This window comes from Dermacentor silvarum, chromosome 1 (assembly GCF_013339745.2).
Source record: "Dermacentor silvarum isolate Dsil-2018 chromosome 1, BIME_Dsil_1.4, whole genome shotgun sequence".
Taxonomy (NCBI): domain Eukaryota; kingdom Metazoa; phylum Arthropoda; class Arachnida; order Ixodida; family Ixodidae; genus Dermacentor; species Dermacentor silvarum.
The window spans coordinates 87768585-88008195 of record NC_051154.1 but is presented as its reverse complement, the minus strand read 5'-3'; the positions used below and the strand labels follow the sequence as shown (position 1 = coordinate 88008195).

The following is a 239611-nucleotide window of genomic DNA, read 5'->3' as shown; positions in this document are numbered from 1 at the left end:
GTACGACGTTGTGTTCAGCAATGCTGGAGATGACTTGCAACAAAGTTTAAAGGTAGGTTTGAGGATAAATAAGAAGGCTAAGATAATGCTCAATAGCTTCTAGAAGCCATACAAAGCATGACTTGACACCCCTAAGTCATGACCAGCAGCCAAATGTTATCCTGGAAATAAGTCCCAATTATTGCATTCTTCCGGTACTAACCTATGGGACAAAAACATGCAAATTAATAAAGAAGCTTAAAAAAAAAGAATTTTATGATAAATTTTGACTAAAGCTAAGGACTGAGGAACAAGCGATGGAACAAAAAATTACAGGTGTAACGTTAAGTGGCAGGAAGATTGCAGGGTGGATTAGAGAACAGGGATAGCCAATATTCTATATTGAGATTAAGAGGAAGAAATGAAGTTGGGCAGGTGATGTAATGCATAGAGCAGATAACCAGTTGTCAGATAACCAGTAACAAAATGGGTGCTAAAGGTAGGGAAACACAGTCAGCGACAACAGAGGATTAAGTGGTGCGATGAAATTGCGAAATTACAGGCATAGGGTAGAGTTAGCCGACACAAGATGGGAGTAATTGGAGATCGCTGGGGAGAGGCTTTTGTCCTGCAGTGGATATAAATTATGCTGCGGCTGCTGATGATGATGATGAGATAACTAACAATAGCGTGGCATAAGTCTGTACTCTGGCAAAAAAAAAGAAGCAAAATACAAAAAAAAAAACTAGCTTGCATGCTCAGGGGAAGGAAGCACCAGCCCATCAATCATGGACACACATGATCGCTCTCAAAAGATATCACTTCAGGCATGAAAATTCGTATGAAGGATAATCAAAAAATGGCTTTTGCGCAGGCTACCACAGCTATGGCACACCGCAACCATAAGACACACTTTATTCCTGTCTGAATAGGACTCATTTCACAAATGGAAGTTGTGGGGACTCACACATGCTCTTGGGACAAAGGAACGACAACACAGTAGTGCAAACAATCAAAAGGGCATTTATTGCACCTTTCATACACTAATGCACACTAGCCGAATTACAACCAATAGAACATTCATACGGGCGCGCGACAAATCAAGGAAGTCCGACTCACCGCGACCCGATAGCGAGCGAATACGTTCGCCCCATGCTATGACACCATCGCCTAGTCATTCACGTGTACAGTCACGCAAACGGTGGCGCGCTCGAACGATACGGGTTCGTCCATACCGGTGTCCTGCTCTTAGCCTCGCGCGACGATCGCGCGAAGCGGGCTGGCGCACGCGCGAAGCATTCATGCGTGTTGGCCGCCGATCCCAAGCCCAAGAGAGAGCGCCTTCGACCTTTTTCTCCCAAGTCACCCCGCCATTCGGTGGCGTTAGCATCGCGACACTCGCGCCATCTCCCGCAATACGCCGCAACCACCACGACCGCCTCCGGCGCCCAGCCACGCGGTGAAGCCGGACCACAGGAGACGCGTGAGTCGCGCATCCCCACAAAGTACAGTGGAACCTCGTTGATACCATCTTCACGGGAACTGGAAAATAAAGCGTATCATTCGAAAATCGTATCATCCCACGTATTATCCAACCAAATCGGATTTTCGGGGAAAAAAAAAACTTATCCTGAAAAACTTATTAAGCAGAATCATACCAACGAGCTTCCACTGTACAATCGTACAGTAGGCAGTCGTGACAGTGCTACAGAAGGTTAGATAGCGCTCCACTAGTCAAAGACAATTTGAGCTTATTTAATCTCTGATTGAGGCAATGACCTGTCAGCAGGTGCTATACATGTTTATGATAACACCTTAGTAGACGCTTGTGATTGCATGAGATTTGTGAGCACTAATCTCCACAGATCACTGTTTGAGCACAAGTGGATACTCTTGTCTATTTCACAGCTGCGCTCTGTTATTCAGTGCTGACTCGGGTCAACTGGGCGATGCTCACACGGTATAAAATTGGCTCACATGCACGTAAGGTGCATAGACTTTGTTGGACTGAAACTGTGGAACAAAATTATTTCACTAAATTGCCAAAAATAGATGGTTTTCAATGGAACGAGCTACAATCAGTCATTACCATTGCAGGTTTCGTTAAATCAAGATTATATCACTTCTACTCCTTCCCAGAAACTGCTGCAGACCCAGGTAGCACACATTATAATAACATTGCAGTTTTGTTACGCATGCTGTACTAACATTTTATGTTATACAATAACATTACAGCAACATTGAAGCTGATCAGAATATGGGTGCCAAGCCATAAAGGCATCATGGCGAATAAGAATGTGCACAGGGCAGCAATCAAGGAAATGCATAGCCATACAACTACCTCTTGAACCTACTTCTCCCTTAAATACCCTCAGTGAGATAACACAAGCTAGCAACCCAGAAGAGAAATGAGGAATTTGTACCAGCAAATGTGGACCTGTTAACCAAGGGCATACTATGGTTTGGCCAAGTCATGTACAGGCTGTAATGGAGATTCACCCTTGCAACAAGCATACTCGGAGTTGTATGCACACCGCCAAAAAAAAAAAAAAAAGGCAAACGAGCATATACCATTACAGTATGTGGAGGAAGACAAGGGAAGGCCTGAGAACACAGATGGGTCTTACATAGCATGTGCATCCAACAATGGAGCACCTAGTGTAGGAATATCTGGCACACGAGATGATGAGCCAGCAGTACCATAGTTTCATCACTGTCCACTGATAGCTCTAGACTACTTTCTAGCAGTTGCCAAGGCGTCTTCTGCATTACTGACTGTCGTGACTAGCACTCTCACAATCTTCCCGTTTACTTTTCATGACACTTATTAGGTCAATGAGCCATCCTTTCAGGTAAATTCGTCTTTCCTTATTTATTAGGACACTTTGGTTCCTGACCAACACTGCCCCCAAAAAGTGAGGGTTGTCCACAATAATGAATCTTGATGGACAACGAAACATTTATTGAATAAAAGCACTGTAATTTATGTTCTTTCTGCACATTGCACTGCACACTGAAATTGAAGCTTGACAAAATCTGAACTTTAGTGCTTATTCCAGTTGACACTATATTTAACAATCACAGTGCATTTGAAGAGCCTAGCGGGTCACAAGGGTTGTGATGGCAAGCTTTATGTTGATGGAATTCCCAACGACAGAGCTTTAACTCAGAGATAAGTTGATACAACAGGATAGGAGTGCAGTAGGGACAGCTACAGCTTTTTCACCAAGCTAGCACGTAAGAAAAAAATGGCTGTTCGGTCTCCACTAACTTCTGCGCGAAAGACATGGAAGGTCCAGCTTATGTCTTATAAAGCACTTACGCTTCAGAGCATGTTAATAACAAAGCTATCACGTGGCTGCTGCGGTAGTAGAGACGCTGGATGGTGCCGTTGTGCCAACAACGGTACGTATTGCTGGCAGCAGTATGCCGTGCACATTTTGCTGCCAGTGTTCACGGAGCTTTCAATTTTTTTTCGTTTAGAGGTGTGGGGTCTCACACATGTACTCTTGGGACAAAGGAACGACAATCCAGTAGTGCAAACAATCAAAAGGGCATTTATTGCACCTTTCATACACTAATACACACTAGCCGAATTACAACCAATAGAACATTCACACGGGCGCGCGACAAATCAAGGAAGTCCGACACACCGCGACCCGATAGCGAGCGAATACGTTCGCCCCATGCTATGACACCATCGCCTAGTCGTTCACGTGTACGGTCACGCGAACGGTGGCGCGCTCGAACGATCCGTGTTCGTCCATACCGGTGTCCCGCTCTAAGCCTCGCGCGACGGTCGCGCGAAGCGGGCCGGCGCACGCGCGAAGCGTTCGTGCGTGTTGATCGCCGATCCCCAGCCAAAGAGAGCGCCTCCGACCTTTCTCTCCCAAGTGACCCCGCGTTAGCATCGCGACACTAGCGCCATCTCTCGCAACGCGCCGCAACCACCGCCGGGCTTAGCCACGCAGAGAAGCCGGACTACAGGAGACATGCGGGGAAAACAACATCAGGGGACGCGTGAGAGTCACGCCACATCCCCCCAACCTTAAATCACTACACATACGCCGGCGAAACATGTCACAAGGCCTATCAACGCGCGCGTCGCGAACAAAAGTTAGTACATGCGACAGTGGCGCCGCCGAGTAGATGTCCACGCGTTATCCACAACGTGCGAGCCGACATTGTCTCTGGGGTGCACCGCTGGCGTCCGTTGGTCACAGCACCAGCTCTGCAGATTCGATGGCACGACTCCAGCACAGGACTCCGGAAACGGCGACGCAGAAGTCGGCACGAGCAAGCGTCGCTCGCGCCGACGCGCCCTGCCGGCGAGAGCCGCTGGTGACTGCCGGCTCTTTTCCCAGCCGCCGAAATCGCTGCGCCGAATTGACCACAGGCATCTCCAAAGCCTGGGGTAGCTCGATTGTAGTCCGGGGCAGCAGCGCTGACGATGTGCAGGTGACAGCAAACCAGGGGTGACTCCGCTCACGCTGCGTACACTTAACGCACTCGACAAACACTAAAGTAGTGCAAGGGAGAGGAATTCGGCATACGCATCGCCCACGTGGTACGATGTTCAATTCGGCTAGCGAAATTTCGGACGGCATTTCAGATGCTAAGTTCACGTGAACAAAGCTTGCTTTCTTGAGTCGAACGAGTAATTTCAATTCGTGCGAGGCGAACTAATGAGGGAAGCAATGTGCGACACCTCAACACCACGGTCCACCAGGTTGTGTCCCTCAACGTGCGACAGGCGGCTTTGTTAAGCCTTAGGCCTAATGCGTCGCTACTTTGACAACCGGCATCCAAAAAAAAAAAAAACACCCAAAATGGGCACAAGAACAGGCAGCCTCGAGGAGACGTTAGCTCTGTGAAGTGGTCCTACTCCGCTCGGTGCACACAGCATCCGAGTTGACGGCGCCCACCGTCCCAGACGGTGTCGGAGCGCCCGGTGCCAGGCCGCAATACCAGTCAGCCCGTAGCGGCACCCGTGGCTCGCGGCCACCCGGCTCCCTGAGCCTCGACTTCCGAAGTCAAAGATATAGAAGAAGCTATTTACATAAGAAATTCGGACCACCCACGAGGCTTCCGTACTCACTCGCTTCAGGCTTGCCAATGCTCCGCGGGCGCTAGGCCTCGCTCTCCCAGGATGCAGACCACGTGGCTCTCGTACCGACGAGTGTACTTCAAAACACTCGCGAAAAGGCTTAGCATGTTGAAAAGTTCAAACACGCTACAGCAACCGCCGCCTCGCTCAAGAAAGCACACCGCCGACACTAGCGATCAAAATCCACGCTAGGACTACGCTTCGGTTGAAACATCTCGAACCGAGCAAAACTGTTAAAATTATCGTCCGATGCCCCAAGAGACCCACGTTGGGCAGCCAGATGTGGGGTCTCACACATGTACTCTTGGGACAAAGGAACGACAATCCAGTAGTGCAAACAATCAAAGGGCATTTATTGCACCTTTCATACACTAATACACACTAGCCGAATTACAACCAATAGAACATTCACACGGGCGCGCGACAAATCAAGGAAGTCCGACACACCGCGACCCGATAGCGAGCGAATACGTTCGCCCCATGCTATGACACCATCGCCTAGTCGTTCACGTGTACGGTCACGCGAACGGTGGCGCGCTCGAACGATCCGTGTTCGTCCATACCGGTGTCCCGCTCTAAGCCTCGCGCGACGGTCGCGCGAAGCGGGCCGGCGCACGCTAGAGGAGGTGCTGCCCATATTAATGAGACAAACAAATGTGGACCTCTATGGGCTATGTTCATTTGTTCAGTGGTCAGACAGCATGTATTTATATTAATGAGGACAAATGGTTTGAATAGTTTGGTGCCCATACATAAAGGCCATAAATCAAGTCATCCACTTTAACAAGGGTTACAATAACGATGCTCAACTGTAGTTCACATAAGCCAGGTTTTCTAATCAATACTCCACCTTAGCAGATTAGCATTATTATGTATCAAGAAAAGATTGTTCTCTCTGAAGGTGAGTCAATCATTTATTTACATCCCAAGTATACACATCCCATACAGCAGAATTTAATCACGACCAATTGCAAGTGGAAAAGACTAGCATTGCTGAACCATTCAAAGATTAGTGAATGGCTTGTTAATTGGAAAGTTAATGCAGCCTATCAAAGCTTTCTCTTGGATGGCCTGAAATACAAAAGAAAACACTTGTAAAAGACACTCACTTTTAAAAGAAATAGACTTACCTTGTTGTACAGCTGTGCCATAAGACGGTTTGTTCTGTACTGTTGCTCTCTACGCAACCTTGTTTTCGAGTCAATAACTTCAGGAAGCTTTTGATACACCCTAGGAAATAAAATAAAAGATAGCAGACTTTAGCAATTCCTTCGGCTCTGAACTCATTTACTGCAACAGCAGCATTCTCCCATAGTGAAGGTTACCATTTTATTTTCGCTTGCCTGCTTTTTCCTCAAATAATCGATTGCATTCACCCACTACAGGGAAAATGGACAAGAACCCAGAGGTTATAGGGCTGACTGTTAATGGGGAGGGTTGTGGTCATACCAAAATGTATTAATTTAAAGTAAGAACTTGAAAAAAAAAATTATTTATTATAATATTTAAAAGGTAATTATAACTGTGTGATAGTACAGAAAGAATAGCATGGATTAGATAAATAGGTTCTGACTTTTTTCTTCTTTGTGATGTACGAAACTGCGTTTTTGTATAGAATAGTAGTGCATGCTGTAGAACTCTCAGACTCTCCCTGTCTAAATAGACTAGATTTATTTAGTTAAAATGTACAACTTTATAACATTTTATTCACAGCTGTTTGGCTAATGGCTTATGCTATTTTTTTTTCCGAGGCAGTTCAAAATTTTACTATTTAAATACATTTGATTCAGATAATCGTCAACAAGGTTCAAGACCAAGCTAGTTAGTGTTCCATGCTACTACAAATTGCAGCACACACCAGGACAAAGACAAGAACAGACGAAGACAAGTGCTCATTGAACTTCTCAGATAATCTTTGTGCATCACGCTTGTTTTTGTTTTTGAGTTATCAAGGTGAGGTGGCCTTTTGGTCAGTGCAACAAGTTTTGAGAACTTGTGTAACACAGTCAGATTTTTTTGTTTCAGTTTTTCAGTAGGACAACGTCCAAGCATCTAGATCTGCCTGACGTGACAGAAGCGTGGAAATTGAAATGACCTTCAATCTTGAAGTCTCTTTACACCATGTAAATTCATATTTTGTGTAAATCAATATCTAGGCCGCAGGTAGGGAGGTAGCTGCTGTGTTAAAGATGTCTTGCTTTTCAGACTCGGTGACTCGTTTTAAAGGTCCCACCTCGATGACTCGTTTTAAAGGTTCCACCTGGGGTAATGAACTCTGCATGAGGCCAAAACTTCTACTACAACTGCTGTCATGACCAAAATGACGCACTGCCATCTATGAGATTTGAGCGATTTTATTTCCCTGTACATTTGCAGTGCTGCTATATCAGGCACTTGGCAGCTATGAATCCTGCGAGCTACTGTATAAACAACGTGGCGATGCCACAGCAGCATCACTGTTCCAACTAACTTATTCTCGGTGCATCCTCTATTTATTTTTTAAAATCTTTTATTTACAAATACCTTACAGGCCTTCAAGAAGCCGTTGTGTAATGGGGGAAGTACGTGAACATATTTGTAAGAAGTCAGGAGGCAGAAAAAAACATCAGTACAACAAGACGAATATTCACACAATCCAGCAGAATGGAACACTAATACGATATTAGCAAATACAATAACAAGAGCAATAACAAAAAACAGTAAACACAATCACATAATTTTTATTTAATCTCAAAAATATATAGATATAGAAAGTGAGGATCACTGAAATGCTTTTATTAGCTTGTAGAAAAATTCAGGAAAGAAAAGAGAAGGCAAGACGTATTAGACAGTTGAATTGCATATTAATCGATTAGAAGATAGAGAAATGCACCGTGTTTCAATTGGCAAGCAATGTTGCCTGGCAGAGCGTTTAATAAACGGACCGCACGAGGCAAAGCTGAAAAATTAAAAGCGTGTGTATTGCGATAAATTCAGCGTAGCTGAACTGATTGTTCAGTCTTTGGGACGTCGAGGATGCTTTTTGCAGGTTTGATAAGGAGAGACCAACTGTGTGAAGGAATCTATGAAATAATAATAGAAGGGAAATGTCACGACGAGTAGTTAGTGGTTGCAATGAAAGGTCGAGTTTTATTTGTGTTACACTTGACTGATTACTATAATTTTTTTTAATGAAACAGCTCGCTCTATTCTGGATGCTCTCCAGGAGTTCTATGGGGTATTTTTAATCGGGAGACCATACAGAAGACGCGTACTTAATTTGCTGGCGTACAATAGTTATGCAAGCTCATTTTCGTAGTGGGGTAGGTGCAGTTCTTAAGTTGCGGCACAGGAATCCTAATGATCTGGAGGCGTTAGCTGAAATGGAGATGATGTGATTAGTCCACGAAAGATTGTGCGTAAGGAGAACTCTTTGTGGTGTGGTCAACTACATTATGTTAGAATCAAAATGATAAGAAAAGTGAGAGTTCACAGTTTTTCGAGAAAAAAAAAAAAACTACTTTGCACTTTGACATGTTTAGAGACATGTGGCATGTAACACACCAATCACGGATATGTTCAAGATCATTTGGAGTGCCACGTGAGTATGTGCCATGTTTGAGACATTTAATCATCACTGTCTGTCTGCCTCCTTTGTGCCACCGGCACTCTTTTCACAAACACGATAACAAAGAATTGGCAGAAAACACACCGCCATCTTGTCAAGAATGATTTCTATGCGATGCAATGTATTTCTTTTCCACTGCAGTACTTTTTTTTTAATCCTTACATTGAATTAATAAATTTTTATACGACCGCACCCCTCTCCCATAACGAACCGCCCTATACTGGGCTCTTTTCCAGTTTCCCGTAGTAGGTGAGCGCTATGAAACAGCAGACGTGTGTGTTAGCGGTGCCACGTAATGTAATCCTCATCCACTACAATATTGCTCGGTCTGACCTCTGAAGTACATGCACAAATGCCACTGCTCTCAGAGTCTGTGTGGAGCGCAAAGACTTGCACTGAATGCCCAGCGCTGTTGTTGTGGGATAGCTCAGCAGTTAGTGCGCTACACCCCCATGGAAATAGGCTCAAATCCCGGTGGAGGCCGTTGTGGTGAAAATGCTTTTTCCTTCGTGCTGTGGCAATGATGAAGCTGGGGATTACAAAGGCGCCCAACGAAAAAAATCATCGCTGTTTGTCGTTGATGACGACTAGTTGTCAGCGTAACCGGATGGACAGATAGATGAACAAGGCAAACCGAATTTCGAGCACTTAACTGATGTCACAGTAAACTGTTTTAACTTCCAGTTTCATAAGCTAGGAAACCTACCTCTCGGTCTGTTCTCTCATTTCCTTGTGTGTAAATGTCTTCTTTGTAGAGGCTCTTCCTTCATTTGAGGGAAAAAAAGAAAAAGAGGGGCACAATTAAGCATGGCTTCCATTTTCACTGGTCATTTAACATCCAAGCTGGAGCTGCACTCAGCCTAACAGTCTACATCAATTCAGTTGAACATCTATCTAACAAACATGGATGTAACTTATTACCGGATATAAAAAGTGAATGCAAAATTTGGTTAGCCATGCTATATTGCAGTGAGTACTATTGTACTGCTATAATGAAAACAAAACTGCAAGATTCAAGGCAATATCAGCTATAGCAAAAGGAATATTTGCTTGCCCGTATTATTGTATCTATCCTGCTAGTGAAAATGTCAAGTACTCAGCAAGAGCAACTATAAATGGCACGTTCTGAACGCACATGCTAGTGATCACATGGTTGCTTCTTATCGATGGTGCAAAGTGCATTTGTAATTAAGTTTGTCCTACTTAGATTCACATCAACCACAGAGTTCCAAGATAGATGGCAAGAAGTTCAAAACGTTGCATTTTGTCCCCTCTCATTTTACCCCACTTTGTAGTAAAATTAGTAGATGAAGAAAGGGACAAAACAGTGTGAACAGCCATACTGACTTGTCAATAGCCATACGTTACAGCCCTAGAATTGTGCTATACGCCATCTCACCAACTCTGTGAAGTGCAAAATATGGGGGGTGCCGTGGCAGCCAAACGTGCACAAGAATATGCCATTGGACACCCTCCACGGTACATTTGATTTGTTATGGCTTAACTAAACTGCAGAGAGAGGTTTGGGTTGCTTTGTTAGAACCTAGATAACTGCTTTTAATAGTACTTATATGAATGTAAATAATAATGTGCTCCACTGGGGTAAAAAATACACTAGTCCTTCATGAAATTGACTAATTATTCATTAATTTGAGATTAGAGTTAAATATTCTGCAAGAAAGCTATGAAGCCTTCACAAAACATCGTGCTGATAATACACACTGCACAAATGACCTAGAAATAGGAAAATGTCAAAGACTTCATTTAGCACCTTCGCTTCCGTATGGCCGTTAGTTAAGTTATCATATTCGTCCTGTGTCATGGCGACCATTCTGCAAGCCGACAAAGGAAGTTGAGTCCACGGACAAGATGCAGCCACATGGAGTCCGGTCTAGAAAAGGCAATGACTGTGACAAACTCTAGGCTGGACAATTTTCATTTGGATGGTCTTCACAGAGTCACGCACGACTTACGTGGCAATATTACACAGAGCAATTAAAAGATTTGGTTCAAGTTCACCAGACGTTATCGGAATGCGAATCTCAACTACCAGCAAAACCATGATTGTGGCATGTTGTAGAAGTGAATGACAGCATTCGAGGCACATTCCACGCGAATAAAAAAGTCACTGGCTGTCATGAGGAGACAGACGGGCAGCAAACGCAACAAAAAGCGGTTTGTGGAAGAACTGTCGCCGTCTTTGCCTCCCAGGAGTGCTATCGTCATGGCCAACGCACAAAACTTCAAAGCATGCTGTGAATGCCTCCCCAGAAAAAAATAATAAAAGAAACCATTCATCACTGACTTTCAAGAAGACTTACAAACTGAATGTTTACGTCGTCTGCTCTCATCAGCAGATAACACGGTTGCAGATTAACACACCATGAAAGGCTACCATTTGTCTGTGTGTTTGCTTCCCTGATTGGCTGACAAGGCTCCCAGCTTTGGTTGCACTACACATAGTCAGTGTGACAAAGTATATTGTTACGGGGAGAAAATATATGTATTTACAATATATACAGTTAGAAGGTTGTACCTCTGTGTCCAGGGTAACACCATCAACCGAGCTCCGAAACACTTCAGCCTCTTCTTCACCAACCCACGCCCTTTGGTCCACAGCGGTACAAACGCGTACGTGACAATATGAACAATATCCGCTTAAGAGATAGTGACACCACTTTCCGCCTTGCTTCCGGTACAGCACAATCGAGCGGTGCAGCTAGGCTAGTTATCCGTTGGGAGAGACGCATCAGGCGACAACACCTCGTACATCTTCCCGGTCTGTCAGTGCCTGTTATTTTAGGTCGAGACTTTCTATATTTTGATATTTGATAGACATCGGGTATTTTGATAGACATCGCCAGCGGAAGTTACCAAGAGAACGGAACGGGTGCATTGAAGCGTTTCGCAAAAGCGCCCGTGCCTGCGGAGACACGCCAGTCTCCGGGGGCGGCGCGAGTGGGCCACACCCAGCCACAGCCGAGCGAGCAAACAGTAATCGGTAAAGGCGATGAAAGCAACGAAGAGACGGTGGCACAACATTGGGCCGCGGCATTGCAAGGGGCAGTGCACCCACTTTTGTCAGAGGTCAAGACTGCCGAAGAGAAAAAGGGCACGACTGTCATCGCTGTTGTACGAATACGATGCCATTTTCAAGGACCATCCGGGCCGCACTACGCTAGTCAGGCACAGGATAGACACGGGTGACACTGCGCCGTGGAAATGTAATCCTCGGCCAATAAGCTTGACTAAACGGAAAGCACTTAACAGCGCCTTAGACGAACTTATCGACACAGGCGTTATGGAAAGGTCAAACAGCCCATGAGGCTTCCCGGTAGCTCTAGTCCCGAAGAAGGACGATACTTATTGCCTTTGTGTAGACTACCGCAGGCTGAATGTGGTTACGGAGAAGGATGCGTGCCCTCTACCCTCCATTTCCTCTTTAGTATCTAACACAGGCAGGGCGAAATACTTTACGACGCTCGATGCTAGTCGTGGATATTTTCAGGTCGAAATGGATGAGCGTGACGAAGAGAAAACGGCTTTCACTTGTTACCGCGCGCTCTTTCAGTTCCAAAGAATGTCTTTTGGCTTAGTCGGAGCTCCCGCTACTTACCAGAGGTTGATGGACCGAGTTCTAGGAGATGCGAAGTGGCAACATGCTCTCGCATATCTCGATGACATAGTGGTTTAATCGAAAACATTCAACGAGCACTTGCGCCACTTGAGAGACGCCCTAGACAGGCTGAGGTCCACGGGTATCACGTTGAACCCGAGTAAAGCTCAGATAGCTGCGAACAGAATAACGCTGTAGGGATTCACGTTGGACAACGGCCGCATTCTGCCGAGTGAGAATAAGCTCGAGGCTATACTAAGGTACCCATCGCCAAAAGATATCAGCGAACTGAGACGCTTTCTGGGATTGGTGAACTTTTATCGCCAATTGATTCCAGACTGCGTAGCAGTGCAGGTGCCTTTAACGAAGCTCTTGAGGAAAGACGAGTGTTGGACTCGGGGTCAAGAGCAGGAGGCGGCACTGCGTGGCCTCACAAAGGTGCTCGCTGACACGGCAGAGTTGCAGCTGCCCGACTTGAATAAGGAGTTTGTGATTCAAACAGACGCAAGCGACCTGGGTCTAGGTGCAATTTTGCTTCAGGAGCACGGAGGGATTCTCCGATTGGTTGCGTTCGCGAGCCGTTCGTTGACGCCGGCAGAAAAGAACTACTCGGTGACAGAGAAGGAGTGTCTCATGATAGTTTTCGCTCTGCGAAAGTTCGACTATTATGTCGACGGAGTGGCATCCACGGTTGAGACTGACCACATGGCTCTCACTTGGTTGAGGCGCTTGAGCGAGCTGAGTGGCCGCCTGGCGCGTTGGGCACTGCTGCTGCTGCGTTACGACTTTAACGTGCACTACCGCAAAGGAAAAAGCAATGCCGCAGCTGACGCACTTTCGCGAGCGCCAATCTGAGGCGAGGGAGAAACCCTGGCCGTAGCCCGAGTAAGGGACGCGGAACAACCGTTGATCCTGGGCGACAGCGTGAACCACGTAGATGTTGTCGGTTCCGCAGGAGTTGTCTTCAGCAGAAAGGAGCTGTTCGAGGCTCAGCAGAAGGATCCGTTTTGTCGAAAAGTGCTCGATGGGCTCCGGGAGCCAGGCGGCGCGGCCGCCGCGCACATGGAGGCAGCTGGTATTGCTGTGAGCGCGCTGGATTCCTATCTGCTGAATTCCGAAGGTGTCCTGCTGAGGCATATTCCCACCGAGAAGGACACAAGTGAGGCGTTTAAGGTGGTGATACCACGCGCGTTGAGAGGAGCACTGCTACACTACTTTCATGACTCGTGCATCGCTGGGCACGCGAGCGGCCCCAAGACTTACATTAAGTTGTGTCGCTTCGCTACCTGGCTTGACATGAAACGGGACGTGATTCGCTACGCCCGCTCGTGTCATGTGTGCCAAAGCATGAAGCCCCGAGGCGGACGACCACCTGGCTTCATGCAGCCTATCGACAGCCAGACTCCCTGGCAAATCGCGGCGTGTGACGTCATGGGACCGTATCCCACAACACCGAGCAGGAACAAATTCTTGCTGGTGGTCACGGATCACTTCAGTAAATGGGTAGAACTTTTCCCTCTACAGAAACTGACGGTACAAGTGATCATGGATAAGTTGATGGAGGTTTTCACCAGGTTTGGTTTTCCGGAGCAGTTGATAACAGACAATGCGTCCTACTTCACTGCGAAGGTGTTCGTTGACTCATGCGCCGCACTTGGCATTAAGCACAAGAAAACGACAACCTACCACGCTCAGTCGAACCCCACTGAACGAGTCAATCGCAACATCAAGCACATGCTTGTCGCGTTCTCTGAAAGGCATAAGGACTGGGATACCTACTTCCAGAGATCGGGTTTACATTGCGATCGACAGTGAACCACTCAACTGGGTATGCGCCTTCTTCTCTCAACCTGGGGAGAGAGCTGCCAAATCCAATGGATAGGGTTCTCGCGGATCGCAGCGAAATGCCAGTCGCGCCGTCAGCACGAGCTGAATACGCGACGCATCTACGTGCCAAGATCACGGAAGCTTTACATAAAGCATGCTGTAATCTTCGCACTGCTAGGGCACAACAGAAGGCGCAGTACGACCGCTCGGAACGTCCACTACGAAGTGGGCGATCTGGTGCTTCGACACCAGCACGTTCTCAGCGATGCTAGCAAACAGTTCGCTGCCTCGCTGGCGCCGAAGTGGACCGAGCCGTATCAAGTGCGAGAGAAGGTTTTCTCGCTTGTTTACCGGCTCGAGAACAAGAAAGGAAAGCCGATCGGCGGACCGGTACACGTATGCGACCTGAAACGCTACGTGCCGCGTGATGAGCAGTGGGACGACGATCAGGCCCTCTCTCAACCGCGATCGGTGAGAGAGAGCAGTTAGAACTGAACGGCGAGCCCACAGCCGCGCTACAATTTGCACAGCAGGCGAAAGTAATCTGACTGCTAGTTGCGTAACCCGACGACTGTGAGGAACATTCGTAAGTCCGGGTGGCGTTGCATACCGCGTGAGCATATAGCCGCGCCGGCCTGGCACCTTGGTAGTTCCTGCCGGGGAAGCGAACGTCTAGTGACCACGGAGCAGCGAGTATGGACGACGAGTCGTCGAGGCCACGACGGGAATGTGGCGTGAACGTTCGACGGGTAGCTCCCGAGGGTAGCCTCCGAGGGTAGCCTCCCCCCTTAATGAACCAATTTGAAAAATTCTTGCGGTAGAACGCTCCCTCCCTATAGGGCACGTAACAACTTCCAGTGTATAACAAACATTTTCTATGTGTCCTGGTGAGGGGCACGTTAAGTCACACACCAACTAGTGCAGCATTGAGTCCTTTTATGAGCACACAAATGCACAAATGGACAAACCTAAGCTTCCTGGTGGACGAGGCTGCACCTGATTTCGGCCTTGCAGCTGCACCTGCAATGGTGCTAAGCGCTGCTTTTGTCGTCGTTCGGCCAGGATGGCAACCTGAGTCTGCCTTGCCTCCGAACGCTTGATCAAGCGGCTACAGCGGGCTGCAAATGCCTCCTGAAAAAAGAGTCATCCTTTGATTAAAACATGAAACCAGTAAGTGCAGTTTAACATAATTGCAGCAGTGAAAAAAAAATAAAAAAGAGAGAGAGAACACACAATATGAAGCACGTAGGACGGGAGCCCATCCTGTTTGCCTCATGGTGGATGTTCCAGCTTTTTCAGCACTCCCAATAAGTCAAACCACTCAAACCAACTAGCCAAACTTTCTGCCAATAAGTTTAGCCTTTTAGACAGCTTTTTCACTAAAGCTGGCACCCTGTGCCAACCTACCTAAATATAAATGATGCAGCTGACACTACTCAAAACACCTATACCACATAGACACAAAATATTGCTTCTGAAGAAAGTTGTGGCAAGCTTTGTACAGCCAGCTTACAAAACTAGTTTATAAATACAGTGTGGTGGAACAGATCTGACCTGTTCTAAAGTCTAACGTGTTCTGTCATGCAATATATATAACAGCCTATACAGAAGCTTGCAAATACTCCTTGTGAAGATGAAAATTTTCATCACAGCAGCAGGCAAAACAAATAGGCAAAAAAAAAATAATGATTGCCTTGACAGTAGGCTGATGTGTGAAAATATAATTTAGAACAGATTATGGCGCACAAACTTGTTTCCTATTGAAACCCCAGAAAAATTAATTAAGCAAGAGGCCACCAAGACAGGTGCTGCCCGTAGCGGCTAAAGCATGTTGTAGCAAACTTTACTCGACGTCCACTCCATAATGCAACAGTGCGCTATCAGAGCACTTTCCTTTTAAAACTGTGGTGCAAGCATGATGGTGATATATGGGATTTTATGGAGCAAGGGCCAATGATGGCCAATCAATGGTATAATGTAGTCGATGATGTGGTGAATGACAAATGGTAAATGTATAGATGTAGCATAGATGTAGCATGGCTGTACTAAGGTGTAAAGACTGTCACTGTAAAGTGAGTGAAATATATACGTGTTAAAATAATGACAAATCATGGTGAGGTCTGCTAAGGGCATGAAAGGTATGGTTTAAATTGATTGAGATACTGAAAAGTATAAATGTCAGTAGCACCACTGCCTTGTCAAGGCCCTCAAACGCGAGGGCCTGGAGGTGTGTGCTCTACAAAACGTTACTATCGCAGCAGAAGCCTCTGGTGGAAGGATGGTACACACATTCTTCTGTCAGGAGCACTTAAGTAGTGTGCTGCTGAGCAAAATAAGGTAATAATAGAGCACAGCTACTGTGTACGGTGGATGTGTGCAGGGCAAGCACACTGACATATGGTAAAGAAAAAATGGCCCAACGGATCGACACAGCAAACAGTTACAAGCTTTTAAAGGGATATGGACACAAAAGTTGACGGATGGTTTTTTGCGTCAGAACAAAAGTTGAACTGTTGAAAAAGCAGATTGTTGATTGCGCGAACAGATCGCTGGTTCTTGTCGCTCGATCGCTCCGTTCTGGAAATCTAGAATTCGTCGCTCGTCACCCGGAAGTGCTATGAGCGACTAGCCAATAGCGCGAAGCTGGAACAGGATGTACATCAGTCATGTACTACCGATTGTCACACGGAACGAGCAAACAACTAAATTTTAATATGTGCAAGGATAAGAACCTAGTGCAATACTCTTAGAAGTATTTACGCTGCTCTTTACAGTAAGACACATCAACTTAAATTAATAAAGCACGCGTCACGCCAGTTTCGGCACGAATTTGCTGCCCTCATACCGGCAACATCGGGGAGATGTCGCTCAAAGTCGTCGCTCACGTGCGTACGACTTGTAGGCGACGAGCGAACGCGACAGCCATCTCCGCCGCGTCGCTTGTCGCGCGCAAGATCGCGTGCATGCGGTTAATACTTAAGTGTCTGGTGCAGAGCGAAATCTTCACGCTACGGTTCGCGAAAACCTGACCGGCACTTCCACGGCCGCCTGCTCTTCTTCGTCGCTTGACGCGGAAGGCTCGTAACTGTAAGCAGTAATATTTTTTGCCAAGTTGGAATGGTCCTCATCTTCAGACAAGTACTCATCGCTGGTAGACACACCAGACTCGAATCCATGCTCGCGATGGCAGCGTCAGCGCGCTTCGAATGACTGTGGCCGGCCGGCTGGCTATCCGACGAGGGTGTCGTGACGTCACGCCTTCCAATTCCCGCGGGTCGGGCTGCGAGGCGCGCGCTCACAAAACGCCAAAAATAAAGCCATCGGCTCAAAAATGAGCAAAGTGACTGCTTCTTTTCGGTATAATCACACAATGAGGATTCATTTTCAGCATTTTCATAAAATTTTCAGATTTCGTCTCCATATCCCTTTAACTGCTTATACTGTAAAACTCAGGAAGTGTCTGGTGATCAATTCAAACACACGTGGCACAAACACACCATCTTGCGTACCACACTCTGGTTTAATTTACTACTAAGCACTCCACATCCCTGCTACATGTGACCTTGCAGTGGGCTATCTTAGTTGTGCAAAAATGCACAAATGTTCCACAAGCTACATCTGTGTGATCGAATCAAACTCACATGGCCTAGACAAAGCACCCTGCCTACAGCTGTCTGCTGCAGTACCCTACTCTTCACACGGCGGCAGCACTCCTGAGAGGGTGCACCACAGTATGTCCTCTATCAAGGCCAATAAGGTAAATTTTCTGGAGTGTGAAGGAATGGAGCATCCACCAGCATACTTTTTTTGGGAGGACCTTCTTCTGAATCGTTCACTTGTGACTATAAAATGTATTCTAAAAGATGGCACTCATCAAACACTGTATGTGCTTTCTGTACAACAAAACTCCTAGCACTAAATGAGGTGTATACCTTTTTGACGCATATCATTGAAAGGAAGGTGAACAAACAAAACACCTAAGAAACAAAGACAGGACCAAGTATGCTCTTTCTTGCATTTCTGTTTTGTTTGGTTGCAATTCCAATATGCACAAACTTGCCCATCTCACAACTGTTCTGTTTGATGTACCATCTCTATTCCATGCGATGTAAAATGCTGGAAATAGTGCAAAAAGACAAGGCAAGGACACAGAACAGGCACTTGGAACTGTTTTCAGAACCTTTTCAGTTACCTTTTTCTCACTGTTTCATTTTTTTTTTTTTTTTTTTGCTGTCTAGTCACCTGCTGATAATTCTTCCAGTGTTCTGTGCGTGCAAGTGAAACAATTTCAAGAGTCCCTTTCATGCTGATCACAACCACATAAAGCTAACAATGACAACAAGGAAAGCATAGGGGAAATTTCATGCTGATGGTGATTTGGTATAATGATACAATGATGACGCTTTCAAGGGAAAGTTTTCACCTACATGTGCTAGTGTCCTACCAGACACACAGTGGAGCTATTCAGAGACTCACATGGACCATTTGAGGTTTCTCTCAAAACAGCGCTGATTCTTACACATGGCCTTTCCAATGGTCAAGAGAGAGAGATAATTTATTAGAAAGGCAGAGAGGTGCGAATCTAATATAACGAATGTGAACCTAATACAATGGGAGTGCTGGCCTTTTTAACTGTTCAGTACCACATGATGGTGTTGAATGGCAAAATAGGGAAGGTTAACAGTGCGAGCATTGAGGTTTTTTAGGAGCCACTACCTGCATACCTCTTATTTTTCACAATGGGTCTCAAATTCACATTTTATTCAGCACAACTGCTAGCAATTTTCCTAAACAGCCGTTTTTCTTTAAAGCTTGCTAATCATAAAACAGAAAACTTCCAAAGTGTTGCCTGAAAACAGCTTTTCCATGAGACAGGAACTTGCATTGTCATCAGCAAGAAAAATAACGGGACTCCATTTGTTATGACTTCTACTGGCATACTAACCAGAATTCACCAAAAATAATCCTCATTTCAGCTCTGCTCAAAAAACTACATGTATGCACTACTGCAAAAAATGTAACGGCCAATCAACCGCTGTCCACAATTACTGAAAAAAAATGTAACAGCCAATCAACCGTTGTCCACAATGGGATGCTGTCCTCAACTTTTTTTGTGATAGGGCGTATTTCCCATGCTGATCTGTCATGACTGAAAGCCAGAGATTTATGTAGTAAGGGAAAAAAACAAACTGCAGGCAGTGCAGTCTGTGAAAAGGTGCCAGACAGAACCACTAGTTGAGTCAGAAAAGCTGGTTGAGTAACTGGCATAAGTCCATGGCATGAACAAGAATAATGTCAGGAGTGGCAGGAAGTGAGCGTGAAAGGACAAACGACATATCCCAGGCTTTGCAAGGAGTGTGCACAGAGGCTCCTCAGGCATGGCACTCATAGGAGTGTTAAAGGCAATAGTTAAATCACAAGCTATTCCCTTCAATTAGACACTTTCTTCGGTTTCTTTTAGATTACCATGGCTACACTTGAAGCACATCCCATTTTTACAGGTTTTCTTTTTCTTTTTCATGTTGCTTATATCTCCAGTGCTACTAGCGAAAGATTTGCATCTGTTTATCTCTTATCTTATGCATTTGTCTTCATACCTGCTGCCATCACATGCACATTGTGACCAAAGGCTTCAAACCATAAGAGTTCCTTCAAAGATAACTTTCTTAAAATATTGTGTTGCAGCGAAGAGAGAGAGAGAAGGGAGGAAGGAAAGGCAGGCAGGTTAACCAGACTTTGTCCAGTTTGCTACCCTACCATGGGGAAGGGGAAGTGAAAGAGAGAGAGAGAGAAGACATGTCTTGATCGCACTTTCACGTGCACTAAGCCAGGTGCAGCAAATCTAAAGTTAGGGCACTCAAGTCTGTCGCCTTCAGGTACTGTAGAAGAGCTCGAATAGCTTTCTGGGCTGATGAGCTGTGAGGCCAGGCTCCCAAGACCTTTGCTTCTGTAAATGGCCTATAGTCCAGTCTATTCAAGGTATACTGGAGAGTTTGGCATTGTTTATCGAAGCGAGAACAGTGGCACAGATGATGATCCATGGTCTCTTCACACTTGTACTTATCGCATATGGGTGAGTGTAGTAAAGAGAACAGCTATGCAGCCATGTACTGATGCATAATCTCTACAGATCTTTAACGAGGCTCATTTCAAAGTTTTGAGGCACTGAATGACTTATAGCATTACTGATTTTAAAAATACTGGGATGTTACAACCGGTAGCCGTGGCACTGTGAACTTTTGCGTTGGCTCTGTGGTAAAATAAACCGCTTACTACAGTAGACTTCCGTTAATTAGATTTTGCGGTTTAGTCGATCCTGGCTCAAGGTCCCGGCCAGCGCTTATCCATTTCTACGGGCCCAAACGTTATTTTGATCCTAGAATTGGCATTCACTGGATAATTTGAACTTGACCAGTCCACATGCATGTGCCTAACCAATATGGTGACCCCGCCAACGGCCCCTTTAGGGGCAGTGTCTGTCTCGGCGGAGCTTAGGGGACAGTAAATATGTTGAACACACGTCATCTCCCATCACAAACGCCTATTTTCGGCCCGGCCTTAAAAGATTTTTAAGCAATAATGGTAGCTCACAATGTCTGATTATGGTGCTTACCTAATTCAAACGGGCGCCTTTTGCTTTCTAAGGAAATCAGGCCAAAAATTGCTTGCACGGTGAATCGGATACGAAACCAAAACTGCCGCCGTGTGTTCTTACCCACTACTGCACTACATGGCTGTATTGCAGTGAAGCTGACTTTAGGAAACCGGCCACCATTTTACAAAATTGGGTGCGCGTTAGATTTCTACGTTAAGTTTCTACTTTCGACACAAAGAAAGTTGGCATGCATTCGATTCGGAGGCATGTTACACTCAAGTAACTACTACCAAATAAATCAGCGGTGTGTTTTGCAGTCTTTTTCTTTCTGCGTCTTAATTCGACCCACTAGATAATTCGATCAATTTTGTCAGCCCTGTCAGGGTCCAATTAACAGATGTCAACTTACTATTAATCTCCAACGAACTCAAGTGCCAGTACTGATGTTTTTACTTCCCTCATCCTATGCCTGTCAGCACTGTTGTCTAATATCACGATACAAATTCATAAAGTTGGTTATAATAGCATAAATGACTTGCACTGATATCATGACCGCCATGCTGGAAAACCCCTAAAATTACAAAATGCTCTGCATCATACTATCTGCTTATATCCAGCTTACTGCTGCCAACACAGTGGAGACTGCAAATGGTTAATCAATGTGGAATCTGTGACATCAAATGCAAGCCACCTATGAACTGTCGAGCATAATGCAAATCTCGTCAATGGTGTCAATTACCTGCAGACTCTCCCCTTCCTTGACATCCTGGTGGTTCCTCTCTTTTGGGGACACTCCTTGTTTATTGCCAGGGTACTGAATGTTTGATCCCAAGGGTACTACCCATGCTACAGGACGCCTGGAGGCACCTTTCCTCCTGCGCGGTGAAGGGTGGTCCCTCGGCTTCTTCACCAATTGGCCACCCATTGACACAAAGCATCTTTCCTTGACCGCAGTGTCCTCATCATCACAGCTGGTAAGAAGCAATTGAGAAGTCTGCACAGCAACACTGTTGCTGTCTGCATTTCTGCACACCATTTCGGCTAAGTCCTTTTCTGGTGAAGTGGCTTGTGCTTCTGCTGAAGATGCTGTGCGACTGACGTCTGCTAAGAGGAACAGCTGCTCAAGTTTATGCAGCCGTTCGACTTCTTTTTGCAACTGCTTCAAGTAGCCATGTCTCTGTCGGTTAACAAGGAACCTCAGTTTTTCCAGCTCTCTATGAGCCATGCGCTTCAGCTTGCAACTCTTTCCATTCACTGTCAGCAGCTGTGATGAAGTTCCTTCAGACACACTGCTGTACGAAGCAGAAGAGTTTTGCTGACCATGCTCCTGCTGACTTTTGCAAGAAGCCAACATTTCTGGTGAAGAGCACGCTTCACTTTCATCCGATTTTGAAAGCCAGGGGTCTGGAAAGGCAAAAATTACAAGCTGCAGCAGGGCCTTTCAATGCAATACATATGGAATAATTATCTACTAAAAAAAAAAAAAAAGTTTTTCTTTTTACCTTCAGTGTTGCTTTGAGACATCAATGTTGACTTCGCTTCTCCATTCACGGGAGGTGTGCCATCCATCTTAGGGAAAGAGGACATGGTTGACAGTCCTATCCTGCAAAACATTTCAAAAGGTTAAACTGCCAACTCACAATACTTTCAGGCAATTAAGCTAATACTCATCAAATCTACTTTATTTTACACAGAATGTCAGTAATTTGCTTGCAATTAAAATTTTTTTTTATTGACTACAGTAGCATATGTACAACCATGCCAGAATGAAACACAAGCAAGTAAACTGGAAGCCAAATTTCCCATTTCCACTTTGGCCACTATGTATGACGCCAGGGCGATTCATTCCCAGAGGTTTAGTTTTTTTGGACAGAGTGCACATAGCTTCCAGCAACATTCCAATCACACATTTCACTTTGAAGTAATCAGGTGTGAGAAGCGTTCTTAATTTCTTCTCATTAGTATTTCATTCAGGTGTGATAGTACATCATTTCAGGTTCACCAAATGATGTTTATTTACAGCAGTTTAGCAAAACAAAGTTTCACTAGTTACCTCAATGTTGTAAATTGCTGCTAACGATTCAAGAAGCACAATATACTCACCCAATTTTGTCCTTCCTAATGAGCTTTTGGCACAATGCTGTTGTCTGCTTTGAAAGCACTGTGCTGGCCTGGGATGTTTTCGGTGCTAAATGTGATGCTGGACGGACAACGTACCGCTTCCGTGCCATGCCAGTGGCACCTTGTGCTGTTACAGCAGGCTGAGTATTTACCATGTTAGTGACTTCTTGCCTTTGAGTTACAGATGGGAGGCATGACCCAGAGACTACAAGCCTTGGATCACAATTTTCTTGCTTTTCTGTGGCTGGTTCAGCGCTGTGAATGCGAGGTAGGACGTCTATTTCAAGTGGCACCACTGCAGGCACATAAGGGAAACCAGAGCTGAGCCAATAATCAAGCCGACGCTTGTTAAGCTCACTGCAAGCGCGGGGAAGCTCAGCGGGTGTTGCACTTCGGGAAGCCAGTCCTGGTACAGCTGCAGGCAATTTCATTTTCATTCGGTTGTTGTTGATAACAGTAAAACCAGTGACATCCAAAGGTTCAGATTCTATATGAGAAGTATCAGAGGCAGCAACAAAGTTATCGTTACAATGCCTTCTCTGCAGCTGGCCGAATCCTGAAGCATGTTTTCGTGTCAAACTTGCACGCTTCTTTTTAAGATTCCTATGCTCTCTGAAGGTTCTATGGCTATAACACAGTGAAACGCTGTTTGCACAATCACATCTTGGCATTTCATGGCTCTTTCTGTCTACAGGTAGCTGAACAGCAGGCTTCAACTTGGCACAAACATAGTTCGATGTCCTATGGCTCACAAAAGCTGCATCTTTCTCCTTGCTGATTTGTTGGTGTCCACCCTTAGCAAGTGCAATATTGGAAGATTCTTGCTTTGCTGATGCAATACTACTCAAATCTGCTGCAGCACTGCCTGATACCAACAAATCAGACTGCTTTGTTGACACTTTCATACAAGTCTGAGTAGATAAAAGATCTGTAGCAGAGGGATAAGCTTGGACTCCAGCATCTTTGATTGAACACGCTTCAGTCTGGACAACAACATCACGAAAATGTGGCACAGAAAACTTGCGAGTCTTCTCATCAGGAGAAACACTGGCTTCATTGATGACACCACTTTCACTTGGCTCACAAATGTGCCTCTCTATATCATGATACCCTAACCCTCCATGTCCATGTATTCTATCACTAGTGCCAGAATATCCAATGTCTGCCCCATTGTCCCATTCTAAACGCTTGCTTGATGTGTAACTTGACAAAGAGGCTGGAGATGCTTTTCGTGGTACATCACTTATTGTAGAATGCTCCCGGGAAAGCATGCCCGAACAGCTTTGTAACTCGGTTTCACAGATGGACAGTTCGTGAATCACACTTTCTACAATGTCTTCAATAGATGCATCTATTTCAAGGTGAGAGTCCCATGACTGTAAACTGGCACCTCCACATGAAGAGGTTGAATACCTTGGTCCACAAATTTTAACACAGGGTTCTTTAATCAGTTGTTTTCTCTCCAAGCTTTTACCATTCACAGTTTCAGAACGCTCCAGCAGTGACTGTGGTACTACTGTCAGCACAGACTCGAGAGAAAGGGCCAATTCTCGATTACTTATCAGGTTGCCTTTTCCCACGTCATATTTTGAAGCAACTACTGCTTCCGAGGCTGAGAGGCATGTACCAGGATAAACATCGGAAGAAGCTGCATGCTCCGGTTCCAGCCTTTTTTCTGTACATGACTGTGCTTCTCCATCAACTGTTCCAGACATAGTGCAGCTGCTGCTTCCATGTTCAGTACTTCCTTGTGAAGTAGTCACAACTGGTATGCTCTCGCTACTAAACGAACTTGCAACCGATGTACCGCGTGATGCTACCGACATCAACGCTGGCGGCGCCGAGTACGATGTCGAGCAGCCGTCAGTCGGTTCCATCGAATCCTTTTGCAACGCCGGTAAAAACTTTTTCAACTCTAAGTTTGCATATTCATTTTCCAGTTTTTGTTCGTGCGAGGTATCTGCAGAAGGTGTCGGTGGCGACGACAGTGCTGTATCCGAGCGCAAACTTCCTGCACAAACGCCGGTATCACTACAGTCCGATGTACTCAAGCTCGTTCGTAATGTTGCCGCCTGGTTTTCGCAGAATGATGTCTCGCTGTCAGACTTGGCATCTGGTGTCGCATAACACAAAGGGAACAAGAAGGCTGACTGGTAACTTGACTGCGTTGTCATAGGTAGTTCCATCGCTCTTCAGCATAGCATTTTGCCTACGTCCAAGAAAAGAAAAAATTACGAACCTATTGAGCTGACAAGTCACGCAAAATTCCCACGATTTCACCAATGCAATGGGCTGATATGCAACTTGACCACCATGGAGGAAGGAAAAAAGTATTTCCTTACTCCATGCTAACCATAACTGTTCCACGATTAAGTTGACCAAAATCATTTACACGCCAAAGTTTCGATTAAAAAAAAAAAAAGCGTTCTATGCGACTTACAGCGCTAACATGACGTCAACTATCATAAAATTGTAAAACAAATTATTCAAGGACGTTAATGAATTCGCTAAGTTGTTTAAGTAAATAACAGCACGGTCAGCACAGTGGCCAGAAGAATAAGCATGCAGTAACCGTTGCATAGGGACGCCTTACCTAGACTTCAAGCACGACGGCATCATACGTGCTAGCACGAACTGCACGCAGGCAGCGTACGTACTGTACACAAGCCGGTCTCACGTTCAACATCCAGCACAACAGCACTTCACTTCTCATACGCGAACACACAACTCCACACAAATCACCACGTTACTGATCGCGCGCTGCTGCAACCGTCGGAACCGTTGGAACTGCTTGCCCTATAGCTACACATGCCACACAGACAACAAAAGTGACGCAAGGACACTCAAAGAGGCTCCTGCATACTGTTCCCGACATGCACCGATTGGCGCTGCTATAGCATGCGCTTGCGCTCTTTGTAAAGTAGCTGAATATTTCTAAACCCTTTGTTCTTTCTCCCGACCGTAATTGCTCAGTCAAGTAGGATATCGGTGCGCTGGACCTAAATTACATCTGCTCTTGATGCTACACGCGCGGTTGCTTTATGTTGAGCTTTTTCGTGAATACCTCGACTGTTTTTTTTTTCTTTTTTTTTTTTTTTTCAGTCTGGTAACGCGTCGCACCAAGTTGCCTATCGTATGGCCGATCGTTGCGATTCCAGATGGCGAAAAAAATTAAATGGATCGTGAGCAAATACGGCCTCTGGCCCCATATTCGTTGCTGTTACCTGGTTACCTAGCGCGTCCTGCGTGCGCGTAGGGCACGAGGAGCATGTGACAAAGCGTCGCTCGCTGGCGATCGTTATGTGGACTGCTGACTGCAGAGGACCTTGAGCCGAGTTCGGTCATGCGAAGCGTCGCTAGGCACATTAAGCAGGTCATGGTCTCTGGCAGCGTTTGTTTTCATCTAGGTCAAGGTAATGTGCGTTTCTGCAACGAATTATGGCACCTCTCCCTTTTGGGATGATTTTCAGAGAACGAAAAGCAAAAAATAAAAACAGCTACTGCACGGATCTAAAGTCGCCAGGGCACCTTCGCAGTTCCCAAGATCACTGACCACAAAAACGCTGTTATGACAACGCGAAACGGAACAAGCCAGAACTCTAGCAACGTGAACTTTATTCCCAACCGATGCACGAACCAACTTGAGCTGTGTGCTCCTTCACTTGACTGTCAAGTATCGCATGCACGTCGATGCAACCTTTTACAGCAGCGTCCAGCATTTTCTGCAAGTTATCCACGTGAACACGAGAAGTCATTTCAAGCAAAACCATCTGCTGCGACTTCGGAAGCACGGCTACTGTGAGCTCGGGACCACGCAAGGACTCTTCTAGATGGCTTATGTCAACAAGCGGGACACCGTCGACAAAACCCACGGAGCAAGCGCACACATAGTCTTTTAGCGCAATACCAGCATCTATTAGCGCCAGAGTGGCAGCATTGATGCAAACGCTCAACGTGCCTCCGTCCGACTGCAGCACTTCCACGAAGATATCAATTTGTGACCGAGGGTACAGTTGAGTGAGAATAGAAGCTTCAAAGGCTTGCTGGATGTGCAGGGTCATTTCCTGCGACTTCTTATCACCTCGAGGACGACGCTTCCTTTCCAAAGTACTGAATGTGGCCATGCTGAACTGACAGTTGACTAGCACACGGTCATGGAAAGAGCGGGAACGACTGCCTCGCGGTTCGTGAGGACCGTAAACTGCGGCAAGGACTTTCGCATTACCTTGCTCGATGTAGGCTGATCCATCGGCTTGAGTAAAAACACCTAATCTACAGGCTATTTTTCTCTGTTCAAACGGTTTTCGGCCGTCCAAACGATAGCCTTCGTCAGACAACAGTTCTAGACCCGCCATTTTGTTCGCGCACGCTGCGGTGGTGGCTGGCTTCGGGCTGGAACAGCGGTTCGGCTACGCATGCGTCGACCGCAATGCTTGCAATGCCCCTAGTGCTTCACCAAGTTATCAAGACTAATCAAGGTTCTAGCGTTCTAGTGTCGCAAAAAAATAATTGTAGAATAAATCACTTTTTACTTCATAAACTAGTTTTTTTTTCTGCTGGTAATTTCAACCAGTTCAACACCTTTATGATAGCTTTTTTTTTTTTTGTGCTGCCACCTAGGAGCTTTATCTTTCACGTTTGTGCAGCAGTCCTGCCTCCTTTACTTTCTCTTTTCTGTGTGCCTGCCGCGCCCTTTTCCATTGCTAGTCTGTTTCTCCGACTGGCAGCACGGTGGCACCAGCTTATTACCTTCTTCTCGCTCCTTACATGACCGGCTGCGGTCGCCAGTCGTTCCGTTGCTCGTGCTTCGTATTATTATTATTTTTTTTAATTATTTCTAGTCAGTATTATCGTTTCTCTCTTGATGGTTTTCAGTGCTTCCGAATGCTTCGTATGAGAGTATGGCATGAAAGATAGCGTGCTCAGAGGTGCGTGTTCTTTCATAAACTTGATTCTTCGTTGTATTATTATTAACAAAGTGCTTTACATTCTCTATAATTGTATAAAATTTTGAAGCTCTCCTTACCCATTGCCCATTCTTCGGACCTGTATGGTATTTTGAATAAATATCGCAGCTGTCCAAGGTGATCTGCTGAAGGCGGGATGAAGAAGAAGAGGCATATGAGTTCGCACAGATCACTGCCAGTTGCAGTGCAAATTGAAAGAACATAAATGTGAAATGAACATAAACGCGTGTCATGACTTTTAGGAAATAAAACCGAAACTGGTTTTTAGAACTCTTGTAAATTGTTTAGGGCGTTCAAAGACTTGTTTTTGTGTGTGTGTGTGTGTGTGTGTGTGTGTGTGTGTGTGTGTGTGTGTGTGTGTGTGTGTGTGTGTGTGTGTGTGTGTGTGTGTGTGTGTGTGTAAGGGGGTTGAGAGTGAGGATTTTCTGTAAAGCAAAAAAATAAGAAGTCGTAAATATCATGTCCGTTCTCTTTTCAGTTTTCGTGAGAGGCTTGGTTTCATAGATGCTTTTTTGTCAGTGAAATCAGCAGCGTGATCCGCTCGTAAAGGGCGACTTCATAAATGATTAACTTTCTACAATTTTCACTAGCCTTTGGCTCTGGTCACAACGTTCTCATACCAGTACAGGAAAAACTGCAATCACTTGTCACATCGGTCTTTCGCGCGCGCCTTCAGAAGCAAATGGCAGGCGCGCAGGCGGCGGCGGCGTCTGCAAGAGAGTAATAAGGCAGCGTCACCAAGCGGCGTCTCTGGGTGGCGTCGAGAGAGTAGCAGCACGGCAACCGGCACGGCGCTGACGCGGCAGGCACAGAAAAAGTAAAGGTGGCACTGGTGCAGCGAATGGCATTCTGGGATAAGAATTTTGCGCCATGTTGGTAGTCAGCGTCTGATACTGGTATTTACGTTTTGCCTGTAAATAAAGTCCAAGTGCAGTTGTTTCTGCCACGCCTGAAGAGCACGCTCGTCTGTAACAATGAGTCCGGCGGAAACGAAGAAAACCAAGCGACGAAAGAACAAGAAGGTGGCACGTTCCCCAGGGAAAGAACAGATTGAAGGCGTAGGCATGTCTTCAGAAGTTGCCAGTGCTAATCCTTGTATTCGTCAAAACGCAAAGGTACACTATCCTCTGCACTTGCTTGCCACTATTTGCCAATTATCATTCGCCGTGTGATAGCTTGAGCAGTACGACTGAATAGGCGAGTGCGCTTCGCCATCATTTGTATGTGCACTGATGTATGAAATATGAGAAACTCGACTCAGGGCGGGGAAGGAGGGTGCTGGGTCTTTAGTTGCGTGTTTCGGCTAGTTATCGTTTTCACCTGTCAATTCCGAAACGGAAACCAAAAGTATACAGCGCGGGCACGTCTCTCGACGTTGATTCTCCTTATGCGTATCTTATCGTGAGAGCTTGGGAGAAGTCATCTCCATCCGATGAACAAGATAGGGAACCGAGGCACGTTTCCGGTATGCATGAGAATCGTCCAAATTGTATTTAATCCTTTCCCGCCTAAGTGTCGTAATGGAGACCTTACCGTACGCCGTATTTCCTATTTCTATTTTAATTTTGTTTCTATTTAATCATCCATGACTATTTCTTCAGGCACCGAGAAGTATTTCGTGGCCGTATGTTGGCCGCCAGTTCTCATGTCACGCCCACTGTCGCCGGAGTTAGCGTAACGCACTATGAATAACTGAAATGTTCTCTTCAGATTTTTCTTTGTTTCACTGTGGTAGTACTGAACACTAAAACATGGGGACATATTGCCCGCCTTCGAATCCTGTAACAGACCTCTCGACGATAAATCTTAACTGCTCCATTCTTCTCGATACACTGTTGAAAATAACTAATACGGGTGTCACACGGCGCACTTTTGATCGCGATCAATCCGGATAGAATTTCTCTGTGGTGATTTGCTCCTTTGCGCAAGCTGCGCGAGGGAGATAATTTCTATCCGGATCGGGCTTGATCGCGATCAAAAGTGTGCATGTGACACCGGTATAAGGCTCATCCTAAGGTCAAATCTAGCGTGATTGTGCACATGCGTGGTCTACTTATATGATCTTGTGCGATGCGTTTCGTTTTCACAGCAAATTACGAGTACAAGTACATGTTAGCAGCGCCAGCTTGAAATTCCAGTGTCAGCTGCCAGGAATAATATAGATCTTTAGCAATGACTTACTGAGGCTGGTTCTTAACGATGACAGTTTACTTCAATGTAAACAAATGCTTAGCCTGAAAACTTGAGCATGTTCTGAATGCCAGAGCTGTTTGAAACTTACGTCTTAGTTCTTTTTGTGTGTCCTGTTCAAAATCATAATTGTATTGATAGTGTCTGACTGAAACATGGAACTGCTTTGCATATCAGCAATTATTTCCATGTCATGTGGTTGTGGGTGCCGTTACTTGTTTGCTTTTTGTGTTCTTAAGAAAGCGATGAAAATGCAAATGTAGGGCACCATAGACATAATGGTGTTACATGCACACTTAACCTTTCTGTAGGCTGTACTGATAACATTCATATGGACTGGGTGTAATGTATGCTTGACAAGAAAGCCTCCTATCCTCTCTGAACTACATTTGTGCCTCAGCTGACTGTGCTGTTGTCATCTTTTGGTCGGAATGCTACTTTGGTACAGTTTTATCATCAACAGAAAACTTGTCAGCCAAGGAAGAAAAGCAGACCAGAGCAAGAAGTCTTATACTTTTCCATCAAATGTGCTTCCAGCTATAAAACTTTACAGAGCAGGCAGATTACAGTCCAAGTACTCGTGCACAGAATTTTACACAGACGCTTCTAAATCACATGCCGGAGTATCTTATGCAGCTGTCGGTCCGTCCTTCTCGGAATCCGGCGTACTCCATCCAGAAACAAGTATCTTTACGGCTGAGGCCTACGCACTATTGCCAGCTGTAAAGCATATAAAGAAATCAAAACTTCAAAGGACTATCATATTTACAGACCCTCAAATTGTCGTGAAAGCCTTGAAGTCACCGTGTAACCAGAAAAATCCTGTACTCATTGAGCTCTATTCTGTTCTGTGTAGAGCATATGCATCTAACCAGCATGTCATTATATGCTGGGTGCTTGGGCATAGAGGCATCGAGGGCAATGTTCTTGCCGACCAAATGGCCACATCAGTCACATCACCCGCTATTAACCCTACAGCTACTGTTCCTGTAACAGACTTGAAACCTTTCCTGCGAAAGAAACTGTGAAGCCACTGGCAACGCTTGTGGGACGCTGAAACAGATAATAAGCTTCACTTGATTAAACCACAGTAAGGTTTCTGGCCCCCCGTAACGAAAACACGACAAACTGGCGTCCTATTCTGTCGTCTCAGAATAGGACACACGTACGGCACCCACAGTTTTTTGCTGACTGGCGGTGAACCACCAGCCTGTGGTGAGAGGCTGACCGTCCTCCATGGCCTCCTGGAGTGTCGGGATGCCGAAACGGAGAGAAGGAAACATTTCCTTGTAGCATACCACTATCCCTCTTCATCCTTTGATGTTTATTGGTGAAGAACCGCTTTTTAACGCCAAAACAGTCCTCAGTTTCCTGAACGATGTTGTGCTACATGTTATTAGATTAATACATTCGTAGCGCATCCTCTCTCCAGAGGATACCGCTATGATAGTAGCTCTGTATAGCACATACCTCCAGGCCCTTGTGTTTCAAGGGCTCTGTTCATGTAGAAGTGTTTTTTGCCAATCTTTATATCTTGCATATTTTGTATATGATATCATTCTTTAGTAATGCATTTTTTATGTTCATAGTACGCGTCAGTAGTCATTGCCATTATCTTACTACATGTTGATTTTACGCACTTTACAGCGACTATTTTAGGCCCCTTTACAGCCCCGTCACATCTACTTCTCAGAATTCATCACTTCACTGTGAACTAACAAACACTGGCATGGCGCTCTTTGGTCATACCTGGCCCTTGCGCCATTAAACCACACACATTCATTCATTCGTTTACAGAGCAGGCAGCCATAAAAATAATTTTCCTGATGGGCAATTCATATATTCTGAAATTTAAAGGCGCAGTGCCTACTTCCCTGTGCAAGTATCGCACTCTGCCTCTTGATTTCAGTCAGCATTGCTGAGTGAGTTTTTCCAGAGCTTGTGTGTTCCAGAAACTTTTGTGATGGGCTTTAGATCTTCGAAACCATTGTCTGTGCCAAGAAAAACATGACATTTGGCACAGTTGTCTTAAAACATGCAATTAAAGAAGCCCTGAGCCACCCCTCGGGCTTGGTGAAATAACATAGTCTGCGGGTAGCATACGCTGCTGTGAGTATCTCAGCCAAGTTTTGCTGTTGTTCGCAGTGCGTGGAGCTCACAAGTTGAGCACGAAGTCACCTTTCTCTCAAACGCTCTCGTTTCAATTCATTTCAACAGAAGTCATGATCCTCACTCTTTTCTGTGTGCTTTATTACGAAATAAAGCACATTCTAATATGTGGCTGCTATTGGTCACTGCGGTCGACTACACCGCGGCTGCCGCGAGTTGCCACCACGAGTCCACTGGCTAAGCGCACTGCGGCTTGCTGAGGACAACTGCTTTTGGCTTACATTTAGCGTGTCGTAGGCACCAAAATCGGAAGTTGTGGCATCTATATTAACATCCAAAATGAAATTTGAACTGCGCGCCACGGTGACATTTGGAAGGCGGAGCGTTATGGCCCCGCCTCACTTCGCCGTAGCCTTCGCAATGCAAGGCATTGAAGAAGAGGAGCACAGCAGAGGCAGCGTGTGATTACCAATAACTCCGCTTCTGCTGAATGCATTGGAGTACATTTTGCGGCAAAGTATTTCTGAAATAGTCTATTTTCTCATTTAGATGTCTTTCTCCACTTCGATAAAAATGGGTTCAGGGCCCCTTTAAATGAAAAGAAAAGCTGTTTTATTCTGGGGGGGGGGGGGGGGTGCAGTCGTATTCTCAGAATGGTGTAAAGTGTACTTTTCCAATCAGTAAAATAAGCAAATAGATGGGGAAGAGCTTAAAGAAAGTACTGAGCTAAGCATTGTTTAAGAAAACCTTCAGTCTACCCTCTTTTGCTGTGTATGCCATCTTGATTGAAGGGACTCACAGCAAACCAGTGTGTATGAAATGTATTGTAAGCACTTCCTAAATAAAAAGAGTGCATGTACTGTGTGCTCCCCAGTTGTAGACACTGGTTGCAGTGCAACATGGCTGCTATTTTGTAGCGATGCCTTTTTCCATGCTAATGCGTTTTTGTGTTCGTGAGTGGTGACGTTCAGCATACCGCCCGGGGTGGAGTGTCGCCAAATTAAATGTGCAAAAAGGCATCACTACAATACAGCGGCCCAGGTCAGACATTTATCTGCAAAGTATATATTTTTATTACCATTAATAATTTTTTTTTCTCTAAAGCGATACTTAGAAACATATTGTGCAAAGAAATAGCATCGACTTTATTACTTTTAAATTTGAACAGATTTTTGAAAAATCGCCTCTGGCAGATAGCATTGTTTTGCTTTTTCTGGTGTACTTAAGGAGGAGGCAGACATTACTTACGCAACAAATCAGAATTTCTAGGTAGCTAAATAAAACTATTCGCTAATTAACTTTTTATTTATTCACTTCAGGACACATGTTGCAATTGTAAAACTGAAGCTGAACAGTAGTGAAGCTTACCAGAAATCGAAAGTCCAGCACCACTTTCGAGATATCGTGCATTAAAATGTGCTTTGAGATACATTGGTGCTCCAGCTAAGAGTTTACCAAAAGTGTGTCAAGCAGTTCAAGATGATCATAACTATAATACCATTACACCTTTTAGCAGATTTGTAGCTGGATATCTCCAAAATGGCACGTCTTAGGATTTTTGCTAAGCAGATATGACTTCACTAGCGCTCAGATTCAAGTTATATCGTGTCATAAAGCGAATAATTGAAAAGGTTAATTATGAATCTTTTTATTCAGCCACCTGGACATTGCAATTTGTCAGGCAAGTAATGTTCACCTCTTGAGGCTAACCACCTGAAGAGCTACATGCTCCGGGAAATTTTTTTAATGTTCTAACTAAAAACAAAATAATAGCATGCAGTATGTTAGCCGGTAACTTGCATTCCTTGGCACAGTTTGTCTGTAGTGTGCATAGCCCATACATATTTCTCCTTAAAATAAGAAAGCTTCTTTGATGAGGATGAATGTGATGAGGTGTAGCTCATTGGGACACACCACAATGGCTCATTAGCTATGGCATTCTTCTGCTGAGCATGAGATTGCGATCTATTTCCAGCCATGATGACTGCATTCTGATGGGGTTTAAATGTACAACATACGTATGTGCTAGGATTATGATACACATTGAAGAAGCCAGAAATGGCAAAGATTAATCCGGAGCCCCCTTTGCTACAGTGTCCCTTGTAGTCCAGGAGTAGCTTTAGGACTTGAAAAACCTGTCTGTTTATGATTATGATTATTATTATCATTATTATAAAGCAGCTCAGCAGGCTTCTAGGCATATAGTTTTGAGGGGTTTTTTTGGCAGTAAATTTGGGAGACTATGTATTTAGGAGTTATCCTTTTTATTTTATTTCTTTTTTTAATCTTTTTTCTGTCAGAGAATGCAGATGATGTCACACATAACTAGAGCCGTCATTGTAGTTCATAGTTGCAGCTGCAGTCTTAGTGCTCTGAAGCTCTGGAGAGTGAAAACTGGCCTCCTCACTCTCTAAAGTTCGCAGTGTCACAAGTCCTGCCACACCACACTATAGCTTAATTTCAGTTACTCGTGATCTATTGCTCCTAAACCTTATTAACTTCGATGATTTCATTGTACGGTGTACAAGTTTCATAGACCAGCAATTTTTTGTTGTTTTCTGTATGAAAAGCCTACTAACGTTGCTTCGCTGAACTTTGTTCTGCTTTTAAATGACAGTGTGTTCTTTGTTTTATGCAATCGGAAATTAACTAGCCACAGCCCATCACTTGAAATCTGTGATGGTTAGGAAAGCTGGTGCAGGAAAGCAGAGGGTGCATAACCACCTGCTTTTTACTTTTGTTTCCAAGAATACTAAGCCTTTCAGCGAAGTGACCGGTCTGCTATAACAGAAGCATAATCTACTGCAGTAGCTATACTTATATTGCTCAGAAGGTCTGGCTCCGTATTATGTTTTTGTATTATGCTTTTGTTATGAAAGGTTTTGTTTGTTTGTTTTTTGTTTATGAGATTAGCTAAAAATTTGCTCAGAAGGTCTGGCTCCATATTATGTTTTTGTATTATGCTTTTGTTATGAAAGGTTTTGTTTGTTTGTTTTTTGTTTATGAAATTAGCTAAAAAAAAAGGAATGCACAGTGTTCAAGGTAACATGGTCAGCCAGTAGCAGCTCATACTGATGTGGTGTTGTCCAAAAATGCTTTTGGCAAATGTTGGACAGCTGTTGTTGGTTTGGTGACCTGCGTGCTGAAGATTCAACATTGAATGTTATTTGTAAATTGGTTAATGTGAAATAGGTACAAAACTGGTTGCAAAATGTTCATGCATAGCATCGATTCGTAGAGTCAATATTAACTTTTTTTGGAGTCATACACCTTGGGATTCCTATGCATTTTATGAGAATACTCACGCAAAATTACATTGTTAAGAGCCTTTCCATGAACCTGCAGTTTCTTAAGTATATTGACTTGGAAAATATTTTTTGCCTTTGCATTAGGATGCTGGAGTTCTTGATTCATCATTGTCAAAGTCACCAACGTGTGGGCCAAAAGAGGATGTGCATGGGTGCATTCTTTGCTCAAGAACTCATGGCACTGGTTCCAATACAGGTTTGTGCCAAGATCTGTGAAAAGTGAAATATTTTTCATAAGTTACAAATTCAAATTTCTTTTGTAACATGACCATCAAGGTCTTTAAAGGGGCCTTAAACAGGCTTGGACCTTTGCACCTCGCACAGCTGACGGGCAAGTGTGCAGATGAGTGACAGGTATAAGAAGCATTATAGCCTTCCTCTGTGCTCTTGCATGTACAGAGTCGTCCACTTTTATGGAAAACATGCAAGCGTGCGGTCGCGCTCCATTAAGCCCTATTTTCAGCCTCCAAGAGACTGCTTGTGCAAGTGCGTTGAGAGCCTGAAGTGGGGCCTGCTGCATGTTGTCTGCTACTTTGCTGGCATGTGCAAAGCCTTGCCAGATGATGCATGAATGCTGGTCTTTCATATCACCCTGCAAAGAACGCTTTACGTTTTATGGCACCCAACAGGACATACTGCTCGAAGTGGCAAACAAAGTTGTTCAAAAATGGCAATTTTTTAATTTTGCTGTGTGCATGATGGGTTTGCCTATTCCTACTCATGTCAATTAACGAAATGAGTGGGAATAGGCAAAAAATATATCTTGAAAAATATCAGCACTGCTCAGCCCCAACTTTACCCAATATGTAGTACATGGTAACTTCTACCTATGTATGTACATTAGATCATTTTGCTGCTGAACACAACTTCACTAGTCAGACATTAGGATGGGGCATTTGCATTCCTATAGCAGTGCAATAATGCGCATTTACTGTTTGTCATTGCACAGTAAAGCAATTCAGTGGGTAAAACAGGGACAACAGCTAGACAGTTCATACATGAAAAGGAACACAACACATTATCTGAAAGGTTCATGCTATATTTTGTGCCTGAGCGCCTCTCACTTTCAATGCTATGAACGGTCACGAAAAATGCCAAGGCCCTCATAAATGCTGCCGCGAGTAAATCAGCTATTCTATTAGAAAAATACAGAAACAGCCGACACAGGACGAGTAAAGAGCACAGGACAGTGCTATTCTAGTACTACTTCTTTACCTTTTCGAGCAGTTTTTAACTTTTAGCTTTAACTTTTTGAACAGCCCGAGCTTTAAGTACCGCGATACTAAAGACCAGTGTTTGTCCATGGTGCTGCGTGATGCTCTAATTTACTGCGCCAGCATCAGGCGAGGCTTCATATTTACAGGCAGAGTAGCAGATGACATGCCGCAGAATCCGTCTTTGGCTCTTAGTGCGCCTGCACAAGCAGTTCTCCCGGCAGCCATTTATCTGGCTCTCCGAGGAGTGCATCTGTGCACTCCCATTTCCCCTAAGAGTGGACGACCCTGTACCTTTCATCAACGCTTGCGATGAATTCCAATCCCAGATTCAGAGCAGCTTACTGACTCTGCAAGTGAGCATCGCATTCTTGTGCAGAGCAATGGCTCCTATCTGTGATTGGAACACAAGTGCTATGGATGGAGCAAGCAGCAAGGAAGCGTACCTAACATACTCTCTGTTATGGTAGCCCCATTTTTGTTTTCCACTGTTCGCTGTTGATGCTGTCCCCTTGTTTCATGGCACGAATATCCAGAAGCTGTTGTTGGTGTGTATACCAAAAATGACCATCACTGAAAGCGTGCGGGGAATGTCAGTGTTACATCACTGCACAAAACTGTGTTGTGTTTGTGGTGGGTTAGCAGTACACTGACAAGGGAGAGAGAATACTGAGCACGTCACTGCATTATGTGATACCAAAGTGGATGTTAGTATGTTCAACCTAAATTACCATCATCTCTTAGACACACACGGATAGTGTCTCGTCATTGCAAACAAGTGCCATCAAGTGCATCCACAACTGTGACAACCAAAGCACCTGTGGCAACACCAGATGAATTGTCATAAAAATAATCGCATTCAGTTTAAGTGCGTCATGCAGAGTTCCAGTCGGCTCCTCTGATTTTTTGTGAAGCAGTCCGAGCTGCTTCAAACTGTGATCTCGGCTCGAGTTTGCTCTAAATATGCTATTGGAAGACGTAGTCTGTGCTTCTGATTTTGTCATTGGGAGAGACTTGCTCCGAAAAAAGCAGCAAATGATGTGCCAGAAGTGCTGTGAAGCTGCCATTGGAATTCACCATTAGCCTCACCTTGCTTCTTCCCCTCCTCCTAACCGCCCCTTGCCTAGCCTTTGCACTGCTCTGCATAATTTTCTTTACTGCGAGTTAACACTGCCACTCACGGCAGTTCTGCAATGCCTGCGCCTTTTTTTTTTTTTTTTTCAAACGCAGGGGGAACACGTTCGCAGCAGATGTTATCACTATAGTGATTTGAGAAGGTGGTGAGTCAAGGGGACTGTCCTCACCCCTTCTGCAAAAATGGGGGTGGGGATATTCAAAATACCTGAGCTAGCCATGGGCCTTGCACCCTAAAATGGCTGTATGCGTGCAAAATGAAATATTTGTCACATTTTTTTTTTGTTATGTAATTACCATGTAAGTGGCTATACTCAATGGCATCAAAAAATATATCCACCTTCCTTATATACTGTCTGTAACATCTGTGATGATAGCAGTTGCATATTGCTGGATGCTACCTAGCTCACTCGTCATTCTGGTGGGCTTGAATTTAGATTACAAAGATGATTTTCTGTGTCGAGTGATGGCGTTTTCTGAAATTTTAGATGTTTTTATGTTTGTCATGGGTAAACTTGAGTGTAAATAATATTCTTTGCTTTGCTGTTTGTTTTGGTTTTAATATTGTACCATTAGGTAATGTTGCAACTGTTGAATTGTTTTCTTGGCCTTTCCACAACCTCCACACTGTGTACTTTCCTCTTTAACAACACTGTGTACCTTTCGCTATAAATTTTGCAGAAGGAGATCATAACAAAGACGCTGTGGATATCTTTGGACCAGTAAGGACAATTTATTATTCTAAGGATGCTGTTTCATTGTTTGTTAAAATTTGTGGAGTAATTTTGTCACATTGTATTTTAGGAAGCTGTGTGGGACAACTTGCCGTCAGATGCCCTTTGCTCATCAGATGCTCTTTTCAGTGAAGATGTGAGTTCACAAAAACTTGCATGTTGGAAACGTGTTCTCTTTTGTATAATGAGCTTATTTATGAGGGTCACTAGAGAATGTCTGAATACTTAATTCTGGTTGAGGGTGTTCTATTCCTTGTTATTGTAATTTAGCATTTGTTTTCTTTTTTTACCAAAATGCAATACCATTTCTGTCACTTTATGCATACTCCATCATATTAGACGCACTCAAGGAGCACTAGCAGTGCTGCATTTCATCCTTGCATAAAGGCTGCGATAGCAACGTCAAACTGAACATTTTCCTTTACTTCTGGAGAAGTAAAAAAAGAGAGCCAGATGGTGGCTATGAGAAATAAACTTTATCCTTTTTAACATTTATTACCAGCAATAGAAATTCACTAAGTGCAAAGCGATTATGCAGGCTATACATGAGTTGAGCCTTGTTATTGCAATTGCTTTTTAGCGAGTCCTGCACTGAGACATTGCAGCTTTCCGGAACAATAAGCAACAGTGAGGGTTACATCTCTATCACTGTCACACCTTTTGCATGCCATCAAACACTTAGCATGACCTCTCACTGGTGCAATTTCAGTTGTAACTGTTAAAAGCAAAGGATAGCGAATGCTCACCACAAGCCCAGTATAACACGTCCAATTAAAACAAATGTATAAACTGGCACAGCTTTGTTCCCGAACATTTAATCTCCTGTCACTGCTGCGTCAAACCGTGCACTTGTGCACTTCTACGAGAGTGTAGGTGTGCTCAGTCTGCTCTCCAACCTCATAATGGGGTTACAGTTTACGGAGGATCCAACGTGCAAATTTAGCCTCCTCGCCAATATAGTGTAAGCATTTGAATGTTCATTTTGTAGCAGGTCCATGGAGCATCGTCCTGCCTGTGAGGAAGTGCTCGGCACTTTACAGCTGAGGGGGTGGCCAGTGCGGGAATAGGGCAGTCAACAGGAGATCAGTCAGAGTTTGTTGCAGTGCTGTGTACTTGCACCTGTGACCTGACAGGAGGGAGGAGCATGGGAAAAGTGACGGATGTCAGCCATCATTTGGTTGCTGTGATGACTGTTCACAGAGATTGAGCTTGGAAAATTGCCATCAGTACATGCAAGCAGAACGGGGGTTACAACAGCCAGTTCGTGGTTCATGAAGGTTAGAATAAGTGCCACCTAATGGAACAAAGGCCAGTCATGTAACAATGCAAGAAACATGAAGAGCTTCCAGCATCTTTTTTAGCTTGCACATGAAAATGGCACTTTTCTCTCGAGGCAACACATGCCTACTTGCCTTGTAAATAGAGATGGTGCTGCCCCATTTCTCTCCTCAAGCTTCAGTCTTGAACTCTCAAGCTCCTTACGTGGGAAAGCCTCATTCTGTCAGTGGTTTAAAGTCTTCAAATCATTATTTTTAATTTTAACCACTACAATGTCTCACTGCTCAGGGAATGCCATCCTTCAATTGTGTGGCATCTGCAAGGATGAATTTCGAAATGAAGCCATAAAAAACAGGTTATCCATTTGATAAACTGTGAAGGCCTGTCAATACTTTTTGTGCCTGTACAAGGTTGCTGCTGGTTTTATCCCCATAACCTTTGTAAACCTCTAACTGTAGTTCCACTTTTAGAGAATACATCACTCAGCAGTCAATTCAGCAAATATTAATGCTTAAAAAAATGATGCTTTTTAAATGGCAGAAAACTTTCATTAAAAAAAAAAATACTGGTTTTTCTTGTGACCCTTATAAAAGAAAAGAAAATAAACCACTTTCACGAATCTTGCAAGCATGATCTTGTTTTTCCCTATAAAAGAATTTAAGTAAGACTAAATTTAAACAACACTGATGTAGAATACAGCCAACTTTGAATGACGATTTCATTACGCATAACCACTCTCTTCAAACTTTTTTTTTGTAGATCGACTTGTCTACTGCATTGAGAGACGGAACCTTTCCAAAGGAGTTGTTGAATTTAGCTGATGATTGTGGTTCATCTGTGTGCATCTGTGAACGCTATTCCAACTGGAAGTAAGTTTCCTTTTCTTTAAGTTAAAATACTGGTTTATTGCAACAACACACAGTATACACGTGTGCAGTATTATCCTTTGGTGGTGGGGCTAAGCATTACCCCTCATGATGCCTTCTTTTGCGCACGTTTAGAATAGTAGATTTCTGAGGCAATTGGTGGACTATCATGGTGAAATTTTAGGACGAAGAAGAGATGACACAGACATAATCGCTACTTACAATATATCTATTATTGAGACCCTGTAGTGTTCCACAGTTTTACATGCATGCATAGCTCCAATCACTTGTGCAATGAACAAAAAATTATAAGAGCAAAAATAAAAAAAATGTGAGAAAGATAAGCATCATAAAAACAATCCATGTCAACTTTCAGTCTCATGGGCATGATGCCATGGTGCACAATTGCTGAATTAGGTTGGCTGCTTAGCACATCAACGCGCCCTGAGGCTGCGCTAAGACACACATTATCTTGCAAGTCTGCAGTGTGATCGCTTGGGTCATACTTTTTCAGTAGATGAATAATTTCTAAAAAGAGACCCTCCTCTCCACTTTCCGCCCCTTCATCGTACCTTCTTAACGGCCTTCCTTCTTAGAACATTGCTATTTTGTTGGCGCCGTTCCTCTGCTCAGGACTCTCGTCGTGCAAGGCCCTCATTTAGAAGAAAAGCAATGGACTTATTTCTTTTAGAACTACTATTCTACAACAAGATACTGTTCACATGACCTTCATTTTTCATGCTGGTTGAACACTTGCATCGTGTTCTTTCAAGGACAAAATCCAGTTGATACAAATAACAGGTCCTGATGCGCCTTCAAAACACCACCTCCCCGAGGGAATGCCTGGAAACAAAAGTGAAATGCAGAGTCTTTTTCTGGACTGTACTTAAGCCAGCTAAACTTAGCAAGCCACTGTGCACAAAAACTGCGTTTGTGATTATTCCTTTCTGTTTGAGGATAGCTGCTTAGTGCATTTAGAAGGGACCACATGCTTGCCTGACTTGCTTCTCTAGGTCGTTAGTGGGCATTGGTAAGGAGGGGTTATCACCAGATACTTGGCTCTGGTCGTCAAAGGACATTGAATTTCTTCTCGAGGTTGTTAGTGGGCATTGAAACAGCCTAGCCAGTTCATTTGTCCTGGTCATCGCTGGCATCGCAGACATTCGTCTTGTAGTCATCGGCTGCTTACTTGGACATTGCCTCCGCGACAGGATGTGCTGGCTGCAATGACGAGGGTCGATTCCGAATGCCCTTTTCTTGCCCACTGCTTTCTGTTGTGCTGCTCCGATGTGCTTGCTCTGAAGACTGGGCTTTTGGCAAGTGCGAACAGCAGGTGTGAACGGCAGGTGCAAATTGTTACACAGCCTATGTGTTTGGTGGGGGTTGGGGTTTCTGTTGTAGGCAAATGGTTCAAAACAGATGTGTGCCTACTGGAGAAATGTTTTGGGTCTGCAGCTCTCTTCACGCCCTAGAGGCAGCGTTCGCAAAGTCACAGGTGCATAAAGCACATGGTGGTGATCGTTTCTGCGCAGCCTTGTGTCATCATTACAGGATGGTACCTTGTTGTCTGTAGCAGAATATAAAGAGGCATGGCAGCCTTTGGGCCAGATTTTGTGGCAGTTCTTTTTCCTGTCCACTCTTTTCACTTCTTTGCCTTTTGTGCACCACTGCATGCCATTTTCATCTGCTAATGAGCATGAATTTCTTTGCTCAAAACAAGTGATCTGCTAATCATCAGACCTTTCTTTGCTCAAAACAAGTTGCTTCATGTCTATGCCACTTTGTTTCCATTTAGATACTGTTCTTGGTGAGCTGTTATTAGTACAGCAATCACTCTCCATGTGCTCATCAGTATATCTTGTGTTGGAACACATATATTTGCAGTTGCTTGGCATTTGTGCTAGTATAGTAGTTTTGATGTAATGCTGCTATTAACCAACACCTTGAAGACTGATAGTGCACTGTAAGGTCGCCAAGAGTCAAAATTAAAGGTGACTGTCAACGCTGTATGTTTTAAGGAAGCCAGTCTTGACTATTGTGGCTGCAAACCTATTTTTAATTATTTTGATAGCTAACATGTCTGCTGAAGAATGAATGTTATTAAAAATCAGAAGATGATGAACTTCATTCAACTCCAGAATTCAACTCCATTAATGTTGGTCAGAAATTGTTTCACACAGCTGAATAGTTGCCCTCTTTGATTGTTATGCTGATGACTATGCTGATGCTGGCTGAAATATATACCATGCAAAAATGGCCCAAGAGGCATCTTATGCGGCCTGTCAGCATGCAACAACCTGAGCTGCATGCTGACTGAAATTTATGCCATGCAAGAATGTCCCAAGAGGCATTTTATGCGACCTGTCAGCATGCAGCCACTTGAGCAGGCTTGTTGCCAACATAGCTGGTATGGTGGAACTGTGCAGTGCTGCAGCAACACCTGTGGCATGCTGTGCAGGGCACTCGAACCAGAGACTGACCAGCAGGAGCTTCTCTGCTGGCAAGTGGTGAAGCAAGCTCTGCACCGAAATTACCAGAGGGCAGGCCTTGGGAGCGAGGCTGTGCCCCCCTTGCGTGACGACCAGCCACCCCCATCGGATGCCGAGGTGCGTGCCATGGTGTCACGCCTGCGCCGCAGAGACCCCCAGCACCTGCTGCAGTGCCTCAAGTACCAGGCTCAACTGTTTGTAGTTGAGTCGCGCCTGCGCATGCTACGCCAGCTGGTGGCTGGGCCCCGCCTCGAGGATGCTCTGGTGGCAGAGTACGCTAAGCTGCGACTTGCCTGGGAGGGACTGGACCCCCTGCTCGAGGAACTGGTATGCCTGGCTTGGCATAGCTCATCCACATTGAGTATTTCATCTATTTCAGGCTTTATTGCTAGGCTGCTCAGAGGCTGTAATTGCACAAGTATAACAAGATTTTTCTTCTTCAGTATTTGCCGGTCATGTTTTTCTAATTATATGTATTTATAACTCTGCTATTAATGCAGCAGGAGATTCCTCCCCTTTCAGTGGTGTAGCCAGAAATCTTTTTTTGGGGAGCAGAGAGGGTTGCTCAGTGTCCCCCCCCCCCCCCCCCCCGGCTACTCCACTGTTCCCTTTCCCCCTTACCTGTAGTCTACTTTGGCGTCTACTTGCGCAACCAACACTCAATGGTGCTAGAGGCCACCATGCGGCGGCGGCATATTTTCCACTAGTGGGGGCATATTTTCCGCTAGTGGGGGCGTAAATGCACAGCTGGCTGCACTTGCTTAGATGATTTAACAAGAAGGGCTGAGGACCTTCCCGAGCCGCACACTGTGTCATCCTTTTATATATTGAATGTTCTATCAAGTGGAAGTGAACTTGCCATTATTTTGCATGTAATTTTGGTGGTGTTGCTAACAGGCAGCCAAACTGCCATAAATGTGCCGCTGGCCAGGCACCATGGAGGCAAGCAGACACCGGTAGAGAGTGGGGAGAAGAATGTTTATTAAATAAAGGTTTTTGCTTTTTATATTCTGAGGATATAATATCATACATGTTGACTAGAATAGCTGCCAAGGGCACTTCAAAGTGAGACATCGAAAATGAAAATGGTAAAAGCCTACAACACAATATTCTAAGGGATTTTTCTACTGTTTGATGTAGACAATAATTTGATATATCAGGTTCAGTATAAGTGGGATCAGCTGTCAAGTTTGACTTATCAGCACCTCTTTGTACGCTGAAAATAGTACCTTCTTTATGTTTTCAGCTTTAAAGTGGCACAGTGCAGCGTCACATCTTCATTAACCCTTTTGTCGCCTATCTAGCATATTTATTCCAAGGTAGCAGCTTGCAATCTGACATGGGAGATGAACCCACATGCGGTCCGAGTGACCTTACAAACAAGGAAATTAATATACAGTGAAACCCACTTACAACAACACTGGTTTTAACAAAAATCCGAGGTCACCTAAGCACTTTTATGTGTTGTGAATGTGAAAGCATTAATGCCCAATTGAACTCTGCTGACCAGTCCTTCGAGTTACGTTCCTTACGGACCAGTGAGCGCTTTGAGACGCTTGGCGCATTTTGATTTGGCCTTACCGAGGCGCAGTTAGAGCACAGGCGAGAGCTTGCACGGACAAGGAATGCACCGATAACACAGGTTTTGAGAGCGAGGGTGACGTAGCATCGCGATGATGCCCTCTCCCCTCACGCAACACCTGGCACGTTGGTGTTCCGTTTTGCCCACTCTGCTACGCTGAGGCACGCTCGTGCCGTAGCGTCACTGCCAATGAGAACTCCCTCGAGGTGCGCTTGTGACGTGCTGTCGCAGCCAGTGGGAATTTAGGCTGCTACAGATGCCGGACGCCGGATTTTTTGCTCAATGAGCCATTTGATGCATCAATATATCGGATAAAACAATGAGCAGCTGCTGCATCGTGCACTTTTGTGTGTGTTCTATGATAAAATAAACCGCTTACTACAATGCTTCCATGCCACGTTGTCTGTTATAACAATTAAATCTGGCTACTGTGTGTGGACTGAAAGGAAAAAGAAAAGAAAAAAAGCGAGAGAGAAAAGAAAAAAAGGCGAGCCACTGCACTTGATGCACACCTTGTTATGTCCACTTTCATGCCATGTATCCAGCACGGCACGGCTTCGTTAGATTCTGCTATGCATCGCCAGCTTGTGCACACCTGTCTCCCGTCTCTCTTCCACCTTTCCGGTACACGAGTCGACAACACAAGTTTCTTATTCGTGATTTCACGTTCCTTTTCTTTTTGACACAGACACCCAGCAGCCAGGTTTAATTATTAATAGCCAATAATGCAGCATTGAAACATTCTAGTAATTTGTTTATTTTACCATAGAACACACAAAATTTCATGGTGACGCAGCTGCTCATTGTTAAATGCGAGTATTGTTTAAACCGGCAATCCTAAAAGTGGGTTCACCTGTACTTCTCTCTGTCTAATTAAGATGTTTCAATGTGTGCAGGATTTCGTGTTCCTTTCTTTTTAGCGCAGACACCCAGCAGCCAGATTTAATTGTTATAGCCAATAATGCACCATTGGAACATTGTAATAAGTGGGCTATTTTACCGTAGAACACACACAGAATTTCACGGTGTCGCTGCTGCTCCATGTTACATATGAGCATTGTTAAAACCGGCAATCCTATAAGTGGGTCTGGTCCGACTGTACTACTTCTTGTCTAATTAAAATATTTCATTGTTTGTCCCCTCTGCTTTTTTTGTGCTACACGGTTATAGCAATTATTGGTCATAACAATGGGATTTTGTTGGCACTTGGATATTGTTATTATAAGTGGGTTCGATTGTAATAAAAAAACTAAAACTTGTCTGTTGATGGTGCAGAAATGCGATCATGCAAATTTGTTAGGAGTGTTTAGAGTGGGGCAAAATATCTACTGCAGTGAGAGCTTGCTAATGTACAGTGCTCAGCGATTCAAACGCGATACTAGGAGTGCGTGGCTGCCAGTGCCTCTTGTGCCACCGGTGGGCTCTGCGGACGACGAGCTGATGCGCACTGTGGTATAGTACGACAAAATGAAGAGCCTTTATGACGGATTGTGACTGCATTTTGCCTTCCAGTGATCACCCAGCGATCACCAGTGGCACAAAATACCATAAAACCTGCTAAATATGAGGATTCTTTTCAATTATTTGTGTCCCAAGTTTCCACGTCGTACTATATGCGGATCCAAAACAAAAATTCGGCCAAAATATCACTCAAAGCGTTGCTTTTGTTATTGCTGCATGGCTACTATAATCTTTATCGTCCTCTAGCATAGGAGGGGCCATCTAGAGCCGGCGTGGGTTTTGCCGCCATAACGTGCTGACATAGCAAGCGATTGTGCACATCGGCAGCATGCTAGCTAACGGGCTAACTACATGAAGTGCACGCTGTCAGGAAATTGCTTTTATTATTATTATTTTTTTTTTTGCAATGAAGCAGCGAAATGTCAGCACTGCGAAAGCATTATTGAGCTGCCTTCAAGAGGAAGGTCGTTTTAGCTACAGAGAACATCGGCAAATGTGCTGCCAGGAGGCACTTTGGTTGACCGAGGGGAGCAATGATGGTTGGCGATGACAAAAGGAAGCCCTTTTCATGTGCTGCGAAATCGAAAAAGGTTTTGGGGGCTGAGGAATGGGGCATGTCCGACATAAATAAATCTTTTCGCGGAGTTTGCCTCACTTGTATTATACCCTTTCCTTTCTTTCTTTCTTTCTTTTTTCCGCTTTTCGATATCCTCAAATTTATATGCAGGCTTTTACGGTAAGCCAGCCATCATGCTGTCTGATTATCGCATTTGAATCGCTAAGCAATATTCAATGTGCATGAGGTACTTTGAGGACACAGCTTTGGATTGCCATATACATAATCATTTTCATTCTACCCCTTCATCTTCATCAACCCCTTTGTCAACTTTCTAGCACATTTATTCCAGGGTAGCAGTTTCCAGTCTGACACATGTGATGAAACCATCTGCAGTCCTAGCTGAATACCGCATTTATTCCATTATAAGGCGGTCACGATGTAAGGCGAGGGTGCAGTTCGGGGACCAAAGAAAAAGAACTTAATTATGCACACTAATTTAAGGTGACATAGACTAGCCGACGGATTATTCAGACTCGGCAGGAATTCCTTGCAGTGCTGAATTACTAACACAGCCAAAACGCAAAATGGCGACCATCATAGGAAGCTTCACCACGTGGAGTGTGAGTTATCTGCAAATTCTGCCTTTAAGTGTGGCTTCACGGCATAGCTGCGCGCGCTGCCGTAAAGCCACACTGTAAGGAGAAATTCGCAATGCCGTGAAGCCACACCTGAAGGCAAAATTTGCGTTTAAGGTGGGGGGGGGGGGGGGTGACTTTGAGGCTAGTGATTCTGGGAAAAGAACCTCGCCTTATATTCGAATAAATACGGTACATACGAGATAATTAATTAATAAAGAAACTAAAATTTGTATGTTGGCTGCGCATCTGTGTGCTTCTCTGCAAATGTCATTTGGCGCATTAACCCCTTAATGCCGATGACAAGTAAACTCATCATGGCAATGTGCGCACCCTGGTGCTGATGACTACTTAACTTGTCATTAACTTTCCACAAATTTTTTGAACTGTTCAAGGTAATAAAACCAAAAAACACTTTGCCAATGTAAAAATATGCTCACAAGGGTCAAAAAAGTGTGTTAGATAGTATTTTTTCACTAGGCAGCCAAAAACAGGCTTTTTGCAGTTGTGTTCACGAACACAGGGTTTTAAAAACTGTGTTGACACTGCGGGCTGTTCACGTGGCTACGAAGCACACTGCAAGTTTTTTGTCGGTGATGATCGTTCTACACATGGTTATTAGTTGCTGGACTATGGAAGTGATGAATATTGTCACTTAGAAGAATTGTCAAGCAGTAATAGCACAGAAGAGAAGATGAGGAACCAAAGGGCCAGCGCCTGGAACTAGGACTTTTTTGACCATAGCAATCTGCCTCCTGCATCTCCCAGGTTCACATTCACTGCATCATCTGTATAGTACTCTCATCACCCCTCCCCCCCTCACCTGCATATGTGCAAGTAAAGGTTGCACTATCTTGTAATTTTGACACTTAAGTAATACACAATGTCTTTTGATAATTCTTTCAATGAGAGCAGTAAAAGCACTGTAGGCATTTCTGGTATCACCTTGTATATCTGGAATCCACAGTTTTCATCAATGTTTTTTTTTTTTGTTCTCGTGGCAATTAAGGGGTTAAGCGTGCGGTTACTAAGTCAGTTCACAAACATGCAAGAAAACTCAGTTGCGCATTCTTTATATTAGTGTTGTGAAGTGGCGCACTGTTTTGACATAGTTGCATTCAAATAATGTTCTGTGTCGATTAAAATTTGACTGGACAGTGACAGATCTAACTTCCATAGGCAGTAGAGACACTGCACGTGGAACCTAAGTCATAATTTAAAAATGTTTTTTAAAGGTAGCGATCAGCTGACGTGAGTGAGTGGAGCTGTTTATCTGGTCTGTTGTGACAAGTAGCAGTGACGTTACAATGACCCACGCCTCCTTATGCAAGACTTGCATGCGTGGCTTCTATAGCCTTGGCTTAAAGTGTGTTCCCTTTCCACTGAAGTAGCACCAGAGTTTTACACTTTATCTGCTTCCCATAGTTTCTGTAAATGTGTTCTGTCAGCGTCGCCCTTACAGGTACTTTGGGCTAGCGACGGGTCAGGTGATGACAAGGCCATAACTAGCAGCGGCAAGCTTCTGAGATAAATAGGCTGAGCACTGTCGTGCCTGCTTGTTCTTCCATTCCGCAGTCCCCTGCAAATGGTAGCTGCCATCTGCTAGTGCTGGAAATTCTTGTTGGTTCAAAGGAGTGCTAGGAGAAATGCACTGAGGGTAGTCTAAAGGATTGAAGGGATGTGGTGAGCATTTATGAAGGACTGAAAACAGGAATGTGGTGTGGTGAGGGGCGGACGTGCAGGGTCTCAAAGCTGATAATGATTGTTGGAGACTGTTAGCTTCTTTGAAATCCACTGGAATTTTTGAGTTGTGACTTCAGCATGCATCTTTTACTCGCTTACCTCCTCGCCACATTCGTTATCTCACTCCTTCACAATTTTCTCAGCACAACCCCTATAACTCCTCTACGTGGTATCGGCCCAGTTTTCATTGCATCCCTGGAATCAACCCAGTTTACTAATGCACTGTCTCCTGAGATTGGCCATCCGAAAAAAAAAAATATATATATATATATGTCGCATGGAACATAGCAAAATGCACAGAGGATAGATAGCCAAATAAGCGTCCTTGCTTTTAAAAATTTGTTTTTCTAGTGGTGTTGCCATTCACAGCACCATCAACACAGAAAGCTTCTCAGTAGACTTTTGTTTAAACTTCTAATATATGTCATAAGATATGTCATAACCGACTGTTGCTATGTCATAACCTTATAATGATCATCCTAGCGTGGCATGATTGCCGGAAAGTGGAACCATAGAAAGCACCTGTGAACTTGTGGACCCCGTGAAAGCTCGCATTAGACTTGTGTACTGCCTTTGATGGCTGAGATGCTGTTCGAAAGTGATTTTTGATTGTCGAAGGAGAAATGCAGCAGGGATAGCAAGGAAGTCATGCTGATGACCACCTGTATCCATTTTACTAGTGGGTGTCTGGCAGTAGGTTTCAAACCAGTTACCTGCTGTAGGTCAAAGTGGACACTCCAACCAATGTGCAATGGCTGACAGCCAACTGCAGCATATGCAAAGTGCAGTGTGCATCATGCAATGTCATACAGTGCGCATCAGTGACTGTGCATCACTGGAGTATTGTTCACACTGCAAGAATTCAGTTCAGTAATATTTGCCTAGGTGCGAGTTTTGTTCATTCTGCTCACTAAATGCACAGATGACTTTGGCAAAGAAGTGGGTCCACGGGAAATTATGGTTGGACGCACACGGCTATGCACTTGTGTCTGGCTTGCTACCACAGTTTCAAAAGTTCCATACTGTGACAGATAATTGTAGCTTTTTCTTGCTAACCTTGAACACTACTTTTGGAAACCGTAGGTCAAAAAGGTGTCTATATCAGTAAAACCAATTTTCACATAACTTTCCAGGAGCATGAGCCACTTTTGAGTTTCTTTATAACTGCACCATTTCTACAGCACTTTTCGTCAGGAGCTTTGCTGCCCTTGGCAGTAAATCAGCAGCTGAAAATTAAGATACGGTGCCGAGTTGATGAAGACCTGTTCGCTGCTAGCCTTAGCAGTCAGTTTTCAGAAAGCCAACATATATTGCCAAAAATCCGAGGATACGCGTGGTAACTTAAATGGGGATAATTTTGTGCACAGTTGTAATGTGTAATTTTTGCAATATTGCACAAGCATATCACGTCCAGTGAATTGAGCGAGATGCCACATCGTCTCAAAAATTTTGCTGCACTGTCGACCAGCACGTAATGCTGTGAGCTGTAGAATTTAGGTGCCATGCTTTTCCAACATTCTATGTTGCAATTCCATGACTAAATGACCAGGAGGGGTATTCTGTAAGAGTCCACCTAGTGGACTGTCCACTTCGGCTGTGCGATTGACTCCAGCAGCACGAGCGAGGAGGAGCCAGCCAGTCTCCTCGCTTGTGCAGCTGGAGCCAATCGACGACAGCCGAAATGGACAGTCCAATAGGTACACTCTTACAGAATACCCCCCGAGGAGTGTTGCTGATTCAAATTGAAGAGGAAAAACTGTGCTGCATTAAGGGGATATGGACATGAAATCTGAAAATTTTACGAAAATGCTGAAAATGAATCCTCCGTGTGTGATTATATCGAAAAGAAGCATAGTCACTTAGCTCATTTTTGAGCCGATGGCTTTATTTTTGGGGTTTTTGTGAGCGCGCGCCTCGCCGCCCGACCCGCGGGAGTTGGAAGGCGTGACGTCACAACTCACTCGTCGGATAACGAGCCGGCCGGCCGCGGTCATTCGAAGCGCGCCGCGCCGCCATCGCGAGCATGGATTCGAGTTCTGGTGCATCTAGCAGCGATGAGAACACGTCTGAAGAAGAGGACCATTCCAACTTGGCAATAAATATTACCGCTTACGGTTACAAGCCTTCCGCGTCAAGCGACGAAGAAGAGCAGGCCGCCGTGGAAGTGCCGGTCATGTTTTCGCGAACCGTACCTGGAAGATTTCGCTTTGCACCAGACACTTATGCAACAATTGTTTGTCATTTCCTCTGTAAACTTGATTTTTAAGAGCGCACGCAGGCGAGGCAGCTGCGGGGTACTTCAACACTGCGTGCAACGGCGGCTGCATTTCGATGGGGGCGAAATGTGAAAACACCCGTGTACTTAGATTTAGGTGCACGTTAAAGAAGCCCAGGTGGTCCAAATTTCTGGAGTCCCCCACTCCGGTTTGCCTCATAATCAAATCGTGGTTTTGGCATGTAAAACCCCATAATTGAATTTTTTTCAGCACTGCGTGGATGACTGAATAGTAGTTTATGCCGACAGATGGCAGCACCTGTCTGTCGTTTCGCCCAGTTTTTTTCTGTGGAGAAGCAGAGCTGTGTGTGTGTGTCTGATCTCGTGAGTCGCGCTCGCTAGCCTTGTATTGTTTTACTGTGCTTTTCCAACATTTTTAAAGACATTACTGCCTTCGTGCCCAGCCTCGGGCATCTCGCCCCAGCTTCGCCCTCACGCTGCTCAAAAAGGCTGCACGTGAACGAAAATAGTAACAAGATCTTTTCGCTTCCTCTTTTCCAATGCGCCGCTGATCATTTCTGCCTTGCGTTTTCGTGAGAAGACCGATGGCACAGCGTCAGGCTTAATTTAAGCATTGCCTTTTGAGCGGCATGCCAGGGCTTTTCAGCACAGCCAGGCTGGTCACATAATCATCGTTGACGAAGTGGTCCGCGCAAATTAAGTCATTTTTAGAGGTCTCCAGGCTGTGCGTGATGACTAACAGGCAGGTATCCAAAGTTTACGCATCTTCTCGTCTCTGGGAAACGTGTTCGACGGCGTGTCACGACCGACGATGCTGTTATAACAGCAATGTCTGGGCATTTCCTTCCGCCGCGACGAACGCGTCAATACCGAGCGACGACCGCGGGAAGGTGCATGTAAGACGCGCCGACTGCGTGGAGCGCCGACGGGAATAATGTTTCAGACAGACCACGTGCGAAGATTGTCGAAAGGGGTTAAACAAACGCTGCAAGGCACCGAAACCCCCGGAAACACTGCGACGGCTGTGGCTGACCTTGGCTGCGCGCGCGCACCGGTGGGGGTCATGACGGGAAATTTCGGCTTCTGCCGGCGGCCGCTTGGAGGCAAGGTGCAACAGAAAATCGCAAAAAGAGGATGTTTCTCGTTCTTTTTTTTCAAAGCAGCTTGTTGTATTCGTCATTTTCAACAGTTCAACTTTTGTTCCAACGCAAAAAACCACCTGCCAACTTTTGTGTCCGTATCCCTTTAAGAGCAGCTAATAAATACTGATGCAAGCTAGAGAGAAAAAATGAATGAAAGTGTCGTAACTTTTGACAGCAAGAAAATGATATGCAGTGTCACTGCCTATGCAATACAAATACTTCTTATCCTGTGTGGGGAGGAGCAGAGGTGGATATATTTTTTTGCAAAGCCTTACAATAGCACATTTTTTCTTTTCTTTTTGTTTCTTTTTTCTTTAGGTTACACTCGACCTCAACAAATATGGTTTGTCCTGGGAGCTGGTGAACAAGTATCTATTTCAAGCTATTGTCTACTCTGATCCTGAGATTCACAAAAGTCTGACAGACTTGCTCACCCAGAGACAGTGAGTGCTTAGCTGCTCTTCTATAAAAGTGGGTTATTGCAAGTATAAAGTGTATGGTGTTCAGCTTCCTAAACATACCTTACCGTATATTCTCGTGTATGGGTAACACTTCCGTTCATGAATTGGGGCCCAAATTTCTTGGATGTGGCTTGTACAAGGGTAAAATGTAAACAAATTTGTATCTGCTTTGAAAAACAGATGTGCTAGCCACTTTGTGTGAAGACCTTGGCAAGCCTTCATTTTGTTTTTGTTTGCTGCTTCATTTGTAATTTTCATGACAAACGTAGAATGGCTGCTGGAGCAGCCATTCTACGGAGCAACTGCAATCCGTTTCACAGCAAGCTTGCTGTTACAAGATGAAGCCATTCTAGGACGCAGCATGCATTTCACGTTACTTGTAAAGTTGTGCATTGCAATACATTATCGTGGCATTCACGTAAAATGTAAATGGAATGTTTCATTGATACTGCCCACATACAATTCAATTGGCATGGGAGCAACTAAAGTTTAAACGCAGTGCGAACGCTTTTAAGTGGCGTACATTGCATGAACATGTACGCACAGTACAACACAGTCGTGAAGTACCTGGATATAAATTTCAGTGGTGCTTAGTCAACAATAATTAATTGAGGAAACAACTGAAGAGGACTCTATATACTGTGTGATACACCTTTATGCACCATGCCAATACCGCTCTTTTCAAAGATGAAGATGTCCGCAGATCCTGAGCTTTGAAACATAAACAGAATGTTGCAGCCGATAACATCCTCATACTTTTTAGGCGGTGCATGTGCAACGACGTACATACAAAGTGCAGAAAGCCTCGCTTGTGCTGTGTGCACACGTGGCAGCGTGCGGCAGCAATAACTGCCTACAAAAGATGGCGCATAAAGTGTGCAGTACAAGTCGTAGGACACCAGGAAACTAATTTTGGGACAATGCCAACGGTTAATTTGACGAGCTTCTCGCCAAAGCGCTATCAACTGTGGATCCAGCCAAAGAGGAGACCGATACAACTCCGTGTACCGAGTCGACACCGTGCGAAGAGTTTGCTACATGACCACGGCTGGCGAGGTGCGCACTTGAAAAAAGTTATCATGCATCGATAACTTTTCATGAAATATTTAGGCCCAAATGTAGGGGTGCAGGTGGCCCTTACACGAGAATATGCGGTATGATTCTTGTTATAGCAGATGGGAAGCAATTTCAATTGCGATATGAGTCTTGTACCTTGACCAACTCGCACATTATAAGAAAAATGTGTGTTCCATTTTTATTTCAATACCACAGCAATTTATTTACTCTATACTGTTATACATAATATATAAAAAATAAAGGTCGTGGATGTAGAATCTTTTTCATGCTTCAACTTGTTTGCCATCTCCTTTCGCCATTGTACGGTCGACCACAAAATTTTACGAACCATGGGATCTGACAAACAGTTGAATATCTTCAAAGCTGCACAATGCAGCCTGGTATTCATATTTATAGCCTCTACTAGTACATGCAAACAACATTGTGATGTACGGTTTTACTGGCTACTGCTACAGGCTGCTCTGAAATTCAATGTTTTCTGAGATCCTGTGGTCTGTAAGCTTTTGTGGTCGACTTTACGTATTGATATAATACGCCATGTGTACTGTCCAGTTACGTGTGCTGCCAGCTAGATCATAGTTCTGGTTACGCAGTTCATGGCATTCAGTACCTTCTTCCTGTGATCTGCTGATAAACACATTTTTTGAAGTCACACTTGTACAAAGCTGGCTTGTCAACGGAAAAACCATTCTTCTTTTCATTGGGCTCACGCTTGTAATGCATATATAATGCAGACTTGCCTATACTACCTACTGTTTGAATTTTGAATTTAAAGATAGGGGCTTATGTTCCCAATGTGTCCGAGTCTACTTTGCCAGAGTTCCTGAGTACAAAGTGTTTTGGTGCGGAAGATTGAGAAAAGTTGTTGTGCAAGGAATGTATAAACCGGTTACACTTAGCGGACTTCAACTTTGTTATATCTATTATTGTTCTTTACTACAATATATACCCAATGTAGCGCATAATTTTAAACATGCAAAAAAAAAAAAAAACAACGGCTACGTTGCCACATATGCAGTGAAATTTTAAAGGGACACTAAAGGAAAGATATTAAGTCAAGCTAGATCGATAGATTATTCATCTAGAAGTCTTATCATCATTTTCTGCGTGCCTGTGTATTGATTTGTTCCATAGAAAATTGCTGCCAAAGTTCCCACTGCTGCTGCTTAATTTAAATCACTCGTGACAAAATGGACAAGTTGACGTAATCTCCACAACTTCCCTCTATGCCGCTCTGTGAAAGGTACCAAGTCCACAACATGTGGCACTACTCCGATTTCTTATTTTCATAATTTTCTCGCTTACAAAAGCTCTGATCTTCGCTACACATGATGAATTCGTTATTACAGCAACCTAATTTTTTAATCTAGCTCTACTCACTATTTTCTTTTAGTGTCCCTTTAACCTTAACAGTGGGGGGCTTTTTTTTGGAGCCGACCTATCCCCAGTGTCCGAGCTTGGCTCGTATCTGGAATCAAAAGAGCCGTTGCCCCAATTAACAGTTGAAGGTGCCACATCAGCAGCCATCTCAAAGTGATCGTGCAGCAAGCTGAAGCAAGCAGCGGTTTCGTTTATTCGAACCTGACCAGACAAAGCTAAGGGAGCATAAGACAAAGCAACTGATAAAAGAAATATGACATAGGGCAGGGCCATCCTGGAGAAAGAACACTGATAAAAATAGCGGGAGACAAAAAAAAAACAAACAAACATATTCTGTAAACATACAACAGATGGCAAAAGATGTGGCCTTGTGCAACGGTGCCACTATCTGAACGCAGAATCAGCGCTGTAGCTGCGTACAAAGTCCGGGAGGCATGTCCTCTATCAGCGGACGTGTGCACTCTGCCTGGTACAACCACTCTCATGCAGGGGCACGTTCCACGGTCGCTAACAAAAACCCAGACTGGGCAAACCCAGAGAGAGGAGAAAATATGCTTCTAGAAATATACAACAGATGACGAAACCACCTCGGAGCTCGCCAACTTCCTGTTACCGTGCACATTCGAGTGGAGAAAGCGGGAATTGTACGGGTACGTCAGGTGACATGGTGGGACAGAAAAGTGGAAACGTAGCAATACATCAGTGACATGGAAAGGATTAATGAAACAACCGCAAAAAAAACCTTCACCATGTACAACACACAGTTTCTTAGCACCTGACACCACAGCCTTTATGACAGCCGCAATCTGTTTCAATGTTATAGCTTTTCGCTGTGCTGCGAGCAAAGTACGTCGGTCGAGCAGCATGTGATACACAACATGGTGCACTGACTGCACAGCAGCTGATCCTCAGCTCTCCTGTGGCCCTGCTGTGTGAGTGAGAAGGTTGGGCACGCAGCCAACCCATGCAGCCAGCAGCCAACAAACCTTGCGACGCTGTCTTGGCTTTGCCTATAGCCTAGCTGCGCCAGCCTGTGCAATGTGAGAGAGATGTGCAACGGTGATGGTGATGTGTGCGGCTATCCACTGCAGTTAGGAAGACCAGTGTTGCTTAAAGGGGCCTTAAAATACTTTTCTAACTAATCGGAGAATGCCTCACTATTTAAGTATTTCGGCCCACGAATCTCATGCTGCAGAAATTTTTCGAATCCGACTGATACCTGGCTTTCTACCTCTTTTCATCTCCGCTAATGTGCTGGAAGCTACAGAGCGGAGAAGAGGGCAAAGCCCCAGCCAGAAGTTGAGTATCGCGGCACCCCACGGCGGGTGCAGTAGACTATGCTACGCAGCATGCTGCTGCAATCTTGGAGGCCACGCGCAGTGCAAAGATTTTTGATGTCTTGTTGAGATCGCAGACATACATATTTTTTATTTATTTTACTTAAAATTAGCAATTATGTATTATTGAGAATGCTCTCGTGATCATAAAATCAGCCAATAGCGTTGGTGTACCAGCTGCTTTTGATGTCAACATTGCGGATGCGAGAGCAAGTGACTGTTCACTGTTTGACACTGGATTGTCGATTCCCTGCTGCATGCAGTGCAATAATATTTGGCTCACATGTTTACAGGAGCCTCGTTACGCTTTTTTAGTATGTTCAAAAAGTGTTTTAGGGCCCCTTTAATGCCACATTCAATGCAAGAGCGTTTAACTGCTGCGCTGAACAAGCGTCAAACCCCGCAAAACATGATGCCCCGGAAAAATGGTCAGCGCAAGAAAGTTGGCGCACTCCAGACACCATATACTCTGTGCATTCTTTCCATTGGGAGATGATATTCTACTTCGTTATATCCATTGGCAGGACTATTTTTATTCCATTAAAATAAGGTGTTAAGTGCATAGATCTCTATGGGAATTTCATGGGGAATTGCATTTACTTCATTATATAAATTATTTCATTATATCCCATTTCATTGTAACAATGTTTGAAGTATTTACAATATCCAAGTACTGCTTGCATTGCTCAGTTAAAGAAGGTGAATGTTTGGTGAAGTGTTTTTTAGCATCTTTTGACTTGATCTAAAGATGTGTGTTTGCCTGAAAAGCTGGAAAAGTGTTTGTACATCAGTAGTTGTGTATTGTGGATATTTCTTGCTCCCCCTCACTCTCCTTTTAACTGAGAATGAGTTTACCTACAAGGTCTAGTCAAAATGTTTCCGAACTGATAACTACAGACAGGCTTATCTTGCATAGTAGTGCTTTTCATTGCCTTCAATGTAGCCCTCCTTTGAGGCTTGACAGTAATTTCCTGTACTGTCTCAAATCTTCACCCCTGCAGTTTCATTTTCAGTTTCGGAAATATAGAAAGTAAGCCACCCTGGTGTGAAGTCTGGTGAGTAGGGAGGATGTGGCACACAAGTCATGTTCTTGTTTGCCATTAACTGTTGTTTCACAAGAGGAGTATGAGCTGGTGCATTGTCACGATGGAGCAGCCACGTGTTCTGCCACTGATCAGATCACTTCCTTCTCTCATTCTCCTACGTATATCTTAGAACTTCGATGTATACTTCAGTATTAACTGTATGACCAGGTGGAACAAATACCTCGTGTACAGTGCTCATGTTATAAAAAAAAAGAAATTAGCGCCAACAATATTGGTTCTTATTGAAAGAACTTGAAGTTGGACTAGTTTGTTCATGATCTATGAGTACAGGCAGCAGTCTGGAGCACACAATGGATGACGACGAGGACCAGCATTGTCCTCATCCACTTTGTGCTTCCTTGTCCTTATGTCCGGTTTGCTGGCAACACTCGTAGTGAGTTCTCGCTTGTGTTCTTCAGTCAAGGTGACCCTAGATTTTTTTATTTACGCACTTGTGTATTGGTTTCTGGGTCGTAGGTTTAAACTCAAGTTTCATCACCCTTTATTACGTATGAATGGAAACTATGGTCAGTAGTAGCAGTTTGAAGTCTGAACATACGCCAAGTCACTGTTTTTGGTCAGTACTCGGGAGTCTGGGCTAGGGCTTTGATGTGGCACGCCTGTCTCCAAATCTGGCGTCAAAATCTTGTGACAACTTCAGTGACTAACTGCAAGTGAAGCGCAAGAAGCAGGGACAGACGGAGGGTACAACACATGCACTCACATACAACACATACCCTCCGTCTGTCCCTGTTTTTTGCACTTCACTTGCAGTATGTCGTACCAACAAAGCCGAATTTCTACCCTTCTCAATGACTAATCCCTGCTAGCTTGCTTACTTCATCAGTTGTACAATTGTGGTCCTCGCAGATAACCTGGGCCGCGATTTTGTAGTGCTGCCTTCCGTTCGATTTGATGCCACTCTTATCATCCATCATTCATGGTTGTCTGATCCCATTGATAACACGGACGGAGTGTCACTCTGATGCTCCATCACACTGACAAAGCACGAAAATGAATAGCATCGACAAAGGCATCACTACAAGATCGTGGCCCTGATCCACTTTCCCAATAATTTCTTGCACTGAACTGGCGATGCATCAACTGGCATAGTCGTCATTATAAATAAAACTTCTGCCTGTGTTAAACCAGGAAAACCACTAAAACATCTTGAAATGGCCCATAGCTTCTTCTCAAATGTACTGTTCACATATGCATGTAGGTAGTAACAAAGCTGCTAAGCTAGGTGCCATCTTTTACGTTGCTACAGTTTTCTTTGTTATGTTGACATGGGAACTGCACTGATTTTGCAGTTAATTGTGATTAAAAAATACCAGTGCTTTCACGAATGCATCTAGACGGTAACAAAGCTTCTGAGCTAGGTGTCGCCTTCCTTGCTACACTCTTTCTTATTCTTAAGTTGACTTGATAACTGCATTGATTTTGCTGTTAATTGTCATTGCGTTCACTTTGTTCAAATGCTGTTATAGCGTACTGATGCCTAAGTGCACGTCTGGCTGCACTCGGACTTTCAACAGTTACCGATTTTTTTTACACTATGGGGACTGCACAAAGCCGCAAGAAGACCAAGCCATCCAAAAATTAAGAGAAGGGAGCCTAATTTTTATCTCACCAACCTTTTACCCAAGTGAAATGGTATCTACTTGAGTTTTCCTGTAGTCATGCATTTCACGTTCAACTGCACATGTTCAGAGGCTTTAAAAGGGTCCCGAACTACCCCTTGGGCTTGGTGAAAGAACACAGTCCATGTATAGCATACGCTGCTGTGAACATCTCAGCCAAATTTTGCAGTCGTGCATGGTGCTTGGAGCTCACAAACAAATAGTCACATATTTCTCACACTCTTTTCAAACGAGGCTTTCTCCTCACCCCCTTTGAAGCTGCCGGCTGCTTGCATCATGTGCAAGATCCCCATAGACGGCTGCTATTGGCTGATAGCTGACATCAATAAAAATGGGTGTTTGGATCAGTCCGTTTCTTTCTACTGTTATTGCGTAAATTTATTGGCACAGTTTAGTAAGCAGGCTGAACTAGTGAAAAGCTGTTTTCGAATTCAAATGAGAATTACATACTTCCGGAAGAACAACTGTCATCTGCTCTTGCTCGGCTGCGACCGTCCACGTTGGAATTAAACTTTGGCCACCCTTCTAATCGGTGTCGTAGCAGTTGGGTCTCTCTCATTTCGTTAGTCTTAACGCTCAACTAGCCTCATACCGCGTAAAACATAAGGTCAGACCACACATATGCTTGCCAGCGTGCGGTCACTCCTAGCTGCTCCTGGCTAGGCACATTGGCAGACATTCCCTTTTTATTGAGCGATTGGCAGCACTTCAAAATGTGTAAGTTGGATGTGGCTACTATCTGTTAGTCAAGTTGGTGCAGGACAAAGTCGGTCTGCACCACGTAGCACGGCCAGACTGGAGCACATGAGTGCAAGCGCGCACTCCAGCCCTGTCGTGCAACAAAGCCAATGCTGCGCATATGCACTACAGTTGCATGTAGCTGCGGTCTGCTACATAGCACAGATACTGCGGCCACTGCGGAGTGCTGCAACGTGCACACTCACTGAGCACACTGCGGCTTGCTGAGGACAACCGCATTAAGTGCATCATAGGTGTCAAGATCAGAAATAGTGGCGTCTGCATGAACATCCAAAATCAAATTTTAACTGCTCGCCATAATGACGTTCAGTAGGCAGACCGTTGTGGGCACGTCCCACTCCACCGTAGCCTTTGTAGTGCAAGGCATTGAAGAAGGAGCGGGATCACCGCGGAGGGTATGTTTTATTGCCAATAACTCTGCTTCTGCTGAACGCATTGAATAACTTTTTGTGGCAAAGTATCTCTGAAATAGTCCAATTTAACTTCAAGTCCATTTCTCTAATTCAGTAAAAAGTGGTTCAGGGCCCCTTTAAACTGTGATACATGATGGCAATTGTACGCTGGCATGAGACAGAAGCTGACAAGTGAGGCCCCAGCCTTAAAAAAATACATTGTCAAGAGGATCCTCACGTGACTCTTGCTTTCAGAAGTGTTGCATAATTTCTGCGATATTTGCACACTGTTTTCCTGTCCAGCTGTCCTTTATGCTCTGGTCATTTCCAAGCGAAGTTTTGCCATCATTAGCCACCCTACCAGTAGTGCTTTTCTAGTAGAGCATACTTCTGGTAGTGCCAACATCCTTATTTGCACCATAATTCCACAACACGTTATGGTCAGTTGCGAGTCCCTTTATGAATCTTTTGCCCCAGGGGCTGGCTTTGATTAATGCCTTTTTTTTTAATTAAATTTTATGTTCTTGTGGTATGTCTGCAGTTTTACATAAGTCCATTTTGGTTGTTGCCTTACCTTTAATTTTCTTAATGTATATAGGTGCTGCTTTCTTTAATAAACTTTAGTTAGAAGAGCACATCCATTTGTCCCTTTATTCACTTGCCCTGCATTTTCTGTGGCAAGTTACACCATGCACTTGTACCAACTTGCCCAGTTTTTGGTTCTGCATTGAAACTTGCCCCTTACATTTAGTGTTACTATAAGCAAAATCTCTTCTCTATAAGCACTTGTTGATCAGCAGCATTTGGAAAGCCATCATAGCAAAAACAGAAGCACCTGTCGCAGTAGCCCAATGGCTATGCTGTTGCGCTGCTGAGCTCAATGTCGTGGGTGTAATCAGGGCCGTGGCAGTCACATTTTGATAGTGGTTAAGTGCAAAAACGCTCGTGTACTTACATTTAGGTGCACGTTAATGAACCTCAGGGGGTTAAAATTAATTCGAAGTCCCCTACTACAGAGTGCCTCATAATCAGATCATGGTTTTGGCACGTATAACCCCAGAATTTAATTTTTAACAACTGCGAAAATACTTACAATTTAGCACAACCTGAAATTTTGCAGTCCTGAAGTTGTGAAATCAGTGAACTTGGAGGGCTTATGGAACTAAAGTGTTTCATATCAATCCACTACATCTATTCTATTCCTTTTAGTATAACACGTTGGCAGCGTAAGGAAATTGTTAGTGCTGCCTGAAACATGTAACAAAAGTTCAGCATTGACTGTAAGCACAATATCCCATAACTAGGTCTGTAGTGGCACGTCTGTAGCATTTCGGTTTCACATCCATCAAGCACAAATCTTCAACGTTGAAGGAGGCATTATATAGATGTCTTAAATTGTTTTTTGTTTTGTTTTTCAGCTCCCTAAAGTTCAAACAAGATCATAAAGCATTGTTGGAGCTTGACAATGATATGACACTTACCACCATAATCTGGAGGAAAGTGCAGCAGCTTTTAGATGAACCACACCAGTTAGAGGTAAGGATTAAGCACTGGCATCAAGGTGCTGTGAGCTTCTACTGGCATGTTGAAGTTGTATGGTCTTTAGCATTTTCTCTCCTTTTGTTAAAGAGTAACAGCATTACAAAAAACTTTACACATTGAAAAATGGCTTTCTGCTTCTTTAAATACAATTTCATCAACACTGACAAGCACTGCAACTATAGCGGTTCTGCTATATGCAAAGGAGAGACGTCTCAGGCTCCAGCCGGAGCCTTTTCTACGAGCTTATGCTCCTTGCCCTTTATAGGAGAATGAGCTGTGCATGTAAACGCTGCCATGTCAAGGTCAGCCGTGGTTGGGAATCCGGTCACAGGAGTCGGACCAGACGCTGTGCTCTGGCGCCATTGCTCATGACATATAACAAAATGTGATCCTTTACAACTGCCAATACATTACCAGTAGCTTGGAGACTGCTGTGCAAGAGGACCCAAGAGATGGTCTAATTCGGCATGATACCTACCATTTCATAAAGTTTGAAGGAACCTCACAGAGCCAGTAATATGTAACAGCTTATCAACTGTATGGCTTTTTATGATTTGTCAGCCCTCATCTTAACCTTTTCGCCCCCTTATCCATCCACTTAGCACTTCCACTTACCCATCCAACTTGCCGTTCTTGCATGAAGGCTTGGTTGCAGCATGAAGACATGGCTATGGAGGACTGGGCTCTAGCAAATACAACAAAGGCCTGCATGCCCTTGTTTTTATTGGCTTAAACCTGTGCAGTTAAAAAAATGTATAAAGAAAACAATTTTTGTACAAAAATATTTTAAAATTAGAAAGGATGACATGCAGCACTACATTTGATGCCACTTCAAAAGATCGGCAACTCTGCAAGTAGAGATCATATATTTAGGATGGTGTTTATGTTGCTTTAAGTACATTTTTGTTCCCCTTTTTTGACGATTTTTTGGGTATGGGTTGCATGGACACAAAAAAAGGTATATTTTGGCACAAACCCTTAAACGTACCTACCAACCCTCCCGAATTATTCATAAAGGTTACAAATTTGGCCTCGCTTTAAGACTTTATGAACGACTTCATGAAGGTTGTGTCAAGTCTGAAAAATAGTCTGTTCAGGAGTAAGATCCGCTTGTCGGTCTCCGAATTTTCTGATGGAGGATTTTTTTATGGTGAAGTGATGCCAGAAGGGTATTTGCTTCAAGCAACTTTCTGAACAGGTGAAATCGGCAACAAAAATTTGCTGGCAGAGTCACTGTGATCTAGAAACAGTGTGTCATTTGTCAGTCTCTGCTGTTGTAAGTTTGCTGCTCCTTGTGTGTAGCATCTAAAGGTAAATGTTGTTAACAAAGTGTGTACGTATCCTTGAAAAGGCAAGTGCTCAAAGCAAGCTTAAAAAAACAAAACTCCGCAACTACCCCCTTCACCCCCCTTCCTACGTGTAGTATCCAGGGATTTTACGAATTTAAAGTTCGCAGGTTGGCAGGTATGCTTGAAGCCTTACAAGCCTATAAAAAACATATTTGCCACCCCATTCAAATGCCCTCAACTCCAGGCATGCATACTAACTCGCATTAAAGTAGTACCACAAACCGGAACACAAGGAAGAAAGTCGGTTAACTTCAGTGACTTCTCCAGCTTTAAATTCATTTTCTACAACACCAGTGACTCCACTGTCTGGCCGAATGCCCCAAATTTTGTGCAAAATTTCTGCAATCCTGTGTGCAGTGACAACACCATGATAACGATGGCGTGATGGCCACATTGGCATGATGCTGGCATAACAACGATGAAGGCATTATGATGACAAAGGTGGGGACAGCAGTAGTATGGTAATGACAGTGTCACCATGACAACTACACCATGAATGTGACGACGAAAGCATTACAATGACGACATGGTTCACCTCGCTCTGCACCGCCAGCTGCAGCTTCTCTGATACAAGCTGCAGCATAGTGGTACAGACAGCCGAACTCAGCAAACCTAGTTTTGAGATCTTCTGTCTGTTTGCTAGCGAGTGTCCAGCAACACAAGAATGGGCTGCTTCAGAGTCTCAAGAACAAAAAGAAAATGAAAGGGGCCACATTTACAAGCGCAAAGCAAAGAATGGCTCCGAAAAGGATTTGCCATGTGCTATGGCCATAGCTGAACAAGTAAATTAGCCCAATAAAATACACAGACACAAGAAAGGGAGACAAAGACAAGCGTTACTCATAACTGTTTAATGGCAGGGGAGGATTCTACATACAGTCAACCTCCGACTTTTCAGACTACCTGGGGGTTGCGAAAACGTCCGAAAAATCGGGCAGTCCGAAAAAAATGAATGCATGCTTTTTTCTGCCCACAAGTGCTCAAAAAGCCACAGGCACTTCATAAATACCTTTGAAGGCCTGCCAGTACACTTATTAGGCGTATCGGTGCTCGTATGACAGGAGAAGGTGGGTGCACACGTGTATAATTAAGGAACACGTACAGTGTCCCGTGACAATTGCCCCTTCCCACTCTTGGTATGCTTCACTGCAATACTTCGCATATGCTTCACTGCATAAAACTGCTCTATTGAGAAAAAGCTGACATTTGGGAACCGGCATTATTCAACAAGTCGTGCTTTGCAAGCTTCGAAGCCATTGGCGAGGATTACAAAGGCTGAGTCAGTGGCGAATTCTTTCAATGAAAAACACTGCACCAAACAGCAAGAAGCTTGGTATCGGACGTAGAAGGAGGTAGGTCTAGCGTTGCCGCAGTGGGGGCTACGGCTGCTAGCGGACCTGCGTACGAGAGCGCCAGTTCGAGGCATCAAAATAATCAATATGACGGTGGTGGTGGCTTCGAATAATGCCATTTCTGATCTGCGGTCATGGCAAAAAGTCAGTTTCTTGCGTTCAAAATTTCAGACATTCTTTACATTGACTATATGGGGTACGTGGCGGTGCCGCGAAGGCGTCTGAATTATCGGGCATGTTCGAAAAATCGGGCGTGTGGAAAATCGGTCGTTGATTGTATATATCCTCTTGCCACGCATGCGCAGTGCTGGGCAGTATCGAAGATACATGTATCTTAGATGCTCTTTGGGTATCTTGTATCTGTATCATGATAAATCTGGCAAGACGTGTATCAGTATCTGTATTTCCGATACATGAAAGAATGTATCGTGTATCTTAAAATACAAGATACTGCTATCGCAACTGGTCAGCAAGCAGAGCAGTGGCACCCATCAATTACAAAAGCGACAAGGAAGAACCATTGACAGCGCAGTGTATGAAGAGCTTTCATGTTAAGCAACTAAAGCAACCCCAATAAATTGTTTCAGAATGAAAATATTTTACTTTGAGCAGTAAAGAAAAAACATTTTGAGATACTAATAGATATTTCATTCAAATGAAACAAGGTTGGTTGGAGTTAAGAAATTTCCAAGCAAACATTTTTCTACAGACGCGTTTGTTGCTACATTATATAGACGTATAATAAAGATTTTCGAATGTATCGAAGTATCTTAAGATACAAATGGAAAGTATCGTATCGGATGGAATAATTGTGGTACTATCATGTATCTGCATCTCAAATACTCATTGTCCAAGTATCTTGCATCGTTTCATGATACGATTGCAATGTATCTTTGCCCAGCCTTGCGCATGCGCATACAGAATAATATGAGCAGGCACGTGTATATCAAAGGCACAAGAAGTCGAACTCAGAATCAAGTAATGCGATAGACGGCTAACTTACACACCAGTCTCTGTTCTTGATAAATCTCTGTTCTTCTTGATAAAGAAAGCCTCCAGTGCAAGTCTAGCTGAAGCATTACCGCTCCTGCCTAGAATGGTTGTCTCTGAAAATCGACCTTCACACCCACACGCGGTAACATGAGCCACCATATGTGCGCCCTGACCCTCCTCCTTGTTTATTTTTTGCTCGTCTTCCCTTAAGCGGTTGTACACACAACGTTTGGTTTGGCTGATATACAACTGCCCACAAGACAAAGGGATGGCATAGGCAACCCCTCTAGAGCACTTAACAAAGGGTTTCTCATGCCTAGTGCAACAGCCCCATCTGCTTTCACAGCAAACTTGTGGGCACAGCTTAGGAAGCTTGTTGGGCACAGAAAAAACAAGAGGCATACCATGACGGTTTGCAATCTTTTTAAGGTTGTGTGAAGGCTTATTCGCACTAAGCCGACACGACATCGATTTTGGTCTACTGACTGTTGGTGACACAAGTTTACAATATAGAAAACGCTGTGACCAGCTGTTTAAAGGAAGGAAAATGCTGTCTCCAACAGTAAGCAGACCAAAATTGGTCTTGTGTCGGCCTAGTGTGAATGAGCCTTGACACTTTGTGCACATATGGTATAACACCCGGCCTCAACTTCAGTCGTTGGATCCCTGCTCTTACTCTTCGTGCTTCAAGCTTCACTTTTTGCAGCAACTATGGCTATGACCATAGTTGACTACTTCATACATGCCTGTAGTCAACCACTTTAACCAACTTGGTTAGGACAATACAATAAAACACAAGTGTCACGTGTGTTTCATACAACTGCTATGTGCTTTATGAGCTGTGTAATGTTGGCTTTGAGCATCACCTCCGCTTCTTGGTCAAGTCATTCAGAGTAGCTTGTCAATTGCTACTGTGGAATAAAAAGACAAGTGGCAGCTGTACTGCCTCGCAAAGATCTGTAGGATGACATTTGGTTTGCAGCCAGGCCTTATTTTACACAGAAAGAAACTACCTACCTGCAGAACATGACAGGCGGTCTAATGTCACATGGTCAACAAGTAACATTCATTCGTGCATCATTTCCCAGTTTGCTACATTTTATCAGAATTATTCATCCGGGGCTTAAGACCCAGAGAAAAAAATATTCCCATAGCTGTATGTTTTTTCTGAGTGGCCTTATGCAGTGCAATATAGAATGTTCTTAGAAACTTTAGGTCTTTTATCTGTGGTTAACATTTGTGACTGAAGGATTGTCATTTTTGTTTAGCTGTGGTATGTTAAGGAATGTTTAACATGTATTGAAGTCGAGTAACCTTGTTTGTCTTTGTAATATCTACAATTTGCTCTGGCATTAATAACGGAACAAAACTAATACAATGTTTTGTTGATTTCGATGTAGAGGTGACATTTAGACATGAAAGGTGGTGTTAAGTTTTTAGTTATCAAATCGCCGGGGTGTCCTATATTATCAGTTACCTATGAACTGCATTGGAGAGAGTGGATTAATAGAATAGAGCAGATGAATGTGCTCAACCTTCACATTAGGTGACATACGAGGTCTACATCACATCAGGTGACATGCATTTAGATACATCAATGTAGTTCCCTTCAAAATACTCATTAGACACAATACACTGGTTCCACCTCTTCTTCCATTGCTGGAAGCACCCTTAAAAGTCCTCTTCTGTTAAGTGCTTTAGCAGCGATGTCATTCCCTTTTGAATTGTTGTCACATCCCCTCAATGCGACCCCAGGAGCACCAGTTTGCATTAGGGGAACAAGAAAAAAAAAAAAACTTGCACGGAACGAAATCTGGCAAGTATAAAGGGTTTTCCAGCACAGTGATAAAATTCTGTGCCAAAAACTCGGGCATTATCAATGCAAAGTGCGCAGGCGCATTATTGTGGTGCAGAATACAGCGCCCCTTTTTTGACAAATTTGGTGGCACGTGACACGTACAATCTTTCAGACACTGCAGGACCTCCATGTAGGAAGCTGCATAGACAGTTAGTCCTTCAGGTTGCACAATTTCATGGCTGTCAAATTACAACTTATTCTTGATTTTTTCTTTGTTCTTCCACACTTTTTTTTTCTTTGGCTCATCTTTCTTTTACAAAAATTGCTGTGCGACTTCAGTTCAGTGTATTATTCGTAAATCCATGTTTATAGCCGGTGACGACCCTGTGCAAGAATCTGTCACTGTCTGAAGTTTTTCAATCAATGTAGCATTCTTTTCGGCACAACTTTTTCTTGTGAGTCAGCAGTTTCGGCACCATCCTGGTGCAAACCTTTTTCTTTTCCAAATTTTCAGTAAAAATCTAGTGAACGCATGACTTTCCCAAACCAAGTGCTTCCAGTATTGTTCTAGCAGTCGCTCAGTGGTCACTGAGCTCAAGAGGACACACATGATCAATATTTTAACCTTTGCACAAGGTGGAGGAGCGTCCTGATTTTACATCGTCCTTGGGGGTCTTCATATCCTGCCCGACCCACATGAACACAATTCTTTCCTTTAGGGCACCCTTTTCATAGGCCTTTTGCAACATTTAATGAATTTCTGCACCATTCTTGCCCAATCCCATGATAAATTTGATATTCATCCTTTGTTCTCTCCGTTCGCCGATCTCCATTTTCACAAAGACTAAAAATGGGTTGCACAAATAGAGCACACATAAAATTCTGCCTTGTCATACAGCAGTCTGGCTCGTACTAGAAGCAGAGCATCAACCCGAAACTTCTTTTGTTCTGGTTTTCGTTAGGGTTCAGCGAAAACGGTTCAGTTACAGCTCAACTCTAAAGTGGCAAAATAACTGTCCAAATTAAGCAGTTGCCAGCATGTCTCTGCAAGGCTAGATCCGCCCGTAGCTAGTGCCATCCTTCTCCTCCTCCAACACCAATGCTGGAATCTAGGTGAAGCAAAGCTTTAGGGGGGGAGAGAGAAAGGCGAATTTATAGAGGAAATGCAAAGAGTACTCTAGCCTGCTACTCTTCTCTGCAAAGAGAAGAGAAAGAGGATAAAAAGAGGGGTATGAGGAGCGATGAGGCTAGGCAGTCGGATGCAACTATATACGCATTCTTGAATACAAGCCCTGGGCCCATACTCACAAAAAGCTCTTATGCTAGAATGGTTCGCAAGACAATATTTCAGACAAGAATAGCGATTTGGGTGAGTTGGTCTAAGTTCATGGCGTGATTTTGCAGTGCAAAGCACTGAAGTGAGGAAAGAAAAGAAAAAACTAAGGGTTATCAAAACAAAGGGTTAGCATGTTTGTCCTTCTTTCACTTAACCCTTTGTTCTTTTTGTTTTCTTTCCGCACTTAACTGCTTCGTGCTGCAAAATTCACGGCAAGAAAATTTCAGGCAATCCTGATGCTGGACATATTATTAGCGAAGGCGGCCAGCCAATGGCAAAGAGCACTTACGAGCGAAAATCTTTGCGAATTCCGCCCCTGGAACTTATTCAGCAGGAACATGGGCGAGTGGCCGAAGTTTGCTTAAGGAGAGCAAGGACGGCCATGGCTCTGACACCTGTGAGGCTGGCACTCTTTTCCAAAGAGAGGACTTCCTATTACAGTGGGCGAGACACATCTACAGATGGCTGTTTTAGGTGCAGCACCAGAAAGTGAGCCCATGTCATAAGAAAGAGTGCATAGTCTTTACCCAGCACCGACGCATTATAATGTCTACCCGCAGCCCTCCATCCTGCAAATTTCGACATGGAACATGTCAAGAGCACAGCACAGAAAGACTCTCCTGGACTGTCCTCGAATCTTTCTGCGATACATCTTGATCCGCACAATTTAGACTTGCCGTATGCTAGTTCCCCTTCCCTATCCCATTTCTCGCCATAGCATCACCACCAACAGGGCAGGTCATACCCATTTACTATTAATCAAACATTTGCAACAACCCAGTATAGTAGGCAAAGAAACCTTCAATTTAAAAATCATGTTGTGGAAGCATGTGTCAGAAGCAATGTCATTTCTATTGCACTTATTTCAAATTGTGTGATTAAAAGCCACCACTCAGCCGAGGAAGCAGGGGCTCCGGAACCGGGGGTGCAGTGGGGGCAGTCGCCCCCACAGGTTCTAAACCAGGGGGGCATGTCCCCACACTCAAAGCTGTTTCATACGCTTATAAATATACTAACATGTCTGCCCCCAACACCTTACATTTAAAACCGTACTAATGGTGCTACTAGCATAGTTGAGCCACAAGTGCAAGCAATTCATAAATGAAAAGCTCCACAAAAGGTGGCCAGCCTGAACTGATAACTGTTTTTTTTTTTTTCGTAAAATTGTAAAAATCGTAACGGTCCGCTTCAGTTCTAGTTCTAGCAAAAGTAACGTCTTTTTCACCGGTTTGTGGTTCAATTTCCAATTCGATACCCTGACAAGCGGTTAACCGGGTCCTTTTGAGTGAAGGGAGCGGCGCCGCTACACTCTACTTTTTTTGCTGACTCACTGCATGAACTTTTCGGACAGACCACATATGTAAACTTTCATTAATGTGAGGTTCTTGTGTATTATATGGCAAGTTCTATGCATATATCTACATTGTCACTGATTTCAAGCATATGTTAAGATCCATCATCTTGGATTGTATGTCTGGAACACAGAATTAATTTCTGTGTTCTGTGTTCTGTTTCTGTGTTATATTTAGCATATTGACGCAGCCTTGTCAATATGCTAAATATAATATGCTAAATATGAGCTGAATTTTATTTTTCAATGCATTCATGCTCTTTGTTACTCCAATTCTTACAGCAAGTGTTACCAGCCCAGTGGATGCCTCCCAGCTGGAGATCAATTGACCCAGATGTTATAGCCAAGAATGTGTAAGTTGGCTGTGTGTGATATTGTGATGTTGTAAAGTAATCATGTTCTATTTGTGAGCTGTTCTCAGCGTAGTTATCACTGGGGATACCATCGTTTTCACTGTAGTTCATGAAAGCATACATAAAACTGGATGGGGGAGCAGTGTCTCGCTGCACGCTCAATACTGTCAGCTGGCATGTCTCGGGGTGACATCACACTGATGTACCAGTGCTGATGTTTTGGTGCCGGTAGTTAACAATGAAGAAGGACTACACTAGCAAGTTTCAGTAACTTTTTCTGGTGCCAAAATAGACCAGATATGAGAACACTTTGAAACCTGTGACATGAGACTGATGTACCAGGGCTGAGGTGTTGGTGTCGCTTCACCAATACGTATTGTACGGTAAATCAAGAAAAGAAAGTCTGGCCTTTATTTTCTTCAGTAATAATTAGCTCTTTTGTGCCAAACGAATGAAAATAGTCTCACAGAATATACGAATAGGCTTGTTGGTAATCCTTACTGAATAGAACTGTGCAAACAAAGGTAAGGACAAAACTAAGTGCTGACTTCCAACAAGATCTATTGTAATGCGGTGTTTAACCACTGCAGTGTCATAGGCTAGAGCAACAGGTAAACTATTAACGCACTGTGGTATTTCAGTGGCAATGGTGTTGCACTGCTGAGCTTGAAGTCACGGGTTCTATCTTGGCTGTGGCAGCAGCATTTCGATGGGGGTAGAATGCAAAGGGGTAGAATGTAAAAATGCTTGTGTACTGTGCATTAGGTGCATGTTAAAGAACCCTAGGTGGTCAAAATTAATCTGGAGTCTCCCACTAGAGTGTGCCTCATCATCAAACTGTGGTTTTGGCACATAAAAGTCCAGAATTTAATGTAATGTATAAGTGCTAACAACTAGAAAATTTAGAAGCAGCAGAGATCGCCAAGCTGGGTGACACGTGTGTTAGTGAACCTTTAAATGAGTTGTCAGAGAAGGAGCTAATTTTTTTTAGCCTTGCACATAGCCATGCTCATCAGATCAGCAATACATAAAAAGCTTGGAAACACATGGTTCTTTCATGCCATCTCATTGCCGCATGTACCTGTATAGTGCTCAGAAAATGAAACGCGATACTCGGAACGCGAGTCCGCCAGTGCTTGTTGTGCCACCGGTAAGCTCTCGTGAAAGCGAGCTGGTGCATTGTGGTATACACTGAGGGCGATAAGGTTGATGACACATGGAGGCTGCATGTAGCCGACAGGCGTTCAGTCTGTGTTTCATGGTGGTGCCACTGGAGCACTGCAAGCTGTGGTTTCTGGACCACGCTCACATGTTGGCAGGAACTGCACAGCACGCGCTTTTTGCAGCACTTAAATGAGTATCCTTGCTTAATGTGCTAGCTTGGCTCATTGTTTCGGAGAAGGGCCAAGGTGCTGGAGGCATACTGCGCGCTCACTAAAACAGATGAATGAGTGCAGAAGGAATAAATATGAACTTTTATTCTCTATTAAAAAAAAAATATATTTCCTCGCTCATGGTTTTATGTACGCTAGATCTGCCCATTTGGCTTTGGTCTCCTATTCTACTAGTACTTCATCATGTTGCCTCGAGCAGCCACGACGGCTGCCATTCGGTGGGGCAGGCTGTTGAACAGGCGGACGGCGAGGTCGGTATGCGCCAGACGATTCCACTCGGCCTCCACGGTCGCCCACAGTTCATCGACCGAGGCTCTGTGAAGCGGTCGACTAGACATGGACCTTATGGCACCCCTGACATTTTCCATTATATTCATGTCAGCCCCTTGCGGTGGTCACTCTAGCACCTTAATGCCTCTTTGCTCCAGAAACCGAGTCACCGACACTTCCATATGGACAGGGCTCCTGTCTCACTGTTATTAAAAGAAGCCGTCCGGAAAGGGCCCGTCCAAGGCATGGGGGAGCAAGGTGCTGTCTAGGAGATCGCTGTATGCGGCAACATTGAACTGGCCTTCGAGACTCGCCAAGGGCCTGAATCAGTCTTTTGATATGGCTCCCCAGACGCTGACGTAGCAGCGTCTGCTGCTGGCCGCCACTCACTGAAGATTTTCTCCTTCAAATCTGTGAAAATGAAGGAATGTTTGTTACTGATACATTCTTATTAGGGCATGATATGCAAACACGAATTCCGAATACAGTGGTGCACAATGAAAGCGTTGGCTGCGTATGATAGAGCATTCGAATGAAGGAGCATGCAAATGAGCATCAGTGTGCTTCGGCGGTTGATAGTGCTGCATCGATAAGATGCTCGAGCAGCTGCTCAGTGAAGATCTGCCGAATTATGTTTTACAATGGAGAAGCAGGAAATGGTAACCGATACACAGTTTACTGCGTCTGCTCAAATTCTTCCATCAGTATTGGTAGCAAGTTAATTTCTCCAAGGAAAGCAACGCATACGTAGAGTGACTATGCGTAGCAATACGTAGGTAATGACTATATCGTAGCTTAGAGATTACTGACTACTTCAGTGTCTCATTGTCGAGTTTGGGTGCTAGAAAAATGTGAGGCCAATGATCATACCTTGAGTTACTAGTCCTCCAGAAACTCTGGTGCTGGTCCAATCGGGTCGTGAATGTAGACTCGTCTGAGGACACGACATTACTCCAGTCCTGTGCAGTCCATGTCTGGTGCTCCTGGGCAAATACCAGCTGTTTGGCTTTATTCATGCCAGAGGGCAGAGGCTTCCTAGCCAGCACGCTGCTGTGGAGGCCACCTTAATGAAGACGCCGTCTCACCGAGCTTGTGCTAGCGTTAAGGCTGAGGTCATTTCTGGTCTCCTTCGCGGTCAAAAGTGGATCCTTCTTTGCAGCGTTCAAGATGCGTTTGTCTTCGTCGGACGTCATTGCTCTCGGTCGGCATTTTCGGGGCAGGTTTTCTAGGCAGCCTTCATGGCAATACCATTAACAATCCTGCCAATTTAGGAATACACATGCTCGGTAACTGTCGCAATTTGCAACTGTGACCATGCCTCTGTTAGGCATGGTAACTATTTGAATACACTCTGCCAAAGATATACCTGGCATGGTTGATCCTGTATGAAATTCCGCATGAATAGTTCTGTCCTTTTATAAGAATTTACACAGTCAGGCGATTGATAAGGGTGGGTATCTTTCGTGTCCAAACTACAGTGGAACCTTGTTGATACGATCTTCGCGGGAACCAGAAAATAAAACATATCATTCAAAAATCGTATCATCCAAAGCAAGCCCCAAAACGTAAGAAAACAGGCTTACTTGGTGACAAACTCGCTACCAAAGCTTCCTGCGGCGTCGAGTGAGACTGCTCCACATAACATGTGTGTTATGTGGAGCAGCATCACGACATTCCACGAACCGAACTGCAGTCAACACACTTTTATTGAGCAACTTTAAAACAACTCGTCAGTTTTTGCTGAACTTTCTTTTTTTCAAAGTCTGTAAACAAGTTCTTTTGAAAGATAACAAGTTCCTTGACATAGCTACGGAGGTCACGCTACCACGAGCCCAAGAATTCCGAAACAAAGGAACACTGTAGAGCAGCATGACACATCGAGTGATACGACTGGCGGACGAGGGCAGGCGCTTCATTCAGCCACGTGCCTGCATGAAGATCTCGCCTGAAAAGCCAACCAAAACAAGCGCGCGTAAAAGCTGACGCGAGCAGACGATGCTACGAGCGCGAAAATAGCGGTCGGGCGGGTCCGCATGAGTTTTCCATGCCACGGCCGGTCTATAGGCGCGTGCTCCCTTCCTTCTTTAAAGAGTGAGCGCGTGCCTCCAGACCGGCCGTGCGCGCGCGTACATCACTAAAAAAGGCAGCTCTCATTGGGCTGCTTCGCTCGCGGTTCGTTCGCCGCCGGGGCGCGCGGCAATTTAAATCGGTCCAGGACTGATTCCTCCCACGGCACGAAAAACCTGCTTTGTGGCAGCTTTTGTGGCGCACAGGCCCTTAACTCATTGTTCGAGGGTTGTTGGAATGTACAGTGTAGACCGCTTATAACGTAAGTCGCCGGAGTCGCGAATATCTGCACTATAAGCGGTACCGCACTATAACCAAAACAACGATTTTCAAGCCCTGCACATATGCAAAACATGTAGACCAAGCATGTAGACACGCTTTGTACTATTGCGCGCACATCGCGATGCAGCCGGTGCTCTTCAAGCTCGTCAGCTTTGCACCGAGTCAAAACGAAACAACTGTTTGCCGCAACCGCTGCGGAAAAAACCGTGACCGCTATCGGCACGATTACGAACGGCGACTTTGCGGTGCTGAAGGCACGCGAGTTGGACGAATTAACCACCATTCCCTGCAACAACTGCAGTCGAAACCACGGTCGCTATCTATGGGATCATTGATGGCGACTACGCAGTTTTTTAGGCACGTGGTCGACGCGCGTACCGAGTAAAACTAAACTACTGTTCGCCGCAACCGCTGCAGAAAAAACTGCGGCCGCTATCGACGCGATCGTGGATGACGACTACGCAGTTACGAAAGCCCGTGGCCAATGCGGTGTTATGTGCGGCGGTAAACGCAAGAATATAGGCTTTAAAGGTGCAAATAGGCTCGAAGCGTCCGGCGTTGCTGTCATTCACGTACGAAGCGTCCAACCGTCGCTTCGTTTCGGTTGGACGCTAGCGCCGTTCTTGCTCTTTTGCGTTGCACATTTGCGGCGGCGCTCCTCACTCACTGAGCTCCGAAAGTAGTCCGAATTAACCGATGTGCGGCCAAATAAGGCCGAATTAACGAGATGATTGCATTGAATAATGCTACGCCGGCCGGGACTAGAGGACGAGTCCGAATTAACCGATTTTCCGAATTAATGAGGTTTTACTGTAGCTCCAAACTAAATTTGCGGAACACAGCTTAAATCGACAGCGGCGCTCGCGCGATATCTCCACTTCACGACGCGCGTCGCGACGGGTGCACAGAAACTGAAGCCGCGTTCAGTGCAAAACGCACCGCTGATAAGCAGCCGAGCAAAAGGGTTTCTCCATCGCTTAGAGAACCTACGCGCGCCGTTCGTTTGCTCCGCATTTCATGCTCCTCCTCCGCATCGCCCTCGTTGATCTCCTCTCCCATCAGTGGGCGAACCTTGTTGAGAAGCGTGCTCGCTGCCGCCCTTGTCGGTGAGATTTTCCCACGGAAGCCGCATTATAACCGGTATTTCGTCTCACGCGGCTGCACTATAAGCGGTATGCGTATACATGGAGTTCTATGGGAGGGTAAACGGGAGTCGGAAAAGGTTGGTTGTAGCCAGTTCTGCACTATAAACGGTTACGTTATAAGTGGTCTATACTGTATATGGGCCTTGGTGAAGCTTGTGTTTGCTGAGGTGCAATATTGTGGTACCGTCTAGCATGCACTTGGCAAATGACGGTTGTTATACATATAATAATTATAACATATTACAGTTCTTGACCGCTTATAACGTAAGTCGCCGGAGTCGCGAATATCCGCACTATAAGTGGTACCGCACTATAACCAAAGCACAATTTTCAAGGCCACCACGCGTATGCGACATTCGAGGAATGCGGCTAAAACGTTTGCATTCAATTTACAGTCGAATCTCGTTAATTCGAACCAAATCACGTGGCGGCGCCTCCGACCGGCATTGCTCCGGCACCGCCATAGAGTAAAAGCTTAGGAGAGGCCCCTCAATGTCGCGCGTGAACAAAACAAAAAAAGAAAAAACAACGCGGCGGAAATTTCACCCTCTCTCAAATGGCAAGGTCGCCGATTCTGCGTTGCGCCGGAACATGCGTGTACGTGCTGACGTCTCAGCCACGCTACCGTAGCCACGCATAGAAAATAGCAGTGAACCCTTCTTTCTCCTTTAAGCTTCCTCTACTTTCTAGTCACGTGTTGACTTGCACGCTGCGGCTACGGCGCAGAGGGAAGCAGCGGCGCTGTCCCAGGCCGGCTAACGAAACTGCCCACGCCGGCAAACGCCCACTTCCCGATAACGGCAAAAAACGAAACTTCGGGGAGCTGGTGCCGGGCCTGCTGGAGCGGCAGCGCCTGCACGGCGGCGGGCACGCACGGTGACAGTCGGAAGTGAGGGAGCTACGAGGGAGGGCGAGGGGAGCCATCGAAGCGGCGGTGTTGCCAAGGCAAAATTCATTTTCCTGCCGCCCTCCTCCCTCACATTCCACGGTCTCCGCGTGCGCCCTTCGCCGTGCCTTGCCTTCGCCGCCTCTCCCTGAAGTTTTGTTTACTGCCGTTATCGTGAAGCGTGCGTTGGCCGGGGTTGGCAGTTTCGTGGCCCTCGCTCACTATGCGCGCCGTGATATTTCAAGATTCTGGTTTCAGCCTCACTGGCTGTTCATTCGCACCACGTGCCCTTCTCCTCCACTTCGTCTCTCTTTCTTCCTTGAGCACTCCTTGGGGCTCCCGTTTGAGGGGAGTCTTCACCGTCTCCGCTGACTTCCGTACTTCCAGGCAGCCGCACTGTAACCGGTATTTCGTTTCCCGCAACTGCACTATAAGCGATACGTGTATACATGGAGTGCTATGGGAAAATTAACAGGAGTCTGAAAAGACTGCACTATAAGCGGTTACGTTATAAGTGGTCTATACTGTAATTAAATTTAGTACACTTGACTATAAAGCTATGAGTTTCAGAAATACCAGTTTGAAGTCGTATCATCCAATTTCAGGTGAGAACACGATCGTATCAACTGCATGAAAATACATTGCTCCGATGGGGCTGGCCCGGAAGCGAAAAAAAAAAAAAACTAATCGTATCAACAAAAGAATTGTATCAACAAGGTTCCACTGTATTAGCTAAGACGGGTAACCGTCGGTCATTGTCAGAATGTTTCGCCGCAGAGGCTCGAAGCATAATGTTATCTATTGGCATGAGCAACACGTCATGCGCCGAGAGCTCATGGAGGGGGCGTTGTATCACAGAACATCTTGTGCTGCTTGGTAAGACTTTAAGCCGATTTTACGCCAGCGAAAACAGTGATCTCGGGGTCAACACCTTTCTCCTCATATGTTTTTCTCTGGCCTTTTGCTGACAACTTTTTCATTGTAACGTAGACCGATGCTCGTTCATATGACGATGTCAATTAGCTGGCTTCGGTTGCGCGGAGACATTTCATGAATGGATGAATGTATCGTGAGGTTTGTGGGGAGCACACGCTGCCACCTTCTCCCGCGGGCGCTCGCCCATCGCTTGCGAACGGAGCGCACGCGGCGGTAGCCGGGCGGGCATCTCGTGCGCGCACAACGCGCGCCGCGGGAGCCGGGTGGACACAGGGGAAATGCACTTTGCCCTCTCCCTGTTCTCGCTCGCCTCTCGCGATGCGCGCGCCCGCCCGCGCAGGAAGAGGGAAAGTATCCGGCGGGCGAGGAGGACACTCCCCTCGCGGAAAGGTAAAAAGATATAAAAGAGCGCGACTGAGAGACCCCCGGTCTCTCTGACCTCGCTTGACCTACCTGCCGATACAGATTTACCCGCTGAAACCCGTGAGTGACCTCGTTTGCGTGACTACTACACGCGACGAGGCAAGCCTATTTTATTACTTATTATACAGAGCGGACTTCCCTCTGCAAGAGTGTTTTATTGCCAACAGCAATAAATGTTGTTGAGTTGACTCGCTTGTTGCCTCATTCGCCCGAACCCTACGTAGCTGCGATTACACGCGCTACGAATTGGGGAAGACCCCCACATTTGGCGCCCCACGTTGGGCGCCAGATGTGGGGTCTCACACATGTGCTCTTGGGACAAAGGAACGACAACACAGTAGTGCAAACAATCAAAAGGGCATTTATTACACCTTTCATACACTAATACATACTAGCCGAATTACAACCAATAGAACATTCACACGGGCATGCGACAAATCAAGGAAGTCCGACTCACCGCGACCCGATAGCGAGCGAATACGTTCGCCCCATGCTATGACACCATCGCCTAGTCGTTCACGTGTACAGTCACGCGAACGGTGGCGCGCTCGAACGATCCGTGTTCGTCCATACCGGTGTCCTGCTCTTAGCCTCGCGCGACGGTCGCGCGAAGCGTTCGTGCGTGTTCGTCGCCGATCCCAAGCCAAAGAGAGAGCACCTTCGACCTTTTTCTCCCAAGTCACCCTGCCGTTCGGTGGCGTTAGCATCGCGACACTCACGCCATCTCCCGCAATACGCCGCAACCACCACGACCGCTGCCAGGCCTAGCCATGCGGAGAAGCCGGACTACAGGAGACATGCGGGGAAAACAACATCAGGGGACGCGTGAGAGTCGCGCATCCCCGCAGGTTTTACATGCAAGAGGACGATCTACTTGTGAGGCTGTATGGCGTGTTGTTATGCCCATACAGACATTAACGCAAGTACAAGAAACAAACAGAAATCTTGCGCACCAAGCACAGTTTATTGAATTGCTCACACTTATCAGGCGTATTTCACATTTCGCAGAGTGAAAGATTGCAAGAATACAATTAGAATTGTGATGGAACAGTAAAACCATGTAACTGCAATAAAACACATGCCTCGAAGACACGGCGCAAATTAATATACTATGCAATTCTTCTCTTTGAATAATTTTGCACTGTCTACAATGAACAATACAGAATGCAAATTGAAATAGCGTGTGCTTATAAAATTCGCAGTAATTGAGAAAAGTAGAATTTCTCGCTCTATCTTTTCAGTAAACTTATGAGGCATAGTGTCATTAGGGGAAGGGGGAGGGGAGCCTCGAGCTCAGCAGAGCAACACCATAGCCTCAGACTTCAGCAGCCTGCCTGTTTAAATACCTGCCCCTATTCTAGTTGATTTAATGAAGTATTCGGCTACCTATAGAGTCCCAAGCTACTGAACCGTATGCCAAAGGGTGAATGCTGAAAGCGCTCGCAGTCTCGTGGTTTTTTTTTTTTTTTTTTTTTTTTTTTTCCGGCAGCGTTTTCTTTTTTACCTTTTTTTTCAGTAAGTTCCCTTAGGTGGTTCTCTGCATCCATTCTTCTCGCTTTTCTGAGCACCTTAACTCTGCTCCAACACATTACGCCACGCTAACACATCGTGAAAACTCGATTTCAAATCCTTTGTCACGCGTGCACAACGAGCCTCCCTTTAAAGTACAACCGTGGCACGTCCGCTTCGAGCGGCACGGCAGGCGAGCACGGTGTAGAAACCACAGCTTGCAGTGCTCCGGGGGCGCCAATGCGAAATGGAGAGCGAATGACTGTCGGCCAGATGCATCCTTCATGCGTCACCAACCCTCTCGCCCTCGGCATATATCACAATGCACCAGCTCGTCTTCACAAGCAAACCAATTGGCAACTTTGCATGTGCATGTGTTCACACATCTTGATAGTGACGCTCAACAGGTACATCATGCGCTCAGTGCAACCTGGATGAGCATGACTGCCACAGTTACATATTTAACATTCCTGCATACAAAACACAAGCCTTGGAGGAAATACAAGTTCGCTTTCCCCTTATCACCAGTGTTTTACTTTAATTAATTATACAATCTTATTGTGAGTGTGTGGTTGCATCTTGCTCACTTATTGCCAAAAAGTACAGTGGAATCTCGATGATACAATCACGGCTAATACGAAGTTCCGGATGATACGAATTTTTCTGTGGTCCCGGCCGAGCCGCAGTGCTGTTCTCTAGCACTTTGCAGCGTGCTAGAGAACAGTTGTTACGAATCGATTTTTGACCCGCGTCGGTTGATACGAATAAACGCTGTCCCACCGACGGCCGCGAAAGAGAACAGCGCGCAGTTACGCGCTTTCTCCCTTTCTCTTTTGGTGCGGAGGCGCGGAGGCCGCGACTGGGCGCGAATAGTTTGAAGCAGTGGCGCTTTTGTGCTTTTCCCCACACAGGTGTGGGGTAGCTGAGTGGCGTAAGAACAGCGCATACAAAGGGTCGGAGCCATGTGGATCTCGCTTTCAAGATACGGTGCGCGCAACAACACCGACAGCCGGTACAGGTGCAGAGTACAAGAACGCATTTGCTGGCAGAGTAGAAGCCGCCGCCACCCCCCCCCCCCCGCCCTCCCTCCTTCCCTCCCTCCCGCGCTGCCTTCCCGCTTTGCTCCTTTCACGTGGGAGATTGCGTCGCCAGTTACCCTTGCACCCGGTTGCAAGATACGCATGCTCTACGCTGTGCGTTCACTCTCCGCAAAGGCGCGCGTCCCCCACGCGCTTTCACTCACTCATACGGTGCGCGGCAACGATTTTATCGCCCTTGGACTGTTGCTCCACGTCTCGTGGTCCACGTCTCCCATCGGTGGGCGCACTTCATTGAGAAGCGTGCTCGCTACCGCCCTTGTCGGCGAGATTTTCCCGCGGAAGCTGCATTATAACCAATATTTTGTCTCACGCGGCTGCAATGTAAGCGGTATGCGCATACATGGAGTTCTATGGGAGGACAAACGGGAGTCGGAAAAGGCCACGTTGTAGCCAGTTTCGCACTATAAATGGTTGCGTTATAAGTGGCCTATACTGTAAATGCTTTTTACGTAGGTGTGCCTGAGTGAGTTCACCTCCGACTCTTTAATTTAGCTAGTTTTAATTGTGTTTTGATGATACGAATTTCGGCTAATACGAATATTTTTCGTGACCCCGTGAGATTCGTATCATCGAGATTCCACTGTAGTTGTAATATTGGTGTTACCTAGGAGTCGCACTGTGTCTTTTCTTTTTCATGAAGTGGACACTGCTGCCGAAGTCTCTTGGCCGGTGAACTGCCACAAGAGGGTTGTACTGCGTTGATAGAACAGCGGCAGTGCTGCCTAGCAGCAGCCTCTGGCATGGTGTGCCCATTTGTGGACATCCAACCATCCGTATCAGCAGCAGGGGAGCCACCATCTACGCTGCACTTGCCAACATCGTCACCACTGCCTGGAACAGCTTGGGGTCATGGGGGAGATACATGTGGTCCCGGGCCCAATGGCCAGGCAGCAGAAGCGAGTTTTCCTAAAAAGGCAAGTCTGCTTCATTCCTAGACCTGATTGAATACTTACACTTTATTCCCAGAACTGATATATTACTGTGCTTCGTGTTAAAGAAGGGTTTTAAAATTGCATTTTCAAATGCCTGCATTAGCATGCGACGTAACGCTAATTCTGAAGTACAGAGTGTGTGAGGTAATTGAGGACACAGCTTCATATCGCCATAAACGTTAACATTCTTGTCATATATATCTAGGTGCTTAACTTCGTTATCACCAGCTCCTCTGTTGCCTATCTAGAACATTCATTCTAAAGTAGCAGCTTCCAATCTGACACAGGAGAGGAAACCACGAGAAGTTCTAGGCGCTTTACATGCTGATCATAGCGACTTGGAGATCGCCACCTTCTTACATGTGGTGAAATCCTTTGTTTTCGGGGGGAGACAAGATCTCATGACTAATGTTTATCTGCGACAAAGGGAAATAGCACTGCCAGCGATAAAATGCCGTTCATGTAATTAAGTTTTTTCAGCATGTGGAAGCCATCATGAGCGAGAACCCTAAAAAGCCAGTGAAGGCCATTGCTGAGTCACTTTAAGTGGCATATTCAACACTCACGCTTTCTGCGTGTGACTACTTTAGCACCAGCCCTACGTAATGGATTTGCTTCGCCTCTAGGGCCTGCACGACCCAAGAGTGACTGGCTATGAACTTCTATGGCTGCATCACTCTCAGTGCTATGTCATAGTTCCCAATTTTTAAACCTGCTCTGCTATGTGCGGGGGCTGTCACTGAGAAGAAGACTAACAGATATCCACTGAATGTTAAAAACTCCAAAGGTTGTTATTGCGGAAACTGTGGCTGACATAATCAGCACTTATCTAATCTGAGCATACAGTCTCTATAAAATCCTAATACAGTCGAATCTCGTTAATTCGAACATGCTTAATTCAAGCTGCCAGTTTATTCGAACTGACGCTATGGTCCCGTCAAAGTTTTGTGTATTTCAATAAGCGACAACGCTCAGTAATTCGAACGCGAAAGCATTTGCGACGATTAATTTGAACATACCACGGACCGACAATACTCTCAGCAGCGCGCCAAATAATACGGCGGCGCCTCCGACCGGCATTGCTCCGACACCGCCATAGAGCAAAAGCTTAGGAGAAACCCCTTTATGCAGCAGCGGAGGCCCAGTCCGGCCAACGAAACTGCCCACGCCGGCAAACGCTCGCTTCCCGATAACGACAGAAAACGAAACTTCAGGGAGCGGGGTAAGCTGGCGCCGGGCTGGCTGGACCGGCAGCGCCGGCACTTACGCTGGCAAACGCTCGCTTCCCGATAATGGCAGAAAACGAAACTTCAGGGGGCAGGCTAATCTCTGCTGGGTCGGCTGTACCGGCGGCAGGCGCGCACTAGGCGCACTTTATCAACATCGCAGATCATTTTGATGATGAGGCCCGCGTATGCACGCACCTTGCGCACGTTGCAGATCACTTCAAGATACAGTGCCCGTGCGGCTGCGCCGTATCTGCAACATGCCGGTCGCTTGTTGCAACGTACAAGCTGGCTGCACCGCTAAATTTACGTGACCGCTACATTTAAACGCAACGTAAGATGCAGGAACATTACAGATTGGTGACGTATCAGGGGGAACTTAATACATAGAAGTCAATGGGATTTAGGTCGGGACCGCGAAAACGCGACGTAGCAGCCAGGAAAACGCAGCAGCGAGGAACGTATCAACGGGGTTCCACTATTAGAAATTTCTTCTGGTAAAAATAAATTCATTTTTTCTTGATATTGTGTGGGTTTTGATGATACGAATTTTGGGGGAAATGAATATTTCACACGACTCCGCGAGATTCGTATCACCGAGATTTTACTGTATGTACGTCACGGAAATGACTTGACTAAAAGCGCCTTGTAGTTTTCTAGCATCCATGCAAGATGGCGCCTATAACATGAAAGTGTTTTATGCTGGGCTCTACCGAGAATTTCTCGCGTGTACGTATGTGACGGAAGTTATGTAAAGAAAACAGCACACTAGTTTTTTAGCATCCCTGTGAGATCGTGCCATTTTGCCATTCTCTCAGCTTTGTGCTCTGACGGTCTGCAGTAACAACGCAGTTTCGCCACATGGATTCTCTTCCGTGTCAGATTAGCCTATGATGCCTAGTTGCCTCCGTACTGCAGTTTAAATGTGCAGTAGTGTTTACACGCCGCCTACTTCCTCACTTGCAATGTCGCCAAATAACAATGCTGCGGCATTAAGCGCTGCAGAAAGGCAGCGACGTTGATGGGCGAATGTCATGAAACTGATTGCGTTGGACCAGCGAGAGACACGCCTGCGTGTACCCAGCGCGCTATGAACTGTGCCTCTCACGTTCGTTAAGCTGAGTGCGCTGGCAGTTACTGGACTGCCAAAGACACTTTCGTGTAGTACCAAAATACTCCTACCCAATAGCGATAGACACTGTGCAAATTTATGGTCTTGTATTTCTTATCATCCAACAAAACGTCAACTACTTCTATGAAGACTCGTTTCGCTTTCGTGTCATGACCAATTCCTATGGAAGAGGGATCAACCAATATTTTTGAGTGACTTTGGATCATACGTCTTCCCGGCTAGTGCGTTCTTTCTCGCATTTTTTCGAAAACATAGGAACAACGTTCTACTGTACTTCAAACAAGGATTTCAAACCTTCTTTGAAATATTGCTATATCTGGAGTCATCATGTCCCCAAATACCTCACGCACCTAGTATGCTGTGGGCCATGGCACGAATCTTTTAGAATACCTGAATGCTAATGTGAAAAACACAAGCTACAAGCACTGTCTTATCACTACTCGGGCCTTGCAGTTGCCTGCTTAAATGTTCCCTGATTGAGTGTCATGACTGAAAATTTGCTGGTACATTTGAATCTCGATAATTCGAACTTGAAAACTTGTTCGAATTAAATAGAGTTTGAAAGAAAGAAACACCAGTTAATAAGGAGATAACGTGTGATCAGTTGCAAAACAGTTGTAGTCGCCAATAAATTTTTTCATGCACGAATGGGGCTGCAGAAATGTCTGAATAATCTAGCAGTTTGGGAAAACAAATTCCTGCAGTAAAATCAATTTTGTTGGTTTTTTATCATTGCAGCATTGAGGAAAATTCAGAAACTTCTCTGTGTTGAGCTTCATTGCAATAATTCCTACTTGAAATTTCATGATAGTCAAAGCAGCGCGTGCGTTTCATGTTCATCCATCGTGCAGCCTGATGTGCGTCGTGAAGTTTAGATATTGTGCATGCGAGCTTGACTCTGTGATGCTGTCAGTTTCGGCTGTTGCGGCTTGGTGCCGGGTCGAACTCTTTGTGTGACCATGCGGCACTAGTAGGGCTGAGGAACCACCTCGACAATAAAAGGAAAGGCACAGGCAACATCCTGAATGGTGGCAACTTTGTTCGTGGCTGCCATGATTTTGACATTGTGCAGGTGGATTGGTCTGAAAAATGAAGCAAGATGCCATATGCATTATACTTTCATTCTATCAAGTACACGTGGCGGTGCCAGGCTGAAGTCATAATAATTGTGCAGGTCTGAAAAATCAGGCATTAGAAAAATCGGTCTATGACTGTTTCTGTGTACAAGGCACATCACAATGGAAAATAATGGTGATGCGGGCCTGCATCCGTGTCTTTCCCACAACTTGACAAAAATAATGAAGCTTGTGTGCTTTGCATGGCCTGCCTGCGGTTGCTGGCTATGGCTTCTGCTGCTGAGCTTGAGGTCATGGGTTTGATTGTCGGCCACTGTGGCAGCATTTCAAGGGCATGAAATGCAAAAATGCTTGTATGCTGTTAGGTGCACTTTAAAGAACCCTAGGTGGTCGAAATCAGTCCGAAGCGCCTCTCATAGGCCCGAATGTGGCTTTGGAATGTTAAATCCCGTAAGTATCCTTGCGGAGAGGAATATAATTCTGGACGAAATGATCTGATTAGTACTGGCGTTAATGTATATTCTGACCTCAAGTTTGAATATATTTTATTGCTGTGCATAAATATAAAAATATAGTTCATTGTCACTTTAACATTTCTCATGAAATACTCATGAAAATACCACTATAATATTGAAAACATTTTAGTTTAACACAAGCAAAGCATCATCGTTCTTTAGATTAGTACACATTTGAAGAGAGAGCAGTCATAACAAGGAGTAGAGTTGTCGTCAGATAGCACATCGCCGTTCGAGAAGATGGGATTGGCTAAGTCTCTTTAGTGATAGAGATTAAAGGTCCTGCATTTTCCGAAACCGGTGAGCTACTGATGTTCAATGTATCTGGTGTAGCCTGAACTGGACAGCACTCGGAAAGAGCGCTAGTTATTAGCGCAGCTGTGAAAAGAACTGCATTCCTCACAAATACCAGCGTGCGCTCCCTGTACCAGTGGGTCTCTGAACGTCGCAGAGATGGCATGGTAGTGAGGGGATACTGAACAGATGACACGGTACAATGACCATATCGTGAGGGGCATTCAAGCATGCTATTGGCTAAGGAGGCTGCAAGAAACTACTGATAGCAAATGCCAAGCAGACAACATGGCGTCGATGAGCATATCTTGAGGGGCTAAGGAGGCTGCAAGGAACTACTGAGATAAAATGAAATCAAGAGTTTGACAAAAATGCGTCTAGTAAGAATTTCTCACAGTCAAGGGTAAAATGGACGCCGACTAAAACCATTTTTTAATCGTAAAAAAATAAGAAATAAATTATAAAAAAATTATTTTATGTTTTTGGTCGGCGTCCGTTTTACCCTTGGCAACTACTGAGGCAAAATATAGAAAATATGATGCCCCACTGTTTCGATTCATGTAAACTTTCAGCAGATTCCAAGCAGACATCGAGCAAACAATGCGGCACAGATTAACATATCTTGAGGGCGTTCGAGCATACTGTTGGCTAAAAAGACTGCACGTAACTACTAAGATATAATATAAAAAAATGTCGCAGTTTCGCCCGAAAGGCGAAGCATCGATTGCGATAGCAAATTAGTAGAGTGCTATTCGGAATAGGGATAGTAGTTTTATCGGCTGCATAAACTTGGACACATTGGCTTACTAACTGAATTAACAATCGTGGTGTCAGCGCGCACAAGCAAACATGAATAGATCACACTGAATGACCTCAGCCAACGACTGTCAAAACGCTGGCAGCAAGCGCAAGTTATCGCTTCAACGGAAACTGAGCGACGAATGCACAGCGCATACAAAGGTCAGAGCCGTGTGGAGATAAGAGACGGTGCGGGCGACCGCCGGGCAGATAAGAAGTTGTTGGCAAAGGAGAAGCTGCCCCCCCCCTCCCCCCTCTTCCCGTTTCTTGCTTTCGCGTGAGAGATTGAGTGGCAAGGATACGCCTTTGGCCGCCGCGCCTCCCTCCCTCCCATACCCCAACGGCCTTTCGCGGGACGGTCGCGTTTGCTTTCCGCCGTGCGTTCGCTCTTCGTGATAGCGCGCGCGTCCCCCGCGCGCTTTCGCTCACGCATACGCCGCGTGGCGACAATTTTATTGCCCTTGGGATCTATACGGAACCTCACGGCGACGACGGCGACGATGCCGACGGCAGAAATCCGGTTGAAGTGTCCATATAATTACTATCGCAATAAAATGCAATGCCCTACTGTCGCATTCATGTAGACATGGCTTATGATATACAGTGCTGGTTTGCATCATTGCGCCTGCCAATTCATGGAAGATGTTTTGACAACAGGGCAGCAAGCATACACCGAGCAGACATGGTGTGTAACGAAGTTAAATACTTCGTTATGTCCAGAACTTCATTATTAAAATTTGTTATATGGAGGTTTAACTGTTCAGTGAAATCCCAAAAATTTGAAATCTCTTAATTTAAATTGACAGATAATTCGAACTGCTCTGTTGGTCCGGCAAAGTCCTATTTATTTGAATAGAGAAAATCTCACTCGAATTTTAACTCCAAAAACGGCGCAACAATTATTTCGAACAAAATTTGGCGCTCCCATTCAGCACTTTTTGGACAAACACAAGCCAGAGGCGAACATTCTGTGCCTCTCTAGCTACAGTAATGTCACGTGCCGTAAAAATGACGACGAAAGACACACTGAGAGCCGAGACCGAACCAGAGCAAGCAGAGCGGTGGGTGCACACCCTGCTTTCCCATCTGGGTTAAAAGCAGGAAGGAGCCTACTATCGTGCACCTAATCACGTTGTGCCATGGTCCCCTACGCACCCTCCTCCTCCTCCCTCCACCCCCCCCCCCCCCCCAAGCGCGTGCTCGATCACGTCATGTCCAACTCTGGGCACGCAAGAGGATGGCGCCACCAAGCCACCATCCTTCTTGGCTCACTTTCGCACGTTTTTCCTCATTCGCACACTCTTATTGCACTTGGACTTTCTATGGAACTTAGGCTTCTTCCGGCACAATCAGTTGCGCACTGATGGAGGAAAGATCAAACTTGCTCAATGCGAGCCCAGGGACAGTTTTGGTTTTGCTCCATGTACTGCATATTTGATCGGGCGCTATATTTAAAGGGGCTCTCCTCAGTTTGAACTCATAAATATACAAATAAATTTCTGGTCTCCTTGGACTTGGAGTTCGAATTAACAAGATTCTACTGTATATAGTTCCAGCGCAACATCAGCATTAGTTATGCATATTAGCGCAGCTCATACACAGCACCACAATGTGCGTGTGGTAAAACTGCGCCTCGCTGCACCGCTGACCAAGCTGACTGGCCCAGCTCAAGGTCGCCAAATGGTCAGTGGCTGGCACACCGCTGGGTCCAATTTCTGCCTGCATTGGTGCACTGCTTGGTGGAGATATGGTTGGAGGCATGGTCTGTTCTAAGTAACCACTGCTAATGCTCATGAGTTCAAATTACTAAGTTTTTTCTTGGTAATTGAGATTCGTGATTATGATCAGTCAGTTCACATTAACAAGATTCTGCTGTGTAAAACATTCACATATCACTTTTGTTATCTCACACGCACAGCGCCGACAGCACTTTGCTTTGCCATGGGTTGAGAAGTTTGACAGCACTTCACGTGACACACTGTGCCGGCATTTCATAATATGCAAGTTATGATGCCATCTCAACACTAAAATGGAATTTACAAGCAAGCCTTTGCGGCTGGTGCAAGGACGGGTGCGAGGGAGAGCCGTGAAGGCTGATGGCTTGATGTGTGCTGTCTTCCCACAAGAAACCGTGAAGTGGGGCAGGAGCTGCAGCAAACAGGATCGAAGCACACATCTAACAATCTGTAGCATGCCGTGCTACATGATGGCTGCTTACCATGCTGCACGAGTGCCATCAATGAAGGCTTTGTTAGATCAGTGTCATTTGCCATTTAAAAATAAGAATACTAGCTAAGAGGACAGAATTGAACCTATATATTCTTACGGTGCATTTGGATAGGACCGTGCATGCAAGGGAGAGACGAAAAGGAAGTGGTAGACTCTACTGGAGCTGTGACCTTTGTACCAGCCTGTGCATTTAACGCTAACTTTTCCCCATGTAAATAGTATATAGGTTTCTGCATCGTGCTTCCTCTTCATAACAATATGTTGAAATATTTATACACATACACATAGTTATATACCTATCTTATTATTAAGATCAATCTTTCCAACTTCTCATTGCAGGCTGCAGAGACGTGCGAGTGCCATGCCTGCACGCAGATGCAGTGGAATCCACAGTCACTGCTGCAGTTGTATGGGGCACGTCCAATCAGCCTTGACCTTGACTCGCTAGACAGTTTAGCACAGATCAGGGACTGGGAGGAAGGCCACTTCAAGTCACGGCACTCTAGTGCTGAGCTATCACCTCAGCCAGCACCCCCAGGCACTGCCTCAAGTCAAAGCTCCCCGACCCCTGCACGTCGTCATTCTGAGCCTGGTGAGTAGACGTGGCTGTTCGTTGCAGAGATTTTACTCCAAAGCTTTTACGAAGGATTAAGTCGTTACTGCGAATAAATAGTATAACAAGAAATTTAGTTTTGACATTTTTATGGCCATATCTATATAGCAGGGTTCCCCTGGGTTTTGCAAACAGTATTTCTGGGTTCCACAAGAAGAACCTCAAAATGCAGAATGGGGTAAAACTGAAAACTGTTTTGCCCCATTCATTTCCACAATCTCTTGATATGAATAAAAATTTTGCATTGCATTGCATTTTAGATTTAACCAAGCCACTAAACGCCGCATCTGCACTTCGGCAGTCTGCGAGAGACTCACGAGGCAGCGGTGCGCAAGGCTCATCACTGTGTGATTTTAGGGCCCACATGCTGAGTGTTTTTCATTTGTGCTCATTTTGTAACACATGAGCAAGAATCAACTTGGAAGTTTTGAAAGTGGAGGGCCACTTCCACATTTTATGGCATCTGCCTGGTCGACTCTTGTATCTGGCGGATGCCATACGATATTGCTGTATTCTGAAGGACATGCAGGGCGCGATCACGCCTGATTTGTGGTACAATCATGCTGGTGTCGTCACGGAGCAGTTCTGATGAAGGCTGGTTTGCTACCACACTGCATCGGTTTCTACGTTGTACGGAATGAAAATGAGCAACAAACGTTTCAGTGTATGTGAGGGGCACCGCTGCAGACCACTGTAGCTGTGTGCTGGGCAACGTTGGCTTTTAAGCTTAGCATTGTGATCAGTATTTCGTTGACAATTCTGCAGCTCAAGTGACTTGTGACATTGGCATACAAAAAAATTAATATTTTTCTGCGTCCGACACTTTGTGTCAGGACACCATTTATGGCACCTGGTGCATGGGAAGCGGTAGCCACATGATCGGCATGCGCTGCATTATGGTGTGCAAAATAGCAAGGAAAAAAAAAATTGTTCACTATATGTTATCATGAGTTGCATGCAGAGCTATATATGAGCTCTGCATTCACTGCGTTACGGTGTGTGGAGCTGCAACGACAAACAATTGCTTTCTACGTGTTATGAGTTGCATGGGGAGCGGTAGTCATATTGGCCATATGACTACCGCTCCCCATGCATCTCCTTCCCTGCGTTCTCCCATGCCACAGCCGGAAAATCGCGTGACGCATACGTCACGGGCCCCGCCTTTTCTTTCTTTCTCGCTTTTTTGCTTTGTGGTGCACTTTCGGTGATGGCCTCGAGTGTGAGCTGTTGCGTTTGTCTTGTTTTGCGCGCTGTGCACAAGAACACCCGGCTAGCGGTATATATAAGTCAGTGCTGCACGAACACTGAGGCAGACAAAGGCATATCACAAAGCATGATCGTGCACTCGAACACAGTAGAAAATAACATAGTTTCGTTGTCTGCACGCATGACTGCATGACGTCTGAACAAGCAGATGAAACAGAAGTACATCTCTCTTGCTGCGGTGCAAAGAAAAACAAAAACACGCAGACGTTCGGTTTGTAGGTTTTATTATTTCTCTAGACCCTGGAGCAGCTGAAGTCTGGTTCATTGGAAGTGTGCTGTTAAAGGCTGAAACCGTCCTTGGACCTAGGCTTGGACATCAGGCCATGCGTAAGATTTCATCGATGAAATGATTACAGTGGAATCTCGATGATACGATTACGGCTAATATGAATTTCCGGATGATACAAATTTTTCTGTGGTCCCGGCTGAGCCCCATTACTTTGCAACGTGCTAGAGAATGGTTGTTACAAATCGATTTTCGACCTGTGTCGGTTGATATGAATAAACGCCGTCCCACCGACAGCCGCGAAAGAGAACAGCGCGCAGTGACGCGCTTTCTCCCTTTCTCTTTTGGTGCGGAGGCGCGGACGCTGCGCCGGACAGCGCAGAGGCCGCGACTGGGCGCGAAGAGTGTGAAGCGGTGGCGGTTTTGTTGCTTTTATGCTTTTCCTCCTTTTACGCGTGCCATCGGTCGGACGGAGTGGCTGCTGTGCTTCGGGCTGCGTTCTTTGTGTTTGCGCCATTTTGTCTAGTCGCAGCGAGCTGTCTACCGAGATATGATCTCGGCTAATTTGCGCGGCCGTACGCCGAGGCGCGGGAGCCTCCGTTGGCGCGTCTTCCGTCGACTGCGTTATCGGTGCCGATAGCACAGGGCGATTGTCGGTTTCGCGGCCGGAGTCACATAGTGCAAGATAGCGCGGCACGTAATCCAAAGTGCAAGGTAGCGCGGCACGTTCAGTCGGGCGCTCCTCTGCTTCTCCCGCTAATCGCCGTATTTTTCTTGCCGTAGGAGGCTTGCGCTTCCGTATTCCGAAGGCGTGCTTCGTCCAAAATTTCTTCTCCAACGAGCGGCGATTCATCACTAACCTGGGAGCTCTGAGTAATCCGAATTCCGCATGTCAAGTGAAGACGCCGGCGTGGTTTACGAAGCAGACAACTGCAGTTGCCATCTTGCCCCTGTCACAGCAGCAACCAATGGAGAGACGCCTTTCAGCATGGCAGCCAATCGGAAGCCCGCTTTCATTGGAGGGCCCGTGTGACTACCTATCGCAGACCCGCGCTTCTTTTGTGTTTGTGCGTTTGTTACAAGATGGCGACTACGGATGAATTGAGAAGCGGAATGGCGAAACTTTGAGCTTTCAAACGATACCAAGATGGCGGCGCTCGGTGACGGAAAATATGATATATGTCTCCGTGAACTGCGGTGATTTTGCAAGATTTAAAGCTGTTTTCGCACCCTGTGCACTGACGAATTAATCTTTTTGGGGCACTTTTAGTGCGTTTTCAGCGAAACCATTTTGATACAGCGTAGATTAGGCATTGCAGATACCGAAACGCGTGGTTTTCAAAAATAGATTTTTCTCACGATTTTCGCAATCTGATCCCCGCGTCCCCCCTTAATTTGGCTAGTTTTATTTGCGTTTCAATGATACGAATTTCGGCTAATACGAATATTTTTCGTGACCCCGTGAGATTCGTATTATCGAGATTCCACTGTACTGGGGTTTTCACACCAAACATAACTGGAATGTTACAGTTGAAAATGCCAGTGTGTGTTTCAGGCAGTGTGGGAGAGATAAAAACTCACTTTAAGAATGTATGTATGCAGTGCAGACTCGGGGCAGTGCACTCACTCACTGTGCACATAGCCGCGAGCATTGCCTACAGATTCATGAGCTCATGTGAACATGGGGAACGGGCAATGGGACAAGCTGTTAGACGCCAGAATACAAATTTCACGATGACAGCAATGCTTAGTCATCCAGCAGGCATGTACAACTTATTTATAAAAGGTAATTAGGTTACTGAGTACCAGGCAATAAAGTAACTTAAGTAAGTACTAATTATTCCATTTCGAAAATTACCAAAAAAGGTAACTAATTACTTGCAAGTTAGTTTCAAATTACTTCCTAGTCACATATTCTTAGAGAAAATAATCAAATCCAACACTACCAAAATAGCATACTTGCCCCCAAAAAGAGTTCTTTCAAAATTTGAATCTCATAATTTGCTGCATTGAACTTGCATAAACATCATAGGGTGCACTAAAAGTTTCAAAACTCTTGAACTATTGTGCTGTGGTGTGCTTAGAAAACAAGGGCAGAGTCATGCACACATAAACAAATACGGAAGTGCTGTAGCAACTAATATGAAATACCAACTCGCCCAGGAAACATTCTCTTGAACTTAAAGACTTAACAGAGTAATTGCACAGTTAGACTAAGTTAGTTGTACCCTATTAAAGGCCTACTGCTAAAAAATTTTTGACTTCGTAAAAAGCTCAGTTTCAGATAAATTTGACAGTAGTCACTGTAGAAAATTTTACGCTTGAAATGCTAATGGGTATGTCACAAAATGCTCGCCGACATTGTTGTTTCTCATACCAAAACTAAAAAAAAAAATGCTGCCATTACTACTCGCCAGATGTGACGTACTATTAGGCTATAGAGAACCAACACCTGGGTCGTCTGCTTCCCTTGCTTGTATACCGTTCCCGTGTATCAGCGAACAGGTGCTGCATGTCTGCTAGCCATAGAGTTAGTATAATCTGCTAGCTGCTTCGTGCACTGTGCCCACACCGTTGCGCACCCGCTATGTTCTTTTAATGCAAAGTATTCTCAGAGTCTAGCCGGTTTTCTGCATCTTGTTGTCGATGTTCCAACGAGCAGAGCCTTAATGCATTCTATCTCTGCTCAGAGAAGGGCACATTGAACTAGCCAAGTTAAAGGCGTGGATATCGTCCGGCGTAATGTGGACACGATGCGTGGCAAAGTTGCACTACGTCGACGAAAATTGGACATGCAGTCTAGTGTGGCTCGCACGGGAATAGAACATGTCCTATCTCACTGCTGGAGACGCTGTAGCAGAGTGCATCGCACGCTAGCTTGGTTGCCCAGCAGCATGCTGGCCTATATTCAGTTTGGTTTCACTGAAGCGAGTGTGTTGAGTTTGTGCCTTCGACAAACAACAAAGCGCTCACTCGCTGCACACTTGTGCACTTGTGCTGCGCATTATGTTTAACGCGCAGGGTAATATTTTGGGGATCTCTAGCGTCTCCAGCATGATGTGTCCTACTTCAACCGGCCACTGCCTGGCACGCTAAAGACTCTGGACTCGTCGAACAATCAGACAACTACAGCGAAATTGCATCCAGTTGCTCATTATTAACCAAGCCTTTGTTGTCACCTTCTAGACGCAAAGCCTGCGCTGCACACGATCTCGGATACCATCTCTAACGGACTGGTGCACCACCGTACACAGACCTTATCTCCCGCCCCGTAGGCATCAAGGCCACTACCCTGCGCACCACCAAAGCGCCAGCGTACTTGTCGCCGAATGTAGCGCCCTCCCATCAACTATAAGAAGACGTAATGAAAACTTCCAGGCGGGATTTGCGGCCAATTGCTTGTCACTAACCAAGCCTTTGTTGCCACCTTCTAGATGGGAAGCCTGCGCTACACGCGATCTCGGATACCATCTGGAAAGGACCGGTGTACCACCGTACACGGACATTATCTCTCGCCACGTGGGCATCGAGGCCACTACCTTGTGCACCACCAAAGTGCAAGGGCACTCATCGCCCAACGCAGCGCCCTCCCATCGACTATAAGACGACGTGACGAAAACTTCCAAGCAGGGATTTGCGGCCAGTTGCTTGTCACTAACCAAGTCTTTGTTGCCACCTTCTAGGTGAGTGTGCCTTACCAACAAAACTACTATACTCCATTTGTTCGGCTGAAAATCCCAACTGCATGTGCTTGTAATGGGTATGGAGCTTTGTATGTATCGTGTCCGCGTAGGTTGTTTCGCTTGTAGCTGCAGAGTAAAGCGAACGCGTACCCTGATGTGGTTGCCTCCGGCCACTGTGTCTGCTAAATTCTGCATGGCAGGCCGGCTATCTCTTGTGTTGTTTTGTGTAGTGCATCTGCCACTACACTAGACTCGTGATAATTCAAACTTTCGGGTAATTCAAATAAATGTCAAATTTTTGGTTGGCCTGCTATGTTTTCAGTGTATTTAAAAACCGCTTAATTCAAACTCCGTCATTTGGTTAATTCATACTTTTGCGTGTCTATACCGGAAAATATCTACTGCTTTGCCGCCACTATTTGAAAATTTGCGACCTTATATAATCATAACAGTCGAAAATTAAAAAATAAGCACCTCAAGGCTTCAAGGAAAAAGGCTTTGCTAGTAAACAAACGTTTGAAACGAAGCACAACTATGGTAGACCCTGATGCTTCTCAACTTTCTAGCCCTATTTACTGTTTCAACTATGCGATTTAAAAACCAAAACAATGAATAGGCCTCAAAACTAGTCTAAACATGATTGCCTGCCTACACTTGTCGAAGCAGTCAAAACCGCGCGGGCTACCGTTGTAAAAACAATGCGCACCGCATCGCGCAATCGTGTGTCAGCATGCCGTGCCGCGGCGAAAAAAAAAAAAGAAAAATGTCATGGGGGGCTGGTACGATAGTGACGCGCACGGCATTCAGCTATCTCTGCTTTTCCGGCGTGCGGGCCGACTCCGAAGCACGTGACCTGCCTTTCATACCTGCTACCCTGCTACATCGCAGCACTGGAACCGCACCACTCATTTTTCGATCGACCATGTCGCTGTGAGGGAAGTACCGGACTAGAGTGACCTAAAATTGCAGATAGCCCGGAACGAGCTTCCAAAAGTGAAGCCAAATGACCATAACACCGTTTGGGACACTGCAATCGGTAGCACACACGCCGCCATGGCTCAAAGATAGAATGTCTGCTTCCCATACAAAAGACTGGGGTTCAAATCTCAGCAAGAGACAATGTCTTTCTCTTTTTTTTTTTAATACTTCATGTGTTTATTTTTTTATTCTTTGTACTGCTGCTTAACACTTGCTTCCGTTGCTATGCAATGCAACAAAAAGTCAAGCAGAAGTTGAAAGAATAATAACAAAATAAAAATTTTTTCCAGTCAACGAGCAGTTTTGCAGTGCCACCTCACGGGAGTCAACAAAACTATTTTAATCAAAGCATGGCCTCCGAGAACTGTAACAGAAATTTCTGACAGCCACAGAAAACTCTGAGGATGAACTGGCTGCACTTACTGGCATAGAGAGCTTTGTGTTGAAGGCACATATAGCAAAGAAGCAGTTGACCATTCATGATTTCTTTAAAAGGTCTGGTTAGCAGTAGATGGCCAATAAACTTATTGTGGACCTTACGCCTCTGCTTTCTGTTTATTTTGTGTAGTTTGGGTTCAGAAACGCTTGAAAATATGATTAAAATCGATGCCTAATCATAACGTGTGCTGTCACCTTGCCCAGAGTCATATACAGTGTAGACCGCTTATAACGTAAGTTGCCTGAGTCGCGAATATCCACACTATAAGCGGTACCGCACTATATAACCAAAACAACTATTTTATTGCAATAATGGACACTCCAGGCGCATTTCTGCCGTCGCTGTCACCGTGCTCCAGGTACCGTATGCGCTTACTAAATAAATTAACAAGCACGGTGTCACGCGCACACAAGCAAACTTGAACACACCTCACTCGTTGACTGCGGAAACGAACTGTCAAAACGCTCGAGTGAACAATACAAGCGAATTGACCTTCGTGCTATCATGCCTCTCGCTTCAACGCAACCGACCTATAAGCGGCGAAAGCACAGCGCGCGGCGGACTTTTCCCGTCGTAGATTGCTTTCAAGGTAGGGCCAAGGCGATCGTATCAGCGAAGTGAATCGTCGCAGATTATGTGCTGCTTCGGTCCACTGAAACCGTTCTGCAATGCTTTGCTGGCGAAAATCCTCTCTTTCTGTTTGCGCCAGTCCCGAACGCAAGTTTTGGATTCTGCGAACGCCCGTGATGCGGCCCGATTTCCGTCCGTCTCCGCACACATGATCACTTTCCTTTTAAATGCAGCATCATGATGAACTCGGTACTTCATGCTGATAGAGCAGACGCAGAGAACGTACTAAGCATGTGTACTGCAGCACATGGAGGAAGCTACGGTAGCTATAGGCTCGAGAGTAGCTAGGCTCGACGCGCGTGCGAGGCGGCCATTTTGAAATGCCGACGGCTATATGGTAACGCAAATTTAGTGTCATGCTCGATTCTAACGTGCACGCAATTTTTGGCCTGTTTTATCAGAAAAAAAAGTGCGCGTTAGATTCGAGTGAATACGGTATTTGTGGCTTGAGGGGAGCGTTTGCCGTCTAGGCTGACTGCCGAACTTCCAGGCAGCCGCACTGTAATCGGTATTTCGTGTCCCGCAACTGCACTATAAGCGATACACGTATACATAGAGTGCTATGGGAAAATTAACGCGAGTATGAAAAGACTGTATTATATCCGGTCCTACACTGTAAGCAGTTACGTTATAAGTGGTATATACTGTATATGAGAACTTCTGATCATTCAAACTTTCAAACCAAATCGAGGCGTCCCTTCGAGTTTGAATTAATGAGAGTCAACTGTACGTGCAGGGGACGTGGAAATGAATCCCAGCCCTGACAAGTTAGACCAACTCCTAATCATTGTCAAGGATATGGCAGCCTCTAATGAAAAATTTCAGAAAGACATCCTAAGGAAAGTAAAAGACGTCCAAACAAATGTGACCAAATTAAAGAGACGTCTTTCCAATTTAGAAGGAACCTCTGCCTGCCCCTGACGAGGTAATTCAGATGCTTAAGGATACCCAAAACAAACTGGAAAGCATAGAATCGAAACAATTGCAACACTAAAGTTTGGTGTTCGACGACCTCAATAACAGGTTGCGTCGAAACAACCTCATCTGTAAAGGAATCGTTGAGCAAGACTTGGAGACATCAAAGGAAACGGAAGAGCTTGTAACCGAGTTCATTTTAAAAAATTTAGGGATTGCAGCTGGTGAAATTGAACGTTACATAGAATAGAACAGAAAAGACCTGGCCATACTCGGCCGATGATTGTGAAATTCCTCAATTTCAAAGAGAAAACCAACATACTGAAAAATGCATTTAAATTTAAAAAGTTCGAATCGTCTCGCGTGTGGATTGAAGAGGATTTTTCACCGAGGATGCAATTAATTAGGAAGAAACTCCAAGATTTCGCTCTTTCCAAACAGAAGCCCGGTGGAAGATTCAAACTTCTGTTTGACAAGCTTCTACTAGACAACACGATTTATGTCTTTGACCATACCACTAACGAAGTAACTGCCCTCCCGAAGCGTCACGTCTCCGTGAAAACCCAGTGATGTAAAAATGAACGCTGTGATGCGTATCTGTCAATTCTTGTGTCAAACTTCCGCAGTTTATTTCGTAAGCAAGATCACCTCTGTTCTTATGTTGAATCCTGTTCCGTAGACATTGTTCTAGGCACCGAAACCTGGTTGTCACTCGACATTTTGGATCATGAATTGTCCTTGTCTCTAATATAACAGCACGTGATATTCAAGTGCTTCCTACCCACCGTGGTTGTTCAGTGGCTATGGTGTTAGGCTGCTGAGCACGAGGTCGCGGGATCGAATCCCGGCCACGGCGGCCACATTTCGATGGGGGCGAAATGCGAAAACACCCGTGTACTTAGATTTAGGTGCACGTTAAAGAACCCCAGGTGGTCCAAATTTCCCGAGTTCCCCACTACGGTGTGCCTCATAATCAGATCGTGGTTTTGGTACGTAAAACCCCATAATTAAATTATTATTGTCTCGTGAGTTTTCATTATTTAGAAAAGATAGGACTGAATCGAGAGGTGGTGGTATGTATCACAGTAAAATCTAGTAGGGAAGCTTGCGTTATTGAAACTGATTCCTGCCTCAAAGTTTTATGGGTTGCTCTTTGTCTGCCCACACGTTCTACCTGTGTCTTTGGGGTCTGCTATCGTCCACCTGATTTATCCCATGAATTTCCGGATTATCTAAACGAGTCTTTAAGTTTTGTTCAAAACAAGTACCCGACATCACCAATATTTCTTGCCAGTCATTTGAACTATCCTAATATTGAATGGCATTCATGGCATTCATTCACTTGTGCCCTGGATGGCACAAGAAAACATGAATGTCTATATTTTCTTGACGTGCTTTCGTCATTTGATTTGCATTAAATGGCTTATGTTCTCACTAGTGTTGATTCACTTCTAGACCTCGTACTAACCACAGAACCAAATAATGTCTCGGTAAATGTATTGGATGGCATCAGTGACCACAATATCTTCCATTGTGAATTCGTAGGCACCATGAAAAAACATGAAAATATAAAGAATAATATTTTATTACTCCCGCGTGAATGTCACAGGCTTGTCAGTGACCTTTCCACCTTTTCTGTTGACTTTTTGCAGTCATTCCGTCATCATAATGTGAACGTGAACTGGGTACTTCTTTGTGACAGGCTGATCACACTTAAAGAAAAGCATATTTCGAAAGTCAAAATAACAGCCTGCACGCAAAGCGCTTGGTTTACGACACATGTGAAACGTTGTATCAACAAAAAGAAACATTTATATTCCAAAGCTAAACTATCAGCATCTGTGGAAGATAAATCAGCATCCGTGGAGGGCACTATCGCGAGCACACACACTTATGCAGAACCGTAATAACAACAGCCAACGATAAATTTTTCAACCACGACATTTCAAACATGCCTCGCAATGCCCGAAAAAATTTTTGGAGAATTCTTGACCCAAAAACACATCGAACTCGACTTTATGTCGCATTTTAGCTACACTCTTTCAGCAATCTATCAACACGGGATGCGTCCCAAACAATTGAAAAGAAGCTCGCGTAATTCCCATATTTAAATCTGGTGACTCATCTAACCCATCAAATTACAGACCAATTTCTTTAACCAGTATGTGTTGCAAACTTCTCGAACACATTATTTCATCTGCTGTAATGACGTTTCTTACAGAACATAACTTTTTCTTTATTAATCAACACGGATTTTTACATGATCGATCTTGCGAAACGCAACTGTTTGAATTAATTAATTGACTTGCACCACTCCATTCATTCTTTGCATCAAATCGATGCGATATTTGTAGACTTCGTGAAGGCTTTTGACAAGGTTCCTCTCTTCCGGCTTATTCATAAACTGACATATCTTATCATAAATACGAGAATAATTAGGTGGATTACCAACTTTTTAACTAACCGGTTGCAATCTGTTTTCGTTAATGACTATTCGTCTGTTAATACACATCAAATCAGGAGTACCACATGGTTTCGTGCTCATGCCTATTTTGTTTTTAGTTTATATTAACGATATTAGTAATGCTATGCGTTACTAATATCGTTACTAGACTATTTGCTGACAATTGCGTGATCTACAAACAAAATATTAGCCCTGAGGATACCATTTACCTTCAGTCTGACCTAGACAATCTCAGTAAATGGTGCAATAAGTGGTAAATGGAAATTAACATTAATAAAACAAAAGCTATCAGATTCGGGACTACAGCTAAACCTGTGTTATGTGATTACATATTGAACAACGTGCCCATAGCCTCTGTATCCACAATAAAATATCTGGGTGTTCTTTTGTCTTCCGATATGTCATGGAACACTCATATAGACGTGATTGTTAGTAAAGCATCCAGATCACTTGGCTTTATAAGGTGCAATTTGCACTCGGCTAACTCGGAGACCACGCTTCTTGCTTACGCCATCTTAGTACGCTCTAAAATCGAGTACGCCTCCTTATTTTGGAATCCACATCAGGCCTACCTCAAACACAAACTGGAGTCTCTGCAAAGTAAGGCCGCTCGCTTCATCACAAGAAACTACTCACGGACATTAAGCGTTACGGAAATCAAATCTTCAATTAATCTAGCTCCTCTTGAGAGACGCAGGCTACTGACACTACTGTCTTTCTTTCATAAACGTTACCACAATCAGTCGTCCCACGTTGCTCGAAATATGAGGCCAGCTCACCATGTGTCTTCGTGACTTGATCACCAACTTAAAATCGAACCTATCTTCTCCCTTGCTATCCATTAATGGAATCTGCTTCCTGCTGACATCGCATGCATAGTTAATCATGACTCATTTGTAAATAGTTTAAAGTTGTTCCTAGAAATCTGAACTAATTGTTATCTGTAATCCTTGCCCCCTCCCCTCTCAAAAAGGGGGGAAGGGAAAAAATGGAAAGAATGTAAAGGTGAAAAAATAAATTTCATCCTCTTACTCCTTGCTGTTACGTTCCAATTGCATTTCCTAATATTCTGATTTAATCTAATTCCTTTCATGTGCAGTGATTTATACTAAATATCATTGACTTATTAGGGCTGTTTTATCAGATACATGTAATACCGCCCATTATGATAAGTGTTTGAAGTATTTTAGGAACCTTGAATCTTGTGATTACTATACTATTTTTTTTTCTCTCACTCATTGTATATATTCTATAATATTGTTTTTGCGCTAATTCGTGTTTACCGATTCTTGTTGCTCTAATTCATATTTTATTGTTTAATTGCGTATTTGTGCCCCATTCACTGTAATCCCTCCTATGTAATGCCCTCTGGGCTTCTAGGGTACCTGAATAAATCTGTAGTAAAGAATGAGAAGAAGCTGAGGCCCCTCTGTGGTCTTCGCAAAAAGTGCACCTAAAGTCATGTGCCAGACAAGCCAGATTCCGGCCGTGATAATGTTTCGCCCATATTGCTCTGGCGGCGTCGCATTCTTCATGACAAGTGCAGCATGCGGTTCCTGCTTACAGTGTTTCTGGCGCTGTGTCAGAAAGATTTTCATTAGTCAACTTCGTCCCGTCCGACGTAGACATATGAAATGTCTCGAAGGTGATGCACTACCGGAAATTACACTCTAGAATATTACCCCTGAATACAACTTACCTTTGCTTTTCCTGCACCATCTTGGCTTGTAGTACTTATACAGTAAAATCTCATTACTACAAACCCCCACAGTAACGAACTTTTCAGATTAACGAACTGTTCAGAAATCCCCCACTGACTTCTTATAATTCCAATGTAAAAATATTTCAGTACTGCGAACTTCGGAATACCAAGGTTTTCAGAATAACGATCGTTATTCAGTTTCCATGTCACGTTAACAACGTCTAAGTACTACGAACTAATATTTCAAAATCTAGGGATTCTTAGATTTCCATGTAACCAATCACGGCAGCCGAAACAGGAGGCTAGCAGATGACAAGGCGCAGAAAGCGGATGCCATGGCTCACGGGTTCGGAAAACTTGAGACGACGCCCGAGGGGGGGGGAAGTATGCTAGCACGCAGCATCGGCGCATCGAAAAGTGGGGCGGCCGCGTCTCGAAAGGTCATTCGCCCACGATAATCACTCCACGAGTTCCGAAACAGATGCAAAAGCAGCCTGAGAGTCACGCGAATCAGTGACAGCGGCATGTCAAAAGGGAAACGGCTGTCGCCTGCACAGGTTCTTTCGCACAAGCCTTTTCTGTACCAGCCAACCCTAAAGATGGCAGGTGACACGCTGGTGCGCATTGCAATGGGCCCGTCCCAGGTTTAAGACGGTGCCCTTGCGCTCTACAGTGGCGCAGTGTACCCGAAGGCCCCGCGTGGACGGATATTCCAACAGCGCAGCTCAGTGGGACCAGCCAGGCGAGAAGGCGCACGCATTGGGTCGGGGAAACACTGCAAAATACTTTGACTCTCGCCTCGCACTTTTTCGTCCCAAGGCAAGGTAACAGTGTGTCAGCTGAACAGTCAGGCGAGCCGTTCTTTCTGAAAATGTCCCGAGCCAACGGGGACATCTTCGTGGATGATGGTGACAACTTATGAACTGATGGGTTAATGGGCGGAATGGTTAATTTTGGGGCTTTTACTATAACGACTTTTCAAAATAACGAACCATTTACCGCAGTCCCCTGAAGTTCGTTATATCGAGATTTCGCTGTAGTCAGTCATCTAGAGAAAGCTCTTGCACGGAGAAGTGTTTGTGCTAGTGAAATGTAGCTTGTGCAGCTTCATCAAGTGCAGTTTACATGCTTTGTGTGCATTAGCTAGTCTGCGTTGCACTTGCCTGCGTTGTGTACTACACAGCCATCGCTCGTGTTCCATTTCATGTTCGAGCACCTGACGGCCACTCAACGTTTTGGCATTCTTTCAACAGCTCATATCACATGCGCAACGAGAAAGCATGCCGAAAGAGAGATCCATCAACTTGCAAATGTTAAGCGACCGATGCGCCTGGGCGCAACTGAGAGATCAGCAGTCATGTACGGTTATGAAACTTTCGCCATATCCACATTGCTACTGCTCACCACAAGGTGCACGCGTCATCTGCTTAGGCGCTATTCAAAGGCTGCTAATAAGAGAATTAGACCATTACCAGCCCTGCGGCTTTGCCAAGATTACATTGATAGCATATGCTAAGCATTTATAAGTAATTTAACCCGAGTTAAATTTCGTTGCAGTTGGTCTTTAAGTTTGTATTTGAAATTTATGTGTAAAACCTCTTTAATTCAGATTTCATGGGACCGCAAGAAATTTATGAATTAACCGAATGTTGAATTATCGAGGGTGTCAAGAAAACAATAAGCATATGCTTACTACATCAATATGCTTTTATTTACTGAATGAATCAGCAAATTCCATTTCTATTTTGCACAAAAGCAGTGCGAAAGCTGCAAATGTTGTCATCTCGGGACTGATTACTGCTCGCAGCGGCGAAGGCCTCGTGACTTCCTTTCAGCGCAGCTGCGGCACTACCGCACACACTATCGCAAACACATCCCAATTATTTTTTTGCCAGTGAGCTGGTCGCCAACAAATCGTCCATCCATCATTACCGTATTTGCACATAAATAATGCGACCACGAATATAATGGGAGGGGATTTCGGTCTCTCAGAAAAAGAAAAAATATATTACGTAGTAAAAATTACCATGCAAACAGGAATTATTACTATAGAAACAGGAAACAACACTAAAAAGCAAAGGGCCTGAGAGCTTTAGTCACCGTTACTGCTAAGTGCCGTCCCAAAATAATGTAAAAGGGCGAGTTTTGACCTATTTATCATGTCAAGAAAAAAAGCCATGTTATATTTGTGTTGTATGAACCCCAATACACAGCGGGTTCTGAGGCCAGGAATTTCAAAATAAATCTTGCGTTATATTCCTGCAAATACGGTATGAAGCCGGCGCTCTTCATCCTCAACAGCTTCCACCGCGTTTATGACATTGCATGCACAGCTGTTTGCCACAGCCGCTGCGAATCGCACTGCGGTCGCTTTCGATGCTATCATGGATGGCGACCATGCAGCTTTGATGACATGCGGCCAACACACACACCAAGCCAAAACAAACTACCGTTTGCCACAACCGCTGTGGACGAAACTGTGGTTGCTGTCGACGCGATCATGGATGACGACTACGCAGTTATGAAGGCACGCGGCGAACGTGGTGCTATGCATGACCGTAAACGCAAGAATAAAGGCTATGAAGGCACAAATAGGTATGAAGCGTTTCAGCGTTGGTATTGTTCACGTACAATTACTTCTGATGACTGTGGCGATGTGTCTTCGCCACTTTGTTTCGGTTAGACGCTAGCGCCGTTTTGCAACGTGCCGCGCTCGTCTAGTTCCGAGTTCTCCAAATTAACCTATGTGCGGCCAAGTACGTCCGAATTAATGAGATTTGATTAAGGAGGCTTTACTGTACTGACTATAGTTGGCATTGCTGCTATTAATTCTGCGATAATTCGTTGTAAAGCCTAATCATAAACAGTATCTACAGTGCTCCTAGTAGAGCACTGCACGGGCCTGATTTTTCGGCCCGAGCCCGACCCGGGCCCGCTTTACGAGGCCCGAGCCCAGCCCGGGCCCGTAATACAGAGCCCCAGCCCGGCCCGGGCCCGGGCGTACATGACCAAGACCAGCCCGGGCCCGGCCCGGGCCCGTGGTTCCAAGTCCGGGCCCGACCCGGGCCCGTGTTACTGAGCCCGGGCCCGGCCCGGGCCCGGGCGTTCATTACTAAGCTTAGCTAGGGCCCGCGTGTGCATGACCAGGCCCGGCCTGTAAGAAAAAAAATCTTTTTTTTTTTTACTTACAGATTGTACCGTATCTGTCAGCCTCACCTTCTCGAGGTTTAATCAGCTGCAGTATATAAGCAATAAAAGGCCGAAATCTTTGTTTCTCCCACGGGAACATCAGTAATACGGCCCATTGCCTGTGCTACTATATTTCTGGTGGTGCGCATGCACTTACCTTGATTTGTACGATATGGTTCTATGATGTCATTTAGCATGCAAATATACAAGGCGTTTCATTTTAGCTGAACCAAATCTTTAAAGATTGCCTGTGGCAGATAGCACAGTTATAATATTTGATCTAAACTATTTGACGAGGCGGCCTTTACTTCCACGAGAAATCAAAACGCCTAATTGTAGAATTAACATAATGACGCTAATTAAAGTTTTAAATAATTATTTTATGGCACATCTTTCAATCTACAAATTATAGCCGCCGAGTTCGCAAGGCGGCTATGATTCGTTCCACTTTGAATGAATTTTCAGGACTAAACCAGTTTCGAGATAATAATTTTCAACGTGTCCGACGAAATCAATCAAATCAAATCAATTTGCTGTCCAGTTTACATGCTGGACGGTCATCTTGGACTAAAAGCTACATATGTAGCTTGACGTGACCCAAAAGACCAGGTAAAGCAATAGTATAGCAAACAGTGTGCGCACATGCACAATAATTCACATATATTTCCAGCTGTCGCTGGAATTCCTCATAGACGAAATAGCTATGAACGGAAAGACAAACAATATTTGCGTCACAGCGAGTTAACAGAATTGGAAAAAAGTTTTAACAGAATGCATTTTAAACAACACTACAATAACATTACTAGCTATACAAAACAACGCAACACCAGCTATACAACATAGCATGAGACTGAATTTTACAAGATCAACATTTGCTCAGAAAACGAAACAGGATTTACATTATCTACTCAGAACCATACGCAAAGGCTGAATAATAATCACATCAGGTACATTACAAGTGACCAAAGTGTCAGCTGAGTTCTCTCTTACTGAAATTACCGCCATTTTTGTATCTGTTCAAAGTGAATGATAGGTAATGTATTAACGACTGATGCTTATAGAGAGTTCTGAAGTATGGAATTGACCATATCTCAGGATTTCTTGTGTTCGCATTAATGCCATGACGCTCTAAGGAGGCTAATTGTTTTATGTAGTTCCAAGCTAATTCTGACATGGATGGCCTAATGGATGGCCTAATTGAATATCTAACATAATTACGCAAATAACCTTTTTAATTAATTATTTTACGGCACATCTTTCAACCTACGAATTCTAGCCGCCGAGTTCGCAAGGCGTATCCACTTGTAATGAATTCTCAGGACTGAACCAGTTTCGAGATATTAATTTTCAAAGTGTCCGACGAAATGCATGGGCATTCCAGTTAAATATTTGAGGAAAACGCTGTTTTATGTATTGAAGCACAAAAGTAACATGCCTTAGCGCTAAAATAATGCCATAGTATCGACACTGATAATAGTGCGATCGCAAAAGAGGTAACATGGAAATGGTTTGAGGAGTGGTTCTTTGTATAATTTATTTTTTCTTACGCGGAAACAATGTTCGTTTTTGCGGAAAAGAAAAAAAAATTTGCGTAGCTTGCACTGGCGGCGCAATGCTAAAGTGACAGCGGAGATGATGGGCACCTAGCTAGTCCTGGCTTTTGGGCTAGACTGAGCACTACCAAGTCATCCCCAGCATTTCCCTGAATTTACTTATTATTGATTGATTATTCTTCAGCTATTGATTGGCTATTTATTGTCTATTACAAGAAATTGGCCACGTACTTGGGATAGGCTAAGCACTACCAAGTTATCCGAATTTATTGATTATTGATCCATTATTGATTAGCTCTTGATTGGCTGTTGATTGGTTATCGTAAGGTATTGGCCACGTATTTGGGCTAGGCTAAGCACTACCAAGTAATCCCCAGAATTTTCGGGAATTTATTGATTATTGATCGATTATCGACTAGCTATGGATTGTCTATCAAATGCCTATCGATAGGCAATTAGTCCCCACCATTCTTAGCTAGATATATCCTAGTTCATAGGTGTATGTGCCATTGTTCTTGGACCCTTTCTGCACTGCTCCCAGGATCGGCCCACATTTTTGGATTCAGGGGACACATTAGGCCTGGCCGAAACAGCTCCGCTGTTAAAAATGAGAACTTCATCTGTTTTACAATTTTCTTTGTTGAGATATAGTCATCTGATAAGATATGCAGTCAAGAGAGTGGTGTGGATCTGAGAACAAACTGGGATGACCGATATTCTAGTTGACATTAAGCGGGGAAAATGGATCTGGGCAATCCATGTAATGCGTAGGATGGATAACCGATGGACCATTAGAACTACAGAATGGATACCAAGGGAAGGCAAGCGCAGTCCAGGACGGCAGAAAACTTGGTGGGGTGAAGAAGTTAGGCAATTCGCAGGCGCAAAGTGGAATCAGCTAGCGCAAGACAGGATTAATTGGAGATCGCAGGGAGAGGCCTTCGTCCTGCAGTGGACATAAATATAGGCTAATGATGATGATGACAGTCATCTCGCACGTGTCACTTCAGCTTGGCACAGAATGCATTGAACCATGCAATGCATAATGGTTGCGTGTGCTCGAAGGCCCTTCAATGAGCGGGCCCGAGTCTGGCCCGGGCCCGTGGCTTCAAGCCAGAGTTCGGCCCGGGCCTGCGGCCTCAAGCCCGAGCCCGGCCCGGGCCCGCGGCCTCAAGCCCGGGCCCGGCCCGAGCCCGCCGACAAACGCTTCGGACGGCCCGGCCCGCGGGCCGGGCTGGGCCCGGGCTTTCGGGCCGGCCCGGGCCCGTGCAGTGCTCTAGCTCCTAGTAGATCACTTGACATGGCTGTAGGCCGGGCCGACAACTGTCAGTGACATCGAAGGATGGCACATTTAACGAATGACAAGAAAAGACTGAATGTGCACAAGTACTAAGCAAAAGAGCAGAAAAAAAGAACAATGCAAGAGATAGTACTAAATGCACTAGTAAAACATGTACACACCGCGTAATTTCTAGGGCTTCTTTAAAGCCTAATCTAACAGGCAAATTTCTTGGATATTTGCTCCCCACAGCGCTTAGTGTGCATTTTAACTGTGGCAAGCTGTGCATTTCCTCATCCCGGTCACATATGGTTATCATGGTAGGCTGCGTTTCTGGCTTACGTTTCTTTTGTTAACTCCTTAACTGCCATGACAATTACGAAAGAAAATGTTAAAAGTGCAGAATTTTTTCAAGACCAGCATATTTTGCTCCATTTCCTTATAAAATTTTTTGCAAATTTTCGGGCAATATTTTGCAAAAATTGCCGTGAATTCAGGTCATGGTTAAATCGTCATTGGCACCAGAGGATGCTCGTTGTGATGACAAGTTGTTGTGTCATCGGCCGTTAAGGGGCTAATGTATCCAAAATGCAAACTTGTTGAATGTATCATTCAAAATGGCAGAATAGTCTTATCAAATGAACAAAGGGATATCACAACATGTCCACCCCTCAAAAATTTCTGGGGAGAACTCTGCATTGAGTTTTGTTGATCAGAAATTCTGTGTAAATGCCTCATTATCCTCCTAAAGTTATATTGCTGTTCACTGCTCATTGCATTCACTTATAGCTGTCATTGAACAGTTTGCTAGAAGGCTTTAAGCTTTCAATCTCCACTGGAAACATCTTTTGATTTACTTTAAAGGGCCAAGACAACAAATTCTATGCACTGCATGTTAAGCCGTACATGTCCCACAGCTAGCTGAAAGAAATTAGTGCTTTCAGTGCGGTAGAAAATTTGTATTTGAATTTTTTATCATAGTTGAACTGTACAGCAGTCTGGCAACATTGATGGGTGACAAAATGAAATGCGTTATGTGTGGTCAGTGTGCTCTGTATACACATGGTTTCGTTTTCACATGTGCATCTGGGCATTCTGTTTCTGCAAGTGCTGTTTTTATCGCACAAGTGAAAAAAATTGGCACAATCCAACGGCAACGCACTTACTGTGCCCTTGGGTGCCAGAGCAAACAGAGCAAACCATGTCAGACGCTTCCTCTGACATGGTTTTTTCGGAAACTTTGCTTCGTCTGACATGGTTCTCAAAGTTTCCGAAAAAAAAAGAAAAGCGTAAGGTATGGGAGCTGAACGTCGAACAAAGGGACTGGCAAGCTGCAAAATTTGCTCAGAACACTATCACAACAGAAATCTACATGTCGGCCTGCACTTTCTCGCCGAGCTTGGTTTCATCTAGAGCACTTGCACAGTGGGTGGCATGCACCCTCTTGGCGCAGTGCACATGGCAGCAGCCCTGCACTTGTTGACGACACACATGCCATGCCAAAATGACAGTCGCTGTTAATAAGTGTGTGGGGGGGGGGGGGGCTTAGAGACAGCGATTCCACATTGAAATTTCAGGTTAAGGACCATGTCATGGCTGGCCCCTTTAATTGCACATGATTTATGCGTGTGCCTTTATTTTTATTTACGTGGTGTCTTTCATTCTCGCAATAGTAATTTCCAGGTGCTTTTTTTTTCTCTCCGCAGGAACTTGCTTGGACTCTGACTGTGATAATGCCTTGTTAGATGGTGAGGACTCAATGGATGACTCGTGCTCAGAGCACAGTTCCTCGACAACAGCCTCCAACCAACGAAGTGCTGGCGAAAGTCGTGTTTGTGACTGTTGTTATTGCGAAGTGTTTGGCCACGGGGCACCTCCTGTGGCTCCTGTTAGCAAGAATTACCAAGAAATGCGGGACCGGTTACGGCTTATCCTTAGCAAACGAAAGGTACGTCCACTTTATTGAGTATAGTCAAAAAGAAATCTTGCATGCATTTGCAAAATCAGTGGGTGTCATGTTTCTCCATACTGTTCTCTTCAAGGGCACTAAAGAGAAACACTCACTAAGGGTGTAAAAGCAACACAGGCACTGAGAGATGCTGTAGTGGAGGGCATTAACTTTGATCACCTGGGGTTTTTAATGTTCACCCAAGTCATAATACACAAGCATTTTGACATTATGCCTCCATCGAAATTCAGCCATGGCAGCTGCCATCGAAAAATACACCGGACTTGCATGCCAGTTCCATCCTACTCCTAGACTGGATCTGCAGATGCGGTTTTTTGAGAGCCTCTTGTTCTACCATATTTACTTGTGTAAGACCTGCACCTGTACTGTGGAGCACAAAAATTTTGAGAAAAGTTTCACATGCGCGTACCTGCTTGCATGGCATGGCATGGATCGGGGTAGCGTGCGCTACCAAATCTTGGAGCCCATGTTGCATGCTCGTTAACTTTGCCATGCTGCTACTAGATGGCACTAGTTATTGTCCTGCCGACGATAGCATCATCGTCGTCATCTGGGTTTCCCGCCAAATCATGTGGCACAGATCCACCGTGCTATTGACTGTGCTGCAGCTCATTCTTTAGCTGCATCATGCTTTCAGGCACATGAAGAGGGCATCGCTGCAAAAGTGCATGTGGATATTGAAAGCGGGCTATGTGGTTTTGTTCAAGGTCTTTGCCAAGAGCTTCACGGTGTCTACAATGAACAGCACGTAGAACATACGAGCTTTGAGAGGGCAAGCTCGTAGCCATGAGCATGCCTCATTTAACTCTTTCCCTACCGTGGTGAAAATAGGTTTTTTTTTTAGGTTATGCCAGATTTTTTTTTCTGAAGGAACTACTGCACTCAATATTTTGTGTAATACATAAACAAAAAGCAGAATGCATGCACTATTCACACATAAAAGTTTTATTAATGAGATGTATGTCATAAAAAAATATAAATTGCCAAAATAAAGATTGTGGGATAAAATTTAACAAAGTTTGTAAAGACACGTTGTATCTACTAAGAAAAAAATGTAACGAACATTATTAGATATACAAAATGTATTGCTGTCTAATAGACACTCTCTCTGAAAAAATGAAAATTTTTCACTGAACAGGTATTCCGTTACAAAAATTTAACTGCAAGCACTCCAGTTAGGTGTGCTGGGCTGTGGCTGCCGATGTTCTGGGCTGGTTTGCGTCGTCGTCGCTCTCAAAGTCCGACGAAAAAGCAGCATCCTCAGACTTGCTGCTGCTCGATCCATCCATAAAATCAGCCGCAGAGGCAGTGGAATCACCAGATCTGTGATCTTTCGAAACGCACGCGCTGCTCTCGGAGGAGGCCATCTTTGCTTTCTACTGCGACGATCGCAAAATTTGAAGTGCGTTCAAAAATCACTGCTTCGTGCGAAAAAAGTGAACGGCTTAGAAAACTAAAATATAGTTCTCCTCCTTCACGTCCGATAGTGCCGTGTGTCCATGAGCGGCGCGGAATGTCTCGAAAGCGCCATTTCAAATGATCGATAGCAGGCTAACAATGCCCAGTGGGCGTGGTACGGAAAGAGTTACGGGCTGCACCCTGTAAAATAAAACAATAAAGGGCAGGCCTTATATGAGTAATTACAGTATATTTGTGAGAGCAACCTCACATGCGAGCTCGTAGCTGTAAGCACGCCTAATTTAAGGCCCGCAGCCTGTAAAAAAAAAAAAAAAAAAAAAAAAAAAGATACAAGTGTGGGCCTTACACGAGTAAATGCAATATATATCCATGAGAGCAACCTCCCGCACTTTGACTCTACCCAGTGCCTCTTCCATCTTCCCCTTTCATCCATATGACTTCGGTCAAGGGGCGATCTTATCCTTAAAAGAAAGAATAAACATGTTATCATCATCATCGTCCAAAATGCTGCACTTGGGTGGAAAATGGTCGATTGCAAATGGCTGGAGGTCAAATTTCCTTACTTAATGTTTAACCACAGCACTGACATCATTTTTTTTTTTTTTTTAAATCAGTAGCGAATTGATTAGTCCCTAGCAGGTGCTGTGTAAAGTGGTGCCAAGGGAAGCTGATGCAGGAGTTTTCGTGGTACCAAACTTCTGGCACCAAGTATCACAGCACATGTGATTTGTTTAATGACATGGCTGATGCCCCAACAGGGGTCTTTGCCTCAGCACTGCTTGCTTACATGACCGGTTGCACATTGGCATTTGGCCACATAGTTGTGCTGCCTACAGTTGGCGGTTTGGCAGTGTTGACAAATCATGATTTCACCACCAAGTGACACAGGAAATATGATGACAAGTGACATACATTCAAAACTTCAGAGACAGTGTGGCAAAAGGAAGTGGGTGAGCTTGTAGGCATGCAGAACACGCAGAAAGGATGACATATTCACTGATAAGGGCTTTAGTCTCTGTTCACAACCTCCCGTCACTATACATATTTGCTTTGTTCCTCCTATTCCAGAGGAAAGTTTACTTTTCTGTTCCCCAGTGATCCCCACCATTTCGCGTTGCAAGGTGTGCCATTCACTTAGCTTATTTTGCTGCACTGCACTGCTTGTGTTTTGTCATTGGGTGATGCTGTGCTGTTGTCTTGTATACAAAGAATTGCAAACATTTGGACTTCACAAAGAAGATTGAAATAATTTTCTTAGTGGAGCAAGGCAAGAAATCATCAGTGGCGCAGGCATTAAGAATTTCACCGAGCACCTTGTACATGTTTAGAACAAGTCTATGCATCAAAGGAAAGGTAATGGAGCATGGCTATTCAGGTGCTTGCTGAGCATGAACATCAGCCTTCAAGGCAGTGGAAAATACCCATGATAGGTGGTTTATGTACATTTGTGCTAGGAATATTCCTGTCCAGGACAGCTTTATGCTGATGGCTGAAGTGATGTGCTTTTTGATTGCGCTCTTCAATGAGACCAACTTCACCAGCTGTACTGGCTGTCTTCAGTGTTTGTCTTCTGGACAATTTCCACATGCGAGCTACAGGAAATCACAGAAGTTCCTGCCAGCTAACACAACAGCAAAACTGCAGTACATTGATTTACTTGGAACCATACAAATTATTATACAAGAGCCTTGTCTGATGTCAAGTCGACCTCTGCCTTAAAAAGCTTTTCCAAAGCAGGGCTTCTCTTGAACACAGAGGAAGGGAATTCAACAAATGTGGAGAACATCAATGCCCATGCACTTTGCCAGCTCACAGCTTTCTCTGGTGCTATTCTGGCCAAGCTCACATCACATGACTTCGTCAGTGCCGGTGATATGGTTCAAGTTGCAGGGGATTCCAGGGATGCAGAAATCTTAGCCAGTGTTGTGGTGGCTGAAGATATGGGCTTATGCAATGTTTATAAGCCTAACGAGGAAGAGGAAGTGCCCTAACAGCCTCTTAGCTTGTGCCAGCATTCACAACTACCGTATTTTTTCGCGTATAACCCACACCAAAAATTCAATAGCGGCAGCGTGCAGCATGCCCTGCTGTGTAGCTACATCTCAAGACAAGGTTCTTTGCCATTCAATGTTTTATTATCTCCTATCAAAAAAAAGAAAAAAAGGAACCCCACTTCCGCGTGTTGAAGCCACCTTCTCTCCTTCATGGTCAACCAATCTCCTCCTCTTTACTGACTTCCATTTTGTGTTTAGTAGTCTTGTGTTTGTGATGAAGTTAGGAAATTTGCAGGCGCAAGTTGGAATACGCTAGAGCAAGACAGGGGTAATTGGAGATCTCAGGGAGAGGCCTTCGTCCTGCTGTGGACATAAAATATAGGCTGATGATGATGAGTCAGCAGATAGAGCCCGCGGCGCTGGCAAACTAGAACTCTGATCACGATAAGCTGCGCTCAGCGGCTGTCATAGCACAGCAGAATCTGAAGATAAAGCTATATTCACATGGCAGAGAAGATTGCAATTTGAGCTTGCGGATAGTGATCACATGATGATACGCCACCCATGCCTGTGGCGGCCCCCCGGTCCTCACGAAGCGCTTCACGATACAATGAAAAACCAAATCACCGTTGGGATTTTGGACTTGTATGCAGTTATTTCCACGGGTTATACGAACAGCTTTTTTTTTTTTTTTCCCCTTTCCGGGCTGCTGTAATTGGGGGTATGGATTATACGCAGTAGCTGGTTATACACATAAAAATATGGTATTTCCCATGGTTTTCATGTGGTTTAAGGCTCTGGCCAATCGTACTTGGACAAAACGACTTGAATTTTATGGCGCCGAAGAATAACAGCCACACGTCACCGACTTTTTCCCACCCAGGTGATGTGCGAGAACTGTTTATCAAAGATTGTTTTGGCCACTGGCTGCTTGCCGCTCTCAAGCAGAAAGCTTTGTGTGTACAGCGTCACAATGGCAAGACGACAGGGCACTGGGCACTTATGCTTTGCAACTGTATGCACTAGCTATAGACTCTTTGCAGCGATTAGATTGTGGAGTATAAAAGGGATAGCGCTACCGGCTCCGATGCCATACAACGCCATTGCTTGCCTTCTGAGTGCAACCTAATGCCTCAGTCACCACAAGAAGCCAATGGGTTTGTTGTTTTAACTATTGACTGTATAGAATAACATATTGCGCAAATGAGCAAAGTGTGATATTGTAACCTAGAAAAAGTGAAAAAGTATCGTCTAACACTATGCGATCTCCGTGTACTCGGCAGAGCTAAGAACTGTACTGCGGTTTTATAGCAATTCCTTACACTCGATTCTATGCCACTCTTATCATCCCCCATTCAAGGCTGGCTGACCCCATTGATAATGGGGGCGTAGTATGGCTCTCACAACTGCCGAAGCTCGAAGGTAAAACGGACGCCAACCAAAAAGTTTAAATAGAAGAAAAGACGTCCCGGCTCCCATACGGGGGCGTTGTTCACAATCTACTGTACTGAGGTGGTAAGAGCTATCTGCTGTTACGAGAAATAAAAGAAAACAAAGTATGCGCAATTGGGTATTGCTTCATTGGAGCATGCACACGCATCCTCCAGTGGAGTATTGGAGTATTAAAACTCTCCTCCATCTGGATAAAATAAGACCCTGTATAAATTAACACCTGCACTAACGTTCCGTTTTAGTCTCTGGTAAATAACCCACCCAGAAAATGAAAACGGCGCTTTTCTTAATGTACTCAGCACATCGTCTGCTATCTGGAAGGGGAGGCCAGAAGGAGCTCAGTGGCGGCGCGGTCACGTGTTCAAAGATGCCAGCACCCATGTGGCAACACTGTGAAGCATCTATAGAGCTATGGCACCGCAGTATGAAATGCATTCTTTTGCAGAAGCTCACAATTGGGAGTCTTGAATGCAACATAGAGTAAGCTTCTGACAATCTCTGTTAACTGCCTGTGTGACATGGAGGATGGTATTTATGCCTATTGAGCATATTTTTCTACATTCAACATTTTCTCAATCTCATTTAAATTTGATACACCGAGGGTCAACTGTACCATATGTTCTCATGTAAGGGAGCCACTTTTGTCTCAAGGCTGGGTCCAGATTTTCAGGTGTCTATACATGCTTTCCTATATAAAAAATATTTGTCCCACCGTATGCTAAAATTTTTAATGTTTCCTGCTATCCCGGCCATAGATACAGGCATGTAACTCTGGAGCCAGAGCAACTGGAGCCATTGCACCAGAAGTGTGCTCTCCAAACAAATCTTGCGCAAGTGGCATTACAAAGGGAGCTATTTACACTATGATAAATCTACGAGTGTTTTCTATAAATGGTGAACGAAACGCTAAACACAGCACCAGCCATTGGTGTTTCAAGCAGTACAGAAGCATAGGCATCCAACTTGTTGCACAAGCATGCGCGTGAAGCGTGGAGAGTTGGTGCAACTGGGATTGACATGGCACATGTACTTCTGCACAGACCCTCATGCTTTCACTCTTTTCTGTAACAGTGGTAGCAAGGGCTGTCTATGGAAAGTGGCCCAAGCCCTCACATGTTAGCAGAGTGCACAGGTGCTCACACAAAACGGGAAACCATGATAAGACAACCTGCAGGCAGCAGGCATAAGAGTTGCATGATGACAGTAATGCTTTTGGTCACGCTATCAACTATAAAAACTAGAGATTTGCTGAGGATCACACGATGCATAATTGTAGCATGCACTGTGAGACACTGCGTGAACATGCTGTATGGATATGTCGGCAGAGCTGCAGATGTCTAGGGGGCCTCATACCAGATATAGGGTACCTCAATACCAGTGCTGGCATAGAGGCACCCCAATGAATATTGTGCAGCAGACATTGTGTCGCAGATTATTGTGCAGTCACATGATGCACTGATCATGAGCTGCACTAGGGACAGGGGGATACTGCCCATACATGAATAATTTCTGAAATATTTTTCTTGAATATTTTGCCTCAGATATAATAGTGCAGCCCTTCGCAATAATATACAGTATTTCTCTTTTGTGTCCTTTGAGCTCTTTGATGGATACTGAAACGTGCCTGTCCCATTTTTGGCACAGCTTCACTGCACCGTAGTGGTGAGATGTGGCAACGACGTGGCTATGTTCTTGCACTTAATTAGAATTTTGTTTTCTTATCTATGGTTAAGGCAGAGAATTTGCAGTGACTGTTAACTGGTGCTTTTTCGGCTGTGTTTTGTTATCTCCTTGGTCTTTTTCAAAATGCCACAGAGAACTTTGTTATGTATACTTCTTTCTTACGCTTCAAGTTCTCCATATCCCCTTCAGGTGCTATGTGCACAATTGTGCATGCGAAAATAGTGTATCAAAATAAAAAGCACTGATTAAAGTGAAGGTATATTTAAACTGTGTTGCAAATATCTTGAAGCACTTCTGATTAAACCTGTGCTGGAACTTTGAATAATAGGTGTAAGGGATTCACTTCTTTCATTGTTTTCACAATGTTTTACATGAGGCATACATTTCAAGTGTCTGGATAGGTGCTTTCCAAGTATGTTAGACATGAAATAGTTGATATTCTCATCTCTGGCGTTCCTGCAAAGAGTTCTTGCATGCAGTCCACATTCTGTAAATTTTACGAAACTCACTCAAGAAATGAAAAATATTATTTTGTTCTGCAGCAGTACGGTTTTCATTATTCTGAAGGTGCAAGAAAGATGAAACTATATTCTCAGCGGACAGAATGTATTGGCACCTGAAGGAGATATAGGCTCATTGAAAATAGCCCAAGATGTGTGTTTGCTTCAGCTGAGTCTTTTCTGGTTTTGGAGATATTATGCACTGCCATTTATTATACCCAACCATATCAATAATAGATCTAATAATTAGCCTTGTTAGGCATCACAAATTGCAAATGCATTGCCTCGGTCGCATCTAACAGAAGCACGTTTTCTAAGAACTTTTGTAGTACAGGGCAAAAGGTGATGCTCGTACCAAGAGTGCTATAAAACTAAGTGGAAACTTGCAAAATGTGAATATATTACTTATATTGTGTTCTAATGTACATAGTAAAATGGAAATTCAGGCTAATTGGTTTTGCATAGAGATAGGTAAACCACAGCGCATTATAGACAAGGGATGACCACATAAACGAGACTCGTAGGGTGCTGTGTGCCTTTGTGTCTCATTTCTGTGGTTGTCCTTTGTCTATAATGCGCTGTGATTTACCTACATGTATACTAATGTACACAGGCTCCTTATAATAGTATTAGAGGCAGCCATAAGGTGTAAAAGTGGAAAACAAGAACACAAGTTGCACATGATGAGAACAGCCTAGGTGGATAGTGGGATATATGTCTTACTTTTTTTCTGCCCTGCAAAAGTTTTCCCAGCTTTTAAAGTTGTCTTTACATGAATAATAGCTAATCAAATCTGCATTCATAATGCTTTAAACATGATGTGATTTCACCTCCCCTTGTGTCATTCAGTGCGTTAAGATTCTGTCTGAAAATGAAAGGTTGGTAACTTTAGATGCCTTATTTTAAAAGCTACAAGGCCTGTTGCCTTTAAAGCGCTTCTTGAAGCCCTTAAAATCACTTCACTTTGAAAAGTATATTTCTGAGGCTTTGAAATTTCAATGATTTCTTTTTTGTGACCACATTAAGTTAGAGCCTTATGGGCCGAGCTGTGGTAGGAAGTCAGAACACTGCTTGTTCTCAGCCACAGCTAGGTATGTGCAGAGGGGAACTTCATTGTGAATCATCAAATCTTTAGAAATCTTGTCCTCAAAAAATTAATTCTACTGTCGATTGTACACAATGTAGTAAACAAGCACAAGAAGTACAGCAGCAAGGAAAAGTGGCACCTGTAAAATTCGAGAAGATTAACATGCAAAAAGAAATTTGAAACAATGGTTTCTGATTCCTGTAGCTACAGCTGCTGCTTATACTGAGTGTGGGCAGAGGACCAGTGATGTCACATACATTGTGGGGTTTTAACACCCCATATGACTTGTATTCAACCTCGAGTCAATTTTGCATGCTTTAAAAATAGATCCACATGTGCGGGGACTGTTATTTCCCACCAGCAACGCTATTAAAGCGACAGCCTTTGGCGACGACATTAAGCCTGGAGTACATGAAAGCGGTCTTTCATGAGAAACTTTGTGCGCCAGAAAGAGGAGTGGCAGCGCGATGCAGTATGTTTGCTAGTTTACGTTGCATAAAGCGAAAAAGAGGTAGACGCTAACCTGTATTTGCTGCCAGTACCATTATGCAATGAACTTGTGAGTGACACATCTCCAGCATCTCATTAAAGCAGGTTTCTCTCACCCTTGTGAGTGACACCTCCATGTGGCTACTAATTTTGTGAGCCTTTGGGGCAGAAAAAAACGAGAACTCTATATATGTGTGCTTGCAAGGACATCAGTGTCAAAACTCAAGCCAGGGCACCACCTCATTTTCAGCCTTAGAGCAATGACCTTCCAAACCTCCTGGGAATGTATTGCATCAAGAGTAGGCAATGGCGGCTGTAATTTAGATTATAGGTTACCATAGGATAAATGTAAGTTAATGTGTACATAACTAGAGCACACTGTTCTTTTAGTTAAAGGGGTCCTGAACCAACCCTTGGGCTTCGCGGAAAAAAACAGTCTGAGGATAGCATATGCTGTTGTGAACATCTCACAGCTTCACGTGATTCATGGCTCGTGGAGCTCACAAGCAGAGTGCAAAGTCACCTCTTTTGCTAACACTCTCTCTTCAACAGAAGCCTTCTCACTCTTTTTAGGCTGCTATATTTCATCATATATCAGATTTGCATATGCAGCTGCTATTGGCCAATAGCTGACTTCAATCATGAAGGTTGTTTGGATCAGTGCACTTCTTCCCACTGTTACTGTGTATATTTATTGATGCAGTTAAATAAACAGGCAGAAGTAAGCGAAAATCTGCTTTTGAATTTTGATAAGAATTGCGTACTTCCAGACGAAACCGACTGTCGTCTGCTCGCGCTCGGCCACGGCCGCCCGCATAGCAATTAAACTCTGGCAGCCACCCTGCTTATCAGTGTCATAGCCATTGGGTCTTACTAATTTCGATTAGTTTTGAACACTCAACTAGCCTCGAACCATGCGTAACTTAAGGTCAGACCACATGTACAGTCGAGTGCAAAATATTAGAGACCACGGGAGCGGCGACTAAACTGCATGGCTGCGCCTTCTAACGGCTGCGCGCCGAAGTTGGAGAGCGCGTACTGCGCAAGCGCGTACTTTCTTACCTGCCAGCCTGCTCGTTTGCCCGTTTCAACCGCGCGCGCATCGGAACGCGTGAGAGAGCGCAAGGTGTCACTTCTGCTAGCCACTGTACTTCTGCAGTCGCCGTCGAATCGCCCGAGTAATGATGTCGTCATATCGTGACGAAAACACTTCATTTGCACTGGCAGCGCTTGGAGCGCGACACTCTCTGCGCCTTGCTTCTTGATGCTGCGCGGCGCGAAAAATATGCTTTGCGTCACTTTTTCTATAATCGAGTTTTGTGATAAGGTCAGGAAGCAGCGATGTCTTTTGCGCTCCACTTCCTGGAATTTAAGCATGATGCAATTATTTGTGGTACTCAGTCCAAATATCATGTGCCCAGACACATACGTGAAACCACCGAACATCGAGCAGCTGGAGACAAGAGCCAGGGAAGAGAAAAGGGAATCATCGCAGATTTGTTCTCAGAAACAGTAAATGAAAAGGAAACCCCGACCATTATACGATAATTCCTAATGCGAAATTTGAGCGCACCTCTATACGTGTTTTCATTTTGCCGCGGACAATCTGCTGTCTAGATGGCGCGGACAATCTGCCTCATGCGGCGCGTTGCAAACGATCGAAGTGTGGCGCGACTGCCTCGCATAATTTGGAGATCGCGAGGGCCATCGCGTGGGTGACGCGTGGGTCATATTCCGTGTTGCGGTACAAAGCGTGTCTGGCGTTTCACAGCCCCGTAGCTGAGCGGGACTCTTTATTCTTCCCAATAAACTATGCATTGCATATCATTGAAACTCGGCAGATCGGACACTCGGTACTTGCCCGCGTGCCTTCTGCGATGATTCCCCGTTCTCTTCCCTGGCTCCTCTCTCCAGCTGCTCGATATTCAGTGGTTTCACGCATGTGTCTGGGCACATGATATTTGGACTGAGTACCACAAATAATTGCATCATGCTTAAATTTCCGGAAGTGGAGCGCAAAAGACATCGCTGCTTTCTGACCTTATCACAAAACTCGATTTCAGAAAAAAAGTGACGCGAAGCATGTTTTTCGCGCCGCGGAACGTCAAGAAGCAAGGTGCAGAGAGTGGCCCGCTCCGAGCGCTGCCAGTGCAAATGAAGTGTTTTCGTCACGATATGACATCATCATTCGGGCGATTTGACGGCGACTGCACAAGGGACACCTTGTGCTCTCTCACGCGTTCCGGTGCGCGCGCGGTTGAAGCGAGTGAACGAGCAGGCTGGCAGGTAAGAAAGGACGCACGTGCGCAGTAGGTGCTCTCTAACTTCGGCGCGCAGCCGTCAGAAGGCGCAGCCATGCAGTTCAGTCGCCGCTCCCGTGGTCTCTAATATTTTGCACTCAACTGTACGCTTGCCAACGTGTACTCACTCCTGGCCACTCCTGGTTAAATGCCTTGGCAGACACCACTTCAAGATGCGCAAGTTGGAAGTGGATACTACAGTATAGACCACTTATATCGTAACCGCTTATAGTGCAGTTGCGGGAAACGAAATACCGGTTACAGTGCGGCTGCCTGGGAGTTTGGAAGTCAGCAGAGACGGCGAACGCTCCCCTCAAACGGGCGCCCCAAGGAGTGCTCGAGGAAGAAAGACGAAGTGGAGAAGGGCACGTGGTGTAAACGAACAGCCAGTGAGGATGAAACCAGAATCTTGATTGCGAGTCGTGAAATATCACGGCACGCATAGCGAGCGAGAGCCACGAAACTGCCAACGCCAGCCAACGCTCGCTTCACGATAACGGCAGTAAACGAAACTTCAGGGAGCGGGTGGCGCCAGCACGGCACGACGAAGGGCGCACGCAGAGACCGTGGAATGTGAGGGAGGAGGGCGGCAGGGAAGCGGATTTCGCCTCGGCAACTCCGCCGCTTCGGTGGCTCCCCTCGCCCTCCCTCATAGCTCCCTCACTTTCGACTGTCACCGTGCGCGCCCGCCGCCGTGCAGGCGCCGCTGCTCCAGCCGGGCCGGCGCCAGCTCCCCGAAGTTTCGTTTTCTGCCGTTATCAGGAAACGGGCATTTGCCGGCGTGGGCAGTTTCGTAGGCTGGCCTGGGGTAGCCGCAGCGTGCAAGGTCAACACGTGACGTGACAGCTTTTACTCTATGGCGGTGCCGGAGCAATACCGGTCGGAGGCGCCGCCGCGTGATTTGGTTCGAATTAACGAGATTCGACTTTAAATTGAATGCAAACGTTCTAGCCGCATTCCTCGACTGTCGCAAACGCGTGGCGGCTCGGTGCACATGTTTTGCATATGTGCGGCCTTGAAAGTTGTTGCTTTGGTTATAGTGCGGATATTCGCGACTCCGGCGACTTACGTTATAAGCGGTCTACACTGTATCTGTTGGTCAAGCTGGTGCAGGACAAAGCTGGTCCAAACCACGTAGCACGGTCAGGCTGGAGCACATGAGCGCGAGCGCACACTTCAGGCCTGTCGTGCACAAAGCAAGCGCTGGACATACACACTACAGTTGCATGTAGCTATGGTCTGCTACAGAGTGTAGATACCGCGACCGCTTCAGAGTGCTGCAACAAGCCCGCTTGCTGAGGGCAACTGCGGTTATGCATCGTAGGTAGCAAAATTAGAAATAGTGGCTTCTACATGAACATCTAAAATTAAATGTGATCGCCAGGTGATGTTTAGTAGGCGGAGCATTGTGGGTACGTCTCGCTCCGCTGTAGCCTTCGCAGTGCAAGGCATTGAAGGAGTGGGAGCACTGCGAAGGAGATTAAGCGTAATCTTTGATTGCCAATAACGCCGCTTCTGCTGAATGCATTGAAGTACTTTTTGCTGAGAAATATTTCTGAAATAGTCTAGTTTAACTTCAAATGCATTTCTCGACTTCGATAAAAAGTGCTTCGGGCCCCTTTAAAGCAACAGTGACACATTTTCGAAGTTTTAGAAACTCTACTGCATGCCTTTTGCATGTAAAAGGATCACGTCAATTTTTTTTGGTGGAGCTCACGCTAGGTAGCTGCAGCGATCATAAGAACAGAGCAAACCAGTGTATGATGACGTCATGACGCATGCACCTCCTGGGTACCGAAACTGAAATTGGTTTAGTGAAACAAGTATTAAAGTAAATTGTCTAGGGTCCTCTGACGCTTGCCAGCATTTAACGCAATGACATGAGTTGAAAATGTCATGTCAGTACTCTTTTAATTTTACTTTATAAAGCACAGTACCATTAGGAACAGAGCAAACCAGTGTATCATGTCATTATGCGTGCACCTCCTTGGTGCCGAAACTGAAATTGGTTGGTGGGGGAAGCTAAATTCACTCTCAAGTGCTATATTTCAGTTCAAGTGGAGCAGCAGTAATACTAAAAAATTGCAGTACTTCATCTGTTAAATGTGGTGTTTTAATTACTTATGCATGTGAATGCTTTCTTTACACCTTCTAGGCAGAGGCAATTCATATGGCCAAGCAGCAGCAACAAAATCATCATAAAGAACGACATGAAGATGACCGAGAAGTTGAAGAACTGCTCAGCTATATCAACGGAACTGACACGGGAGGCAGTCGAAAAGAATCCACACATGTGGCAGTGGAATCCAGTATTGCGAGCACAAATTCCTCAACAGTGGTGAAGGGGACAGTGACCAAGCGACATAAACGTAAAACAAAGCGGGTATGCTAATTTGCAGATCATATTTAATCTGAAAACAGGGATTGCCGAGATCCTGCTACTTCAGCTAAAGTTCTCTGTATACGAGGGACCTAAAAATTGGTTTTAAAAAAAAGAGAAAAATATGCCCCATTCTGTAGCAGGAGTATAGTATGGTATAGTATAGTACAGCACTTTGTCACCATAGTAAATTAGTCTGGCAAAGTGCTAAACTTGTAAAGTTGCACTTATTTGTTTTACAAAAACGCCGCATATGTATTCTATTCGACCAATAGTCATGGCAATTTTTCTACCATTTTACATCAGTATCTCGTACAGATTTGGCAATTTTTCAAAAATTTTACGAATAGTTTGCGAACAGATAATCTTTTTGTTGGATTTGTTTTGCAACAGTTATGCTTAGCTTCACCTGGCATCCTCCTTCATTGCTGCCTTAGTCTCATTATGGTTAAGTTTGTGTTGGCCTGGCAGCGGTGGTCCATTCATAGGGCTCTAAGCTGCTTGTAGCAAAAATTGTTTTATGATGGTTACAAGGTACTCTTTGGTGAATACTTCCCCCAAAAATTTTTAGTGAAGATTTCCTTACGAACCCCTCCGGGCTTTACTGACTGTGGCTGTTGCTTTTCCAAATAGCTCACACATAGAAAATTTAAAAAAGAAAAAAATAATACTGTCCTTGGCTGGGATTGAACTTCGGTCTCCCAGCACAACAGCATGATGCTCTTTAAGCATTTGGCCACAATCGCATGCATACTTCTATCGTGCCAGTGCCAACTAGCACTTTCAGACACACATGCTCTTTCGTGAGAGCTTTGTGGCATCCGAAGGTTTACATGCTGTGGTCATCGGTGGTGCTGTGCCCCGTTTCACTGCTGCTGCCTTAGCTGACAGTTGTAGGGCACGTTAGTGCCGAAGTCTGCTGCACATCTCTTCAGGATGTGCCATTCTGTCTTACTGGTTCACTAAAGCTTTGCTAACACACACTAAAGTGCATGGGAGCTGCATGATTTTTTTTTTTTTTTTCAGAATAAAAAGTAATAATGGAGTCTTAGCATTTTCAGGCATTTGATTGGAGACCATTGCATTCTCAACAATGTGGCTGTACATGATTGCTAATTTATTTATTTAAGGATAATGCTTAAATCTCTCAATTACTCTCAATCTCCCTTACTCAATGCCTTAAGGGAGGCATTGAGTAAGGGGGGCAGTACACAAAGTGTGTTTCTAATATGCATTGAATGTCAAACATACATTGAAAAGAAGCAACAAAAACGAAATGTACAAAAGAATTTATAAGTACATACAACATTGCCAAATATTAAACCTACATACAACATTGCCAAATATTAAACCTCTATGATAAATAAATTTTAATTATTGCACTAAAAAGCTCCTATCTAGAATGCATATTGAATGAAAGAAAAGTAGGATGCCATACAAATAAAATATTACGGCCGCATCTTTGAAGAGCATAAAAAGAAAACGGCAATGAAACACGGGCATATGCAATGAAGGGATTGGAGAGATGCCAGCCAGCATGAGTGCCTATGCCAGTGATTAGTGTTGTCTTGTCATTTCCCACAAGCAATGATGATGATCTAACACAGTGATACTAAAATAAGGTCGCCCTACAAGGTTTCATATTTCACGGTATTTGGGTTGTATTTTGGAGCACTAATTCGACGTATGTTTTAAACACTTTATCATTGGCAAATCAGTTCAAAGGAAGCCCGCAAAGTGGAGGAAGGTTTATGAAAAAGGTAAACTGTCATCCACCCAGTTGTGGCATGCAGTTACAAAGGAAATCCATACGGGTTTCTCAAAGAAAGCTTCGCAGTTGAAAAATTTGGCTTGATTCGGGGATTAAACTGGGGAACAATGCTTTTACGATGAGGTCACTCTACCATCTAAGCTAACCAGGAGGCTAGCAGACTGCAGCGTGAGGCTGAATTAGTCGACAACTGATTTACCATGTTTAGCATCCCCAGAAAGGCGTTGGTCCCGAATTAGATCCCAGGACCAGGAGAAATTTGTATTAAACTATAAAGCTTTCTTTCTGAGAAACCCATATGGGTTTCCTTTGTAACTTCGTGCTACAACTAGGTGGACGACAATTTTCTCTTTTCATTCGATTGTGTGTCAGTGAACTCTACTGGGCTTTTGTTTCAGAGAGAAGAAATTGATAAGACGAAGGAAGCAATAGAAATAAAACCCAATAGTCCTTCCGTTATATCAAGGCTAGTAGAAGGAGAGACAGAGGAGGCAAAGGTGAGCATGAAAGACATGAACCTTTGATAATTACAATACCAGGGGTGGCCAAACAGACAGAGCCAAAAAAAGCATATAGTTTCATGCTAACAATAATACAGGGAAATCTGGTGCAGCAATACCATTGGAAGAGCATATGTAGTACATTAAGGAAGCATGTTACCTATTTTTGTTTGTTGTTTAGTTGTGTTGGTGCTCTAACCCCCACAATGTTCCTTTAGAGCATTTAATTGTTGTACAGTAGCAGTTAATTGCAATAATTGCATATTTTTCAGGGCATGGAATTGCAGCAGTTTTTTACTGTGCATGTCGCTAAATTTAGATGATGATTGGCGAGTGACACTCACTAAGTGGTGTTGATTTTTAATTTTCTGAACAATTGCTTCCTTGTAATGTCCTGAAAAACTATTAAATCTTAGAGGCTAAATGTGGCTAATTGTTGCCAAACATTGATTTTGCGATAAGAAATTAAGCCTTAAGAAGGGTAATAAATAAATCCACAATGTTGTTTAAAGCCAGAAGGATGAAGTTTGGCAAATTCATGTACTTCCTATTATTCCTATGCTGGCGCAGTTACTAGTACCAGGTTTCCCTCTATTAATCTTGTCATGAAGCTCCAAAGAGTTCATGATTTTGGTTGAGCTACAGAAAAATAATGGGAGTTTAAGACCTTGTTGCGCTTGACTGCCTTTTGATTGCTTTTTTCTTCTTACTGAGGATCACTAGTCTACGTTCTACTAACTTCAGGTGCAGAGGTTTGTGAAAACTGACTAGTTCCGAAATATCTAGTGCAATACTGAACATATTCATATGTATTGTATTGGACAGTGAATGCCTCACCTACAGCTGGTTGCAAGCCATGAGTAGGTTTGAGAAAAGCAGCATGTACCTCGTGAGCTGCAATTTGGCTACCCCTGTACTAGATAATGCTTGTCATTTGGCCTACTGTATACTGTATACATTTGTGATTTTTAAATTTATTACACCTAAAATTTTGTGTTCTGAGCTGCGCACATGCAAGCTAATTTATCATTCTGCCTTACTTGCCTGTTTGACAAAGCCATTCTATCTGTTGTTTGACGGCTACACAATCTTGTAAAATCGGGAGCATAATAAATATCTGAATGAGTGTTGGCATGAAATGAAATTTGAACAGCAGAGTATGTGGCCGAAGACACAATTTAATACCGTCTGCCAGTCATCGTTGGAGACAGTTGCGCATACCGGGTTTGGCTGCTAAAAGTGTGGCTGCACACCCAGCATGGATATTGGCTTTTGTTTGTTTTGATGCTCATTTCTCGCTTTGCCGCTGAAGCGCCAGATTGTGCAATGTTTCCATCAGCTGATACTGGTGCAGTGCAATATCACTGGCTGCTAGTGCAGTTGAGGTGAGCGGGCTTGTCATCCAAGAAAAACATTCCTGTTGTGTGCGCATTCTTGGTACCAGCAGCCAAATTGGACGTGTGGCCCCCTCTTATGATGACAGACAGGCAACACAAACTGTACCTTTGGCTACGCACTCTGCTGTTCACATTTCATATGACATCAATAATTGTAAAACAATCTGCCTCATGTAGAAAAAGAGGACTGTACTCATTTTGTTAAAATATTTGTTTACCACTCAATCTGTCTGTAACTGCTTTCTGCAAGCTCTAACCTGTGCTTGCTTTGGTAAAATACAGGCTCTTTGCAAATGCCTTCTCTCCAGCTGGAACTTGCGGTTACTGTGTATATAATAAATTCTCTTCGTCAATCCTTAGGGATGAAATTTTGTCTCTCATGAAAGCTTGAAATGAAAGTCTGTCAGCATTATCAGGCCAACTGGAAATCGACTGAAAAACTAGTCTGGGCAAAACCGTGACCTCTACAATGTTTCGTATAGTAAATTAGTTTTGTAATTGTTTAAAATACAGTCAGATTAGAAGTTATCTGCCCAAACGAATGGAGGTTCTAGCTGGGATAGTTTCACAAAAATAGCACAGGCGTCTGGGACCTTGTGCTGAAGGGCTCCGATGAGGGTGCAGGGCTCCTTGAAAACAAGTATGTGTGGAGCAGTTCAGTGTATATCGGCAGTTCATATCATCTCACCATGTACGCTTACAATTTTAGTCCACTTATCTCATAGGCGTCTATACAGCCATTGACTTTTATGCCTCTTTGCAGACATATTCCATATATTCCTCGTATTAATGCTTCCACTAAGGGACAGTTGTCATGATCTTGGTGCTCTTTGGCAACACTTGTCCTAGCATCATTAAACATGACCAGTGCTTCCTCTATTTTTTAAATGCCAGCCAGATGCGGCTGATCCAACCGTTCATGACCCTCTCTGATAGCCCTTTCCTGCTCTCCTCCTCCGGCTAGCGTTCACGCCTGCTTTATGGTCGTGGGGAAGAGTACCCTCTGGGTGGCACCTCACGACAGAAGTTGAAAGTAATCCTGACAGACGCGTGAAAAGTCTAGCGCATCTCCTCCGAAACGGCAGTGGCGCGCGCTCAGACGCACGCGTGACGCAAGCAGTCGTACCCTCTGGGTAGCGTCACATCGTGGCAACTCACTGAACTAAGGTGCACCACTGGGTCCCTTTGCAGAGCGAGCGGTTGCACTGGAATTGAAAAAATAGAGGAGGTGCTGACATGACATGTCATTGCCTCTAGAAAATTGCAGCATTACCATTTGTACCTTAATTATGGCAACCTTAGCTTCCGTTTGTATGAAGATATACAGGGCTGGAATTATTGTGGGGTTTAAGACTGCTAGAACTAAAATGCTTTCAAAGTGGTTTGCTTCTCACATGCAAAAGCTGGGATGTCCGTTCACTGCCAGTTTCACATTCATGTTTGTTCCATACGGTTATCTGTGCAGTGACACCATTGTCTTCTGGTTCCTATGGCTTCTAGTTGCTTGCTTGACCGGTCAGCTATGCGTCTGCCTAGCCTATGAAACGCCCTTCAGCTTTAGGGCATCGCTTCGGTCCCTATAACCTGTATTAGTAGCTGTTAAGAAAGTGAAAACGAAAGGGCTGCAAGTGTTGTTGTTTTTTTTCATAATTTCTTCACTTACGTAAGGTCTGCTGTCAGTGGAAGTGATACTTTGGATAATGTAACATGGTGGATCAGTTGAACGAGAAGAAAGGGAACCGAGGGGCCCGATTTTTATTAATCATATCATAAGAAGCCAACAAACATTAACACCAAGGACAACATAGGGGAAATTACTTGTACTTTACTAATTGAATTAAAGAAATGATAAATTAATGGAAAATGAAAATGGATGAAAAAACAACTGTCCGCAGGTGGGGAACGAACCCATGTCTTCGCATTACGCGTGCGATGCTCTCACCATTGAGCTACCACGGAGCCGTTTTCCCATCCACTTTTTGGGGTATTTGTTTTACAACTAGAACTAACCCTGGGAGTGTTAGCCAGCGCCACCACTCACAAACCTAGGCGCGGATGTGGAACATCCTTTCTGCTGCAGGCGTCACGAGCACGTGATCTTTTTGGGGGATGGCATTTATCATTTCTTACCAGCTGGAAGTAGTATGCTTTTAGAAGGGTCTGCTTTTCACATGCAAAAGCTGGATGGCCGTTCAGATTCTATTCAGATGCCAATTTCAGATTTCACTTTTGCTCCTTTGGTTATCTATATTAGTAGCTGCTAACAATGAATGTAAATCAAGGGGCTGGAAGTGTTTCTTCTACATAATTTTCTTGCTCACAAGAGGCGTGTGCTTTTGGTTTGTGTCACATTTGAACAATTTTAAGCACTAATGTATAACTTTAGCTTCGATTAACATTCGCCTTTAGTGCCCCTTTAATGTTGTCCTGCAGCATCCCCCTAAACTACCCAGTTCCACGTGATTGGGCGTGGTAGGCCAGTTATAAGAACATTCAATCCATTTTGAGGTGTTTGGTAAATGGAAACTATTTTTCAGGTACCATCATCACCAAAGGCGGTGGTGAACCGCAAAGAAGCCCGCAAAGAGAATGGAATCCGGTTGAACAAGTGTCCTAAAAGTAATGGAACAAGCACAAATAGTAGTAGCTGCATCGCCAGCATTCGAGAATTGAATGAGGAGTGTCCCCTGCCAGAAGTGTCCTTGTGCAACAGGGTGACCTCCAGTGTGGCCATAAACACTTTGTCTAGCAGCCGAGTGCCGACAACATCAATTTCAGGAAATGTGTTCATCATTGGCCGGCCATCGTTACCTTCAGGTGAGTTGTACAGGAGCACATGGCATCAACATTGCCTTCTCATGCTGGCAGTGCAAGCTCGTAGTTAGCCTCTGCTGAGAAGCAAAGCTATGCAAAGCTACCAAGCAAAATGTACGAATTTTTGTTATAGCTGTATGGCTGCAAATTCCAGTTCACCTTCTAGTAAATTCTTAGATATTTTACTTGCATGAGAATCTCAATGTTTCACACAGTTTCTATGAGCTTTCTTAGCAGGCAAGGTAAAAAAAGAACAGATTTTATTAGCCTGATTGGCAGAAATGGTTCGGAAGTACTACTGCTCACACAGTAATATATTTCTGCTCTACATTAGTCATTCTAGGAATAGAATCTTATCTAGCTCACATTTTGGCTTTTTGTTGTGTATATTTACTGTGTTCACTCTATATTAGACCCCACCCCTTCTTTAAGTAGTAGACAGTTTGTCTTTGTATACCATCATTGACAAAACATATGATGTATTATGTGTGTCATGACAGAAACTGGGAGCTTGCTGAGCAAAGAAACTGTGTCAAAAATGACCATAGGAGATGTGGAGCTATCGGTGACATCATCTACGTTGTCTTCAAGTAATGTGATAAAGAAAGTGCCCCAGGACCGGGAAGCCTGCATACCTGAAACTGCAACACGTAACCATCAGCAAAGCTGCTCTGCAGATCAGCATACGGAAGCCAAAAAACAGCTATGCATTACACACCATCTCAACGGCACACAGGTCAGCCATTTAGGATGCTATTTCTGTGACCTTTGCCATGAAAATCCAAAGGAATGTTATGCACAGACCCCACTTTTTCATTGGTTATCACCAGTGCTGCTGTTACATTTTAGTCTCATTAGTTGCTACTGCCCTTGGAATGAGACACTGTGTGGCTATGTGGTCAAGTCCCATCTTTGCCATATTCTTGCATCATGAGGCGAGAGCTTTTTAGAGTGACTAGATGCTCTTGCAAAAGGCAAAATTGTGCCTCTATTAGACATCTTTGTTAACCCACTTCATAGATTTTTAGCGAAGCCAGGTACCTCAGCTGCTTGCACAAGAAAATGTAATTGTAGAGTGTGGAGTCTAAAATTTGGTGTTAAAAATGGCAGACATACAAAATGTGTCACCAGCTTTATCAGCAAGATCATGCATTGCAAACACTGTGGGATCCCATCTGCACTTGTAAAAATGGGCCACATCACCATCGTGTAGGAAGCATTCAGCTTCATGCTTCCCATGCCAGCTGGCACACATTCAGAAATAATTCATCCTAACAACAATAGCAGTGTATCACCAGTTACATAACATATTTTTCTCAAGCGCCGATGGAATGCACCCAGTGCTGCAGAACTGCACTTAATTTGTGATCCATTTAAGGGATCATTACTTTAAGGCAGTGCTATTTGGCTGGCCTTTACCTCTCAACTCCACAGGTTACTGCTGCTATGCATGTTGACTTACATATGATAGGAGGAGGAGACCAAGTGCTTAATTATTGAGGGCAAAGGAAGGCCTTTAATATTTTCTTTCTCGTGCTGTCATTGGGTTGATGTCATTTGTCTTATAGTATTCATACCCTTACTTAAGTTGATTGCCAAGATGGATGAAGTAATTCAGAAATGAATTATTGTGGTGAATCGTGAGCACTGCTACCTAATTTATAGCTATTTCATTGTCTGTAAAAATATAATGCCTGGTCTGATGAATATCATGCAATATTTTCGAAGACATTGGTGTGAAGATAATGTCCCCCCCCCCCCCCCCCCCCCCGCTACACATTATTTGCACTAGTGGATATGCACACATAGGTGCGCCTGTGTACTTTCATTTTATGGAATGCTTAAGTGGCTACATTGGCCATCCATGTGTCATTCCCTCTGCAAAGCCTTCCTTCTGCACTGCAGGACAAAAAACACCAGTGTGTTTCGTGATACAGTATAGACAACTTATAATGTAACCGCTTATAGTGCAGGACCGGATATAATACGGTCTTTTCAGATTCCCGTTAATTTTGCCATAGCACTCTATGTATGTGCGTATCATTTATAGTGCAGTTGCAGGACACGAAATACCGGTTGCAGTGCGGCTGCCTGGAAGTTCGGCAGTCAACCTAGACGGCAAACGCTCCCCTCAAGCCACAAATACCGTATTTACTCAAATCTAACGCGCACTTTTTTTCCGATAAAACAGGTCCAAAAATTGCGTCCGCATTAGAATCGAGTACAACCCTAAATCTGTATTACCATATAGCCGTCGGCATTTCAAAATGGCCACCTCGCACGTGCGTTGAGCCTAGCTACTCTCGAGCTTAGCTACCGTAGCTTCCTCCATGTGCTGCAGTACACGTGCTTAGGCAATAGTCTACCATCTGTCTTCAAGTTCCTTGCGTCTGCTCTATCAGCATGAAGTACCGAGTTTATCATGATGCTGCATTTAAAAGGAAAGTGATCATGTGTGCGGAGACAGACGAAAATCGGGCCGCATCACGGGCGTTGAAACTTGCGTTCGGGACTGGCGCAAACAGTGCGCGCGTGACACCGTGCTTGTTAATTTATTTAGTAAGGTAATACGGAACCTAGAGCACGGTGACGGCTACGGCAGAAAGGCGCCTGGAGTGTCTATTATCGCAATAAAATAGTTGTTTTGGTTATAGTGCGGTACCGCTTATAGTGTGGATATTCGCGACTCCGGCGACTTGCGTTATAAGTGGTCTGCACTGTAGATTTTGGGGATGAATGTCTTGAAACTGGTGGCAGTCTCAATGCTTCCACTAAGTGGACGGGCCTTTAACACTAACCCGCTGCAATCGCACAATTGCAGAATGCACCCTAAAGTCATTGGTTAAAGTTTGTTAGTAAATATTCAAGAAATAGTTCATCAGGATTGATCACACATAGACAGTTAAACCTGGATATAACGAAATTGACAAATTCCCAAAAAACTTCGTTATAAAGAGGATTTCGTTATATCCAGGTTCGGCACGAAAATTGGAAAAAGAAACGCATACCGTATTTACTCGATTATAACGCGCCCTAAATTGTAACGCGCACCCGTTTTCCGTTTTCGTCGAAGCACTCATCCTTGGAATGTCAAACCAGGTACTGGATGCATGGACGCGTGTCGTTTCGCACAAGCGCGAGGCATCGGAAACGAAGAGCGAGCGTCACGATGGCGTCGTAGCGTCGTATAGTGTTACAGTAGAACCCCGCTGTTACGTTCCCGGGTGCTGCGTTTTCCCGGCTGTTACGTTGTCAGCCAAATGACAAAATTTGGGGCGAAATCTCTAGGTTGTCGGCGAGGAAAATTCGTTATATCGAGGGGTTCTTCCGCTGCCACTTCGTTACGTAGAGGTCTCAAATACATGTCCTTCTATAGTGTAACGGCGGGGAATAGAAAAACTTCCTTATATCCAGGAATTCGTTATATGGAGGTTCGGTATAAGCAGGTTTAACTGTAGTGATGTCCAGGTGGTAGCTCTTATGCATAATGGGATTCACAAGGGGAATTGGGGTAAGCAGGGATGGAAGTGCTACGCCAATTGCGTCATCTTGCACCAAACCTTAGAGCTGTGCCAGCCTGCTCCAAAACACAAATTTTGACTGAAGTCACTAATTTGAGCGGTATTTGTGCATTCAGTGGCAACAACACAGCCATAACCTTACGTTGGCTAGTGTTTAGCCATGAAAAAGCCTAGGCAATCCATTTGAGTGTTGCAGTTTTTGAAGCGAGGTTGTTCGGCGGTGCATTGTAACCTGGCCACAGGGAAACAAAAATTGCTTTGTGCTATATAATGCATTACACATGTTTATAAGAATAGGTGCAGTGTCAGCTGAGTGAATTAAATTCAGCTGTTCAGCATGTAGCTCGTCAGTTCAGTTAAACTAATACATTTTACCTCTCGATGTGCATGCTATTTTCCACATTTATTTTGCACGCTCACCACATCCAGTCACCAGGATGACAGTGCGGCATGGCCACAAATGACCGGTTTGCTCTCATGAACCTTCTTGATCACAAATCTCCAGTGGCAACCGTGATTGTCGCTCAAATTTGGATCCCAGCTGCTCCGTTTTCTGCACAACCACACCACACCAAATCAGACTTTTGTCATAGTAGGATGCAAGCTGGGGATCTAGAGTTTGTTTGTCATGGTAAATTTTAGTCAAACTTGGTGGCCAAATGGCAGTGTTAAAAAGCTTGCGAAAATTCAAACTACGGAAACTGGGTTCGTGGCAAGGATGTTCACAATGCCACTTGTGCAGATAGAGTTCAAAAAAATTCAGTAATATGTCGTTTATCATCAAAATATTATATGCGCAGCGAATATGTCAGTATAATTGAGCTTGTGCGAAAAATTGGATGGCGATTGTATAGCTCTATTGTATGCAGATTGAAAGGAATTATTTTTTTTTGTCCACTTAATTCTCTTCAGAAATATCAAAATTGTAATGAAGAGAAAGAGACTTAGGCTCGCTCGCTCAGACTGCGGGCGCAGGCAGAAAGAGGAAGAAGAGGCAGAAGTAAACAGGTGTTCTGGTGGACGGCCAATTCTCTGCTTCTCTCATTACAAAATGCTTTTTCCTGCAAGTGATATCAGAAACTTCACATTTATTCTGTGGTGGGATAACACCGCTTGTCCCTACTCAATGTTGCCAAGAATTAATCAATATTGGTGAGCTTTATGCTAACGATGCCCAGTGTATGTTGATGGCTGTTCATGCTAATCATGAGTATTTCTTTTTCGTTGTTTAAAATTAATTTAATTCAATTACTAATTTTTATTAACTTACTTTACCGATAAGGTGTCAAAGAAAGTTCTGAACAATGTCGAGAAATGACTGATGACAGTGTTTAAAGCAACCTAGGTTTTGTGTGGACCTTTTCTGATGAAAAAGAAAGCCAGTGAAATTTTGAAAAATATGCCGTGACAACACATATGCGCTTTAGGAATTGCAATGGTCTGAAATGTAAAACTCGTCAGTTTTGCGCCTAGCTCATCACACTGGGAATGAGCAGCCACACTCTTTTCTCAACGTGTCAGCAGCTTTCGGCCTTACCAAACGCAAAATCCTGGTCCACACATGCATAAGATACACAACATACTAGATTACGAGGCTTACATGTGAGACCGATATTGCTGGTGCTGGGACAGGTTGCGTGGAATTTTTTTAAATATCGCGAGCTTTCATTTTTTGGCCGAAAAATGGACCACAAAGGTAAGTTGCTTGTAGGAGTGTGTGAATAGCGAATACGTTTCAAATAATTTTTGAATAATGAACAGCTGCTCTTACAATTTATATAAAACAATGTTCACATCTGAGCATTCATAACTTTGGCAAGCATCTTTCATTATGCTACATGTTATGAAGCATAGTTTTATAAGAGAACAAATGGAGCATTAGGAACAAATAAGCAGTTTTGCATAATCGGTAAATTTCTGAGATTGAGATAATCGCTGTATAGCTGGTTAAGTCTGGCTCCATGAGCAATCTAGTCTCTGCTTCACAACGTAACTTCTTACGTTTTATGTCTACACTATGCCCGCAGGAATGGAATTTAACCTACTCTTGCTATAATGCTGTTTTACTGCACGAAGTTGATGTTCTGACATATTCGTTAACTATTAAAAATAATTGTGTTTATTAATTGTGACTATTCGATTCGAAGACTAAATCCAATAGGACACTCTTTGATTTATTATTCAAAAGTTTCAAATATTTGTACATTCCTAGTCGCTTCAAACGCTGTTATCAGTCATTTCTCGACCTCCTTCAAAGCCTTTGCATTGACACCTTATTGATTAAGGTAATCGAAGTTAGCTAATTAAACTTGAATATTAGTTTGTTGTACACAACAAAAATAATAAATACTCATAACTAACATCGACAATGTTCATAAACGTACAGTGGGTGCTGTCTGTTATTATTTCTTGGCCACATTTAGCTGGCACAAAGCCAGTAAAACTTAAAGGGGCCCTGAACCACTCCTCAGGCTAGGTGATAAAACATAGTCCACGGATAGCATACGCTGCTGTGAACATCTCAGCCAAATTTTGCAGTCGTGCACGGCGGGTGGATCTCACAAGGAGAGTGCGAAGTCACCTTTCTATCAAACGCTCTCTTTTGAACAGAAGCCTGCTCCTCACTCTTTTCTGGATGCGTGACATCGTAATATTGCACATTCCAATACGCGGCTGGTATTGGCCAATAACTGACATCAATCAAGAAGAGTGTTTAGATCAGTGTGCTTCTTCCTACTGTTACTGTGTATATTTATTGATGCAGTCCAATAAACAGGCTGAAGTAAGTAAAAATCGAATTTCGATAATAATTATGTACTTTCGGAAGAAGCCAACTATGGTCTGCTCACGCTCGGCCGCGGCTGCCCGCATAGGAATTAAACTATGACCACTCAGCTTATCAGTGTTGTAGTCATCGGGTCTTGCTAATTTCAACTAGTTTAGAACAATCAACTAGCCCACAAGAAACTTAAGGTCAGACCACACGCACGCTTGCCAGCATGCGCTTACTCCTGCAGGTCGCTCCTGGCTACACACCTTGGCAGCCATTGCTTCGTATTGAGCTACAGAGCTTCAAAATGCGCAAGTTGGATGTGGCTACTATCCATCAGTCAAGCTGGTGCAGGACAAAGCTGGTCCGCACCACATAGCACAGCCAGACAGGAGCATATGAGCACGAGCGCACACTCAACCCCATTTGTGCTCAAAGCAAACGCTGCAGTTGCATGAAGCTGCGGTCTGCTGCATAGCGTAGATACCGCGGCCGCGAGGTGCAGATGAGTCCACTGTCTGAGCGCACTGCGGCTCACTGAGGAAAACCGCGTTTGACGCGTTGTAGGTGCCAAAATGGGAAATAGTGGCGTCTACGTGACCATCCAAAATTAAATTTTAACTGTGAGCAAAGGCTACGGCAGAGCGTTGTGGGCACACCCCACTCCACCGTAGCCTTCGCAGTGCAAATCATTGAAAAAGGAACAGAAGCACCGCGAATGGTAGGTTTGATTGCTTATAATTCCGCTTCTGCTGAACCCATTCAACTTTTTGTAGCAAAGTATTTCTGAAATAGTCTAATTTAACTTCAAATGCAATTTCTCGACTGCAGTAAAGATTGGTTCAGGGCCCCTTTAACAGTGTTCTGAAAGGGAAGAGAAAAAGGAGAGGGAGCACCTTTTCTTAATCTGTCTGTCTTTATTTCACTCGTGTTGAACTTTACCAAGCTGCTCCAAAACGGATATCTTCTGCTACAAAATGTTAAATTCCTGCTCCAAACCTGCTCCAAATTGGCAAATTTTCTGCTCCCAGAGCTGCCCCAAAACGCTCTTGGCCACTTCCATCCCTGGTTAAAAGGAATGTTTAGTCATTATGACAAAGCTAAGTTTGAAACTTGTGCTTGTTACTAGGTGGTTGTAGTCATTGCCACTTTAATACGTATCCGTTTAACTTTTTCCCTACCATGGGGAAAATAACTTGTTACAGCAGATATTTTTTTCTGAAGGAACTACTGCACTCAATATTTAATGTAATACATAAAGAGAAAGCAAAATGAATGCACTTTTCACGTATAAAAGTTTTAATAACGAGATGTATGTCATAAAAAATATATAAATTGGTAAAATCAAGATTGTGCGATAAAATTGAACAACGTTTGTAAAGACATGCTTGTATCTACTAAGAAAAAAAATTTTACGAGAATTATGAGATAAACAAAATGTATTTCCGTCTTTTAGCCACTATTTGAAAAAATCGAAATTTTTCATTGAACAGGTATCTTGCTACAAAAAATTAACTGCAAGAACTACAGTTGGGTGTTCCGGGCTGGTTTGCGTCGTCGTTGCTTTCAGACTCGTCCGAAGAAAAGTCAGCGTCCTCTGACCCGCTGCTATTCGATGTATCGATAAGATTAGCCGCAGAAGCAGCAGAATTGCGATATCTGAGATCTCCCGAAGCACGTGCACCATTTCCGTAGCTGGACACTCATGCGTTCCGCTTTGACGATCGCGAAACTTCAAAGTGCGTTTAAAAATCACCGCTTGGTGGGGAAAAAGCGAACTGCTTAGAAAACTAAAATATAGTTCTCCTCCTTGACATTCGATAGTGCAGTATGTCTGTGATCGGTGCGGAAGGTCTCGAAAGCGGCGTTTCAAAGCATCCATAGAGGGCTAACCATGCCCAATGGACGCGGTATGGAAAGAGTTAAGGCGCTGTGTGCACAGTTGTGTACAATAAGATTAGTGCGTCAACAGCAAAAGCATTAATGAAATTAATTATATTTAAATGTGTCACATGGCATCTTTAAACATTTCTGATTGGAATTGTGACGTAAGTTTGAATAACATGATCTAAATGTTTTAGTAAAATGAGCGGGAAGGTAGAGGGCTGGGTGTTATTGCTCAATGTGGAGCATATATGTGTCGTTATATATACGCTACACCGGGTGTTCAAAAGTAAGCGTTACGCAATTTTAAGAAATTGCCTGTGGCAGGTACCATAATTCTTATCGGTGAGCTGGGTTATTCGAAGAGGCGGACATTAGTAGCAAGAGAAATCGAAACACATATTCAACTAATTAACAAAAATTTCCTAATGAACTTCTTATTTAATTACTTTATGACACATATTGCAATTTACGAATTGGAGCCGGTGAGTTTGCAAGACGCTATCTATTCTATTTCTGGGGTTTTACGTGCCAAAACCAGAGTTTGCAAGACGCATCCACTTGAAATGAATTTCCAGGATGACACCAGTTTCGAGATATTATTTCCCAAAGTGTGGGACAAAATGCATGGGCGTTCCAGTTACTTTTGTGCTTCAATGTGTAAAACTGCATTTTGATAAAAAATTAGGTGGAACAACAGTGCATTTTTACGGCGAGTTTGGTGGCGCATATCTCCAAACTGGTGTCATTTTGGAAATTCATTCCAAGTACGCCTGAAAAGTGCCTGACAAGCTCACCGGCTACAATTCGTAAATTGCAATATGTCGTAAATTAATTAACTAAGAAATTAATAATGAATATTTGTTAATTAGTTAAATATGTGTTTCGATTTCTCGTGCTACTAATGTCTGCCTGTTCGAATAACCCAGCTCAACGATACGAATTATGCTACCTGCCACAGACGATTTTCTAAAATTCTGTAAAGCCTAATTTTGAACACCTGGTATATGTTATATATATGTCGTTGTATGTAGGCGGGTCATTTCGTTCATTGTTTTTTACTATCTGTTGCACCAGGCATAATTTTCAAGTGGCTGGATAGGTGCATTTCAAGCCCACTAGACATGAAATAGTTGATATTCTCATATCTGATGTTCCTGCAGCAAGTTTTCATGTGGAGTCCACATTCTGTAAACTTTACAAAACTCACTAAAGAATTGAAAATTCTTAGTCTATTCTGCAGCTGTACACTTTTTATGGTTCTGAAGATGCAAGAAATGCGGTGAAAGTAAGATTTTATTCAACAGAAATAATTGTCACCTGAAAGGGATGTAGCCATTTCATAATATGTGATGAAAAACAGAGTATGATTTGTATCATCTATACTGATTATGATTGGGCTTTGGTGTCATTAAATAATGACATCATTTTCTAGGCATTTATTGATATATGGAGTCTAGACTTGCATACTGTCTTGTGAACATAATACACGTAAGGTATTTTTGTTTGCTTATGCTCAGTGGAAAATTATTTTTCCATTTATTTTGCGTTTCCTCTTTCAACCAGAATGCATCGAAAAGCAAGAAGTCTAGGAAAAAAAAAACCTCGTCAACGGATGTCACATCTCCAGGTTAGTATACTACAAGTTTTATACATTGGTGCAGTCGTAAAAGCACATGCCTAAAGACAGTCATTGCCAGACAGTAGAAAATCTCATTATCTATTGTTGGTTCTTTGCTTTATTTATGCTTGAAATATATGATAACTTGCTGAGTGAGCATCTGTAGTGCTTTTAAATTGTGAACAACAATGTAAATTATGTGCTCGAATCTTTTTTTCTTGTGTGCATGTCTGTCCTGTGATACATATTGGCGTTACATTAGAGCAAGCTCTTTTAGATATGCTGTAATATTACGAGTTAAATGGGGCACTAATCTTGCAAATAGCAGCAGCTCATGTCCTTGCATAGCCACCGTTAGTAAATTTTTTGTGTCTAACATTATTACAGATGAAGTGTTCCTTCCAAAGGATATTGATTTGGAAAATGGAGACTTGGATGAATTAGAACGTGAAGTGGAAGCTTTTAAAAGGCAAGTAAGAGAAGAGCCCTTCGAATAAGACACTGTTTCTCAGACTCATCTTGGACCCTCTGGGATCCTCCAACGGGCTAAAGGATGTCAATAGGTACTGCTTCATAGACTTTCTATTGGCAGCTTTAATCTCTGCAAACCTGTCTGGTCTTCTTTGCACAGACCAAGACAAAAAACAAAAAGGCACTGACATTGAGCAGGACTTGCAGCTTCAACTGTGAGTGGTTGAACTGGATTCCAAGAAGCTGCAACATTAACTTTCTCATTGATAGCTTCTGTGAATGAACATGTAAAGTGGCTAAAACAATCCTGGCAGTTTGAATGAAATACAGCCTTGCTCTTATCACCAATTTTAAAAAAGGCTTGCAAAAGTATTTTGAGGTACCAGTAATTAACTATGTACAAAATTCACTTCTAAACATTGAATTAATATCTGCGCTCTTTTGTAATTTCCTGCAATCGTGAGTTCACATGTTCAAGATTCCATAAAGCTCGTGAGCCACCTAATGGCAGAAATGAGCACATGCATGCACCCACCACAGTGTTTAAATTAGTGCACGCTGGTAGCCGATGTTGCTGTGCAACCTATGGTGGTTGTGTGCAGCACAGTGCATGTTTTGTGCACATTGCCCTGTGCATTTGTATGTGTGACACATGCTTATGAAAGCTCCCTGTATGCCTGGATGTCTGGTACCCTCTGGCTTCTGCCAGTCACTGCTCACTAAACAAGACATATAGACAGAAACGAAGAGCTGTAGACAGATAACTTGGTTCGCAAGTAGATATGTTACTACTAAACATTGTTGATATGTTACTACTCAATGTTGTTGACGTCTTTGTTGAAAGCAATTGTCATGCTTAAAAGGGGATGTGGGGCTAAAATCACGATTTTCGCCAGAATAACGCATTTTCTAATTTTATTTACTTTAGATTCCTAGACATATAGGGAAGCTCATCACCAAGTTTGGTTGCAGTCTGCACCGTAGAAAAGTAGAAAATGAACTCTATTCTCTTGACGGTGGCTGCGCGCTTGCCGTCGTGGGCGCCCATGAATGCTGTATTCAAGACGCGGCTGCAGAGCGGGCAAGAAACTAAACACGGAGTGAATGCCCGCATTAGAAAGTTTGTTTTTCGTACATTTTAATCATGGGAGACCATCCAATGAGAGTACAGCAGATCGCAAAGTAAAAAGTAAAAAAATGAAAGGCATAATTCTGGCTTGTGGCGCCCTTGTCTACGAGCGTAGACAAGGGTGCTGGACTCCTCCATAGCTGAAAAAAAGCATAGACGACTTGAAGCAGTTGCCGCAGAGCAGGTTCAAATTAAAGAGGACTGTCAAACCTATGGAGCAGGGCACTTTGAATAATTATTTTCGGTCTTTAGATAAAATTGCGAAATTTAGATAATGTTCTGAAATCTTTGAGCTCATTTTTCTCAGTTTGTACTTTTTGGCCAAACAAAACCTTCAGGAAAACTATCATTTTCAAACTGTTTCGCCAAAATCTGCTTTCAAGGTAGCTTCTAGACTGAAATTTTCTCAGGAACAAGGTGAGGTACTTTTTAGATCTCTAAATATTTTCAAGCACAAAAATTATCAGATCTCTGACATATAATGAACAAAAAAAAGATGAACTTCATTTTTAGAGTGATGACATTTTTACAGAAATGACAAAAAATACTCGACTGGCCTTATACTGCACTATAAACTATCTAGAAGGTATCTAATCACAAACAATTAGTATATCTTCATTATTTTTGAAATGATAGTTTTCCGAAGCTGGACACACCTGATTGCTCAATGTGACAGCTATAAGTTTTTTTCTGTTTGTGCTAGGGTGCTGAAATTTAGAACATTTTCTAATGAAAAGAAGATGAACCATCTCTGAAATTTTTATCAAAATTAGTTCAGCAGTTCAAAAGTTGATTCTTCAGCCCCGCATCCCCCCTTAAATGCCTGATCAAGCCAGTCACAGAGTGCAAAGCTTGTCATTCGACCAGATCAGTGTTCAGAGCAACGCTCTGCACACATTATCAATGAGATCAGCAGCCATGAACTGTGGATGATAAGAGTGGCATAGAATCAAGCGGAAGGCATCATTGCAAAATCGCGCCTCGTATCTCGACCATTGTCATGCTGTCTCGGCAGATAGAGGTTTTGAGGAGGCACCCACAACCATGCCGGCGGCATATCAAGACAACAATATCACTATTTCTGCTCAACTCTGTGGCCAAATTAGCATACAGTCGTGCAGTCAAGGTCTGAATTATCGCACAGCGCGCTATAACATGTCCGAAATTTCAGTCATCCTTATTTAAGTCTATCAGGAATTCGAGTGTTCGAATTATCAGTTGGTGACTATAGCCTGGGCATTCATTTTCTCTCAGCTGCAGAACAAAAACATGGGCTGCTAAGCACGAGGTCGCGGGATCGAATCCCGGCCACAGCGGCCGCATTTCGATGGAGGCAAAATGCAAAAACACCCATGTACTTAGATTTAGGTGCACGTTAAAGAACCCCAGGTGGTCGAAATTTTCCGGAGTCCCCCACTACAGCGTGCCTCATAATCAGATTGTGGTTTTGGCACGTAAAACCCCATAATTTAATTTTTCAGAACGAAAACACAGATAACATATCTCTTCCCTGTAAGTTCTGTTACATGTTTACTTAGCTAATTAGCTGAAGTTAATTTACCAATTTATAATTACTGGTCTAATGGCATAAGTTTGAATGTTGAATTTTGTTTCACATTTGAAAACATCATATGCAACAGTTTTCAGATAATACCAGGCACGCTTGGTGCTGCGACAGAATGCTCGCAACGCACGCTGCTTGGATAGCTCTTGCAGGGTATCAACAGCTAGGCGGCAGAAAACTGATTTGCAGAAAACTAAATGAAATGGGAGAGCGGTGACTAGTATATATGCCCTTAATTTCGAAAACACACACGTAAACATCAGATTTGCGAGCATATGATGCAGTTTGCTTGAATATGGTGTCTGAAATGCAGAAAATGCACCGACATTAACTGGCAGAAAAACTATAAACATTGTGGGCACCTATTGTGGCAGCAAAGTAGCATTGCTCATTCACAGCCACTACTTACTTAGATATTTCAAAAATAGCCACTGAATGTCAATGCAGTTTGGTTTTCATAAAACCTGTCCCTGTATAAATTATGCACCTTTTAGGCATATTGGTCACTTGACGCGATAGCATTTGTGTGCTCCCACCTCTACTTTTTCGCAGATTTCTGGCAGTTGTCATCTAAGGTTTTGTACATTTTATGATTGGTTTCTGTTTTTTTTTTTTTTTTTTAAGCTGTATAAATTTATGTATTTGCAGTGTTACTCCGATTCTCCACCGTATGCGTGCGTGCATGACAGTCTTTTGTGGAGATTACAAGATTAGCGTAGCCTGCAGATATGGAAACTTGTTTCCTTAGCATGATGAGATGTGCCTGTAAAGTGGGACTGTGTAACGGTTACTTATGTTGTTTCCTTGTTTAAAAAAAGTTCAATTTCATAACCTGAGTCCCCTTGTACCAAAAAGAGACTCGCGTCTCTCGGATGAGCTGTGCGAAAAGCCGATCAAGTTATTCACGTTAGGGAGATATGTGTGTTTTGTGCCTATAAGTCGCACAACTACACATAAATGAAAACAGCCATGTAACGATTTGTGAAAGTTTTAATATACAAAGACACAGTCAAGAAATATTTTCCTGACTAAAGGTCAGTTGAAAAGATAAGACATAACATATATAAAACATACACAATATATAACAATTTCTGTACTCAACTTATGACTACAATTATTAGCATAAAACAACGTGACGCAATACTTTATTTACATGTCAAAGCATGCCTTATGCCACTGGTTTCATTTATTTCCCGGCGGTGGAATAAAGGATTTTAGAGTAATAAATTATCAGGCGCAGAAATACACAGTCATATTAACAAATAAATAAATAAGACACAACGATATCTCAACAGTGGGAAAGGGCACGAGAGGAAGTAGTAAGAGCGTGGATTGCGTTTTTGAGCAGCTAATGCAGCATATGACAAATAAATATTAATAAGGAAAAAGCACAGCATAGACTGGGAAGCTTTAGAAATAGCGCAACGAAGCGTCTTTGCGTACCCAAAAGGCCTCACCCTACTTGCCCTGTCATGCACCCCGTTTTCGTTCCTGGAAATAACTTTTTGCTTTGTTTTCTTAGCCAAATGGTTAGCTTTAACTTGTGAGTTGGCAACTTTCTCTTTCCTATTAAAGACATCATTTCGTTGTCTGATGGGATGGTTTCACCTTGAGGGAAAATGTGTTCATTCGGGCACTTGTTCTAGCAATGAAGTTGTCGGCAATTTTATTTAAATTGATTTTGCGGGAGAGTTCTTTGTGAGTGTGCAAAATGGCCAGATGGTTCAAACGGGCTTGTCCAGTCGTCGAGCGCAGGTACGTTTTCAGTCGCTGAAGACAAGAAAAGGACCTCTCGGATGTGCTTGATGAGACCGGTATGGTCAACGCAATTTTTGTTAGCTTGGCCATTTCCGGCAAAACGTTTCGCAGGTGTTCGCTTTTCTCCCCCGAAAACATCTGCACGACGTCCTCGAATGTGTGCAATGGTGCCGACTTTTGTTGGCCTACGATGTCAATGAGCATATCTCTGTGCAAAATCAGCCGTCCTCGTTCAAGGTCGTCACCGTAGAACTTTGTTACGTATGCTTCGTCTTGCTTTCCTGTGGCAAACTGCTCAATGTGTGACATATGCTGCCACATCTCAGGTGGATATCTGTCGCTTAACGAGGACAGTACAGTGTCAACTACTTCGTAGTACCTCTGGCGGTACATGTCCTCCGCTGATGTGAACACGTGAGCTGAGGAACCTTCTTGATAGCGGTGTGGAGTTCTCTTTCGCCTAGCAGCTGGAACACACGGATCCTCAACTCCTACTTTTCCTGCCTCTGCCAACACCTCCTCCCAAACCAAGGGAAAACTTTGCCTCAGTTCAGCGACGCTTGCAGTGATGGATTTCACCATTTTCTCCGCTTGGTCAAACCTGAGCGTTCTTTTTTGTAAGGCAGTATTCAGTGCTTGCATTCGTGAAAACACTTTTGTCAGAAACGTCAACATGAAAAACGATTCAAACTTGAACAGCATCCTTAAAAATCCTCTGGCTTTCGCACCGGCCTCAGTTCGCTCTTTGGATGCTGTTTCAGAGAAAAACGTTATGAGACTGCTATAATTTGAAAGAACTGATCGCAGTGATGAAGCCTTTAGCGTCCACCTTGTCGGGCAGAATTTTCGCAAGTTCACATCCTCTTCTACCTGAATCTCTTGAAAAGAAGCAACGCGCTTTGGAGAGCAGGTCACGAAGTTTATCAGTTCAGTGACAGCGTAAAGAAAATCACGGCACATGTCTACTTTCTGGCCGACATCATGCAAAACCAAATTCAGGATGTGCGCTAGGCAGTGTACATATAGCGCGCGAGGTTCCTGTTCTTGCATGAGAGCTTGTACTCCTCGGTGCTTTCCTCTCATGTTTGCCGCACCATCATAGCACTGCCCGCGGAACTTTTCAATGGGCAGATTAAATCTACAAAGAATGTCTTTCAATATAGCAAAGAGGCTCGTCGCTGTGGTGTCCGTCGTGTTGAAAAACCCACAGAACAGCTCCTCTACTTCCAGGCTTTCTGTGACCACCCGAAAACAAACTGAAAGTTGTTCTTTGACAGAAATGTCTGCTGTCTCGTCCATAATGACAGCGTAGTGCTCTGCCGCACGAACTTCATCTCTGAGTGAACGAAGGATGTCGTGTGCCATGAGTTCCACCATCTCGTTTAAAATCTGGTGAGAAATCCATTTGTATTTTGTTCTTAAACGCCACGACCGCAATGAAGGAATATCATTAGCCCGGAATTCCAGCAGCTGCCTCAAGTTACTCTCTGTGTCTTCGTGGCCACGTATTGCTAAGCCTTGGGTCGACAGGTACAGTAGTGACGACAGTGTTGCTAGGAGAGCCTGTCGGGCGTCGTCCATTTCTTTCGCCTTTCCCTTGGCGCAAGCATATGCCACATTCGCGCTGCCTTTTGCAGCTACGACGGCATTACATGCCTCCTTATGAAAATTAGACCTCTCATGGGATTTAAATCTGTCAATTGCCTTTTTCCAGTTTGAGAAACCATTTTTCACAAATGCCAGGTAAGAATCCTTGTCTTGGGAAGTGTTAGGGAGCGGCAGTTTCATCTCTGATGCTGTGCAACAGGTCTCGCAAAACGCCTTGTCACTGTGGACATTGTAAGGTAACCACTTGTAGGTACTTTTCCAGGTAGGCTGGAAGCGCCGCCCTTGTTTTTCTGTAGATGGTGCATCATCTTTTGTCCCATCACGATGGTGCAAGCTTTTGTCCCATCACGAGTTATATCAAGTAGGCGAGCTCGAGACAAACCCTGGTTTAACGCAGAGTTACGTGCCCTTGTTCGACGACAGCGACGAACTTATCAAAGATACAAGGCGTCTAATTCGCCAGAGCATTTGGCCTTGCTGAAAGCAATAAAAATTGAATTTAGACAAAAGTCTGACATTGCTAAGGACTTGTATTTTTTTAATCTAAATGAAAGACTTGTCAGGGATACCAAATAATTTTGGACGTATGTGAAGCATAATGGCAAGGACAACAGATCGATACCTGCTTTAAAAAATGATGAAACAATTATTCATGATAATGAGTCTAAAGTTGAAATTTTTAGCCGTTATTTTTCATCTGTGTTTTTGCCGTCTAGCTCGTACTGTCTGTTTTGAATTACCTGTTGAAATAGACCGCATGCCGGAAGTCACCTTTTGTGTCGATGGTATCCGTAAATTATTAAAAGATGTGAACCAGGCTAAGGCATGCGGCCCTGACGACATTCCTGCCGCTATCATAAGGAATTGTGCGGACGCGTTATGCTTTTATTTCACCCGATTGTTCCAGAAGTCCCTCAGTGAAATAGACATGCCTGATGATTGGAAATTAGCGCGAGTCGTGCCCATACATAAGAGTGGTGTGCAGAACTCCGTTCAGAACTATAGACCCGTTTTCTTAACTAGTATTACCTGCAAAATTATGGAGCACGTAATATACAGTTGGGTTATGGCCCATTTAACTAAACATAATCTCCTAACCCCCAGCCAACATGGTTTCAGGCGTGGTTTATCTTGCAATACACAATTGGTAGAATTCATACACGATTTAGCCTCGGCAATTGATAAGCAACAAGTTGTGGACTGCGATTTCTTAGATTTCCGTAAAGCATTTGATGTAGTCGCACACAGTCTCCTAATCTCAAAATTAAAAGCTTATAACTTGGATGGTCAAGTAATAGCATGGATTGCTGCATATTTGTCATTGCGGAAACAGGCTGTTGTTCTGAACGGTATATCTTCACAATATGCATCAGTTACGTCGGGAGTTCCCCAAGGCTCAGTGTTGGGGCCACTATTGTTTGTGTTGTACACTAATGATACTTCAATTGGTATACAGTCTTCATTCAGGATGTTTGCCGATGATTGTGTTGTTCACAGAGTCGTAGATTCCATTTCTGATTCACAAATCCTACAAGTTGACTTAAACACTATAGCAGACTGGTGTGTACGTTGGGATGTCATTAAATATAAATAAGACTGTTCACGTCACCTTTACAAGAAAACGAGCTAACCATCCGTATAGGTATAGAATTAATGATTTTACTCTAAACATAAGCAAGGAATTTAAATATCTAGGCGTCTTTTTTACTTCTGACTTACGATGGAACAAGCATGTTAACTATATTGTAAATAAGGCAGCATCAGTTTTGGGATTCTTGCGGCGCAATTTTAGTCATTTACCGAGTAACTTAAGAACGCAGCTGTATTTCAGTCATGTACGTTCAATACTTGAATATGGATGTGTTTGTTGGGACCCACACACATCTGAGCTTATAAATAAATTAGAAAAAATCCAGAATAGGGCAGTTAGATTTGTTCTTGGTAAATATAGTCGGCAGCTTAGCATGACAGAAAGCAAACATAAGCTTAAATGGCAAGAGCTGAAGGATCGTAGAAGGCATATCAGATTGAAATTTTTCCACGATATTTATTATTCTAAAACAGGCATAAACCGTGAACAATATATCCAGGCACCACACTACATATCTAAGCGACTGGACCACTGTTTGAAGGTCAGGGAATTTTCTTGTAGGGGTGACGTTTTCCGTTATTCTTTTTTTTTGTTAGAACTGTTCGAGATTGGAACAGTTTGCCATCGCACATTGTATACATCACAGAAAATGATGCTTTCTTCCACGCATTGTAATTATTTGGTCATGTATTTAGTTAAGTCTGTAACCTCCCTGCTGTAATGCCCTACGGGGCGATGCAGGTAACTAATAAATAAATAAAATAAAAATAATAAATAATCAGAAACCTCACCGATGGATCGAATTTTGGAAGGACCGGCTTCTGCAGTGCACACAGAGCTTGGTGTCATCAGCGCGCGGTGGAGCTTCAGCGACTGAACTAGAAATATGAGGGACGGCTCTCCTCGCAGTCTTCACCGGGGGCTTTCCGTTTCCTGATCAGATATTTTTCCGTTGCTTTTGAACACTCTGCAAGGGAAATGAATAACATTCTGAATAGACGCTCGCATAGACATACAAAGTTTGGTATAATATTCATATTCAGAGTTGGTCAAGCGCGTAGGAACCCTGCTCAATTTTTAAAAAGACAAAAGAATCTTGACCATTTATGGAAGCATGAAGAATTATCCCGCGGGAAAAAGCCCCAATTTTTACACACAAAAAAATAGAATTTGCCAAGTCTGAATGACGGCGCCGCCTGTGGCAATGAGCTGTAAAAATTTTCGGCTACCCATAATATCATTTAGTGCGCGCTGCAATAAAGGTATGCGTCTTCTTGAAATTAGAAATACATTTCTTCAGAATATGGGCCGACCAGCATGCGAATAATTTTATACCCTCTGTCACAGACCCCGTGAACGAGGCGCAGACGCCGGACCAAATTCCAAAGCCGACTTATCAGCTTCCGAAAATAATCCCACGAAAGCAAGGACAATTAAGAGTAGGCCCTCTGGTGCGCCAGCGAACGCCGGTTGCTGTCCAAAGACCGAGTCAGAGCCCAAAGTTGTCAAGACACAACAAAATATATTCTTCACACAAGGCAGTTACACACACACTTGCACACTTAGGCTAGACACAACACAATACAAATCAGATGGGTTTCACAAAACACAGGAAAATAATTAACGACAAGCACTAAGAGTCCAACACGTAAAGTACAAAATAAAAGGAACACTAAGTGTCCAGTCGTATTCACCAGTGTTGGTCTTGAAGTCGGACGATCTCGGCGTGGCTCGGGGCAAATCTCGAAGAAGGAACTTCTTCCAGAAATGCAGACGCTCGATGAACTCGTCGACTAGCTTGCCGGGGAATCCCCTTCTTCCGCAGACGCTCGGTCTTCACGTTACATCACTTCACCGGTGCGGACTGAACTCGCAAACTCCCTGAATTCCACCCTCTGATTCTCGCACGGCGGTTATATAGCTTCCACAGGCGTTCTCGAACTTTCCTATCGGTGTCGTGATCTCGTAGCATGGCCAAAGCTTGGGAAGCTTCGAGTCTTTTCTCGTACCTTCGACCGCCGCTGTCGGAGCATTCTCGATGGGGGGTGATGACTCATCCTGTTGGTGTACGCTCACGCGGTAGTAATGTCTGTCGACTCGCCGGGTGAGAAGGTGTCTCGGCGCGCGCGTGTGCTCTCTCTCTCTCTCCGGTTAACGTCGCTTCGTCGAGTCTCTTCCAGACGTTTCAGCGCCGTTGTTAGCATTGTTGCTTGAGGCCTATGCGCTCTCCCCCTCTGTTGAAGTTGCCACGGGGCCGGCGTGTTCTTTCGCTGGCTTGCGTGACACTTGGCGCGCGCTTGGATTACGCGCTCTTTTGTGACACCCTCACGTGGCAACGAATATGGGACGATCAACCTACATTTGTCTACAAGCTATACGCGAATACACATGGCATACGTACTATCACGATGAAAAGAAATGCGAACAGCGGAGCGCGTGGCCGAAGCGTAACAAGCCTGAAGGTATAGGGCGCGCCGTCCAGTTATCATCATTTACAGGCGCGCACGTCCGGTTTGATCGTGCTGTGCGATGATGCACCCCCTATACTGCGGTATTTTTGTTTGCGCTGTCCAATTTGCGATGTCATCATTACTGCGCCAACTTTTCTCTTTTTGAAATAAAAGAGAAGCAGAACACAAACAAAAATATCATAGTATAATCATCGGTCGCGAATAACCAGACACTTCTGATCTCTGCAGCTACATTATTATTGCCATCAAACAAAAATATAAAGCAGATAAGACGTTTCATGTAAAAAGAAGATGCAGGCGCTACATTTGTGAACTACATCCACACGTCATGTTATTTTATTTCTTTGAGCGCACTGCCGCACGACGGTGGCATAAGATAACACGCTCTATCTCCTGTTCCTAGTCCCTCAAAGTGCCACCGGGCCATGATTACCCCGTTAGATCTCTCACAGGCGTGCAGACGGTGCAGTTACTTTGTTTACAGGCGCCGTGACACCGTGGTACATTAAACCGCAGTCGGCGCGTTTCTTTTGCCGAGAGCCACGACAACGAATTGTTTCGATGAGTGATGCGCCAAGCGAATATGCAGCTTGCTTTTTCTTACGCCTGAGTGTCTACCCACTTTCGTTGCTGGCGCTCGCATGCGCGTTTTAACTTTCGTCATGGCAATGTGTGCTGGCTTCACTGCGAAGGAGCTCGGGCTCATAATTTGACACAGGAATGACTTTTCGGGCGCGGGAGCGGCATGAGGACGCTGAACAAAGTGTCACACGTTAAAGAACTACCACAAAGGTGCAGATCACGGCTGTTGTGAAAATAGAAATAAGTTGTGTAGCTGTTAGCATGTTTGTGAATACGTTGTGCAGCATGACCATACATTTTGGAATACATTATTCAAACTACATACAAAGCCATTTTGTCAATCTATTGCCACTTGAGCAAACTGTTGCTATTTTTAAAGGCTCTTCTCTCAATTTCTTAAACTGGAATAATAGATCTGCCACTGGGAACCAATTTTGCGAGAACGAATAATCCTCAAAGGCCGATTCTCTACGCGATCAAGCATTCCGTGCCTACACGATCCTTACATAAACACAGTAGTTGTCTTACACAGTAATTGCCTTACACAATCAAAACCACGCACGTTCACTTTTCACTTGTTCCTGAAGGTTCCCTCACTGCCTCCTCGGCTCGTATTAGCGCCTGAAAAGTTTTGCCAACTGAATACCTCGTACATGCCTTATTGTAGGAGCACTCTCTCTGTAAGACTGCCGTCCTGGTGCAGAACAGCTCAGAACTATGCGATAGCTCCCACTTTTTCCTTTTATTAAAACTTACCGCCACGCAATGTTCATAAAGACGCACCCCTTCATTAGAACGAGATCGAACAATTTTCCGAATCAGTCAGCGCCGACCACTTTTGGTCACTCTGGGTGGCTTAAGCGCGGGCACTTGCGCTCCTGCTGACGTGGTAGCCGACTTTGACGCCGCCAGATGCGCAAGGCTGCCATAAAGAACCATGTACGATCGCGCGTGTATAGTATTATAGTTAATGCAAGTCAAAGTATCATGACGATGCACTTCACATTGCTTTCGTGCTGACGACGCTTACTGCGACAGTGAACCTCTACTAAAGACGTCGAGTATTCGAAGGGGTATGCATTAATAATGGAAGACTTCACTCACCTGTTCGGACCAATCAGGTCGCAGACGTCAGTTGTCAACTTGTCTGCATGGGCAGGCACTCGCTTAATTTCACAAGTGAGACGAGTGAGGCGCATCCAAAGGGCCTGGACACGATGGTACTACCTCGTTGAAAAACCAGCGAGCTTTTTAAAGTCCTCTACATTTCCAAAGTTGTGCGCATAAAAACCACAACGGACACAATGGCGCTTCGCTTGGTTCTCCTATCTCGGATTCTCCACCTGCTCAAACGCGAAGGTGCCTCCTGCTAATGCTCACAAGACATCACTATAGACGGCGCAGTGGCAGCGCGCTAAGCTTAGGGTTCTTGCAAGGCTCAGAGGAGACGGCAGCGGCACATGCGCAGAGTACAAGTCTTGAACGTGCGGTCACTTTATCGATAAAGTGTGCGCTTTGAAAAGGGGGGGGGGAGGGGGGACAAGCGCGGCGCGTATCTGCTAATTTGTAGTGACTGCGGCTGTCCGTGCGCCTGGAGAGTACTACATACGCGGGTCGCGCGCTTTCTTTTGGCGGTAATCTGCGCGCGGTATCTTGAAAGCGATCCGCAGACGGCTAATACCTTTGTACGCGCTGTGTTTTTGCCGCCCAATTTCCGTTGAAGCGATAGACAGTACGAAGATCACTGCTTGCTGCTGCTGGTGCCGCACTTTCATACGCCAGCGTTTTGACGGTTAGTGTCAGAGGTCATCGAGTGTGCTGTGTTCATGTTTGCTTGGGCGCGCTGACAACATGCTTGATAATTCAGTTAGTAAGCAAATGTTTGCAAGTTTATACGGCCGATAAAACTACTATCCTTACTTCATATAGCTGTCTACTAATTTTCTATTGCAATCGATGCTTCGCCGTTCGGGCGACACTGCGCCTCTTTCTTTTTTTCTTCTTTTTACGTTTAGTGCGAGTATAAGCGCTGCTGCGCATGGCGGCTATTGATTCTGATTGCGAGTGAATCCGGCTTAGCCTTACTTCGGTTACTGAGTAAATTATTTTTATTTATGACCGCTGCAGGCATGTGGGGATGTTTCCATCCCTAATAAATGTTGTAAATTATTAGAACAGTTTTTTTTTTTTTTTTTCGTGAGTCGTTAGCATTGCCTACTGGAAACAGTAGCAATACTCAGACACACAACATTCATGTGCATTTCACACGCCAATCGAGAAAGTGTAAGAATTGGGTTGAAGATGAATATGCAGAAGACAAAGATAATGTTCAATAGCCTGGCAAGGGAACAAGAATTCAAGATCGCCAGTCAGCCTCTAGAGTCTGTAAAGGAGTACGTTTATCTAGGTCAATTACTCACAGATCACGAGAAAGAAATTTACAGAAGAATAAAATTGGGTTGGAGTGCATACAGCAGGCATTATCAAATCCTGACTGGGAGCTTACCACTGTCGTTGAAAAGAAAAGTGTACAATCATTGCATTTTACCGGTGCTAACATATGGGGCAGAAACTTGGAGGTTAACAAAGAAGCTCGAGAACAAGTTAAGGACCACACAAAGAGCGATGGAACGAAAAATCTTAGGACTAACGTTAAGAGACAGGAAGAGAGCGGTGTGGATCAGAGAACAAACGGGGATAGCCGATATTCTAGTTGACATTAAGCGGAAGAAATGGTGTTGGGCCATGTAATGCGTAGGATGGATAACCGGTGGACCATTAGGGTTACAGAATAGATACCAAGAGAAGGGAAGCGCAGTCGAGGTCGGCAGAAAACCAGATGGGATGATGAAGTTAGGAAATTTGCAGGCGCAAGTTGGAATACGCTAGCGCAAGACAGGGGTAATTGGAGATCGCTGGGAGAGGCCTTCGTCCTGCAGTGGACATAAAATATAGGCAGATGATGATGATGATGATGATTACACTAAAATGCATTACGAATTCTCTCTGGACTGCATTTTACAACTTCTAATTTATCACTAATGTTTCTGACTGGGCATCTGAGGGGCTTTTAAGTGTGAAAATGTGAGCATTGTTTTGTGCACATTGGTGTCCTTGTTGTTTAGTATTTTGGCCGATGCTAGCTAGCCAAGGCCAAACTGGACACATCGCACAGCTCCACTGACACCTACTTCAATAAATACCATTAGTACCTTGTGGGCGATAATTTTTTCCAATTTGGGTTTCTTAAAGTAAAAATTTCTTATGGTCCTAAAACTCGCAGAACATTATGCAGAGAAATTTTTCAAAGTATAAGTATAAAAGTCTTTTGGGTATCTGTAATAACATTTGGACTTAATGTTTACAACCACATATCCTGTCGACTCCACTTAGTTACTCTCATAAAAAGTGAGGTGGGTCCAGCTCAGAAACCGAGTACGTAATGGCAGTCAGATAGAGGGCACTCTGTTCTTTTCCAACATCTTGAAGCATAATTTGATTGTTACTGTTCCATACCTACAAATTGCAATCAGTGTTAAGTAAAGTATCAAGGGGAAGCTCCACCTACAAAAGCATGCTTCACCTGCTTATCGCGCTCTCAGGAAGTTGTTCCTTTGGAGGTCAGACATGAAAACAAGGGGATTCAGTTGTTCAGTAACAATTAGCATGGCACAGTCATGCACAACATGCACAAACAGCCAAAATCAGCAAATGTGAGAACGAGAAGTGTAACTTACGAACACATGCACATTATTTGGGGAACACTGAAATGTTTTTCAGTAACAGTTAGCATGGCACAGTCATGCACAACATGCACGAACAGCCAAGATCAGCAAATGCGAGAATGAGAAAAACTTCCGAACACATCACATTATTTAGGGAACACTGAAATGTGATTGGGTGGTTCTATCTGAGCTTGCCAGCGTCAAAGAACACCCATGCGCGCAGCTTAGAAAGTGCACCATACAAGGTGGAACTAATCCTTTTACACAGGTATGTCATGAACACCATCATGCCAATCATAAGATATTTTCCTTAGTGTAGTCATTCTTGATGCTGAATACGGCCACCAGGACGGGTGTTTTTTTAAGTACCACTTCAGAGTCAAGAAAAAATAACCTTAAGAACACATCGCAACATGCCTATTCTGCTCACAGTCTTCCTAGTTATATACATTTGCTGAGACGTTCAAATCAAGAGTTGTGGGGTCTCACATGTGCTCTTGGGACAAAGGAACGACAACACAGTAGTGCAAACAATCAAAAGGGCATTTATTGCACCTTTCATACACTAATACATACTAGCCGAATTACAACCAATAGAACATTCACACGGGCACGCGACAAATCAAGGAAGTCCGACTCACCGCGACCCGATAGCGAGCGAATACGTTCGCCCCATGTTATGACACCATCGCCTAGTCATTCACGTGTACAGTCACGCGAACGGTGGCACGCTCAAACGATCCGTGTTCGTCCATACCGGTGTCCTGCACTTAGCCTCGCGCGACGGTCGCGCGAGCGGGCCGGCGCACGCGCGAAGCGTTCGTGCGTGTTGGTCGCCGATCCCAAGCCAAAGAGAGAGCGCCTCCGACCTTTTTCTCCCAAGTGACCTCGCCGTTCGGTAGCGTTAGCATCTAAAGGGGCTTTATTAGCATCGCGGCACTAGCGCCATCCCTCGCAATGCGCCGCAACCACCGCCGGGCTTAGCCACGCAGAGAAGCCGGACTACAGGAGACATGCGGGGAAAACAACATCAGGGGACGCGTGAGAGTCGCGCATCCCCACATCCCCCAAACCTTAAATCACTACACATACGCCGACGAAACATGTCACAAGGCCTATCAACGCGCGCGTCGCGAACAAAAGTTAGTACATGCGACAGTGGCGCCGCCGAGTAAATGTCTACGCGTTATCCACAACGTGCGAGCCGACATTGACTCTGGGGTTCACCGCTGGCGTCCGTTAGTCACAGCACCATGTCTGCAGATTCGATGGCACGACTCCAGCCCAGGACTCCGGAAACGGCGACGCAGGAAGTCGGCACGAGCAAGCATCGCTCGCGCCCTGCTGACGAGAGCCGCAGTAGCCGTTGGTGACTGCCGGCTCTTTTCCCAGCCGCCGAGGGTTGCGAGCCGGACATTGGCGGTCGCCGGAGTCGCTGCGCCGAATTGACCACAGGCATCTCCAAAGCCTGGGGTAGCTCGATTGTAGTCCGGGGCAGCAGCGCTGACGATGTGCAGGTGACAGCAAACCAGGGGTGACTCCGCTCACGCTACGTACACTCAACGCACTCGACAAACACTAAAGTATAGTGCAAGGGAGAGGAATTCGGCATACGCATTGCCCACGTGGTACGATGTTCAATTCGGCTAGCGAAATTTCGGACGGCATTTCAGATGCTAAGTTCACGTGAACAAAGCTTGCTTTCTTGAGTCGAACGAGTAATTTCAATTCGTGCGAGGCGAACTAATGAGGGAAGCAATGTGCGACATCTCAACACCACGGTCCACCAGGTTGTGTCCCTCAACGTGCGACAGGCGGCTTTGTTAAGCCTTAGGCCTAATGCGTCGCTACTTTGACAACCGGCATCCAAAAAAAAAGAAAACGTCACCCAAAATGGGCACAAGAACAGGCAGCCGCGAGGAGACGTTAGCTCTGTGAGGTGGTCCTACTCCGCTCGGTGCACACAGCATCCGAGTTGACGGCGCCCACCGTCCCAGACGGTGTCGGAGCGCCCGGTGCCAGGCCGCAATACCAGTCAGCCCGTAGCGGCACCCGTGGCCCGCGGCCACCTGGCTCCTTGAACCTCGACTTCCGAAGTCAAAGATATAGAAGAAGCTATTTACATAAGAAATTCGGACCACCCACGAGGCTTCCGTACTCACTCGCTTCAGGCTTGCCAATGCTCCGCGGGCGCTAGGCCTCGCTCTCCCAGGATGCAGACCACGTGGCTCTCGTACCGACCAGTGTACTTCAAAACACTCGCGAAAAGGCTTAGCATGTTGAAAAGTTCAAACACGCTACAGCAACCGTCGCCTCGCTCAAGAAAGCACACCGCCGACACTAGCGATCAAAATCCACGCTAGGACTACGCTTCGATTGAAACATCTCGAACAGAGCAAAACTAAAATTATCGTCCGATGCCCCAAGAGCCCCACGTTGGGCGCCAGATGTGGGGTCTCACATGTGCTCTTGGGACAAAGGAACGACAACACAGTAGTGCAAACAATCAAAAGGGCATTTATTGCACCTTTCATACACTAATACATACTAGCCGAATTACAACCAATAGAACATTCACACGGGCGCGCGACAAATCAAGGAAGTCCGACTCACCGCGACCCGATAGCGAGCGAATACGTTCGCCCCATGTTATGACACCATCGCCTAGTCGTTCACGTGTACAGTCACGCGAACGGTGGCACGCTCGAACGATCCGTGTTCGTCCATACCGGTGTCCTGCACTTAGCCTCGCGCGACGGTCGCGCGAGCGGGCCGGCGCACGCGCGAAGCGTTCGTGCGTGTTGGTCGCCGATCCCAAGCCAAAGAGAGAGCGCCTCCGACCTTTTTCTCCCAAGTGACCTCGCCGTTCGGTGGCGTTAGCATCTAAAGGGGCTTTATTAGCATCGCGGCACTAGCGCCATCTCTCGCAACCACCGCCGGTAGCCACGCAGAGAAGCCGGACTACAGGAGACATGCGGGGAAAACAACATCAGGGAACGCGTGAGAGTCGCGGATCCCCACAGAGTTCAAGGTTGTGGGATCGAGGTGCCTTCCTGCACCTCGTCCCCCAGCTCGCACGTTGTGCTTAGCTCGATCTCTGGTAACCACCACCGCAATGGCAACATGGCGAACACGGTTAGCGTGCCGAAGCTAATTTGCCGCCGCGTGAACCGTGCTTCTTCTTCATGGAGTCAAGTCACCGTGCGAACAAACGTCACCAGAGCCGGTATTTTGTAGCGATGCCTTATGACTTATTCTATACTAGTCTTATCATCCACCGCTCACGGCCGGCTGATCCTATTCATAACGCGAGCGGACCGTCGCTCTGACCACTGACAAAGCGCGATAAGCGCGAAAAGGCATTAGCACCGGAACGGCATCGCTAAAAAATACCGGCCCAGGACGCGCCCCGATTGGCCTCCCGAGTGGCACCTTCCGGGCGCTCTCTCCACCCCAGCTCTCTTGCGCTGAGCACTTGATCACCGCGGCAGATGCTCACAGGCCCGCAACCAGTTAGCTACGTGGGACCTTTGCTCTCATGACGCCTCATTCTCACACTCGGTGGACCACTACTTGGTTAGCTCTAGCACAGCCGCCGCGCGTACTCTATTGGTCTTGCGGTGAGCCTTTGCCCGTAAGCGCCGTGACTGTCGCACTGTGGTGCATCTCCACAAGGTGATAAAGCTTTCTTGCAATTAATGGCAAAACATGCCACTGTTCTTCTTGCAAATGCTCTATCATATTTTTGTCCCTTGCTCGCACCTTATGTTTCTTCAATGGCTGATTTTGTTTTGAACTGCAACTGTGATCAATTACACCCAACATAAATTTAAAGCCTCTATCAAGATAACACGTGTGCTGAACCATAGTAGGAGGAACACAACACGTTATACTAAATCTTACATGGCTTGCACGTGACGTCACGTCCGCCCGCGCCGCTGCGTCCGCGCCATGCCGGAGCACCGCGCGCGCCGCCTTCGCATCTGATCACGTGCGCATCTGATCACTGTGTTTTCTAAGCGGATTTCACCGCTCCTTACGAGAAATGTCACCCGTTTACAGTAGGCCTGCGTTTAACGAGGCATTTTACGCAGGACTGATCGGTTCGGCGCTTGCACGATATCAAGAAAAAGTGAAACTGTGCGACGATGTGGACCCGTACACGTTGCGACTGAGTGCGGATACGACGATGGACGTTAGCGCTTTCCCCGAGGTCTTGCACGGATGCATTGTAAACTGCCTAGTTTTCTCTTCAAGCTTCGCGACACTGGAGGAAATGAAGGCTTATAAATCGCTTGAATCCCACAACTACTTCACAAGCGGTTGGGTGAAAACACTGGAAGCGGCTGCAAGGTGAAAAGGTGCTCCTACTAGGAGATGTAGGCTGCAGCCCCCGTTTTCCATGCCGCATTTTGTTTATAACATTCAGAGGCATTCCCTGGTTAGTCAGTGGTGCGTGCAGGAGACACGCAAGATTGGAGCTTGGTGCAGAGAAGAAACGAACTGATGCTGTCCATTTAACAATCACGCAAAAGCGGAGTTTATGTGGTAGCGTCTGAAATTTTTCAAACAGGATATGCAGCTTGCGCGAGTGTTTTGTGGCTGGGAGAATGATGTGCGTACTTTCCATGCTTTATTTGGATCGATATTTCTGCATTGTTCACATGTATGTTTTGATTTCAACAGTTTTCAACGGGCTGTCTGTGTATATGCGGTCGTCGTCACCGTTGTCGATCGTAGCGGTTTTCAGGTGGCGTTGCGCCGACTCCAAAAGCTCTTGCCGGTGCAGCGGTCACCGCGTCGACCTCGGGAGTCGTTCGTTTAAACCATCGCCTTGCAGCACGCTCGTAGCGTGCAGTGCCTTCATTATTTGCTTTGTAGCCTAGCAAAAGCGTTGGCGCCCAGTCCGGGTTCGTTTCTTCACAGAGCTTGGACGGTCTTCCTACAAATGCAAACAAATGTGATTCTAGTGCAGCGTTAAGTGCGCATTATGTAATATTGCGCAGGCTTAGCTGTTACGAAGTGGGCGCCGCACACTCGAATGTTTGGGAGATCGCCCTTGAGATCAGCACGCTTGATACGCGCAAGCCACAGGCTGCGCCGCTTCGAGCTAAGTGCTTTCGTTCGTTCGTCTTGCCATTCCACAACCTTCGGAAGCCGAAAAAGGTTCATGTTTGCCGACTCCTTCCTCGAGCTGCTTTTACTGCGGTTGCAACACCCAACAGCTGCGCAAATAGCCATTGCAAAACAGTGCCATTCGCATACGACTAACAGCGTGGTGCCATATGGTGGTGCTCCGGTATGGCGGAAACCTAACCCAGCATTGGCGGAAGTGACGTCAGTGCAAGCCATGTATACAACTGTTTGTGGTTGGTTATTCAGCCGACCCATCAAATGCGAGCGTTGTTTTGTGCACAATGGTGTCCTTGTCCTCTTGTATTTTGGGCACAACTATCCCGACAACGTGTTCTAACCAGGGTATTATGGATCACCTTGAGGAGTTTTCGAGATCGCTTCTCGTTTCAAATGTGTGCCAAGCCTAACGAGAGAAATGGATGGATGGACGGACGGACGGATGGAAGGCACCATCCATCCATCCATCATGCATCATGCATGAATGCTATGAGCGTCCCCTTTGAAACGGGGTGGTGGATTGTGCCACTACGCTCTTGTTACTATTTTGCCTAAAACCTCCGAGGTGCCATCGCTACCTATTGGTGAAGTCAGGAGATAAAACGCGACGACGGCATATGGCCTCTGAGATTGGAAGATTTCGGAGGCATGGAGGAAAGAAACAAAATAGGAGACATAGCGTTAATATAACCAACTCTAGAGGAAAAGCTCCCCATAGCGCCCATGTATTTGAATCCGGAACCGCAAGGGCGCCGCCATGTTGCTACCCTATGCAGGCGCGCAATCAACGCGATCCCAAGCCTCCGTCAGTATGGTAGCACCATCTAGTTAAAGCGCCTGCAAACGCACACTTTCAGAGACCGTAAATTTTACATCAAAATTTTATAAATAGCAATCCAATCGTTCTGAAAAATATACGTAATGAACTTCAAACGTTGTCCGTGCCTACGTGCTACGTGTAAATGCTTGCTTTTCCATAATATTTTGAATATCTTTAGTGCTACAAAAATGAGTCATAGCAACATGGCGGCGCCTGTGGGGTCCCCACTTGTTTCACCCAGCTTTTCCTCTAGAGTTGGTATACTAACTCTATGATAGGAGAGGCCCTGACGTCACACTTTTGAAGCCGGAAGTGCAGCCATGTTGATGTGTCATCTGCCTTTGCACTTCAATCAGTTCGCCGGAGCCGCCGGGAGTGTGTGCTGCAGAACAGTTTTAGTGAAGCAGATGTGCTCCTGTGTTTCTCCGTGGCACATTGAAGAAGACGACCGAGACCCGCGCCGTGATTACTTGAGTATCTCTGTTGCTGGCTGACACTCACACTCATAGACCCTAAACACAACTTTCAAGCTTACACAACACACTCCAAAGTCAGCTTGTCTCGCGAACAGAATATGCTGCGAGAAAGACGCAGGCCAAAAGAACTTCTCACTTTTCAGAGCCCTAGAGCAGCAAGGGGAGTTTCAAGAGCGTGGTTGTTATGGCAACGTTGATATTTAGGGTACCAGTCCCAGTGCTCCTTTGCGAAAAACAGCACGTGACTTCCGCCTCACTTTCTCCAACATGTCCGTGCTGGCCGGGGCCTCTCCTACGCTTTCCTTCCTCCATGCTCGGAGGCTATGATAGCTTGTACTGATTGTACTGTTTCGCCGCAGATCGGCGGACTTGGAAAATACAAATACAACACGCTCCTGGCTTTCATTGCGCTGCATCATTGCACTTTCACTCAGGTGCACTATGTATGCAAAATTCAAAGCGTAATGGAATAGCGTCCCGCACATAAACTACGCTATCTATACTAAAACTTGCTTTCTGTGATGTTCGTCTGTGGAACGGTATCAGTATTTCCCTTAACCCCGCTATTCCGCTAACGTTAAACTAAAACTGTCTTATGTCCAGAAGTACCCCGGGCCCAGCGCGACTCGACGGGATAGTACACCAGACTGCGCTTTGTGTAAACCGTTGGACTGCGCACGTATGGTGTCAATGGTAAAGGCATTTACAGTATAGACCACTTATAACTTAACCGCTTATAGTGCAGGACCGGATGTAGTGCGGTCTTTTCAGACTCCCGTTAATTTTCCCATAGCACACCATGTATACACGCATCGCTTATAGTGCAGTTGCGGGAAACGAAATACCGGTTACAGTGCGGCTGCCTGGGAGTACGGAGTCAGCGGAGACAGCGAACGCTCCCCTCAAACGGGCGCCCCAAGGAGTGCTCGAGGAAGAAAGAGAGACGAAGTGGAGGAGAAGGGCACGTGGGGTGAACGAACAGCCAGTGAGGCTGAAACCAGAATCTTGAGTGCGAGTCGTGAAATATCACTGCGCGCATAGCGAGCGAGGGCAACGAAATTGCCAACGCCGGCCAACGCTCGCTTCACGATAACGGCAGTAAACGAAACATCAGGGAGCGGGCGGCGCCGGCACGGCACGGCACGGCGAAGGGCGCACGTGGAGACCGTGGAATGTGAGGGACGAGGGCGGCAGGGAAGCGGATTTCGCCTCGGCAACTCCGCCGCTTTGGTGGCTCCCCTCGCCCTCCCTCGTAGCTCCCTCACTTTCGACTGTCACCGTGCGCGCCCGCCGCCGTGCAGGCGCCGCCGCTCCAGCCGGCACGGCACCAGCTCCCCGGAGTTTCGTTTTCTGACGTTATCGTGAAGCGGGCGTTTGCCGGCGTGGGCAGTTTCGTTGGCCGGCCTGGGACAGCGCCGCTGCTTCCCTCTGCGCCGTAGCCGCAGCGTGCAAGATCGACACGTGACCAGAAAGTAGAGGAAGCATAAAGGAGAAAGAAGGGTTCACTGCCATTTTCTACGCGTGGCTACGGTAGCGCGGCTGAGACGTTGGCACGTACACGCATGTTCCGGCGCAACGCAGAATCGGCGACCTTGCCATTTGAGAGAGGGTGAAATTTCCGCCGCGTTTTTTTATTTCTTTTTTTTTTCTTTTGTTCGCGCGCGATATTGAGGCGTCTCTCCTAAGCTTTTACTCTATGGCGGTGCCGGAGCAATGCCGGTCGGAGGCGCCACCGCGTGATTTGGTTTTAATTAACGAGATTCGACTGTACATTGCATGCAAACGTTCTAGCCGCATTCCTCGACTGTCGCATACGCGTTGAGGCTCGGTGCACATGTTTTTCATATGTGCCGGCCTTGAAAATTGTTGCTTTGGTTATAGTGTGGTACCGCTTATAGTGCGGATATTCGCGACTCCGGCGACTTACGTTATAAGCAGTCTACACTGTAATTTAAATTCTTGAAAAACTGCGCAGAGGCGGGACAAGCGTTGGAAATTTTACAGGGACGGGCGAATCAACTTGTAGAATACATGGCGCGTCAACAGCCACCTTACTCAAGCTGTAGTCAGTAGCGCACCCAGGATCTCTGGCGGGGGGGGGGGGGGGGGGGGGGTTGACAGTTTGCCAATACCATCTAAACAGCACTAATTTCGATTTCTTCACGGGAAATTGTAAAAAAAATGCGCTTTTTGCGAGTGTGCAGACGATTGCGCGTTTTGCATCTGAGTTGCAGCACTCAAATGCGTAAGGAAAGAAAAGGGGTTAAACAAAAGGGGGGGGGGGGTTACAACCCCCGAATTCCCCCCCCCCCCCCCCAGTCGGTGCGCCACTGGCTGTAGTAATCATAGCAGTGACGCCATGGCCTTCAAGATCGGATCGCGCGCCGCCCGATCGCGAAGGCCATGGGAATGCCTTCAACAATCTCGGCGGGCTTGGTAATTATGGCGCGCCGACTTCCGCTAATAACCTGCTGCTATTGACGCCACCCTACGATGTCATGATAAAGTGAAATATGGCAGCTAGGGTAATTCTTATTTCGATTGTAGTTTTATATTTCTCTTACAGATAGACCTCTTGCCACCATCGTGAAGGGTAGACGTGCGGGCGAGCACAGGACGCGCGTAGGAAGTTTGTGGACCGCGCGGGCTCTGCTATTGATCTCATGAGTTTGCTGCAGTGTTCTGACATACACATAGCGTGTTCGCTACAGATGTCCCTAGGAATGCAAGCTTGGTTCCGCGCAGGATTGGCATAAAATATTTTGAAATATTCCCGTGCTTGCGCCCTGAAGGGGTCGTTGTGTAAAAAATAAAGAAAAAGCGACGACGGGACGAGGCCTTGACTGCACGAGCTACAACTTTTGTCCAGCCTTGCGTCGTTTCCGGTTCCATCAGAGCAAATTAGATGAAAAAAAAAAAGTATCGGTTTCGCCCGAAAGACCAAGCAACGATTGCGATAGCAAATTAATAGACAGCTATACGAAGTAAGGATAGTAGTTTTATCGGCCGTATGAACTTGTTAACATTCACTTACTAAATTAACAAGCATGGTGTCGCGCGCTCAAGCAAACATGAACATATCTCACTCGATGGCCGCGGAAACTCACTGCTGTCAAAACGCTGGAGTGAGGAAGCGTGACAACAGCAGCGAGCAAATTCACCTTCGTGTGGCCTATCGCTTCAACGCGAACAGCGGCTAAAGCCCGACCCACATGAAGCGATTTTCTTGCGAAAAACTGGCGAACGGCCGGCGGCTGTTCGCCGTCGATCAAGATGGGCTAGATATGTTCGTAGGCGGTCAACCGCTCGCCGAAAGCGCCAAATGAAGGCTGTCAGCGCGGACCAATCAGGGCGCGGTCGCGTCCGACTTCCTGCCGCCGCATTTGAATCGGCTAACCAGCCAAAGAGCCTAGAGCAAACATGGCGACAAAAGCTGCGCGCATCGCGTACAATGATCGACTGATCACAGCTGTCCAGGCGTGACCAATATGGTTCAGTTGCAGATACAAAAGTATTTTTTCCCTGGATTGTACTGGGAATGGAATTATGCTGTTTCTAGCAACACTGAAATCTTAGCGACGGTAGCCGCCTGTTTTTCGCCGCATGTGGGTGCAGCACGGCGGCGGCACGCTGGCGTTCCACCGCACTAGTGCGGGCCGTGCGAAGTTCGCCGTGAAAGTTCGCTCCATGTGGGCCAGGCTTAAAACACAGCGCACGGCGGATTCTGTCCCCCGTTGCAGATCCCTTTCAAGATAAGGCCCCCGCGCCGTACGCAGCATGCAGCCACCGGATTACGACCCCCCCCCCCCCCCCCCTCCTCCTTCTCCTGTCAGTGATTTGCGCACTACGGAAGACTCCCTTGCGCGCACGAGATCGAGCCGCCATCATCGGCTCACCTTCGCAAGTTTCACTTGCACAGAAGGCACGTTCACACCGAAAGCGTGTTTTCAACGCGGTGAGGCGGCGAGCGCGCAGGCCTTGTTCAGACCGGACGGGTTGCCTGGCTGCCCGCGTAAAACCCCTCAAACCTAGTAAAGTAGCAATACGCAATGAAGAATGCCGCCTCCTCTTCGCGCGCCCTTTCTGAGGCCGACGCCGCGTCGCTATTGACCTAATAGCATCACGTGGGCCCTCGCGCCGGCTTCGTTTGTTTACAATCGCGCTCCATCGCTATTTTCGCTTGAGAAGCGTGTACCGACTGGCGAGAAGTCCCTATATAGTAAATGTTCCGCCGTCTCCTCTCCTAAAGGTGGATTCACACGACCGGACGGAGGAGGAATTTTCGCAGCGGATGGCGTATCACGTGACGCGCGCGTCATCAAAACGTGCCACCCTCGCTTAGTCCGGGCTCCTCCGCTCGCGGTCCGGATTGAAAATGCTCGCCGGTATTTCCATCCGTCCGTTTGGCGGTCGTCTGACCTCAATTTAGCGTAGTCAGCGCCAAATCTGTCAACATCGGTACGTAGTTGTCGTAAAACATGGCGGCGGTCCCGGTCGCCCGCTTCGAACTGAATTTGGCGTTGTTTTTGTAGAATTCACTTCGTTCGTAGCAAATGACTGCGTAAACGGCTTTTGCTTAGTCTCATGCCGCTTCGCCGAGAGAGTGTTATGGCTAATCTTGAGGAATTTTCGAGATCGCTTCTCGTTTCGAACGCGCCTAAGCCTAACAAGATAAATTTTTTCTGAGATGCGAGCGCCATCTGTCGCTAAAGTCGGGAGATAGGCGCGACGACGGCATATGGCCTCTGAGATGGGAGAATTTCGGAGGCTATGGTAGACAGCTTGTACTGCTTGTCTGTTTCGTTGCAGATCGACGGACATGTGAAGTAAAAATACAACGCGCTCCTGGCTTCCATTGCGCTGCCTATCGCACTTTCCGGACGCACACACACATAGAATTAGGTGCCCTGTGTATGCGAAATTCAAAGCGTAATGGAATAGCGTCCCGCACGTAAACTACGCTATCACGCTATACTAAAACTCTCTTTCTGCAAAGTTCGTTTGCGGAACGGTAACGCTATTTCCCGTAACCCCGCTATTACGCTAACGCTAAACTAAAACTGTCTATTGGCGTGGCTACGATGGCGTGTTATCGGCTTGGAGCCACGTGTGATTTCGTTGTGCAGCAGTGACTGCGTGTATTTTGTTGTGATGCAGCGGGAAAGGCGAGTCGTGGTTGCGCGCGCATTTCTATTTACTCAGACCGCGCAGCATGCGTGAATTCAACCTGAGTGAGGTGCACAAGAGAACGCTAAGTGACGAGGCAACCGTCACTTTTTTGGTTCTTGTTGAGGGATTCATAGCACTATGGCTTATAGGGCACGCCGAGTATGTAAACGCGCAGCTGCTAATAAGCGTTGGAGTCGAGGGTAAGCACGCGGATTCCGCAAACGGCGGTCCGGCTGTGCGAATGCGACCTAACTCGGCTGCGCCGGATTCAAGTGCTGACGTCACTGTTTGTCCGCGGAGCAGGCGGGATTTTGCCCTCGCGTGTGTATCCACCTTAAAGCGCTTGTTTTTTCTTTACTTTTTGCTTGCGCAAGCAAGTCGACGGTGGCGCACCTAGGCCGCGATTTTGTAGCGATGCCTTATGACTTATTTTATACTTATCATCCACCGCTCACGGCCGGCTGATCCAGTTGATAACGCGAGCGGACCGTCGCTCTGACTACTGACAAAACGCGATAAGCGCGAAAAGGCATTATTACCGGAAACGCATCGCTACAAAATACCGGCCTAGGGAAAGTCCACGTTGAAGCTTTCAGGCCGGGCGCGCGCCGCTGCCGCAGCCGGCGACTGCGGCTGCGCAGTGTGACTTTCAACATGGCTCTGAGGCGGAAAAAAAATATAAAGTGAATGTGCGCGCTATCATCGTCCAATCGGAGATACAGGAGAGAGAGAAGCGGCGTTGATCAAAGGATGGCGGTACTTTTGTTATATAGGGACCTTAGCGAGAAGCGTATGTTGGCGCCGTTGCTCTTCCTTGTTGTTTTGGTTTGCGAACGCCTTGAACTAAGTTTTGCGGCAAGTGTGGCGTCGCTTCACGGTGTTTTCCATCACTATGACCTGCTGCGTCTTTGGATGCCAAAGTAGTTTCAGCAAAGGCAGGAATCTTAATCCTTTTCTACGGCGACAGGCTTGAATTGGCGGGCACGCGAGGCTGAGTGTAAAAACATGATTGCGAAACTTCTAAGATTCAGCACAATCCTTTTGGCAGCATTTGAGGTTCGAGCGTGAAAACTCATCTTAGGAAAGCAACTCTGCCTTTTATGGTTACTTGCTAGCCTTCATTAGAGCGAATAGCTTCGGTTGCCTCTTTTGTTCGTGTTCGTCGTTGGCGGTCGCCCGGTGGATTTGCGATAGATACAAAGGCACCGATGAAAAGCGTGCGTGCCCTCCCGAAAGCGAGTTATGGGATGCGTTCGTCGCCGAACGATAGTATCGTAGGTTTTTGAGACGTACGTACGTGCTAATTCGTGTGAGCTTTAAAGTGTGTGAAAGTTACGATGCGGCGGTGGAGCACTCGCAAAGAAAACGTGCGGTCGTCCGCTTGTTCACTGGCTGGTTTAGTCGTTGTTCGTTTAGTCGTTTGCTCGTTCGTTTAGTCGTTCGCACGCTTGTTCGTTCAACTGTTCGTACGGCCACTGTCTCTGAGACGCACTTGCTTTAGGGCACTAAGGCTGGTGTGTCCATGCACTCTGCCAGCCTTTGAGTTTCATAGCTGATACGCGCCGCGAATTGAAGTGGTAAGGACGGCGCGGATTATTTCGGTTACTGAGGGATTGCTGGAGGCCAGGATGTTGGCACTCGATCGTAAACGTGATATTTACAATCATTCGCAACAAGATCTTGCGACACGCGCTAGACAAATGTTGCATACCTAATTGTAGCGCACGCGATACATTCGGAGTCGTCATAGTACGGGCGTTAGCGCTCGTTTAGATACTTAAAAATAGTTTGTGTATTTTGTGTATTTGTGTGACAGATATCAGGTTGTTAGTGTTTCCGATGCTTATTCTAAACCAAAAATGACTAATTTAGGTGTACCACAAGGATCCATTTTGGGCCCGTTACTCTTTTTACTATATATTAATGATCTACCTAATTGCCTCGCATCGTCTAGGTGTATACTATATGCCGATGACACAACAATTATTAATTCTGATGAATGTCTGTCAACGGTAGTAACCAGGCTTAATACTGATCTTCATAACTTGTTAGGATGGTGCAAAATGAATAGACTTACCATTAATCCCACTAAAACAAAATTTCTTCTCTTCTCATCCCAAAATAAATCATCACTATGCATTCCGCCCATTTCCATAGGTAACCATTTATTATCAGCAAGTGAAGAATGCACATACTTAGGTGTTATTATTGACTGTAACCTAAAATTTCAGCGCCATATAACTCATATAAAAAAAAGTTATCATATGGAATACGAATTCTCATTAGGTCACGTCCGTTCTTTTCACGACCTGTGTTGCTCTCACTCTATTTCGCGTTTGTACACTCTCACATTAATTACTGCATATCCTCCTGGGGTAACACGTACAGTACTCACCTAAAACCCTTACAAACTATCCAGAACCAGGCTATTAGAGTAATCACGTCGAGTCCACACACCGCCAATGCTAAACAGCTACTCCAAGAAAATAACATTCTTGACGTTGCCGCCCTTGTCAAGTTCAACCTTGCCACTTTTCTTTTCAAACTAATAAATGACAAGATCACATTGTCGCTATTTCCTATGTCATCTCTAACGAACACCAATCCAACACGTTTCGCGCTTCATAATAACTTCATTCTACCCAAAGTACGTACTAATTATGGCAAACAGACTGTTCACTTTGCAGCCATATCATCATGGAATACATTACCATTTGTCATAAAACTACAGAAAGCTCATAGGTTTTGCCATGAATTGAAAATTTTTTGTTATGTGATATGTATGTGACATAGTGTACTGTATAACCCGCTTTCGTTTTAGACCTGCCGTTCTTATGTGCGTCAACATGTTGCTTAAGTTGTTCTTTAATTTTTCTTTTTTTTTCCATTTCTTTTCCCTCCACTTATATGTTAGTTTTACCTAGTTTTATTATATTACTTACTTCCGATACACTGTTGACTATTAATATCATTATTTACTTATGTCTGTATTATTATTTATCATTTTTGCAATTGTACTCATTCAGCTACCGTTCTTGCCATTGTAACTTTTATGTTAACCATGAACAGGAGGTCCCAATTCAGTTTTTACTATGGGACCTCCTTCTGTATACCTCTATCTGCAAAACCTTTTTGTGAATTAATAAAAAAATTGATTGATATATATATATATATATATATATATATATATATATATATATATATATATATATAACCCTCCGTACATAATCCCTATGCTGTACACGGAAGTTACTCGGAGATAGAACGCGAACGCTTAAAGCACCCCGCATTGTTATGCGTGCATTCACTCTGCGAAAGATCGTCTGCTACGCTCAAGTGTTGTAGGCAGCGCCTCGGTCGAGGAGGGAGCATGAAAGAGAGGAGAAACGAAGAGTGAAGGTGGAGGAGGAGAGTATTTGGCCACACGATTGGGCAGCTTGTCGCAGCCACCGCTGCCAATCATGTCATCCTTGGCTCAAGAAACGTGATTGCTATCGCTTACACAGCTTTTGGCAAGTGACGCACAGCTTACGCTGTGCGCTGCAGCTCATGTATGCGAAAAACGAATAGCTAGCCATGTGTGTGCTGTACACATTCCTTTTAGCTGCACTTAACTGAATTAGTGTGAAATACGAACGGACGGTCGGCGCGCATCCTGTAGAAGAGAACTTCAGAATAGTGTTTGCCTGAGCTCGGTGGTTGCACATAGCACAAATGGTTTCCAGCAGAACGTACTGACACGGACAGAACGGGACGGACGACTCCAGCGTGTGTCGTCCCGTCCCTTTCTGTCCGTGTCAGTACGTTCTGCTGGAAACCATTTGTGCTGTAGAAGAGCCCGCACGGCCCACATACTTCCTGCGCTCGCCCACACGTCTACCTTTCACGATGGCGGCGGAAACCCAAATGTGTGCATAGGGTTGTCGGCATTATGCAAGATATCTATAACTTGGGTTTGTGTGCGTTGTCATAATTACTGCTGCTCTTTGTTCTTTGACGGACTGAGTATAGATCTAGAGCAAGTATTGCGGCCGGAGAAAGAGGATTGCAGTGCTCTTTAACGTATGTGTCACGTGCCTTCTGCCTCGCATCCACTGCCGAAAATCGTCGGGTGTGCGACGCTGCGCTCGGTGCGGAAACTGATTTCTGGAGCAAATTAAAATTTAAACACTTGATATCTGCGCTTTCACCAGGTCTTTCACGAGCATCACCAGGTCCTGCAGTAAGCAAACTTGGAAAACGAAATGCATAATTTGGTGCGCAAGGCTCGTTTAAAGGCTAACTTTTAACTTTTTTATTTCTTTTTTTGCTAATTTAGTTATAAATGAGTAGTACACACTACACTAAAGCAGCCCAGCACGTCGGCTCCGAGATTTATTGGTGCAATCTTGGAGGTCATGCTGAGGAGCCGTGCATTCTGAGATGTCACTTCCGGCGAGCGGCAATGTTCAAAGCCACGCGCCATAGGGTGGTGCCCCCTGGATTTAAAGTGCGGATCTTAAATGTTATGCTCTTGCTCGTTGCATGCGGCGGGAGCGATTTCGGGAGACGGGAACAGTCATAGAGGTCGAGTTTTCGGCACGACCTATGGCGGCGTTATATATACAGGGTGTCCTAGCTAAAAGTGGCAAATGTTTTAAAAATGACTGTGCCAGGAAGCTCAAACCAACTCAGTGGTGTTGGGAATCGCATGTCCTAGTCTGCGGTATTTTTTTCCCGTTTTGCAAATTCAATTAGTATAAATTAATTGCCTAACTTTTTAAATATTGACTTCACCTAGAAAGTGTCAATACGAAAGTTGTAGATCACATTCAAAAATGGCCGACTGAAGTGTTTGCAGCTAAGTGCTATTGAAGGAGCTTCTTGTAATTGACTTTAAAGAAAGCCCGCGAAATACAAAAACAACCACGTGATAGCGCCCCCAGAGGACCGATCAGTAAATGACATTGTAATGATCAGTAAATGACATGCTGCTTTCGAGACTCACAGAACACCTACTCACTCGCGTGCCCTGTCGCGATCGGGCGCACAGAGTGAGCGGCGGTGATGCATGAAGGTGTGTCGCGCTTCGACGTGACGTGGCATAAACATATCATTCGCTCCACTTGTGGAATGAAGCCCGAATGCAGATGACAGCAAATAAGAGAAGCTCGCGCTTGAGTAAATTTTGACGGCAGAACTGTTTGATCGGGAAGGAAAATGCAGTTATGTTCTATTAGTTCCTGATCATATCTTACTAGCGAGAGTTGCTGGCGCGTACCTTGCGGCCACCGGAAACGCCAAGCCCGTCCCGGAAGTAGGGATAAGCGGATTTAGTTTTTTGATTGGTCGTCTGGGAGCGCTGAAATAGTGGCGCTATCACGCACTTGTTTTCGTATCTCGCGGGCTTTCTTGGCAATTACCAGTAGCTCCATCAATGGTACTCAGTTGCAAACACTTCAGTCGACAATTTTTTAATGTGATCTACAACTCTCATATTGACACTTTCTTGGTGAAGCCAATATTTTAAAAGTTAGGCAATTGATTTATACTAATTAATCGAATTTTCAAAACGAAAAAAAAATGCCGCAGACTAGAACACGCGGTACTCAACACCACTGAGTTGGTTTGAGCCTCTTAGCACACTCCGTCGTTATTAAAAGATTGGCTACTTATAGGTGGGACGCCCAGTATGTATATATAGAGATAATTTTAGTATTTTTGCGAGCTTTTCGTTACACATGCAGTCGTACCTCAAACGTAAAAATTTGCATGGTGGATGCTCTATATCTACGCTACCTGAAACTGCCTTTTTCGCCGCGTGAAATTTTGTTTCAGTTAGCCTATAATGGCGACCGCCGGCGCGGGGCTCCGCAGGTTGTGGTACTCTGCATTCTTGACTTGTCACTGACTCTCTCTATTCCTCGTTTTCGAACAGGTTCTGCTTCAATTCCGTGCCTGTGGCCAACAAAGAGAAAGTCCACGTCAACTTGAAGGACATTTTGCTACGAAGGAAGCAGTCGTCAGCCGCAATGATGTCAGCGGGTTTGTTGCAGAGGACATAATGCTGCAATGACCTGTTTTCATCTCCATGTGATGCTCCCAGTCACAACCCAAAGTTAGGGACCTTGGAGTTTGAAAAAAGAAATATGAAGCACTTGTGCTCTGTTAAGGACATTGTTGTGTTACAAAGGGTCCCGTTTGTTTAAATCTGAAAAAAAAAAGAATAAATCTCTCAGAGCATCAGTGAACTTTTTCATTGCATATACAGTTCAGCAGGAACTGCTCGTGAGCAGGAACCTAAGAAAGGTGGATAAAATGTATATGCATGCAGCTCTGCCAGTCATATAACCCCGCGCGTATACGTGCAGAATAGAAAGCCTAAGCTTATGAAATGAAGTGCTGGGTCTGAAGCTTGCTATATGCTATAGGTTTTGGACGTGGTGCTGATCATCATAGGTCCAATCTTAATAATGGTGCCTTTTCGGACAAGCGATGGAAGTCATGAGACGCTTGCCCACCTTGTTTACTGTCCCTTCAACGAGTCGGAACCATGATGGCTGGCTCCTGGTGTGAATCGGGAACTACAGAGTTCTTGCTCACGCGGATAGGTTTCGGTGAGGGTAACACACACCTGTTTCTTCAGAACAGCGGCACGCACCCACGTAAGAGATTCTTGCGGCGCATATTTGCTTCCTCTCGCGTGGGCACGCGCCATATGCTGCACAGTTAATTTATTTTTAAACGTGCCGCACGGTAATGATAATGAAAAGCGATCTGCAAGAAGAAAAGTATGGTGTCCCTCCCCGCTTTTTTATGTTTTTTTTTTTTTTTTTTTAGCAGGTAGGCTTACATGTACGCTTAAGTCGGAGTACTAAGTGCGACCAAGGGCGTGGGGTGTATGCAATGTTTCGAATTACAGGTGATTCGCGAGAGTGCGAAATCACGAGTTCAGTTACGCGCGCGGCTTGATCGATATTATCCACGTATTTGTGTGGGAGCCAGCTTAATCGACGCCACAAGATATACACACTCGCAATAAACAAGCGCAATATTGGTGGTGCCTGCATTAAAGTTCACATTGCATCCCCCCCATCCTCCTCTCACCAACGAAGGGTCCCTCATACGATAAAGGGAAATGCCTATATGAACAGCTCTGCGTTGCGCTATGGTTTACTCGCCGTAATAGCAAATGTCGGGAAGTGACGTGCAAGGATATTTTTTTATTAAGCGCTGCCGTACTTCGTGACACTGTGATGTTCGGCATATTCACCAGTTTCGCGTGGTCTCCGAGATACGTGCACAGGTAATGTATCATTAGGCAGCGGAATGCAATGCAGTCCACTTATAACGATACCATATATAACGATATATCGGTTATAACGATGAGTCGACATAAGAGTCAACTTATGCATGAGGGCTATGAGAAAAAAACATAACGATATGTTATTCACCGAATATCGGATATAACGATCGAAATTTTGATTCTGGGTAGAATAGTGAAATTTCCGTTCCTAAGTTGCCTTTAATCGAGACGGGGCGAAAGCTTGCCTACGCGAGTTCGTATCTGCCGCCATTAACGCGCAGCGCATCCCGCCCGCGCGCCGATTGCGAACGAAAGCATGGAGGAAGGAAAAAAGTATTTTTCTTCCTCCATGAACGAAAGCCACGGAGAGCATCGCAAGTTGGCGCAGCGTGCACAACATGGCGCCAGCTGCTTCGCATCCGCGTCGCCCGGCGATCGTGCGAGCGTCCGGAGGGGGAAGAAAGCGATTATGGTGCCTTAGAGTTACTGTATATGCTCATATACAGTAACTCTAGGGTGTCTCGATGCCCAGCGCCGCCGTCCAGGGTGGAGACAACCCCGCTGGCGCCGCCATATTGAGTCACACGAGCTGAGACTCGGCTACGCTTGCGTTCATAAATAGTGTTACTCGCGGCGCACTTCCAAGTGCTTTGCCTTGATGAGGATTTTTTTATCGGTATCGCATCTGCACATCTTTATAACCAATAGCCGTTAACTCGTCGAAGGTCCAAGACGTAAATGTATGGCGCCGGGAACATGCCCCAAGTTTCCTAATTCAATTTACATTTAACATGCCGTGTGTATGTTTGAAATACGCACTATTTTTTTTTTTTTGCGCTTCGATGCTTGGTATATAAGGTTTGCGACCCCCTGTTGTATTTTCGCTGTTGTATTTTGGTTTACACGTCACGCCTGCTTTACCGTAGCCAGCCACTCGCGCACGGCGGTTAGTTTCCCTTGCGTTGCGCGTGCTCTTCGCGTTCGTTGCAATTATTTGACGATATCTACGCGCAATTTTGCTTTTTTTTTTGCCCACAAAACTGTGTGCTGACAGGATTAAGCTGGTGTAAAAATAACTGCGATGTGAAAATAAGGTTTAGTTAGTGCTGTAGAGAAAAATGTAACGTAACTTGTCTGTGTCAATCTTGCGTAGTACACACAAGAAACCAAACGATGCACAAAATACATTTACTTATAATGTCTAGTACAATCAATCATGAAAGAGATATGTACATGAAAAATTATATGTACTGTGTGGCGCCTGAAGGTTATGTTGAAAGACGAGACAAAAAAAAAAATTCGCAAGGTAGGCTCGACACACAATTCGGGATAGTGAGAGTTTTTTTTTTTAATTTATTCATTACATGGGGGGGGGGTTCAAGTGAGTACATCAACCTTATTACACACAATATAAATCGAAAACAAGAATGCAAACAAGAAAACGCAACCGCGGGTAATATTAATCCAGATATCCAGCCAGAATACATCAGCTACCATCGAATACGTCGCATCAGCCAAACACATCGATGGCGAGTACAGAACATTTGATAAATAACCATTAGAACACGGATAACTACATTGAAAAAATAAACAACACTGCATATACATATCGCGTACAAAAACCGTAAATGAAACTAAGACAGTCAAATACAGATTAGCAATGTTTTTCACTTCGAGAATATAGTCCATGATGATGTAGGGCTGTTGACTTTAACAGACGGCGCCCATCCTGTCGATTTCCCTCGTACTGGTCCTCTTCAAAGTGTTTCTAAGTACAAGTAAAACAACAAAAGTGATTATTGACATGAAAAGTTGCCTTGTAAATACAGAGAACCCATTACAGTGCTTAAAAATAAATTTTCGCAGAAGTAATGCTGTATTACCTCGCTTTACACGTTTCGAAGAAATGCACAGGCTACAACAGACACCATGCCAGAAAGCGCCGAAACATTTTGGTCCCATGATGCCCCTTAACTCTACTACACCTGGGCATACCGTGCACAGGCATTTAAAGACCGTCACAGTACCCACTACGATCGGGAATGAGCACGAATGACCATCGGCTTAGGAGCACCACGCTACAAATATATTCCCGGGAGTCTAGATCCGACGACTTCCCTCAAGCAGGTTGAGCTAACTTGAGGCGAACTACCGAGAACTTCGTTGCAGACGCTGGTTTGACGTCTCATACGTCAACTAGTTACTTGGAGTTCCGACGCGGCTGGGCGGCCCAGGCGATACTGGACGGCGCTAGCTCCTTGGCTGCTGCTTCGCAGATTGCAGGATCAGCTTCTAGACTAGTCAGCAGGGCCCAAAACTTGCGCTTAAATAGCCTCTCCTTTCCCCAGTTCCCTATGTAGGGAAACTGCCGGTATGCAGAGTTCACCTAATTAATTCACGGCTCCTCCCAAAAGTCTTGACCGCGCCCCTTTCACCATGGACGAAGGACGGTAGATTTCCCTCTCTCCAAGGTCAAGGGCCAAGGTCGAGCCCGGCACTACCACGCGGACGTACACGCACACTTGTGGGTCCGTAATCGGCGTGTCGCGTCTCGAATCGAGAGGCCACCCCGTGAGGCCACGACGCTTTTGATGCCCGTAATTCGGCGTGTCGATGTCTCGAAATTATACGCTGCACAGTGAGAACCCCACGTTTTTGACGCCCGTAATTCGGCGTGTCGCTAATCAGCGTCAAAACCACTCGAAAACTCGAAAATATGCCGCTCCGTGACATCTACAAACGTTGCTATGAGGGGTGTGGACAAAGGCACACTTGCAGCTATTTTTCTTGATAAACCAGGCAAGTAACAGTGTCAAGTGTTACATTGAACGATTTGGACCATAAATTGCGATCCTTGTGCGAAAAAAAGTTTCGCCCGAAAACCGAAGCATCGATTGCGATAGCAAATTAGTGAACAGTTATACCAAGTACCGATAGTAGTTTTATTGGCCGTGTAAACTTGTAAACATAGGCATACTAACTCAATGAACAAGCATGGTGTCACGCGCGCACAAGCAAACATGAACACATCTCACTCGATGACCGCGGAAACTCGCTGTCAAAACGCTGGAGTGAAGAAGCGTGGCAGCGAGCGAATTGACCTTCGTGCTGCGTCTCATCAACGCTAACTAAGCCGCGAAAACAGCGCACGGCGGACTGTGTCCCCGACGCAGATGGCTTTCAAGATAACGCAGCCCGCGTGGCCGCCCGGAGTAGAACGACCCCCTCCCCCCCTCCTTCCCTGGAGCCTTGCGGCCCGCGCGGGCCGCTTTATCTTGCAAGTAGAGTGTACTAGACGATATTCTAGTACACTCTACTTGCAAGCCATCTGCGTTGGCGCGCGCCCGCCCAGGCCGCGAGGCTCCGGGGGTAGGATATGGAGGGGGGGTCTACTGCGGGCGGCCGCGCGGGTTTCTGTATATTGGCTGTATCTTGAAAGCCATCTGCGTCGGGGACACAGTCCGCCGTGCGCTGTTTTCGCGGCCGCCCGGAGTAGAATGCGCAGGTAAGTCCGACGTGTGTGAACGTCATGTTGCAGACGACGATCTATATTTTCAGAACAAATACATATAGATTCCTTGAGGGAAATCTGGACTCTGGTTCACGGCGCGATTCCACGACTTCATTATTCCCGGTCTTCACGAACACATCTCGAAGCCAAGAAATGTGATATAAAAGCTAAGTTCACCAAGAGAAGGAGCCCGAGTGTCGGCAAGCACTTTGACGGGAGCTTGCAGTGATGCGCTTCAGGTTCAAAATGCTTGGAATATTGTACTTCCCTTCAAAATATGCGCCACTGAATGCGTTCAACAAGCTCACTATGGTGACTTTGCCTTCTGTACTCTCGAAATTAAGCTTGAATTTATTGAGGACGACGCCACACAAGATCGACATGTGGATCGTTTTACATACGGCAACTCGTAGATGGGCACCTTAATTTTGAGTTAACTGTTGTCCGTGAAGAATATAACACCTAATTTGCTGCATGAAAAGCTACAGCAAAATCCACAAATGCTATTTCGAGCGGCTATATTATACCTCAAAAACATAATTGAAATCATCCTTAGAGAAGCAGACGGTTTGAAAATTAAGCACGGCCGGGTGTGCATGACATCAAGCCAAAGTTAAACGGCGACATATAAAATCATATGTGCACCACAACCAGGATAGTGCACAGTACTTACAAAAGTTTGTGAACATTATCTGTGGCTGCAGAGGCAACTGTACGTGTTCGAGCAAACCTCCGAACACAATCATCAAGCGACTGCAGAAACATGTATGGGCAATATGATGGAAAAAAAAATGCCTGTGGCTTCAAATGTGCGTGATTCTCAACCCTTCTTCACAGAGATATGTCGTTGAATACATCCCGAGATATTCACCGTTATTGAACGCGTACAGAATTAAACATTAATTCGTTACACACTTGAGTGAATCCTGTTTCCGGTGACTTATTCTGGAACACCCCGGTCATGACGGCTGGAGAAACCATCTGTGAGTGCGTGCATTAGGATGTGATCATTTGTAATCATTGGCATGAGTAATCAAGTTTTATATGACCATGCGCATGCACTTTACAAAAGAAAAGAACGAAAATTAACGATAAGACAGCCGTTTACAGAGTACGTGCACGTGACCCGCCAGAGAAAGGCAAAATTACTTTGAAAAAAGGTTGCTGAAGTAAATGAAAGACGTCACAATGTTGGTTGCCAATTTTGTTCGTAGAAAAGCAACCTTTGACCTATGAATGTTCAGCTGTCGAATCGGTTCTTGCCACTTCCTGCCGACCTCATTGAACGTACTATCGACCAAAAATTCTAAACATCCGAGCAGCCTTTAAAAGTAGCCAGTAAAACCATACATCACAATGTTCGCATATACCAGTAGAGGCTGTAAATAGGAATACCAGGCTGCGTTTTGAGGCTGCGGAGATATTCAGCTTTTTGTCAAATCCCTTGGTCTGTAAACTTTTTTGTTAGGCAAGACGCTTGGTTTCAGCTTCCCTGGCTCTCGCTTCAGTCATTCGGAAGCGACAAGTGTACAGTTCTCTGGTCGAAAGCTGCCGAGCCGCCGCCAGAGGCATCGGCTGCAGTCACGGACACCGGGCGCATTCGGCGCGAACGCGGGGAAACGCGGTCGGCGTCGGCAGCAGCTCTGCGCGTCCCACTACCACCTGCTTCACTCCTTCTCTCCACCTCGCATCCGCTATGCTGCCCGATGCTATATTTATACTCTGCTTGCACTCTCTCTCCACCAGCTTGGTGAAGCTTCGTACGACGGAATGATCATTATAGCGAGGTTCTAACAGCTCCGCTGTTAAAGGCATGCACAAATTAGGTTTATTAGACGCGGAACAGATGGCGGGCGGAGAAATTCTCCGAGCACATTCAGTTTCCAGATATAAGGAGTTTCATTTGTCAGAGAAATAATGAGAGGTGGTTAGCGTACCAGCAGAGGAGTAGCATTTGGTTACGTTCTTAATGCAGCTGCTTATACAGGCGCACGTCCTTATTAGACCTGTTAAGAATACGCTGCTAAAAAAAAAATAAAAATAAAAAAAAAAAAACGGAGTAGGGCAATGTGGCGCTTCTAACTAGGAAAAATTAGTTGGAAAGCAGAATCGTTGCGCCCGACCGCGCATTTGCGCTATGCGCCGTACAGCGTCAGCCGCGATGCGCCAGTTACAGGTGTAGTTCGAGGTGGGTACAGGACAATGTCTTTTTTTTTTTTCGCATTATCTTTGGCATAAATATTTGAGCGGGCAGCTTAACTACATTCACTATCGAGCAAACGGTACAGGTTCGGTGGGGCAAACTACGCATCACAGCAATCATAGTATACGAAGCACCGTGCATGAAGAGAGACGCCATGAGACGCGACCGCGAGACAAAACTCGAAAGGAATGCCAAGGTGCAGACGCGGTGCAGGCATTTTGTTATGTCCTACTAATATGCACATAGTACGTAAGTTTGAGAGGTTCTGAACTGCAGGCATGATCGGTTTCTGAGGCGTAAATACACACCACACTTGCGTAGATAGATCAGACGTGCATAAGCGGGGTTTTAACGGCGCTCGCGCCCATGACCTGCGTCGTCTGCTGAACTGCTGCTTTGCCCCTGTACGCCTGCACCAAGGCGGCACCGACAGTGGAGTGGGTGCAGCGAAATCATGAACCAGCCCTGCACCTTTCCTGCACCTTTTGAAACGAATGGCGTGGTTCAGCGGGCGCCATTGCTGCACCTCTGAAACGAATGGCAGGGTGCAGCACCTCGTGAACTGGTTCAGGCGGTGCAGGCGAATCGAACGTACCTACAGCTACACAGGCACAGTGAAGTCCTTGTTACTTAAGCGCGGCAGGTTTGTTACAAAACTCCGAATGTGTATCTAAACTACATTTACTGACGGACAGACGATACAGGCTAGTTGGGACTAACGACGCATCGCAGCTGCCCATCTATTGAAATCGGGAACCGCAAGGGCGCCGCCATGTTGCTACCCTATGCAGGCGCGCAGGCGCAGACCATGCGCAGACGATGAGATGCATGGAGGAAGATGAGATGGGATATGTACGAGGCGCGTAGGCGCGCAATCAACGCGATCCCGAGCTACATTGCCTTAAGCACGGCTACACTGTAGCTGGGCGAAACAAGAGGGAACCCGTAGGCGCCGCCATGTTGCTACGACTCATTTTTGTAGCACCAAAGATATTCACAATATTATGCAAAAGCAAGCATATACAGGTAGCACGTAGGCACGGACAACGTTTGAAGTTCATTCCGTATATTTTTCAGAAAGATCGAATGGCTATTTATAAAATATTGATGTAAAATTTACAAGTGTGCGTTTGCAGGCGCCTTAACTTGATGGCGCTACCATACTGACGCACGAAGATCGCGTTGATTGCGCGCCTCATGGAGGAAAGAAACAAAACGCGCGCCTAGTCTGAATCACATCTCGTCGTCTGCGCAACATAGCGGCGCCCTTGCGGTTCCCGATTTCAATACACGCTATGGGGAGCTTTTCCTTTAGAGTTGGTTATATTAACTCTATGCCGACACGCCAGCTAGTGGGGAGCATAGGGGGCTGTAAAACTGAAGTACGTCTAAGAACGTTGGTCTACGACGTTTCCGGCTGCCGAAATTGTGCCGGCGCTTTCAGCCAGTAAAAACATAGCCTTTAAGATCCGCATTTTAATTACAAAGGGCGCCACCAAGGAGTTTTTTTCTTCTAAACCTTCTTGGGCGCCACCCTATGGGCCGTAGAGTTCGACCCACCTAGGTGTACATCCCGAGTAAAACCACTCCATTCGCAAGCAAAGGAAAATTCGAATTCTTTTTTCTTGACCAGGCAACTAACAACATCATCATCATTAAACCTGCTAGACCACTGCTAATGATGCTGGGGTGTTCGGGTGTTCCTCTATGGGTGTTCTCTGATTCTAGTTCCCTCTATGGATAGTTGATGCGGAGGAAGGCAGGAGGGGTCGTGGAGGGGATGGAGAATGTGTGGCGGAGCGCAAGGTACAGGGGTGCAGGGACCTTGGTCACATGCCTTACCCTCCTTTGCGGAGCGCAGCCGGCGTGTAGCCGTTCTGCCTCGCAGTTACCGTTGTCTAGCATATCCCGACTGACACGGCATGAAGTTTGAAAACGTCCAGTCAACTATACTATGGTGTCGAAATAGGTGATTGATTATGAACGTTTCGGCCGTGGCGTTGTGAAGGCCGTGGGCATCATTGACTGGCGTGAAAGAAGTCGAAGGATACCGCTTGCGTCTGCTTCCGGCGCTGAACAGGCTGCCAATAGCACATTTTTGGTAAAATGATTAAAGCGAAGTGCACGTGGAAAGTTCAAGGCGACCGTCCTGTGTCTGACGCAATTGTATACTTCGAAGACAATGAAAAGTAAGTTCGACTGCTGTGCATCGTCCACTACATTCCCTCGCTTTCGGCCCTGTGTGCGTGTCATCTGCTGTGAAGCAAAGCAAGTGTTATTAAAGATGGAATGTAAGTTTACACTTTGTAGGGTGTTTTTCTGGGAGGTAGTAGGCAGAGAAAAAGATTGTGTGCCGCCACCTTCATTTGGTTGCCGTTGCTTTATGTCCTACCTCTGAGTAATCCCTTGGAGAATTGGCTATTTTTATCTCTGCGCGGGCGTGGTGATGCCAAGTCCTGAAGTGTGGGCTAATGGATGAACTATATAATTGTCCTTGAGGTGTACATTTGTTTAGTGGGAACTGATCAGATTCAGCATTCAAAAAGTGTGTTTATATTTGTGGAGAGCGCATTTTCGTTTTAGCGCGCAGCCAATACCGCAATTTGAAAGGTTTATATCCGCTCCCTTCTCGAGGTGTGCTTCCATGAATTTTGACGACTTTTCGTTCCTAAAGAGCACACACACTTGTATATCGTATGTATCGGCTTGTAGTTGGCTTATCCAACCATCCTCATACGTATGAGTATTTGGGAGCAGAGGGGAAAGGCTAACTTTTAGCGGAAGGTTTTCTCCTAGCTGCTATCGGTGCGTGCGTGCGTGCCTCACAATAGGAAGGTGTTTATGGTATCATGTACTTTGTGTTGTGTTCCAAACCAGTGGCAGTCAAAGCTCATTCGTCTTTTCACTGTTTTCTGCCTACCCTGTAGCATTGACCTTGAAGATGCAATTTCTGCTGAAAATTGTGTCCAACTGGAAGCACCAGTAGATGATGATGTCACTGGTAACTACATTGTCCCAGCCTGTCAAGTCTTCTTGTTCTGTGGTGAGACACATCAGATGAGCAGTGTCTCTATTCTGTCTGAGGCAAGGGTCATAGAAGTCTATGGTTACCATGGAGAATACTTAAGCACGCTGAAAAATGAACTTATGGAGGAAGTGGATGGCATGTCTGTATTTCGAGGTGACCTTAACCTTACAAGACCTTTGAAAGAATGCTGCTTGAAAGTAAGTATAACTTTTTAGGTTGCGCATTTTCAGTTGGTTGCATGTACATTTGATAGCATGAAGGTTTTATTGAGTGCTTATTTAGCAACATGCCGTAGCGCAATGTCCATATCAAGCAACTATTTGCCACTTTTACAGCTGTATCATATGAAGCAATTGTGGATACTAAGAGATGCACTTGTTTCTCATGACGGCCACTTTTTGATGGGCCAAAGTGCAAGTTGATCATTTATCGTTGTTCCACAGAAGCCAAAACCTTTACTGTTGCTTTTGGGGCGTTGCTGCCTAAAACTTCTGTTACTGTAATTTACTGTTAACCCTTAAGTGTGACATCAATTTTAAGAGGAGCTTTAGGTTGAAAGATGACATATTTTTAGTTATTTCCGACTGTTTGCTTCCAAAAATAATGCTTGGACCATTCTTTATTGTATTAAAAAATACACATGAGTTAGACTGAAAAATGCACCTAATGTAGTCACAGTGGCTCTAGATACTATAGTGTCAAGTAGGTACTGTTTTTTATCAGTTTCATATTTGAACACAGAAGGCAAAAAAAAAAAAAATTTTTTTTTAGTGTCATATGCTAACGTTATAAGGTTTTCATATCTCTGTGTCATTGATACCTCTTTTTTTTTTTTTTTTGCCTGCTGAGGCAGTCTGAAAAAAACATATTGAGAATGGTGAAGTTCTTTGAAAAAAGGATGTATTTAGAGACAAATTATAACTTCTTAATTGCGCTATGCAGTAGTTTAGGAACAAAGTGCTCCGCTCATGACAGTTATTACAAATAATTAGCACCTTAAGATGTGCATGCAAAATAACCAGAGCTTTGTTATACAACGCATGAAACAAAAAGTATGGAAGCTATGTAAAAAAATGAGTAGTTTTTGAATGAGCAAAAATAATTGTTTATGATACTGCTTTCATTAACAAGGACATCAGCTTTCTGAGCCACATTTAAAGGAATACTGTGTTTTTGTTATCTCAAGGATGTGACATATCATGTTAATTAAGGCAAATGTTATGTGAAGTAAGCCTTCAGGTCTTTTTGCACCTCGTGTCATGTGTTTGCATAAAAGCATAGTAAACAATTTTAGATAAACAACAAACACTACCTTGAAACTAAAACTGGGCCAGGTATCCTAAATAGAGCTGCTTTTTTGTGATAGTGGTGATGTAGAAAAAGAACAGACGCACTATCGGCATTATCTTGAAGGCACTTGTTCAACTACAATGAGTTCTTAATGCTATTGTATAGCACCACTCTTGGTGAAAAAAAAAATGAATTGAATATATTATGTAATGGGCAGAAAAGAATAATATTGCTTTATGAATGTTACATTGCTACGGAAGCCTTTGAGTTCGATGGAGTTTCTCATAACAGTATTTAAAAAGAGCTGCACAAGGTGTAGCGCCAGCACTGCTGCTTTCATGCTAACATCACTACTAGCAAGCTGTGGTAGACAGTGGGAATCATCATTTTGAGGGCACAGGTCAGAAATGCGTGCACCAATCTTCAAAATTAATTTGTGGAATAACTCTATAGCTTTCAATCATGCCACTTGGTATGAAGTGTCCAGCTTAACCATACAAAGCAAATCTTGTTGATGGCTGCCTTTATCCCAACATTGTAGGCTGTCATCATTAGTTCGAAACAAGTTAAAAAATAAAGCAATGATTTTGGCATTGGTTTTTCAGTGTGTTGTATCGACATCATTCAGTGCTATTTGTGACAATTTTTTTTTTTTTGCATTCTTGCTTTATGTGCTTGCAGTTCATCCCTTTGAAGTCTAAAGATTCGATGTGGCTGTATGGAATCAAAGTGGTGGTTCAGGAAAAGCCAAGGCCAGATACATTACAGTTGTTTCCAACTTCAATGCCTCTAAAAGATGTTGAAGAGAGGCTAGAAGCTTCAGGGGCACAGCTGAGTGAGAAAGCCGAGAGCCTTAAGCGAATGATGGAACTATTTCAGGGAACCACTGGTATGCTCTCTGCAGCTGCGATGTCGCCTGTTTTTGCTGGCTTTTCATCATTATCACGTGGAGCACCGCAGCAAGTTCCAGATGGCATGGCACAGTTTTACAACCTGTTTCAAAATGCTGGTCTGAAATCACAAATGCATCCAACACCTGCAAAGCAAGCACCCAAGCCTCCACTTGCTGCTGAGTCAGCTAGAGAGGCTGTGCTGCCAACGCCAAGTGGCACAGGAGCTGTTGAGACTGGCCAGGATGGGCTTCTTGCAGGCATACTCAAGCTTCTGGAAAATCACACAGCCAAGCAACAACCTCAGTATGAACCTCTACCACAGGCTGTAGCAAAGGCTAAAGTAAGCGGATCAGAGTCAGCATCCTTGGACAAGGAATTTATCCTGGAGCTCCTTGAAAAATCTGGTGTTTTGAACAAGGAAACGGCCACTGTACTTCTTGCAGAAATCATTCAGAAAACTGGAGCCACAGTACAGCTAAACCAGCCACACGGAGATGCTGAAAAAAACTCTACCAATGCTCCTGCTGAAGATGTCACAGCAGGACAACCTAATAATGCAGCTGAGAAGAAAATACTCGAGACGACATCAAGGGCAACTGGAACTGATAACAAGCCATCCAAGGAGACTGGTTCACAGACTGATCAGCCTGAACCTGTGCCAACAGCCAACCAAGAACCACAGCTGGTACCAGCGCCACTAACAATGGAAGCTCTTCAAATGCAGAGGTGAAGTACATTTTGGTATCACACAATTTTTTGTGTCTATGTGAGCTATTATTTTCTGAGCAGGAGGCTGTCAGCTCAGTAGTCCTGCTATGTAACCTCAGTCATTCCAATTTTGCATTGAATATTTATTTATTACAACCACCTTTGGTTCAATTGCCATCATGATGTTGCAGTTATCGTTATTATGATCACATGGACTCTCAAATGAATGACATGGTTCGTGAAGTCTGTAGTGAAATTAATGCCATAGAACTTTTCATATGACAAAGTATTTCACAGCCTGTGTTATTTTACTATTTAACATCTGTATTATGTGGAACCAGCCAGTCATCTGCATAGTTCGTCCATGCCTCTGTTGAAGTGGGGCTAGAAGTTTCGGAAGTCAAAGTGAGATGTCCCGAGCTATGTTCACTGTTGATACCTGTTTATAGGTACCAACATTCACTGCCATTCTGGGCTACTTTGCCCAGAATGGCAGTGAATGTAGGTCAGCTCATGTCAGCTATGTGCATACACAGATTTGATACAGCATTTAATCCTTGTGTCTGTAATCTTTGCAGAAAATATTCTTAGAAAGAAAGAGAAGGCAGATATATTTTCGTTTTCTGTTCAAACAAATCACCATGTAAATTCTTCCTTGTAAAACTATATAAGCAGCCAAATACATTTAGTTGAAGTTACTCAGATTTTATTTTAAACTGTGCTTACCTGTTTCCTTACTGCAGGAAAGGCACTATTTTCGGTCATTCTCTATTTATTCTTTTATATCAAGAAATATTAAATGCAACATATACAGTGACCAAATTGTATCATAATTGTCTATGAGTTAAAACAATGCAGAGTAATTGGTCAGAAAATTCTTGAAAATGTATTTCTGAAAATAGGGACAGAGCGCTGAAAATGGCATAAATGAAGAAAGAAAAGAATATTTGGGATTTTGCTGAAATGTATGTCAAATTAAAATCTCAAATGTACAGAAGTATGGGGCCTTGCTAATAGTTTCAACATCTCTTAGACCATGCGAATATAATAGATTATTGTGGTTTTTGGCGGGATTGATGCTAGCTGTTATGACGGTTATGCTATGCAGAGAAGGATTTTCTCTTTGAAAGCACAGGCTTATACGTTGGTGAGTGCAAAGAAAAAATAAGTTTCAGCTACACTGTCAACCCATAGCATAGCTTTCAGTTCCTTTTGCTTTGAATTTCTTGGGCTTTTGGTGCAGTGTGTACCTCGTATGCTTGATCAGCTTCTCTCCTAAAAAAATATGCTCCAACAAGGCACTTTGAGCTAGCTCCGAAGCAATTGTACTAAATGTGAGGCAAGTTTAATAAAGACATACTGACTATGTCAGAGTATAAGGCTAGGCTGATGTCAACACTATGCTCTTGTCTGTGTCATAACTTCACGAAGCAATGTGTGTTTGGCATAATATATTGTACTTCATGCGGGAACAAAAATGTAATTGTCTTCGATAGCACTGGAAATAAAAGCCAAGGCGATGCTTAGACTCAAACATGTGCTGAAGTTTAAGACCTTAATGCTGAATCATAGCAATTACAGCTGAAATTCAGGGAGCTCAACAGAAATTTCAAAAACTTCAGTACTGCTGTCATTTAAAAATCTTGCAATTGAGGTAGCTAATGTTCAAGCTATCCACTGTTCATTTCGAGAAGTCAGATACATGAGGGAGGTAATATTTATCATAGCTTCAGATTATATTTTGTATTCTGAAAATAGACAAGGTGCCAGATTACAGATGCAACTTAAACTTAAAGGTTAGTTTTCTAGATATACAGTGGATGAAATTGCCTGTACACAAACACTAGAATCAATGCTTGCAAGCGTGCATCAAAGAAACATAGACGAACTGATTTGATTTCCTGTGATGCAGTAAAAAATGAGCACAGTTTGCACTAGGGGTGCAAGGCTGGAGCAAACAGCGGAGCCTGTGATTGACCAAGCTACAGCGAGGGTCACTATCCCGACGACGCTGGTTGCTCAAACGCAGACTCTTGCGTTCTCGTTCTCGAAACTCGGGATCTTCGACTCGACAACGCCTCTTCTCGGCTGCAGCTTCGGCACAGTATTCTGGATCGGCTCGCCACCGACGCGCAGAATCTCGCTTGGCCACACCACGCGCTTCAAGACGTGGCCTGGCGAAGCGTTGACATGTCTAGGCGAAGCGAGGCACATGTGGTTGCTAGGCAACATGAAGTGACGTCATGGCTAGACGGAGCAGGTGTGCGGTCGTAGCAGCTCGGCGGAGCGGTAGCAAAGCGAGGCGCAGCTGTGTCAAGTGGTTGCTAGGCAATGCGCGGTGATGTCATCGCCAGACGCAGTTTCTGGTCTACGCTATATGGGCCAACCTCCGGCTTAAACAGCTCCGCTGTTAAAAATGGCTACTATACTCGCGGCCAACTTTCTGTGGCTACAAAGGGAAAGCTACGGAGGCAGAGCGCGCACAAGTGAGAGCGCTTCTGAAAAGAGTCCCGCATTTTAATCCACATTAGCTGAGGCTAGGGAAGAGAAAACATAAACACCTTATTAGCAACAGTTAATAAGACAGAACACACCACTGAGTGTAAAAGTTTACTTATTTTGTGGCTTTTTCCTTCCGCGTCTGGGCAAACGCGAAACCGTCGCATGTGGAAGCTGCGTCGATTCAGCTACTGTTCGAAGCAACCAAAAGCACTGTCAAACGCTGCCGGACTACTTGGCGAGGTAACACATGTGCAGCAGCCATGCCCCCCTACCTTTCCCTTCATAGCCACAAAAAGTTGTCCGCGAGTATAATAGTGTTCTATGACACGTATGCACTTTGGCTATACTATAAATCATAGGCTGGTAGTGCGACTTCAAAGTGATAGTCATGAAATGATATGGCTAAGTACAAGTGTGTCATGTAGGACATGTAGTAGACGTCAGGAAGCTTTAGCTCGGGGGCTCCTATCTAAATATATGTGACAGAAAAAATTGTTTTTCTCGGCAACTACTTCACCGAATTTGATGAGATTTCTTATGTTTATAGGCAAAAGTTAAAATCTAGTGACTGTTGGAGGAGATTTTTTATTTAGGCTGTCTGTTTTTAATAAAAATTGTTGAAAAGTGTAAAATTTCGAAAAACTATCATGTTTACAACTCTAACTGAACAATAAAAGATGATATGCAAATTTTGTAAACTGAATTTCATAATTAATCTAAAGCGGACAAAATTGATATGTTATACAGACCTGTGAATTGTATTACTAATTTGTGAAGATGACTTTAGCAAAACACTTGTAAACACTGTAACATGTTCACTTCAGCTGAAGATTAATCAATTTGTCTGCATTAGATGCTCTAACGGATGCAGTTTACAGAGCTCAGATGTCCGTTATTTGTGCAGAGTTATGGATTTGTAAACTTCGTGGTTCTGTTTTTCTCAAGCTTACCAATTTTATTCAATTTTTGTAAATCATTTGGGCCCTAAATCAAAATTCCACTTCCTACAGTCACTAGAATTTAATTTTCTCTCTTAAATGCAACAAATGTCATTAATATCGGTCTAGGGGTTATCTCAGAAACACATTTCTGCGTTTTACATGTATTTGAATATGCAGCATCAGAATGAGGCCTGAGTTAAAGCTGCCTTTTAACCCGGATGCGGTAGTGAGTGGCCCGCGTTCTTGGGCCAATGTATAGAATCACTGTCACTGGGAAAAAAAAATATTCAGAGTACCGCAAAGATACGCTGCATGCTGGCAACATTGGGCGACAGTGGCCATGTCCCGTCCAAACCGCTGACGCATGGCATGCTTGGGTTTTTTTTTTCATGCCTGATCTTGTGTTCTGGATGTGCATGAACATACTGCGCGGGTAAGTGTTGTAACGGTTCATGAAATGTACGGCGATGATTGCGATGCTCGCGAAGTTTCTTCATGGGTGTCGTCTTGCATCAAGTGTTATGTTTGCTAGGTCTGGAGTGTAAGCATACTTGCATGCCTTCAGTGAAATTGTATAGAACATCAATTATTTGCACACTGGGCCTTGAGGCTGCGTTTGCGCTAAAAACGCAGCTTGACAGCCGATTGAATTTGCAGTCGGCATTCAGGTTGCCTTCATTATATGCCTAAAATATACTGTATATATATGTATATATTGTAAAGAATAAACACCGAACGCCAGACCATCCGAACTGCTTCTTGTTTTCCTTCACTTCACTTGTGAAGACACAAGACAGCAAATGCGATACTAGAGCAGCACAAGGCAGTTGGTGCCAATTCGTGTCGACGAATTGGCACCAATTGGAGAGCTGACGGCGCTTGTCGACAGGGGCACTGAGCGTTCAGCACTGCTCCGGCGGCACGCGCCTCCCACTCTCCATCCCTGGACTCGGGCACCCTTGCGATGCCTAGGGGGAAACGTACTGCCAGCAGGCACCATTCACCTGCGGCTACACACAACCGCTGGTACAAAGCGTGTACGCGACGTGCCCGTCTTCGACGACTTGCCTGTCGACATCATTCTTGGCGCGGACTACATCCTTTCCGACAACGTGCAACTGAACATTGAGGGTGGTAAAGTTATGCTGCGCTCCACGACCTCCTGCACGCCACCGACTGAGTCACAGAGAGGTGAGCCTTCCGGCAGGAAGATCCTTTCTAGCGTTCTTGAGACACATTGCGCCCTGTTTGCCGACAACAATGCACAACTTCCCGGTACTGACTTGCTTGAGCACCGCATTCCGACAGACAGTCACCCACCTATATGCGTACCAATGCGACGGTATGCTGAACGCGAACGGTCTGTCATTGCCGAACAAGTAAGTGAGATGGAGCGGCTATCAGCTTCACTTGTGGACGCGCAGAACAGCAACAAATTTGTCATGCGTGACGCAACTTTCTATCGTCGTCTATGGAAGAAGTGGCAAGATAAAGAACACCTTCTAGTCATCCCTGCTTCGTTGCGGCCTGGTATTCTTCACACCATCCACGATACACCTGAAGGTGGACACATAGGTAAGTGAGCGATGCTGAAAAAAGTACAGGAGCGCTTCTGGTAGCCCAAAATAGGTAACAGTGTTCGTAATTACGTCGCTAGCTACGAAATGTGCCAATGACACAAGCGGCTTCCAGGGTGGCAACCTGGGCTAATCACACCCATTCCACCTCCTGCTACCATATTTCACATGGTTGGCATCGACCATGTTGGCCCCCTACCAACTACAGCGGCTGGCAATCACTGCATCTTGATTGCTGTTGACCATCTATCCAAATTTGTGGAGGTGGCCACCGTGCCTTGTCTGGCACCCAGCTACGTGACGATTTTTGAGAGACCGAGTTGAACTGAGGCATGGTCTTCCGAACAAAATAAAATTAGATCGGGCACCCACCTTCTGCAGCTCTGAACTCTGTGCCTAGCTACGCCATGCAAGAGTTAAACACCACTATGCCTCAGCATACCATCCGCAAGCAAACGGCCTGACGGAGAGAGCTAATCGGACAATTCAAGCGCGTTTGGCTCCCTACTGCAGAAGTAGTAAGCCGGGAGAAGCAGATTGGGACAAACTTCTCCAGGCTGCTGCTTACTCAATGAACACTTCACTACAGAGCTCAGCTGGGACATCGCCGTACGAAATAGTCTATGGCCAGCTACCTCGACTTAACGTGCTCAATTTGAATACCCCGTTCAGATTTGGACATCTCGTCACGCGACAGACATCATGCCGCAATATTAGAGAAGAAGCTCGCAAGAGTGCCACGAGAGCCAGAGACGTTCAAAAGTGTCATACGACCGTCGCCTTCATCCCGCGCCGCAGTACCAGATAGGAGATGAGGTATGGGTCCAATGAGGTAGTCTGCCACCAGGCAAGAAGCTATGCGCGAAATTTGAGGGTCCTTTTGTGATCACAGAACGCCTGGGGAAGAACACTCGGCGTGTTCGCACTCTGGATCAACAGGGAACCTTGTACAGGAGAAGAAAGAACAATTTTACCGTCCACGTGGCTCGTCTCAAGAAGAGGGTCCACCGACAAATCTGATGTGGTTGTGCGCCGAGTTTCAAAAATGCAATGTGGCTGAATGTAATGAAGTGGAAGCACAAGGCTCGGTAACCCAGGACAAAAGGGGAAAGAGGAGAAAGAAGTGAAGGAAAACAAGCGGTTCGGATGGTTTGGTGTCTATTCTTTACATCATATATTATATAACGTATGTATAAGTATATTCTAGGCACTAAAACTTTCCTAATGCTCGTTTGCATCCCTCGACTCATTTGTTGAAGGCGTCGGGGGAAAAGGCGCGTGCTCTCACGCAACGAAGTTGCGGGAGGGGTGGGGAGATTTCGTGTGTAGGGATGGCCTCAGTGCTCACCTCCTCCCCCTCTCCACAGAGCGGCAGGCGAGGACATTGAGGCACCCTAGCCGTGTGTTAGCTCTCGCATGACTGAGTTGTGGGAAAGGGATGGATGGAGTGAGGAGGATGGGAGAGTCGCTCACTCGTTTGCCCATTTGGGCTATTTACCTACATTGACAGTCATCGTGGATGGTCCCTGCACCATTTTTTTTTTTTTTGTGAATGCATGCTTGACATTTTCTTACTGATTTATTATAGAAATAAGCCATTTGAAGTACATGATCTGCATTGCAAACTCGCAGTGCACTTGCAAGTCTACTACTGTGTTCTGGGAGATCGTATTGTTGTTGACGTTTCCAGTTCGGGAAACCCCGGCGTCATCGACGCCAAATGATCCGCACTTCCTGGAGCACGCCAAGTGCCAAGGACACACTTCTTGTAACTGCGCCAAAAAAGGAACAGGTAACCTGAACGGTTACTGCCCTTGATGAGCGTAGTCAACGTTTTAATACATGTCACCTACAACTTCTAAGCTCACACACATAAGTAAATATTTTCAGTTCCATCATTCATTGGAATGAGGAGGACGGGAGAAATGAACTTAGGACGCAAAAATACACATTTTCTTAAAGGTTTTACTGTCGTACAAAAGGACTGCGAAGACACCAGCCGTCTGTCAGGAGGAGTCGCTATTAATGTGCATGGAGGCATCCCCAAAGGAACATTCTATTAAATACCCCGTACAATGCTGTAGCCGTCACCGTTTTATCATATAAAACTGTCACCACCTGTTCACTGTAGATTCCACCCCATACCTATTTCACTACTCAAGATCTGTAAAATTTAGTAGAAAAGGCTTTTCTTTTAGTGGGAGATTTTAATGCTCATTGCACTCTTTGGGGCAGCGATAAAAATGACCAAGGAGTGCAACTTATTGAAGATTTTATTTTAACAAATAACATTTGTCTTTCGAACTCAGGTGCGCCATCATATTTTTCACTGCGTTCGCATAATTTTAGCTGCCTTGGTTTCACATTTTGCTCACCGGATGTTTTTACTGATTTTAAGTGGGAAGTACTGGACACTTCATATGGCAGTGATCATTTACTTCCCTAATCAAACTCTCATCAACGCTACCCATTATAGCATGTCATAAACCGCGCTGTTGGAAACTACAAATGGCAGACTGGTCTGTTTTCACGAAAAGTGCCAGGCTGGAGGAGCTTATTTTGATGGAGCTAAGCATTGATGGAATCAATGAAAAGTTTACTGAGTGTATCATTGCCGTAGCTGAAAAGACTATTCCTCAATGTTTTAGCCTTGTTCGAAATAAACTAAATCTTTGGTGGGCACCTGAATGCACGGAAGCAAAAAAGCAGCAAAATAAGGCCTGGGGGATCTTGCGTACATACCCAACGCATAGGAATTTCCTGAAATACAAACAAGCCAAAGCAAAAGCTCGATACATCCGGAGACAAGCCAAAAAATTGTCATGGCATAAGTGCATATCTTCAATCAATAGCACCATCACATCAAAAAGGATGTGGGAGCAGCTTAGTAAGTTCACGGGGGACTACTCATCAGAAACGATAGATTCAATTTCAGGTGCCCAGACAACATACAGGAACAAGCCAATATACTTAGGCAGCACATTTATAACGTCTCTAGCTCGGTGAACTATTCAACACGTTCTTAATATACAAACAGTCAGCAGAAAAGGAGTAACCACCAACAGCTTGTAGGTCAACGGAAGAATGTAACGCTCTGTTTACTCTGCAAGAACTAAAGAGGGTACTCTATTCTGGTAAAATAATCGCAGTAGGTCCTGACCGTATTCACTATTTAATGCTCGCACACGTGTCCAAAGCATCAGTAAGATATAGGAATCTGGATAAATGCCGAAAGATTGTAAAAACGCAATAGTAGTGCCTTTCCTAAAAGCAGGCAAATCCCCTACATCCCTGAGCAGATACAAACCCATTGCCTTAACAAGCTGTTAGGCAAAATCGTATGAAAGTGTTGTAAATGCGAGATTGACATGCACTCTTAACCTACAGAATTTGATTGATTTTTTTCAGTGCAGGTATAAAAAAAGGTTCTTCAACAACTGACAACTTGAACATGAAATATGTGAAGCATTCTTACACAAACAGCACTGCCTGATAGTTTTCTTCGACCTAGAAAAAGCGTATGACACCACTTGTAGATTTCAAATCTTACATGACCTTGCTGCATTTGGAATCCGTGGCAAAATGCTGAACTGTTTGACTGATTTTATGTCCAACAGAACATTCCAAATACCTCTTGGCACTGTGCTTTCGCGCATACTTATCCACCAAAACTGCGGGCCGCAAGGTTGCATACTTAGCACAACACTCTTTATAGTAAAAATGAACTCCATTAACAAAGTCATTCCCTCCTCTGTTATGCACTCCATGTACGTCGACGATCTGCTATGGGGTTTCGCACGGGCTCTTGCGACAAAGGAACAACACAGTAGTGCAAACAAACAAAAGGGGCATTTATTGTGCCTTTCATACACTAATGCACGCTAGCCGAAGTACTCCATATAGAACATTCACATGGGCGCGCGACAAATCAGGAAGTCCGACTTACCGCGACCGGATAGTGAGCGAATATGTTCACCCCATGCTATGACACCATCGCCTAGTCGTTCACGTGTACGGTCACACGAACGGTGGCGCGTTCGAACGATCCGTGTTCGTCCATACCGGTCCCCTGCTCCTAGCCACGCGAGACGGTCTCGCGAAGCGTGGATTGGCGCGCGCGCGGGACGTCCGCATTGCTCACCGACCCCCAACCCGAAGAGGAACAGCCGTCGCGCATCCCCACACTGCAAATATGTAGCATGCCGCGCCTCAAATTTGCCAACATATGAAAGGCAGCTTCAGATTACAATAAACTAATACAATGGGCTGACAGAAATGGCTTCCGCTTCTCCACCCAAAAAATTCACGGACGATTGCGATACTCCCTAATGCGAAATTTGAGCACAGCGATATATTTCGCGATATATTGAGGCATCGCACCGATCACCGCACGGGCTGGAAGAGTCACGACGCACGGCGCTATACCAGGGCAATTTTTTTTTTTTTTTTTACCTACACTTCGTGCAGGCTCGTGTAGACAAGTGTAGTGCCGGGCAGAGGCTATGGCAGAGCACTTCGGCAGAGCACTTCGCTGTGCAGAGCACTTCGCTACCGTCCTTGCAGCGAATATTCACTATCGTCGCTATATCAGTGCTGACAGTCTCAGACAAAATGGCACCATGTATTTGCAACCCCAGCCTGCTTGTTTGTCGTCTGCTGCCTACACGCAACGAAACCGCAGTGTAGAAAGTGTAGTTTTCATTCTACACTGCAGCTATAAAAAATGGCTTCGTGTAGGTGGGCGGAGCTACACTTTTCTACACCAAGTAAAAAAGATGGCGACTTCCTACACTAGCTACACTCGTGTAGCCAGCGTAGGTAAAAAAAAAATAGCCCTACTATATAGGCTGGACGTTGCCGCTTCCCGGCAACCAGCTTATGCAGTCGTAAACTTTACTGGGAAACACTTGCGTCGAACGCTGTGCAAGGAGGCGAGCTTTCTGGTTCTTTTTTTGTCTTTCCTCTGCTCTGCATACGCCGCCGCAGATGCGTAGACTGCGCACTCCTCTGGCGCCATCTCGTAGCGGTCGTCGCAAGTCTTGCGCGGCACTACGCTTTTCTTCTCACGCTGCGCTCCGCCTTTGCTTTTATCTTTTGCTGTGCTCGTTCGCTCGTTTACGCCGAGGGAAAACTCCGACGCTCGCCGCAGGAACGGGCGCTTAATAGCTGTACTCTAAAGCTGTTAGTGCTATTTTCGCAAAAACGAGGATTACTAACAGGGTGTCTACCAACCGGGAAAACAGGGAATTCTCAGGGATTTTGAATATTCTGGAAAAACTCAGGGAAAACTCAGGGAATTTGTGCCTCTATCAGGGAAAATTACTGTAGGGATGGGCGAATATTTCATTGAATAATTCTATGTTCGTTATTCGCTTCGATTCGAATTCATGGATTCAATATTTTCGAATTATTCAGCGGTCCCGAATAGGCAGCCAAAAGCCACGGACGGTCGGTGCGCATCTCGGAGGCTATGCTTCACGTCATGGTGCCATACATCAATCATAAATCTCGAAGGCTATATGTTTTTGCATTAAAGAGCCTGAAATGTGCGACGCAGAAGAGCAGAAACGGCGCTAGCGCACAACCGAAACGAAGCGGCGGAGTCCGCATAGCCATAGTCAGCAGCGGATATCGTACGTGAATGACAGCAACGACGGAACGCTTCGTGCCTATTTGTGCCTTTATTGCGTTTACCGCCGCGCATAACAACGCGTTGGCCGCGGGATTTCATAGTCGCCACCCATCATCGCGTCGATAGCTGCCGCGGTTTCTTTCACAGCGGTTTCGTTTAGTTTCGTTTTGACTCAATACGCACGTTGGCCGCGTGCCTAAAGAGCTGCGTAGTGGCCATCCATGATCGCATAGATAGCGACCGCGATTTCGTCTGAAGTTGTTGCAGTGAACGGTAGTTTCGTTCTGACTCGGTGCGTGCGTCGGCCGGGTACGGTCACACTAGCGGCAAGTTGCCGCGCGTCAGCGCCTTGCCGCGAAGTCCACCGTGGCAATCGCGTCTCGCCGCGCGGCAGCGCGATATGATCTCGCGCGCTCTCGGAACGCGGAATCACCGTGAGCGAAAAGGGTGCGATCGGACAGCGTCCAGAAATCCCTCTATAGAACCGCGAGAGACGACAATCGTCAATTGATAACCCGGCGCGGAGCGGTGGAGGTCCGGTTGCCATTGGCTCCGTGACGTCACCCTCGTCGCTCTCGGCACCCTCGGCAAGCCGTAAAACCCCCGATTCCTGCCGCTTTTGCCGCGCGCGTCATGATGCGTTGCCGCTCGCGGCATGACGCGGGCGTTTTTGCCGCTATCGTGGCCATACCCTTAAGCACCGCAAAGTCGCCGTTCATAATCGTGTCGATAGCGGCCGCGGTTGCGACAAGCAGTTGTTTCGGTTTGACTCGGGGCAAAGCTGTCGAGGTTGAAGCGCACCGGCTACATTACGATGGACGTGCGATCCGTTGGCGTTGAGCTTACTGGCGAAAAAATTATCGGGATGTGCGCGCGGTAGTGCAAAGAGCGTGTCGGAAATGATGGCGCGCGCCGCAGCCGTGCTGCGAAGGAAGTCGCGAGGCCTCGATCGCCGCTGCGAGAGCCAATCAGTCACGAGATGACGAGAATTGCAGCTTCCGCACTGCTTTTGTGCTAAATAGCGAAAGGATTTGCTCATCCATTATACTAATAAAATCGTGCTGACGTAGTAAGCATTTGCTTATTGTTTTCTGCATACCCTGATAATTCGGACATTTTTTTTTTCAATCCCGTGAAATTCGAATTAACTAGGTTTTACTGTAATATGTGATATATACTGTTCAAACTATTCGATTCGAAATTATTTGACCAAATCACTACTCGCTACGAACCTCAAATATCCACTATTCGCCCGGCCCTAAATTAGCTGTAATTTAATTGAAAGGGAACGAAAGTTGCGGTAATGGAGGGAGGGAGGGGAGGCGACGTTTAGCTGCGCCACCAAATGCGTATTTATATAAAAATGTCGTGAGGCGAGAAGGTGGTAAAGACTTCGGACGCTGCTCGACGAGTGTCCCGTTCTGATCTCGTCGAAAACTTCCGAGCCGCCCCCAGAGGCCCAGGCAACAGTCACCAGCGCCGTGCGCGTTCGGTGCGAACGCGGGCAAAACGCCGACGGCGTCGACAACAGTTCGGCGCATTGCTGGTGCTGCTGCATGTCTAAGTTTATACTGCTGATCGATAAAACTACTATCCTTACTCCGTATAGCTCTCTACAAATTTGCTATCGCAATTGATGCTTCGCATTTTTTTTAACATGCTTACTAAAGAGTGACAGCATCAGGCAACATGGTGTCAGCCCATCTTGATGTAAAAGAAAGTTCCGTTTCACTCAGGGAATTTAGCAAAATCACTCAGGGAAAACCTGGAAAACTCAGGGAATCTGAAAATGTCAACTTGGTAGACACCCTGATTACACTTGAACCCGGTTCTAAAATTGAATGACATGACGCTGCCGGTAAAACACGAATATAAATTCTTGGGAGTAATCTTTGATAAACTGAACTTCCTGGCCCATGTAAAGTCAACAGAAATTTAAAAAAATAAAGCTTTGAATATTCTCAAAGTGTTACATGAGCACTGGGGTTCTGACAAAATGTGCCTCTTACATATTTACTGGTCTTGTGCATAGTCTTCTGCACGTTAAAGAACCCCCGGTGGTCCAAATTTCCGGAGTCCCCCACTACGGCGTGCCTTATAATCAGATCATGGTTTTGGCACGTAAAACACCATAATTAATTAATTGTGCGTAGTCTTCTACACTACGGCTGCGTAGTTTATGGTTCAGCCAGAGTCTTACATTCGATGACTTGATCCAGTACATAACCTTGGACTGCGACTAGCAAGTGGAGCTTACAGAACATCACCTGTCCGAAGTTTTTATGTTGACTGTAATGAGCCTCCCTTACAATAGTGCAGAGCGTTACTTACTTTTGCCTGCATACTCAGAATCCGTTAATCACCACAACACACATGCTACAACATTGTCACACAGTGCAACTCGCGTAACATGATTAAGCCACTTGTCCTATGATGTGAGTAATATTGTCGAGATTATGACATTCCTCATGTGGTTCTCCAGATTGCTAAAAAGCCACAACGATTGCCCCCGTGGTACGACTTCACACAGTTATGTGATTAGACATGGACAGATCTAAAGAAAAGAGACACCCCACAAGAACACATTATATTGACCCTTTTCCCGGCGCTCCTGTGGGCACTGCCATGTACTAACAACGGGGCTAGAAATGTATTCCAAGCTGTCCAAACATTCCGATTATGAATTAAATCAGGATCAATGTGCTCGTTCTTTATGTGGCAAACACTTTGAAGCAGTGGCTTGTCATGTTTCCAACTCAGCAAAGTTCCTTAGTTTCTCGGTGCGGCCATTATTTGATTGTTTATTGTCAGCCTAATCGCTCGCAGGTGTGCTCTGCTGCGATAGACTTTTTCTTGCGGCTCACAATGCTTGGAATGTAAATGTTCCGTACTTTGTGGTAGCTTGTAGCAAAGACATATTATTGCCAGTTCCTCGCTTACTTTGTGGGCCGTCACAAAACGTTCAGCTTCCAACATTCGTGTCTTGTCGGTGTAGTCGCCGTCACTCATGCTTCGGCACATTGGTTCAAGTGTGGACCTATTCACTTATTATTGATAGGTTGGCGATAGGGTGGGTGTAAGTTTGCGTGCGAGGAGGGGTAGATGTGTGTAAATAACGTGCGAGAAACCTACTATGCCAGTAAGGTAAGTGGCGTTACTTCCTTTTGTAACGAGCGGCATTCATTCATAAGTGCTGACGTCGAATTGAAGTCCTTTCTTTGGAGGTTAGCTATATAGCGCTGGCGGATGAATTATCTTTTTTTATCCTCGAGGAAAGCTGTTCATCGTGAAGGACCGGCAACACAGGCAGTCCTTATGTAGCAGTGGCACCATAGGTTGATTCCATTCCTTAATATTGTCACTACGAGTTTGTATCACTATTTTTGCAGTTAACTACCGCACATGTCTTCCCTTTATCATTATGCATTTTGCAGCATCAATTGGGCACAGCGCATTAGCGAACACCCACTTGCATTTCCGACAACTGATCTAACAGTAGCAGGGTAGAAGCGGTAGTGGTTTCGTATTCGTGCGCATTAGCTGAGGTAACGTATGGCGTGGCGCCGAAGGCGCCATCTCGTTCCTCTAGAACAAACTGCTCCGCGAAAAGGGTCAATAAGATTTCTGTGCTCTTCAAGACAAATATAAAGATTGCATAAAATTTTACACAGATGGTTCTAAAACACATGAACAGGTGGGTGTGGGGGCCGTAACGAAAAATTTGGAAACAAGTATTCGAATACCACAGTAAGCCTCTGTTTTTTCACTGCTGAAGTTTATGCAGTATAGAGTGTAGTTAAAAGAATTATCGCTGAACAACAAGAAAATAGTCATATACACTGATTCATTAAGTACACTAAAGGCTCTACATCTGAAATCCGAGTGTGAACCCTTGCTAGGGGATATTTTAAACACGGCGGCTTTTAACAAATAAGGAAGATCAATTCACTCTTGCTGGGTCCCAAGCCATGTTGGGATACCGAGTAATGAAACAGCAGATAGATGCGCATCCATGGCAGCGTACAAATGCATACCGAACACAACACTTCCATACAAAGATAGTATCCAAGCTATTCAGAAGCCTTGACGTTGAAATGGCAACACGAATAGGACTCTTGCACAAACAACAAGCTACATCTTGTTAAACCCGTGCTTGGCGAGTGGAAATCATGTAACAGTTTATTGAAGTAGTTTTATGCCGACTACGGATTGGGCATACACATCTCGCGCACAATTTTATACCGCATGCACGCGATTTTCGAGCGACAGTGACAAGCGACGAGCGACAGGTTTTGCCGTCGCGGAGGGCGATTCATCGCTGTCGCTGGTCGCGTCGCCGGTTTCTGGCCAGCCAGAAGATATCGCTTGTCGCCCGGAAGTCAGCGCGACGACATCCGCTGGGGACAGCGATTGCGCAACAACATGGCAGCAATCAGTCTGCCCGCTTCGATCTGAATTCGCTCTTGCAACTTGCTCTCTGCTGTGACAGCAAAAAAAAAAAAAAAAAAGTACAAGCAGTCATCGCTTCACCTCATCGCTAGCTGAGGACTAACTATTGGCGCTCTCTTGTCGTTATTGAGATCGGTTGTTTGTTTTGACGCTGTTAAGGCCAAACCCCATATGCGCGAAAATGCGCGCGACGGCGACGAGCGACGCGACGTAGATCGCCTTCGCGCAAGCTGTCGCTTGCACGGGCAAACCCCATTCGCGCGACGGCTTCAGCGAGCGATCTCCATTGTTGCTGGCATGAGGGCGTCTACTCGTACCAAATGAGGCGCGTTGACAGCGGTACGCAGTGTAAAATAATATGTTTTGTTGCACAGTAACACAGAACATTTTTTATCATTGCCCTGCAGTATTGTTTTTATATGCAAGTGCTTTATTTACATTACTTTACTTGCTCGCTGTGTGCACGTGACTCGGGCGTAGAGGAGGACATGGCAATCAACGAAAACCGCGCGTGGAGACAACCGGCAGTACGTCACTGCTGTACATCCTGTTCCGGTGTTTTACTATTGGCTGCTTGAGCACAGCCCTTCCGGGCGACGGGCGACGGATTTCAAATTTGAGAAACCGAGCGATCGCGCGATTTCGACCACGCGACACGTCGCGCGAACGGCCTGTTTCGTCGCTCATACCGTCGCTCGTCGCTGTCGCGTGCATTTTCGCGCATATGGGGTTTGGCCTAGACGCCACCGAGAGCCAAGAAAGTGTTTTAAGTTTTACTCAACAGATGGCGCCACGGCATTTTACGCTGGCGCCATGGTACACTGTAGCCATGGGACGGATTTCCACTGGGGGTGGTAGCATATTTTAGCTACGTCTAGATAAAACGTTGACCTTTTCATAAAATTGAGATTTCATTACGCGCGCACGATAACATTTATTCACACAACAATGTAAATCTGTCGCTACTCTTTCTCGCGATGTCGCGTTCATGTGGTTGCTCCACGCCGCGACACGACAGCACGACAGGCAGGGTGTGCCTGTCGCTGTCGCTTGAATATCGCGTGCATGCGGTTTGACCTTTACAAAAAGAGGCCCGCCAACTTGTGAGAAGTGCCAAGAAATGCTAACAGTGATGCACATTTTACTGACATGCGCCAGTAAACCCAATTTAACTAACTTTGTGCACTAGTTCAGGGACTGCAGCACTTTCGTCCTTGATTTTACAGTGAAGCCTGCACCGGACTGTTCGATTTGACTTCGTACAATGCAAGTTCCGCACGAGTTCACAGTTCACCTGCACTCGCCACTTTGGAAATGCAGGAATCGTGCATGCTCTCGGTAGCTGTAGGGAGGGTCGATTTATATATTGATGCGATTAGTCATTACTCATTCATCATTTTAGCCTTTAATCAATTAATTGCTTTTGATGCAGGGTTTTTCATCGATTAACTGATTAATCGAAATTTTTGACAGGCACTTTAAACACATTCAAACACAGTTATCTACTTTTGTAGGGCTCTATTTTAATCTTTCAGAGGTGAAACCAAGTTTGAAACATAAATGTATAAACATTTGATAAATGATACTCTTTAACTTCTTAAAGACTAAATATAGTTGGCACTCGTGGCTTTTGAAAAGCTAAACAATATAAGTTATAAAATGGCACTTAGTGTAGAATTAAATAAGATGCATGGCACTAGTGAATTCCTGTACAGTGCAGTTAAACAAGAAATAAGAAAAATCGCAAAAGTGAAAGGTGAAGTCCAACTGAAATATGCAAGAAATTGCAATATACACAGGGGAAAAGAAAATGTCTCTTTTGCGATGTTGAACCACATGCTCTTTTCTACAGAGCGAAGGAATGTCAATTGGCCGGGATGTTTGGGTGAAACCGACACCGTCATTGAATGGCCACACTGCCATCATGCGATAATAGATGCTCGGACACTATAGGTTTGCTGGAATTGACATGAACGTCATCGCTATGTCAAATGCATGCTCCAAACCGGCTCGCATGCTGTGCCGTCTTTAGTGCACTGCGAGGCACGACGATCAACGACTGGGTTGCTATCAGTGGCAGACCGACGGGGGGGGGGGGGGGGTCTAACCTTCCCCCCCCCCCCCCCCCTCTGAGGCCGAGTTAACCCCGCCCCCCTTTTGTTTGACCCCTTTTATTTCATTGCGCCTTTGAGTACTGCAACTAAGATGTGAGACGCGCAATCGTCTGCACACTCGCATCATTTTTTGACAATTTCCCGTGAAGAAATTTAAATTAGTGCTGTTTAGATGGTATTGGCAAACTAAGGCAAACTGTCAACCCCCCCCCCCTGGCAGAGAACCTGGGTGCGCTATACTGTAATTGCGAGGGCATTTCAAGCCTTCGGCTTCGGGCAGCGTGTGCGGTGCGGTGGAAGAGAGGGGAAGCGCTCGGCTCGGCATCACTGGGAAAATCAGTCGACAGTCGGTCTACCACAGCCGCACAGTCGCTGCTCGTGCAGTACTATTCCAGTACGATTTCAAAATTTTCGCGCCTCACCTGTCAAACTCTCAATAACGATTAATCGAACAGGCCTAATCGATTAAGTCGAAAAATGGAAGGTGGACGTCGATGAAGCTTAATCGTTTTGCGGGATACATTTAATCAATTAGTCATTCATCGATATTACCAACCCTAATTAGCAGACGGCGCAGCGCTAGTTTATTAATGGCGCGCGGACGTCCTATATATCTCCCGCTTTGATTACAAGAGTTTCTATAGCTTGCACAAGAATGCGAGGTACAAGTTCGATGCCTAAATGGTTGCGAGGACAAGTTTATAAAGTCATGTGACGTGTTAAATTGCTTTCGATCATTAAATAGCGTGGAACGCGTTCTCTGACTAATACACACCATCCACTCCCACCATTTCGTTCTCACGCCGTAGTGTTATCACGATAGCGATTATTGCAATAATGAAAATAAAATGTCCTCGCTTTTGCTACACGCGAATTTGTGGAAGTGGTTAACGACAGGCCTGCAGTAAGTTGATGGGAAGTGCTGACAGATTGCAGAAGCATGTCCGCACAGGAGCCGCACTTAATTTCACAACAGCGTAGTTGAAAGCAAAACATATCTTGAACCACGAGGAGCTGCCGCCAACTCAAAAAGCGGCCGTAGAACGATGTGCTGACATCGGCAGACGCTACGACCCGCCCCGCAGCACGCTGTGGCACTAGAAGGTACTGCACTTCAGCGTTCTGAACTGGCTCTGCACTCTGCTGCACTCGCTCTGTACCGCAACGGAACTAGTGCAGAAAGTGCCGCCAAATCGAAGACCCATAAAGTCTTTCCAGACTCCGTTCTTTTGCGCAAAGGAGCAGCAACCAGGCATGCTGCTCAGATCATTTCTGGCACCTCTGTTTGCACGCGTTCAATAAAGCGACGAAGTGCTGCTAAGAGTCCATCCAGGCTGCCTGTTCAACGTGCGTGCACTGAATACGCTTGGAAGGCATATGACGGCGAGAGGTCACGTAACACAAGCGACCCAATCACCCTGAAAAAAAGACCCAATACTCTGAAAAAAAAAATTTTTTTTTCAGTGACTCTAGGCCCGTGTAGTGTCCCTGTATATGCTCCCGAAGAGAGCAGAGTTGTGCCCACCGTTAAATTTTTCTTTCGCCGCTCACGTGCAATGTTCCGCCGCACTGCAGAGAAGCCAACTTCACGGACGCTACGCCATCTTTTTGCTACCTTCAGTGTCTCAAGATTGCAATCCGCAGCTTCCGTAACACGCGTTTCATGACACGTAATGTCATGAATGACAACGTAAGATGCATGGCATGTATGACATACATAGCATACATGACATGTCATGATATGAATGACATGTCATGACAAGAGTAACATGCATCCATGATATGAAGAATGACATGATATACATGACACGAATGGTATGCATGCATCACATGAATCACGTGCCATGACTCTAATGATGCCGGTGTCACACTTACAGGTCTTATCGCGACCGGGGCTGATCCGAATTGAGCTTGATTTGGATGGAGTGTTGCTACACGGTCATATGCGATCGCGATCATGCGGAATCTGGATCCGGACAATCGCGACCCGCGAATCGCGCGCGATCAGGCCTCTTGATCGCGATCGCAGGCTGACTTCTGCGCCTTCCAGCGCAGTATTCTGAAAACCCTGAAAACAAAAAAGGGAGGCAGCTCAATAAAAAACGTTTAAAAACCTTTTTTTTTTATCGGCAATAGTAAGCAGTAAGCTGTAAAGTTGTTCCACGAAGTCGCTACGGCCACGTTGTGGTCTACAGTGGCACCTAGACGGTCTACGGCTGAAACCATGCCGCGAGGAACGTTGGGAAGCAGTAGCGGACACGAGTCACACGACACAGGGTCGATGTTCTGAGAGTTGCCGGCAATCACTAAACGAGAATAACTTGATCCGGATCCTTGGACCGTGTAGCAGCGACCATTGTTGATCGCGATAAAAAAATCCGTTCCGAATCGGCCCCGATCGCGATCAGAAGTGTACGTGTGACATCGATATGACGTGTAAATTATTAATTTTTGAATTAAGTATGAATTTTAGAATAGTTGATTGTTGGGCTAGTTGGTTCTGCATAACTGAACAAGTAACTCAGCGCAATAAAAAAGACAGACACAAGAAAGGGATCCCTTTCTTGTGTCTGTCTTTTTTATTGCGCTGAGTTACTTGTTCAGTTAAGTATGAATTTATTCATTGTAAATTAGTGGTGTAAATTATTGTTCAGGTAAGTTTCGTTCCTTAAAGGTCCCCTTTTTTTTGGGGGGGGGGGGAGGAGGGGGGGCATTACATAATGAGTGGAATTTTATTTAGGTTAACAAACAAGCAGGGAAGATTGTTTTAGTATCTTTCTTTTTTTTTTTTTTTGAGAATGTGTTGGAGAATGTGTCGGAGAACAAGCGTTGAAAAAAGTGTGTGTGTGTGTTATATCTATTTGTTTTTGTGCTCTTGCAGGGAGGAAACGCGTGATGTGGTTGGAGCTTTGTTTCAAGGTCTGCAAGATCAGCTACTGAATCTAGTCGACCGACGCTTTGAAGAACTGAAAGTTGAAATGGTCGAAAAACTGGACGGGAAAATTCAAGAAATGGAAGAGCGTATAAATGCACGCTTTGATGCCATCATAGATGCTCTTCAGGGTCAAGAGGATGAGGAAGAAATATTTGAACAACCTGAGGAAGGCTCTGTTTGAGAACGCTGCTTCAGTGCGCGCTTCTATGTCGCTGTGTGCGAGGATCAGAACTGCTTTATTTATTGCTGTTTGTTGGTGTTGTGGGATGTCCACTGTTGTACAAAAGGCTTCGTTTAAGCAGCTCGCCGAACTAGCATGATGAAGTTTATTCAAAACACGCTTGGTAGTTTACCCGCCTTCTGTATGCACCGCCAACTTCGCACGTTCTCGCATTTTGGTCGTCTCCTTGGTGTTGTGTATTACGTTTGCTGATGATGGCGTGCCAACCTCTAGCAGTGCAACGTTTTCGGGTAATTAAATTACTCAACGCGACAGTGTTAAGAGCCCCGTGTTGCCGAAAATCTGGTGCCGGCGTCCGTTGGAGAAAAATCAGCCCGAACTATGCAGGCCCTCCGCGTGGAGCGTAGGCGTTACTGAACTAAATGAATTTCTCAAAGTAAAATGCGTCAGAAAATTCGCAACGTATGACTTACACACAACATTCAGACATGATAGCGTCGGATTGTAATTTGAATATACGAGAAAATATATTCTGTTACGCGGAAACTCAAACGCAAACCCTTTTCCCAGCTGCCGTTTGAGGTCTGTTTTAGGGGGAGCGGCGCGCCCCGCTTGGTTTCTAGCAATACCATCCAAAAGGCGCTCGCATCCGCCGCATCGGCGGATCCCGCTGTACGGGCGAAAGAAAGAAAACAGCCAGAAAGCTCTCCTTCCTGCATAACGTTCGCCGCCAGCGTTTGCGTGTAAACATTACGGTTACATCAGCTGCAGTTGCCGGGAAGTGTGAGAAGCAGTCAGAGATCTTTCAATGCTATCGCGTTCCACTCTTAAAGGCGAAGCTTAAGCGTCCTCCAAGTTCTTGTAACAAGGTAGCACTAAAATTTCACCTTATTCTACTATATTCGCCTGGCGCTGGAGGCACATCATGTTGGTCGGGTCGTGCTACCTCTCTGAACGTCTCTGACCTGTACACTTATGGCGTTTTCGAGTGGACGAGGAGGAGCGTCTTTTCATTGAGCAGACTCAGTCGACTGCCTAGTCAATTAACTCAATTACTGCTAACAGTAGGTATGAGCCCCCCGACGTTTAAATGTGCTTAAAAACTACCAGTTGATTTAGGGAACACTTTGTAAGGCGGTCATACGCTGTTCTGGAACCACAAGCGACAACGCACATGTACACGGTCATGATTCTGTTCAACAACGCACATCGTACACGGTCATGATTCTGTTCGAGCTTCGGCACGATCTTATGCCTGGTGTTTTCACGCGGCCTTTTCCTTTACTTGGTTGTTAGGTTAAAAAAACGGGAGGGGAGAGTGAAGCAGTATCGAGATTTATGATCACTATTCGAATTTACTCTAGTATCATATAGCACTATCAGCGATTCCTTTTGTGTGTGTTCCGTTGCCGCGGTTCTTAGCTGGAGTTGCCTGTCTATTGTGAACAATGTGCCTTCGGGACAAACAATACAAGAAGCTTTACAACAATGTGAAGATTATATCGTTTGTGCAAGCTGTTGCTTTGAAAAAAAAAATCAAACTGGACATATACGGAAGGATGCAACTCATGCACTCGCATTTTATCATGTCATCACGGCCAGTCTTCGAGTTCTTGAAGACAATGGGTTTGTAGATGCGTCTGTGCATCGATGGAAGTATTGCACGAGTAAATGTGCCTTATTCTACCCTACTTTTTTTATCCGTCGTGGCCTTATTGCACTGGCAAAGTTTAAGCGCCAAACAAGATTTCATACGATTTTACAATCGCGCAATAAAGTTTTTAGTTTTTTTTTAGCATGGGATGCCTTGTCTCGTTCACATCCTTCCACAGCACCATCGAAACACACTGATACCTCTGGAATCGACTGCCAAGACCATATCTCGTAATATATATATATATATATATATATATATATATATATATATATATATATATATAAATTCGAATAGTGTTGGGCTGCTGAGCACGAGGTCGCGGGATCGAATCCCGGCCACGGCGGCCGCATTTCGATGGGGGCGAAATGCGAAAACACCCGTGTACTTAGATTTAGGTGCACGTTAAAGAACCCTAGGTGGTCCAAATTTCCGGAGTCCCCCACTACGGCGTGCCTCATAATCATATCGTGGTTTTGGCACGTTAAACCCCATAATTTAATGTATTTTTTTTAAATTCGAATAGCCTTCTTGGGATTGCCAGACCAGTTTCCTTTCCGGCCATCTATCGTACAAAAAAAAAAATGGTTGATCCTTCTTTCAGAGGAATCCGTCATAGCACGAAAGTGAAACGTGTATTCTAGAAGCAGTGGGGCAGCTTCGTTGCACATTCACAAACACAAGTTACAGAATGTGCACACTCTCTTATTGGTTCGCTCGAAGTGCTGTACACAGCACTTCGTAGGCTACCAGGCGTCAGCTATATCCGACGCGACGGTGAGTCCGTCGGTTCTCGCCGCACGGCGCGTCGAGGACTTACGGAGTCGCCATCTGTCGGAAGCGCCTCACTTGCGTAGTATGCGTAGTATAACGCGGCGTCGGCGCTCCACGCGGGATCCCTCTTGGCCATTTCTGTAAGTACTTAACAAAGGAGGGAAGTTTTTTATTGTCAAAATTACAATATTGAGCAAACAGAAAGCGCAGAATAGTTTACAGGCGCTATCTCTTTACCGAATACGTTTAGTCAACGACCACTGCTCGCGGTCACCGCGATGAGTCCCCCGAACCGGCTTCTTGCGTGAAAGGTAGGCAATCGCTGAGAGCAGACTATGTGAAATATGTTCTTATAGTGTGCTGTCCGTATAAGCAAATGGGGCATAACAGTACGAAGCCTCAATGCAGCGATCGCATGGGTTCGCAGCTACCGACGGCGCGTCTGCATGTATGTATGTCCGCGTATACAATATGTCGCTTTCGCCGCGAGCGCGTTTTCGCACCGTGCCGTGAGCTTTTAGCATTTGACAGTACACAAACAACCATTGTTGCGTGGACGTTATCAGAGCTGTTAAAAATAATTTCGTTATAGCTATAGGGACTTCGACGCTATACGGTGACTCGTGATGTACCATGGCGACGATTCAATCATTTTGTTTTCAGTACATTCATAGCTTGGTGCTAGAACAAACATGATCATATGTCATGCCTTTTTTATTGAATGTGCTTCATACCGTTCCTTTCCATTCTGGTAAATTTTCAGTATCTGGCATCAACAAGTCTATAGACCAAATCTTCATGACATTCACCGGGCAGCGCGCGCGGGCGAGCTTCTCAGTGCGCGCTTTCTGCTACTCACCGAACATCGGAGCCCCAACGCGTTGCAGAAATCTACCTCGCGGAAGTGCTTGCTACATACCCGAGTTGTAGCCGATGGCTGCTTGCCGGTTTTAGGTTTCACAATCCAAGATACACACAGCTTCTTGGCCTGCGAGTACTTGAGACTGACACCGGGCTCCGTTGCCTACGCGTCTGGCACTGCAGTGCCGAGCAATAGCCTACCATGTCGGATGCTTTCAAAGGCAGCCACTACCTATTATAGTGCTTTCAAGTGTTGTCAAGCAGACAGCCGAAGCGGGAAAACATCCCCACTTAATCAGAACCGTAGCGCAGGTGGGTCTAAACTTTCGTTTTCAGCTCGTTTCGGCGCTTCCGAAGCAGGCGACGCGGCCGCTGGCTGCACGTGATCCCTCATACCGCGTCACTCCAGCTGTTCCAGTGGTGGAACTCGCTCCCAATAGCTCAGCGGGTTTACCGGACGAGACTCGAGACGGTCGTACGGGTTTACGGGCCAGCGGGCGAGCGGAGACGCCACTGCGCATGTGCGGTACGCTGGCGTGGCCGCGACTTACCCATTGCGGGTGCGACTGTTTTCACAACAAATCCGTGCAGGGGCGGGGCCTCGCCTCGATGACGTATCACCATTTTCTTTTTATTGCGATAGCAATTATATGGACACTTAAACCGAATTTCTGCCGTCGGCGTCGCCGTCGCCGTGAGGTTCCCTATAGATAAAATCTTCGCCGCGTGCCGTATGCCCGAGCGGAAGCGTGCGGGGACGCGCGCTATCACGGAGAGCGAACGCACTCAACCTCCCACGCGCAAGCAAGGAAGCGGGAAGCCAGCGCAACTCTGCCAACAACCGCGCTCGTCGCTCGCTCGCACCGTCTCTTATCTCCATGCGGCTCTGACCTTTATGCGCCGTGCATTCGCCGCTCAGTTTCCGTTGAAGCGATAGACCGCACGTACCTTCGCCGCTGCGGCGTATCCGCTTGCTGCCAGAGTTTTGACGGTCGTTGTCTGCAGTCATTCTGCAGTGTGATCTATCCATGTTTGTTTGTGCGCGCTCACACCACGCTTGTTCATTCAGTTAGTAATAGTCGGGCCACATTTTCCAACGCACGCTACACATGCAATGCTGCCCGGATCGGCAGTGCAGCGCTACAGGTGTGTCCCTTCGCACGCGCTGCCCACGGGAAGCGCTTCTCATCAACACCACCGTTTCACACGCGCCTTCTCGTGGTCATCGAGTCTCTCTTCATGTCGGTCTACTTACGCCGCAGCACACCTGCTTACTTAATCAGCTCATGTTTACTACAATTCATATTGCTACGAAAGCCGCTCACCTTACTTCGTATGACATTGCTGTGTTGCTATCGCATTCATTGCTTCGCCCTTAGGGCGAAACTGTGACATTTTTTTTCCTCTCTGTTTGGCGGGGCGCTCGGTGTGCGGTGGCTCAGTTCGGATCAGCTCATTCCACGTAAGCGATAAGTTGGCGCGCGTATCATATTCGCGGCGTGCGTTGTTTTGTTTCGCTTGTGAAAGCGCGGAATGCAACGATGAGCGAGCCTCCTGACCGACAGGAGGTGATTGAAAAGTATCTCTCATTCTACGTGAGCGAGAAGTTGGCGCGCGTATCATATTCGTGGCGTGCGTTGTTTTGTTTCGCTTGTGAAAGCGCGGAATGCAACGATGAGCGAGCCTACTGACCGACAGAAGGTGATCGAAAAGTACCTCCAAGGGTTACATCATCATAAAGACGGCTACTCCTATGGCTACCTGAAGTCAGAGGATGAGCTTAAGCTTTTTGAGAGGTCCTTGGCTGCCATCAACGAGAGGTATGCTGTGCGGACATCAAGAGACCTGAACAAGCCGTCTAAATCTAAGGATGTATCGACTGCTTCCTAATGTTTCGCTCTGCGCGTAGATTTATTATTGAAAAACGTAGTAGTAATTTTAACTAGGGACTCAACCCGGCAGAACGACTTGTTTTCAGTTGCGGTTAGTGCGCAACACTAGACAATTGATTTATCTTGATTCGCCTTTTTGAAGATCGGGTTATCATTGGTCTGGTTATCGGTTCAGAGTTCCCCTGGCACCGATTTATTTCGGTTTGAGTGGAGTATTGTTCTGGTTACCGCAACACGACCCGATATATGTATACTGCGAGAGGTTTCAGCTACGAGGCCGTTTGGCGACGATTTGAAGTGGATGACGGCGATTGAGAACCTGAAGCGAGCGCTTGACCGCGAGGTGACGCTAACTCCAACCTTGTTCGACTCCTTTAGGCTCCTTTAGGAGGTATAGGGACTTAACTCAGTTCTAGAGTTACTGTAGAGGCTCCTATAGGCTGGATGGATGGATGGATGAGGCTGAACCCTTTAAATCGGGCGGTGGCATACGCCACCTAGCCATGACTATTAACATAATTTGTACTTTGTGGTGGGTGAAATTTCACCCCTGCCTTGATTTTATCCACCAATCAGACAACCTCTGTTTGGTTATTTCTACCCGCTTAAAGTCTATTTTGCCTTCACTGTCCCTAAACCCCAATGCTTTGAAAAAATCAGCCCCGTTGCCTTGAACTGTAGGGTTAAGCCCCTTACAGAAAAGTATGAGGTGTTCAGCCGTTTCCTCTTCTCCACACGCACAGCACAACGTGTCTCTACCTTGGTACTTGACTCGGTACATCTTAGTCCGCAATACTCCCGTCCTGGCTTCAAACAACAAAGAGCTTCCCCTAGAATTATCGTAGATATTTTCTTTGACAATTTCTTGCTTGAAAGTTCGGTATGTGCCCAGTGCTGATTTCGTCTGCATCCCTGTTTTCCACAGACCCCTCTCTGTTTCCTTAACCTTTTTCTTAACCGCTGTTTCCTGGTTTGCACCCCTCCTGCAGTCCAAATATTTGATTGACAGTTTTCTGGTCAGCTTCCTCCATTTTGTATCAACATTCCTCATGTACAAATAACTGAAAACTCTCCTTGCCCACCGCTTTTCTGTCATCTCTCTCAATCGCTCCTGAAATTCTATCTTGCTGCTGGCTTCCCTGCCCTCGAATGACGTCCATCCCATGTCGCCCTGTACGGATCCGATTTACCGATTTGGTGTATTTCCGTGTGCTCCCAGAGCCAGTCTACCTACCCCTCGCTGCTTAACTTCCAACCTTGCTCGAAACCTCTGATCTCATGCACAGGACCGCATTGCCGAAAGTCAAACTAGGGACCATCACCCCTTTCCAAATCCCTCTCACCACTTCGTACCTATTGTAATTCCACAGTGCCCTATTTTTCATCACAGCTGCATTTCTGCTACCTTTAGCCGTCACATATTTTTCATGTTCCGTTAGGTACTCAGCCCCATTGTTTATCCACACTCCAAGATATTTGTACTTATCCACCACCTCCAGCGTAACCTCCTGTATCCTATGCTCGCTGCCCTGATTATCATTAAACGTCATGACTGCCGATTTTTCTTTACTAAACTTCAAACCTAAGCTATCTCCCTCTTTACCACAGATGTCCATTAATCTCTGCAAGTCTTCCTTGCTGTCAGCCATAAGTACAATGCCATATGCATACATCAGTCCTGGTAATGACTGTTTAATCCATTCTCCCTGCTTGAAATAGGAAAGGTTGAAGCCAAGTCCGCTCCTCTCTAATTTTTTCTCTAATCCTTGTAAATACAGCATGAACAACAGAGGTGACAGAGGGCACCCCTGCCTAAGCCCCTGCTGTATCTCTATAGGCCCAGATACCTTGTTTTCCCATTTTATGAGCACCTTGTTACTTTTATAGATATCTTTTAAAAGATTTCTTACTCCATCTTCCACCTCTAGAGTGCCCAGTATGTCCCACAAATCCTTTTGGATTACACTGTCATAGGCTCCCTTGATATCCAGAAAGGCAAGCCATAGGGGCCTGTGTTCCTTTTCTGCTATTTCAATACACTGTGTCAATGAGAACAGATTATCTTCTAACCTTCTTTGTTTTCGGAAACCATTTTGTAGTTCCCCCAGCACCTCCTCGCTCTCCACCCATGCTTGCAGTCTGTCCTTTATAATCTGCATCACCACCCTGTAAACCACTGACGTCACTGTTATGGGACGGTAGTTGTTTATGTCGGCTTTGTCCCCCTTTCCCTTATATATCATGCTCATCCTGCTCAGTCTCCACCCGTCGGGGGCTTTACCGTCCATTATCATTTTGCTCACTGCCTCTCTTAATGCTTTCTTAGATTTTTGGCCCAATGTCTTTATCAACATAATTGGGATGCCATCAGGACCTGTCGACGTGCTACTAGGAACCCTCTTCTCTGCCCTTTCCCACTCGCTTTGTGCCAGTGGAGCCACTGCACTGACTAGTCCATCCTCACCTGGTTGAGCACATGCTATGTTTCGTTCTTTAAATTTTTCTGTCATCATTGTTCTTATATGTTCCATTGCCTCATCTCCCTCTAGTCGAACACCTTGAGCTGTAACTATAAACCTCTGCTCTAGGCTAGTCTTATTACTCAAGGAGTTGAGATGTTTCCAAAATTTCTTCGCTGCGTTTCTATCCTTTTTGTTTACTTCTGACAACCATTGGCTCCCATTTCTTCTGATCTTCTCATTGATCAAATTGGATGCTTCCCTTCTACAGTTTAAGAAGTTATTCCATTTTCTGCCTACATCAGCTTCTGGTTCACCCCTCTGCTTTGAATATCTGTGTTCCCTGGAGGCTTCCTGACGTTTTTCTATGGCCTTCTTAACCTCCTCATCCCACCAGCTCTTGGGTTTACGTCTTCTGTTCCCTTTTGTCCTGACTCGTACCTTAGTAAGCTCTAGCTCAAATAGTCCTGTTAAATTTGCATATGTCCATTCTGTTTTTGTATTCTCTGAAATTACTTCCTCAATTTGCTGGGTTGCTATTTCAAGCTGCTTTTCCGAGTAAAATATCCCACCTGGTTGTTCATCTTGCCTCCTACCTACTTTCATTTCCCTTCTAAAACTCACCTTAATACGTTTGTGATCACTACCTAGACTTCTGGAGCCATATTCATCTATGCTCATTACATTTAGCCTATCGTGCATCCTATGTGACATTAGTGCATAATCTATCGTCGACTGCCGGCTCCCTACCTCCCATGTTATGTGCCCTTCACACTTCTCAGTACTGTTGCATACAACTAAGTCATGCATTTCACACATATCCAGCATCATGTTGCCTGTTGAATCTGTGTACCCGTCCATGTCTTCTATGTGTGCGTTCATATCTCCTAGTATAATAATCTCGCACCCTTCTCCTAGCTCATTAATGTCACTTGATATGCATTCCAGCATTTTTTTTTTTGTTTTCCTCTTTGGCATTTGCTCCTGTCCACAGGTATACAAAGCCAAGGAGTGTCTGCTCTCCTGCAACTTTCCCTTTTAGCCATAAATGCTCCTTGCATTCCTGTTTGACCCTTTGCCAGTTCATACTTTTATGAATGAATGCACCAATTCCACCCCCTTTTCTGCTGCCCTCTGTTCTATTGCAATATTCCCATGAATAGTCAGGATTACAGGGAGGTTGCTCCATGTCCCTAAGATGTGTCTCCACAAACCCGTATACCATCAGCTTTTCTTGCCTTAGTTGCTCGTCTATCTCCTCCCACTTCAGCCTATTCCTGCCACCTTGCATGTTAATGTACCCTATGTCAGAATGACCTTGCCCCTGGTGCTTACGTCTATTTCTTCTACCGATTCTACGTTTCTTGAATCTTGGGGCCTCTCTGGGTCCGTCTTCGTCTACACTGGTGGTCTTAGGGCTCTGGGTCCCCCCAAAAAAGCCGTAGCTTGGCGCCCTATCCTACTACCTACGCTCCCGCCCGTGGCACCACTGTAGTGAATGCCATACTGTGCAAAAGGGTGGGAGCCAGACTCGTACACTTCCCGGTTTACCTCCATTATGCCGTACCCAAGTGGTCTGCTCAGACCCCTAATGACCCGGTTAGCCTCAAGCACCCTCCATTCCATCCCGCTAGCCTGGCCCCGGACATGTGGGATTGTGCATATGGTCACATCAGTGGCGCACCGACGGGGGGGGATTCGGGGGTTGTAACCCCCCCCTGAGGCCGAGTTAACCCACCCTTTTGTATAACCCCTTTTCTTTCCTTGCGCTGTTGAGTACTGCAACTAAGATGTAAGAGGCGTAATCGTCTGCGAGTACGCAAAAAGTGCATTTTTTGACAATTTCCCGTGAAGAAATTGAAATTAGTGCTGTTTAGATGGCATTGGCAAACTGTCAACCCCCCCCTGGCAGAGATCCTGGGTGCGCTACTGGGTCACATGCACTTTCGCAGAGGTTTCTCTGAGTTTACGCAACCCAACCTCTAACTGTCCGTTTAGGTTCTGGCTCCTTCCCTTCAGCACATCGTTGAGACCAGCATGGATAACGACCAGATGTTCATGCTCGAGGTTGTCCGATACCACCTTCTGAGCTTTTGCCATTGCGTCAACCATGCACTTCCCTGACTGGGCCTCCACCCTCACCCGCCCGTCTGCCTTCACTGTTGTAAGGACGCCCTCCTTAACCCTAGCTACGTTGGAGTCCCCCACCACTAGGACCCTTCGCTCTACACGTTTGCCTCCCGCCTGCGATTGTCGTCCTCCAGTTCGCGCTAGCTGGTTCTCCACCCGCCGTGCGCCACTGACACGTGACGATGTGCTCCCTGCCGTTCGTCCCTTCCCACCCGAAGCCTGCCGCACTACCTCGCTGTAGAGTTGTGGAACCGCCGTGTTGCCGCCGGCTCTCGCCTGCTGTTCAACGGCCCCTAGGCGTCCCTCCCTGCTCTCATGGCATGCCTCTGCCTGAATCTCCGCGCTGTCCCCGCCACCCGCCTGAGCTGACCCGGGATTACGCGCCGCCTGTACCATTAGCGCCTCCACCCGCTCTTCCAGCACGGCCCGCTTTTCCCGTTCTTCTTGTAGCTCGCCAGCTATTCGCTTTACCAGGACGGCCTCGGCCCCCTCCCTGTGAAGCAACTCGCCGATCCGAGTTTCGAGCTCAATTCGCCGCTCTCGCTCCACCTTCAGCTCCCCTTTGAGCTCTTCCACACTGGCTGCCCATTCCCCTTCCATCCGCCGCACAGCTCCCTTAAATCCTTCACACGACCTGCACGCGAAGCTAGCCTCCTCAGCGTCGGCTAAAGTGGCGAAGTGCGTATCGTCCAAATAACACCAACGTTTGCACTTCTCGCACTGCACCAGCTCGTCATCACCCCTGTCCTTCCTAGCCTGCCGCGCCATTGTCCACCCGTCCACCTAACTCGAAAGCCCAATAAAATACCTGAACAAAGCCCCACGGTAAGCCGTACGGCAAACTCGCTATCCGGCTACCTCCGCTAGCTTCCCTAACGCGGTTTAAAACTGCCGCTTTACACTGCTTTCACCATGCAACACGTGCGCCACAACCCGCTTCCAAAAAAAAAAAAAAAAAAAAAAAAAAAATTAACAAATTGAAGTATTCGCTACCTTCTAACGTCCTACCAAACTAACCAAGAAACTAAAAAAAGCATGAAAAACAATATATATAGATAGCTCGGGTACCCTAACACTTCTATCAACCAAATAAGAATAAACAAAAATTGAACTTATTCACTGCTCCTGCTGCGCTGAGCTCCACTCGGCCACGACCGTCCTGTTCGGCTTCACTTATGCGAAATTGCCGCCATCTGTCGGAGGTCTGACGAAGCTACCGATGCGGCGCCATGTTGAAGGCATCTGTCCGAGTCGTATTGCTGTCGCTGCTACAACTGTTCTGCGCGTAAATAATGTCAAACGAGTGGTGTACGAACCTGTCCGCGTTACCATAATTTCCTAGTGACTTAGTTGACAGTTAATACCCGCCGCGGTGGCTTAGTCAGCTAAGGCGTTGCGCTGCTGGGCACGAGATCGCGGGATCGAATCCCGGCCGCGGCGGCCGCATTTCGATGGAGGCGAAATGCAAAAACGACCGTGTGCTTGCGTTCTAGTGCACGTTAAAGAACCCCAGGTGGTCAAAATTAATGCGGAGCCCTCCACTACGGCGTGCCTCATAATCAGAACTGGTTCTGGCACGTAAAACCGCAGAAAGAAGTTTACAGTTAATATACGCGTCGTAGTATTGTGAGCAAAAGTTACAAGTTCGTCACCGAGTCGTATGTGAGCCTGTCGTCGTTGAGAACGAAGCAGTGCGCAAGATAATAAACTTTCTCTTTTTGTTTTCAGTGTGGCGTATAAAGCGTTTTCAGCTATCTGAATATCCTGGGCACAGTGTGCGCGCGCGAGAGAGAAACAACTTTACGGCATAACGAGGTCGTTAAATTAGCTTGCAGGTGGTCCGAAGGGTGGTGGTCAATTGCTTGCCACGACCGTTTCGGCCCAGTTTGTTACTTCTGCCTGAATCTGGTAGTCAGTCGTCGACAGAAGTGATTTCCGTGTCTCGTGGGAGGGAGCTGGCAGTATTGACTGTGGAGGAGGGTTTCCCTCGCATTCCCAAAGAATGTGATTTTGGGTAGTCTTCATGTAGTTGCAATGTTGGCCCAAGAGGAAAGGCTCTCGCGCACCAAGGCAGGCTTGCAAAAACAGTATGCGAAGGTCATGAAGAGGCCTTCGCGTGCGACACGACCAGGCACAGCGGCGACGGTACGAGCAAGAAGCTGTCAGAGCAAGGTTTGTTTCAGAAAGTTTGAGTGCAGTAGGGTGGATCATATGATCTTTCCGATATGTGCTGATTAATAACATGTTAGGTAAATGAAATTAGAGTTTCACTCCGTCGCCTCGGTGCCTATACGGTCGTCTTTCGGATCTCGCCGCATTGCAGCCAGACTCGATTTGGCGACGCCGAGGAAACGCTGACAAGAAAATACCTCGACGACACCAACAATCGCATACCCACGGTCGAATGTAATAAATTTCCCGGAACGTATTTTTTTATTTTCGTACGAGAAGTGTCAGATGCACCTGAAGCCTCTGACAACATTCCCTATAGCACATGGAATGCTTGAAAAATGCGCACAGTGAACCATATCCACGGTGTAAGATATATACCATAGAGAAAGAAATTCAACAAGAGGGGACACTCGGTAAAAACTGGCAACAGGAAACACACCACCACGTCACGCTATAGTATTGATGCCGAATGTTAGCTGCCGCGAGCATCGAAAAAAAGAAAGTGAAATTAAGTTAACAGACATTGATTTATTTTTTAAATTCTTTGCCGCGAAAACTAAAACGTTTTGCGTATAAATGAACTTAAACTTTGCGACTTATTTTTCTTGCCTTACCTAGCGACAGGCCAATGGCCAATAACGCGCCAGATGCATGTGTCATCCGTCAGACACTCCCCCGAGGCGAGCGAGGGCGGCTGCGCGTAGGGTGCCTCGATGCCAGCGCTGCATGGTATCGAGGCACGCGTTTGAGCGCTCGCCCGCGGCGACCCGTCTGTCTCTCTCTCTCTCTCTCTCTCTCTCTCTCTCTCTCTCTCTCTCTCTCTCTCTTTTTTTTTTTTTTTTGTGATGTAGCCTAGTTTCCTGGGCTCCCGGCGTATTCTTGCGTTCCTTCTGCACTGGGACAAGACAACACTGCACTATTGGTCTACGGCAAGGTGAGAAATTTTGTTTCACAGTCTACGACGCAATTAGGCTTACGGCACGGGACCGAGACTTAAGGCGCAGTTAGCGAAAAACAGCTCGGCCGTCCTGGCGCAGTTAATTTGAGTTAATGAATCGTGATGGGACATGTTTCCGACGCTTCCTAGGGGATTATTGTAACTTATTTCGGTTCTGTTGAGGCACACTGGCCGCACAAGGGCGCTGTGACGCAGTTAGCGAGAACGAACTCGGCCGAGGTGCGTAGTCCAGTGCATCTTGCTAGGAGAAGTTTGTGCCGCTTTCTCTCACGCAAGACATTGGTGAAAAGTAATTTCGTTACTTTTTGGGGTACTCTTGAAGTACGCTGTCTGCACACCGCGATGTGACGCAGTTAGCGATAAGCAGACGCAGTTAGCGATAAGCAGCTCGGTCGTGGTGACAAAGTTAGTTTGGCGTGTAATCAACCTTATAAAGGGACAAGTTTGTGACATTTTTTGTGGCCCCGCAACAACATATCCCTTCTTTCGGTACTCACGCCTGTCGAAAACGCGATGGCCGATTGCCAAGAGTGATAACATGGGAGTGTGTTGCTGGCGCCGGCAGAACGCGTGAAAGATAATGCCGAGGAACACATCAGAAACTTATAATTCGACAATTCCGTCTTCTAAAGGACCGAAAACAGACTTTGCACACACGCATTTGTCTTGAGTGCGAGTAGAAGGCATTCTGCGAACGTCTAGCATGGTCCGGCTGGGAGCCTCTGTTGCGTCCGCGTCGCCCGAGGCCAAGTTTTGCAAACGCGAAGTCGCCCGTGTATTTGTGCTGCTAAATTGCAGGAAATATTGCCCGGAAATTGGGGAATGCTTGGAAATCAGATGTTTTCATATTTTATGGTATTGTTTGGGATGAGTCGGGTATTTTCTACGCCATGTATGTAAAAGCGAATTGCTTTTGTTTGTAATGCCGCCCATTCACCGCTTTCGCACGTTTCGTCTCTACACGCAGTATTCCTACGTTTAAATACAAAAATGACACATGCTTGTAACATGCTCTTATATGCTTGTAAATGTAACATGCTTGTAATTTACTTTTTTTTTTCATCTGATGCCATCCAGTGGAGCTTCATACGGGAACTACTGCTTACCTGGGGTCACAAGGTTGGATGAATGCACAAAAAGCGCGGAACGAGCTTTTATATAGAGCAAAATAAATATTTCCTCATTTCCCAAGGGGTCTTGCGTCTACTTTGTGAAATTACACGTGGCACAGATTCGATGGGACTTGACAAGATCGTTCGCAATCATTTTTACCAAACAATAAACCGATTCCACACGAAGACCGTGCGCGGTCGAGCAGAAAAAAAAAAGGGGGGGGGGAGGGGGGGCGCAGCCGGCGTGCTAGCTAGCGTTCAAAATGCGCGCGCCCAAAACCGAAAATGGAAGTGATTGATACCGACCGCTTGGCGCGCTGCAGTCAATTCGGCCACTAGGCTCTATGGGAGTGTCCGCTCTTGTTAATTCCTTTCTCTATGTATATACTCTTTAGGTAGGGACGCTTCTCGACTTGCTTGCTAGACGCGATCGACCCGATAAAGTAGCAACGGCGCGCGTCTATCGGGCCGGTGACGGCAGCGGGTACCTATCGGCGGGACGACGCAACTTCAGTTAGAACGCAGGCGGGGCCCTCTCACACGGACGCCTTTGCCCGAAACTCTGTCGATGAAGGTCTGCAGGTCAGCGCAGCACACAGTCGTACACGATGAAATGTGCGCTCTCTCCCTCCATACAGAGAGAGAGAGAGAGAGAATAAAATTTTAAAGCATTGGTTCGGGAAGCCAAAATAAACCTTCTTTTTGCACCTTGCACTGCTTGCGACCTTATTGTAGCATTAAAAAATCACGAGGACACCTAAGCACTTTTAGGGGCGAAGCACTTAGGGCCGAGCCTTGTCCCTCGCAGTCCGTAGCTCTGGTTGGCATGGAGACCGCTATGTATGTATGTACACGCATATATATATATATATATATATATATATATATATATATATATATATATATATATATATATATATATAGTATATGTACGCCAAGCTCCGGCTTCCGGAACCGGAAGCCGACTTCCGTTTCTACTTCCGGTTCCGGATGCCAGCTTCCGGCTTCCGGAGAACGCTTCCGGCGTTTTTCTCCCTCGTCCGTAGATAGGGGCGCTGCGGTGCCCAAGGGCGTTCGTTCCCGACGCGCGCTCTCTTTCTCTCTCGTCCGTAGCTGTGGTTTACCCGAATGACCCCCCGGTGCTTCGCCCACTCATCATCATTCACTTCGTGGATATGCGGTGATTTTTTTATGACGTAGTCATTGCCAAAGCACTAGTGACCAAATGCCGGACGTGTTGCTATTGTTGTGGAAACATTTATTTGAGCGGATAAAAATAAAATAAAGGTGGGTGGCCTCTTCTTAGTCCAGAAAGCTGCGAGCGACCGCTGCTACTCTAGCCTGGGAGATCAGGCGTTCCTGAGTCTCGAGCTGAGAGCTGGTCAGCCCGTACTCTCACTGTTCCGGTGTGGGGTCACTTTTTTATTATCGTTATCATTTTTCTTTGCATCTTTTCTTCGCTCGGTTGCTACGACTCGGAACATAACCCGTGTTTGCATCGCCAATTAAGCAAAGAGGGCATTTGGGGAGACCGTACCTTGCTACTCCCTTAATTGCTACTTCTGTAATATACTCAAATTAGTCATGTAGGCCTGAGTACATGTTTTTTCGAAGTCGAAGGCCATAACGCATTCTCTACGTCCAGCTTTGGTTAGCTAGAGCCAAAGGTCGACGTGGTGTAAAATTGTGAACGATCTGCCAATTTGTAAAATAAAAACCGAGACATAAGTTAGTGTACAAACAAATGCATTATCCCAGCAGATACTGAAGGGAGAAACAAATTATCCCTGCGCATTGGTTCCCATTGAGAACCCCACACAAAAGTCGCGAATACTCTATGCACAGTTTGAACTTTATCTCGCGCGCAGTTTAGTGCCTGACGCACGTAAATAATCTTTGCGACTAGGAAGACATTGCATACCTAGGCACAGGCGAACACAGAAAGTCTCCTCACCCAATCCATGCTTGCGAGGCGCGCTTGACATGCGTGAGTGCTGACGAGGAGTGCGGCCCAGTGTTCCGTATTTGATGCAAAGCCACGACAAGGTGCTCGAGTGGTGCACTGTTAACTAATACCAGGAGATCTGGAGGGTTCTGTTCCCCATTAACCAACTCTTAGTTTCCTTCATATTCGCGACCGCTCCAGACGCGTAGCAAACCTGCTTAGTGAATTTAAGGTCTTCTTGAACACTACTTTTGTCAGCATAAAAATACGCTATGTCGTCATTTTAGCATTAACACATTTAAGCTTAAACAATATTAAAACATCACAAGCCGTTAAAACATGCTGACCATGCAAATATTATAGGTAGAACTGCCATAATGGAAATTAGTAGGGTGGCTATATATACTGCGCGAGATATGCCACCAAGCTACTATCTCTCGACCTAGGTAACGTGCTTTGCGTATTTTTGTAGTTCTTAACGCGTCTGATGACATCAGCTTTATCGTGCGTTCATCGGTAGCTCGATACAACTATCAAGATGCCTTTCCTACGTTGAGGAATTACAGGAATAGAATTCAACTGCCCGGCCATTCCCGGAGTGGGAATGGGCTAAGTTTTGAAAGTTAATGGAATTGCGGCAAGTTCTAATTCCCCGGAATGGAATTCGAATGGAATGGGGGCGCTCATTCAGCAACACTGATGAGAACCTCGTTAAAGGTGACTTTGTCCATGACGAGTGTCGCGACAGTGGAAAGCGAAAAGTTTGCACGATGCACATGTGTCCAAACTAGAAAGCGCACGCCGACCGCGATCCTACCCGCCCGTCCGCCGAGGTGTTCGGCCGCGATGATGCGCGGACGGCAAATGATCTGGTGACATTTTCCGACCGTCTCCCTTAATGCTATGCTCACAAAATGGCAAAGTAGTGCCATTTCACGTGGATGCCAGAAAATTAGTGATGATGATGATGATGATGGCGTGGCGTATACGTACACCCGTGAGCAAAAGTATACGGACCAGGGGTTGCGCGATAAAGCCGATTCTTTCCTCTGCCTGTGAACGCAACTTGAAAATGGACGTAAGCGAAGCTTGTCCTGGGTGCACCTAAACTAACCATGATGTGACGGCTGCGACGGAGAGAACGCCGTCACTGACGGTATGCCCGCAGTCCCGTTGTCGCTTGCGTTCGATGTCTCGAGTTTGCTAGGTGTCGTAGTTAGCAGCATTCGCCCGTCATTGCCGCTTGCGATTCTTCGGAATTAAATCGCTTCAAAATTAAATCTGTCCGTTACGTAAGACAATGAATGGCTCATACCCCCTTAAGAAATGGCTCATACCCCCGTAAATGCGACCTCCCCACTACGACGATCGAAAAGTGAAATTCTACGCTGGAATGAGTAGCGGCAACGCAGCCAGCTGTGGAAGCAGACGATCACGAACGCGGGAGCACCAGCGCGTGCCGAGCACGAGCGCAAACCAAGGGGCGCCAACGAGCCTGCTGCGGAAGAAGGAGACGACGCTCGAGCCAATGCTGATGATGATAGTTTTTTTTCGTACGCCAACACCGACGCGAGTGAGGCAATACAAGCTTCGCTTGAGGATCGGAGCCCTTCCACTACTGTGAAGATGGAAGCCAGCGAAGCTGTGACTATGGTGGGTCTGTTGTAGTGAATATTGTCCCCACGATGAGAATGGGCGTATCGTGGTTGGGCATCACCAAACCGAACATGTCTATCATGAACGTTTCGATGTCTTTTGTAGGCGTTGCAGGGAGATCGTACACAGTCGCGATCACCGTACCGTCAAAGCGTTTTTATTAAAGACGGCTACGCCAATCGCGGTGCGCACACAAGCGCTCACGCGCTCACGTGATCGCCAGGGTGACCTACGTCACGTAATGAAGAAGAAACGTAAGATCCGGCGAAAACCGCGGTATAAGGCACACTTTTTTACAATCCTAAGTTTGAAAACGCCACCAACCCGGCGTTTGCATACGACGCCACGAGGTGGCGCCGAGGTGGAGGGACGCAAAGAAGGAGCGCCTCCGGCCTCGCTAGCCTCCCAGCAGGGCTCAACTCTAGTCGGGCGCAGCTACCAGTAGGCTTGCCGCGCTAGCCTCGCAGCCGGGCCCAACTCTACTCCGGGGGAACGCGGCGTAAAGAAGGTCTACTGGCGCAAGAGAACAGAGATAGCGGGGACTCAGCCAGCCTGGAGGGAGGGGTGGTGCGCTCAAAAAGACGACGACGCTCGAGCCAATGCTGCTGATGATAGTTTTTTTCTACACGCGGACATGATCCTGGAGGACCCTAGCTACTGTGTAGTAGAAGGGGCAGTGCAGCGCGCGGAGCCAGTGACCCATAGGGCGCCTGACGCCGCCAGTGGCGAAAGAAGCGGCGGCGCTGCAATCGCCCACTCTTGAATGCGGTTGCTTGCTTCGTGGCTTGGAAGCGCTTGCTATGGCGCTTGTTAGGTGATGTTTCTCCTGCTTTTCTCTGAATGTGTGGTGCTAAAGCGCGCGAATGGCTCCTAAGCAACGCTTAAACGATTGCTTCGCCACTGGATGCAGCGCAGGGTACTCGCGAAGCAAAGGAACGGCGAAGTTTTCACTGTTTAAAGCGCCCGCAGACCCGGAGCGAAGAAACTTTTCGGAACGTAATTTGTACTGATGCGATAAGAGGCTTACACATGATTCCGCAGTGTGTGAGCTACATTTTGAGCAGTGCTTCATCGTTAGAGGTTCCTTATTCTATGTTTAGAGACTATGTGCATTAGATCAATGGCACGGAGATACGGATTCCGCGGGGGACGCCAACGACCACTCGGATGTTGTTCCCACCATCTTGCCTATAACGTTGCCCCACATTTAAGCAGGCGCTTGCCTCCAAAGAGAAACGTGAGGAAGAGGAGGCCCGAAGATGTGTTTACCAACTGCTTCAGTGGGCGCAAATTTCACAGTGAATATATTGTTGCAGGAAGAAAGCAGGCCCACGAGTGTAGAAGGATGTATATTTACAAGCGAAGAAATATGGCGTTCAGGCAACGGCCAGAGACTTCGTCTTCCTCCCGTTCGCGTCACCTTCTTCTTTCCCTTCACCGTAACATCACCCTCCCGGTGGGGTTAGCTCCGTCCCGGTGCAGGTTATGGAGCGTCGCTTAATGGGGAGACATAGGGCTTGAGCCTGGCGACGTGAACAACATCGCTGGTGACGTTGGGAGACACTGAAGGCTGACCGACTGGGGCGATCTCGTATGTCACGTCGGACAGTTGTCGTAAGATCTGGTATGGACCAGAATAACGGGAAAGGAGTTTTTCCGACAAGCCGACTCGACGTGAAGGCGTCCAGAGAAGGACAAGGGAACCAGGTGAAAAATGGTGGTCTCGGTGCCGAAGGTCGTAGCGTCGTTTTTGAGAAGCTTGCGAGACTGTGAGGCGATGACGGGCGACCTCTCGGGCCTGGGCGGCTAAGGCAATAGCATCGCGAGCGTAACCAGTGCTGGGTGATTGTACTGCGGAAGGTAGCAACGTGTCGAAGGGCAAGGTGGGGTCGCGGCCATACAAAAGGTAAAATGGGGAGAATCCGGCAGTATCGTGACGGGACGAGTTGTATGCGAAAGTGATGTACGGTAAAGCGACGTCCCAGTCGCGGTGATCGTCGGAAACGTACAGGGCCAGCATTTCGGTTAGTGTGCGGTTGAGTCGTTCGGTGAGGCCGTTCGTTTGAGGGTGGTATGCGGTAGCGAGCTGGTGTTCTGTAGAACAGGAGCGGAGCAGATCATCGACGACCTTCGAGAGAAAGTAGCGGCCGCGATCCGTGAGTAACTGGCGAGGGGCGCCGTGGTGCAGGATGACGTCGTATAGTAGGAAGTCGGCGACATCTGTAGCGCAGCTGGTTGGCATCGCTCGTGTAATGGCATATCTCGTGGCATAATCTGTTGCTACAGCAATCCATTTGTTTCCTTTCATAGAAATAGGAAAGGGGCCAAGGAGGTCGAGGCCCACACGGAAGAAGGGCTCTGTAGGGATAGCAATTGGTTGAAGCAAACCAGCAGGAGGCATAGCAGGCGTCTTGCGGCGCTGAGACAGGTCGCAAGAAGTGACATAACGGCGCACAGAGCGATAAATGCCGGGCCAGAAGAAGCGGCGCCGCAGGCGGTCGTAAGTACGAGTGATGCCCAGATGTCCAGCAGTAGGAGCGTCGTGAAGTTGCTGGAGCACGGCCAGTCGAAGGTGCTTTGGAACGACTAGGAGCAGCTCCGGGCCATCAGGACGAACACTACGACGGTATAAAGTTCCATCGCGCAAGGTGAACATCCGCAGAGACGGGTCATTAGGCGAGGAGCTTAGGCGTTCCATAAGTGTTCGAAGAACAGGATCTTGGCGTTGCTCGTCGCCAATATGGAGAAAGCCGGAGAGAGACAGAATACTGATGTCCGAGTCTGCATCGGTATCGTCCGGTTGATCCACAGGATTGCGGGACAGGCAGTCAGCGTCTTTATGCAGGCGCCCTGACTTATACGTAATAGAAAATGTATATTCTTGTAGACGCAATGCCCAACGTGCAAGTCGTCCAGTTGGGTCCTTCAAAGAGGAGAGCCAGCAGAGGGCGTGATGATCGGTTACGACGCAGAAGCTCCGACCGAAAAGGTACGGCCGAAATTTCGCGACCGCCCATACGAGCGCGAGGCATTCCCTCTCAGTGATGGAGTAATTTCGCTCGGGCGTGGAAAGAAGGCGGCTGGCGTAAGCGATGACACGGTCGTGGCCCTGTTGACGTTGAGCGAGGATAGCGCCGATGCCATAACCACTCGCGTCAGTTCGTACTTCAGTAGGAGCAGAAGGGTCAAAGTGTGACAGAATCGGGGAGGTTGTAAGCCGCTCGATCAGGGTAGAGAAGGCTTGCTACTGCAGTGGTCCCCAAGAGAAAGAGGCATCTTTCTTAAGAAGGTCAGTGAGAGGGCGAGCGATGTCGGCAAATTGTTTCACAAATCGTCGGAAATAAGAGCATAAGCCCAGAAAACTACGGACATCGTTTGTTGAACAAGGTACAGGAAAATTGCGCACAGCGTGGACTTTCTGTGGATCAGGTTGGATTCCGGCGGCGTTTACGAGATGGCCGAGCATGGTAATTTCACGGCGACCGAAATGGCACTTGGAGGAGTTTAGCTGAAGGCCAGCCCTGCGAAACACGGAGAGTATGGTCGTGAGGCGCCTCAGGTGGCTCTCAAAGTTCGACGAAAAGACAATCACATCGTCGAGGTAACAGAGGCATGTAGACCACTTCAAGCCGCGCAGCAGAGAGTCCATCATGCGCTCGAATGTAGCTGGCGCATTGCATAATCCAAAGGGCATGACTTTAAATTGGTACAGACCGTCCGGTGTGACGAAGGCGGTTTTCTCGCGGTCCATCTCGTCGACGCTAATCTGCCAATACCCGGAGCGGAGGTCAATTGATGAAAAGTATTGGGATCCGTGAAGGCAGTCAAGAGCGTCGTCAATGCGAGGCAGGGGATAAACATCCTTCTTTGTTATCTTGTTGAGGTGACGGTAGTCAACGCAGAAGCGCCACGAGTTGTCTTTTTTCTTTACTAAGACAACCGGTGATGCCCACGGGCTACTGGAAGGTTCAATGATGTCCTTGTCCATCATCTTGTCGACCTCTTTCTGGATTATGGCCCTTTCTGTTGCGGAGACACGATATGGCCGCCTATGAATGGGGCTGGCGTCACCGGTGTTGATGCGATGCGTGACAACAGATGTCTGACCAAGTGGACGGTCGTCCAAATCAAAGATATCCCGATAAGATGACAGGAGGTGACGAAGAGCTGTTGTTTGCTCGGAAGGAAGGTCAGGGGCGATCATCTTACAAACATCGTCCGCAGGCGTCGAGCACGAAGGAATGGGTGACAAAGGTGCGTTGGTACTCAGGAAGGATTCGGAGGCCAAAGAAGAAATCTCAAATTCATCCAAAGGAGTGATAAGTGCGACGGCAATGCCGAGTGGCAGCACATGCGTCGAAAATCCAAAATTGAGGATGGGCACCCGAGCGCAGTTTTCGAGGATCCGGATTAAGGTGCTCGGTAGGGCAATATTTCGTGACAAAACCACGTCAGTAAGCGGAGACACGACGTACTCGCCATCAGGTACGGGAGGACAGGGCGTCAGGAGGACATTGGTAGCCGCCTGTGGAGACAGCCGTGCAAACTCAGCAGAACATAAGCGGGGAGAAGCACAAGTTGTTGCGTCTGCGTCGGCAGGAAGCGGCAGATCCAGCTGTACAACACCTGCGGAGCAGTCAATTTGGGCAGAGTGTTTCGAAAGGAAGTCGAGGCCGAGAATTAGGTCGTGTGGACAGTGCTCGAGGACGATAAATAAAACAACGCTATAATGGCCCGCAATGGTCACACGTGCTGTGCACATTCCAAGAACAGGTGAAGTACTCCCATCGGCGACTCGCACAGTGCACGGTACGGCGGGAGTCAGAACCTTTTTGAGCCTTCGGCGGAGAGCAGCGCTCATAACTGAAAGCTGCGCTCCTGTGTCAACGAGAGATGTGACAGGAACACCATCAACTTCAATGTCCAGTAGGTTTCCACGTGTAGGCAGGGTCAACAGAGGATTTGTGGGCCGGGTCGGAGTTGCAGCTTCACCTCCGGGAGCTGCACCGCCTAGTTTCCCGAAGGGAAGCGACCGGTTGCAGATGGGGACGAAGAGCGGTGAACGAGAGGCGAACGGGACCGACGGCCTTGCGGAGACGGGGAGCGGCTGGATCTTGGTGGAGCACTGTCGGCGTTGATGTTCCGAGGCGGCGTGTAGGGCGAGAAAGTGCGATTGTCTGGTACTTGGCGGTAGTGACTCGGAGACGACCACCGAGGAGACGACGACCAGCGATTACGGCAATGACGGGCGATGTGTCCAATACCGGAACAATTAAAACAGATGGGTCTGTCATCCGGTGTGCGCCAGTCAGCGGGGTTGCGGCGGAGTGGCGGGAAGCTTTGCGTCTGGGAGCGAGCGGCCGGAGAAATCTGGTAGGTGTTCGTATGGCGGACCGAGCAGAGAGATGGAATGCCCAAACTCGCTATTTCTTCCCGAACGACCGCTTGTGCCCGCGAGATAGCGGGCACACTTTCCCGACAGTCGGAACGAATTGGAGCCGGAGCCATGGCCTCAAGCTCACGGCGAACGATACGCGTTAGATCTTCTGATCCTGTCGGCTGAACGAACCGCGGCGGGTCTGCGCACGAAGATGTCGCGGCGGTATTGGGCAGCCTGTCGAAATGTTGAGGGACGCGGCGGCCTTTCGCTTGTTCGAAGCGCCGGCACTCCTTTATAATTGCATCCACAGTGGCACAATCCTTACACATCAGGAGATTGAAGGCGTCGTCTGCAATACCTTTTAGTATATGACCAATCTTGTCCGCCTCGGTCATGGTGTTATCAGCCTTGCGGCAGAGAGCCAGCACATCCTGTATGTACACGACATAGGATTCTGTGGACGTCTGAGCGCGGCATGCAAGTTCTTTTTTTGCTGCCAACTGACGACCGACAGGTCTGCCAAACAGGTCACGCATTTTTTCTTTGCAGACATCCCAGCTTGTTAGGTCGGCTTCATGCGTATCGTACCATTGCTTCGCAGTTCCTTTCAGATAAAACATGAGGTTTGCTAGCATCATTGTTGGACCCCACCTGTTGTTGTCGCACACTCGTTCGTACATCGCAAGCCAGTCCTCGACGTCGGTGTTGTCCGTGCCACAAAATGTCCCCGGGTCCCGCAGATGAGTGAGGATGACCGTTGGCGTGGACTGCTGAGGCGTTGTCGGTTGTGTCGGTTGATCTGCCATTGTGGCGGCAGGTAGATGACGTCCACTGCGAAGTTCCGTGATTGTACCCCGCACCTCCACCAAAATGTTGCAGGAAGAAAGCAGGCCCACGAGTGTAGAAGGATGTATATTTACAAGCGAAGAAATATGGCGTTCAGGCAACGGCCAGAGACTTCGTCTTCCTCCCGTTCGCGTCACCTTCTTCTTTCCCTTCACCGTAACAATATCATGGATGTTTTGCACATGATACATCATGATTCCCTCTTGCAGGTAGGTTGCGAATGCCACGAAAAGAGCCTAACTGGACGTATATTCGGGTTTTATGTTGTCATGAGACTGTACTTTTTTGTGAAAGGCGAAAGAAATCCAAACTGCCGAGGAAGCGTAATTCAGCCAAACACCTTAAGCTAAGCAGGTTAAACTAGGTGCAGTGTAACTATCACATCGCGTGTTTTATTTTTGTCTCCCTAACCTCTGTTATTTTTTTTTACACTTAACCTTGCTAATTGTGCGGATTTGCTGAAGCAAAGCAAGCAGCTGCACATTTGTAGTTCACTTGCTGCCCATTACCATGGCAATGCTGTCACTGCATTAGTGTGGAAAGCTATTCCAGATATCAATGTTTTGTGCCCTACCTCGTATATGTGTTCTCATACTCTGTGATGCCTCATTGTTAGCATTTAGTTGCAGATTGCACAGACCATGAGCTTGTGCCCCTTTTGTGAAATTCTGTAGCTCGTTTAGCTGCTTTGCCACTTCACTGAAATTGCCATTTAGCTTCCTGCATCATTGCTGTGTTAGTCTTCTTCTGTTCATTTGTGCTTACTTTGCGGCTGGGACATGGTTTAACAGCTGAACTTCAGTGATTTTTTCAGAATAAATTGCTTCTGTGGATGTATGTGACTTTTTCAATTCGTACATGAATGTTTCCAGTGTAGCTTTTTAATTCGTGAAAATTTCAGCTCGCGTCCACAGCAACGAGTCCAGCTGATTCTGCGCGATGTTATTAATTGGCGCAGTTTCTTTTTTTTTTCTCGCTCCCTCTTTTTCCAGACCGTCACCTAACGTGTCATTGAAAGGAGATAACGAGTGTACAGTGTGCCTGCTTAATTTAAACTTACTTTCGTTGTTGCGGGGACTAGCTACGTTTAATTCCCCTGCCACGCGGCCAGCCGATTGCGATTATGTACAGTCCGAATCTGCTCGCCCGCGATCGTAGACTCGTATGCGCCCTCAAGCTCTGTAAGCTTAACAAACTCGATCCTGATTGCTGAACGTGTTGAAAAAGTTCATTTGGATGGGACTCAAATGCGATCAACCCTGCCCGTATTCTCAAGAGCGTGGCAAGATTCAAGCGGCGAGGATAGACGCGCTGTAGTCATTTCAGAGACCGCTTTTGTTTCTGTGGCAAAAAAGAGACTAAAAAGCAGTACGCATTGTATTTTCTGATGATAAGCAGACAATGCAGACTAAATAAACTAAGTGCTTACGGGCAAAAATCTGAACAATGTTTCCAGCACGCGCCAAGCATATACGAGCGTCACAGTGGATGCGGGTGTGTCGTCTGCTTCTCTTCAAGAGTGGTAGGGAACCTCGATGCCCAGCGCCTCCGTTCAGGGTGGAGACAACCCCGCTGGCGCCGCCATATTGAATCACACGAGCTCAGACTCAGCTACGCTTGCGTTTATAAATAGTGTTTCTCGCGGCGCACTTCCAAGTGCTTTGCCTTGATGAGGATTTTTTTTATCGGGATCGCATCTGCACATCTTTATAACCAATAGCCGTTCACTCGTCGAAGGTCCAAGACGTAAATGTATGGCGCCGGGAACATGCCCCAAGTTGCCTAATTCAATCGCATTTAATATGTCGTGTGTATGTTTGAAATACGCATTTTTTTGCGCTTCGATGCTTGGTATATAAGGTTTGCGACCCCCTGTGTGTGGAAGTTTTTCTTTTTCACTGTTGTATTTTGGTTTACACGTCACGCCTCCTTTACCGTAGCCAGCCACTCGCGCACGGCGGTTAGTTTCCCTTGCGTTGCGCGTGCTCTTCGCGTTCGTTGCAATTATTTGACGATATCTACGCGCAATTTTGCTTTTTTTTTGCCCACAAAACTGTGTGCTGACAGGATTAAGCTGGTGTAAAAATAACTGCGATGTGAAAATAAGGTTTAGTTAGTGCTGTAGAGAAAAATGTAACGTAACTTGTCTGTGTCAATCTTGCGTAGTACACACAAGAAACCAAACGATGCACAAAATACATTTACTTATAATGTCTAGTACAGTCAATCATGAAAGAGATATCTACATGAAACATTATATGTACTGTGTGGCGCCTGAAGGTTATGTTGAAAGACGAGATAAAAAAATTCGCAAAGTAGGCTCGACACACACAATTCGGGATAGTGAGTTTTTTTTTTTTACTTTATTCATTACATGGGGGGGGGGGGGGTCAAGTGAGTACATCAACCTTATTAGACACAATATAAATCGAAAACAAGAATAGAAACAAGAAAACGCAACCGCGGGTAATATTAATCAAGATATCCAGCCAGAATACATCAGCTACCATCGAATACGTCGCATCAGCCAAACACATCGATGGCGAGTACAGAACATTTTATAAATAACCATTAGAACATTGATAACTACATTGAAAAAATAAACAACACTGCATACATATCGCGTACAAAAACCGTAAATGAAACTAAGACAGTCAAATACAGATTAGCAATGTTTTTCACTTCGAAAATATAGTCCATGATGATGTAGGGCTGTTGACTTTAACAGACGGCGCCCATCCTGTCGATTTCCCTCGTATTGGTGCTCTTCAAATTGTTTCTAAGTACAAGTAAAACAACAAAAGTGATTATTGATATGAAAAGTTCCCTTTAAATACAGAGAACCCATTAAAGTGCTTAAAAATAAATTTTCGCAGAAGTAATGCTGTATTACCTCGCTTCACACGTTTCGAAGAAATGCACAGGCTACAACAGACACCATGCCAGAAAGCGCCGAAACATTTTGGTCCCATGATGCCCCTTAACTCTACTACACCTGGGCATATCGTGCACAGGCATTTAAAGACCGTCACAGTACCCACTACGATCGGGAATGAGCACGAATGACCATCGGCTTACGAGCACCACGCTACAAATATATTCGTCTAAAAAATCAGCTATATAACGTAACAACCTGAGATCCGCAAGATATCTGGTGAGAATACAAAGGAAATCACAATGCTTCGCTTGCCACGTACACAACAGCCGCTCTCCCCAGAAGAAGCACTGCGTTCTTTAGTCCCAAATAACCAGTAGCGAAAAAAGAAATTGAGGAAAAAAAAAGAAACAAGAGACACACGATGTGTGCTTCCCGTGAAAAAGTAAAATAAGTGGTTTACATGACGATTTGTAGCTAATGTAAGGCTATTTCGCGGCTAAGTATTTTCGTCAGTCCTTAAAATAAGGGTACTACTCGCATAGACTGCGCCGATCAAAACGGTAAAGCCTATGCGACGCGCGCTCGCAAACCATAGGCTACTCAGACAGCATCGGTGCAGTGCTTGGTTCGTGTGCGAACGTAGGTACGTGAGCGAGGATCACAGAATACTTTCTTATTTAAATGAAAAACACGGTGCGATAGTCTAAACTTTCTTGACACTTACCTCGCAAATGTAGGAGCTATCCGTTGCCTTCCAGTGATACCACTTTACTTGGGCTTCCCATCTCTTCCTTCGCTCTGGGTCCCGGGGAAAGCGTAAACAACGAAGCCCTTTACGCGTCGATCCGGTGCACTTGGGAACACAACAGCCCGTCATGTCGACTCGATGCACTTGACAAGCTTGTCATTCATGCGTCTGAACACTGTCCAGCAAGCAGAAGCGTCAGCGAAGCATCCGCGCGCACTGTTTCTCGAACTAAGCACCGGCAGCAAGCACTCGCAACCGCTCGCTGTGATTCAAGATGGCGTCGCAGCGAGAAAGCGGCGGCGCGGGGGCGGTCAAAGGATGGCACCACCCTGAACGGCGGCGCTGGCATCGAGGCACCCTACAAGAGTGGTCGATCGCAGCGCCGCCGCTATTGACGACGCCGCCGGAGCCACGCGGAGAGTGCCGCCCGCTGCACTGCCCTTTCTAGTACACTGTACCCTAGCCCTTAACAGCTTCGCTGAAAAAAAAAAAAAAAACCAGCCCTTCCACTCTGTGAAGAAGGAAATTCATCGAAGCTGGCGCTCTGGTGGGATTTGCTATGTTAGGGTTTAGCTATATTGGGGATTTGCTATGTTGAATTTGGCTACAAAATGGTAAACCGACCTCTTCGCTACGTACTTGAGAAAAAGGCTTCGGTGTCGGCTCCGAGTAGCACAATGGGGTATTTTTTAACACTTAGACGATGGCTATATAATGCCCGGCTCTGAAAGAACTGGCTCGGCGTCTACGGGCGACGGCGTTCCTAACGCGTTTCGGGGGAAGGGACGCGTCGGCGTTCACGGGCGACGGCGTTCCTAGCGCGTTCCTCACGCTTTCCTACGACGTTCCCAGACAAGAGTCCTTGACCATGTGGGGATGCGCGACTCTCACGCGTCTCTGTAATCCGGCTTCACCGCGTGGACCGGCGGCGGTCGTGGCGGTTGCGGCGCATTGCGAGAGATGGCGCGAGTGTCGCGATGCTAACGCCACCGAACGGCGGGGTGACTTGGGAGAAAAAGGTCGAAGGCGCTTCCTCTTTGGCTGAGGATCGGCGACCAACATGCACGAACGCTTCGCGCGTGCGCCGGCCCGCTTCGCGGGACCGTCTCGCGAGGCTAAGAGCAGGACACCGGTATGGACGAACACGAATCGTTCGAACGCGCTACCGTTCGCGTGACCGTACACGTGAACGACTAGGCGATGGTGTCATAGCATGGGGCGAACATATTCTCTCGCTATCCGGTCGCGGTGAGTCGGACTTGCTTGATTTGTCGCGCGCCCATGTGAATTTTCTATTGGTAGTAATTCGGCGAGCATGTATTAGTGTATGAAAGGTGCAATAAATGCCCTTTTGATTGTTTGCACTACTGTGTTGTCATTCCTTTGTCCCAAGAGCACGTGTGAGACCCCACAACCAAAGCTCCGTGTATACAAACAACGCTAACGCGAACTCCTCTTACACCCCACTCCTCGGTTGACCCACTTGTTTCGTACACCGTCATTGGTTGGCGCGCCTCACGCTCTCCCCCTACAACGAGAGTATTGGACGGCGCGACATACGTCAACCCCCCTCCCCGTTCTCATTTTCGTCTGCACCCTCTCACAGGATCACAGAGATGAGCTGCTCTCCTCCTTCCTCTCCCGCTAAGTCACGTGGCTTTTCTACACGCCGACACGATCTCCTGGAACCTAGCCCTTAACAGCTTCGCTATAAAGAAAGAAACCTGGTTGTACTGTATTTGTAGAACTTTATTTCAGAAAAACTGCTCTTGATGCTTTCAATGCCTGCTTATGAAGTTGTATATGATGAAGAATGATGCAAACAAGTGAGACGTTTTTGTGTGCTCTGCATCGGGTAGTGAGCAGTTTTGTATATGTTGAGGTTTGTGCATAGAACTACCACACTGTACACTTTCTGGCAGGGTTCATGGGTGAATTCACGGGACAGTTAAACGCTGTTGCGAACTTTGCGAAGTTCATCAGTGGTATGTTGATGCGAAGCCTGCCAGGAATCCTTTCGTATTTCACTTTGCGTACGGATGACTTCTTACTTGGATTGTCGCATAGGCCAAGTGCATATGAAATGAAAAACAGTTTGTGCATGTCTACGTCACCAATGTCTAAGACAAGCTTCTGTTTGTCAAGCGTGATACCCTGCGAGGTCAGAGTCTTCAGGTAAAGGTCGTGCAACGGTGCAAGTATTGCGTTGTCTGCGATATTTTCATCCAGCTTTATCCGCGCGTCGAAACTGTCGCCAACAAGTTCCCGTATCTCAATGTAGTATTGGTCCTGGAAACAGAGCTCCATCTGGGAGAACTTGCTCAGTTCATCTGTGTTCCACCAAGTCGCTACGGCCAAGTTGTGGTCCACAGTGGCGCCTCGACGGTCTACCGCTGAAAACATCCCCCGAAGAACGTTGGGAAGCAGAAGGGGATACAACACAGGCTCCATGTTTTTGCTAATGTCATTAGCAAACGCGATATTTCCATGTGGAATGAACAACACGTTTCGCCCAAAGAAGTACTCGTAGCCAGGGGTCAATGCCGAGTGGTCGTATCTCGCGTCTAAGTCGTCCTTCGGAGGCTTAGTCTCCCAATAGATGTTCATGGTGCCTGCCTGAACTTCTCTGAAACTTTCCAAGAGATGAGTTGGGTCCAGTGGTTGGGCGTTGAAGTTGTAGTAGTTCGCGACGGTGTTTATGTCGTCCGTGCTTCCCAGAAACGCCAGTCGCATGTTCTCTAGCTTGTCGACGCCTATTCCTATTGCTGAGCGATCTAGCCAGGAAGACGTAGAGAGAAGTCTGTCTGCCATAGTGCTCTTGAGTTGAATTTCAACGTTGGACATGCTGTAGTCGTAGTGCTTGAGCAACAGAGTGGAGTTATCTTTGCTGAAGGTCATTCTAGCAAAGAAGCGCATACCTTGTTTGTAAACTCTTTCCAAAAGGTGCATGCAAGCTTGGAGTCGGTCGGGCACGAATTCTTGGTAGTTGTCATGGCTCAGTCGGAGCAGGCGATCAGCAGGTTTGGCCAACAGAGGAGAAACGTGCACCACTAAGCGGTAGCCGATGTAATTCAGCAAAGTTACAGTCTCAGTTTCGTTAACAACTGACGCCATTTTGAGGAGGTAGTCCTGGTGCATGATGCACACAGGCTTCTCATTGTCAAATACCTCAATGTCTTGAAAAATTATATTCAAGTACTCTTTCCAATCCCACTTTCCCCTGCGGTCTAGTTGCCCAATACGCTTAATTCTGTCCTGAAATTCTGTAAATTTGGAGATTGGCATTGCAGTAGCAAGTTTCTTCTCTAGTGCTACAATTGCATCAGCTTGCTCACTCATATCTTGCCTCTTCTCGAAGAGTGAAAGTGCCAGCGCCACTTTGTCTGTGTAGTTTTCCACAGATTCGGACAGGAAGGCCAGCTGATGTCTTTCAAGTGTGGAGCTAGGTTTGTCCAAATGAACAGTATAGCCTCGATCATCCTCGAATGGTTTCTTAAGGTACACTCGCGCCAAAGAGAACACACCCAGGTCCCTGTCGACGAATGCGGAAATAGTCACGATATTGACGCCCCGCGGTGCCTTTCTGTAAGGCCAATTTCCCAAGTTGTACTCTTCAAGAAGGCTTCTTAGTGAAGTGAAGCTTTTGTCCTCCTTCTCTTCGGACTGGCACTTTGGCAGAAGAGAAATAGCTTGGTGCAAAAACACTCCTGGATACTTATGGTAGCGTTCTTCGTTCTGCTTTAGATAGCTGCGAAAAAATTTTTCGACGTCCAGCATCAACATGCCTGTGCTGCGCTCCGCGTATGGTCTGTCCCTGATGTCTAAACCTTTGGCGAACCACTTGGAGGAACAGACATATGCGTAGAAGTCCACACAGGGGCTCACACTGGTGTTGAGCTTTCCACGCAGGTAGCGCTCTATCCAGATGCATGCGTCTGTCTTGCATGTAGGCTCGGAGTCGCCGAGCTTGACCTCGTGCTTGAGCAAATGCCTGGCCGGCTGAGCACCGGCTTCGCTGCTGTCTTGGCTGGATGTAGAGTTGTACGTGAGTAGCGATATGGAGCGGTTGAAGAGCTCCAGGATGGTGCTGCCATTCTGCAGCTTATACGTCGACACAGCCACACCCACCAGCACCATGATCACCCCGACCGTGCACACGACCACGTACGGCAGCCGACTGTGCGTTGTCTGGATGATGTGCGAAGGGGATCGCGTGCGCACCACTCTGTACTTGGCCTCGGGAGAACTTCTCCGCTCGCCGGACTCTTGATACAGGGTTCTTGGACTCGGCTCCATGTTCCAGAGGCTCGGGAATGGCGCACGCCTGCTTTTGCTCTTCCTCTTCTTAAACAGACGAGGATGCCCTCTACCACATATGATCCTGCAGCTGCCGATTTCCTCCCCACCAAGCTAACGTGGGGACGAAATCGTACTCATAATATAATTTTAATGTTAATTTGTATTTCTCGTCAATGAGTTATATAGGTCGAACTCGAGTATTCCTTGGCAGGGATTTCCCTAACGCTCCCTAGGGGGAGTGTACACCCCCCCCCCTTTTTTTTTCTGTAACCCTTGATTTGTAACGATATTTTTTTTTTTTACACACGACAGGGAATTTTGTTTATTAGTACCGGAATAAGGGAGTGTACGCGAAGGGACACATCGTCCATAGCTGGCTTGTGGTGGAAGATGTGATGGTGTTTATGTAGAGGACACATTTTATGTATTCCTTGTTCTTACGAGTTTAGTCCTTGTGTCAAGTGAAGTAATTGTTCGCAATCTTTGTCATGGGTATGGGAGTCATAACCATTGCTAGTCGCCTGCGACACATCAACACAAAATAAAATTTAAAAAAGGACTACCGCTTCTTCTCTACGCCCCCCCCCCCCCCCCCTAGAAATTTAGACACCCTCCCTAAAGTCAATTCTTGGGGAAAGCCTTGTTACAGTGGCTAGAATGGGGAAGTGCGATGAACGCCCCGGCTCGCGCGTGGCGCTTTAGGAGGAAACCGCCAGGGAGAGCTGCCACACGCCTACACGTGTGGCAGCGTGCGGACAATGGATATGGACGATGGATATATACAAGAAGGAGAAGAAAGAAATTAGAAGGGAAATTCTGTACAATAACACAAAGGGCAGTGCCTTGCTATTTGAGGCTCGAGCCGGTTGCCTAAGGACCAAAGCATACCGGAGCAAATATTCGGAACTAGATGAGGCATGTGTATGTTGCAGCAAAGATCCGCAGACCATTAAACACATCCTAATGGAATGTGAAGGGATTCACCCAGTGAGAACAGAAGGTGACGTAGACCTTCCAGAAGCGCTTGGGTTTAAAGTGGACGGAAGCATCAAACGGTCAGCAGTCGAGATAAGCAAGAGACGTTTAGAGTATTGGTGGAAAAAAAAGCAGGGAAGAGATTTATACGACCTGATTTTATCTCTTAGTCATAGGTAGAGGTACAAGGTTGTAATACCCCCGTGTGGGGTCTTTAAGGAAATAAAGAAAGGTAGATATATTTGAGGGAAAAAAGAAAGAGTAATGAAATGTATGCAAAAATGCTAGATAAAAAAAACATGTATAGCATACCTGATTAAATCACGCAGGCTAGGTGACTATTTGTCACCGCCCTGTTTCAAAGGGGAGGCCATTAAATCATCATCATCGTCTGCCACGACGGCAGCTAGCAGCCGCAGCGCAGGGGCGCGGCGTAGAATGCGATCATCCGCGCACGCAGCCCAACATGCAATAACATATAAGAAAGCTTCGTAATATATATTCTCGCTCGTTCATGGCTGCAAATTGCTATAGAGTAGCTATGCTATTAGCCCCTTAGGAATTAAAAGGCGCCAAGGTAACAATCCGATTGAGCGCGCGTCGATAGCAGAATGTAGCTTTCTTTATCCGATTTACTCCCGCTAACACCTTATCGAACGCAAAGCAAGAAAATTCCCATTTTTAACTCGGAAGCCAACATTTTATTTCCGACACACTGCTTACGCAAACAGCTCGTTTTTGAAGAGTGGCTTACAATCCGTTTAAAACAAACCATTCTCAGTCATCGATGATGTTTTGCTACACGACGCACCTGAGCTGGTGAGTTTTTTTTTTTTTTTTTTTTTTCGCGAGAACAAAAACATTTTGTTTAAATAGTTCACAAGTAGTTCAAACAGAACGTTGTCAGCCTCTGCTAAGTGACGCGCCTGAGCTCCAGGTGCTTCTTTTCACGGGAAGACGCTCTCTCTTTGTTGAGTGCCTTCGTGTAGAAGTGCAAACGGGTCGGTCGGTCGGTCGGTCGGTCGGTCGGTCGGTCGGTCGGTCGGAAAACTTTATTGAGGTCCTGCAAGGCTTTTGTAACCTGGTTGGTGAGGCTGGGGTCATGCTGTGCACAGCTATAGTTTGACGTCGCAATCGTTTCGAATGGGAATTGAAAAAAAAAAGAAAAAAAAAAAACTCATCAACCGGGAGTACTAAAACCTACCGCGCGCTCTGACGTTGTGACGTTTTTATCACGTGTTGGGTCACCGCAGTCGGCGACAATCGTCCTCCTATATTTTCCTTCTTCCATGCTTAGATGCCTCCGCTGTAGTTTGGCTGCTGCCGGAGCTAGCGAGTGGGCTCGGTTGGCATGGTTCTGTTCGGCTCTTTTTGCTCCACGCTCGTTTCTGTTCGCATTCACGCTGTGCAGTTGTGCTTCCTTGTGATGATAATATTTTTACACGTTGCCATGCCGTAAGAAGCAATGGCAAGTCGCATGAAACGACAGACGCCCTGTTTTGCGCCTTGCTACACAACAGGCTATGTTTCTGCTAGAAAAAGCAGAAAAAAAAAAAAAAAACATCCATTTTCTCGGTGCCTGATGGCGATGAGGCACTTAAAGCGTGGCAGCGGGCCGTGCCCCGTGCAGACAAGGACTTAGACAGGACTTCGAAGATCTGCGAGCTGCGCATCGAACTTCAGTTGAATCATATACAGAGTGTCCCAACAATCATAA

General features: G+C 45.6%; 5 protein-coding genes across 6 annotated transcripts; 2 read left to right on the top strand and 3 right to left on the bottom strand.

Moving 5' to 3' along the window:
- Nucleotides 1–5982: 5982 nt before the first annotated feature.
- On the bottom strand, nt 5983–25673 carry LOC119431897 (uncharacterized). The gene is made up of 8 exons (XM_037699341.2): nt 25446–25673; nt 22835–25061; nt 22234–22334; nt 21471–22135; nt 15105–15267; nt 9400–9457; nt 6217–6316; nt 5983–6157 (listed from the first exon to the last, which is right to left on the bottom strand). Exons 2-8 carry the CDS (start codon nt 25036–25038, stop codon nt 6089–6091), a joined length of 3360 nt encoding a protein of 1119 aa, XP_037555269.1. The 5' UTR covers nt 25039–25061; nt 25446–25673; the 3' UTR covers nt 5983–6088.
- Nucleotides 25674–26450: 777 nt separating this feature from the next.
- On the bottom strand, nt 26451–27262 carry LOC119431907 (exosome complex component RRP41). The gene has a single exon (XM_037699351.2). The coding sequence runs from the start codon at nt 27205–27207 to the stop codon at nt 26467–26469; it is 741 nt and encodes a 246-aa protein (XP_037555279.1). The 5' UTR covers nt 27208–27262; the 3' UTR covers nt 26451–26466.
- Nucleotides 27263–28653: 1391 nt separating this feature from the next.
- On the top strand, nt 28654–172131 carry LOC119431868 (uncharacterized). The gene is made up of 19 exons (XM_037699317.2): nt 28654–28934; nt 35511–35622; nt 38456–38496; nt 38579–38644; nt 40546–40655; nt 43111–43468; nt 52818–52942; nt 62052–62169; nt 70637–70707; nt 81360–81633; nt 89261–89513; nt 109565–109806; nt 122907–123134; nt 125301–125399; nt 129337–129616; nt 130114–130349; nt 139355–139418; nt 139797–139878; nt 171824–172131. Exons 1-19 carry the CDS (start codon nt 28794–28796, stop codon nt 171948–171950), a joined length of 3027 nt encoding a protein of 1008 aa, XP_037555245.1. The 5' UTR covers nt 28654–28793; the 3' UTR covers nt 171951–172131.
- Nucleotides 172132–180657: 8526 nt separating this feature from the next.
- LOC119431877 (uncharacterized) lies at nt 180658–206953 on the top strand. 2 transcript variants are annotated; one of them, XM_037699323.2, is made up of 4 exons: nt 180658–181094; nt 181833–182130; nt 183905–184842; nt 204921–206953. In XM_037699323.2, exons 1-4 carry the CDS (start codon nt 181012–181014, stop codon nt 205153–205155), a joined length of 1554 nt encoding a protein of 517 aa, XP_037555251.1. In that variant the 5' UTR covers nt 180658–181011; the 3' UTR covers nt 205156–206953. The 2 variants fall into 2 exon arrangements, with proteins under 2 accessions (XP_037555251.1, XP_037555257.1); XM_037699329.2 differs by having other exon boundaries at nt 180659–181196.
- Nucleotides 206954–234516: 27563 nt separating this feature from the next.
- On the bottom strand, nt 234517–236916 carry LOC119449914 (neprilysin-1). The gene has a single exon (XM_037713240.1). It carries the CDS (start codon nt 236914–236916, stop codon nt 234517–234519), a length of 2400 nt encoding a protein of 799 aa, XP_037569168.1.
- Between the last annotated feature and the right edge of the window lie 2695 nt (nt 236917–239611).

Bases quoted from the DNA above. Each gene is read 5' to 3' on its own strand.
- LOC119431897 (XM_037699341.2), bottom strand. From the start codon at position 25,038: ATGGAACTACCTATGACAACGCAGTCAAGTTACCAGTCAGCCTTCTTG. The intron at 22,335-22,834 runs GTGAGTATATTG...AATGTTTTGCAG, and splicing joins ATTAGGAAGGACAAAATTGG to GATAGGACTGTCAACCATGT. The intron at 9,458-15,104 runs GTTTGTCCATTT...CCTCAAATGAAG, and splicing joins TCGTCCACCAGGAAGCTTAG to GAAGAGCCTCTACAAAGAAG.
- LOC119431907 (XM_037699351.2), bottom strand. From the start codon at position 27,207: ATGGCGGGTCTAGAACTGTTGTCTGACGAAGGCTATCGTTTGGACGGC.
- LOC119431868 (XM_037699317.2), top strand. From the start codon at position 28,794: ATGAGTCCGGCGGAAACGAAGAAAACCAAGCGACGAAAGAACAAGAAG. The intron at 28,935-35,510 runs GTACACTATCCT...CCTTTGCATTAG, and splicing joins GTATTCGTCAAAACGCAAAG to GATGCTGGAGTTCTTGATTC. The intron at 130,350-139,354 runs GTCAGCCATTTA...TCTTTCAACCAG, and splicing joins ACCATCTCAACGGCACACAG to AATGCATCGAAAAGCAAGAA.
- LOC119431877 (XM_037699323.2), top strand. From the start codon at position 181,012: ATGATTAAAGCGAAGTGCACGTGGAAAGTTCAAGGCGACCGTCCTGTG. The intron at 181,095-181,832 runs GTAAGTTCGACT...CCTACCCTGTAG, and splicing joins TACTTCGAAGACAATGAAAA to CATTGACCTTGAAGATGCAA. The intron at 184,843-204,920 runs GTGAAGTACATT...GTGCTCTTGCAG, and splicing joins GAAGCTCTTCAAATGCAGAG to GGAGGAAACGCGTGATGTGG.
- LOC119449914 (XM_037713240.1), bottom strand. From the start codon at position 236,916: ATGGAGCCGAGTCCAAGAACCCTGTATCAAGAGTCCGGCGAGCGGAGA.